This window comes from Pteropus medius, unplaced genomic scaffold (genome assembly GCF_902729225.1).
Source record: "Pteropus medius unplaced genomic scaffold, Ma_sr-lr_union100, whole genome shotgun sequence".
NCBI classification, from domain to species: Eukaryota; Metazoa; Chordata; class Mammalia; order Chiroptera; family Pteropodidae; genus Pteropus; species Pteropus medius.
In genome coordinates this window covers 643,643-932,000 of record NW_024354550.1, presented here as the reverse complement: position 1 = coordinate 932,000, position 288,358 = coordinate 643,643, and the positions used below count along the sequence as shown (strand labels likewise).

Below are 288,358 nucleotides of genomic sequence, written 5' to 3'. Positions count from 1 at the left end.
CCGGCATATAGACACCTTCTAGCCGACAAATCATTATGTAAGTTTCTATGGTTCAGTTGCTATGTAAAAATAGTCATAATTCACATAGCACTGTGTATGGAGTGTGCAAAGTGGCCTTTGCCTGGACTGTACATCCCTGTCCCCTACCTTCCTTTGGTGAAATTACATAGTCATTCTCTGCCCTAGGAACCCTCAACACGCCCTGCAAAGATACCAGGGCTCTGAGATGCACTAATACTCTCCTCTCAAAGCAGTGCCATTTATGTAAACTATATTGGAACATTTCTTAACACCTAATGAAATAGCGTAACCAAAATTATAAGTGGGCAAATTGCTTTACAGTTGAATCTTGTCTCCAGTTAACTTTGGAGCCAGAATAGTTTCCAACCTCTTAGTTGGATGACTGCCTAAATCTAGACAACAAGATTCCTCCCCAAGTAACATATTATCTCACATCTGCAGAGGGATGATGTGCTATTCTGAAAGCACATTCACATATGACATCACATTTAATCCTCACAAGAAATGAGAGAGGAAGACAAGGCAAGTATCACAGTGCCCATTTTACAGATGTGGACACTGAAGACCAAGAAGATGAACTAATTTGCCCCAAATCTCACAACTAGGAAGGGCAGAAATGGAGCTCAAATCCAGTGCTAGAAGTAGAGCCATGTTCCATGTGTCTTGCAAGGGAAATAGGGCTTTGTCTCCTCTAATGATGAGTTAAATCTTTGAATAATAAAGATAAAAATAAGTCATTTCTTTTAGTCCAAGCTAGAAAAGCAAGCATGATATTGGATTGCTTAGGTATAAAATATATAAGAAATTTAATGCAATCATTTTGTTGGTTGTTATTTTCCCCATAGGATCAGTTCTGTACCCATCTTAGTTTAATTGCCTTGAACTGAGCAATAACTATGTAGCAAACAATGTGCTAGACCCTGAAGACACAAAGGGGCAAATTCCAGCCCTTATCCTGACAGTTCTTTGTGGAGACAGACAAGTAAACAGATGATATCTCAATATTTTAAATGCTGTGATAGACAGGTATACACAGGCTGGTAGGGAAAACCAGAAGAGTTGAGTGTGTCAATTCAAATGGATCAAAGGAAACATCTAGGATTAGTTTTAAAGGATAAATAGGAGTTCTCTAAGCAAAGAAGAGGGGAAAGGAATTCTAGTAATGTTCAGAGAAATGGAGATATAAGACAACAGGAATAAATACACCTTCTGCTGAGGAATCATTTTAGAGGGGAATGGCATGTAATCCTAATAACAGCTAAAGTTCACATAGTGCTTTCCATTACCAGGCTCTGTTCTAAGCACTTGACATATATGAACGCATTTAATCCTCACAACCACCCTGGGAGGTAGGTATAATTATCCTCTCCAATTTTGCAAACAGATAACTGAAGCACAAAAATATTAAGCAACTTGGCCAGTATTCTATGGCCCATAGAATTTCCAGTGACTTTCAACATTTTGCTATACTGTCCTTCAAAAATGTGGGAGTAGGGGAAAGAGAGAGAGAGAAGGAGAGGTAGAGAGAGGAAGAGAGAACATAGTTTCCAAAGAGAGAAATGAAGATGAGAAAAGTTTTTAAAAAAATAAAAAACCCTGTAAATTTTAGAAAAAAATTAGACTAATTAATTAAAGGGCTTTATTTTGGAAATGTAGGCTTAGAAGGTGATACGAAGAAAATGAACCTCAATATTATTAAGGAACCTATAAATTAAACTCAACTAAGAATTTCCTACTGATTGGAAGTAAGCCATGTCAGACCCACATCACCCAGGGGTCTTGTCAACTAACCTTCCTGCAGGCCATGAGCCTCATAAATGGTTTGACTAGTCAGAATCCTGCCAGGTTATTAGGCAGCACATGAGAAAGAGTCTACTGGAATGTATAAGCCCTTTGAGTGCAGATGTTCAATAAATATTGATTGGCAGCAAATCATATTTAGTGCTATAACTAAGATTAGTAAAATTAATTGGAAACACATTTAATAGTTGTTATGATTCATGGCTAACAGGTAAAAATTCATTAAGTAAGCTTGTATACTTTTTCTCTTCCTTTTTTTTAAGGATTTTAGTGTAGATGAGCTGTCATTGGCTATTAAGAAGTTCAAAGTTAAATTTGCAGTCAATTTCTGGCAAGGTAGGAAGAATTCTGTGATATGTATTTTAATTGCTAAATCTTGTCCTCATTTTATCTTATCTTTTCAGTGCTTATTTCCTTTTCATATCCATTATTTCCTTTTTCAAAATTTTATTGTACTATATGTTGCTTTGAAAATGACTGCTAATTCTTTTGCAGTGAGGTAAGGTATAATTAAATACATATATACACCAGATGTTACTTGAAGACCCCTTGGAGAGTTAGCTAAAACTAGTTTACCTCCAATCCAAGGACCTCAAAGAATCCCCACAATATCCACACTCCTGTGGGCCATGTCAGTTTAGGCTCATTTATTTATTTTTTTATTCATGCTTTCAAGTATTTATCGACCACCTACTACATGCAAGCATTATTACAGATTATAGCAACACAATGGCAAAAACCGTAGGCAAATCCCTGTCCTGGTAGAACTTAATATCCAAGTAGGTGAGAGGTAGGCAGACAAGCAAACAAAAGTAAAAGAATACTTCGCATGAAAAAATAGTTGCGGATAGTGAAAAGTTTGATGAAGAGAATGAAACAGCATAGTGTGAGGTCCTGTGACACAGAGGAGGCGTGGGCAGTGAATTTCCCCTAGAGGTCAGGGAAGTCTTCCCTGAAAGGTGATGACAACCTGGGACCTGAATAGCCAGTTTGGTGACCTGCAGATCCAAGGGAGGGGTTCTGGGCAAAGGGAACCACCAGGGCCAAGGCTTTGAGCTTGACAAGGTGAAGACAATGCAGGGAAGGTTCATGTGGCTGGGGTTAGCTGCATGCTGGAGAGATGGGACGGTGATGAGGGACGAGCAGCTGTCAGAGGCCAGATCACAAAAGGCTTTTCTTTTGACTTTGATTGTCAAAATCAAAAGAAAGAGACGAGGGTTTATTCTCCATGGGAGTCTGAAAGACTTCTAAAGACCACTGTTTCTGTTTTGTGCAGAGAAGATTGGATGGAGCAGGAGACTTTTGCAGTTGTCCAGAGGACAGATAATGGCTGCTGGAACTGCAACGACAGATGGAAATGGGTGGAGGCAGGTTCAGTTTTAGAGATGCTGAGAGAGAGGTAACTTCTGTCCTCAATCCCCCACTTACTTCCTTCAAGAAATTCGATTGCACCAAGATAGAAATTATTGGAATTTTGCTTAAGAACTGTAGGGCCAGAGGGAGGGCCTCACTCGGGGAACATGTGGGCACCTTTGATATGGCCCCCTTTATCTCACTGTGACTCTCTTAAGGATCCATGGTGCCCACCTGTGACCTCCTGTGTATGCAAATCCTCCAAAACGTGTTACCCTGTCCCCACTGCTAGCTTCCTCAGAGGGGGCAAGGCCCTTTGCATTAGTGCCAGTTTAAGATCATTGCAAACACATTAAATCATATGGAAATCACCCATATTCTGTTTAAAAATTATTTACACGTGAGTTGACTTGTAGCTGACTAGGTGATATGCTATTATGGGTTGCAGCATTTAATTAGACATTAATTTTACGATTAATTTTCTGTCGCCTAATCAAGTTTTTTTCAGGCCTCTACATTTCATAAGTTTTTTGCAAAGCTTGCATCCTCTGTGCTCGTGGAGCTTCATAATTCAAATGGCTGTGAACGGGCCTTTCCGTGTGGCCTAGGCTCACAGGCGTTCTGATGAACGACGTTTTTCTCCATGTCACTATACATGCACACAGAAGTAATGTCAGCTTCAGTAGGTTTCCATGACACCGCCTACTACGTAAATACACATCTTCCCCGCACTCCTCTCATTACAAGCCCCTAAGAGGGCAGGCAGGGTTTCCTGTACCACCAGCCTTCCTCTTACTTACTTAGGCTGCTCTCCCTCCTAGGATCTAGGGTCTGGGAGGGTCAACTCAGACCTTGAGGTAGCAGAAATTCTGGGCCCTGAGTTTTCCACAGCTAATCCGGGGTGATGGCATGGTCTCCACTGAGCAGCCAGAGGCCACAGACAGGAACTGAATGTGGGGTGCAGCCAGGCCAAAGAGAGAACATAGTGAGAAAGGATTCAGGACTCCCACATGCAGGAATCTTGGGGCAAAAAGATGAAGACAAAGCTGGAAATGAGAGGGAAAAAGTAGAAGGAGCAAGAGCATAGTGAAAGGCCAAGGCGGGGAAACTGCTGGGAAGACAGGCCTGTGCCTGGTAGTCTGAACAACTCATCCATCTCTGCTTCAGCAGGTGCTGCAGCTGGTATTTCAGCAGCCACATAGGTCACCCCTGGCCCATCACTCTGGCATCATTTGCATGCCTGTCCTCCCCGGCTTCTTTTTTCCTTCTCTAGGCAATAGCAGAAGCTCTCTCCACATGCAGAAGCCTTTGAAACTGAGACAGCAGATTTGGGGGTTTAACACATTAGTTTTGGAGCCAGACTGCTTGGCCTCAAATCCCAAGACTGTGTTTAATCACTGTGGACTCTGGGCATAATTCCTATCGTGCCTGTGCCCCAGTTTCCACAGTTGTAAAATGAGATCATAGTTCCTATTTCACCAGGTTGTTGTGAAGTTTCCTGCAAAGTGCCTAGCATATGATAAAGACTCATGAACGCTTAGCTATTATTATTTTAAGGAATTGTCAAAACAGGATCATAAGATTGTGGTATATTTAAATGTATACATTAACAAATTGTAATTTTAATTTAAAAAACACAATGCTGATTAGCTGTGCTATTCACAATTTGTTGTTTTTTTTTTTAAATTAATTCCTAGCACCCAAGAGGTAATATGGTACAATCATGGGACATAAGTTTAGACTCAAATGAGAAGCATCTGTGTCTATGACTTTATTTACAACCTCATTTGGAAACAATGTCAAAAGTCTGAATTTGAGGTTCTTTGTGAATGTTTGTCTGCAGGCCCAATGCTTTTCTTGGTTCTTTTCTGATCCCCACTCCCACCCCCATTAATATCTTAAAATGACTAGGGCAAAAAATGTGGAGAGTTGAAATAGGCTCTATTTCCTGTCTCTGATTTCGAAATTAGATTAAGAGGGCACTAGGCCTTTAATTCTATAGTTTGGATGATTTATGTGTGTTTACATATACATATATATAGCTTAAGATGCAAACTTAGAGGGAGAAATAATGCAAAGCTAAAACTTATTTGTCCTGTGAACAACTGAAGTCAGACTGGTCTTTGAGGAGATGAGGGCCAGTAGGTCCTGGCAAAGAGAAAATAGCAGGAAGGAAAAGCGAGCTTCCTCTACAGCACAATTTTGTTTTAACTCATCTTGTTTGTGCGCCCAGTAGAAGCTGTGCGTAAGACCAGCACAAAGTGAATGATTTCCAACCAAATGGTACTTCACAGCTATAAACATGACCCTAAATTACCGAAGCCCATAATATAGGAGCCTGAGAGAGACTCAAAGTTAACTCTGCTCGTGGTTTCCTCTGGAAACACCAGTGCTGCGGAAGGGCTCTGTGATTGCTACCCAGGGAACATTGCTTGCAGAGCTTTAAAAACAGGAGCCTCGGGCAGCTCTCCTAGGAGCTGAGATGAAAGCCTACCTAGAGAAGAGCGGACTGGCTGACCCTTCAAAGTCCCTTTTATCCTTGGGAGCCTATGGTTTTGATGCAGTGTTGAGTATTTTTCAACTTCCTATCAAGAAGAGTCAGTGAGTATATAAAAAATAAACTTTGGCTCTTCACTAATTCCCTTATGCATTTTTAAAATGTTTTTATAAATGGATAAGCATTGTAGTTGCTCAATAAATAATAATTCCAACAAGATGAGAAATTTATTTTTTTTTAATTTTTACAAGTTTAAGAGTTTAAAATTCCTATGAAAGAATATTTGGAGAGAAAATTATCATGTTTTAAGAATGGGAAACAAGTTCTTGTTGCTCTGCCCATAGTAGGAACACAGCTCATTTTTGTCTATCGAATGAGTTAATGAGGAACACAGCTTTCTATGTCTTAATGTTAGTTATTTTGGAAAAAATAAAGTCAATGAATAATGATGATAACTTTAAAAAAAATGACATTTACTGAGTACATTTTATCTTGGTTATCTATTCCTGTGTAAAAAATTACTACAAAATATAGTGGCTTAAAACAATATTTCATTATTTCTTAGGATTTTATGGGTTGATTGGGTTCAGCTGAGTGGCTTTCTGCTCCACATGGCATCTGCTGGGGCTGGAATGTCCAAGATGACTGTCTGGTGCCTCAGCTGGGACAGCTGGAACAGCGAGGGTTTGACAGGCATTTCTCTCTCTCTTTGTGTGGGGGGGGGGTTACCCCAATAAGGTAGCCTAACTTCTTTATATCATGGCTCAGGGCTCCAAGAACAAGTGTCCCAGGAGGATAAACCCCTATATGCAAGCACTTATTAAGACTCTGCTTCATATCACTTGCTAGTATACCATTGGCCAAAGCAAGTTACTCAGCCAAGTCCTGAGTCAATGTAAGAGAACGCTACACAAGGACTGGGATACATGATTCATTTGGGGTCACGAATATAACAGTCTACCACCTATGTGCCCTGCCTGTGTTGAGCACTTTATATCAATTTATCCTCTTTAAAAATCAGAACAACCCTATAAGGTGAATACTACTTAGAATATTCATTCCGAGATGAGAAAACCTAGGCACAAAGAAGTTATCAACTTCATTGCCCAAAGTCACACTAGTAAGAAGTGACAGAGCTAGGACTGAATTCAAGCCATATAACCCTAGAGCCTGAACTCACAAGTACAAAGGTGTAAGCACAAGAATAGGAAATTATCAATTTTTAAAAGCAAATAATATCTCAGAAATGTTCAGGTAATATTGGATTTAAAGGTTTACACATTCGATAGCATTTATGAAAGTTTTGTCCTCCTTTTTTCTAACAGTTCATATACATCTTACCTCTGGAAAGAACTGTGAACCAAGAGAGGTGAGGGCACTAGCTCAATGAGTTCCATTGGCCTGGTTTAGAATGTTTCTTCTCTTTACCCACTGAGCCGCTCAGTGACTTAATTTCCTCCACTATAAAGTGGGAATAGCAATATCTAACTCGCAGCATTGCAGTAAGGATTAAAGAAGATAATATAGTGAGAATAAAGTATCCAGAATGTTGATACCTATGTTGATACTGGACAGAGCTATCTGTGGTAGGACTTGTGGGGAACAGATTTTAGGTGATTCATGAACTCCTACATAAACTCACTAGAGAATGATTAGAGCAGTGAATTTTCACTATAATTTTCCCACAGCTGGGAAGCATGGACAAAAACAAGGTAGGAGAAATTACTGGTCTGGAACATCACCCTAGGAACAACAGAAAAATAGACACCATCGTCCCTGGCAGACTCAAGACTTATATCTACACAGAATTAGTCTGTCTAACCCAACCCAACTTGACCCTCTTATCTGGGGTCTGTTATCTCCTCCTTGGCTCTATTATTTGCAAATTTAAGCCAACTCTAAAAATCTTTTAGGACATCTTCCAGATTTGGAGAGTCATAACTGAGCCCTGATAGGCTCTATTATCCAGTCCTGATCACCTTCCAATACAGAAAACTCTTTTGACTCTAGTGAAGATATGGGAAAAGGGAGAAAAGAAAAAAAAACAATTCATCACGGGTAACTTTCCAAATCTTAGTTTTCCTTGTCTGGTTATGCTAGCAGCTGTCTGTCAATTTTGAGACAATTTACAGCTGGAAGAAACAGGACTCCACATTTCTTCCTTTAGAGTTTGAACGATGGCTTTTACCATGATATTATGGTCATAGTTCTATACAAGAATTGTGGCAACTTTAAATTATAGCCACAATATTATGGGAAAAGGAGTAAATCCCTCACTGCCTTCTTTTATCTCCAAAGAAGATGGGAAGTGAGGAGGAGGCCACTTACCCAAAAGGAGTAAAATAATGGTTGGGGAAATATCTGTGTCAGAAACGGCAGCTGGTGGCAAGTATTGCCGAAATACCCTCAAAAGCTACCACGTTATTATACAAATCTCTCTTCTGCAGATGAGGGAGGAAGGACAAAGTGAAAGAGAATGAATGAGGAGACGAGATCAGGGCAAGCCCTTTTAAAATCTACACATGCCTCTTACATCACTGATAGTATATTACCCAAACACTGCTCTCCAAGGACTCAAGGATACTCTTCCCAAAGCATAGTTTTAAGTTTATTTAAGGTAGTTTTCCATAATTCATTAAATGTGTTTCTTACTATCTCACATGCCTGAATTATCCCTGAGTGCAGTGCCTCAATACTATGCTATGGGTTCTATTTTATTGGCTATGTAAAACACATGTAAATTATTTCACCTCATTAAGCTCAGTGTTGTCATCTGTGAAATGGACATAATGACACCTACATCACTGTGTTATTGGAGTAGCTAAATGAAGTTGTTTGCACCTTCCTTTCTCTCAGTCTTCTTCCAGACTCTATCAATTTTGCATCCCATGTGTCTCTGAGATGGATTCTCTTCTCTCCATCACCCTTCTGATGCATCATCTCTCACGTGAACCATGGCAGGATACACACAGATCCTCCTCTGCCTGGAGCCCTTTGCTCATTCTTATTGGCTATTGGGTGATGTCCAAACTCCAGAGCAGAGCACTCAGGTCTCTGTGATTTGGCTCTGTGTACCTCCCTACTCCACCTCCTCCTCCACCTCACTTTTAAACTAAGTTTTCCAACTTAATGAAATGGTCAGTGGGTGGCGTGGCCATTGAGAAGGGAACAAAAGCTATTTGTCAGATGGCAGAATTGAGAATCCAAAAGATTCTTGTAACTGTCTGGTCAAATGAACGGTGGCCAAAGCTAAAGTTTTTGGTTGAAGTTTTTGTATGGAATTTGTGTATGGGTCACATGTCTTCGTTCTTAAAAGATCATTACCAGGTTTATTTCTGAACAAATGCATTCCCTTGTATTCTTTCCCCAGCTTAAGAATTTGTCTGTTAATTATAATTAAAAAAAGAAAACGAAAAAGAAAAAGGACGCAGTACTCTCTTGCTTCAATTAGAAAATTCCAAGGAATTCTAGTCCTTGGGAAGAGACAGAGGTACTTTGGAAGCGAGGAAAGCCAGCTCTGACGTAGCACTGTGGCACGGTGATGACACTTCTGGGGTCAAACACCTTCACTCCACATGTGCTCCTTCAATGGTGTAACCAGAGCTTCAGTCTCAGTATTTTAAGAAAGTAAAAAAATAATATGAATGGAGGGTTTTTATAGTCTGTGCAGAAAAGAATTGGAAGCTGAAGAACAACTTTGAAAACCACACAAGAACAATGGACTTCTATGCAGCGGTAAAAAGGTAACAATTACTGCTACATGCAAAACCACGAATGACTCAAAAGCATTATACTAAGTGGAAGAAGCCAGGCACAAAAGGTTACATATGCATGACTCCATTTACATGACATTCTGGAAAAGTAACACTGCAGAAACAGATAGATTGGTGGTTGTAGGGAATGAGGCAGGGGGATTGACTAGAAAGGGGCATGAAGAAATTTAGGGCGATAGAGCTGTTTTGTTTCTTAATTGTGGTGTTATTACAAGACTGTGTCAACTCTCATCTGACTGTATACTGAAAAAGGATGAATTTCATTGTATGCAAATTATATTTCAATAGACCTCACTTACATACACACACTCAGGATGATCCCACTAGACTGGCTGGAAGCAGGTCTGTGGAGGTGTCTAGGAAATGGTGCTGGATGCTGCCTGTGTTATACATTAAGATTTTCTGGCATATTTTGTTTATGAAAAGGGTTCTGCTGCTAAAAACACTTGGAAACCACTGGATAAGATTAATGTCAGTGGGGACAGCTGAGGTTTCTTAAAAGAGCAACATTCTCTTTGTTGTTTTTTTCAGATGTAGCTTACTACTAGACAGAAACTAGAAGAGAAAAAAAAAGACTATATATATTTACTTATCCTGAGTAACCCCAAAGTGTTTTCTTTCCCTAGAATTTTGTTGTAATAAGAACTCTGTGCTCTCTATATTTAGGACCAAAAGTTTGGAAGCCACATTTCTTTGCCAGCCTGAGCAGGCCAGCTAGAGGACACTCCTCAGTGTGAGTAGGTGCTAGCAGCGAGGGCTTCATTCAACCCATACAAGCACCTGATGGCTTTCTTGGCCCCCAATTAGCAATAGGTTGGTTCCCTAACCCTGCCCACTCTATGTTTATAGTCCTTTCATCACATTCTCTTCAGTTAAATGCTTTCATATCTGTTAGAATAGTGACCATTACAAATTCCCTACCACAAATTCTATAATGGCTTCTCAGTGTCCTTAGGACAAAACCTAAACTCTTTTATGCCCCACCTCCCTGACTTCAACTCCTAGTCTCCTCTTGTCCACTATGTTCCATCTTGTTCAAACTCTTTCCCATTTGGGGCCCTTTGCATTTGCTGTTCCCCACCTGGAATGTTCTTTACCCATATGTTTGTGCAGCTGCCTCATTCTCATGATTATGGTGTTAGGCCAGGTATCACCTCTATAGAATGGCCTTTCCAGACCACTCTAGGTAAGTAGCCCTTCTCTCTTAGATTCTCTCTATTCCATTACCTTATTTTACTATTTTTTTAGGCCTTATGAGTATCTAAAATTTTATAAATCATATTTGTGATTGTGTTTGTTGTCTGTCTCTCCTCCACACTAATGGTCAGGGTTATAGCAAGAAAGCAATGATGGCACACACAGACTGAGTCCAATGAAAAGAGGTATATGAAGGAACCATTTAGAAAGATGAATGCAACAAAAGATAACACAATATCCTGGAGCTGGGAAGACCAAGGTAATCAGAGTGTTTGCCAGGACTCTGAGAAGGTAGCTGAATGGAGAGGGCTGCCTGACAGGAGCATTGCCTCCAGTTGCAAACCTATAGCAACCTGGCTGAGAGGCAGGTTCACTGTCATCGCCTCCTTCCCTACCTTCCCACGTCCTGTCGGTGCTTCCCATCATCCAATGGGAAGTTGGAGAGCCAAAGAGTTGGGGCAATTCAAATAAGTCTGCTTTCTGGGACACAGAGCAGGGTGGATAAGATCCAAGCACACATCGGAAAGAGCACAGGCATTCAGCACAACCACTGGACTCGCTACGTTCAAGACAGTGCTTGGCACCAGGTCCAGCACATTTTACAACCCAAGGAGCACCATATACCTAGAGTTATGCAGGCTTGCCTGGCAGTAGGATCTCGGAAGTGGAGAAATAGAATGACTCCATGAATTCCTGTAGGTTTGGCTCCAGGTTCTAGGGACTGTTAGGGGAACATTTACTCCCTCCTTAACACAAGACAATCAGGACAGATAGAGATTCACTTCACGGTGGGCTTCCTGAATAGGGCTACCTAGATCTCAGCCTTGGCCCTGGTAAGTTGGAAAGAGAGAATTCCTACAACTGGTAGGTTTGTACATTCCATGCCAGGGACATTTTTGAAGTTGAAGAACAACCTCTATTTATGTGCAGCATGGAAACAAGAGTTTGTTTTGCATTGTTTGGAGGCAGAAAGGAATCAGGTAGCAAGCAGACATTTCTGCTATTTCATGGAGTGCAGAGCTCTCCAGGTTTTGTGGAGGTAGGAACAAAATCCACCTATAAGATGTGGCTGAATGGGGAAGAAGCCAAGTCATTACACACTGCTGCCATTAACTTCTAGCAAGGTGTGGAGTTGCTATGGTGACATTTATGGAGTAGGAATATCTAAGTGGATTATTAAACAGAAATCCCCCTTGAGTGCCTACTAAGTATAAGAAGTGTGAGAATTTACAACAAATTGAAGACAGAAAACTTGCCTTTAACCACAGACTGTGAGAGGAGCAGTAGATGCATAACTGACAAGGGGACACACTACATTACTAAGGGTAGAGTGGGAGACACTTGTCAAAAGGGTTAAAATATTAAGCTAGAGAGTAATATGCTCTGATGAAAACTGCTACTCAAACAATTTTCCCCATTTCCTCAATTAGGACAGCTTGAAAGAGGAGGGGACCTGGTATGGCTTTGAATAGAGAAGCAGGGCAGACAGGGCAAACTGTCAGAGTCCACAACTCGGTTAAACTGTTTATGCCTGATGGCTGCACTGTGTTATTCCATAAACACAACAGAGTTGCAAACAGCTGTGAACTCTGTGCTGCTGCATTTATCTGGTAAATTTAATTTCCCAGCACACCTTTCTGTTTGATCCATCCTATATCATTTGCATGAAATGATGTTGTCACTGCCTTAGCTCTGTTACAAAAGGAAGAAAAACACATTGCCAACAAGTGCTGATTTCTGGTAAGAATTCTGCCTCCCCATAAGGGAAGCTACTGCATGCTTGTTGATTGATGACACCAAAAAAGAATCAAACCATAATGTCCTCTGGGGATATTACTTCAAATTTATAATACTGAAACTTGTTCTTTTTTGTCATAAACCACCTTACGCCACCACTTCATTATAGATAAAGAATTTACTTTCTATATACAATTTGCATTTGATAAAGAGAATCTCTATTCAACATTTATGGAGCCCTTTTTATGTGCCAGGCTCTGTCCCAGGCATGGAAGATACAAAGAGGAAAATGATAGCCACCTGAGGAACTCAGTCTAGTATGGGGGGTGGAAATGTAGGGTACAGAGCGATATTGTTAGGGTGAGGATTTACTAATTGTATGTCTTCAGCTTTAATTTTATAGCAGGGTATGTGAGACCTAATATGAGAGGCTGCTGACCAAGACTGGAACTGGAAGGTGGTCAGGAAGCGTTAAAGGTGTCTTCCATCTTCCTCTCCACCCTACTCTGTGCCCTGGGGGCTTGCTTGCAGGGACCGCATCAATACTCTCAGTGCCTACTGCTTCTAGTTGGACTTGACCAACGAGGAGCCCCAGCAAAAGATGAGCATGAAGGAGGAGGGCAAGTCTGGGGTGTTAATTCTCTGGGATTTCTCCTTTTAGAATCATTGCAGAGTGGCTATTATTAGAGTGGCTATTATTTCCTTTTCTCCAAGGATGCAGCTCTTGTCCAGTGGCCCTCGCCATACAACTCTTTCCTCTGGGGTCTAGTACCTTCTCTCCCCTAACTATGGGGTACTATGCCATTGCTTTTTCGTTTCCTTAAACCCTGTTTACAATCTTTTTAACTAGTCATCTTCTTCCTGCTGGATCCTGAAGTTATGGAAGATTTCCAAGGAGAGGTGATGCCTGAACCGAGTGTGGAATGGCAAGCAGAGTGATTTGGGTGAAAAAGGAGGAAGGATCCAATCAGAAGCAGCAGTCAGCTCATGCAAACACATGGAAGGGAAGAGAGCTCATGGTGTGTTCCAGATGCCAGGGCACGAAACTTGAACTCTCCTTCACCCCCGACATCCACCTGGACACCAAGCCTTGAACATTTTACTTCCTCACCATCATCCAACCTGCTCACTTCTCTCCTTCTCTGCCACCCTCATATTTTATTGCCTCAGTTACTACCCCAGCTTTGCAATCATTCTCATATCCAAGCTAACAACTCTTCACTGTCTCCTCATAACCTTCAGGATAAATGCAGATTCCTGCTCAGGGAATGCAATGAATGAAACCCCAGTCCCACCATTTACTAATTGTATGTCTTCAGCTTTAATTTTATGCCAGTATTCCTTGGTTACTTTTTATGTAAAATGAGAAATAATAGTACTAATTAACATAGAGGGCTGATGTCATCATCACATGAGAATAATACACATAAGCAGATAGCTCGAACTATAGAAAGCTTTTATAGTGCAAAAGTGAAAAACTCTGACCAATCTCAGAAGAAGAATTTCCCTCTAGAATCGCATTTCTTTGTCTTTAGCTTTCAAAACACAGATGAGCCCCTTAACCATTAGACACAGTGCATATGAAAATATTGTTTATTCTAAAATCAGAATAAAATAAAATAAAATAAGAATAAATATGGTCTGGATGATATTCATCTTTACCCCAATGCAATTATAAAATATGATTTTAAATCTTTTTTCTTTAAGTGGAGGAAAGGTCCATGAATGCAAAAGTGCCTAGGGCCCGTGAAAGTCATGTGTCTCTGTTTCTCTTATTGTCCTACTATTGTTATTCCAATGGGTAATTTGATTCAAATTACCATAAGTCAGACACTGTGTTATACAGAGTGAAATCTGAACAAGAGTGAGAAGGGTGGGGTGCATACTCAGCACAGTATTAGGTAATGGTGGAGCAATGAAGGAAAACATACAGAGATGGAATAACCCAGAGAGAAGTACTGTTTCCTCAAAAAGCCAATGATGTGGGTGGATAGGAAGTTCCTAACACATGATCCCAGTATGATGAACTCTTGTGTGTCAGGAGGACGGTGACACAGCGTTGTGGCATTACATCATTTTCCAAGTCAAGAGCCTAAAGCTTAAAAAAAAAAAAAAATTTAAAATATATAGATGATAAGATAGAGCAATAGAAGTATGATTTTCCTTTTTGATGTTTGTAATGTGTCATGTCAGTATTAATCTTGTTTCTGTTGAATTACCTAATATATAAACTCTGAAAGAAAAATAGTAATGTGTAAAATGTGAGGACATCAATGGGTTTTATAACATGAGTATCCAGATAAAATTTTAATCATTTGGGCAAACAGGAAAATAGAAGAAAATTATCAGAATACTGTAATAAGTGTTCTATCAGCTCTGGGATGGAGTGCCAAAGTTTATTTCTAGGGGATGGAATTGTGAGTTATTTTATCTTCTTTTTGCTTATCTCTCTATTTGCTTCTGTTTTTACAATGAACACTTGCAAATTTTCTCTCTAAAAATTAATATAATTTTCCAAACTCAACTGTACAAATTACAATGTCACACAATGAGAAATTTCTTTCAACAATAATTGAAGGTACATGAGGTTTTTTTATGAAACTGACAAATTGAAAGAAGCTAAATATTAGCCAATACAGAATTGATTAAATACATTTTAGTCTGCCCTTAAATGGTCATTAAAAATTATTATTTAGATCTATATTTATTGATGTGGGAGGCATTCACAATATATTGTTGAATATAATACACAAAAATGTATAAATGAGTAGACATGACACAATTCCTTTTTAAAAAATTTTAAATGCCCTTTTTAAAGCCAGCATGGATATACATTAAAATATCAGCAATAATTTTGTAATGTTGGAAATACAAGTAATTAAGTAATTGTTACTTCTTCATGCTTCTTTGTTTATAGTCTTAATTTTTTAGCTTTATCTTTTTATTCTTTATTCTTTTCTAACTACAAAAAGACGATTACACTATTTCTACTTTTAAAATTATAGTTGAAGAAGATTGTCAGATGCCCATCAAATAGTCCTAAGAAACATTTTCCAGTCCTTGAACCCTTGAGCCTTTGAGCCACTTTTCTCTTTCTCAGGTCTGGTTCCATGTGTGGAAGTGTACTATCGCTTCTAATAAAGCTATTCTTTTCTGCTGAAAAAGAAAGAAAGAAAGAAAGAAAGAAAGAAAGAAAGAAAGAAAGAAAGAAAGAAAAAAAAGAAAGGAAGGAAGGAAGGAAGGAAGGAAGGAAGGAAGGAAGGAAGGAAGGAAGGAAGGAAGAGGAAGGAAGAAGGAAGAAGGAAGGAAGGAAGGAAGGAAGGAAGGAAGGAAGAAAGAAACATTTCCACTGAATGACATACTTTCATTGAAATCCAATGTGATTTTGAGAGAAGAAACAAATAAAAAAATACTATTGCCACAACTTTGATATCTCCAAGATTTACCAAATCATTTCCCCATCAAATCTGCTTCTCCTTCCTGCTTCACTTATTGTGATCATTTTGAGCTCAGAAACTCAGGCACTTGTTTCCCAAACCAATGGGTTTCAATGGCTATACCAGCCTCATGGCAAAATGAGGTTATGATTAAAACAGGCTTAGGGAAAAGGCATGCCAGGCAGGAGGAATGGCATGGACAAAAGCTGGAAGTTGAGGATATGCACACTGTCTTTGGAAAATAGCGATGAGACCCTTAGTGGATAAGTGAAGAGTTTGTGAGGGGAATGATGGGAAGTACAATAAAGCGGGCCAGATTAGAGGGTCTTAAATATCAGACTGAGGAGTCTTCAGTTTACTAGGAGGTGACAGGGCCATTGGGTTTTTTGAGTAGAGGAAAAGGAAATTTAAGAAAGACTCATCTGAGGGCTAAAAGCGAAAAGATCAATTTTACTGCTGTTATTTGTATCTGGGATGAGAAGAGTCTGGATTAAGACTGAAGCTGTGAGAGAGGAAAGATGACAAAAATGAGAGACCTTCTGTATTAGGGTGTTCCAGAGAACCCATATACACATATATATATATGGTGAGAGAGAAAGACAGAGAGACAGAGAGACAGAGAGAAAGACAGACAGAGAAAGAGAGAGAGAGAGCATGCGTGCCCAAGAGAGAGAAAGTGTGCTTTATTATTAGGAATTGGCTCACACAGTTATGGAAGCTGACAAGTCCCCAAATCTGCTAACTGGAGAGCCAATGGTGTCAGTTCTGGTCTGAAAGTGAGTAGAATCAAGACCCAGGAAGAGCTGATGTTTCAATTCAATTTCAAAGGCAGGAAAAGACTGATGTCCCAGTGCTAAGGCAACCAGGCAGGAGGAGTTTCCTCTTACTCAGGGGAGAGTCAGCCTTTTTGCTCTATTCAGGCCTTCAACTGATTGGACAGAGCCCACCACATTGAGTAGGACAATCTGCTTTAGTCTACTGATTTAAATGTTAATGTCATCCAGAAACACCCTCACAGACACACCTAGAATAACATTTGACCAAATGTCTTGTGGCCCAGTCAAGGTGACACATAAAAATTAACCATCACACTTTCCAAAGGAAAAAAGTTTTACTATTTGCATTCAGGATGTCCATATGCAAGGAGTATGCCTACAAGTTTTTCCCACCTCCAGGAAGACACACACCTGATATCTCAAATACAATCCTGACATTCTTCCATCCTGCAAGGGCAATGGCTGTGAAGTCTACCATTGAGCCATCAGGCAGGTGTCACAGTGGTGGCCATCATCAGAGCTACAGGAACATCTGTCCAGACACACCTCAGAACATCCCAGTGAGCTGGCCTATTGTGTTCTCCTCCCACTCAGTTTAAAGATAAGGAAAACCAAGGCCAGTAACATTTAAATAGCTTGCTAAAAGTTTTACAGCTATTAAGCAGCAAAGTTAGGACCAGGGAGAGAAATGAACTCCTGAGCATCCCGATGGATTTGGCAAGGGGCCAGGTACTCACTCTACTGTGGTTAACCTCACAGTAACCCTAGATGCTATTAGTATCCCCATTTTATAGATGAAGAAATTGAGGCTTAGAGAGATTAGAAATCTTGCCCAAAGTAGACTGGGAAACTTGGATTGGAACTTGGGTCTGTTCACTGATTATGACAAAGTCACAGGAGAACAGAGGAAAAATTTAAGCAAGGGCAATGATCCAACCCATCCCAAATGACTGGAGTGGATGAGCCAAAAAATTCTGATTCACTTTTTGGTATCTGTGAAGTCCATTCTCCCACTGCTCAGCCCTGTAGCTTAGCCCAGACCTGTCTTCTAACAGTTTCCTCTTCCTTCCCACGTAGGCCTGTATTCAAATGTTCACTACTACTTGAAACCACAGAAGGGCTCGACATTTTTTGATCATGACAAAGAGGAACTCGGTGTTAGCAAACTGAAAGCAGAAATTCTGTCAGAGATAGTTACACTTTGTACAATGCCTATTCCCTTAAAAGCCAAGCAGTCCTAATTCACCGGCTGTCTGACTAATTAATGAAATAATCTTTGCACAGACAGAACTCAGAAGCCTCCAACAATAGAAGCAAGATCAGCTCTTTGGAACCACTTTTCCTCCAAACAGAATGCTTTATGAACAATTTTCACTGGAGTCTTAAATGTAGTTTCTTTAACTTTGAGTGATCAGTGTGTGGATGAAAAAAAAAACAAGTGCTGGAAGCTCCCTTGGGAGTTCTGTTTGTCCTTTCTGTCAGTTTCACTCCCATGTCACCTTTTGGGGTTGGGTTGATGGGGTAACAAGAAACTAAAAGTAAACAGGATTTGTTGGACCATACTGTTCGTGTTTACACTGAAATGAGACATTTGTTCTATCCCTCACCTACATTTACCTAGTTTCCTGAAGATCCCTTCTATGATCCTAGGGTCTAGCTACCCAACCCCCATTTAAAAATTCAAAAAAAAAAAAAAAAGAAAGAAAAGAAAAAAGAAAAGAAACCACTACTAACATTGACATGACATAAACATGTCATCTGGTCTACCTTACTGAAAGGTATTCTGTCCCAGTGTATGAGAGCTTCCTACTCCCTATACACCAGCCAGATATACATTATCCACATCTGTCTACACTTTCACATAAATGTGATAGAATGCTCTCTATGACTCCCCCCCCAAAATAGTTTCCTTTCTCACATCGAACTTCTGATCTGGCATGTCTGTCTACACAAACACATGCAGAGGGCCTCTCTGTGAGACAAGAAAACAGAATTGTATGCCCTTAAGCCAGTGCTGTTATATGTGCACATTTCACTCTCTCCAGCTGATCTGTCTAGTTCTGTCTAGTCCCTGAGGGTAGAAACCCATGCCCGGTGCATCTGAGAGCACCCTCGTAGAGTCTAGTCTGTGGACGACAGTCAGTGGGTAGATAAGAAGTTAGAGCTAGAGAGGGCAGGTCAGGGGGCAGGTAGGATGGCGGCAGGAGAAAGAATCCAATTGCAGAGGAACATCTAAAACCCAAGAACGAGCCGCTTCTGCAGAACTCATGATAACGCTGACTCGGATCTGATTTTGCCACCCAGTTCCAGTCGTGCAGGAACAATGCCCAAAGAGGTGTCAGGTGGCTGCAGCAGGGAGGCAAGGCTACAACCCTTTGGCAGCTAATGAACTGGCCAGAGGAAAGGAGAGAGGATTCAAAGAAAGCAGTGAGTTGCCTCTGCTTCTTCCTGCCAAGGCCTGATGCCTTGGAAACAATTGGTGAAGTTGCCACAATTACCAAAGTCCTTGGCCCCTTGGATATGGTGGCCCTGCTCTATGACAGTCTCTGAGTCCTCGTAGGCTTTGAGAGGGCAGAAGAGACATTTGCCTTTGCATAGCTGTCTTGGCTGCTATTTAAGATGGTTGTCTTGGTTGCTATTTTGGAAACAGTTTGTCCCAACTAAGCTATGACTGTTTCTCTGTGATGTTGTTCCTTTGTACTTGACACTCTATGCTATAAAAGATACTTTTTTGTTTTTTGTTTCAATAGGTGATTCATCTAGATATTACTCTGTTTGTGGTAGTGGTAATGATTATAAAGTAGGATTGTTTAATTTATATTTAAGCAAGAAGCCAGGGTCCCTGATCTTCATTTTGAAAAGTACCTACCATGTTTGTTGCAAAACCAAGTGTTTTACAGAATACTTAGTGGTAATGGCGCCTCCAAAATTTCCATACAGGAGGAGCTCAAGGTGCTGATATGTTTGTAAATAGAAGAGGAGGCTGGAAGCTGCATTTGCATGGCACCTTTCAGAATATTGAGCAAACCTCAGTTGTCTCTATCAAAGAGTAAGTAGGGACTGAAGTCCCCCTAAGTACAATCTCCACCCCCTTACCCCTGGGCCCTCACTGCTTAGCTTAATCATGATCTTTAATCTTGTCCTATTCTTCCCAAGGGAAGTTTTCTTTGCTTTTAACATTTTACTCTCAAGTCAATTTTGCAATTGATTTTCTGTATGGTTATTTCAACCTACAATTTCGATAGCAATATGAATTATCCTTGATGCCTCTCTTTTGAACCCACTCTCTCTTCTCCATCCCCCACAATCACAGCTTAAAATTAGGCCCCCATTAACTCTCTCCTAAACTATTGTACAAACCTCTCACCTTGCTCCCATTCATCCTGTCGCCTGAAGTGACTCTCTCAATGTGTATTTGAGTGAGTCACTCCCCCTTTTTATCAGTTCTCTGCAGTATCTAATCTGACTTCCTTAGGATGACATCTCTGGGCTTTTATGATGTGACTCCTTTCTACTATTTTCAGAAAAATGAAAACAGTCCTTTCTGTTGTTGCAGAGGTTAACAAGGTACTGAAGGCCTTTGTAAAAGACCTCCTGATTAGGTCTTTTACAAAGATTAGGTCAGCATTTGGCAGCTGCCTCAGATGACTTCTGCTTCCAGGGAGCAATCTCTGTCCTAGCAATAAAGACAATCATTTGGTTCTATCCCCAAATGAACTTTCTTAAGATCTTCCTAAGGACAGTCCTACAAGGGAGTGTGACTTCACATATGACATTCCTTTCCCAGGTAAATACCTTTTACCTTGAGAGCAGACAAAGGTTTATGAATACTTTTTACCATTATGAAAGCTTTGAAGAACTACAATAGAAATAGCCAATCTAATTACCAGTACTATTCAGAGACTCTTGACTTAAGGACAAGCATATTAAACAGCAAGAGAAAGAAATCCACGTGGGCCTAATTGAGCCCAGATGTTGGTTTGTCCTAAAAGATTATTTGTGCACTTCACTTTGTACTTGGCAACTGAGGTCTGTGGGGAATACTTTCTCTTTGGGCCTTGATATCCATATCGATTACTTATTAAAGTGAGTGGAGGTGATGGCAGGCAAACATGCTGATGGAGAGACCCGTGTTGCCCTCAGAACCAACTAAGCTTGAAAGGGCCAGCCCTTGGCAAAATGCTCAAGGAAATACAGTTTGTATACTATGCCACAGCCTCCCACTTGAGGTCCTTTCATGATACCTTGCCAGAGTGATGTTGGGAGGGCGTCAACACTGTGAAGTCATCAGACGTGGCTTTGAATCTCTTTATATATGGTCTAATGCAGGGGTTGTCAAACTGTATATAGCCTCCCAGCCAAATCTAGCCCACCACCTGATTTGGTAAATAAAGTGTTATTGGAAACTACAGTCACGCTCATTTATTGGTGGACTGTCTGTGGCTCCTTTTACACTCAACAGCAGAGTTGAGTAGTTACACAAAGACCACAGACTCTCAAAGATTAAAAACTTTTACTACCTGACTCTTTAAAGAAAGAATTTGTAGACCCATAACCTAGAGCAAATGCCTTAACCTTAATTTCTTTATCTGTAGAGTGCAGATAACATTATTCCAAAAGGTTTTATGGTAATGCTAACAGATGTTGAACAAAAATAAGTACATTTAGAAAACTCTAGGTTATTAACTTTAAGTGTTTCTTTACTGTAGACCCTGTCAGGGCTTTTAAGAAGCCAATAAGGAAATCTGGCATGCATTTCCCAAATTAACCTCGGACACTATAGTAATGGAGTAATATACAAGAGTTGCCTTGATACTGGGTTATATGTACCTCAGGAGCACATGAAGACTTCCCAAAGTATACAGATAATTTAAAAGGAATCAACTTCTAAATCTAAATTTCATATGTACTCTTTCATAAAGCTGATCTACCTGAGATTAAGATTGCCTTCCTCTTTTTTTAAAAAAAAGGCTGCTTTTTCACTCACCCCAAATCTTACCATGGGACCATGCACTGAGATCCAAGTATCTTGGATTGCCTGCTCCTTTAATGTTAAATAATGGAACTTATAAGGTCCCCTATCTTATATAGATTTTTGTTAAGCCTGGAGCTTTGTATTGGTGCCATGTTTGGGGCATGCTGACATGCTCTGAATATCTAAAGTGGTACAGGTTAGTGCTGTATATTTTAGAGCCTATAACTGGAATGTTTTCTGAGACTACCAAAGTTTTTGAGATATAGCAAAGAAAACTTATGGATGAAAATTTCAAGTCTTTTTTTTTCAGATTTGATGCTTTTTATTCAATAAGCTAGTCAGAATTTATTTTATCAAGTCATATTATGAAATATTAATGTCATTTGAGATCAATCCTCACCCGATTTCATGTTATCAAATGTTTTATGTTGTCTACTACTATTAAAAAAAGAATCTTTGACTTATGATGAAAAATTTTACATATTAACTTAAAAATATATAAAAGGGTACATGATTTTTAAAAATTCTCTTAAGAATTAGGTGAGCAAAAAAGTTTAGAGACCTGTCTCTTGCAGGACTAGCTTTCTCCTCACTCTCTCTGGGAAACATTAATTTAGACTATGTATATGAAGAGTCCATCAAGAAGCCAACTTACAGTGGCTACTCACTAACAGTTCTTTCTTCCTGGTCTCTTTCTCCAGGCTGTTTGCTCCGTGCATTCACTCTCTCTCTCCCCTCTCCAAAAGTCCACACTTGCTCTCAGAAAACGGTTTGATGAATTAGTTCATACTAAGAAATGACTGATATAATTTAGGGTGCATGCTCACATCACTCACAATTTGTGTTTTAACATTGGAAAAAATACAAGCCAGTGGAAAAGGAATGGCGGTACTGGGGCACTTCCCTTGCTGTCTGACATCAGGCCACTGAAAGGGACTGCCTACTTGTGCAGCTTTCCTTTGCAGGCGACTTTTCACTGGGATGAGTGGGTGCATCTCGAATCCCAAGGAAGGAGTGCTTCAAAGAGCAGCCTCAGGGCACGGTTCTGGTCCCTGTGGGCTGGAAGGCTGAAGCTTCAGGGTGCATCCAGGTGCCAGGAGCACATTCCCTCTGGAAAGAGCACACTGGGGGGGCCTTCTACCAGGAACACTTCTGTGCCTTCTCCTGGCACCACCCACGCTCAGCCAGCTTGTGGTATTTGGGGCTGTCTTAACTTTCCCGGAAGTGAGAGAACAATCTGGATGAGCCAATTTTGTGAGTTTTCTCTAACCTCGCAGATGAATTCAGCAAAACTTGTAAATGAGTACAAGAAATTCTGACCTACCTCCTACCCTTTTAGGAAAGTCCAAAAAGAAATCAAATAAAAGGGACAACATTCTCACCATTCATTCTCTGAACATCATTACTGGCCTTGTTCAACCACTGTTCAGCTTTTGAAAAGGGATGCTGCTTCCACAAAGCCTCCACCCAGGGCCCAGCTCTCAAGTAATATTCCAAATCACCATCCTTGGAGAAGCCAGGAGGATTTATTTTTGAAAAGACTAGATTCCTGAAATCAATTAGTTAGGCTTTTGTAGCCCATCATAACCCCTCTTATAGGCTTTGCTTCTTCCACCTTTCTGTAATGCATCAGTTAAGACTATATTGAAAGACAAAACCAGAAAATCCTATTCAAATTTGCTCAAATAACAATAATAATAAATGTATTTGTTCATGTATCTAAAATTTGTGATAAATAGTATGTCAGGTCAGATTTGATCCAGCAGCTCAGGCAATACCACTGAAGTCCTCATTCCTGCCTCACCATAACATAGGCTCCAACCCCAGCCTCCATGTGATGTGGGCCTGCAGTCCACCTGGCCCCACACCCTCCACCCTATGGCTACATCATCTGTGGGACTCTCATAGTCATGTTCCACACTCCAGAGGAAAAATATTTTATAATTGGAAAGGAAAAGGTTTCTTTCCTAGGAGTTCTAGCAAGCATTCTGTTTCTTATTGTCTCAGATTGGACTATGTGCCTATGAACCAATCACTGCATTAAGTCAACTAGAACCAATCTCTGTTGTGGGGACAGAATAAATCCCACCTAAACTACAAGTAAATCCAGTTCCTTCCTAATCTGAGAGCACCTTCTTGCTAAATACAACAAACCTGGTCATGAGTGTTATTCCGACTGACCTTTTGAACTCTTGACTTTTGCCTTGCCATGACCTCCAAGATGGAGCCTCTCTTCTGTGCCTCCTGATGGACACCCTGGCTTCTACATTTCTGTCTCTTCTAGATCTAATGTGGGTCACTGATCATAGACTAGAGCCTTAATTGCCTGCCCCATTGGACTGGAACTTAGTTTTGAGATGAACATTAGTTTAGTTCTTTCTTCTGACTTCTAAAGAGCTTTCCCCTTGTAACTTGGCTTCAGGGCCAGCCTTCTTTAGTATAGTGAGAGGGAGTTAGGTGAGTGATGGGCCCACAGTCTCAGTTACTCTGATAACTTAACATAAACAGAAACCATCTCAGTCTCTTCCAGACCATCCTCCCTTTGGTCCCTTCCAGTTAGCTTTCTCACTTCTAGCTCCAGGCTTTGATGAAGGAAAACACTTTATTTCTGCCCTTACATTAAGGGCTTCTTCATTAAGTCCGCTGTTTGCATTTCTCTCTAAGCAGCTTATTCGGAGATTAGTTATTACCAGATAGGATGGGAATAAGTCCCTGAGAGTATGGCAAAGGCTTGTTTTACTGTTCAAGTTCCCCTAGAGGCTCACGTGGACTCCCTTCTTTCCTTGCAGGAATCCGGATCCATGAACCTCTGCTTTCTCCCTGGGGCCCACCTTCCATCCCTGTGTGGTACACCCTATGTGGGCACCACTTCACTCAGACTCCACTCAGTGGCCACATCAGAGCTCAGCCTGACATACACACAGCTAAGGCTTCCTCTGACCCTTGGTAATAGCTCAGCCAACCCTGGGAACAGCTCACTGTGCTGCTTCCATGAGCTGCATGGCTGATCTGTCACCCAAGGTTGCCCTGTTTACCTGCCTGAAAATCTGTCTATCTTCCCCATCACTGATCACTGGGACTCTAGGGCAACAATAAACGAGTCCTTTCCTATCTAAGCCTCATGCCCACTCCTCAATTTTGAAACACATGCTGCCTCCCCAGGTACACTGGCACCCCAGAATTCTGGTGATAGAAATTCCCTAAGGCAGCCCCTTGTCTATTCTAATCCTACACTGCTCCTCTCAGATGAACCTCCAGTCCTAGTCAGCACATCCTGCTCCCTTTCTAAGCCTCTTCATTTGTTTTTCCTCCTAAAAGCCAAATATTTCATTAAAACTTGACACTCTACTTTCTTCTCCCATATTCCCATCCTAAAGCTGCAAGGTAGCCTGTCAAAGAAAAATATTTCACCCCTCTCATTTTACATTTGATGTACAAGTAGTGTTCTTTCTTCTTATCATTAACATATTTAAAAATTCACCTTTATATTTTTCACTGCAATTTTGTTCTGTGGTAAAACACAGCAGTCTACTGAATGTAAAGCTGGCTCACGATTTGCTCCCCACAGTCCTACTTTACATAAAAAAAATGTTCTAGACTTTAGAGGGGCCTAAAACTTAATTTTCTTTCCTCTTCGTCGAGCCCTTGGGTATCCTTTTTACACACCTGTGTTCCTATGGGTGTCAATGCAGGGTTTTCTCAAAGGGGATATTTGGATAAAAACAAATGTGCTTGAACGCTACCTTTTCTGAAGCTGTAGTTATGGAAGCGGGCTCTTGCACTGGATCTCTCTAGGCTGGGGAAGAGGCTCTTAGCATAATGTGCTTCAGAAGATAGGCTAGAAGGAAGAAAGTGGTGAAAACATCTTGTAAAGGACTGAGGAGTTGGGGCAGGAAGGAAGAGAGAGCGGCATGAGGGAGAGGGCCTGTGGGGATGTTGCCTGCCCATCAAGGGTATTCAAAAATGTGCCTGACTGTCTGTGCCTGAAGCCCATGACCAAGGCCAGGATTAGAGGTAGTTGACTCAACCAGTGATGCCACTCCTGATCTTTCTCCACCTGGTGCTCTCTGGGTAGACTGGAACATCTTTGAACCTGAAGTGAACAACTCTTTGACCTTCCTCTGCATTCTACCTCCTTTCTCCAATAATGGCCAGGATGTAAAAATCAAGGCAGGAAGTTATAATAGCCTTGAAAAAAGTTTTTTAAAAAAGATGTCTCCAGCCCAAAACGATGTTCAACTATCTCCCAACCTGCCTGTCAGTAAACATTTACACAGCTCCCACATTTACAGGTTGGGGAGCTGAGGGCAGTCAGTAATTAGCAGTCGGAACAGAGAACAAGACTAAGCTATAGGTTCTTTTTTAGATCCTGATTCATATTCTGAATGAACAAGCCCCAATCCCATTTACTTCAGGCTGAGGCCTCTTGCACAATTATAGTGCTGAACCCACAACTTTGCATTAGCTCTTCCTGGCCAATGAGGCCAGAGTCAACAGTTCTCTCCTTACAGACACTCCATTTTTCCTTTCCTCTCATAAGCCCCAGCAGACACAACCAAGTAAATCAAAACCTAAATAACTGAGGATGCCAAAGCTTACTTGAACATTTGGAGATCAATGAAATTATAAGCATCTTTGTACTTTCAGCTGACTGCTTCATTATTAATGTGAAATTAAAACTTGTTCTGACTTTGCCTGTTCTGGATATTTCACATAAATTGAATGATACGATATGTGGCCTTTTGTGTCTATCTTCTTTCACTTAGCATAATGTCTTCAAGGTTCATTCATGATGTAGCAAGTATGAGAACTTTGGACTCTTTTATTGCCGAATAATATTCCATTTTATGATATACAGTAAACCCTCATTATTCACTGATTCTGTACTTGCTAATTCACTTACTCAATAAATTTATTTGTTACCCCAAAATCAATACTCACAGAGCTTTTATGGTCATTTGTAGACATGTGCAGACTCAAAACTGGAGTCACCCAATGCACATGTTCCCAACTGAGGTCAAACAAGAAAAGGCTCAGCCTTCTTGTTTCAGCTCTCATACTATAAACAAGTCTGTCCTTTTTGCAGTCTATTTAGTTGCCATTTTTTTGCTCTTTTTGTTGATGATTTTGCTGTTTAAAGTGGCCCCCCAAGAAATGTGCTGAAGTGTTGTTTAGTGTTCTTAAGCACAAGAAGGCTGTGATGTGCCTTATAGAGAAAATGGGTGTGTTTGTTAAGGCATGAATAATAGTGCTGCTGGCTGTGATTCAGTGTTAGTGGATCAGGTGTCTTTAAATAAATAATGTGTCTTTAAACATAGCCAAACATAAAACAAGATTATGTATTGACTAGTTCACAAAAATATTGTGACTAGAGGATCACAGGTACCTAACCTTGTATTTCCCCTAGATGTAATGGTTCAGTATTAGCTGCTTCAGTGTCCATGGTGACTTTATCAACTGTGTTACATTTCATTTACCTATTCATCAGTTGGTGGACATTTGGGTTATTTCCACTTTTTGGCACCATGAACAATATCACTATGAATATTAGATACAGGTGTTTGTGTCTCTATATTATTTCTGATTTTCTGTCTACTTATTCCATTGATTACTAAGAGAGAAGCATTGAAGATTCCAATATAATTGTGGATTTGTCTATATCTCATTTCAGTTCTATCAGTTTAACTCCATGTATTTTGAAGCTCTGTGTTAAATGCATACACATTTAGGATTGCTATAGCTTTTTGGTGAACTAACCCTTTTAGTATTATGCAATGTCCCTCTTTACTCCTGGTAATATTCCTTGTCATAACCGAATGCCAGACATTGTGAAGTTACATGCTAGATTTTGTTATATTCCTTTAAATAGTGTTAGATTTCATTCTGTGCACACATAAGTTACTTGAAATCATTTGGACCCTCTTGAGGCTTGCTTTCTGGATAGAAACTTTTTGACTTCCACTTCAGGTTCTTGAGGAGAGCTGGGGCTACTGTGGGTAACTAGAAGGATCCTTGGTAAGGCAAGAAAGATACTGATGTTTATTGAGGGCTACAATGTAAAGTGCTGTTCCAGGCCTTCAAGACCTAATGATAAAATCTTAACAGCAACCCTCATTTTACAGATGAGGAAATTGAGGCTCAGAAAAGTTGCATGCAGGTCTTCAAGTTGGGGCTCTGTGCCATAAGATGTAAGAGACTCCATTTTGTGGTGAGAGCTCAAGCCATGTTAGATGCCTGACCTCTACATAAGGTAATCACATAGATGTGTGACATATACTTGTACATGTCATAGTAAATTATAAACAGAATCATTTTCTTTGAAGAGTTTAACATACTGTCACAGTATAATTTTCAAAAAACTTAAAAACATAACACTTGTATAAATCTAAGATGAACGCATGTCAAAGATTTTATTCAGATCATTAATGAGGAAACTAGTGAGACAGTCAAGTTGATGCAAAGAGCATCAGAGAAACTGGGTACTTATAGGCAATAAAAAAAAAGAAGAGATTGATAGATTAGATACAAAGCTGGTTACAAAACCATAAGCTTTGAGATTATCTTTTCTACCAGACAGAAATCATTTACATTTCTACCAGACAAAAACATCTACAAGTTGACATGTAATTTCACAAAGTCTGGGACCATTAAACATTAATGGAAAAAAAAAAAAAAAGAAGTCAAATGAAGATATATTCCCCTAAACAGTTAAACACCCATTGGAGGGTTTGTTAAGCAATGCCCTAATAAGTTGATACTGAAAGGCTATGTGTACTCTCTTGGTCTTATTTCCAAGTTTTAGCTGATTATTTTTCTTAATAACACATTAGGAAACCTATTGTAATAGTGTCAAGGTCTTTGACAAGGGTGGGTCAAAGTTTTATGGTACCTATAGCTTATGTAATATTGGGGTCTCTCTTTTAAAAAAAATAAATATTTTAATTTTGCAAATATTACAAAAATATATGCACATGAGAACATGTGGCTTATATCCCTCCAGAGCCTTAGAAGAGCCATACACAAAACAGTCCTGAGATTTAAACTTCATCAAGCTTTATCTTAAATTGATTCTGCCTTTGGCCATAGTATTATTTTAGTATAAAAATAATATAGTGGAAAAAATTTTTCTTTTTACTTTAAGTCTCAAATATTCTGTAATCAAGTATCTTTAACTCTGGGTTAGATAATGTATCAACAATCTAAATATCTATGATTTTTTGAGTTACTTAATATTGTATATCATGTTAGGATCATTCAGCTCACTGATGCAAGTTATTAACATGGGCGATTCATTTGAATAAATTCTCCACACCTTGCAAATCGTCTTTAAACAGGAAACATATGCAGGCATTGAATTTTTACATGTTAAGAGTTCTTAATGACTAGTCTGAATAAAATGATTCATTTGTGTTTAGTCCACAAGTGACAGACTTAATGCTTTTAACGGATGTGTGTTCTTGTCAGACTCTCTTCTATCCCCACTCGGTAAGAGGCTGCTGCCATCACTAGTTCAGTTATTTCCCAGCCCCAAGTTCTGTCTTTGACAAACTAGTTCTTCCACCTTTTGGTGGAGACTTGAGGTGGGAGAACAAGGGTAAGAGAGAGAAGGGAGATGCAAGGAGAGTATGAGAATGCAAGTGTCAATGTACTGAGTACTAACTATGTGCCAGATACCATTGTAAGGGTTCTGCACGTATTAACTAACCTGAGACGGGCATTACTATTATTCTAATATTACAAAAGAGCAAAAAAAAATGATTAAATAACTTGTCCAGGTAAAGCCAAAACCTGCACGTTTCCATTCTAGAGCAAAGTTATATTCAAACAAACACAAAAGATTTTGTGTTTTTCTTTGTAGGACCTTTGAAAAACTTGAGTCCTTGAAAAACTGTATCTACTCATTAAAATCCATTGGCTTCTCTAATTCACTGTGTATTTGGTTTCATATGACAAAAATGCAACTCAAACTTTCTCAAGCAAAGGAGTTCTGTTGAGGTTCTTATAACTAGTAGTGTTTTCCCTTCGAGTATGTCTGGATCCAGCACCTTTGGTGATGCCACCAAAGCTGTGTGTGTATCTCTCTCCACCTCCTGGCTCTGCTTTCCTCTGTGTGGTAGCTTTGTTCTATAGGCAGCTTCTCTTATACTCCTGCGGGAAATTGCCTCCACCAGACCCAGACTCATACAATCTCTACTATAAGAAATCTCAGAGTAAAACAGACATCTTTTCTTTGTCAGTGTCCATACATCATGTCACAGGGAAAGCCAATGCCCTAAAGAATTGAGACCTCTGATTGGTCATATAGGGCCATTGGGAGGTGGAAAAAGTCATAGGGAAACTTAATCCTTCCATGACCACATGGAGTATGTAAAGCATAGTACCCCAAAGGAAAAGTGGTACTTTCCTATTATCTGACAGAGAAGAAAGATATCAATCAGATGAAATCAACAGATGCCCATGACATTCTGAAATGCTCTGCTCTCCCTCCCTCTGCTTACCCAGAATTCCTTCTCACTCATGCTATTCAGACACTACCATCTCACAACCCAACAGGCCTGCATCAGTCCAGTCTACTCAGAGCTCTCAAGAGATTATACTTCTGGGTTGCTATTCCCCTATTCCATGGCCTCTTTCTGATTTAGAAGTACATGTTAATCATTGACATTTTAATGTGATATTTTTCACTAATGCACTGCCTCCCAATAAAATTTGTATTTAAAGCAACTAAAAAAATTTGTATTTAAATAAAATTTAACCAAGCAACTAAAGCCCTTCATTCCTTCTTAAATTAATTTTAACATGGCAAACAGGGAGGGATGCCCTTCCTTGCAACACGTGAATATCCATCAGATGTCCATTTTCCCTATGCAGCCATTGTCACACAGAGCCACTGATGTCAAATCCTTCCACTGACCACACACCAGATCATCAAGGTAGAAAATCAGAATCTGACTGCAGCCTATCCACAGAATTCCTTCCACAAACAGTCATAGGGTTTCTTTTAGGCCTGAGACACATGGGCAGCCGCTCCTCCTCAAGGAAATTTACTAGGGCTCAGAATGATCTTACCTTCTCTAGTTACCCAAATGAAATAGTTGGCTCTACCACATTTCATCCGATGTCACCGTATCTGAGCAGCCCTCTTAAATATTCTTGCACAATTCTCTTTTTCTTTATATCTCCTCTTTCTGTAGTAGCAAAAATACTTTATAACACCTCACTTTAGTCATTTTGACCACTTAATGCCTTTTCATTTATTTGCAAAGTAAATCTTTTAGACAAGGGCTGCCTACAGCAATAAAGGAGGGAGAATTATATTGGCAGGATGATAGAGCAGCACCTCAGATGCCACAAACAGTGGGAGTAAATAGAACATGACATTTCTTCCCTGGCGTTGGGCAGAGGAGGCTATTATTAAATCAACTAAGAGCTCATACCTAGAGCAGCAACCATGAGATCCCACTTTGGTTTTTAAAAAAATTCTGTCTTCAGGTGGCCCAATGTTTTCTCCAAATTATTTCTTGTCAACAAATGAGATTACTCCTCACACCCCACTTTTCACCCCAAAGTGTTACAAGTTCAACCTCTCCCCCGAAAGCAAAATAAAAGTGTGCATTTCTAGTGGGGGGAAATGCACAATTTGTTCCTTTATTTCTTCCAAATTCTTCTCCTTGGATTGACATTGAGTCACATAGCAAACTTATTACCCAAGGAAAGGCTTTGCTAAAATAGGAATGTTAAACAGTATGCATATCACCAGAGTTTATTTTCTTCATTCTATTGCTGATATGGGGCCCTATTAGCCTGTAATCAATTGCAGATTGCTATTTCCTTGCTGTAAAATGTTTTGTTATAAAAAATTGCCTCCCCTTCCTGTCTTCCTTAGAGCAATGTTTCTCTGTCGACCGATATCATCGTCACTGGGATCCCAAGGACAGCTTAGGCTGTGTTTCCAGGAAAATTCAGGCATGTCCAGTTCCTTCTGGAATGCTGTGGACCAATTAGAGAAGGCTGTTTGCAGGTCCATTTGCATGAAGATCCAAGAAGCTAATGGGAGAAGACTCATAAATAAAAAAGAACTGGTGTGCTTGAGCATGCAAATATGAGTCAGGGAGGGGTGGTTCTGAGTGCAATGGAGAGTATGAGCTCACATTGCCCTCTGAATTGGCTACATGCTGCCCCCTGCCTTAGCTTTTCCCTGTACTCCCTCTCTCCCAGGTCTCTGGCTAGAGTCGGGGGAGGTTGAAATACAAAAACAAAGAGGTGTTTCAGTTAAACCTCTGGAAGACTTTGCAAACAGAAAGACACATTACCTTGTGGCCTGCGTGACAGAGTATAACACAAATGGACAATAATGTATCTTCCCCATTTCACAGGGGCAGTCTGGGAGCACAACATTGTAATCCAGAGCAGCAGAGCCAAAGCTACCCAGCATAGGCCAGTGCTATCGCATGGAGAAAGCTAGGAGGACATCATAGGGAGCATATGCAAAGCCATGGAGACACGTTATGATCACGCCTCACTGCGGCTGCCATAATTCTTTACTATATGGGAATAATTTGGTGGAGAGAGGGGATGGAAAGAATGCATAGCAAGAGTTCCAGTAATTCTATGAGTGGAGGCTGAGTCAAGAAAAACTATTATTATTTCTGTGATTCTGTTTTCCCCCACATTTGGTGTGGGGAAATATGAAGTTCATAAATTATGATAAAAATGCATTTGGTCAGTTGTCTGTGCTCCCGCCACCCCAAATATAATTTTGACTCTAAGCTACTCCATTTTCTAGCTCCTAAATGTGCTGACATTTGGGATCAGTCTGGTTTTCTACTGGTCCTGTAATGTATACCATTTCTAAGAGGCCCTTAGAGGTGTCTAAAGTCAAAGCAGGTCCAGAGATTACCATATTGGTTTCAAATAACACGTACAGTTCCAGTGGGAAAGAGAGCTGGCCAAATCTTTAGCCAAGCTACTGGGTGTCCCATTTTTAAGACTGCAATTTTCGATGCCTGCAATTATTTGCATTTTTGTTACTAATTACTCCTGCCATTGGTACAACCAACCACTTTTGGGTGCAATTACCCGTTCATCGGAGCAATTACATATGAAAACAGTTCTGCACGTGCAGCTAATGGTGGCAAAACAAAAGGAGGGCAATTTGGCTCATCAAGTCATAACTCCAGTTTCAAACACTTGCCAGCTACAAGAAGGCAGAACAGTGGGACAGGGTACAAACACCTACCCTGAGTATTATCGGCTACAGCACTGCATTCGCTCTTTACTAATATATTTTTAAAGAATTAGATTGTGGATTTATTTAATTAGAAAAGAACAACTCTTCTAGGCTATTCATTGGCCTTTTGTTAAAATAGTTTCTAGATACCAAATCAAGCCAAAGAGCCCTCTAATTAAGCATCCGAACTTTTAGATAATGCCAGATTCTATTGAAATTCTATTTTTCACAAAGAACACTGACACATCCATCCCACTGAATTATAATGTACACACAGGTCTCCCCTCCCATGTCTCTCTATTAGATGTGCCAACATAACTTCTTCAGCCTTAGGTTTGGGAATGATAGCTTAATGGGCTGACACATGAGGACAGATTACCAGGAACAGTGACCCCAACTGGCAAAATATATCTAGCATTCTAGACAATCCATCTGCAGATTTCTAGGCAGCTCACATAACAAACAATTTTCATATTATACCTTGTTGCCTGATTCAAATTTTAGATTTGAAATGAAAAATGGGAGTGCATCTAAGTCCATCATCAGCCTATATTTCTATTTCAGTCAAATACACACACACACACACACACACACACACACACACACACGACCTACTGGACCTTCAGCTATTTTGTTTATAGGAGGCAGGTAAGCGCACAGGCTCTGGAGCCAGACTGCCTCAATTTCTTACTCTGTAAGAAAGGGGCAGTAATAGGCCTGCCTCATAATGTGACAGTGACTAAAAGAGCTAATACATGAAAACTCTTAGAACAGTGCCCAGCACTCCATACATATTAACTATTTTTAGCATTACCTATAATATGTTATTGCAATTATTATTTCTAGATTTGTCTCTTCTCTGAATTAAGAAAAATTATCCAAAACAAGATAACCGTAGCCTTTCAAGTAATAGTCAAGTATTATTTAACATGCAGGCCTAAGGGGAAAGTAACTTTGTTTGACTTACTATTTTCTATTGATTAGAGGCCAGAATCTGGAAACTTAGATGTTAATTTGTAGATTGAAAAATTGAAAATGATTTTTATCCAGTAACAAGGAAAACTCCAATCAAAAAAATAAAGACAAAAACAATAAAAATAAAAATAAAGACAAAGGTTAAGGTTTATAGGTTCCTATAAGACATTAACCAGTTTTGTACTGAACTTTGCAAACTTACTCCAGCCTTTTCTTTTCTCCATTGACTAAATTTAGCCATTTTTCCTATCCTCTTTTGAATCAGTTTTGACATTTTGTCGATCCCCTCATTAATTAATTAGTTAAATCTTTGACACATACTTATTATATATTTTTCTAAAATCATGTTTTTACCTTTTTTTAAAAAAGTATTCTTTGCAAAACAAAACAAGAGTATTCTTTACCAGAATCAAGGAGTCCCTTGCACATAGTAGTCATCTTTGTGTCCTAGTTCCATGTCTCTCAAGCTTTAATGCACATCCAAATCAGCTGAGGCTTCAGTAGGTTTGGGGAGAAGCCTGAAAACTTAGCATTTAAGTGGACACTGCTGGCCTTAGTCTTGAGCACATTGCCTGGATCTGGGAAACACAAGTGTTTAGAAAATGTTTGTGTAAACATCCACCTGTGAAAACAGATGACATTTTTTACTCCCTCCAATACGTAGTCATTATTATCCTTTACCCTCAGTAATACAGAGGATTTCCCTTGGGCAGCGACATGATTAGTAAACCCTGCTTATCACAATGACCAGTTAAATAAGGCGTTAATGAGAAGGCAAGGAAAGATGGGTAAAGATTCACTAATAATAGGAAAATACAGTCATTTAGGATGTCAAAACTACGATGGTTATAGTTATCCAACCCCTGCAGACACATCGCAGGAATCTTGGTGGCAGGGCAACCCTAGCGGCATTGCCTGAGTTCGTTCCACAAAGGCCAAGCGGCCCCTCTCTTAGGCAACTGTAGGCTTCAGAGAAGTGAATCAAAGCTGCTCTCATCAACATTGTGGGGACTTGCAACGTAGGAGTGGACTTAGTGTTCAGCTTCTGCTCTCTTGGGGCATCCCATCTTCGTGTGCCTTCTTGTACATATAATAAATAGCCAGTAAACGCCCCACTATTAAAAAAATAAAATAATTAGGTGCTTATGTGGATTTAGGAAGAATTATGAATGTCGACCACAGTGGTTCTCAACCCTGGCAGCACGTTAGAATTGGCAGCATGAAGTAAAACGGGCCTGGGCCTGGGCCTCATGCCCAGAGAGTCTGCTGTAATACGTCTGGGGTGGGACCTGAGCAACAGTGTGTTTAGTATTGCGCTTAGTATGTCTTTAGGGGAAGTAGCCACGTTAGCTGCACTGTCATTGAGGTAACTGGAGGTGCTGGCTATCAACTCCTTCAACCATTCTAGCAACACATTAGTCTACGTGCCTCTAGTCATTTTAGGAACACTGCAAATTTTCAAAGACAGTAGTTCTAATTCTCTGTACTTTATAATGTGAACATATTAAAACTGTTTTTGAGGAGAAAATACTGGATGCTACAAAAGGTCTGATGCAGGCAACACATGAAGCCTGGCCGTGAGGTGCGACTTTCCAAGCACCTGGAAATAAGAGGAATAATATTTCATCTGAGGCTGAAACTAATAAAATCCACACAAAATGAATATAATTTTCATTTAAAGCGGCCAAGAAATTGTAAATATGTGATTATGAAATGTTCTTTGATATTTGGTACAGAACACTTTCATTATTGAAATACTCAAATGCTCCTAAAAATAAAAAAAAAAACTACTTTGAAAGAAGTTATATGAGATAACACAAAGTTTCCCGTTTCTATCCCTTCTTTCACTCCCCATCACCATTTCTCATTCTTTACCAGGAATCATGGCTTAGAAAGTCTTACGAAGGAGTGAAAGAGAATTCATCCTGAAGCTGGTGGGCATCGGCGCCTCCGTTAAGGAAGAGGACGCTGTGTATCACATCCACCCTTATCCAGCAGGCTCCCTCCAGAGACCAAACAATCGAGAAAGTACAGATGAGGTCGGGGACGTTTTGAGACATAATACCTAACACTGTGGAAGATGTCATTAAATAGCAACGAAAGGAATGTCGCATACATGTTCCTATTAAGAAAGGCTGGGAGAAGAAAGAGGAAAAGGAACAGAACAACTAAAACACAGAAAACAAATGCAAACAAGCAATGACAGATTAATAGCAGCTACCACGTGCTGGTGCTTTGCCAGGGGCCTCATAGGTGCTATCTTATACAGTTCTTAATAGAGCCCAGTGAGGCGGGGGTCACAATCTACACCTCTCAGATAAAGGTCTGTTTTCTGTAGCAGCAGCTGAATCGGGATCTTTCCCCACTCAGCCAATTTTAGGTCATTTCGAATTTTTTTTTTTTTAAACGCCTACGGCACCTGGTATTCCTAGGTGGTCTACCATCCAAGTACTAACCAGGCCCAACCCTGCTTTGCTTCCAAGATCAGACAAGATCGGGCATGTTCAGGATGGCATGGCTGTAGATAGGTCATTTCCAATTTGATGTCAGCAAGAGGAGGGCATACCAGGTGCCTGAGGCTGGATGCTACTGGCAAGATAAAGAGACCCTGAGGACTCCAAAGAAAGTGAAACCCTAAGAAGGAAGGAGACTAAGCCCCTAAATGAGGTTAGGGAAAACCAACAAACCAGGAACACCCACACGAGACTAAGAGAGCAAAAACCGAATTTTTATTTGTTCATTCATTCAGCAACCACTTATATAGATTTACGATGTGTTGGGCACTGTTCCTCCAAGACCTTTTAAATATAACTCATTTAATACCCAAAGCAAATTATGAGGCATACGCTAATATTATCCCCATCTTACAGATGAGGAAACTGACACACAAAGAAGTTCAATAACTTACCAATAGCACCAATATTGTTTTAAGCCACTGATTAGAAGTTTTATTTGTTACAGCTATGAAGTTACACTAATTAGTACAGTGTCACTATGTTGATATTTTCTATTCAGACTTACAGGACTAAGAAGTTTACAAAGCCCAGAATAATGACTTCGAAGACATCGGAAGTGAGGTTCAAAGGACATCTCACATTGGTGTGGCTTAGTGCAAAACATTTGCAAGGACAAGTTCATTTGGATGGTGTAGAGAAGAATAATAGATTGACTACTGATCTTTTTAAAGGGCTCTCTACAATTTAATCTACAAAAATCTCTTGTGAAATTCACTTTCTTTTAAACAAAATTAATAAGTTCATCACTCAGATCCTGGTGTCTGTGTGTTCTCATCCGTTAAATGGAGGATAGGGACTGATGAGCTTGGAAGTAACTCCCAGAATCAACATTAAGCATCAATGCTAAATTTAACTTAAGCTAAGAGTAATTGCTTTTCATGAACAGGTCACAGACTCAAGACCAAATCTGAGCCTTTGACCCCAGTCTTAACTCTGAGCCCAGAGGCATGAAGAGCCTGTGTAAGAATGGGAGCATATTTATAGTCACCTGGCTACTATAAAAGGATTTAACTACACTTCAATTTTGCTATCATTTTTTTTTAAGTATGCACACTGTATAATTCTACAATAAATAAAGTGACACATGAAATACTTTCTTTGCACGAAAGGATGCAGTACTGCTACACCCTACTTCTAAGAGAAAACATATCAGATCAATAGGAACAATCTGACTTTCTCTCCCTTCAATCATTTTCAGCTACCTTTTGTTCTCTCCTTTTAGTTCCTCCTCATAAGAGCCTCTGGTCTCTGATTCTGCAGTTCCATCATTTGACATCGAATTCAGCTTTCCATTTGATAGGCCCTACTGCTTTATATTTTCCCTTTTCTAATTCTGCAAAGATAAAATCTCATTTCTCAATGAAACCTGAGACTCAGATACAAAGTATAACTGGGAATTAGCTTAATTGGCAAAGAAAAAAGAAAATGATTGAATAAGACAGATAACTGACTCCAGCCCAAATTCAACTTTAAATTTGGCACAATTATTATCTTTTTTTAAACTCAGAACTGAACCCAAATCACTACTTCTTGAAGGTTTTGTGAAATTTAATCAAGCATTACAGTGCGGTATGTGAATGGTGAAATTTATAATAAGAATCATTTGAACAACCTACACTGTCACTGGCTAGAATCTAAACCAAACTGGAACAATTTTGAGTGTAACTAGAAACTAAAACCCAAGCAGAAAATTTTAAGGCCCTGCTCCATGTAGGGCTAAAGCAGCAATTGCTGTTAATTTTATCAAGTAGTCTCTAAAAAAAAACATATTTGAGAATTTTATTTTACCCTTCATATAAGTGAGTTCTCATTTATGCCACGAACTAGTTAGATACCAAATCTAATCTCTCCCTATCCCACCACCACGCACCCCAGAACCTTTCCCTCAAACCTTATCTTTCTTCCACTTTCCCTCTCTCCTCCCAGGTCTACTCCCTCTTCCTTCTTCTCTCTTTTTTTACCTTTGATTGGAGGAGGGGACATCCTCCAAGGCTTAGTCTTCTTACAATTTCTCCCTTAAGGGATCCAATCCATTCTCATGAATTCAACTCCTTATCTCAGTCTATAATTTCTACTCTGTGTCTCTAGTTCTATCCTCTCACCTAAATTCCAGGGCTACAGGACACATTCGTACAAATGTTGTTCTATCTTGTCTCCAAGAAAGCTGCATTGATCCCTTCTCTTATTGAAAGGTGGAACCTATTCCTTCACCCCTTTAAATTCAGGGGGTTGGACGAGGGTGGGCTGTGACTGCTTTGACCAACAGAATATAGTAGATGTGACATGGCAAGACTTCTAAGGCTAGATTTTAAGAAGTTAGACAACTTTCCCCTGGGTCTCTTGGAACAAGAGAAGCAAGCCCTGGGGGAAGCCAACCACCATGAAAGAATACAACCAACTACCCTGAGACCACCATGCTTTAAGGAAGCCCAAGCTAACAAAAGGAAGAAGCCAAAGGGAGAGAGAAATGCCCAACCAGTCCCCAGACGGCCCAGATATCACAGATAGCAACAGACCCGTGAGTAAAGAAGCTGTAACATAACTCCAGCTTTGGCTTCCAACTGACTTCAACTGCATGAGGAAACCCAAATGAGAATGACCCATTGGTGCCTATCAAGACTGCAGAATGGTGAGGGATACTAATAAATGGTTGCTTTGCACTACAAAGTTTTAGGGTGGGTTGTTATGCAGTAATAAAATAATTGGAAGAGATATCTAACTTTCATTCCATCACTGACTCTTCCATTCATTTAACAATTGTTTTGAACACTTGCTGTATGTGCAGCAACTCATAAGGCACTGGGAATAAACAATAAACATGACAGGCCCATTTCTGGCTAGAAAGAAAGATGTTGAATAAAATTTTATCAACCATTTCAAACTTCTAATACTCCCTCCCCTGCTCACATGCTTAGCTGGTGATAATAGAAATAATCAGGCACGAACTTCTTCGCAGATCTACAATATGGACTCTTAACCTACCAACATCTGTGTGGAATTCACCACCTTCTCTTTTGTTTCTCTAGATAAGTATCCCAGAGGTCATCCTATCCACTCGAGCTCTAAATCTCATCTCCTTCACAATGAATTCTCCAACATTTCATCAGAAAGCAAAGAAGCTCCAGATAGTCTTAACAAGGCTCCTGGCCTGAAATACCATCTTTAGGCTGAAGGCCCAGGAATCCGTATCTCTTGCTTTGATCCATTCCCAGAAGAGTTATATATCCAGCCACCTGACTGGTCCCTCAATTTAGTAGACAGCTCAAACTTAACATGATGCAACAGAACTCAAGATGTTTGCTTGATGCTTAGCCCCTTTCATATTATTTCCTGCCCCAGTAAATGACTTCCTCACAATTCTATTACCAAAACAAACAAGTTATCTTTGATTCCTCTCTTTCTCTCACCCCCACAATATCCAATCTGGTAGGCAGCCCTATTGACTCTGCATCCAAAACATATCCATTTCTCTTCAGCATCAGCATCTTCATCCTGGTCCAACCTATCATCCTCTCTCACTAGACTGCTGAAATTTCAAGCCTCCTCATTTCTACTCTTGTCCCTCCACAATCTATTTTTCCTTTCAGCATCCAGAGTTTCTTTTATTTTTATCTTTTTAAAATTTATTTATTTAAATTAGTTTCAAGTATGCAGTACCTTGGTTAGACATCTATATAGTTTGTAAAACGATCCCCCCAATTGCTCCTTCCCTCCCCTGGCCCTCCACCTAGCCATCATATTAATGCTAACTGCATTCCCTATGCTGTGCTCCCTATCCACGTGACCAACTATCAACTACTAATTTGTACTTCTTTAACCCTTCACCCCATTCTCCCAGCCTCCCAATTCCTCTCCCCTCTGTCCATCACCAAATTGTCCACTATATTTGTGAGTCTGTTTTTGATTAGTTTGTTCTTTTTGTTCCTTAGATTCCACATATAAGTGAAATTATATGGTATTTATCTTTCTCTGTCTGATTTATTTCACTCAGCATAATAACCTCTAGGTCCATCCAAGTCATTGCAAATGATAGGATTTCATTTTTTCTAATGCCTGAGTAATATTCCATTGTATATATGAACAATCGTCCGTTGAGGTTGCTTCTATATCCTGGCTATTGTAAATTGTAATGCCATGAATATTGGGGTGCATAGATCTTTACAAATTATTGTTTTGGTTTTCTTTGGATAAATACCTATAAGTGCAATTGCTAGGTCAAAAGGCATATCCATTTTTAACTTTTTGAGAAACCTCCAAACCTCCATAGTGGCTGTACCAATTTGCAAACCCATCAACAATGTATGAGAGTTCCCTTTTCTCCGCATCCTCACCAACACTTGTTGTTCTTTGATTTAATGATGATAGCCATTCTGACAGGTGTGAGGTAATATCTCATTGTGGTTTTAATTTGCATTTCTCTGGTGATTAGCCACTTTGAGCATCTTTTCATATATCTATTAGCCATCTGTATTTCCTCTTCAGGGAAATATCTGTTCAGGTCTTCTGCCCATTTTTAAATTGGATTTTTTTGTTGTTGTTGTTATTGAGTTGTATAAGTTCTTTATATATATGGGATATTAACCCCTTATCAGATGTATCATTAGCGAATAGTTTCTCTCAAATAGTTGTTCGTCTTTTTGTTTTCTTGATGGTTTCCTTTGTTGTACTTATGTGTCTTTTAGACACATAAATTGTATCACGTGACTCCTCTGTTTAATAGCTTATCAATGGCTTCCATTGCACTTAGGAAGTTTGTATTTTTGTAACCTTGTTTCTAAACTCTGTATCCTTGTTTCCATGATTTGGCCTCTCAGACTTCATTTTACATGGTTATCACCTTTACCCACCATATTCTAGCCATGAGGTCTTCTTTCACTCCTGAGACAGGCCAAACTCATTCCCATCTCAGGGCCTTTGCAGCAGCTGTTCCTCCTAGTCTTGGCGTGGCTGACTCTTGCTATTCAGCCTTTAGTTCCAATGTCTCCTTCTCAGACTACCCAACCTAGCATGATGGAATTTTTGGCATAGCACCAATCACTCTCTGATATGGCTCATGTTTATTTATTTTTTTAACTTATCTATTTTCCATTTGTCTTCCACATTAGTATCCTCATCACTGCTGCCTCCTCAGTACCCAGAACAGTGCCTGGTCCATAGTAGGTGCTCAGTAAATATTTGTCAACTGACTGAATGAAACCATCACCAGTGTGATGAGAATTATGAAGAAGAGTGCCAAATGCTATGGGAGCAAATTGTGAGTAGACTAACCTAGTTTCAGGGATGTGTGGGGGAAACCATTTCCTTGAGAAGGTGGCAGTTAAACAAAGATCAAAGGATAAAAAGGATAAATCCAGGAAAGCAGGGGGTTGGGAGAAGAACAGAAGGACGTACTGAGAAAACCACCAGATCAGGAAATTTCTGACTCTTTTAGGATCTGAAAGTTCTCAGGGAGGGAGACTGGCAGGTTAGGCCAGGGCTAGACCTCACAAGCAGACCCTTGGAGGATTTTTGTGCTTACAGGTCACTCATTTTCATTCTATCTAGACTTTGCTCACCTTTCTGCCCATTTGGATTGTGCCTTTTTGGATTCATCAATATGCCTTTTCCAGGCCTCTTTCATTCTCGCACAGGGTCTTGATATCCTGAGGTCACCTTTGCTTCCTCTCAGTTGAAATTTTGTGGTCCATGAGAGACATTGTCTAGTTGGTCGGCCCCCTCAAATCTCTCATCTGCTCTGTGACCCCCATTCCCACTGCCCATATGGCAGAAGGGAACACCTTTGCCTCATTCAGATCCTTAGGCCTTTGTTTCAGACCCTCTGAAAGCCTTCTGACTGATCCCCTGCCTCCAACCTTCCCCTGATCTTCTTCAACCTCCCTCCCCTTTCCCCACACACATACCAATCTTGTCAGCCTATGGCTCTACACTAAATCTTCTGGGAAGTGGCCTTCATCACACTTCTCCAACCAAAGACTTGAATGGCTTCTTAGTTCCAACAACATCCTCTCTAAACTCATCACCAGGCTCTATACCTCCCATCTAACCCAATTTCCAGCACCGCTTCAAAGGGTGCTACTTCATAAGGCAGTGAACACACTAAAATCATTCCCTTCCTCGTATTCACACTTTCCCCAGAATGAACTCCTTTCTTCTCTCAATGACTTGAGTCCTCTTCTTTCATAAAACTTCTGCCCATCACGTAGTTCATGGCCGTGGTTAAGAGCTCTAGGTCTGGAACCAGATTGCACAGTGCCACCCTTCACCTGCAGTGAGATTGAGTTGCTTAGCCTCTCTGTGCTTTATTTTCCTCATCTGCAAAGTGGAAACAATAATAGTATCCAAGTCATAGGGTTCTTGGGATGATTACATGAGTTCATTTTATATATTGTTAAGTATTTAGGACAGTGCCTGGTACATTGAAAGCTCTAGGAGGTGTTTTCTACTATTGTTGTTGATGTAATGACTCCATCTTTTCTGTTCTAAACTCATACAACTTACAGGAAAGTCCAGATCACAAATTTAATTCTTAGTTTTACTCCAAATTATATTTTCCCCTACTGTTTCCTGAGACCCCAGTTGGATTCTCATTTCCTTGAAGACAAAGAAACAAAAACAGTTTTTGTTATATGCTAGCAGCCCAAGGAATGCTGTGGTGAATCAGACAGCATCCTGGCCCTTGAGTTGCTCATGGGCCAGTGGGAAGAGACCAGCCTGTAATCACCATTCAATACCATAGGGTATGGAAGTGTGATAAAGAGATAGGCATGGGGGCTATGGAAGCACCAAGGATGGGCTTTCTGGAAGCAAGAATGCCTGAGCTGTGGTTTGAAAGAAGACCTATCAGGTCTATGCAAGTCACTCCACCCACACAATCTAGCCTCCTCTTCCTAGGGTGGCATTCAATGGAAGCACTAGCTAAACATCAAAAAAACACTGAAAAGGATTTTAAAACTCTCCTGAAGTTTTTAAAACACGCCAAAAACAATATAAACTACATGACTCACAGTAAATTATCCTAAAATCCCTTCTCAGCCATCCATGCCCGTCTCCACAGCAGCCACTCAGAAATCTCTTTTGGCCCCTTACCCACTCTCTCTCCACAAACCCTCCTCCTGAACTCCTCCAAGGTTTGCTGTTTCCCTCTCCCTCCTCACTTCTGCTCAGTTCTTTGCTAAGGAGGCACATTTAGCTTTTCTAGGCATCTTTCAATTCATCTTTTATTCTTAGCAGGCTCCAAGACCTTAGAAAAGAAGGGGGAGGCTGCAGACGTTTATTATTCTATACTTTTTCTTTTACCCTATCACAAATTCTTCCTAGTGAAAGCTTTGCAGGTCATCTTCCAAACTCATAAACCACTCAGCATACTTTCCGTAACTCTTCCCTCTGATTAGGTTGAGCCAGACTCTCCTCTGACATCTCAGAGAGCAGAAGTGGTGGGGTGGAGGACCCCACCTGTGAGGGCTGGGCCCTTCAGTTTCTTCTAGAACAATGACTTTTGATCTGTTTTTGAAACTCATTATAAGAAGTACATTTTACATTGCAGCCAAGTATATACATGTGCACACACACAAGTGAAACAAAAGCTTGATAAAACATTACTTAATCTTCACTCTATTTTCTATTCTATGTGTGTCACTTAAAAATGGTAATAATCATCATCTTTTAGGACTATATACCAAAGTATTTACAGATGAAATGACATGAGGTCTGGAACTTGCATCAAAATAATTGAGACGGAGGGCTGGGTTGTAGATGAAACAAGATTGACCATGAATTGATAATTGTTGAAACTAGATGATAGGCACATGGTGGTTCATTATACTGTTCTCTCTAATACTTTATATATTTGATATCTTCCATAATAAAAAAAATTTAAAACAAAAAAAATATATTGGTCATGTCCCAGTTAATTGATTTTACAATCCACTAACAGGCCAAGAGCTACAGTTTGTAAAATACATTCTAGAAAATCTAGGAGTTGGGAAATTTGAAACTTGATAGTAGGGAAACACATCAACATCTAAATTTAATCTAATACGTATACCCTGCCACAAACAAGGTCTAATTCTTTTTCTGGGATTGGGAGGTGGAATGTTTGTTGAGTTCTGTTTTTCCTCAGGGTACAGTTGCTTATCAGATATCCCTGTTTGTCAAAAATGAACCTACACAGTAGTTATCTCCACCGACAAAGGTTTTAGTCAATTTCTCATGAACTAAGACCTCCTAAGGGATTTGTTTCTGAGACTCACAGTAAGCCTGTCTATGACTGCTCCAGTCGTATTGGAAACAAATTAGGGAACACTGTGATCAAAGCTCTACAGAGAGAGCACAAAAGACTCTGACAGCACACAAAACCTTGCTCATTCCTCCTCCACAACCAGCTGGGAACCACTTCTGGCTTCTCAGGTATACCACAGTGCCTCCCTGGTGGTTTCTGAGGACCTCTGTGGTCACTCCATCCTCTTTTTCACTTGCAATTAGTTTATTAAAGTGAGATTTCAGGCAGCCCTTTGGTGTGTGTAGGTTGTCCGATATTGTCAGTGCTGAGCTGATGAAGAAGGGAAGGTTTCAGTGGTGAGACGCCCAGTTGGAAGAAGGCCAACATGAGAATGAAATGGTGGGCACCAATTTTATTGTGGGGAATGCAGTTCTATTGCAGAGAGTGCAGTTCTATTGCGGGAAGTACGCTTCTGCTTCTGCTCTTCTGCTCTCCTTCTTGTGCTCCCCTTCTGCTCCCCAGGGAATCACATGGCTCCACAGGTATCAGAGTACAATAGTGGCATTCAGCCACACATGCATAATACAATAAGCTGAATTATGTTTACATATTTTAGGAGCAGGCACTCTACTACACTAATGTAACATTCTAAATCCGGGATCTTATTCTTAGCCGTGAGCCTGGATCACAGCCAGACCTGGGACCAGCCAGGCCTGGGATTCACAGGTATCTCTTAGTTATAGGGTGCTCTGAACTAGCTTTGACTCTACTTCTTCAAAATTCTCTGTCACACTGTGCCAAGTGGATGTTATAGCCATCCCTTGTATCAAAAAGCGCATGTGGAACAATTCTCTGTTCCCTTTAGTATGCAGCTATGAACTCTACATAGAAACCCAACTTCAGTAAAAAAAAAAAAAAAAAAAAAAAAAACTTCCCGTAGATGAAGCAATTGGGCCGTAAAAAAAGCAGAGGCTTCTAGGTTTCGCGTTCACAATGCTGACCCTATAGACCCACATTTCTCCCGCCAGAAGCCTGTCATTTTCATAACTCAGGATTCTCTTCTCCTCTTTTGTCTCCAATTTCTCCACTTTCTGACAGCAAATAATCCCTACTAGTGGTTTCCAAACTCTTATCACTCAAACCACCACAGCGGCCCAGTGGTGCCAGATACTATTAATATCTGTAAGGAAAAAAAATAATATGGCATACCAATGTTCATAGCAGCATTATTCACGGTGGCCAGGACATGGAAGCAACCGAAGTGTCCTACGATAGATGATTGGCTAAAGAAGTTGTGGTACATATATACAATGGAATATTACTCAACCATAAGAAGAGATGAAATACTGCCATTTGCGACAACATGGATGGACTTTGAGATAATCATGCTAAGTGAAATAAGCCAGACAGAAAAAGTTGAAAACCACATGATATCACTTATATGTGGGATATAAACTTAAAAGCAACAAGCAAACAGACTAAACAAACAGAGACTCATGGACATGTACAATAGACTAGTGGTTACCAGAGGGTAGGGAGGGAGGGGGGAAGAGAGAGGTAGATGGGGTAAAAGCATCAAATATGTGGTGACAGAAAGAAATCTAATTAGTGGCGGTGAACACACAATGCAATATATATATATATATATATATATATATATATATATGCCTTACTGTTGAATTGTATACCTGAAACTTACTAAATTTTGTTAACCGATGTCACCATAAAAAAGAAATTACAAGCAAAATTTCAACTAAATCTTTTGTGTTAATTTGTGAACAGTACTGAAAATTGAGTATCACTTATTTTTTTTTTTTAGTGCAGGTAAATGAATATTTCTTCTATTTGGTTCTACCTGTGATTATAAGGGGATTTTTTCAGCTGTGACAGCTACTAAATGCAAGTATAAAATAAACTTAACTTCTAAATAGACCTTTTAATTGCTTCGACAAAAGATTTTAAACCAAGCTTTTCAAGAATATAAGTTCTGGTAATACAAAATAAAATTTAAGATGGAAGGAAAAAAAAATAATATGGCAGAGCAGTGAAAGTGCACCAGAAAGGTATTTAAAACTGCAAGGTAATCTTGGATAGTGTCTGTTTCAAAAAACGAGGTGACTGTCACACCCAATCTAGATGTGACAATAAGCTTTACCAGATATCAACAGCTATGGTCATCGGTCAGTCCTCTGGGAATGCTTTATAAAGTTTGTATGTGATGTCAAGTTGCTGGTCACTTGAGATATGATTGCTATGGTAGAGGTTGCTGCCCTTAAGAAATAAGGCAAGCTCCTAGTTGAAGAAGGGTAGATGGTGCCTATCGCCTGTAACGTGGTAGGTGTGGTCCCATGTCCTATCTAGACCAGATGGCTATATAGCTTGATCTGAGGCTGACTCTGCCACCCCAGCTCTCCTGGGTGGCAATGACTGGACAGTGACAGATTTGCCTCAGGAGGGCCCTGGATGTGTGGCTCCTAACGGTGTACCTGCAGTGCCTGAGTGGAGACTGGCATGCAAACTCCAGCATCATCATTCCTGGAAGCCAGCAGCAAAATATTCAAGCCCAATCCTCCAAGTCCTAACTAGGTATACAGGAAAAGAGGCCCCTAAATACGCTATTGAATTATTCTGAGTTTATTTAAACAAGATTGCAGAAGGGTACTCCTGTCTTATAAACATAGAGACTACCTCTTGGAAGAAATTACAAACCATCCCCATTCCCATAAAGTGGACTGTGAAAAGCCTGCCATCATCCTTCATAATAGCTTACATACAAAGACTAAAGATTGCAGTGGACCCTTCTTCACCACATTGGCAATCCATGGTGGGACCACAGTGAACCCTCTTATTTTATTTTCTATGACCCCCTAACCTGCCATTGAGCTGCCACCACCAGCTCCCTTGGAGATGCCCCAGTTGCAGAACCCTCCGGAGCATCACTTCCTCCAGCAGGCTAAGAGAAGTACTGACCCGCTCATGGTGACTCTAAGTGTGAAAACTCCACATTCCAGTCCAAAAAAAAGAAAAAAAGTCACACACACTCAGCAGGCTGCTTCTATAAGCTGGTGACACGGTTGCTACTATTGTTTTTAAAATGGACACTAGCTCAGACCCTAGAAGTAGGGGAGGAGGTCTGGTTTAGGACTAGGTCATAGCACTGTGCCTTGGCTTTAGACAACCCTGCTGTCAGAGTCTTCTGTCACATGGTGGACACTTGCCAAGTGGCACCAAATGCCCCCACAGAATGGGATGAGTAGCTCCTTGCAGGCACAGAGACTCTCGGCAGCATGTATGCTCCTCACACTACCCACCCCTGATATCCACCTCTGACTTCTTTTCTTATCTGGAATGGATTCACATTTCAGAAACTATGTCCATGGAAGCAAAGATTTAAAAACCTGCATCCAGCCTACAAGCAGAAGAGGGGTGGACCCTGTCAATCTAGAGCAGAATCTAGAGGCCCTGGGCAAGTACGACTCATCGGTGCACCAAGCTCTGGATTGGACGGTCCCCCCATAGCTGGCCCCATGGTTTCCAAAGGGGTTCCACATTTTCCTAGGTTCTGAGGTGCTGCTCCACTGAGAGAGGCTGCTGTACTGAGTTGGCACCATCAGCTTTGTACCATAAGTCCGTCAGCCAGCACTGTTGGTGAAGGTGCCCTTGAAGCTCAGTTTGGTGGGAGATCCAACTCCGTGGCTGGCTGGGACCTCACAGCCAAGGGCCAGGACACCTTCTCCCTATTTTGCTGGATTGGGCACACAGAGTGGCTAAAACCAAAGGAGTCAGGCTAGGAAATACTAGAAGAATGTAACTTAACTTTTCTCCCTTTCCTTTGCTGCTGATTTCAGAGAGCTGAGGACCTAAGAGGGAGGGCTAAATTATGACTTTTGAGGACCACAGAAACTTTTATATTCATGGGCTTCTTCCTCCATAAAAATATTCAAATTTGTATTTTACTCTTATATTGTTATAAAGGGCAAATAAGTTAGCATTATATAGTGAAACATTTTCTTCAACCTAAGAGTTATTATTTTTCTTCTGATTTTAAAATAAATTAAAGCATTTTTATGCACCCTTAAAAATATCGTGGGTCCTAGGTACTGGGCTTGTGGGCCTAATAGAGGTCAATCATATTAATAAGTGCCCATTAAGTACCTGCAGATGGGTGGGTAGATTAAGGGCAAGAACACGATATTCAGGAGATAGAGGTTTGCAGAAAATTCTTCACTGTGTTTCCTTCCATCTGCCCACACTGTCCCAAGCTTCCAGTTCTCAGCTGGAATGACTGCTGAATCTCCAATTCACTTTGAAGAGTGGAAGAGTGTATGTGAAGGGAAGTGCCATTTCCCACATATGAATCACCATGATACTGTAGTAATAGATGATTATAGTTTCCAGTTTTAAAGGGAAATTTATTTAAGCATGTTAACAGAAATATTATATTAGGAATAAATCTTGTCCTTTACTGCAAACACCACCACAGATGTCCTAGCATTAGTCATGAGAAAGCCCATTTTAAAAGATGTTTACAAAGATACCTACAGAAGCTTGGGCTTCGTTATCATAATATTTTCAGCTGTTGATTAATTGAGTATCCAGTCTTATGATCCACTGAGTCGCAAATAAAAAAAAACATAAGATTGGCAATGGCTCCTACAATATTTCACATTTGTCATTTTCAGAATTTATCACTTAAACAATTTATTATAATTTTCTCAGTGTAGTTGTAATTCACTTTTCCCTGTCTTATTCTACAGGTCTACAGATTGTAGGAATCTAAGATGGAATCCTGAAATTTCCTATTCTTTTAAAAAAATATTTACCTTAACACAGAGATAGCAGGCAGCACATTTAGCGGTGCGTGTCCTCCAACGAGGGTGGAGTGTGACAGCACTAGAGAGACTAAGCACTACTCTTAATATCATTAAAACTAAGTGAACTGAATTATTACTGTTGCGGATGAAAAAATAACTTTCCTTACCCTTCTAGGTTCTTGGCTGAGACTCCCTGTAATTAAGAAATTAACAGGAAGAAAACAAATTTAATTGTGTATGGATGGGAACCCTACAAAGAAATGAGACCCAAAGGCAGCCAGGCAACTAAAGCTTATATACCATCCTGAGCTAAGGAATGGGTTGGAGGCCTGGGACTTCAAAGGAGAAGAAGGCAAAAAGGAAAGTGAGAAGAGCAAATGTTTGGTAAATAAATATTTGCCCTGCTGGCAGATAAGTCTCTCAGATGAAAAGTTATCCCTGGTAATAGTTCTTTTACTGGTATAGGCCTCCTTTCTAAATTGTTTTAGGCATTTAAGAGGAAGGTAAAAAGCTTTTCTTGAGTCAGCTGGGTCTTGATACCTTCTGCTCAAAATAATCCACATGCCAAAGTGGTACATTCTGGGGTGACTTATTCAGAACCCTCTCATTATTTTAGCAAGACCGCAACCTGTGGACCAAATCTAGTCTACCACCTGTTTTTGTAGAGTTGAGGAGATAAGCTCACTTTTTCACATTTTTAAATGATTGAAAAAAGACAAAAGAAGAAAATACTTAGTGACATGTGAAAATTGTGTGACATTCAAATTCCAGTCTCCATAAAATTTAACTGAATCATAATCATGCCAATTCACTTATAGATTATCTGTGGTGGCTTCTATGCTAAAGGGCAAAGTTGAGTATTTTTGATAAGGACTACATGTCCCACAAAGCCTAAAATTTTTACTCTCTGGACCATTACAGAAAATGTTTGTTGACCCCTGTCTTAGGGCATAAGAATTCCTACGCAGGATCAGAGCCACAGAGTTTCTTCTAGTAATCACATTACAGGAACTCGTATCCATGAATAATATTGCTAGTTAACTTCTTACTATATATACTATATAGTTACTATATAGTTTACCTCTTACTATATGCTGGACCTATGTTAGATATTTTTATCCATTATCTGATTTAATCCTCACAACAACCTGGTGAAGTAGACAATGTCATGACCTCCATTTCATACATGAGAAATATAAAGCTCAAGGAGATTAATCAGTTTGTCTAAAGTCACTCTTAGCAAGTGTTCTAACTGGGATTTAAACTCAAGACTATCTAATGCCAAAGTTCATACATATCACATCCTGTGTCATTCACCCTCAAGCTTTTCTTGGTGTTATGGTTGCACCCAGTATGTAGTCTGCAGTAAAGATTTGCATAAAATTTACTAACTACTGTGCAAATTAAGGCTTCCTTTTATGTGCACTAATTTGCACCTTTTCTAATTTCACAAGGGAGCTCTGGGTCCATAAACTCGTTCTTGGTGAGTCTGTTCATCCAACCATACCCTCTCCTATTGTAGGTATCTGAGTCCCATCTGCCTCCAAGCCTTTTTTGGGAGAAAAGGGGTGTCTCTGATCTCAGCATATGAAAGTCTTCTCTATTATTCTTCAAGCTTGCTATGATTTTGTTTTGTTTTGTTTTCTTCCTCTAAATGCAATGACCAGAACAACATATGATATTTCCAGGTTCAATTAACCGCTGGAACCAATCACATTCCTAGATCATAACTTTATTTGCTAAAAGCTAAGGGTCCTATTATGTTGCTCACATTAGTTCTCTTGGAATAGTTTGAATATTATTTTCCTGCATAGTTTAAAGTTTTTAGTTCTCATTCTAAAGGGAAATGAACCGCACACATTCCTTTACAGGAACTGGAGCTTCCAAACATCTCCCCATGAACACCAGACACGATCTAATCTCTGAATTGGAAGTCAGCAGACTGTTCCCATGACTCACAACTCTAGATACATCTTTTAACAATCAGGTCTTCACTTCACAAGGATGAAAGTATCTATCACCTGAGCAATGTGGATAAAGCAAATTCTTTTTAAAGGTTCTCATTTATTCTAAAAATAGAAACAATATTTTGATTTAGATATACTTTACTCCTGTCTCCTTAAACATATTTTACAAAACATATATTTCTGCCAGTTTTCTAGGTAAATTTTAATATAAGCATTTTTTCCCCAAATGCCTCAGTATAATTGTCAGTTGGTAATAGGGGGCTGACCCTGACACAGCTCTCGACAGGGCATTTTTAGGTTTTCCGTGGTAATCAGTTTCACAGGCTGTGTGATTAGAGATGCTGTCATTCATCAAGCTAGATGAGAAAGACTGTGTGATTGCAGACTAGAAATTTCTCTCCAGAATAAAAGACTCTTTCCGGACATTCACACAACTTTTTCAGTTTACTTAAATGTTTTTTTTTTTTATTTCTCTGTAATAATATTCATGTGTAGTCTGTCTAATCAGCTAGTTCTTTTTCTTTATGTACTAACTTCTCTCCATCCCTTTTGGAAGACCTAACAAAAATTTCATCCGCCCTCATTGTTCAACATGTTTCCTATCTTCTATTTGTTTTTCATTTCATTCTGTTTTGTCTTTTAGAAAACCAAGCCAAGGAAATGCTTTTGTGATAAGCATTCCCAAGTATCTATGTCCACTGTACTTGGCTATCTTCTTCATCCGAGATCAGCATCACAATGTCCTGAGTTCTCCCAGGTTCCCTGTACCTGAAGAGTGGTTCTGTTCTGCCCCCATGTAATAAATTTCAATTATGAAAAACTAATAATTAGGATTTATTTTTGTAACTATTGTAATAGATGAATATAATAAATTCATGTGTGAAGATAAACAAAATACAAACAGAACACCTTTATTTGCTTATTAAGAACTCTATGGAGTAGAATCTTGTTTCACTCAGAACAAAGATTCTAAAATCAATGTGTAATAAAAAACTCACATATAATAACAGTGTTCTTTTGAAAATAAGTTGTAAATCCCATAAAGCACACTGTATATGTAGTTGTGTGTCTACAGTGTATGCAGGGATGTACAGAAAATAATAAAGAATACATATGCCAAATACTTTTACAGTATTTTGATTCCATGAGGAGATAGTTGAATTGAACTCACAAAATGCATATGTAGTATGACTCCACTATATCTCATCTCCTCTGAGTAATAACAACAACAAAACAACAACAACGACAATAATAATAATAAAAGATGTTTAAAATGTGTACATGGCCATTTGTAGACACTAAAGTCACTGCTATAATCCATGCCCTGCTCAGATCTCTTTCCATGTTGTAGGATCAACCTTGACCAAGGCTGAAATGCCCACAAAGTTCAAAAGTAAACTAATTTAAGCATAATATTTCAAATGTCTCAAAATAATAGCCAGCCCAAACTTTGGATATCTCTAGTCCTTTTATTTTCTTGCTTTCCATATAATTTTCTAAGATTGGCCAGCCCTCTCAGTCACCTCCATATCTCATCAGTGGTCTGAGATAAGACTGAGCACAGACCTGGAGAAGCAGCTTTCTTCGACATTTCTTCCTGTAGCCTCTCCTTCCCATTAATGGGATTTCCACTGGGGCTGTACTTCTAGGCTGGCTCTCCTTTGCTACCTTTAGGCTTAACTCCGTCAATTCAGCTTCTCATGTGCTTTGTGAGTGGAGATTCCCCATCCCACTCCACCCACAAGAGATTGACTAATGTGCAAATTATTAATTCATATTTATTACCCTTTATTAGATAAGATAGAAAGAGGAAAATTATAATCAAGTAGTTATGCTCATAATTCACATGTAAAAGTCACCTAGATTCAATCCGCTAGTATACACAGTTAAAACCTGAACTTGCTGAGGCCCGTCTCCCACATTTCTCAAGTGGTCAGAACTCCACAGAAAAGGGGATGCCCTTACCTAGCTTTTTTAGAAGTGATGCAATTTTTATCAATGACATGTCATATATTGACAATAAATGTATTCAAACTTGGTGCAGATATTGTGTCACAGAACCAGCCAACAACTTCAGAGGAGGCTCCAAAAACATTCCTTTACCATTAATGTCCAAGGAACAGTGGATCAAGGTGAAAGCATGGCCAGATTCAACCTGAAGCACAGAGAGCTGAGAGCCCAAATTAAAAAGAGGCTTGCTATTCCTGGCCTCAAATGGGTCCTACAGGACAGAGGTCCCCAATCCTTGGGCCTCAGACCAGTACCAGTCCATGGGCTGTTAGGAACCAGGCCACACAGCAGGAGGAAAGTGGCAAGCAGGCGAATGAAGCTTCATCTGTATTTGCAGCCATTCTCTAGTGCTAGTATCACCGTCTCAGCTTCACTTCAGATCATCAGGCATTAGATTCTTATAGGAGCACCCATTCCTGGTGCCAAAAAAGTTGGAGTCTGCTGCTATAGGAGATATAGCCTGGTATTGGACTAAAGCTTGGTGAAAATAAGAGTAACTAGCCATGTCTGAATCCTGAGTCAGGATAAAGAAGCCACAAACCTGGCCAAGCTAGAAAAGACAAATTAATGCTTTCAGCCATGTCAAAAATAATTGAGTAATCTGAGTCTCTAATCTTGTAATGACCTATACTGAATAAAGTTCTCTAGAACTGGATAAATAATAGTACATGGTCTTGAGATTTCTGTGCCCACAGGATGTGCAGTGAAATGTCTATTGAAAGGCAAGAAAAGATGAAAAGTCAGAAGTCCCAGGGTTGCATCTTTTAGAGAAGACATTCCTGTCTCTTTTAAGAATTACAGAATGTTAGCTATCACCTAGAGAGGCCACCGTGGATGGGGTGCTTTAATAAGATATTAGGAAACCAAGTAACCAGAGACAATCTTACATTAAGAGAGCAGTTCGCAGATAGCTCTTGAAACAAAGTATTTCTACAATCAATGTTGGTACCTCCCTGTTTTATTAAAATGCAGTATATAATTGAACTCTTATCTGTTTTAAAAAATTCTTAACCACAAAATACAACATTAAAAAAGATAGAATGAAGAGGATAAAGATGCAACCCTATGTTTAATCATGTAGTCATTCTGTTTTCTACAAACAACTAGATAAGAAACTATTTGAAAATTACCAGTACTTCTTATACATTTTCAAAATTTCTTATTTTTTCTTTTTATATACTCATTAACTGATTCCCTAGATCAATCTCATTTTGATAATACATTGTATGCAGATAGGAAAATGTCATAAATATGGAACATTTATACCTAAAAACCTGATCTGAAGGATCATATTTTTATATACTATCTTCGTCAAAACATACAATCGTATTTCATAATCTGCTCAGTTTTGGAAACAAGAATGATTTTGTCATATTGCAGCAAGCCTTTTCTATCTAGTTGAAATCTTGTTTTTTTTATTTTTACTTTTTTAAAGTTTATTGGCGATAACATTCATTAATATAATTATATAATTTTGGGGTGTACATTATAATTTGACATCTATATATTCTATTGTGTGATTACCACCCAGAGTCAAGTTTCCTTCAGCTACCATATATTTGATCCCCTTTACCCACTTCACCCTCCTCCAACCCCCCTATATTTGACACACTTTACCCGGTCTACCTCTTCCCTCCTCCCTCACCCCCTATCCTCTGGTAACCACTAGTCCATTGTCCATGTCCATGAATCTCTGTCCTGTTCATTTCTTGCTTTTAGGTTTATATCCCACATATAAGTGATATCATGTGATTTTCAACATTTTCAGTCTGGCTTATTTCGCTTAGCATGATTATCTTGAGGTCCATCCATGTTGTCACAAATGGTAGTATTTTATCCCTTCATATGGCTGAGTAATATTCCATTGTATATATGTACCACAGCTTCTTTAGCTAATCATCTATCGTAGGACACTTCGGTTGCTTCCATGTCTTGGCCACTGTGAATAGTGCTGCTATGAACACTGGTGTGCAAATATCTTTAATAATATGTCTTTTCAGGTCTTTGGAGTAAATACCCAGTAGAGGGATTGCTGGATCATATGGTAGATCAATTCTTAGTTTTTTGAGGAAACCCCATACTGTTCTCCTTAGTGGCTGTACCAATTTGCAGCCCCACTAGCAGTGTATGAGGGTTCCTTTTTCTCTGCATCCTCTCCAACATTTGTTATTACTTGTCCTGTTGATTATAGCTATTCTAACAGGTGTGAGATGGTATCTCATTATGGTTTTGATTTGCATTTTCCTAATAGCTAGCAATGCTGAGCATCTTTTCATATATTTGTTGGCCATTGTATGTCCTCCAGGTAGAAGTGTCTGTTCAGGTCCTCTGCCCATTTTTTGATTGGTTCATTTGTTTTTTTGTTGTTATTGAGCCATATGAGTTCTTTGTATATTTTGGATATTAGGCCCTTATCAGAGGCATTGCTTGCAAATATATTTTCCCATTTGGAGGTTTTTTTACCTTGTTGACAATTTCGTTTGCTGAGCAGAGTTTTTTAGTTTGTTGCACTCTCATTCATTTATTTTTGCTTTTACTTCCCTTTGAGGTCAAATTCATAAAATCCTCTTTAAGTCCAAGGTCCTTGAGTTTCGTTCCTATGTTTTCTTCTATGTATTTCATGGATTCCGGTCTTATATTCGGGTCCTTAATCCATTTTGAGTTAATTTTGGTATGTGGTGATAGACAACAGTCTAGTTTCATTCTTTTGAAAATTGGCAGGTGGCCTTCCAATTTTCCCAACACCATTTATTAAAGGAGCTTTCCTTTCTCCCTGTATGTTTTTGGCTTTTTTGTCAAAAATTATTTGCCCATATAAATATGGATTTACTTCTGGACTCTTGATTCTGGTCCACTGGTCCGTGTATTTGTTTTGCTGCCAATACCATGCCGTTTTGATTACTGTTGCTTTGTAGTACAATTTGAAGTTGGGCAGAGTGATACCCCCAGCTGCATTCTTTTTTCTCAGCATTACTTTAGCAATCCAGGATCTTTTGTGCTTCCATACAAATCTGATGATTTTTTGTTCCTTTTCTTTAAAAAATGCCGATGGGATTTTTATGGGGATTGCATTAAATCTGTATAATGCTTTAGGTAATATGGACATTTTAACTATGTTGATTCTTCCAATCCAAAAACATGGAATATTTTTCCATTTCTTTGTATCTTCTTCGATTTCTTTTAATAGAGTCTTATAGTTTTCATGATGTAGGTCCTTCATATGTTTCGTTAAATTTATTCCTAGGTATTTTACTCTTTTTGTAGCAAAAGAAATTACTTTTTCCACTTCTTTTTCTGATGTGTCATTATTAGAGTACAGGAATGCTATGGATTTTTGAACATTGATTTTGTATCCAGAGACTTTACTGTATTTGCTTATTGTTTCTAGTAGTGTTCTTGTGGCGTCTTTAGGGTTTTCTATATAGAGAATCATGTCATCCACAAATAGTGACAGTTTAACTTCTTCGTTTCCTATTTGGATGTCTTTTATATCTTTCTCTTGCTTGATTGCACTTGCTAGGACCTCTAATGTTATATTGAATGGCAGTGGCGATAGTGGACAGCCTTGTCTTGTTCTTGATCTTAGAGGGAAAGTTTTTAGTTTTTCACCATTAAGTATAATGTTGGCTGAGGGTTTGTCATATATGGCCTTTATATGTTAAGGTCCTTTCCTTCTATACCAAGTTTGTTAAGTGTTTTGATCATATATGGATGCTGTTTCTTGTCAAAGGCTTTTTCTGCATCTATTGATATGATCATATGATTTTTATTTTTTAATTTGTTTATGTGGTGTATCACATTAATCGATTTGCATATGTTGAACCATCCCTGTGCCCCTAGGATGAAGCCCACTTGATCGTGGTGCATAATCTTTTTAATATGTTGCTGTATTCAGTTCGCTACTATCTTAGGATTTTTGCATCTGTGTTCATGAGAGATATTGGTCTATAGTTTTCTTTTTTTGTGTTATCCTTACCATGTTTTAGTATCAGAGATATCAGGTTTTGGCATATTGGCCTCATAAAATGAGTTGAGAAGTATTGCTTCCTCTTCGATTATTTGGAAGAGTTTGAGGAGAATAGGTATTAAATCTTCTTTGAATGTTTGGTAGAATTCACTGGTGAAGCCATCTAGTCCTGGACTTTTCCTTTTGGGGTAGGTTTTGGATGATTTTCTCAATTTCTATACTGCTGATTGGTTTATTTAGATTTTCCAGATCTTCTTGATTCAGTCTAGGAAGATTGTATTTTTCTAAGTATTGGTCCATTTCTTCTAGATTATTAAATTAGTTATTATATCTTTTTTCATAGTATTCTTGCATGATCCTGTGTATTTCTGCAAAGTCATAATTTCCCCTCTTTCATCCCTGATTTTGTTTATTTGTGTCCTTTCTCTTTTTCCTTTAGTGAGTCTAGCCAGGGGTTTGTCAATTTTATTAACCTCAAAGAACCAGCTCCTTGTTGTATTTATTTTTTCTACTGTTTATTTGTTTTCAATTTCATTTATTTCTGCTCTAATTTTGATGATTTCTTTTCTTCTGCTGACTTTAGGCCTCATTTGTTCTTCGTTTTCTAGTTTTTTAAGATGAAGCATTAGATTGTTTATTTGGGCTTGTTCTTGTTTTTGGAGATGTAATGATATGAACTTTCCTCTTATGACCGCTTTTGCCATGTCTCAAAAGTTTTAATATGTTATACTATCATTATCATTCATTTCTATGCATCTCTTGACCTCTCTTTTTATTTCTTCCCTGACCCAGTTATTGTTCAGTAGCATGTTGTTTAATCTCCATGTATTTGTGGTTCTTCGTGATTTCTTTTTACAGTTGATCTCTAGTTTCAAAGCAGTATGATCAGAGAATATGGTTGGTATGATTTCAACCCTCTTATATTTTTGAGGCTATTTCTGTGTCCCAGTATGTGGTCAATTCTTGAGAATGTTCCATGTGCACTAGAGAAGAATGTATAAGCAGCTGTTTTGAGATCAAAGGCTCTGTAAATGTCAATTATGTGCAGTTGGTCTAATGTGTCATTTAAGGATGTTACTTCCTTATTGATTTTCTGTATATAACAGTGAGGTATTTAGGTCCCCTACTATAATAGTGTTTTGGTCTATTTCTCCCTTTCGTTCTGTTAGTAATTGCCTTACATATTTCGGGAATCCCTGATTGGGAGCATAGATATTAATAAGTGTTATGTCTTCTTGGTGCATGATTCCTTTTATCGTTATGAAGTGACCCTCAGTATCTTTCTTTACCTGTTTTATTTTGAAGTCTGTTTCATCCGATATTAGTAGTTACTCCCGCTTTTCTCTAAATGCCATTTGCTTGAAATATTATTTTCCCCCCTTTCACTTTGAGTCTATATTTGTCTTTGGAGCTGAGATATGTCTCCTGAAGGCAGCATGTGGTTGGGTTTTGTTTTTTTTGGTCCATTCTGCAACTCTGTGCCTTTTTATTGTTGAGTTCAGTCCATTTACATTTAGGATGATTATTGCAATATGAGGTCTTCTTATAGCTACTTTATCTTTTGCTTTCTGCTAGCTTGGTGTTTCCATTGCTTCCTTATCCTTGTGTTTCTGTTTTCTTTATTTTGGTTGGCTTTTGCCTCTGGTTCTTCTTGTTTTATGTTATATACTTCAGTTATGAATCTTTGGTGTGTGGTTACCATTACAAATGTGAAAAAGATAGTTATATATATATTATATATATGTAATATATATATAAATATTATGTTATATATAATATATATATAATATATAATATATATATTATATATATAATATATAATATATATATTATATATTATATATATATTATATATATATATATATATATATACAGTCATCCATTTTCTTCTGTGTGTGCCTTATCTCCTTTCCTCTTTGCGAATTTGGATCTTTGAATCCTCCCCTTTTATGTCATTGTTATCTCAATTTGTCCCTATGTATGCTGAATGTTCATTACTATCTTGCTATAGAAAATCTCTTCTTATTATTTAAGCTTTGAATGCCCTGTTCTTGGTAAGGGTTGCACTCCTCTGCTTCTATTTGCATGACAGTCACTTTACTCCTAATTATGTATTTTTTTGTTGTCGTCATTTTGTTTTAGGTGAGCTGACCCCTTTCAGAATTTCCTGTAGTGCAGGACTCATACTGAAGAATTCCCTCAATTTTTGTATGTCTGGAAAGGTCTTAATTTCTCTTTCATATCTAAAGGAGAGCTTAGCTGGATACATTATTTTAGCTGGTAGTTCCTTTCACTTAATAGTTTAAATATTTGATTCTATTCCTTTCTGGCTTATAAGGTCTGCGCTGAGAAGTCCGATGATAATCTAATGAGTTTTCCTGTATCCGTTACTATTTTCTTCTCCCTGGCTGCCCTGAGAATTCTGTTTTTGTCACTGATTTTTGTTAACTTTAATACAGTGTGTATTGGTGAAGGCCTTTTTGGGTTGAGATAATTGGGTGTTCTGTTGACTTCTTGAATTCCAAATTCCAGCTCATTCCTTAGGTTTGAGAAATTCTCATCCATTATTTGTATGAAAATGCTTTTTAGTCCCTGCTCCTTTTCCTCAGTAATGCCCATTATTCTTATGTTTTCTCTCTTGATGGTATCAGCTAGTTCTTCTATTTCTCTTTCGTTATTTTTCATTCTTCAGTTTCTCTCTTCTTCCTTCTGATTTATTTCTAGATTTCTGTCTTCAATATCACGGATCCTTTTCTCCATTTGGTCCACTCTATTTCCCAAGCTTGCTATTTCGTTTTTCAACTCTTGCAGTGTGTGTGTGTGTGTGTGTGTGTGTGTGTGTGTGTGTGTGTGTGTGCTGTAGATCTATTCTGTTCTTTTGAGGATTTCAATCTCCTTGCTCTCTCATCTAGTTGTTTTTTCAATTCCTGAAATTGTTAATATGACTAGTTTCGGAACTCCTGCAGGGAGCTCCAGAGGCTGTGAGAGGTAGCTTCATTCTGGGCAGCTTTTGCTCAGATTCCCCTGGGGCTCTACAGTGATCAGTCTCAGAAGATATAGGGGGAAGGGCCCTCTGGGTTGGGTGTTGGGGGCTGCCTCTCAGCCTCAGTTTCGGAACTCAGGCCGGTAAAAATCAACCGTTGTTTCTCTGCAGTCTCATCCCGCTTCTCTGCTTTCTGGGCCCCGATGACTGGGCCCTGCTGCGAACTGCTAGAAGTTCAGGCACTTCCAGTGAGGTTGATCAGGGAAGTTGCCGCACCTTCACCCCTCCCCCTCCTCCTGCAAGGAGCTCCAGCTGTGAGAAGCAGCTTCTTTATTTCTGAGTCCACTACCCAACACTTGGGGTTCAGACCTGTAGTAGCTCTTATACGCAGATCCCCACACTTAGATATGCTGATGTGCAATTTGGGTGTTTTTGTTGTTGTTGAGTTTTGTTGAGTTTACAGCTTATTGTTGTTTCAGGGGGAGAGATCTGGGGATGTCTCTCACTCCGCCATATTTCCTCGCCATCTAAATCTTATTTTTAAAACATTTAATACATTACATATTTCACACAGTCTGTTGATTGCTCAGTGGAGCACTTTGAGGGCAAACTCAATATGCAGACCTTAGTGTTCTATAACATAATCAAAATTATTTCTTTTCTTTAAAAAAATAATTCGAATTGAAAAAATTAACTTGCTACTTTAATATCAGAAATTGACTCAGAGATATGGTTTTCCTGATTTTTCTTTAGCAAAATCCTTTCCAATATTAATATTGCTAATACATCTATTAATGATTTATTTAGATGTCTTCATAAAATTCAATTTAGAGTTCTGGTCCTGGTAATGGCAGATAAGTTTATACCAGCCAAATATTCTTGCAGATAACAACAATCAACTTTAGACGAAATATTTAAAAACTACTATATAAAGTACCAGAGAGCAACTAAACTCTGGCAGAAACTGAAGAGAGTAAGGAAGAACGAGGTTAGTATTGATACAGTTTTGTCCCTGAAAGCATGTACTCTAGTTTGAACTATGCAGAGTGGCTAAAATTCAAACATAAAACTAAAATTTTGTTGGCTTGAAATGTCAAAAGATGAAGTTCAGACTGCTAAAAAATTTGGAAATTAAGGGAAGAAATCACAGGAAAGTGGGAGACACAGGGGAGGATCCTAAGTTTGTGGATAAGCTCACCTCAAATCCTCGGCTGATTTCTGATCTGTGCTTGTGTCAGAGAGACTTTAAGGAGCCCAGTAGAAAGTAACAGCTAGAAGGCCATAGAGCTAAGCAGGTGTTTCAGTTGCTGCAGAGTACAGGGAGACTGAATTTAAAAAAATTGAGTCTTACAAAATTAGAAGGGCTTGGTAAATACCCCAAACTTTCTACTGAAATTCCAGAATAGCCATACTTTAGGGAAAATTCCTGTCTCAGTACCGAAGGGTCTACCCTAGGAATAAGGGCAAAACTGAAACAGACCTGCCCTCACAAGTATTAAACCAAGTCTACAGAAATTCAAGGTGCTCAGTCAATAATTAAACTGGTGACTACAAGAAAAATTAATACTATTCAGAGGAAGATAACACAATCCCGAATCTCTACTACATATCAATCATAATGCCCACTATACAGTTTTCAAATGACTAGATAGGCTATATAGAGTCTTGATCAGAGTCTAATCGGGAGACAGAAATTTTATACAGTAATTTAAACACAAAAAGTTTAATATAAAAAATTATCAAATTATAATATAAGAGTAATTATAAAGTTGTAAAGAAACCTCTAAAACATAAAGAAAACTTCTCTGAGGCTGAGAGAGTACTCAGGGGTGAATAAACTTGGAAGATGTTTCTTTTCTCAAGACTGAGGTTCAGACTGCATCAGAGAAGGTGTGGTTGTAGTGAAATGGATGGCAGAGAAGTCCACTGAGTTGCTCAGTCCAAAGCTGGTCTACATCGCAAGGCAGCAGGAAATGATCTTCCAGTGCACAGGTTAGCTGAGACTGGCAAGTGGGTACACAGAGGGAGTCAGGGTCTTAGGAGCCTGCTTGCTGGCAGAGTGATGCAGTGTCCATGTCTAGAGAATCTTGGAAGACAATCCTCTGGGGTGTAGGCAAGCCAAAGCAGAGTCACAGAGCACCACTGCCAGTACAAGGTCTGAAGCATAGTGGTGTCTGCATTAGGAAGATAACAGGAAATAATTCCCTGGGATGTAGGCAAATGGAGACTACAGGCAGCTACCTAGAGGGACTTGGGGCACTTTTCCCAGTTCAAGACCTGTAGTGTCTGTTGTCCACATCAGGAAGGCTGCAGCATGAAGGTCACCAGGCCTGAGGTAAGACTGACAAGCCACCAAGGGACTGTGTGCTCTAGGCATACACTTGAGGTAGTGTACCACAGGATGTTCCCCGACACACACATACTGGTAGACACTGAAGCAGGGGCAAAACAATGAAGCCTATCGGAACCAAGAAGAGAAGTGCCCTCTCTCCTGCAATATATTTCCAGCCTCCTCCACTAATAAAACATAACATCATGCTCACTATACAGAAGAAATACTTAAAAAGTCAATCCATTTTTACCAAGCAGGAACTAAAGAGTGAATATGGAATTAAGAGACAATAAATTGATAACAGGCACACTTGCAAAGAAACAAGAAAAAGTTATCTGAAGCTAAGAGGAAAAGCCTTCAGTAGAAATCAATCTTAGTAATAAACATCAGAATTAGCAAAGACTTTGCAGCAGCTGATATAAATATGTTCAGGACTTAAAGGAAAAGATGTCATAATGACTGAATAGATGAGAAATGCCAGCTAAGAAGTGGACATTATAAAAAAGAACTAAGGGAAATAAAATATCAGAAATGAAAAAATATATACAGAAATGAACAAATATATACTTAACAGCATATTAAAGAGAAGAAATGGTCGAAAAACTTGAAGACAGATCAATAGAAATGATCAAATCTGAAGAACAGAGAGAAAAATGAAAAAAAATAAATAGAGCCTCAGTAGCCTATGGGTCTAATATCAATGGGTCTAACATATGGTAATTGGAGTCTCAGAAGGAGAAAAGATAGAAAAAATATATGTATTTGAAGAAATAATGAAAAACATCAATGTAGAGATTCAAGTGTCTCAGCAAACTCCAGATAGATACAAGGGAAACTGCACCTACCAAAATCTTAAACTCCTGAAAACTAAAGATAGAAAATCTTAAAATCAGCTAGAGAACAGGTATATTCCACAATACACACAGGAGAAAAATAACACAAATGACAGATCGTTTCTCATCAGAGGCGGGGAAATATGGAGGCCAGAAAACAATGGAATGGAGTCTTTAAAGTGCTGGAAGAAAATAAAAACTGCCAACCCAGACATTTTTAGATAAACAAAAACTGAGAGAATGTGTCATGAATAGGCTTGTACTACAAAACATGTTAAAGGAAGTTCTTCTGACTGAAGTGAAACAGCATCAAATAAAAATTTTAATTGAAAGGGAGAAATACAAAGCACTGCAAATAGTAAATATTTGGATAAATATAAAAGATTATTTTTTCTTCCTTTAAGTTATTTAAAAGACAATTGTTTAAAGCAAAATTGATAACATTGTATTATGAGGTTTCTCATCTACATAAATGTAAAATATATGACAATAATAGCACAAAGGATGGGGTGGCATAAATAGAATTATATTGTTGCAAATTCTATTTTGAATGAAATGATACAGTATTAACTCTAAATAGACTGTCATAAATTAGGATGCAGATTATACTCTTTAGAGCAACCAATAAAAATTACAAAGAGATATATCTAAAAAAATGTAGGAATCTAAATGGAATACTCAAATATATTTGATTAGCTCATATGAAGACAATAAAAATAGGAACAGAGGATGGGACAAATAGAAAAGAAATAGGAAAATGTAGACCTAAATCCAACTCTATCAATAATTATATTAAATGTACAGAGATTATACAATCCAATTAAAAGGCATGGAACTATTCAGCTGGATTTAAAAAAAATTAAAAAGACCCAATTATATTCTCTCTATAAGAGATAGGTTAACATACAATTTATGTCTGAATAGATATTTCCCAATTCCAATAATGAAATTGGAAGCATTCCTGGTTTTAACTAAATATGTTTTAGATACTTCAAATTCAATTAATTTTTTAACAATTTCCTCTAAGGGTCACAACCCACTGAACAGATGGAAATTGAGGCTCTCATGAGACAAACTTGCTTCTGCTGATGCCAATTGATTATTCATTCACATAACTTCCTGCCCCCTCTGTATCTATATGCATTAAAATGTCATATTTAAACTTCAAACATGATCTAATATCTAAAACCACTTTTTAAGCATATAAAATCATGGTTTAAAGCATATAAAATCAATGAAGACAGTTAAATATACAAAGCATTGGACTGAGAACCAAATGTTCCACAGCGGCACTTTCTGCTAATTTAGAGGCAACAAGGAGTGGTTAGAGACCTGGGGTACAGGGAGTCCCACCGACCTTCCTTTGACCACTGTCTCCTCTTACTAGTGTTGAGATCTGAGACAAGTGAGCTTACTTTTGTTTTTCTTACTTGTTCCCGTCTATGTTTAGGAAGATGACTACAAGCCAGACTGTCTAGGTTCTAATCAAACCACGTCCTTCTAATTAATTAACTTTGCACAAATTACTTAACTTCTCTATGCCTTAGCTTCTTCTTCTATAAAATGAGTATAACAGCCCCAACCTTATATGGTTTAGGTTTACGAGGTTGATGAAGTGAATATTTGTAGAAATTTTAGAACAAGGCCTGGCACATAGAAAAAATCATGTAACTGTCTGCTAAATAAAAAATGCCTTCCTCATTGGGTTCTTGTAATGATTAATTAAGACGATTTAAATAAATCACTTACCACTGTGTCTGACAAACAGTAAGTACTCAGCAGTAGTTCCTATTATTTTCACTGGAGGTGCTATGGATGATGGTGGCTGACCTTCAGTAATCGTCTTGCTAGTACGCTCCCTACCATGCACTAAGGAGGGCCTCTCTGCTAATTCATAATGCGAGTTGACAGCCTTTATGGTTTTTTTCTCCTTTTATAGACTATATCATGAAGTATCAAAGTAGTGGTAATGGAAAATTTGTTTACAAGGAGATACACTAAGAAATTAAAAAATAAGTGTGTCAGGAGGGGTTAAAGGAGAAGTAACACTAATAGATATAAATTTGTAACCGTGTGTCTACGACCATGCCACTATGAACACCCCTGATCCTCTCTGATCTCAGATGCTAAGCAGGGTCGGGCCTGGTTAGTACTTGGATGGGAGACCACCTAGGAAGACCAGGTGCTGTAGGTGTTAAAAAAAGAAAAAAAAAAGTTGTAACTGTGAAGACTGTTGATGAAAATGTCAGTGAAGAAGTAAAGCTTTAGGAATTGCTACTTTTGGAGTGGTTATAACTTAAGTTGTAACTTAACTTCCCTATGCCTTAGCTTCCTCATGGAGTAGGAAAGAACGCTTTAGAAGACCTTGGTCTACAGACTGGCAGCAACAGCATTCCCTGAGAGCTTGTCAGAAATGCAGCTTCTTGGACCTGACCAGAATCAGAATCAACTAGATCCCCAGTAGATTCTTATGCAAATTAAAAATTGAGAAGTGTTGTTGTATAATACTTCCACTTTCCATGTTTTTCCCTGGAGTTTATTTTGAATATATCATATTAACAATCTTGAGATTTGAGTAATATTATGTCTTTTTAGAGTGATATACTTTCCTCTGATGATGCAACTTTAAAATTTGGCTCTATGCATAATTTTATTGTATCCTCGGGCCAATTTTTCTAATCAAAAGCCCCTTATAGTTTTATAATGCAAATTACTGTAGAAAGAGTCAGCAAGCAGGTTTCCAGTATTTATCACCGGCACTTCTCAGTTTCATTACATGAGGGTTGCACTTTTTTTTAAATCATCTCTGAATCTCTAGAGCTCAGAATTTCATCACTTTTCATAGTTTATCCTTGCTCAGTCTGAAGATGAGAAATGAAAGATGAAATCAGGTCCCTGGTTCATGCTTCTTCTGTTCTAATGAAGTCACAACTCACCGACTTTTAAAATAGAATGTTTCGAGAGTAAATATTGTATTTGGATCTATCTGAAGATCTAAAATATTTCTATTGAAACTCTCTGTGAGAAAATATTTTAGATATGAAACATCTGTTTTTGGTCATTTCAGTTAAAGACTAATATTTGCACAGGGCAGGGAGGCCCATGATGATATCGTGTTGTTCTAATTACATTATTTCCATGATGTAGTATTCCTGAAGGATTGGGTATTCATCCCATTAACATGGTTGAAACATTCTCAAAGTATTTGGGAATATGTACATCTGCAAAAATGCAAAACTTACTTTCTTACTTCCTTTCTCTTTCCTTTTGGTGACAGAGGATGAAGAGGGTATGGCTGGGGTTGGATACAGCTGTGGAAACACTGTAGGTGCTCAATGTCAGGGGTAAGTGCCTGGGAGGAGTCAAGGGAGACAGGAGTACTGGCCTCAGCATTTCCCAGAGGGGTGGTTACCACCAGTGGGTCTTTCATGGCCTCGAGTGAAGATGACTAAGGGACCTGCCACTGACTTTGGTGTGGAGGTGGGGGCATCCAGTCCTCACCTTTTGCAGAGTGAGGGGTCTGAAAGTCACATCCTCCAGTCCAACTTTCCTTGTGCAGAATCCTGGAGCTCAAGAACTCGTGATCAAACCTTTAGGCTTTCAACCTCAACTGCACAATTAGAGTCACCCAGGGAGCTTTAAAAGTTACTGATGCCCAAGTTTCACCGCAGACATTCTGATTTAGTTGTCCTGAGGTATGACCCGAGCATAGACATGTGACCAATGTGCAGTCACACAACCCTTAGGACTCCTCCCCTGTCCCTTCCTCAAGACACCCTCTCCTGCCCTGTTCCAGCTTTTCTGATCTTTAAATTCCTTCTCTCCCTCCCTGGAATTGCCACCTCAGCAACTTTCTGAGGCTAAGTCTTTTTGCCTGCAGTGAATGAGTCCTCACCCGGTCTCTTTGGTTTTAGAAACTGTTATGGGCTGAATTGTGTCCCTCCAAAACTCCTATGTTGAAGTCCTATTCAATACCTCGGAATGTGACTGTATTTGGAGATGGGACCTTTAAAGAAGGTAAGCATGGTAAAATGTGTTCATACAGTGGACTTTGATCCAATGTGGTGAATTTATAAAAAGAGGCAATTAGGCCACAGAAAGGCATAGAGGGAAAACCACATAAGACGGCAGAAGAATGTCATCTACAAGCCAAAGAAAGAGGCCCTCAGGAGAAATCAACTCTGCTGACACTTTATCTTGGACTTCCAGCCTGTAGAACTGTGAGGAAGCAAATTTTTGTGTGAGCCACCCAGTCCATGGTACTTGTTATGGCAGCCTGAGTTGACAGAAATTTTTCCACACAGGGTACCTTGTGAGTCATGATCCTCCTCACCATAGAGGTGGATTCTGCTGGGTATGTGGATTACTCTTTAATATCTGAGAGGGCTTTTTGCACACAGAGGAACACCCACAGTGATATGAATTTTGCTTAATGCTCAATGGATTGAGCATGTTGGCATTAATATAAAATTTGGTTAAAGTCCCTTAATTTAAACTGAAATTGCAAACCCAATATGATTTATTCTTTTGAACACTTCAACACCTTAAACAGCAGATAAAATACACAAATACAATAACAAAACTTATTATAATGTTTAACTTTAAACTGTTCTAAATATCAAATACCATATGTTAAATTTTATTTCTTCATTAAAATTGTTATACCTCCCTGGGACTACAGATGAATTTATTTTGATATCTCTTAATGTTTCAGTAATATTAGTTTGGTCACAATCTTCAACAGACCCCAAAACTCACTGAGGTTCTGAATTTTTTTAAATTTCTTGGTTGGGGCACAAAATTCAGTTTTTTTTTCTCTCAAAGTGATTTAAATCCAAGCCAATAGTTCCAAGACCAAGCCTCTTTTTCTTATTGTAAAACTTAGTTGTTAGGTTACTCTTTTTTCTAGAAGGGTAGTCTCAGGGACATACACATGGGATCTTTTGTGATGAGCAGATGAATAGAAAGAGACAGGAAGGCTTCTCTTCTCCTTGGGCTAATTTTACACCCCTCCAGAGAGGCTAAAAGCAACTACAGGTGGTCAAGAGGGGCTTTGTGAGATCAGACCCAAGCTGAGCTGCTCTTGGGCTCCTGCAACAAAGCACAGCCCAGAGTCAGAAGGAAGGCTCCTCTTGACCATGGCAATGATGAGGATGATGACAGCCTTTTATTACCTATTTACGTCGTGCCAGTCGCTGTCCTCCTCCTTTAGATATATATTATTTCACTTAATAGTCCTCAAAATAATCTTTTGAGTGAGGTATTATCATTATTGTATAGATCAGGAAACGACAGCTTAGTGAGATTAGGTGATATCTAGCAAGTAGTGGGCAGGGATTTGACCTGCTAAATTTTTTTTAACTTAAACTTTGTATTTGAAGTAAAATACATGTGCTGAAAGTGTTATCATAAGCATACCAACTGATGAATTATTGCAAAGTGAATGACCTGTTATGTGTGTATCAGGGAAACAGAATGTTACTAGCATCCCAGAAACCTTCCTCATGCCCGCTCTTGATCACCACCAGCCCATCTCCCCCAAAGCTTAGCCACTACCGTGACTTCTAACACTACAGATTAGCTTTGTCTTTTTTTTAACTTTATATAAATCAAGTCATATAGTATGTCCTCTTTTGTGCCTAGTTTTTTTTCTATTAAACATTATATGGTGAGCTTCCCCTCCCCCAATGTTGTATGTAGCAATATTGCATTTATTTACCATTACTGTATAGTAATATGTGAGTATAACAAAATTTATTTATTCTACCTTTGATGGGCATTTAGATCATAAAAATGCTGCTATGGACGCTCCTGTAAAGGTCTTTTGGCAAAACTGTGAAGATACTTTTGTTGGCTGTGGTTGGAATGGATACATCCAAGGATATGGGCACATTCAGCTTTAGGAGATTTCACATGCACCACATCATATCAGAGAGTACATAATAGCAACATGACTTATTATTGGTGATGTTAACCAGTTTCTAAGGTCATGTCTGCCAGTTTTCTCTACTGCGAAGTTACTATTTTTTCTTTTCCATACTCAGTTCAGTAGGAGCGAGTCACTAAGGCCAGCTCACACTCAAGAGGGAGAAAATTAAGCTCCATCTCCTGGAGGAAAGACTATGAAAGGCTTTGTAGGCTTAAAACCACCACAGATACTTTGAGGCTTTGTTTTTCCTAAATGTAACATCCACTAATATTAGAATTCATCAGTAGATCTTGCTTGCAGTAGTTATTATTGTGGTATTTTAGTGGTAATTTTCCATTTTCTTCATTCCTTCTAGAAGGAAAATTTGTCCCTCCTTCATTTATTTATATCAATATAGAAGCATATTTATTTTATTTCTGGGATTATAATCTGATACTATTATTATTTTGTTGCTGAAATTATTCCAACTTTGGCCATTGCAAGCTCTTTTAATTGGTTCCTATGTGACTTTGACATACATCATCTTTTTTTAAAGCACTTTTTCTTTCTTCTTTCTTCCTAAATAGCTTCATTGATGTATTATTTATATGCCACAAATTTACCTGTTTTATGTGCATGTTCAACTTTAGAGGATTTCATGCTCATCACATCATATTAAAGGTACATACTATTAATATAATTTTTAGTATATTGAGTAGTGCAGCCATTAGGACAATTTAATTTTCAAATATTCCCATCATCCCCAAAAGAAACCTCATGCTCATCTGCAGTCTGTCCCCATTCCTATTCTCAGCTCTAGGCAATCACTAATATACTTTATGTCTCTATAGATTTGTCTTTTCTGGGTACTTCCTTACTTTCTGGCACTGTGGAATGCTCTAGGCTCATGTTGTAGTTTCTCTGCCCTCGAAACAACTCTTTTTTCAAGGAACACTGGTTCTGTTTGCTGGAGAATAGCATTTAGAACCAAGATCTGGGTGCTAGGTATACTTGTTGCTACTTGAGCTTCTTGCTTCCAGTTTCTCAGTGGACAGAGGTAGGAAATACATGTACATTTACTAACCCATGTATACACATATACCTGCATTTATTTGTTCTTTCTCTCTGTACACATATTAATATAAATATAAGTTCATGCTGATACCTGTGACTATAACCCAACACCACTGGGTTCATTCTAGCCTTTCCCCTTGCTTATTTGTAATTTCTTTCTCTAACAGTGAGAAACCTGGCTTTCCTTATTTAGAATATATTTTCTTATTCAATTTATATATATATGTGTATTGGGTTGATTGGTACGCTCAGAAAGCTAGGTCCATGTCCTAACCACTGGAAGCTGTGAATGTAACCTCACTTGAAAAAAGATCTCAAAATCCTTATCATGGATTATCTGGGTGGGCCCTAAACCCAATGACAAGTGTCCTTACAAGACACACACAGAGGAGAGACCCAGAGAGAAGAGCGCCAAGGGAAGAATAAAGAGAGTGCTGCAGGTTGTGGTATTTAGGGAAGAATAAAGAGAGTGCTGCAGGATGTTAATGTTCTTCAAATATCAGTTGGTATTTTAAAAAAAACCTATATTTTAATATCCGCCTTAAAATTTCTTTTAAATGCAACCTATTATTGTTCAATTTACAGTTTCAGTTCTCTAATTATGTTTGTGGATCCAGAAACAATTTTCCCTAGAAATCAAATCTGAGTTTATTTGAGGAAAACAAAACAAGAAAATGTAAAGCTTAATTTTAATAGTTTTTTAAAAACACTACTTAAATTAAATTTCATTGCTTACCTTCTGGGACTAAGATAAAAAAAATTAGATGTGCTATCTCTTTGGGGAGAGAAATGGACTGCCTGCATTTCTCTCATATATCAGATAACCAGTGTTTTTACAAGCTTTGTGCTCTTCCCCATGGAATTCTACAACAAACATCTCTCAAGTTCAAGTGTAACTATTTTTTTTTTTTTAATGAAATGCTCCACATATAATTCCAAAATCCTCTTTCACATCTGGTAAATCAGAAAAAAATTTGTTAAAACTCACAAAACATTCTCTATTAGCTAGTATGACATTTAGGAAGGTATATAAAATCTTTAAAGCATCTAGAGCATGATTTAATATATTACTTTACTGTGATGCAACGAAACTGGTGGAGCAATTTTCCATGATATGGCCAATTCAGTCATTATTACAATAGGGATGTGATAAATATAAAGCATTTCCTCTAGTGCTTATTAACTCATTAGGAAAGTGGATGTTCTGGTTAGTACGAGCTTTGGTTGCACTTAACAGAAGCTGATTATAGTAGCTTAACCAAATAAGGAGTTTATTTACTCAATGTAATAAGAGTCTGGGGTAGGTGTGCAAAGCTGGTGAAGCCACTTGAGAAAGCAGGTCCCTTCTTCCCTCCTGCTCCACCATCTTTAGCACAGTCACAAATGGCTGCTCAATCTCCATGATGTATCATCACAATCTGAACAAGGGGGAGGATAGGTTAAAGGCAGGAAGCTTATGCCAGCTGAGCTGTCCTTTTTTAATAAATCAAGAAATAAGTAGCTTTCCATAAAATAACTTCTGTTTTAGCTCACTGGCCAATGGATTAGAGGGTCACCCTAGCTGGAAGGGCATTTTTGGAAGAATTTTAAATTGAATTTGTTAACCACCCCCACCCCCTCCGCCGCCCCCAAGCAAATTTACTTGCGAGGAAGAACAATAGATAACCAGGTAGACAAACTGGCAATGTCTATCTAGCACATTTGGTTAATTAAGTACCATACTTTACATTTTTAATCTTGCTGTTAGACATTTTTCTAAAAATATATTTATCCATTTTCAGGCCTTTGAAAGTTCATCACCATATAAATCACAACTAAATTTTCTATTGATTATTGTTTCTCAACTTACTTGATTTTTAATAAGAATGGATAACTTATGATGGATGGACTATTGCATAGTCATTACAAATAACGAATGTATGACAAAAGATTTGCACAAGCACTTCACACATAAAAAAATGCCCGAATGACTAACATATGAAAAAAATGCACACCTTTGTCATTGGGAATATGCAAATTAAAGCATAAGAATTTACTATTACGTACCCAGCAAAATGTTTAACCCATTTCCCATTTAGGGGAAAAAAAGTGCAACTCGATGCCAGCATTAATTTAATTTTACATAAGCACGCTCTTTGAGGCTGAAGCAAATCTGACTGGTTTTCAATATGAAAATAAAATATGAAAACTGTTCTTGGAGTTATTTCTAAATAGAACTTGTCTCTAATACTAATGTAACAGAAATATATACATAAATTGGATTCATCAGATGAATCTTCAGCTAACAACTCTTTGAGAACAATGTTAACATCATGGCGAGGAATGCTACGTTTTCTGGGATTGCCATTTTCAGCGATTGAGAATTACTATATTTTATAAATGGAAATATCACTACTAAAAACAGAATGCTATAAATAGAATGATGACATTTGTTTTCAAACACTATCAATATACTAGAGTGATGCAAAATAATAAAAGCGAGATATTTCATGGCAAACTTTGGGGGGAAGTTTAGGATTATAATATGCGAGTTATCTCTGGGTAAACACTGTAGCCACAGGTGCCGCTAGCAAGTGTTCTCAGGGCAAATGGGAAATGAGTTAAAATTTTAAAAAGAGATAATACCAAATGTTGGTGAGGATGGAAGCAACAGAAACCTTCATCCATTGCTGGTGCCAGGGTAAAATTGTATAATCTGTTTGGAATATCGTTTGCTTGTATCTACCAGACCTAAACCTATGAGCTAGCAATCCCACTCCTAGGTATATGCTTGCCTCTGATCACCAAAATACACGCACAAATATGTTTATATTAACAATAGCAAAAACCTAGAAACTAACCAAATATACACCAACAGAAGAACAGATAAATAAATTATAGCATAGTAATGTAATGGAGTACTATATAGAAATGAGAATTAACAAACTATAATTTGGTTGATTCTTACAAACATTTTTATGCAAAAGAACCCAGATACAGTCATATTAACTACTGTGTCACTCCATTCGCATAAAGTTCAAAAATGGACAAAATTATCCTATGACTTCTAAGAAGTCAGAAAAGTAGTTCAAATTCTGAGAGTAGTAACAAAATGGGCAGGAAGAAAAATCCTTGGCTCTTGTTATTGTCCTGTTATTTGATCTGGATGCTAGTTAACTGGGTAGATTCATTTAGTGAAAATTCATCAAGGTATATATTTGGTACATATGATTGGTTCACTCTTCTATATGTTTGTTATACTGCAGTAAAAAGAAGTTACAATTATATACTGCTGTTATAATGAAGGTGGTCCATCTTTTGTCTAAAGCCAAATCTATCCAACTGTGCTTTGGATTCCAGGTTTGTTTTTGTTTTTGTTTTAATGTTCCAGAGCCCTGAGGCATTATCTTCCTTTTTCTTTTAGATCTTTAACATCTCCTTCTCCGTAGTGCTGCCTAAGCAGCAGCATTTAATCATGGTCAACACTCTCCAATTAAAACAATAACCACCACTCCCCTCCTTTTTATCCATGTGTTTTCTTTGGCTATTATTCTCTATCCTCTCCTTAAACTGTCAAAATTCTTGAATAAAGAAAGTTTCAGCGTTTCAGGCCCCTAACTTCCATTTTTTTTCCCTTTATTCCTTGCAATTTGGTTCACTTTGCCACCATTCACCTAAATCTGTTTGCCAACTTTCTAAAACAGCCTCTCTGTTGATAATCCAATGAACACCTTCAATCCTCCCTATTTGATTTCTCAGCATTATTTCCTGGGGCATTTATGACTTACAGGCTCCTGATTCCCCACCAACTTCTCCGGCCACTCACTCTGTTTTCATTATGAACTTTATATCCTCTACTCATTTTTGAAATGTTACCTTGAGTCCAGATATCTCTTCTGAACTAGAGCTGTATATTTAACTGCTATGCAACATTTTCACTTAGATGTCTCACAAATACTGAAGAGTTAACAAAGCTTACTATCTCCCTCCTTAATGTTCATCTTTCCATACTCCTTGTCTCAGTAAATAACACCAGCCAGTACCCAAGCCTGAAACCCATGATCAATTCCTAATTTCAAATAAAGCACAGAAGATGCAACATTGTGGGTATGGTTTCTGCTTCTGGCATTATGGCAGACTAGATATTGTGGGGGAATCATTCTGCTGCAAAACAACTAGACATTGGATCAAAAACATTTTGATGTTTTGCTTAGCTCTCAGAAATTAGAAAATTTCAAAGACCCCTCTTTGTAACAAATAAAAAGAATTTTTTTTTCAAAAGCTAGAGCAGGGGTCTGTGTGCAAGCTGAAGAGATGGAGCTGGTGTGAATGCAAACACCAACAGCAGCTGTGTGAGGAGGTGAATCATACTCATGCACTTTGGGGACACCTTTGAAAGGGTTAAAGTGGCCCCAGGTTGCTAGCGGATGTGAATCTTTGAAAGTGTCCATAATTTAAGCCATTAGAATTCCCACATGTCATAATCAAGGAAATATAAATTTGCAATCTAAGATCACCAAATATACAAGAAAATAAGCCGCTATGGGTGAGAGAGATAAAAAGTAACACAACTGTGGGATTGTCAGATACATTACATAGAATAACTAGGTAAGAAATGTTTAACGAAATAAAGTATAGAATCACAAAGATGGACAAGCAATAAGAAACTATCAGGAATGAGAAAGATCTGTATAACAATAAAATGGCATTTCTAAAAATAAAAAAGATTTTTAGAAATAAAAAGAACTCAATGTAGGGTTTTAACAACAGGTGAAACGTAGTTGAAAAGTGAACTGGAACATCCGGCTGAAGAAATTATCCAAAATGCAGCACAGATAGGTAAGATGGAAAATAAGAAAGAAACTAAGAGATACGGAGAACAGAAGAGGAAAAGAAAATATTTATTTTCTAAAGAAACTAAGAGATACGGAGAACAGAAGAGGAAAAGAAAATATTTACTGATTGAAAATTTCCAGAAGTTATCACAGGTATAATCTATTTTTCCAAGCAAAGTAAAAGAAACCCAGGTAGAGATACATCATAGTGAAACTGTAGAACAGAAAGACAAAAAGATTCCAAAAGCAGCCAGAGAAAAAGAACAGATCATCCATAAAGATATAACAGCAATGATGAAAACCAGAATAATATCTTCAAAGTATCAGTCTTGCATTGCAGACCTGACCTATTTTTTTAAGAATGAAAATAATAGAAGGAATTTTCAGATGAACAAAAATAGAGAGTTTACCACCAAGACACCTCCATTAAAATAACTTCCAAAGATTTACTTTAGGAAGAGGATCATAGAATGATTGTCTGAGATATGAGAAGAAATGATAAGTAAATAAAATAGAAAACGTATATATCTATAAATACATATGTATAAACAAACATCTGTGTAAAATAATAGTCTGGAGAAGGGTGACCAGATTTAAAGTGTCCTAAAGTCCTTGTATTGTCTAAAGGTCCTTCGATTGCCTGAAGGAAGGATTCAAGATATTAAATTTAAAGCTTTGTTCTATTAAGTATGCATGGTAAAATTTCAAGGGTAACAGTAAAAGAATAGAAATTGAACATACAAATTTCGCATGAATTAAAAATTAAAGGCTAGATTGCCTGCTAATCGAAGAGGTAAAATCCAGCTATGTGAAGTTTGCAACAGGCATCTAAAATTCAAGAACAGAGAAAGGAGTGGTGAGTGGGGAGAAAGGAGGAGAAAGAGGAGGGATAATAGAGGAAAGGGGGAGGGAGAGAGAAAAGCTATATCACATAAATATTAATAAAAAGCTGGCATAGTTACTTTAATTTTTGACATAATAGACTTTAAGATAAAAAGCAGTATTGGTGATAAAGAGGGCCACTGCTTAATGTAAAGGTTAAAATCATCAGAAATAAAATAACACAATTATAACTTGTATGTATCTAACTAAATAACCTCAAATTATAAAAAAGCAAAAAATCAGAATTTCAGGGTAAAATGAACAAATCCAGAATTGTAGGTTCTTCTTGTTCTTTATTGTAGAAATCATGAACGAGTGAATACATTCAAAAGATAACATTTGTATCGCTGTGGGATCAAGGGTAATTTTTCTCTATTTCTAAACTTTCTTGATTGTTGTGACAATTTTACAATTAAAACATTTTTTTCAAAAAATGTATGGAGGTGAAAATCTTAGGTAATTGAGGGCTTAGGGTGGGCTTAGTTAATGATTGTGTTACTATTTTGGGGGTGGTTATATTCAATAGTTTAGTTCCTATGCCAATGTTTATCAGTTTGAATACATTTTAACAATTACAATTCCTTATTTCTTTGTATTTTGCTAAAATGTCAAATGATTTACTCTTGGACTTAAATGGTTCAAACATCCTTCACTGATATATTAAAAAATCTGATTTACCACAGTTTGTTTTCCAAATAATTTTGGAAAGAATGCAAAATAATGCACTCCAAATGTAAACATGTTATTACTGACTGTTAATGGCTAAATCATTATGGATATCTGTATCTGCTTCTGCCCAAACATTGCTATTATCACTGCACAGATTAGTTACCCTTAAAAAAAAGTGAGAAAGATACAAATTGGTAATTCTTTTCCTCATATTGATACTCCCTTGGACTTAATTTATATTGCTATTCCTTAAATTTAGTGTTCTACCTCTAGCTATACCTTTTGAAACATGTTGTGTAAGCAATAATTATATGAAATAGGAACAGATCTTTATATAAAAAGAAAATAAGGCAGCATGCTAGACATTAGTTCTGAAGAAAAGAGGCACAGAATTATTTTATCATAGTACTGAAAACAGACTCGGAATATATCATCTAAAAATCTAAACTGTAAAACCTAGTTAGTCTATCATACAGAATATATTTTTCATAGTTGTTTAAATTTTACTATATGTATTTCTTGGAAAGTAATAACACTATGTTGGAAAGGTAAAATAGTAATTTAAAAATGTAGTTACATTTTGAAAAATATAGGAAAAATGATATTCTAAATCTTATGTTTTACCCAATAGATGTTTTAGAATCTTTTGAGATTTGACTACCCCAAATATCCAGTTGGTGTAATTCTTTTTCTGCTTAAACATAATAAACGAATAAGAATGGAGTGCAGTTATTTCCAACTCTTTAACAGTAATAATAGTCTAGAAATGAAATCTTAACTTCAGAGTAGCTTAATAAAATTCAGTTTCAACATACTTCTTCAAACTACCATTTTATTATTTTTCTTTCATCACCTATTTACTGCTTAAATTTATTGAATTATAGCATGTATACCAAAAGCATAAAGCATAACTGTATAGCCTGATGAATTCTCACAAAGTGACATCCCTGATATCAGCACACGATAATATTCACTTTTAAGGTGGGTGATAAACTGCTAAGATTGAAGGATTAAAACCATCAACAACTACTGCAAAAAGGCAGAGTAATAAAGAACAAGTGTAAGAAAATCAAGTGAGAGGCACAGTTGCAAAAATGAAACAATTTTTGGCACACATTTTAATACCACATAGGTATTCCAAATTATCTGAACACTGACATAATGTGTCAATCTGATAAATTCCTGACTTGGGGGTTTAGGCAGTACTTCACTCCAGGAGTAGCCGTATATTTCAAAGCAAACAGCAGAAAAAAATAGAAAACTTCGAAAGCAATTACATTGCTTAGAAACGTTTTTGTCTTCTTTCTTGAGCTACATCCATGTAATCCTCCTGTCACAAACCATGACCTTAAACGATAACTTTAAAGTTGAAAATCAGCTGTTCGACGTTTTAAATGCTTTTCCTTCTTTCCCTGCCTGGGTTGGCGGATTATTTCTTGTTCACTTGAAATTGTTGCAGTACGTCTCCTAATTCCTTGTCTAGTTTTAGCACCCGGAGATTACTAAAAATGATGCGAGATTCACAGGGACTCTTATCCACCGTTTACCTTGTAAATACAAGCCATTTTCAGGTCTGGGTCCCAAAATTATTTTACCCTTCGAGGGCTGAAATATTACATTCATTCAGTGAACCCTTCAATATTTTTTTTTATTCTTTGTATTTTCAGCGATTTCTTCAACACACCCATAACTTTCCCAGTTTAACAAAAAGTTTACACAGGTCGCTATGTGTTCGTAATTTACGAGCAATTTAGCCACACATGATTAGTAGCCTTAAAGTTCTTCCGAAGAATCCACAGAATGCGAGAACCCTGGTACCCAAATGAGTCAACAATGAAAGGCCTGCAAAACTCAGAAACGTTCCTACGAGCCACTAACCCCAGCTCTGATTTCAGTTCACCTGAACGCGCCCACTCGGCTGCCTTTACGGCCGAGAGGCAGAGAAATCCCGGGAAGAGGGTCCCGTTGGGAACGCCTGAGACAAGCGTGGGCAACTCTGTCACCAGCCACCCCCACCACAAACAAGAATAAATGCTCCGCATCCCGTCACCAGGGCAACTCTGCAATCCGACACCGAGCCTCGATTCCGCATCCCGAGCCACTGGACACAGAAGAGGCGCAACACAGGCCGACGTGAGGACTCCGGGGCGTCCCAGACGCCGCCGTCCTTGGGGTGCCTAATGCCACGGGGTAGACGCCCTCTCTGCCGGTCCTGGGTCCTGGGTTCGGTTACCCTCAGTGACCCCGCCTCCCTAGGGCCGCGCCGGGACCTCGCTCTCCACACGTGGCGGCCGTGATTTTCCCAGAGCTGTATCCTTCCGCGCCCCTGCCTCAGTCTCCTTCTCCCTTCCCGAGACCCCCGAATCGGGGCGCCGCGGAGGGATCGCATGCGCACGCACGCACGCACGCGCGCGCATGTCCCGCCGTGGCCGCAGAGAACTGAGGACGCCGCGGTGAGTAGCCGGCGCCGCGGGCACAGCCGCTCCGCAGCCTCCCGCCGCTGATTAGCCAGCCCAGCGGCTGCGGGCAGGCGGGCGAGCGGCCGGGCCGGGGGCACTCCGCAGCTTGTCCCTCACCGCGGTCCCCGCGTCCTCCCACCAAAGCTCCTCGGGGAGGGGGGCGGTCGGTGCCTGCGCAGAGCCGCCTCCTCCCCGCCCCCGCCCCGCCTCCCCCTGCGCCGCCGCCGCCCGCTACCGTCGCCGCCGCTGCGCCTGCTGCTCCTCGCTGTCCTCGCTGCAGTGCGAAGGGCTCGAAGATGGCCGGTTGGCAGAGCTACGTGGATAACCTGATGTGCGATGGCTGCTGCCAAGAGGCCGCCATTGTCGGCTACTGCGACGCCAAATACGTCTGGGCAGCCACGGCCGGGGGCGTCTTCCAGAGCATTACGGTGAGGACCTGCGGCGGCGAGGGTTCTTGTCCCCGGACCTGAGCGGTGCCGGCCGGCCGTGGGTGCGCTGCAGCGCGGGTCCGGGGCACGGAGGGCTGCGCCGGCAGGTGTGCAAGGCGGCCGGCGCCCAGGATGCGGCCGCCGGGCGGGCAGGGAGGCCGAGGCCCGCGGACGCCCCCTCTCCTGGGGCTGCGCTGTCAGGCGGGAGAGCGGCCCGGCTCCCCGCGTTCTCAGTGCCCGTCTGGGTGAAGCTGGGGGAGGGGCGTACGCACTCGCTGGGGCGGGGGGAGGGGGGTCGCATTTTTCCGCTCGTGAATCTCAGGTGCCCTGGAAGCCTTGAGGTTTGCTTTGCACCTCCCGGGGTGGAAGCGGGGGCCTGAGAGATGCCAGGCCAGCGCGCGCCGAACCCGAGCGAGGGTCCTCCAGTTGCCGGGCCGCCGCCCGCGCCGCGGTGCTGTGGGAGGCGGCGGCTGCCCGGCCCCCGGGATCCTCGCAGCGACTTTGCGTAGGTTTGCGGGTGTCCAGGCCTCTGGGGCTTGGGAGAAATGTACGCCGACTACGTAGGTGGATTCGTGAATCTCGACTTTAGCTCTGGCTCTATAGGATTTTTTTTTTTTTTTAATTCTCCAAGATGGCGAACTGCCATTGATTTCTCTCCTCCTCCTATGGAGATTCATCGATATACCGTTATCCCCAGTTACGCAACATAGCTCTAAAAACGGGGGTGCTTTTAAGGGGCATTCAGTAATCTGCGAAGACTAAGGGGACACTTCACTTCTTCAAGTCCCTCCCTTTTTAGTAAGGAACTAAAGCAGATTTATGCTTCACAGTGCCTGATTCTGTGACTTGGTTGCCACATGTGTGGGGAATAATTGTCACTAAGCCTCCAGTGCTGCTTTATTGTTTTGCCTCTTTCTGCACAAGGTTTTCCTAAATTGTGACATATATATTACCATTCCCTTAATCTCTTAGCCTTAGGCTCCCTTCCCATCAAACGCCAAAATTCAGGCCCCCTATTAACGGATGCTACCAGTTATTCTTGTACTAGTTATTTAACATGGTTTAAGATCTGACTGTGTAGAACTCAGTCAGTGCTTGATGCTAGTACTGTAAATGTCTCCCACGACCGCAGTGGACTACAATTTTTACAGAGAATTGGCCTCTGGCGATCAACTTTTTTTTTCTGCAGTCCTCTTGTCTTTGTGTGAGTTCCCGCTGTCTGGCTAGGGAAGATTGCGGGAGTATGCTTGGAAATGGCTGGGGCCTGCTATGACTCTGCAGTTCTGATGGGGGCGACGCCTTCCTTCTTATTCATGGAATGTTAGAATGCACGTTTTCTCCTTTCGGGTTCTGATAGCTACCTCAGTTTCTTTCCACCCCCCACCTCCCATTTTCTCTGTTCTTTTACCATTGCCTACTGCAGTGCTACACACAGAATCTTCTGCATTTGCCTAGATTGCTGAGGGTGGGAGGGGAAGGTAAGTTGGGAAGAAAAAGGAGTAGTGCCTAGAAAAATAGGAGGGAAGTATGAATTTGGGAATGCGCTGAGGTCTTGGGAGTGAAGTTCATACTGTGGGAGAGATGTCACAAGCTGTTTGAAGCAGAGTAGAAGTGAACAGACATGCTAAGCATGGACTTTATTTTAGGAGACTTTTCAAGAAACTTTAAATTGGATGCAGTATTACTGTAATGTGACTATGATAGACAAGCTGTTGCTGAAAGTTTATAGATGAATCTTTACTATTACATAAGTACTTCAAGTCCCACTTGACTTGATACAGTTTATAAATAACTTTAAGTTTGTAGTTTATCTGGTGGCAACTACCAACTATTTAGAGATTCTTTTCATAGACCAGTCTTTAGATACCAGACTATACTGCTAACTGTGAAATGTAATTAATGTAAAACATGTAATCATGTAGGATTAAGTAATTCTTTAGAAAAGACTGTAACTTGATTTTACATTAGTGAATGTCTTGTATTGGTTCTACAGACTTGGCACAGTCTTTCCTGTTACCCTAAGGACTGAAAGGAATTAACTATAACTTCATGTGTTTCCCCCCCCCTTTTTTTTTTGTGGGGGTGGGGGCAGCCAGTAGAAATAGATATGATTGTAGGAAAAGACCGAGAAGGTTTCTTTACCAACGGTTTGACTCTTGGTGCAAAGAAGTGCTCAGTGATCAGAGATAGCCTATACGTCGATGGTGACTGCACAATGGACATCCGGACAAAGAGCCAAGGTGGTGAGCCAACATACAACGTTGCTGTGGGCAGAGCTGGTAGAGGTAAGCAAGATACTCTTTTGGTTAAAACTTGCATGTCACAATACAACTTATTAAGAAATTTCTTTAACGTTTTGAATAAAAGTGTTAGTCCATATGGCTATTAAGGTGTTTTTTGTGAACTGTCCAGCACTGAAGGGAGACACTCATTTAGATTTACTAAAATCTAACTCTACAGCAGCTGTATATATAGCTTAGTCTTTGAGATCCTGACATTATTCTAAAATAGAATATTCATATCAACTCTCTAGTTTTAGTTTTAGTAAAATGAAAATCTAACTTTGTCTCCTGAACTGCTTGACACATCAATGATAATCTTATGGTGTATCCAGATTGTTAAATTGTTCATTTTGGTTACTTTAGTCCTTTTGAGTCTTTGACCTTTGGATCGTTTCCTTTGCTTTCTTGCTTACATTTTAATCATTTATTGCTCAGCATAAAAAAAACATAGGCTCATTTTTTTTTTTTTAATTAGAAACATTGAGGAAGAGAGACATAATTAGAATAGGGGTTTTGGAATAAGTTGTCCTGTTACTAGAATATTTTCAAAGACTAAGTGTGTTCGTGATTTAGATTTGAAAAGTAGGAAATTAAATTTCGTTTACACATTTGATTTAGAAATTGTGGTGTTTCCTGACTTGTCAACCTTGCAGAAATTCTGCACTTAAGTCTCACTACTTTTTTGAAACTTTGAAAATTGAGGTTTATTATGACATATTCTTACAAACTTATTAAATGTATTAACCTGTGCAAATATTGGTAAATAAAGAGGGCTTGTGTAGTCTCAGATAGCAGACTTGGCACATCTTAGACCAAATCTACCATGTGAAGGAACTTGACAAAGCTACTCTCAGTTATAATATACTATAATGGTCCTAATCAACTCCCTGATTGTCTTAAACGTCACTCTTTTTTCTAATATGTGTTGATGTATATGTGTACCTCTCTGTAGGAAAATTAGGTGACTGAAATAATAGATAAATCTCTAATATTAGTTGAACCTCAGATAAATAAATGTTAAAAAGCATCAACCATGTGATGAAACTAGAATGAGATTTTCCAACCCTATAGCACTGCTGACATCTAGTGGCAGTGACTATAAAATCTGACATATACATGTATTTTGGGAACTAGACCTTTGAACTGTATCATAGTAGAACCTATTGTTGGAAATAGTAAATTTATTTCAGGATTTTAGACTGAATTAAAAAGAAAGCTAGAACAGTGAAGATATCAGTAAGCACAAGCCTTAAGTACTTTTAATTTGGTCTTCTCTGAATAGCACTGGAAATATCTAAAATTTGGTCTTGGTTTTCCTCTGGAAGTAATAACACACATTTAGCCTCACTAGTAAGACTTTAATAGTTTGTACTTAAGCAAGATTGTTAAATTGGGAGAAATTTGTAAATAATCACCTAAGTTTAGGTTGATATTTTGAAGGCCAATATAATGTTTGTCATACTAACCAGGGTTTTTTACCCTAGAAGATAAATGGTCACACTTCCCCCACTCCCAGCTAGTATAAAGATATTTTCATAGAGTGTTATAGCTGCATCGATTAGACTTCCAAGATGCAATTAATAGTTACAGTGTTTTTAGTATATATCTAGTTAGAAAGAACTAGCTGACTTCAGTGCTTGACAGTTCATGGAAAACTAATTTAATGTTAACTTTTAATCAGGGTTCTTGATCGGGGTTCTGTCTGCTAAACGTATGTGACTTTCTTGATTAACACTTCTTTTGAAACACTTTTCTTCTTTCTCTTTCAGTCTTGGTCTTTGTAATGGGAAAAGAAGGGGTCCATGGAGGCGGATTGAATAAGAAGGCATACTCAATGGCAAAATACTTGAGAGACTCTGGGTTCTAGCTGCTAGGCAGACTGTTAAGTATTAGGGAAAAATTGCTCTTAAACTTTCCTAGCCGTAAGCTTGAGTCTTAATTCTGGAAATTTTATTAGCAATGCAGGGTGATGGGGTATGAACCTGTGTCTCCTTTGTATCCCTCTGTTGGTGGGGAAAGGTGTCTTTCTTCCTGCCCCCCGCCACCCCTAAATAATTCTGTTCACTTTTGTTTTGTTTCCTTGTGTACTCCAGCATTGGTTATAGTCATGGGAAAGGAAGGTGTCCACGGAGGCACACTTAACAAGAAAGCATATGAACTCGCTTTATACCTGAGGAGGTCTGATGTGTAAGCAGCCTCTCCCCATCTACCTAGCAACTGTCTTCATCACCACCCCAATTATGGTCATAGTGCTACCAGACTGTATGGTAGCTAATTTCTTTACCTATTTTTTCTAATGTCATGATTCCTATTTGCCCAATGGATCATCTGTATGTTAACCACTGTATGTAATCAGTCCTTATCTGGCAACATAATTGCAGCACAATAATGATTTGCATGATACCTTGAAATTTGGGGGGAGGGGGCATGCCAAGTTGGGCATCACTTTGTCTTAGCAATTAATGGGATATTGATTACTAAAATAAGTTACTATTAAGTAAGATGCCGGTTGTACAATCTTTAATTTGATCAATGTCTTTTCAGCACTTTGAACATTTACATAGCTCATTTAGTCTTCCTTTTGTAGCGCATGGTTGGGAGGAAAAAGTGCATGCATCTTTCTTTCATTCTCTTTTGTCACCTTCCCCCTCCGCACATAAGGTACTTGGTTTGCTTCCATCTTATTTTATGCCATGCCTGGTTTATTTAACCAATTAATAATTCGTTTTGTTGATGAGCTATTGAGAGCTGCAGTAGTTTGCTTTTAGTATTGTTGTTGCACTTGAGTAGACATACCTTTTTTTATAGTGTCTACAGGACATACAAATTGTGCAACTACAAAATGAGAGCAAAAGGCACTTCCTCCCGTGATCCTAGAGTAACCATACTGATTGAATCCCCAGGAACATTCCATCATTGCAATAGCTCAGATTTTTGTTCCTGTCTTTTTCTTCGCACACCAGCTCTACTCTTTATTAAAATTGTAAAAGGCTGCCATTATGGACATTAGGTATCCCAACATAACCATCTGGAGTGTGTCCAGTTTGTTCTTCATAGGACCAATTTTTATTTGCAGCTTGAGTTTTTATATGAAGTTGCATTACTGTGGACTTGGCTGTCTTGTGATGAATTTTTTTCATATGTATTCTGTGCCATACTATTGTTAAAATGAACTGTTGCTATTGTGAGATGGATTTTAACTGACCTATAAAGGTTTCTTTCGAATGGCACTACTTTAGGGACATTCTAGTATTTGCTTCTATTGTTTGGGCCTTGTGGATAATGTACAGATTTAAAAACAAATCTTGTTGCTGATTTGTCCATTTCTTTCCCTGCACTTTGTTACATCTGGGATACAGTCTAACTCATCTGATTTAATATGCATTTAAAAAAATGCCATAACTATTAAACACCTTGTTTACAGACAGATGAAATAAATTTATTCCAACCAAATATTCTAGGCTCCTGTTGTTTATATAAATTGTTGGCTTACTATTACAGTTGATTTTTGACACAATGGGAATATACAGAATAGTCTAAACTCTGCTGCAAGCATAAAATCTTCATAAAAATTTTCAGCTGATGGCCTATTCCATTTCTTGTAGTATTTATTATAAATAAAATGAGTGCCTGGGAATTTCTTTTTAAAGGGCTTCCATCTATTAAAAATGGCTTTTAGTTATCTCAGACTAGTTTTCAGGCTTGTGAGAGAGGAAAATTGATGTATCTACTAGAAACTAAATATTTTTCTTCTGTTGCTGGTCTCTAGATGTGAAATCTAGTGCAGTGAGAGGCCCAGTACCAAGAAGGGTTTCTGCATTGTGGATTCTTCTGTGTTGAACTGTCATATGACTTTGGAGGCTGTGTTGGCAGGCTGAAGTCAGCCAGCTGGGATGGGACTCTCACATAAGAGAAGATACTCCTGAGGCAGCATATAAGATAACTAGGGTATTCTTGCAGTTCCTGGATTTGGAGTGACATGTTAACTATGGCTTACTTGTAAGTTAAGTTCAGTCCCTGAGGTCATAACGTCCCTGAGATGTGCTGAAGTTTAGTAAATATGTTAGTTTTAAACTGTTCAGATAAATCATTACCAAGCAGAAGGTCAGAGCAGAGGTGCTCAAAAGTTGGTGGGTCTAAGTGAAACTGGGGAGTTGGTTATAATGCAGAGTCTGAGCTCTGGAGTTTCACCCTGGAGAAGGAGATTCCATAAGCCCCCGAAGTCCCTTTAGAAATAGTTGCCAGGTCAGTCTGATTCTCTTTAAGTGGCCTGTATGCCATCCTTTGAGAAACAGTGGGTAAGGAGATGGGAATTAATCTCCCTGCCTTACTTAAACTAGACTATGTACAACTAAAAAAAAAATTTTGACAATGTTTTGAGGCAGTTCTGAATTTGTACATACAGGGTGTATGGAAGATAGGGATTTGGGGCTCCTTTGGTAGGTGGGCATACACTAGAAATTGTAAAACAACAAAAACCTCAACTTCTTGGTCTGTTAAGATCTCTGTGAGGAACAAATAAAAATTTGGTGGTCAAATGAAAATTTGGTGGTTGGGTTGCAATAATGAGATTTTATCATACTTTAGTTATAAAGAACTGTTAGGGTAACTAATTAGAAAGCAGCAACCAGAATTGTATGTAGCTTAAGGATATGTGTTTGGGGTGTGAGCAGAAGATAGTAGAAGGCGACTGTATCACTAAAACAATATATAATAAAACTAGATATTGGACCCCTACCCACAATTTCATTAGAAAAACACTTAGACAAACATGCACGTAGCTGTGCTTTGTACATAGTTCTAGGAATTTTACCTAAGGAAATGGAGCTATAGAAATTTATACACCAGAATCCATCACACAGCATTACTTAATTAAACTTAGAAAACTACAAAATTTACCTATCCGGGTTATGGGTTATATAATTGATTATCCAGAGGATAAAATAATAGTCAAGGATAAAATAGTCATTGAAGAATGACATGAGAAAATGCTTATCAATGAATGTTAAATATAGGATATAAACATGACAGTATAAACACAGTTTATAATATGCATGTATTTTATATACGTATTTTTGAAGGCAAAAATAGCAAGATAAATTTATCTCTGCAGTAATTTTCCAGGTAACTATCCTTTTGCATTCACAAAAATTTTAAATTATAAAATTATTTAATAGGAATCAGATTTAATTTTATTTAATGTCCTCTTTAAAAAGTTGTAGTTACACCATGAAGACATTATATCAGAATGATATAAGTGAATATCAGAACTAGTAACAATCTTAGTGCTATATAACTAAGAAGCTTCATGAATTTTAAAACTAAAAGTAACAATTTGTAGTTTCAAAAGGTAATTTTTGCTTCAAAAGAAATTCTAACTTGAACTAGGTCTTTGATCTGAACTGGATTAAAAAACGGAATACAATATCTAATACACATTACAGTGACAACTTTTCCTCTTTAAAAATATTGTTTCAGGTATAATGTTTTATCATTGACTAATAATTATAAAAGCTATTACTCGTCTATTTTTGTAACACACTGAGTTTAGTGTTTTGTCCTCATACCCTACCTTAGGTTAAATGAAATTATACAAATAACCAAACAGGTTTAGAAAGGTTATAGGACTATACAAGTATGTAAAATTCCAGAGCTTTGCTGACATCCATTGGTAAACTAATGTTCTGTTTTTCAGGCCTGTTTTATTTTTAAAAGGGGGGTAGATTAAAATGAGGTAGTATCAGACAGTAGATGCTGAATTCAGGCTTTTAGTTTCCTAAGTGGAAATATCTGGGTTTTTTTGGTTGCTTATAAGAATTTTTCTAAAAAGCAACAGAAAGTGAAATTCTCACTACTAGTGTTACATTTCTTTTAGAATCTGTTATATATATTTTTTAACAACAAAAGGCTCATGTACCTAGTGTACTTATTCTCTAATATGTTTTTGTTCACTAACAATTTCCCATGTCAGTGCAGCTATATTTATATATTTACTTTATCCTTTCAAGGCTGTGTAGCAGTCTATTGTAAGGATGTACTACAGTTACAACAGGGTACCATGAGGTACACTACTGTTGGAATGATTTTGGCTGCAGTTTTAACTTTTTGGGGAATTCCCTAATTGCTTGTGAGCAGTCAGGTACCATGTATAAAGTTCTAAGGTGATGTGTGTTTATCTGACCTAAATTACCACAATCATTATACCTTTATAGCACTGTGCATATAAAAATAAGGCTAATATAAGTAATACTACAGTACAACAAATATTTGCCAGTTCTTAAAGTGGAAAATGTATTTATTAACATTCAAACTCCCTTCATACAAGGCAATATAAAAATTCTTAGCATTTTGATTATACGTAAGTCTATTTTCTACAGTTACAATGATGTATATTTTAGCTTTTCATAATACATTGTTTAACTACATCATTCTGTTAAACACAAGCAATTATTTTCAAATCCAATACTTGAACAGTTTCCTTGTACATAGTTTAGCAGGGCTAATTAGCATAAGATGCTCTTTATTAAAGAGGTATATGATCTGTGTATTAACAGTTGCTGAAGTTTGGTATTTTTGTATAGCATGTCCTTTTTGCTTTGATCACAACACAAAACCCTTAATGATAACTGAAATTCAGTAAGTTCAGAGGCATATTGCTTTAGCTAGTTAATCAAATTCATATATAACACTAGTATTAAAAACCTTAAAACTTAAAATTTGCACTAGTACAGACTTCCTATTAGGATAAGACTACTAGGGAATAGAAAGGGAAAAGACAACTTTGGGTTTTTCTGGGGTGCTGACAGGAGGATAAATGCTAAATTACCTGTTGCCTTTCACTAATGATGGCAATTTGAGGTAATACCAGAACAAATATATTCCAACTCAACAATTCTAGGTAAGTAACTTGAGATGGAAGTTGGCTTCTCTCATGCTAGTTGGCCACAGCACTGACCTTGTGTGTAAAATGCAAAGTGTGCATATTATAATCTAGGTCTTAATTGCAAGCTATACTGAGGATTTTAAAAAATATTTTGGATATTTCATTCCAAAGTAGGAGTTGATTTGATGCTTGAGTTACAGCACCAGTCTATTATTATTAGTGAAATGAAGTACACTCCTGCCGATAAATACCAGATCAAAAAAACCTGTTTCAATAATCTGATTACACTGTAGATTATTAAAAAATAAGTTATTTCTACACCAATCTCTGACGGGAGCAAAAAAATCAAATTATATACCTAAATAAACATTTTTAAAAGGAAATAACCCAGTCTCCCTCTGAAGGTCAGACAGTATTTGCTATGTTGTAATCCTGTTCACCATTAGACTGCAGCTGGACCACAACACTGTGTTCATTAATTTCGTTTTCTGCATCGCTACTGTCAGTATCTTCATTGTCTTCTTCCTCATAGTCTGAAGATTCTGTCAAGTTCTGATGTGAGCGGGATTCCGACAAAGCCCCAAATGACTGGGTGCTGACAGAAGCCATAGGTCTAAGTAAAGGGGTATGTTCTGACACTTCATTTTCTTCTTGACTACTATCTGTGTCAGAGTCTGAGTCGCCTTGAGAAGAAACAACTTTTTGCTTGCAGACTGGACAGGTTTTTTTTGTTTTAGTCAACCAGGGGTCTACGCACTTACAATGATAGGCTGTTGAAGCAAGAGTATACATCTTTAGGTAGTGTACTGTGGTTGAGAACATTTTTAACCTCTTACCATGTTATTCATGTTCTGATACATACATCATGCAGGGATGAGAAGAAAAGTTTGTAAATTTTTATAAATGTATCCTTATGAGACTATTAATTAGTACAGGGCCTAGTTTACTAATTAGTACTAGTATACTAATAACTATTTTCTGTCTCCTAATACTGAACCTACATATAAATTTACTATGTAAATTCAAAGCAGTATGTCATCATTCATACCATGAGAACAGGGAAGGATTCTGAGCTTATCTCCATCTTCATACTCATCCAGACAAATGGCACATACATCATATTCATCTCCTATGACAGAAAACAGTAAATAAAATTCATTTAAAGTTGTAGAGAAGTATTCTTAACTAACCTTTTCAAGTTAGGTCTCCCTCAGTTATTTTAAATGCCTTTTGATTTATCTATAAATGATACTTTTTGTTTGTTTTCTGTCTGATCAGGGACCTACTTCAAGTTCAACTTCAAGAACCTGAAATTTAAAATATTAACCTTTTACCTAAAATTAAAAGATGGATGTCAAATTTGTTTACCTTCATTACTTTTGCAAAAGATTTTTATAAAAATAATTCCATTAGTTTTTTATATAACTATTCAAATGCTGGTTTTGAAAAAAAATAATGGCAAAGACAATGAAATTCCACTTTTTAGATTTCTTAAAGTCTCTGGGTCATTTTTTAAGTAAAAACAGAAACATGTCAGAACATACTCAATTTTTTAAAAACTATATTAGTGGATAAAAACACATTTGGAATGGACACATTGAGCTTCAAATTTCCATTCCAACATTTACTACTTCTGTGGTTGGTGCCTGGCAAGTTAGCTTTTGACATCCAGTTCTTCTATCTGTAAACAAGATTCTATCTATGTTGCAGGTTTGTGAGAATGAATTGAAATAATGTCAGCAAAGGGCCAGGCAAATAGGTATTCACTAAATGGTGTTTATTATTAACATCACCGCCCTTTTAATTTCTGATTGTTGAACATCACCTTTAAATCCTGAAAGTTGTTTAAATCATAGTTCTTTACAGAATTCAAGCATAGTTATAAGTTTTTAAAGAAACTATCAGTCTTAAATCATATGGCACTTCCAGTCTTTTTGAGTCAGTGGTGGCTTTTGTATGTAGTGGCAGTGACCATCGGGACTGCTTTCAATTCACTGTTTTTCATTAAATAAATGTTAGGTAGTAAAAACTTACAAAAATCCTAGAGAACTAACAACAGTTAAATTCATTGCCCAACCCCCCACACAATAACAACCTTGGGAGGCATGTGAGAATAAAGCTAGAATCTGGATAGAAAGGCTGGATGAACATGATACATGAAGATGAGAATGATAGTTCTATCGAAACAATCTTAACTTCCTTTACTCATTTAAAGTAGCACATTTAGGAGGGGTCCTAAATAGAAAGCTTTAATGAAAATTACATTTTTCATTATCATTTATCAGTAGAAAAAATCATTTTTGTACAGTATCTTGAATATGGTTACTGTCGTATCCTATCACATACGTTCTAAAACAAATTAAAGATTCTGTGTTAGAACCTCTTGCGTGGTATTTGGTGAGAATGATAATACCCATCTCAAATTATTAAGAGACTAAATGACTCCAATATATTTATAATTATCGGTAATTATACAGCTGATCCATTTACATAGACTTTGAGGACAGTTTTAATACATTGAACGATTTAGTCATGACTGATTTCATACAAATCTAACTTTCAGTCTCATAATTTTGTGATAATGTCCATTAAAAACAGATAAAATTAATACAATTGAACAGGAACAGACTCATCCAAAGCTATGCCAAGGCTCTAAGCTTCATTTCATTAAGGTAGGAAGGTTATCCTGCATTATCCAGGTAGGTCCAATGTAATCACAAAGACCCTTAAAAGTATAAGAGGGAGGCAAAAATGTTCAGCCAGGGAGATGCAATGTTACTGACTCTGAATATGGAGGGGGAGGAGGGTCACAAACTGAAGAATATGGTGGTCTCTAGAAGCTGGAAATGGCAATGAAATAGATTCTCCCATAGTCCCCAGAAAAGAAGCAGTCCTTCCTACATCTTGATTTTGGCCCAGTGAGACCTGTGTCGGACTTTTACAGGTCTGTAAGATAATAAATTTGTGTTGTTTTAAGTCACTAAGTTGGTGGTAATTTATCAGAGCAATAGGAAATGAAAACAGGTAATATCTGAGTTAGCCTTATATGGAATTGATGCTTCAGGGCCACTGAATTGTTCCAAGTAATGGATTTATATTGATCTCCCTTATTTTCTAGCCACTGCATGCACTTCGAAGATGACAGGTCGAGATTCAAAAGTGTAGTTTGTGATCATGGACCAGACTGGAGCCTGCCTAGTGCTCTGTAGAGCATTAACGCCCATGGCCTTGGACTTGTGATGAAATGGTAAAGCACATCTTAGAATGCCTGGGTTCTCATCTTGATCATTTTATTACCTATGTAACCTTGTGCAAGACACTTAGCATCTCTGTTTCACTATTCTCAAAGAAAAACAAATATTAACTTGTATGTGTTTTAGGATTGTTGTGGAATAAAAGTGATAATGCAAGGAGAGTACATAGTGTTTGGTGCATACAGTGCTTCTTAACCAATCTCCACCTGATGAAACTGGCCCAATAGACATACTGGCTTATGACAAGGCACACTGAAAGCTATGGCTAGGAGGCTGCTAATACCCCCACGTGCTTCTGTCCCATCAGATGAATGTGCTTACAAAGAACTAGTGGCAGTGGTCACTGAACCCATTTGTTATACTTACGGTAATTGTGTAATTTAAATACTCATTGGCCTTTGAACTGTGATGATAAAAGACGTCTGGTTTTATTTGAAAGCTAGGCTGACTGTATTAGGAACACAATAAAAAAACTAATTGCTCCTTTGATCCCTCTCCCGCCAAAATTTGATTAAGTTATAGGTGAGAAATCTAAAAAGTTGGATAAATATATATTTATAAAAAACAAGAATGAAAGCAGAATCCAATTTCTGACCTATTTTAAATATTTTTAGTTTAAAAACTAAAAATAGAAAACGTATCATGTACCATTACAATTTGGAAATCTAGTCAGTAGATTCACAATCTAGATCACGGCAAATGTGACTGGTGAATGGATTTATATTTATTTTTAACTTAAAGATAAATTTAAGGTATTTACTTCTTTATGATTTACAACTTTAGCAGTTAAAAAAAATAACCAATTTGTCCACTGGTTTTGGTAGCATAAAAGAACTATAACAAATACTAATAAATATTAGTTTTGTTAGTATCAGCACCATGCTAGATAGTTTTATTGCTTAGTATAAACTGGTAGTTCTCAACTGGAGATGATTTTGCTACCCTACCCTCCAACCCCCCACCCCAGGACATTTGGTGGTATCTGGAGACAGTTTTGATTTTTCAAAACTAGGATTTGGTGCTACTGGCATCTAGTATGCCAGGGATGCTGCTAAACAATCTACAATGCTCTGGACAGCCCCTCAAAGAATTATCCCATCTAAAATGTCAATGGTGCTGAGGTTGAGAAACCCTGATATAAAACCCCTCCAGGCTTTATCGAACACAGACTTTGCTAATTTACTCGTTTAGAAGTAGGAGGGGTAAGATTCATGTTTGTTATGTTAAAAAAATATGGAAGCACTTCTGCCTGGAATGTTTTTGGCATTACTGTTATTTGAATAATGTTTCAGAAAATTTTCAGGATGGCACTTTTAAAGTCTCATCAATCTGGAAATGTTATAATATGTAGGTACATAAAACTTTGATATTCCCCTCTAAATCTATTCCTCCCTAGTTTTCCCACAAAACCTTGGGTCATCAGGTACAGCAAAGGCACTGACCCATCAGAACAGGAAACACACAAAGACTTAAGGCAGCCATTGCAGTGGTATGAATTGATTATCAGGCCTAGGTGTAACCCTGATGCCTCTTCCTCTTAGAGCCTCCTCCATTCAATCTGTCAGCAAGTCCTATAAACTTTTATCTGTAAAACACACATCCTGAATCTCTCCCCTTCTCTTGGTTTCCTCAATTACTCTGGTCCAATAGCCTAGGTTACCATAAAAGCCTCTCTAATCTTCCTTCTATTCTTGCCCCATGAGGTTTTTCCTCCATATCAGCCAGGGTGATTTTTCTTTTTAAAACATCACATCATGTCAAACCCATTTAAATCATTCTTCATCTCACTAAGAATAAAATCTGAGCTCCTTATGATGGCCTTCAAATAGCCATCTATGATCTGCCTCCCTCTCCCATCTCATCTTACACCATTCTTGCTTCAACCACACTGGCCTTCTTTCAGTCTTGAACAAAGGAATATGACAGGTAGGCAGGGACCTGCATTTAGCCATGTTATAACGAAAACATCTGGACGTGAAATTAGATATAGAAAGAGGAATCACCATTTCTAGAAATGACTCAAAAGCGAGCTAGTTTGAAATAATCTAGTCATAATACATACAAACTGATGCAAGCTTAACTGTTCAATTTTATAACAAACTAGCCCAGGCCTAGGATAGGTTTCCTCAAAGAAAGAGAGTGAACATTTAGAGTTAAACATATGGCTTAATATGTACCTTTTAAATAATTTGACTAGAGAAAATGCTGCAATGGATTCATGAGCTTCAAAGCAAAAACTACCAATCTTGCAGAGAAAATGCCTTGCCATTTATTTCCTGCTTTGCCAGTAAAGAAAACTGGCAGCTCTTTCTAGCAAATAAAAATAAGCAAATCTTATCTTCTGTTCTCCCCTCCTGCATAGCGGTTCCCAAGAAATAGGAACAAGACAACAGGATAAAATATTTTTATTTTAAAGCTAGATCTGTTTGAGAAATCTTCCTGTTTATTTTTAAGTCCTGAGCAAAGGAACTAATATTTACTTTTAAGGTTAGATTAAAGGCAGTTCGTTATATGTAATTATAGAAACTAAGCGTGCCTTAAAAGGTACAGTAAAGAAATAAAAATTATAAAAGTTAAGGTAATGCTCCATTTTTATTTAATCTGCTATAAAATGCTATATTGCTTTTTTCCCAGCCTCTGAAATAAAATCTTTCTCCTTCTATACATATCTTAGAAAATTTCAATGATTAAGCTATAAAAGAAAAATGCCTGGAACTTTAAAATTCCAAATATGAAAACTTTTTTTAAAAATCATTTTTATCTCAGGGTTCTAGCTCCTCAATATACTTGATGGGATAGGTGGGATAGCTCCCACAGAGACATAAGGATTTTTCATCTGCTATGAAACATGGTATGTGGTAACCAGTCTTACGGTTACAGACTTGGAAAAATGTATTCATTGGATGACACAAGAAATTCAGGAAACCACAATTTCAATCGAAGAACAGTTTTGAGGAGAATAATGAATAATGAAGAAATTTATAAGGAAGTTGGCTGCTTCAGAAGCAAGAAAAGAATTAAAAGGCTATAATATGTGCTAGAAACAGCTAAGTCAATATTTAAATCATTTAAGTATTAATCAGCACGAACATCCTGAAAGAGCTGCAAAGGGGAAGATCAATAAGGTAACTAGGAAGATTTAAGATGATCGTGTCCTCAAAGTGTGGTAAACATGTGAGAGTGCTAACTAACCTTTATAGATGCCCTCCTCATGCAGGGATCTTTAGTTAGTGGTTTCTGTGGGTTTCATTACAGGCTGTGCCTATGGAAGATTTCCAAAAGCCAATTTTTTTTTGGTTTGTTGGCAAGTATTTCTAAAATGTTACAGATTCCCCTAACATTAACATTTCCATTGCATTCTAAGTCTACAAGAAGTCTTTTAAGACTTCCATGGTTTGGTGCTATGACTCGCTGGAGTGATGAGTACCCATAGAATTGTTGTATACATCCCTTCATGTTTTCGATCACCTAATAATTGCATATACAACTATAAGAAAATTGGCAATAATTGGGATTTTTTTTCTTTCTACTATCTATGCATACTTTGTCAAAACCATTAGAATACACTGGAACATACATAACAAATATACCTATTTTACTTTAAATGCCAAATCTCATCATAACCAAAGAATTCTAAAAGAAAAATATAACTAACTTAAACTTAGGGTTATTGGAAAGAAATTGCAAGTGTAATATTTATGAAGTTACATATTTCATTATTTTGGCAATCTTTTTTCATCATAAAAGAAATGTTTAATGACTAAATTTTGACATCACTAATATTTTCTTTATGATTTTTATTTAAAAAGTCATTTTGTTTTTGTAATAATTGCTACCATCTGTTGAACTGTTGTTGCTCTGTGCCAGGCACTGTTATAAGCATTTTTCAATATATTGATTTAAACCTCCCAGCCACCTTACGAAGTAGGTATTGTCAGTCACATTTCCACATGAAGTTAAGACACTCACACAAGGTCACACAGCCAATAAATGGGTGATCCAGAATTCCAGCACAGGTCTGTCAAAGTCCAGAGTCCATCATCATACTGTATTGTATTCTAGTACATGTACTTCGAATTTCATGTTTAAATAGAATACTATGAATCCTCTTTGATTCATAGTATATAAAGAGTAAGAGATTAAGAAATACTCTTAAGTAGACAATTATTAGAAATTGTTTCCAGTTCATAAGCCAGAAATACTCTTTTGGTCTTCAAATTATAATATATAGAGAGGGAATGAAGATATTTTTTATTTCTATCTCTCATGGTTTCTTATTTTCACAAACTTTTCTAGGATTCTACAAAATAGCAGCTATATTCTACAACTTAAAGGTCAAACATTTCGTATATATTCTGATGATGAAAGGATAGTGCCTGTGCAATAAGGAAGCAAATGACTCTACTGAAGGAAAGAGCATTTTGTTGGCAACTTCTTTTTTGGAAATATGGGAATTACTTCATTGAGAGTAAGAATAAAAATGATTGCCTTAGAGACCATAAATAAATCCATAAAACAAATTTAAAATCCAAGCCTAATCACTAACATCAGCATTGGCAAATTCCATTTTGAGTAATTAAAAAACAAAAAAACTAACTTTTCCCTATATTCTAAACAGCTATTCTATATTACTCTTTATTGGTTCAAACTTGGATGTATTATGCAGATAAACTACAACTGCATCCAAGATCTTTCTGAATAAAGAAGCAAATAGATTCAAAATTTGTCATTATCCTAAAATGAAAAAATCAAAGAGATTTTTAATGGTAAATATTGTCAGACCTCAAGTACTTAAAAAGCATTTCCTTATAATAAGTACTAAAGGTTTCATATTCTTTTTCATTATTCCTTTTCAGGCCACTAGAGAATCAGTGTACAACACCCTTTCAGAGCCAACTTCAACAATCTCAAATTTATGCATATACTGAGACACATCACTTTACCAACACATGTGTGTATGTGTGTGTTTGTATAAAACATAAGGACTTTTAAGAAAACAACACAATACTATTATCACATCTAATAAAATGAACACTGATTTCTTAATATCATCCAATACCCAAGCATATTCAGATTTCCTCAAATGTCTCAAACCTGTCTTTTTTTCAGATGCTTTACTCGAACTAGGATCCAGTCTGGGTCCAAACATTACATCTGGCTGATGACTTGTCTCTTTTAATCTAAAAAAGAGTCCTGCCTCTTTTGTATGCATTGTTGTTAAAGAAACTGGATGATTAGTCCTGTGAATGTGTCTTATATTTGGATTTAGATGACTGCATAGATGGTTCATTTTAATATGGCTACAGCACTACATCGATCACTCTATATTCAGATCAAAAATTCTACTGGCTCAGTGGTTCCTTTATGCAAATTGAGGAAAAAAGCAATGTTTCCTCAAGGCACTTTATTGCTATCTACCAGAAAATAATTTTCACAAATATAAAAACTTCTGATAAGGAAGACTGAATAACTTTCCAGAGCTGTGCATTGTACAGCCTGTGCAATCATGTGCTGCAGCCCGGATTCAGAATTCTTGGTAAAATAACTTCCAACAAGAAAGAAGAGGCATGTGAGATTTCTTTTTTGATACACTAGATTACTTCAGTCTTTGAAAAGGCATAAAGAACATCAATTTTCAACACTGCCAATAACCTTAGATAGTGGTGAGCCAGACAGGCTTTTCTTACTGTAAGACTGTAGCCCCCAGGGGCAAAGGAATAACTTTTTTAAAAAAATTAAAATGGTCTCCAGTTCTGTGTTCATGTGGAAACCACTGATTTTATCCTTTTCATAAATAAGACAAAAAAGTATGACTTTTTCACTGACAATTACAACTGTCAAAATATATTTAGTCAAATTACGTTTAGTCTGCCACATTTAAGAGGAAATTCATCTATTCAGTGATTGGTTCTAAATTTCTCATAATTTGGTTTACAATGGAATAATCATAGGTATGCTGAGAACAAAGTTTTATACTGTCAAATCACTGATACAAATTAAAAACAATCTGGTCAATGGATACAGTAGAGGGTATATTACCAAAGGTTTGGAACTCTGACGTCTGATGGTAAGTTTAAGTAATATTTTTAGGGCTAGTGTGAGTGAATTTAAATGGTTTGTGATTTAACCATAACTTAGGGCAATGAGCAAATATTTGAGTTTCTACTAAGAGCCATGCTAAGTATGAATGTTTCTTAGAATCTAAAAATAATTAACCTATGCAAAGAAAAATATCTTCAAGATTTAAATTAATAATTTTAAAAACATGAGGCTTATCCCATTTAATGTATTAGGACTTCACAAAAAGATACATTAAATGTTTCCTAAACTATCTCTATTAATTCAATATTTAAGGAAACCTAGTATGAGATCTTTTCATAAATTTTATTAGAAAAACAAATATGATAGTTCCTTCTTGATATATATTCACTATTGCATCTCCACTGTTTCAGTAGAACAGTATGTCTAGAGCATAGCAAGTGCTCCATTTATTTACTGAATGCATGAATAGATATTTAAATCTGGAATTTACTATGTAGATTAATGTATAAGCTACTTAAGGACAGTATTTTTTAAGTGTATTTTTAAAAAGCAGTCTATATAAATCAGTAAAACAAATAATTTTGTTGGTTCTAAAATACTAAATGAAAACCTCAGGTAAGATAGGTGGATGTGAGAAGACCTAAAACATTCAAAGGACACTGGATTGACATGGCAATGCATAAAGTAACAGCAATTCTCATATATTTTCAGGATGGTTTATCACTGTGCAGTAAATATGATGATATACACCCTATGACTTAGCAGTTTCATTCCTAGGTAAACAAATGATCTAGAGAAACACACACATATAACCAAGGTGGTGTGAAGTAGAAGTAGATATAATAGTAAGACTAGAATGGGAAGGGTGGCCCCAGGGAGTGGGGAGACTCCCAGATTTTGGTCTGGCATGTGAGGAGCTTGGAAGCTGTCAATCCTGTGCTCACAATAAGAAAAAAGCTTAACAAACTGAAATCAATAACTCTTCTTAGATCTGTTAAAGGATTGAAGTCCCACAGAAAACTGCTGCCCCCCAAACTGGACAGATTGGCTGATACAGAGAATCACAATTTACTGGAGTAGAGCCCAGAAACAAAAACTCTGTGGGACCCAGCGCCAGGGTAGAAAACATAAACTGTACTTGATAAATTGCTGGAAGCTGAGTGTGGACAAGTTTGAGAGTTAAAAACTACATGGGATGTTTTCTGGTCTAACATGTAAGTTGCTTAGAAAGTCCCATTCTGTCCTAACAAGTAAAAAGCTTAGCAATTCTTCTTAAATCTATTAGAAAAGTGAACTCACAGGGAAAACTACTGCCCCCCCACCCAAACTGGAGATACAGACAGGTAGATACAGAAGAGTACACTGCATCACAGCAGAAACCCCCTGAGTAAAAACTTTCACATGAACCATATCAGAGTAGGAAATCTTGAACTATAATTGATGAATTGGCAGAGGCCCAGTCTGTACAAGTCAGAGTTTAAAACTCCAGGGAAGCCTTAACATTTTTTTGTTGAGTTTTACCTTGTGGTGCTCTACCAAGATCTCACAGTGAATACTGGAGAAAAAATCTCTGTGAGCTACTTCCTGGTGGGGGAAAAAGGGAAAGGAGCCATTTTGAAATATGCCGGAGCATTCTGTTCTTAACATGCCTGCCCCCAAGAGAAACTATCTAACCAGATAATAACCTACTAGGGTTTTTATCAGAGTTTAACAGACATGGGAGAAGGGAAATACCTAACTTCAACCTCTCCAGCCATCAAGCTCCACTAAAAGCTGGGGAAAAAACTGAGAAGCACTGGTGAAGTTCAGAGCCCAAAGCCACAGGCTCACTAAAACTCTGAGATACAATCAGAAGACTATAGACATGTCCCATTCCCCCACACCTTACTGTCGCACCCATGACCTATTTACTGGGGTCCCTTTCACTCAGAACTAAAAGGCAAAAAACACAGTTTGAAGAGACAGCAAGAATCAGAACCAAACTCAGATATGGCAGGGATGTTAGAATTATTATACAATGGATTTAAAACAACTGTGATTAATATGCCAAGAGATCTAATAGATGAAGCAGACAACATGTAAGAGCAGATGGATAAGGTAGGCAGAGAGATGGAAATTCTAAAAATTAAAAAGAAATGCTAGAGGTAAAAAACACTATGAAATGAAGAATGCCTCTGATGGACTCATTAGTTGACTGAATACAGCTGACCAAAAAAAAAAAAAAATCTCCGCACTTTAGGATGTATCAATAGAAACCTCCAAAATTGAAAAGCAAAAGGAGACTGTAAAACAAAACCAAACAGAATACCCAAGAACTGCAGGACAACTAAAAAGTGTAACATATGCAAAATGGGAATAGCAAGACACAAAAGAGAAAAAGGAACAGAAGAAATATCTGAAGCAATAATGACTAAGAATTTCTCCATATTAATAGTAAGACAGCAAACCAGGAATCTAGGAAGGTCACAGAACACCAAGCAGGACTCCACCCCCCCCCCAAAAATACTACACTTAAGCATATCATATTCAAACTGCAAAAATTCAAAGACAAAAAAATGATCTTGAAAGAAGCCAGAGTTAAAAAAACATCATACCTATAAAGGACAAAGATAAGAATAACATCCAGTTCTCCTTAGAAACCATGCAAACAAGAAGAGAGAGAAGTGAAACAATTTAAAGTATTAAGGGGAAACATCACCAACCTAGAATTCTGTACCCTGCAAAACTGTCCTTCAAAAGTGGAGAGAAGCGGTATACACAAGATGGTAGAATAAGAAACCTAGATCTGCCTTTAGCCATGGAGACACAGACAACAATAACAAACAGACCAAATGCCTCTGTGAGAAATCTAAAAATCAGTTAAAAGGTTCCTGCACCCCAGGCAAAGGTGAAACCAATAGCAGAAAAGGTTAGAAAATTCATGACAATCACCCAGCCCACACCCTGTTATGATCTTTTGCAGTTCCATTTGCTCATGGCTATGAGCATACTTCCCTGTCTGTCTCAGAGCAACATCCCATTGTCCCCCACCCCCCAATAGTTTGTACTTCCCCATTTTTAGGAGGGTTTGTTGAGGCAAGGCAACCATTGGTTGGCCTCACAGATTGCAAGGACCTCGTCAGTTTACAATCTGCTCTCCACAGTATTCTTCAGTTCCAGAATTTGGCTCTTCATGGTTTCTATCTCTTTGTTGATATTATTTTTTTATGCATCATTTTCGATTTTTGTCTAGTTGGCTATCTGTGCTTTATTTTAATTCATTGAGGATTTTTTTTTGACAGTACTTTTTTCCCCCTATTCCTCCCCCTGCCCCGCCCCCTCCCCGGCAACCATCAGTTTGTTCTATCGATCTGTTTTGTTTATTCATTTTTTTTTTAAGATTCCACAGATAAGTGAAATCACAGTATCTGTCTTTCTCAGACTTATTTCATTTAACATATTACCCTCTAGGTCCATCCATGTTGTCACAAATGCCTAGATTTCTTTTTTTATTGCTGAGTAATATTCATAGATGATTGGTAGGTAGGTAGGTAGGTAGGTAGGTAGGTAGATAGATAGATAGACAGACAGACAGACAGACAGACAGACAGATATCTCTCTATATGTCACATCCTTTTTATCCATTCACCTATTGATGGACATTTAGTTTGCTTCCATATCTTGGCTATTACTAAAATGCTACAATGAACATAGGAGTGCATATATCTTTTTGAATTAGTGTTTTTGTTTTCTTTGGATGATTACCAAAAATGGAATTGCTGGACCATATGGCAGCTCTAGTTTTAATTTTTTGAGGACTATCCATTTTGTTTTCTATAGTAGCTGCACCAAATTGCAGTCACCAACAGTGTACGATGGTTCCTTTCCCCCACATCTTTGTCAGCACTTATTTGTTGATTTTTTTTTTTTTGATGATAGCTATGCTGACAGGTGTAAGGTGATATCTCATTGTGCTTTTAATTTGCATTTCCCTGATGATTAGTAATTTTGAGCACCTTTTCATATATCTGTTTGCCATCTGTATGTTCTCTTTGGAGAAATGTCTACTCACATCCTCTATCCATTTTTTAATTAGATTGTGTTTTTTTTGCTGTTAAATTGTTTGAGTTCTTTATATATTTTGGACATTAACCCCTTATTGGATGCATCATTTGTGAATATCATAGGTTATTCAGTAGACTGTCTTTTTGTTTCATTGATGGTTTCCTTCATAGTGTAAAAAACTTTTTAGTTTGATATAGTCCCATTTGTTTACTTTTATTGTTGTTGTTGCCCTTGCTGAAGGAGACATATTCAGAAAGATACTGTTGAGAGCGATGTAAAAAAATTTACTGCCTATGTCCCTTCTAGTTTTATGGTTTCAAGGTTTTAATCCATTTTGAGTTAATTTTTGTATATGGTATAAGAAAGTGGTCCAGTTTCATCTTTTTGCAGGTATCTGTTCAGTTTTCCCAACACTACTTATTAAAGGAACTGTCTTTACCTCACTGTAGATCTTGCCAGCTAGCTTTAAGACAGGACTTTTGAAATTACCGAAGCAGTGGAACAAAAATTTTTAAAAAATAATAATAATAATAAAGAGCACCTAAGGGACTTACAGGACACCATCAAGCTGAACAGCAGATGCATTATGGAATTCCTAGAAGGAGAAGGAAGAGAAAGGGGCAGAGAACTTAATTGAAGAAATAATAGTAGAAAATTTCCCAAGTCTGGGGCAAGAAATGGACTTACAAATTCAAGGAGCCCATAAAACTCTAACTATGGTAAGTTTAAAGAGACCTACACCAAGACACATCATAATCAAACTGTCCAAGGTCAGATAAAGAATACTGAAAGTTACTAGAGAAAAGCAACTCATCACATAGGAACTTCTTTTAGATGATCAGATTTGTCAGTGGAAGCCTTGCAGGCTAGGAAGGAGTGGGATGATACATTTGAAGTACTGAATGAAGATAGCTGCTAAACAAGAATACTATATCCAGTAAAAAACTTATTCCTAAAACAAAGGAGAATTAAGACTTTGCCAGAACCCCTCCCCGCCCCCCAAAAAACAACCCAGGAAGTTCATCGCCACTAGTCCTACGCTACAAGAAATGTTGAAAAGAGTCCTATGAGCTGAAGCAAAAGGACAGTAAATAGAAATACAAAACCAAATGAAAATATAAAATTCCCTTGTAAAAGTAAATATACAGACACATATAGAATCCTACAGTATTACAACTTAGTTGACTAAATCACATATAAATCTGGTATAAAAACTTTAAAGCATAAAACATAATATAAATCAATGTTAATAGATATATGCAATATAAAAACATAATTTGTGTAATCAATAACAAAATGGGAGGAAGCAGAGATGTAAAATAGTTTTTATATATGATTTAAGTTATCAGTTTTGATTACATAACTTAAAGATGTCTTATGTAATTGCAATCGTGGCCACAAAGAAAATATTTTAAAAATATACATAAAGGCAAATGAGAAAGATATCAAAACATGTCCTACAAAAAAGGTTAATGAAACACAAAGGAAGATAGCAAAAGAAAAAAAGAGACACAAAAAAGCAACAAGATAGAAAAACAATTAACAACATGGCAATAGTAAGTCCACTCCTAGCAGTAATTACTTTAAATGTAAATAGGTTAAAAGACACAAATGGGTGGAATGAATTAAAAACAACAAGATTCAACTATATGCTGTTTATAAGAGATTCCTTTTACATCTAAAGACACATACAGGGTAGAAATGAAAGAGTGAAAAAAGATATTCCATGCCAGTGGATGGTAGCCTAAAGAGAACAGGGGTGGCCATACTTCTATCAGACAAAATAGAATTTAAAATAAAAACTGTCCCAAGAGACAAAGACATTATATAATAATGAAGAAATCAATTCACCAGGAAGCTGTAACAATTATAAATAAATACACAACCTAACCTTAGAGCACCGAAATACATGAAGCAAACAATGAAAGACTAAAGGGAGGAATAGACAGCAACACAAGAGTAGTAGTAAACTGCAATATCCCACTCTCAGATATGGACAGAACAAACACACAGAAGTTCAGCAAGGAAAGAAGAAATGTGAACACTATAGGCCACTTATAGCAAACACACGTAACATTCTACCCAGCAACAGCAGAATATACATTCACCTCAAGAGCACATGGAATATTCTCCAAGGCAGACCACATATTAGTCCACAAAACAAATATTAACAAATTTACGAAGACTGAAATAATACAAAGTACCTTCTCCAACACAAGTGAATGAAACTAGAAATCAATAGAAGGAAAAACAGGAAAATCCACAAATATGGATAACGGCAGTAATAAGTCCTTCCAAGCAGTAATTACTTTTAAATGTAAATGAACTAAATATATCAATTAAAAGACACAATGGGCTGAATGGAATATATTTTTTTACCATTTCACTTCTACCCTATATGTGTCCTTAGATGTAAATAACTAATGGTTCAAAAAAGGAATCACAAATGAATTCAGAAGATATCTTGAGACAAATGAAAACACAGAGTGACATCAGAAGCATGGCGGAGTAAGAGATGTCCCCAGAATTCTCTCCTTGAAACAATCATAAGCTGAACATCTAAAACTCAAAAATAACACCCAACCTGCAAACCACCACATTTGAGCATGGTATCTGAGCATAAGAACTACTACAGGTGATAATCACAGGAGTTCAGTGATAGACTGGGAGAAACAAGGAAGCTGCCTCCAGGCAGCCGGATTTCCCAGCAGGAAGAGGGAGAGAGGAGAAGGTGTAGGAGGAACCCTGAACAGCACTACCTAAGAGAGCTGTGAGCTCACTCAGCGGCAGTGCCCATGGATCAGAGCATAAAGCAGAGAAGTGGGGACGGCAGAGAAGTGGGGACAGCAGAGAAGTGGGGATGGCTAAGAAGCAACAGTTGATTTGCTTGATATTTTCAGCAAATGTTTTTCAGACAAAAGTGGGAGTAGAGGTACTAATTTCAGATGACAGACTTCAAAATAAAAAAAAGTAAAGAAAGATACTGAGGGACACTTCATAATGATAAAAGGAATCATACACTAAGAAGACATAACACTTCTTAATATCTATGCTCTCAATCATTAGAGCCCCAAAATATATAAAACGATTACTAACAGAACTAGAGGGAGAAACAGATCAAAACACTATCATAGCAGGGGAACCAAACCCCCACTGTCGGATGTGGACAGATCATTCAAACAGAAACTCAATATGGAAGTAACGTCCTTAAATGATACGTTAGACCAACTGGACATAATTGATATTGACAGAACCTTACATCCCAAAACAGCTGCTTATACATTCTTCTCTAGTGCATATGGAACATTCTCAAGAATTGACCACATACTGGGACACAGAGAGGGCCTCAACAAATATAAGAGGTTGAAATCATACCGACCATATTCTCTGATTATAATGCTTTAAAGTTAGAGATCAACTATAAAAAGAAAGCGGGATGAACCATAAATACACGGATATTAAACAACATGCTACTCAAAAATGACTGGGTCAGGGAAGAAATAAAAAAGAGATATCAAGGAATACACAGAAATGAATGATAACGATAGGACAACATATCAAAACTTTTGGGACATGGCAAAAGCAGTCATAAGAGGAAAGTTCATATCATTACAGGCCTAGCTCCAAATATAAGAACAAGCCCAAATAAACCTAATGCTTCATCTTACAAAAACTGGAAAAGGAGGAACAAATGAAGCCTAAAGTCAGCAGAAGGAAAGAAATCATCAAAATTAGAGCAGAAATAAATGACAATGAAAACAAACAACAGAAAAAATAAATGCAATGAAGAGATGGTTCTTTGAGAAGGTTAATAAAATTGACAAACCCCTGGCTAGATTCACTAAAGAAAAAAGAAAGGACACAAATAAACAAAATCAGGAATGAAAGAGAGGAAATTACGATTGACATCACAGAAATACAAAGGATCATACAAGAATACTATGAAAAAGTATATAACACCAAATTGCATAACCTGGAAGAAATGGACCAGTACTGAGAAAAATACGACCTTCTTAGACTGAATCAAGAAACTGGAAAATCTAAATAGACCGATCAGCAGTATGGAAATTGAAACAATCATCAAAAACCTACCAAAAAGTAAAAGTCTAGGACCAGATGGCTTCACCACTGAATTCTACCAAACATTCAAAGAAGATTTAATACCTATTCTCCTCAAACTCTTTAAAAAAAAATCGAAGAGGAGGCAATACTACTTCCCAACTCATTTTATAAGGCCAGTATCACCCTGATACCAAAACCTGGTAAAGAAAACACAAAAAAAGAAAACTACAGACCATTATCTCTCATTAACACAGATGCAAAAATCCTAAATAAGATACTAGCAAACCGAATAAAGCAGCATATTCAAAAGATTATACACCACGATCAAGTGGGCTTCATCCCAGAGGCACAGGGATGATTTGACATACACAAATCGATTAATGTGATATACCACATAAACAAATTAAAATATAAGAATCATATGATCATATCAATAGATGCAGAAAAAGCCTTTGACAAGAGACAGCATCCATTTATGATCAAAACACCAAAATTAACTCAAAATGGATTAAGGACCTGAATATAAGACCTGAAACAATAAAATGTATAGAAGAAAACATAGGAACTAAACTCAAGGACCTTAGACTTAAAGAGGATTTTATGAATTTGAGCTCAAAGAAAAGGGAAGTAAAAGCAAAAATAAATTAATGAGACTATATCAAACTAAAAACCTTATGCACAGCAAAAGAAACCATCCGCAAGGTAAAGAGACAACCATCTAAATGGGAAAATATATTTGCAAGCAATGTCTCTGATAAGGGCCTAATATCCAAAATATACAAAGAACTCATATGACTCAACAACAACAACAAAAGACAAACAATTCAGAAAAATATGGTCAGAGGACCTGAACAGACATTTCTCCCAAGAAGACAAACAAATAGCCAACCAACATATGAAAAGATGCTCAACATCGCGAGCTATTAGGGAAATGCAAATCAAAACGACAATGAGATGCCATCTCACACCTGTTAGAATAGTTGTTATCAACAGGACAAGTAATAACAAGTGTTGGAGAGGATATGGAGAAAAAGGAACCCTCATACACTGCTGGTGGGACTGCGAACTGGTGTAGCCACTATGGAAAAACAGTATTGAGGTTCCTCAAAAAACTAAGAATTGATCTACCATATGATCCAGCAATCCCTCTACTGGGTATTTACCCCAAAGACTTGAAAACATATATCCGAAGAAATATTTGCACACCGATATTCATAGTAGCATTATTCACAGTGGCCAGGACACAGAAGTAACTGAAATGTCCTACAATATATGATTGGTAAAGAAACTGTAGTGTGTGTGTATGTGTACATGCGCGCGCACGCGCGCGCACACACACACACACACAATGGAATATTATTTAGCCATAAGAGATGAAATACGGCCATTTGTGGCAACATGGATGGACCTCGAGATACTCATGCTAAGCAAAGTAAGCCAGACAGACAAAGTTGAAAACCACATGATATCACTTATATGTGGGATATAAACCTTAAAGAAACAAACAGGACAAACGAACAGAGACTCATGGATATGGACAACAGACTTATGGTTACCAAAGGTGAGGGGCAGGGGGTGGGGGGTAGGTGGAGGCAGATGAGGTAAAAATGTCAAATATGTAGTGACAGAAAGAAATCTAACTATGGGCAGTGAACACACAATGCAATTTATATATGCCTTACTGTTGAATTGTACACCTGAAACTTACTGAATTTCATTAACCAAAGTCACCATAATAAGAATAAATAAAAAATAATGATAATAAAAATAAAGGACATAAGAAATAAAAGGAAAAAAAAGAAAATGAAAACACGACATACCAATATTTATGAGATAGAGCAAAAGCAGTACTATGGGAAGTTTATAGCAGTAATTCTTATATTTAATGAAGAAAAGATCTTAAATCAACAACCTAACTTGACACCTCAAGGAACTTGAAAAGGAAAAACAAACTAAAACCAAAGTTAGCAGAAGGAGGGAGATATTTCAGATTAGAGCAGAAATAAATGAAATAAATAAGAAGAGAAAAAAAATCAATGAAACCAAAAGATAGTTTGCTGACAAGAGCTATAAAACTGACAAACCATTAGCTAGAAAAACTAAGAGAAGACTTATAGCTATAATTATAAATATAAGAGGAGATATTACAACTGATATCACAGAATAAAAAGGATTAAAAGAGATTATCTATGAACAATTATACGCTAACATATTAGATAATTGAGAAAATATGGATAAATTCCTAGAACTATAAAACCTATCAAGACTGAATCATGAAGAATTAAAAAATCTGAACAAACCTATAACTAGTGAAGAGACTGTAGTAATCAAAAACCTCCCAACAGAGAAAAGTCCATTAGCAGATGAATTAACTGGTAAATTCTACCAAACATTTAAAGAAGAATTAACACCAAGCCCTCTCAAACTCTTCCAAAGAATCAGAGAGGAAGAAATTCCAAAACTCATTCTATGGGGCCAGCATTATTCTTCTACCCAAAACAAAGACACAAGAAAACTACAAACCAAATTTCCTAATGAATAAATCCTAAACAAAATACTATCAAACTTAATAGCACATTAAAAAGATCATACGCCATGACCAAGTGAGATTTATACATAGAATGCAAGGATGGTTCAATATACAAATAATAAAATAATACAGCACATTAACAAAATGAGGACAGAAAACATATGATCATCCCAATGAGTGCAGAAAGCATTTGACAAAAGTCAATACCCATGATTTTAAAAAAATCAGTAAATAAGAATAGAAGGAAACTACCTCAACATAATAAAAACCATATACGAAAAGCTCACAGCTAACGTCATATGAAACAGGGAAATACTGAAAGCTTTTCCTCTTAAGATGAGAAACAGGTCAAGATGCCCGCTGTTGCCACAACTATTCAACAAAGAACTGGAAGTTCTAGCCAGAAGAATTATACAATGTAAAAGAAAGAAAAGGAATACAAACTGGAAAGGAAGAAGAAAAATTGTCTCAGTCTGCAGATAACTTGATCTTCCATACGGAAAACCCTAAGGATTTCCAAGAAAAACTTAGAATTAATAAATGAATTCAGTAAAGTTATATTCTATAAAATCAAAAATCAGTTTCATTTCTATATACAAATAATGACCGATCTACAAAGGAAACTTAGAAACCAATCCCATTTATTATAGCTTCAAAATAAGACAAAATACTTAGGAATAAATAAATTTAATCAAAGTGGGGAAAGACTTGTACACTGAAAACTAAAAAATATTGCAAAAAGAAACCAAATAAGTAACAAATAAATGGAAAGATATCACGTGTTCATGGATTAGAATGCTTAATATTGTTAAAATGTCAACACTATCCAAATGATATGCAGATTCAATGTAATCTCCATCAAATCCGAAGGACACGTTTTGCAGAAATAGAAAAAAATCCTAAAAGTCAAATGGAGTCTCAAAGGACACCAAATAGCCAAAACAATGTTGAAAAACAGTTAGAGGCCTCACACACTGATTTCAAAACTTACTATAAAGCTACATGCACTAATTAAGATGGTGTGCTACTGGCATAAATATAAACATACAGACCAATGAAAATGGATAGAGTTCTCAGTAATGAATCCTTGCATATACAGCCATATGATTTTTGACAAGGGTGCCAGACTACTCAATGGGGAAAGGACAGTCTTCAACAAATTATGCTGAGGAAACTAAATTTCCACATGCAAAATAATGAAATTGGACCCATACATAACAATTAACTCAAAATAGGTTAAAGATCTAAACATAATTCCTAAACTTATTAAACTGCTAGAAGAAAACATAAGAGAACTGCTTCAGATCATTGGATTGGCAATGATTTCTTAGATATGGCACTAAAAGCACAGGCAACAAAGAACAGACAAAATTTTAAAAAAAAATTATACCAGCTTTAAAACTTTTGTGTGTCAACGGAAACAGTGTGAAAAGGCAACCCTATGAATGAAAGAAAATAACTGCAAATTATATATCTAATAAGGAATTAATATTACATATACATATATGTATCCATTTATATGGAATTTCTACAACAGTGACAACAAAAATAAGACAATTAAAAACTGGATGAAGAGCTTGAATAGACATTTCTCCAAAGAAGATAAACAAATGGCTACTAAGCACATGAAAAGATATTCAGTATCACTAATCATTAGAGAAATGTAAATCAAAGCCACAATGAGATATCTTCTCACACCAATCAGGATGGTTACCATCAAAAGAACAGAAAATAAGTGTTAGCAGGGATTGGAAAAAATAGAAACCTTGTGCACGGTTGGTGGGAATACAAAATGGCACGGCCATTATGAAAACCAGTACAGAAGTTTCAAAAATGTTTAAGAATAATAACTATATCATCTAACAATCCCACTTGTGGGTAATATCTAAAAGAATTCAAAGCAGGGTATGGAAGAGGTATTTGTAGACCCATTTTCATAAAGGCATGATTCACAATAGCCAAGAGGTAGAAGTAACCCAGTGTCCATCAACAGATGTATGAGGAAAGAAAACATGGAACATACATATAATTAAATATTATACAACCTTAAAAAAGGAAATTGTCATATGCTCTAACATGAATGAACCTGGAAGACATTATGTTAAGCAAAATTAAGCCAGTCACAAAAGGACAAATATTATTTGATTCCACTCACATGAAGTATCTAAAATATTCAAAAGCATAGAAATGGAATACAGAAAAGTGGTTTAGCAAAGAATAAGGGATGATAGGATGAAGAAGTTAGTGTTTAATGAGTGGAGTTTCAGTGTTGCAAGATTAAAAAGTTCTAGAGATCTACAGAAGTAGTAATATATTTAACACTGCTGAATTATATACCTAGAAATGGTTACAACAGAAAATTTAATGTTATGTGCGTTTTATCACAATAAAAAATAAGGCTTAAGCAAAAAAATATGAAGATAAAATAAAGACTTTTTCAGACAAACAAAAATTGGGGGAATCTGTTATCAGTATACCTGCCTTGCAAGAAATATTAAAAGTTCTACAGAGAGAAGAAAAAGGATTTGGATGAGAAATTTGAATATACATAAAAAAAAGAGCACTTTTAAACAAGGAATAAGTGAAGGAAAGATAAAGGTTTTTCTTATTAAGTGATCTAACAGATAAGTCTGTTCAAAATAGAAGCTACAATGTGTTCAATTATGCATGCTTATCTATTTTATATTCTTATGTACATGTGAAATGAATGACAGCAATGATACAAGTGGCAGGATGTGGGAGAAATTAGGATTTTGTTGTTATAAGTAAAATGCTCAATTAAAACCATAAAAGGCAGAAAGAATGAAAGGAAAAAAATAGGAACAAAGAACAAAAGCAAGAACAACAACAACAACAACAACAAAAAACAGTAAAAAATATGTAGATGTTAATCCAACTACATCAATAATCATTTTAAATGTTGAGATCTAAATACATCAAAAATAGACACTATCAGAGTAGACCAAAAAATAAGGGAGAGCAAATTATGTGCTATTTACTAGAAACTCATTTTAAATATAAAGACATATATAGATTAAAAGTAAAAAGATGGAGAATGGTATACCATGCTGTCTTAGACTGAATGTTTGTGTTCTCTCCCTTAATTCATATATTGAAGCCTAATCCTCAATGTGATCGTTTTTTGAGGGCTGTGCACTTTGGGACTTGATTAGATCATAAGGGTGGAGCTCCCATGAATGGTATTAGTGACTTTATAAAAGAGGCCCCAGAGAACTCCCTGCCCCTTCTGCCCTGTGAGGACATAGCAAGAAGGGAGTTGTCTACAAACCAGGAAGCAGGCCCTCAGCAGACGTCAACTGGCTGACACCTTGATTTTTGATTTCCCAGGGTCCATAACTGTGAGAAATAAATGTTTGTTGTTTAAGCCACTACTAGCAGCTCACTGAATGGACTAGTACACATGGTAATAACACAAATAAATGAAAGCAGAGTAACTACTAAGTTTAGACAGAGCACTCTTCAAAGCAAGGAAAGTAATCTGCGATAAAGAGAAGGGCAACATAATGGGGTGTCAATTCTCTAAGACGACATAGCGATCCTTAATGTGTATGGGCCTAAAAACAGAGCAACAGAGAATCAAAATACATAAGGCAAAAACTGATATAAATGTGCAAGGAGAAATAGATGAATCCACTACAGTAGTCCCCCCTTATCCATGAGGGATATGTTCCAAGATCTCCAAAGGATACCTAAAACCACAGATAGGACTGAGCTTTAAACATACCATGTTTTTTTCCTCTATATACATACCTTTCATACAGTTTAATTTATAAATTAGGCACAAGAAGAGATTAACAATAACTAATAATAAAATAGAACAATTATAACAATATACTGTAATAAGTTATATGAATGTGGTCTCTCAGCAAACTAGCAGGAATTTCTTTTTCCTTCTTCAAAATTTCATAAGTTCGTCCTTATTGTAGATCTTAGCAACCTGAGCATATGAGTTGTTTCTTTCCTTATAAAGTTGAGAACTTTCACCTTTTCGCTTAAATTTTGTCTTATCTACAATTGCCAGCATCATTACTGTTGTGCTTTGGGGCCATTATTAAGTATTACAAAGGTTATTTGAATGCAAACACTGCCATACCATGGCAGTCGATCTGCTGAGACAGCTACTGGCAGGTAGTGTATACAGTATGGATATGCTGTACAAAGCGTGATTAATGTCCTGGGCAGGATGGCATGAAATTTCATCACACTACTCAGAAAGATGAGCAATTTAAAATTCATGAATTGTTTATTTCTGGAATTTTCCATTTAATATTTTTGACCAAAGCTGACTACAGGTAACTGAAACCACAGAAAGCAAAACCGTGAATAAGGGGGAGTCTTATAATTTGAGACTTCGACACTCCTCTATCAGAAAAGGACAGGTCCAGTAAGCAGAAAATCAGTAAGCGTATAGTTGACACATAGAATATTTCATCCAACTAGAAGCAGAATATAGTAAATCCTCATTGAACTTCATCAGTAGATTCTGCAACTTTAAGTGAAATGATATATAACACAACAAATTTTACTATAGGCTAACTGATATAAACAAGAGTTAAGTTCCTAAGGCATTTCAATAACATTATAATGAAACAACGTTAAAGAAAATGATGTTTTTCAAGGACCAGCTACATGTATTTTTTTCAAGTTCGCTTGGAACATGCAACAAGATAAACAACATCTGGAACGATAAAGCACACCTAAACAAATTGAAAAGAAATCATACAATGTCTACTCTCAGACCATGGTGGAATTAAACTAGAAATCAATATCAGAAAGTGGGCTGGAAAATCCTCAAATATTTGGAGATTAAACAACACACTTCTAAATAACACATGAATCAAAGGAGAAACCTCTAAATAAATTTTAAAATATTTTAAGTAAATGAAAATAAAAATAAATCTTATTAAAATTTATAGAATGCAATGAAAACAATACTTTGAGGGAAATTTATAGCACTGGATATATATATATTAGAAAAGAAAAAAGATAAAAAATCAATAAGCTTCTATACCTTAGGAAACTATAAAATAAAAAGCAAATTAAAGAAAGCACAAGAAATAAAAATCAGAATAGAAATCAATGAAATTGAAAATAGGGAATCAATAGAGAAAATCAATGAAACAGAAAGCTCATTCTCTGAAAAGATCAGTAATATCGATACCTGTAATCAGGCTAAGAAAAAAAGAAGAGAAAACAAATTACCAACATCAGAAATGAAAAAGGGGCCATCACTACTAGTTCCATGTATATTAAAAGGATAATAAAGGAATGATGTGAATAACTCTGTACCCACTAATTTGATAACAGATGAAATAGACCAATTCCTTGAAAGACCAAAACTCACACAAAGAGAAATAGATACCAATTATTTATGATCTCTTCCAAAAACCAGAAGCAGAGGGACTACTTATAATTCATTCTAAGAGGCCAGCATCCTCTAACACAAAAACCAGACAAAAACATTACAAGAAAAACTACTAATATCTCATGAACATAGATAAATTCTCAATAAAATTTTAGCAAGTTAAATCCAACAATGTATTATACACCACGAGGAAGCAGGATTCCAGTAGGATCATATATTTAATGTAATGCCAATCCTGATTCCAGAACTTTTTTCTTTTTTGGATATTGACAAACTGATTCAAAAGTTATATGGAAAGGCCAAAGAATAGCAAATACAATAGTGAAGAAGAATAGAAAGATGGACTGACACTATCCTACTTCCAGACTTACTGTAAGGCTACAAATAAGTAAGACGGTATAGAATTGGTGAACGAATAGACATACAGATAAATGGGACAGAACAGAAAGCCCAGAAATAGATGCACACAAATATAGTCAACTGCTCTTTGATAACAGGGGGAGAAAAGACAGTCTTTTTAAAAAATGGGTATATTCCAATGTGCCACACAACTGGATATGCCTTCAAATAAATCTAGATAAAAGTAAGCATAATATCAGCATAATAAAGGGCACTTTGAAAATCAGATAGATAATATCCTACTTAATGGTGAAAGACTGAAAGCTTTCCTCCTAAGTTAGGAACAAGACATACTTTTATCCCTGCTATTAAAAATTGTACTGGAGGTTCTACCCGGAGCAGTTAGGCAAGAAAAAGAAAAACTGTCTATTTGCAGAAGACATAATCCAACACATAGAAAATCCCAAAGAATCCACAAGAAAGCTATTAGAGCTAATAAATTCAGCCAAGTTGCAGGTTACAAGATCAACATATAAAAATCAGTCGTAATTCTCTATATACCAGCCACGAACAATCCAAAAAGAAAATTATCAATTCCATTTGCAATAGCATCTAAAAAAATAGAATATCTAAGAAAACACCTAACAAAGGAGGTGAAAGATTTGCACTGAAAATTATAAGATACTGATGAAAGAAATTAGAGAAGACCTAAATAAATGAAAAGACAACCCATGTTCACAGATTGGGAAACTTAATATTGTTAAGATGTCATTATGTTCATGGATTGGGAAACTTAATATTGTTAAGATGTCATTATTATTACAAATTCATCACAATCTCTATTAAAATTCCAATGGCTTTTTTTTTGTTTGTTTTTTTTGCAAAAATGAAAAACTGATTCCCAAATTCAAATGAAATTGCAAAGGATCCTGAATAGCCAGAAAATCTTGCAAAAAGGAAAACAAAGTTAGAAGACTCTCACTTCCTAATTTTAAAATGTGCTGCAAATCTAGAGTAATCAAGAATTATGTGGTACTGGCATAAGGATAGACATATAGACCCATACATCTAAGGCCAATATTTTTGACAAGGGTGAAAGACCATTCAATGAGGAAATAATACTCTCTTCAACAAATGGTGCTAGGACAACTGCATTTTCACATGTAAAAAAATAAAGTGGGAGCCCTACCTCATACTATATGTAAAAAGTAACTAAAAACTGATCAAAGACCTAGTATGAGCTAAAACCATAAAAGTCTTATAAGAAAAAGAAGTAAATCTTCATTATCTTCAACTTGGCAATGTATTCTTAATTACGACACCAAATGCATGAACAAAGAAAGAATAGAGAAATTGGACTTTGTCATTAAAAACTTTTGAACTTCAAAGGACATTGACAAAGATGTGAAAAAATAATATCCCCTGTGCATTGCTGCTGGGAATGTAAAGTGGTGAAGTTGCTGCAGAAGAGAGTATGGCAGCTCAAAAAGGTGAACACAGAATTAACATATGATCCAGTAATACCATGTTGAGGTATGTACTCAAAAGAACTGAATCCAGGAACTCGAACCAATTTTCACTGCAACTTATTCACAACAGCCAAAAGGTAGAAGCAATACAAGTGTCCGTTAACAGATAAATAGATAAACAAAATGTGGCAAAAACCTAGGATAGAATTTTATACAGCCATAAAACACAGGTCAGTTCTGAAACATGCTACAACATGGATAATCTTTGAAAACATATGCTAAATAAAATAAACCGGATACAAAAGGACAAATATTATTGTTATTCCACTTGTATGAAAAATCTAGAATAGGCAAATTCTTAACAACAGAAGGCAGATTAGAGACTAAGAGGAGATGGGAATAGAGAGTTATTGTTTAAAGGGTACATAATTTCTAGAGTGATGAAAAAGTTTTAGAAATAGACAGTGGTGATGTTTGCAGAAATACTGTGAATGTAAATACCACTGAATTAAAATAGTTAAATGACAAATTTTATGTAATATACACTTTACAAGAATATAAAGAAATATTTAAAAGAAGAATCTAGACAAAGACTTTACATCATTCCTAAAAATTAAAAATGGATCATAGACCTAAACGTAAAAGGTAAACTATAAAGCTTCTAGAAGATAACACAGAAAATGTAGGTGACTCTGGATTTGAAAAAAAAATTTTTTTTTTTTTTAGGCACAACACCAAAAGAATGATCCATGAAAGAAAAAAGTGATGAAAGACTTCATTAAAATTAAAAACTTCTGCTCTGAGAAAGACATGTTTAGAAAATGAAAAGCCAAGCCACATACTGGGAAAAAATATTCGCAAAAGCCTCATCTGATAAACACCTGGTATCCAAAATATACAAAAAACACTTGAAGCTCAACAGTAAGAAAACAAAAAATCTGTTTTTGTCAGTTTGGGCTCCTATAACAAATACCAGAGAGTGGGTGGTTTAAACAACAGACATTTACTTTTCACAGTTCTAGAGGCTGGGAATGCTAAGATCAGGGAGCTGGCCAATTCGGTTCTTGGCGAGAACTCTCTTCCTGATTTGCAGATGGCCACCTTCTTACTGTATCTTCGATGACAGAGATCTCTCTCTCTCGTGTGTCTTCTTATGAAGGTACTACTCCCATTCATGAGGGCTCCACCCTCATGACCTAATTACCTTCCAAAGGCACTACCTCCAAATATCATCACATTGGGGATTATGACTTCACCATATGAATTCTGGAGAGACACAAACATTCAGTTCAGTGCACAACCCAATTAAAAATTGAGCAAAAGACCTCACCAAAGAAGATATACAGATGGCAAACACAAATAAGCATATGAAAAGATGCTCAATGTTATATATATTTAACGTACGAGATCAAACTACACACAATGTGTTATTCAAAATGTCAATGTCATATAAACCAAAGAAAGGTATACTAACAAGACCACATTAAAGAAACCTAAAGAAATAACTACATGCAATTGGTGATACTAGACTGGACATTACGCTGGAAGAAAAAAATATAAACACTTGAAGCTCAACAATATGAAATTATTGGAATAATTGACAAAATTGGAAAAAGGACAATAAATTGGATTAAAAGTCCATCAACAAATTTCCTAAAGTTGGCGACTTCAGTGCAGTCCAGTAAAAGAACCTCCTTATTCTTAACAAATACACATGAAACTATTTAGAGATAAAGGACCATGAAGTATGTAACTCACTCTCAAATCATTTAGGTGAAAAATTCTATATACATACATACATAGGAATCGAGAGAGCAAAACTGATAAAGCAATGGGCTGACTAGTGATCACTAAAAATTCACATCCACCCAGAACCTGTAAATGTCGCCCTATTTGGATATAGTTTCTTTCCTGATATAATCAAGTTAAGACGAGGTTATATTGGATTTGGGTGTCCTTATAAAAAATGAAAATTTAAAGAGAGGGAGACGGATAGGATACCTAGTAAGAAAGAAAAGAAAGAATGAAAGAAAGAAGGAAAGAAAGGAAGGAAAAGAAGGAAGGAAGGAAGGAAAGAAGGAAGGAGGGAGGAGGAGGGAGGGAGGGAGGGAAGAGGGAAGTAGGGAAGGAAGGAAGGAAGGGAGGAAGGAGTGGAGGAGGGAGGAGGGAGGGAGGGAAGGTGAAGGAAGGAAGGAAGGAAGGAAGGAAGGAAGGAAGGAAATGGAAAGTGTTGGCAAGGATGCAGAAAAATTGGAACCCTTGTGCTCTGCTGGTGGAAAGCACAGTGACATAGCCACTATGGAAAATGATATGGCATTCCTCAAAATTAAACAGAAAACTGCCATATGATCCAGCAATTCCACTTTGGGGTATATACCCAAAAGAAGTGAATGGAAAAACTGGAACAGATATTTGTATACCCATGTTCACAGCAGCATTATTTACAATAGCCAAAAGGTAAAAGCAACCTAAGTGTCCAAACAACATGTGGCATATATGCAGAATATTATGAACATTATTCAGCCTTGAAAAGGAAGCAAATTCTGACACGCAATACAACATGGATGAACCCTGGGGACATTTTGCTAAGTGAAATAAACTAGTCACTTATTATTCCACTTATATGAGGTACCTAGAGTAGTCAAATTCAGGGACAGAAAGTAGAATGGTTGTTGCCATGAGCTGGCAGGAAGGGGAGATGGGGAGTTATTGTTTACTGAGCACAGAGTTTCAGTTTGGCGTGATGAAAAAGACCTGGAGGTGGATGGTGGTGATGACTGTATAACAGTGTGAATATACTTAATGTCACTGAACTGCACACTTAAAATTGTTAAAATAGTCAATTTTATGGTAAATATATTTTACTACAAAAAATATAATAGTTGTGTATATGTGACCTTGACAAGTTGATTTTAAATTTACATGGAAATGCCAAATATCAAGAACAACTAAAAAAACTTGATAAAAAAGGTGTGAGGACTACCTCTAACAGATATCAAGAATTACCATAAACTTATAGTAACTGAGATAGTATGATATTGATATCAGGATAAACAAAAATACTAAGAAAAGTCCAAAAATAAATCCACACATACATGAATAACTGATTTATGTCATAGGTGACACTGCAGAACATATTTTTAATAATTAGCTCTGAAATAACTGGATATCCTTATATAAAATGTCAAATTGGAAACAACTTAAATTGGACTCCCATTTTACAGAATCAATTCAGGAGGATTAAATACCCAAATATGAAAGGCAAAACTAAAGCTCTCAGAAGATAATATAATGTTTATATGATCTTAGGGTAAGGAAACAGTTATTTTAAAATGTGCAGAAACACTACCATAAAAGATAAGAACTTTAGTTCTGTAGGGAAAAAGACATGAACTAGAAGACAGTTAAAACACATAAAATTAGTGATGGACTGATTCTCCACATATTGCAACTCTAGGGCAGGGGTTGTGAGAACATATAAAGAATGCTTCCCTACATATGAAAAAGGGGGAAAGGGACAACCCTATAGAAAAACAACATGAAAGGTACTTCATAAACATGAAAATCTAACTGGTTAATGAAAATATAAACATATTTAACCTCACTGGCAAGAAGAGAAATTGAAATTAAAATCATATCTTTATAAACCAGATTGACTAAAATTTAAGAGTTTATCAGTACAAAATGTTGGTAAATATTTTGTTGTGGGACAACAGAAACTACTATACACTGTTCGTGAGATTACTAATTGGTACCATCGTTACTTTGGAAATGACTTTGTATTTTCCGATGAAATTGAAGATAAGCATATCTCATAGTATATACCCTAAAGAAATACATGATCATATAAACCAAAATATGTTATAGAAATGTTCTTAAAAGTGTATCTGTAATGGCTCTAAACTGAAAACAAATCAGACAACTATTAATAGTAAAATGAATGAATAAATACATTTATACAATGAAATGAAAGTGCATAAACTGCATATACGTACTACAAAGTGGATTAATTGTTGCTAAAAGAGGTAACAAAAAAGCAAATGCAATTCAAAATAAGGAAAAATTAGATCATATTGTTTTGGAATGCATATGTAGGTGGTAAAACTTAAGAGAATAGCAATGAAATGATTATCATAAGCTAGGATAGTGATTACTTCCAGTGAGGAAAAAACGATTATGATCTAGAAAGAGACATGGTAGTTTCTGGAATACCAGTAATGTTCTATTTCTTGAACTGGATGGTTCCAGAAACATATGTTATATACTTTTCTGCATACATGTTATACTTCACACTTTTAAAAAAGGGATGGTAAGGATAAACTCAATGCCATACAGATAAATATGGCTAGAGAAAAATCAGTTATGCTGACTGGTTTATAACCATGAACCTTAAAAGGAGGTTCAAGCTGCCAAGCAATCATATTGTTTCCTTAGTCCATTTGCCTGCCTACTCTCTTAGAATAATATTTTATACCTTTCTGTTCTTAAATTTCCAACATCTCCTCTCCTATCTCCACCTTCAATTATGGTTGTGTTTCCTCTCCCACTGAGTTTTTGTTTTCCTGTTGAAACTGCTCTGCCAAAACTGCTCATCAAGATAATCAATAACCTCTAATGGTCAACTGTCACTGTCATCATCTTACTCATCTATCAGGACCATTTGACAGAGGTGATCACTCCTTGCTCTTTGATAGATTTGCATCACTTGGTTTCCAGTGAACCACTCTCTTCTGATTTTCCGCTTATATAACTGCTTACTCCTTCTCAGTCTCACTGCTGATTTCCTCTTATTTAATGTTCGAATATCTTTCTATACTCATTCTCTTGGCAATCTCATCTAGTCTCATGACTTAAATACATCTTTATATTAATAATTCCAGTTCAGACCCCTCTCTTAAACTCTAGACTCATTTATAATGACTAGGCATCTGAAATCCCACATATCCAAAATTAATTTCCCAAGTTTTCCTCCAAAACCTGCCCCACCACTTATTAACCATCTTTATTTCTATTTAAGGCAATGCCATCCTTCCTTTGCTGAGACCAAAAATTCTAGATTCATCCTTGTTTCCACTCCCCACATCCAGTCCATCAGTAAACCCAATTTATTCCATCTTCCAAATACATCCAGATTTTAAGATTTCTTCACCTCCTCCTTTGCTACCACCCTACCCAAGCCACATTCATGTCTCACTTCGATTACCACAACAGTCTATTCTGGACTCTCTGCTCATACCCTTGAGCCCTCTATACCCTGTTCTTAACAGTGACAGCAGAAAAATCCTTTTAATATTTAATTTAAATCTTATCTCGCCTCTGTTCAAATTCCTACAATGGCTACTTGACTTACTCAGAGGAAGAACCAACTATGCATGCCTGTTTTATCCTAGGACAATATCAACATCATTTTATTTACGCATTTTCTTTCTGGGTTTAGGAAACACAAATAAACACACAAAATGGAGCCTAAAAAAGTGATTCCCAAAGCCAGTCCTCAAACTTCTTCTGGTCAATGAATAGTTTTTACTTACTATTCACTGTATGATGACAGTACAGAGCATTTTTAACTGTCTGTATTTACTTCTTTTAACATGATTTTTCCTATTTTTTGTTGTTAAATTTTATGTTTTTCATAAAATAATGGTTATTGTAATGTAAATGGTAGGTTTTTAACATATTTTATTATTTGGAAAGTAAAACTGGCATAACTGTTTTAATGACTTTTTCTCTATTTCTCCTTTCCATTCTCTATGCATTTTCTCTGCTGAATTAAAAAACAGAATATTTTTACTGGCATATGAAATTGAAAAGTGTAGGCACTACTAGCCAAAAAAATTTAACAAGAATGTACCTGCACTAAAAGCTCACTAAATCATAGCTAGGAGAAACTATTTTGGCTAGAGTACTACACCCACACCCCTCTCCATCTCTGTCAGTACTAGCTATGCGACATAAGTTTTTTGCCCTTCAGACTCTCTATTCTTCATCTAGAATATCCATTATAGTACCCATTTCATAGAAATGTAAAAATTAAATGAGATGATACATTTAAAATATACTGACACATAATAGCTACCTATGTGTTTTGTTAATGCAATGTTAATAATACATTGGTGTGTGGTGGCATAGAGAGTGGGGAGGTCAATGGGAGCAGACCACCCTAGCACAAAGGAGTATTTTATCCACTTATGTTTAGAACTGCTGGCACACGGTTATAATAAAAAGCATTTGGGACAGTTTCATTATTGTTTTTAAATTCGCTGCAGACCATGGACCCTTCTTCCCTTTACTAGGATACACCATAGCAAAAGACCATCCCTCATATTCACACATTCATTATGAACTGAATGTTAGGCATAGTGCATGGCAAAGATTTCAAAAGGTAGTATTAAGAATATGGTCACCATGTATTCTTAAATGAACCAAAAATAATTATTGATCAACTACAATTGTTCGCTTACCTTTTTTGAATTTATGTATAGGGAGTTTCTTAAGTTGATCTTTATGAAGTCTGTTTCTTCTAGCTCTATGTCTATCCTGGACAAATTTTGTGATCTAAAAGTAAAAAGGAAAAAAAAATGAACCATATATTAAACATGCAAACAGAAAATGCCATTAAAATAACAAATATCTTTTAAGTATCTGGATAACTGCTGCAAATCAATTCTATTTTACTTAATGAATCTTAATGGCAATATTATTAAAGCATTAAATTACATTAGTGATTAATTATATCATTAAATTATCCTTTGAATTTTTATTCATTGATCTAAATTATCTTTAATTTACCCTGACAGAAACATTATAAATAACATATAACTGTTTGTTTGCAAAAATACAAATGGTAAACTATAGATTACAAAGACTCCACTGGGTCAAGAAAGAGAGAGTTGAAGTACCTGTAAGTTATGAATTAAAAAAAAATTTCAAGCATACACTTATTAGTCACTGCACTTTCAGTTCTAGCAGGAAATACAGAACATCTCTACTACAAATATTCAGATATGCTGGATAACATACAAATGATTTTTTAACTATAAATTACTATGCTTGCAAGAATAAAAAGGAAACTCACAGGACTAGAATCAAATGCTAAAAGTAACATCAATAAAAGAAAATTCTGACAAATATTACCATATCAATATTAAGGATTTCCATTCTCAAATGACAATTAAACGATAAAAGACAAGTCATAGACTGGGAAAAAAATATTTGCAAACTGCATATCTGATAAGGGATTTGTATCCGGAACAGAAAAAGAACTCAAAACTCAATAACAAGAAAACAAGTAAACCAAAACAAAAAAATGGGCAAAATATTTGAATAAATACTTCACCACAGAAGATATACAGATGACAAAAAAGCACTTGAAGAGACGTTCAACGAAGTAGTCAACAGGAAAACAAAAATTCAAATTACAACTATCACAATGCACCTATTAGAATGGCTAAAATTAAAAAGACTATATGAACTGTTGGCAAGGAAATGGAGAAACTGGCACTTTGATACACTAATGGTTAACATAAAATGGTTCTGCCATGTTGAAAAAAAGTTTGGTTGATTTCTTACAAATATAAACACACATTTACCATATAACCCAACTATCCCACTCCTACCTATATTTACCCAATAGAAATGAAAACGTATATCCAAATATCAATTTGTATACAAATGTCCATGTCAGCTATATTTGCAATAGCCAAAAACTAAAAACAATCTAAATGTCCATTAACAGATAAATGGATAAACAAAACTGATATATTCATATAGTGGAATATAACTTGGCAATAAAAAGAAATGAATAATCAATGTACATTAACTTATATGAATCTCACAATAATTATTCTGTGAGAAAGAAGGCAGACATAGAGTACATAACTGATGATTCCATATATAAAGTTGAAAAAAATCTATACTGACCAAAAGCGGAACTGTGGTTGCCTAGTCTAGCGATGGGGGTGAGTGGGACATGAAGGGGAAATTAGAAAATTGGAAGGGGTTAGAAAAAGGGACTACCAAGGAGCATGAGAAAACTTTTTGAGCTGATTGATATTTCACTATCTTGATTGTGGTGGTGGTTTTACAGATATATATGTTAAAGCTTGCCAAATTACATAATTAAATATGTACAGCTTATTATATGTTAATCATACATCAATAAATGCTTTTTAAAAAAATTAACAGTGACCATTAGACTAACAATATAATGTAAGCTTTCACACTGGTGGGGGAGAGAGAAGACAGAGACTAAGAGAGAATGAGAATAAATAAAAGGGGAGCAGCCCAAATTTGTACAGAAGAAAAAAAAAAAACAATAAAAAGTAAGCAACAAAAATTAGTCTAAATATATGTGTAATCACAAAAATGTAAATGGACTAAATTCATCAGTTTTTTTTTTAAAAAGAGTGTATCATTTTGGATAAAGAAAAAATTCCAACTATTAGCTATTTACAGGACACAAGATTAAAATTTAAGAACACATTCAGACAAAAATAAAGGCAAAAAGTAAAGGGATTAAGATATACCATGACAATACTTGTGATGGTATATCAAGTAAAATAGAATTTAAGACAAAAATCATCATTAGGAGATAGTTATGACAATGCTAAAAAGGATACTTCACCTAGAAAATGACAAAATTATGAGAGAGCACAGTTTACAAGCTCAGTAATCTGTAGCTCCAGCAGACAAAATATTTAAAGATTATAGACCTATGCTGCCTACCACGGTAGCCACCAGGTACATGTGGCTCTGAGCATTTAAAATGCGGCTAGTCTCAATTGAGATTTGTTATGAAAGTATAAAATAAATACCAGATTGCAAAAACTGAGTACAAAAAGAATGTAAAACATATTTTACAATTATTTATATTAACTGACTGTTGAAATATGTTTAAGATTTAGGTTAAATATAGTATTTAAATTAATCTCACCTGTTTCTTTTTACCTTTTTAATTTGGCTAGCAGAAAATTTAAAATTACAATAAATTGTGGCTCACAATATTGTTCCATTGCTTAGCACTGCTTTAGAAAATAGAGGAGTGCAAAAAACCATAAACAATTGTGATGACTGCATAATTCTATACATATACTAAAACCCACTGAACTGTACACTTTAAATAGGTCAATTTTATGTTATGTGAATATTTCAATAAAGCTGTTTTAAACATAGTAAAAAAAACCCCAGCAAAACAAAAACAAATGCACAGGCTCAAATAAGTGGACATATATGGAACATTGCACGTCGCAATTCTTTTTACACACATGGGATATAATTAAAAAATATAAACAAAAACCATGTCTTTGGAAATAACAAAATAATCCATAACATATAATGTTTTCTGACCACAATACAACTGAATTAGAAATAGGAAAAACGACATGAAACAAAATATATATTTTTAACATTAAAAATTTTTTAAATAGTTCACAAGTCACAAAAGAAATCACAATGGATATTTCAGTGTTTGAGAGACTCTTATAAGAGGCGTGCTTTACTGTAATGGCCTGCTGAAATGTGAAAGGGTTAAAGAATAATTAAAACCTGAAACTGGACAAAGGAAGTCTATAACTTCGGCCTAGTTTCTGGAACCCCTAACCACATTCTGTTAATCATGAAACTTGTAACAATGAGCTCATACGCTAACTGCCAATTTTAGCCTGTGTAACCCTGCTTGCTTGCATGGCGTGAAAAATAATCAATTGTATATAAGCTGAAAATTACTGTTTGGCCATCGCCCATGGGAACACTGGCTATTGTCCATGGGAACATAGGCAATCACCCATAGGAACATAACATTCTAACACAAGCTTTCTGCTTCTGTACTTCCCGCTTGCACACCTGACCAGTGGGTTGACAGGTAGTGAATAGGAGAAAGATGGACCTTTGTGTTTAAGACAGAATGAGGAATGGGATTTGGGGCTTAAAAACCTTGTATCTTGGCATTTCGAGGCTGCTCCTTTGCAAGGACAGCCGCCGGCTAATAAACTGTCTCCTGGTTAAGAGCACTCAAGTTGGGTCTGGTTATTCTGGACACAACATTTACCACCTGTATTCTAAATAACTCAAGAAATAGATGGTGAACTGGCAGATGGAGACAAGTGGAGTACCCAACTCGGTGAAGAAAGAAATAGAACTTGTTACTGAACCACAGAATTAGTTTGCCTTACCCATCCAGATATAGACAAACTCTGGAATGGAATAGGTCTCCCCTTCTCCTTCCCCCAAAATTGCAGTACCAGTTCTAGAGTTGAAGAAAGGTTGGTCCCGGGAGAAGAGTGGAGCTGAGTCAAACATGCCATAATTTATTCTTCCCAAATGTACCACACAAATAAGATACTCCATCTCTCCTATGATCAAGTGAATGAAAGGGCAGGTAGGGAAGGACTAGGAGTTATAGTAATTGAGTTTCCCTTCCATATGGATGGAGACATCAAGAGTGGTAAAGAAACATATATATAAAAGAATGAAAAAAATTTTAACTTAAACCAAATAAAAATAAAAATATTCTTCATGAAAATTTATGAGTAACGGCTAAAGTGATTGTTAAAATTTATAACCTAAATGTATATACTAGAAAGAAAAAATTTAATTAAGCATTCAGCTGAACAAGCTAAAAAAAGAAAAACAACATATCCGAACACAGTAGAAGAAACAAATAATTATGCTAAGAGCAGAAATTCATGATAGATAAAAATGAAAGTGAAGACTTCAGAATATAAGTTGCATTAGATGTAAGATGTTTGACATCAGGGATTTTTACCTATTTTATTCAATGATGAATCTTCAGACCCTAGAGCAGTGCCTAGTTCATCCTAGGTACAGAATAAATATTTGTTGAATAAAAGGAGAAGAAAACCTCAAAATCTACTCCTTTGAAAGCAAAAACAGATAAACTTCTGACAGCACTGTGTAAGGCACAGATGGATATGAACAAAGAATTAAAAAAAAAAAGGGAGAGAATTCATTCCATATATAGCAGAAATTCTCTTTACATTGTTATAAATATTATAAATGATATTTTATGCCAATTTCTTAAAAATATAATGTAATATAAAGTAGACAATCATCTCAATGTCCATGTAACTTTGAAATAAGTCAGCAGATCTACATGATTTTATAGACAACCTTCACCAAAGTCAAGTAATAAATAATGCCAATTTTATAAAAAAAAAAAAACTATCTTAGAAAATAGAAAATAAGGGGAAGCTTCAATTTTATGGGGCTAGTTTTTACCTTGTCTAGTTATTTTTATATTAAATGTACAGTTCTGCGGCACTACATACATGCAAATGTGATATCATCACCATCAACCATAAAACTCTTTTCATCTTGTAAAACTGAAACTCTGTACCCATTAAACAATAATTGCCCATTCTCCCCCACCTTCAGCCACCTACAACTACCATTCTACTTTCTGTCTCTGAATATGACTACTCTAGATACTACATATAAATAGAATCGTTCAGTATTTGTGACTAGCTTATTCATTTAGCATAATGTCCTCAAGGTTCATCTATGTTGCAGCATGTGTCAGAACTTCCTTCCTTTTTAAGGCTGAATAACATTCCATTGTATGTATGTACATCACATTTTGTTTATCTATTCATTCATCGATGGATAATTGGGTTGCTTCCACCTTTGGCTACTGCAAATAGTGCTGCTATGAACATAGTATCAAGGCCTTGCTTTCAATACTTTTGGGTATATACCCAGAAGTGGAAATGCTAGATTATATGATAATTCACATTTAAATTTTTGAAGAATTGCCATAGTGGCTGCTCCATTTAACATTCCCACCAATAGTACTCAGGGGATTGTCTAGTTCTGATGTTAAGATCATTCTAGCTCCATAAAACCAATTTTCTCTTACCTGGATATTCAGATAGCTAATATTTTATTTAGGATTTTTGCATCTATGCCCAAGTGTAAAACTGACCCATATTATATCCAAAATAACCCATATTATAATCCAAACTGACCCATATTATAATCCAAAATAAAAAGACAAAATTTATACACAATAATCAAATAGAGTTCATCCCCAAAACATAAGAATTTTTAAGTATATAAAACAAATTAATGTAATCCAACATAAGAATAGAAGAAAAACCAATGACCATTACAACAGATAGAAGATAGACATAATTCAGCATCCATTCATTATTTAAAAAAAAAAAAAAAGCAAATAAAATTTTGGTTTCCTTATTTCTAATCCTTGTACTGCTTTTTTTTGTTGTTTTACCAGAAAATATAACACAATGCTAATAGAAGGTACAACAATAGGCATCCTTTTTTTTGTTCCTGACTTTCAAGGGAAGGCTTCTAAAAATTTACCATTTAATGATATTTATTTTAAGTTTTTAGTCAATAATCTTTATTAGCTTAACTGTATTTACTTCTATTCCCTGTTTGCCAAGGATATTTTTGGTTTGTTATTCTAACTTTATATACTTCCTTGCTTCTACACTGAAAACCCAAGAGAATCAACCAATTCAAATTATCAGAATAGGAGAATTCATTCGGCAAGTTCACAGATACAAAATTAATATATAAAAATCAATATTGTCCAAATCATGGTTTATAACTAAAACTCCTGAATAAAAGAAACCAGGGCTCCTGAGAGGAATGTCTGACTCTAGGTCAGGGCAAGAAAAATATAAGATGAGCCAAAGTTTATAGTACCAGACACTAAAAAAGTGCTTAAAAAACTAAAGGATGGATCAAATCAAAGGAATGCAGGAGCAAGCTTAACAGTGTTCCCAATAGCTCAAACAATTGAAACAACAAAAATAAATAATGTAGTATTGGATAATAACCCAAAGTATAAAATAAGTGAGTACCTATTAATATAAATAAATGATTTGATGGATGGATGGATGGATAGATGGACAGATAGATAGATAGATAGATAGATAGATAGATAGATAGATAGATAGATAGATAGATGAATGAATGCATGCATGCCAAGGAGAGAAGAATTTTCCTAACAAAAGAATTTTAATTGATATATGTAGATACTCCTTCCCGCCCCCAGGAAGTGAAGCTTAATTCCTGCCCTTCTCCAAGTTTATTGTAAAACCAAGTTTATTGTAAAAAAACGATAATGTTCTTATGGCCTAGTAATAACCAATTAGAAAATGCAATTTCAAAAGTCTAACAAAAGATATGCAAACTGATTACAGAAAAACTAAACTGATAGATATGAAAGACCTAAATAAATAAAAAGAAACACCATAACATCGCAGAAGACTGAACATTTCAAAGATGGCATTTAATATTTAAATTAATCTATAAATTCAATATGATTATAAACTCAATGTATGTGACAGAAATATTCTTTATGAAAAATATACAAAAAAGTGAGAACAGTGGAATTTTTTTATATCTTTGCAATTCTCTTAATATTTATCTTAATAGAATACAGAGTGAGTCTCATATCTGCTTCTGCCTTCAATGTTTAGCACATACCAAATAGCTTCTAGAAACCTCCACTATAAACCCTGAGAGAATGACAGCCATAAAAACAAATAATATCTTACTATTATTATGTAAATATAATTTTGACCTCACAGTTCCACTAAGAGTCCTGGGACCATACTTTGGTAACCACTATTTTGGAGAAATAATGTGTCACTCCCCTTAACCTCAGGCCTTCACACTATTTTTTTAACTTACATTTCATATAAAAAAATTTAAACATAGAGAAGAGTTAAAGAATTTTAAAATAAATATTCACATATCCACTACCAAGATTCTACAATTAACATTTGACCGTACTATTTATCACATATCTATCCATCCCACTACCCATCGATACATTTTTTTTCTCTTAATTTTTTACAAAGTAAGTTGCAGGAACGAGTATACTTTCCCCAAATACTTCACATGCATATCAGTACTTAGAGTTTAATTTTTTAAATTATCTTTTCTTCTTAGGTAAAATTTAAATACAATGAAGTAAACAAAATTTAAGTATACAATTTGATGATTCTGACATTAGTACAACCCAAACTTCTCTTAAGATAAGTACCATGATTCGAACCCCCAAAAGTTCTCTCATATCCTTCTCAATAAATGCCTCACTTCTCCCTAAGCACCCAGAAACAATCACTGTTCGGATATTTTTTTTGTCCAGACTATTTTGCCTTTTCCAGAAGCAGTCATATAAATGGACTCATAGAATACTCTTTTATGTAAAACTTCTCTCACTCAATATGATGTTTTTTAGAGCAAACGATCCCCAACCCCGGAGCCACAGACCAATGCCAGCTGTGGCCTGCTAGGAACGGGGCCGCACAACAGGTGAGTGGCGGGCAAGTGAGTGAAGCTGGATCTGTATGTGTAGCTACTCCCCAGCGGAAGCATCACCACCTCAGTTCCACCTCAGCTCTACCTTATCAGGCTAATAAGGTTCTCATAGGAGCACTGGTCCCTGGTACCAAAAAGGTTGGGGATCACTGCTTTAGAGCTATGTATACTATTTTTTAAAGTATTTAAAATTAATTTACCTACCATGAAAATGACTATCAAGATGAGACAGATGCCAACTATGATGAGGAAGGGGATTAGGTAGTACTCCAGTGGAAGACTAAATTCTGGAACTAAGACAACATGGCCCCTAGAAGAAAACAAAGATTAATAAATGGGAATATTAAGAGCTGCCAAATTATGATGCTAATCAAAAACAAAAAAGATTTTTTTAAAAAAGGATTTAGACATTATAATTCAATCCATGAGACACATCTCATTTTCTAATATATGATTTCCAATAACTTAAGGGATAATTTTTTCCAACTTTAAGTCTATTTTACATATTTGTCAAAATAATTTGCCTATACAATTAAAAGAAGCTTCTAGACTGGGTAGAGGAAATCAGCCAATCAATACTTACTATGTCCATCCTGGAAACATGTTATTTACTGAATTTAGCAACCTGGGTAAAAGTATGCATATCTTACATGCAAAATTAGCATTAAAAAAATGGCAATACCTTGGATAGTATGTAAACAAGAACTTCCACCACAACCAAATTACTGTTCATCAGTTCCTCCTACAAAAAAACTCTAGAGCCACCATTGATGAAAATAGATTCCCTCCTCCCTACATTCTTTATATGAACTTGCTGTACCAGATACAATAGACATAGCCCCCGTACGCTATACTCTTTGAGAAATGAAATGGAAAACTGGTAAAGGAATTCACAGGAATTGTAGCTTCCTCTCTATTCTCCATCTTCTCCATTGCTTAACTGCGATCAAAATAGGCAAACTCTTTGTGTTTCGTGAGCAAATTTTACATGGCAGCAAAATCCTTCATTAGAAAATATCTTCAGTCTAGGGAAGGTTCTGTAAACTGGTCAGTAATATGACTGATTTCTCCGTTGTACTACTGTGCTACACAACAAGTATGGTGCTAGCAACACTACTTTGTTACCCACTGCTGGGTTATTATTTTTTTAAGTAGGGAAGCCAGGTACTTCATAATACAAAGTTTAAATGTAAAACAAAAACTCTCAATTTTATAAATGAAAAAAACGATTAGAGTGACTCCTTTTCCCATATAGGGATGCTTAGGATATCATAGTACTTAAGAAAAAATAAAATGAAAGCAAATTATTTCTATTCTAAAGCAATTTTTACGTTTTCATGCTATTATTTATTATATTCACATCCAAGGAATTATATCAAGCTTTGCCAGAAACAAAACAAACAAAAAGTTAATACCAGGAATTTCTCCCCAGTTTAAATTATTTACATTATATTTTCCAAAAACCTGCTAAGATTGCTAGAATAAAAGTAGCTTTTTACTTCAATCACTTTCAAGAAGAATAGGGGGTGATAAAAAATTACATGTATTTTTGTAACTTTACATAAAATACTAAAGTGATTGATATATCATCAGCATAAAAAAGAGAAAAGTAGGGCCTGGGCTGCTCTATTTACTACCATCTCTCAGCATGAGGCCAGCTTGGTAAATAATGTCCTTGTTCTTGGCACAAACTCTCTGAAACCACCCCCAGTCAGGGCTGAGATACAGTAACAGAGGCCTTGCTTTTAAGTAGAAGAGCCTTTCCATGAAATGCTAATCCTCGGCAATCTCCCTACACCACCCCTGCCAACCTGCTGTAAGTTAACATTGTTAGAGTTTAGAAACCAGTCTACTGAATATTCTAAATGCAACCCATGTAGCACCTAAATATCTCAGCAATAGGAAAGCTTACAACTCTTATATTGTTTTTTCTTCTCCTTTAAAGTTAAGGAATTCCTAAGATACATTTGGCCTGAATGAGATATACAAATAAACACTGTGGCAAGTGTTATTTTTCCTGAGACAAGTCTGAAGACTGCTCAGAAATAAACAAAACTGTTAGGTGAGAAGAAGTAAGCTAAAGAATAAAGCAGGAAGGCCCAGTGAACTAGAAATTAGAGACTTTATTGGAAACTTATCGTGTGTGTGCAACAAAAGAAACAATCAATTCTACAATTTCCTAGTAAGCATGTTAGAATTCATAGGCCTGGGTTCTAAATCTAATGTTCTACATATCCAATTAATTGCTGCCTGTTATATCTCAAATCATTTTAGTTTACTGTGAGGATTTTTAAAGGGTCTACAACTGATAGAAGGTTGTAAGCATCTGAAATCGAAATCCAAATGTACATTCAATATATTGCTTTTTTTTAACCGAATTGCTAATGGTGGGAGGGGTGACAGTGATGATACAGGGTGGAGAATTATAACAGAATACTAGTCCTCTAGTTTTATTTCTATTTCCTCTATCTGTCCAGACTCTCACAACTGAGCCTGCAGATTCATCCCTATCCTAATCCCAGATCAATTTGTATTTGAAAAAGGAGATATTCAAACAGTTTTACTAAGTATCTTACCATACTACATACATATCCACCCCAAAACAGTATACTGCATGAGCTCTGCAGCTAAGATCTGATCATTGAAGTAGAGTCCTAAACAACCCAGGAAATAGTGTCTTATTTTACTTTCCACGAACTCCAGGACTAATTTCAAACTGGATGTCTATGCCTAAACTTACTTGCCTGAACTTGCCCCTTTCAGATAAAGTGGTCAGTTACCTTACCAAATATCCTACACCATTTACTAGACAGGCCCATTTCTCAACCTGTGTCTTTATTTGTGGCAAACCTTGTTTTGCTGCCAGCACAACACTCTGTCTTTTGAAGAATCCTGAGGCAGCACAATAGCAGTTTAACTTCATCAACATTTACTTATCATCTCCTTGATGCAGTCACTGTGCCTGGTGCTAGTGAATATGAAATATGAAATATGAAATATGAAATACAAAATATGAAAAACTAGAGTCTCTAAGCATGGGAGAGAAAATGGAGAGTCTAGAGTTGAAAGGTACTTCAAGGATTGTTTGTTCTAGCTCTTCACTTTCAAAAGAGAAGATAGGTCCATGAGAAAATGAAGAAGTGGGGAAAGGTGGGCAGGAGGAAAAGGGAAGAGAGGAGGAGAGAGGGGATCGGAAGAGAGGGGGAGGAAGAAGAGGAAGCAATGATCAATGATTGCTAACATAAAGTATTCTTCCCTTATCCTCCTGGCCTTCCAATAACAGTTGAATTAGAATAAACCTTGAGCTCTAATTAGCAACTTAAAGGTAAAATAAGTAACAAAGGAATATTCTAGACTATATCTCCAAGGATTCAATCAGAAAAGTCCAGAATGTGGTAAAATTTTATAGGACAAATTAAAAGAAACTTAAGACATAAGAATCATTGCAATATATAAACAGTATTTGAAATATTTAAAAAAAGAAGAATTTCAGACAGTTGGGAAAATCTGAAGACAAATACGTTTTGATATTGAATTAACGTTTACTTTTTTAAAAAGGTATAATAATACAGTTATGTTTTTTATATATAATCTTCTAGTGATATATTCTGAGATCATTTAAGTTGAAATGATGGGGTATCTGGGACTTGCTTCAAAATAATCATAGTATGTAGAAGAAAGGGAGGTGAAAGGGAGCTAGAGACAGTCCAAATAAAATTGGCCATGAGCTGATAATTTTGAAACTGAATGATAAAATTCATTATGCTCAGCTCTTTACTTTTAAATGTTTAAAAGTTTCCATAACAAAAAGTAGAATAAATTAATGAGTGAGCAGGTAGGTAGGTAATGTAGGTCAGTAGGCAGGCCACTGGCCAACTGGCAAATGTATGAGGCAGATTTGTATGTACAGGTTTACAGTCCCTTATGCACAATTCAGAAACCTATAAAGCTTTTAAAATAATGTTTGCAACTCATTTCATAGTCAATCTGGACTGAACCGACATGATAAAATACTCATACGTTCATTGCAGATATATATAATTTGTTTGATTATGGGATGCTCCCTCAAATTCTATTTGGAATGTTACTTGACTTTTAAAAATCTGAAAAATTTTCAGTTCCACAATACATCTGTCCCAAGACTTGGGATAAGGAAATTTGTGGGCTTGTATTAATATACAAAGGGCCTAAATACTAAGTAAATAAAGAATGTTACAAAATATTATGTATTTTATGTTTGTCTTTTATGAGTACATTATCACTAATTAATGTATCAATATGGGGAAAAAATTAAAAGCTTTCTTAAAACAGTAGCTATTGTTAGAGAATAGCATCACAGAAACTTTCATTTAAATGCTTTATATTTCTGAACTGTTCCATATTTTACCAACATGTATTACTTTTTAAATTTTAAAATATATGATTTTATAATTAAAAACAAAAAAAACTTAAAAATATATTAAAATATACAGAATTTTTCTAATGAGGGAACAATATTGAGGTAAAAGCAAATATTAGTTCTCACTATTAACTATAAAAAATGGCTGACAAAATAGCATCTTGATTAACTACTTTTAATACAACATCCAAAATTACATCCCTAATGTAATAAAGATGTTCTGGGCATATATGTGAATAGTATTTCAAATATCAAAACTGAATAGGGAAAATGGCAAAAACAGAAAACCTTTTCCTTTTTTATACATGTTCAAACTCAAATATTCATAGATTTATTCCCACTGAATAATCAGAATTGGATTTTATTGTACTGGTTTTCTCTCTTGGCAAATGTAGATAATAAGAGATTATAATTACCTCTAGAGTGTTGTTGTGAGAATTAAATGGATAACAAATATAACTCTTGGTTTGATGAGTACCTAGCACTTGCTAAATACTCAATAAATATTACTGCTTTTATTATTAATATTGTTATTGTTTCCCTTCATCAAAAGTCTGTTCCCACTCACTATGTTTTGGAGATCTATATCATGGAAGAAGCTCTGAAGTGTTGACTGCAGTATTTTCTATATTAGATGAGACAGCTATGCTTTAAGTTATTTTTTAGTCTATGTTACCCTGATAATGAGATTTTGGGGAGAAATTCCATATAGAAGTTTTTATTATAAATCAAACTTTTAAAACTTGTAAACAAATTTTTTGTCTCTGTAAAAGTTAATCACTTAATACACTGTGTTTTGGATTCTGTGTTTATAAAATAACAAATTTCTTTTTCATAAAATACAAACATGTCTTAAAGAAATGAAAAGTGTTATATAAATATAAATCGCTTCTTTCTAAATACCAATATTTTGATTAAACTATAAAGTTCTGTTATTTTTTTCATAACACGGTGCCTTAAGCTCTCTAGTGTGAATATATTTTCAAAATGTAATGATACACAGAGGAAACAGTACAATACAGTAAGTCTTAAAAATAGTAATGACAAGAAATCATTTAGAACAATAGAGTTAATTCTAAAACATAACCTTAATTACAATTAATTAGTAATTTAATCTATATGGTTATTTTTTATATCCATTACTTACCCTTTTTCATATATGAATTCATCCTTCAGGGAATTAGCTGATGATTCACCAATAAAGACAGATGGTATGTCGATTTTCTTTAGCACATCGACTGTATAAAATAATAATAAAATTATTTGTAAAAGCCTATACTTAATATACAATCAACTTAACTTTCATAATAGCAACAAATGCAACTGCAAATAATTACAATGAACTCGAATTGTGTACTGGTCGATTTTCCCAATTGCAGATTTATACTATTATCAAATATCAAAACCGAATAGGAAAAATGGCAAAAACAGAAAATAGAAAACCTTTCCTTTTTCTTTTTACACATGTTCAAACTCAAATAGTCATAGGTTTATTCCCACTGAATAATCAGAATTTGAATTTACTGTACTGGTTTTGTACAGTACAATATATTGTATGAAACAAACATAACATTTACAATAATAAAAGTTAACATTTTTCATACGTACATTACCATACTACCTCAATAGTCCTATGAGACTGGGATATAATTATTTTTAATATTTCCATTTGATTTATTCCTTCGTGGATATAATTAACTATTAGAAAAGGAAGAAGAAAAAATTCTGTTTTCTTTCCACACTTAATTCCTAAATAAAAAGTTCAAAGCTTTTTTTACATACCCATTCCCAGGAGAGGTGTAAGCCAAAGAATGTAAGAAAACATCACTTCACAACAGTCTGAAAAATGACATCACACATCCACGGCTTTCCAGAGTGAAAGGAAAGCTGTATAAATTTCTATTTCTTCCTAAGTCTGGAGTTCGTGGCAAAGCTTTGTGTTCTGATTGATATCTTAAGAAATTTGACTCTTATACTATAAAATCAAAAGCAAATGCCAAAAGAAACAAATAAAAAGAAAACTCCTCTAAAACTTTGTAAAAATTATCCATTGACAGGAAGAGAAATAAAAACAATCCTTGACTCTTTCCCTTTCCTTTCCTTTATTCCTTATATCAAATCCTATCAACTTCAACAGAGGTCCATAATTCTATCATTTCTCAACATAGTCACTGCTAATGCTCCAAATCGCCATTACCTCTTACCTGATGCTGCAGCAATGTTCTAACAGGTCTGTATTGGCACTCTGGCCCATCTTTCACCTTCAGTCTATTCTCCAAAGAATAGATCCTTTTAAAATATAATGATCTTTTTAAACTATAAGTCAGATCACCTCACACCTCTGTTGAAAATCCATGTAGAACAAATTCCAAAGTCCTACAGAACCAACAGAATCTGGCCCCTGGCTCCCTCTCTAATCTCATCCCCTGCCACTCTCTCTGTCCTTTGCTCACTCTACTCTAGCCACTGCCACACTTAGAAATACCAAGCATGCTTTATCTTTGAGCCTTTGCATCTGTTTACTGTTCCCTTTTTTTTGGAATATTCCTCCACCAGAAATCTGCATGCCTCAGCCTCTCACTTTAGACCCAGGCTTAAATGTTACCGCCTTATACATAGAAATCTTCTCTGACCACCCTATCTAAAATAGCCACCCTTCCTCATTCCTGTCACTCTACATCCTTTTAGCCTAACATGTTTTTCTTCATAGCACTTGTCACTACTTGACATACAGCAAACCTCTTTGATTATGTGTTCATTTCTTCTCTCCAACCCTAGAATGTAATAATAGTAACAGCAGCAATAATAATAACAATGGCTAAATAACCATTGGATTACTACTTAGAACCAGGCAGTCTTCTAAATGCTTTATATGTGCTCGCTTTGGCAGCACATATACTAAAATTGGACTAATAAAGAGAAGATTAGTATGGTACCTGCACAAAGACGACACAGAAATTCATGAAGCATTCCATACTGTTGTAATAACGAAGACAGAAATCTGGAAATGATGCAGAAAGAAGAAAAGAGAGACTTGACAGTGAAAAAATATGAAAGAAATCTACAAGAACTAACACCATCAGAAAAAACAATATAAGAAAAATGGGTATACCAGAAGGAGAAGAGAAGGAGAAGGGAACAGAGAGCATATTCAAAGTCGATGAGAATTTCCCAGACTTATGGAAAGAACTAGATCCTTGAATCCAAGAAGCAAAGAGAACATCTAATTATCTCAATCCAAAATGCCCTTCTCCAAGACACATTATATTAAAACTGACAAAAATTAATGAGAAAAGAGAAAAGAGAAAAGAAGATGGTAACCTATAAAGGAAAATCTATTAGATTATCCTTGGACTTTACAGTAGAGACTTTATCAGCTAGGAGAGAGTGGAACAAAATATTCAAACTATTGAAAGAGAAAAATTACCAGCCCAGATTGGCTGTTAATTTCTCCTTTAGATATGAAGGAGAAATAAAGACCTTTTCAGACGTACGAAAGCTGAGGGAATTTTCTACCACAAAGCCTACATTACAGGAAATACTGAAAGGACAAAATACAAAAGGACAAAAAATACAAAACTGAGTAGGATGATTAACAGACAGAAATAGCAAACTGCAACCTTTATTAAGAACAAATTATTATGTACTTAAATATTACATGATTGTTAAAGTTAAAAAAACACATTAAAAAGAACTCACAGCATAAATAGGGATAATTTGAGACAACAAAAACAGAAAAGGGGAAGTAGTAAAGATCTGAATCTGCACAGGGGAATAGAGATAAGACAAAAGCAGATGGAAAAGAACTACTGTATATATGACACTTTCCTTTTATACAAACTTAATGGTAACCACACATGCAAAAAAAATCCAGAACTGAGACAAATAACATAAAACAAGAAGGAACAGGAGGAAAAACCATAGAACACCACCAAATTAAAATATCAGAATCACAAGGACAAAGAAACAATGAAGACATTGAACTACCAGAAAACAAAAGGTAAAATGGCTCTTCATATTTCATAAAACTTCATATTTCAATAACACTCTAAATGTAAATGGACTCACTCAACAATAAAAAGGCAGAGAGTAGCATATTGGATCAAAAAACAAAACCCAACTATATGCTGCCTTTAAGAGACATATCTCAGCTGCAAAGACTAATACAGATTCAAAGTGAAAGGGTGGAAAACAATACTCCGAGCAAATGGCATCCAGAGAAAAGTGAGCTGTACTTATATCTGATGAAACAGACTTAAAAATAAAAAAAGTAACAAGACAATGATGGACACTTCATAATGATAAAGGAACCATACATCATGAAGACCGGTAACATCAATATTTATGCTCCCAATCAGAGAGCACCAAAATATATAAAGCAACTACTAACAGAACTAAAGGGAGAAACTGAAAAAAATGCAATTATAGTAGGGGACCTAAATACCCCACTTTCAGAAATGGACAGATCATCCAAACAGGAAATTAATAAAGAAATATCAACCTTAAATTACACACTATGCTAAACAGACATAATTGATATTTATAGGGTCTTTCATCCCAAAACACCAGATTACACATTCTTCTCTAGAGTACATGGAACACTCTCAAGGACAGATCACATGTTGGGACACAAAACTAGCCTCAACAAATTTAAAAAGACTGAAATCATACCCAGCATATTCTCTGACCATAAAGCTTTGAAACTGGATATCAATTGCAAAAAGAAAGCAGGAAAAAACACAAATATGTGGAGATTAAACAACATGCTACTAAACAATGACTGGGCCATAGAAAAAATAAAAGGAGAAAACAAGAGATACATACAAACAAGAATGAAAATACAACATATCAAAATTTTGGGGAAACAGCAATAGCGGTGATAAGAAGAAAGTTCATATCATTACAGGTTTATCTCAAGATAAAAGGAAAATCCCAAATTAACAACCTACTATTACATCTCAAGAAAAAAAGAGGAACAAATGAAGTCCAAAGTCAGCAGAAGGAAATAGTAAAATTTAGAGCAGAATTAAATGAAATTGAGAACAAGAAAACAATAGAAAAAATTAATACAACAAAGAGCCGGTTCTTTAAAAAAGATTTAAAAAATCTTTTTTTTTGACACCCCCCTGGTTACACTTACTAAGAAAATAAGAGAAAAGAAACAATTAAATTAAAGCAGATATGAAAGAGAAGATATGACAGATACTACAGAAATACAAAACATCTTCCTAGAATACTATGAAAAAGTATATGCCACCAAACTCAATAACCTAGAAGAAATGGACAAATTCTGAGAAATATACACCTTCCTAGACTGAATCATGAAGAACTGGAAAATCTTAATAGACCAATCAACAGTAATGAAATTGAAATGATCATCAAAATCCTCCCTAAAAGTAAAAGTCCAGGACCAGATAGCCTTGCCTGTGAATAGTACCAAAATTCAAAGATGACTTAATATCTGTTCTTCTCAAACTTTTCTAAAAACATTTAAAATGAGGCAATACAAAATACTAGCAAATGAAATATAACGATACATAAAAAAGATTACACATCATGATCAAGTGGGCTTTATTCCAGGGGTCCATGGATGGTTTAGCATACGCAAATCGATAAATGTGATACAACATATAAACAAAATAAAGGATAAAAACCATATTATCATATCTATAATGCAGAAAAAGCATTTGACACAACACAGCATCTATTTATGATTAAAACACTTAATAAAATAGGTATAGAAGGAAAGTACCTCAACATAACAAAGGCCATATATGACAAACCCTCAGCTAACATCATGCTTAACAGTGAAAAACTAAAAATGTTCCCTCTAAGATCAGGAAGAAGACAAAGCTGTTCCCTTGTTCAGAAGTAAACCCATATTTATATGAGCAAATAATTTTTGACAAAATTGGAAAGCCACCTGCAAAAGAATGAAACTAGATAGTTGTCTATCATCACACACCAAAATGTACTCAAAATGGATTAAAGACCTGAATATAAGACCTGAAACAATAAATAGCATAGAAGAAAACATAGGCACCAAATTCATGGACCTTGGATTTAGACAGGATTTTATAAATTTGACCTCGAAGGCAAGGGAACTAAAAGCAAAAATAAATGAATCAGACTATATCAAACTAAAAAGCTTCTGCACAGCAAAAGAACTATCAACAAAACAAAGGGGTAACCACCTGAATGGGAGAGGAGAGGATATTTGCAAACAATACCTCTGATAAGCAGCTAATATCCAAAATATACAAAAAACTCATACAACTCAACAATAAAAAAAAATCAAATTAAAAAATGAGCAGAGGACCTGAACAGACATTTCTCCCAAGAAGACATACAAATAACCAACAGAGATATGAAAGGATTCTCAACCTCACTAGCCATTAGGGAAATGCAAATCAAAACCACAATGAGATACTGGTTTACATCTGTTAGAATGGCTATCATCGACAAGACAAATAATAACAAGTGTTGGAGAAGTTGTGGGCAAAAAGGAACCTTCATACACTGCTGGTACGACTGCAAGTTGGTACAGCCACTATAGAAAACAGCATGGAGGTTCCTAAAAAATTAAAAATAGGAATACCACACAATCCAGCAATCCCTCTTCTGGGTATCTAACCCCAAATTTAAAAAAATTTATTCATAAAGATACATGCATCCCAGTCTTCACAGCAGCATTATTCATGGTGGCCAAGACATGAGAACTAAAGTGTCCTTTGATAGATGACTGGATAAAAATGTGCCACATATCTACAATAGAATATTACTTAGCCATAAGAAAAGATGAAATACTGCAATTTATGACAACATGGATGAATCTTGAGATTATCATGGTAGGCAAAATAAGTCAGACAGAAAAAGTTGAGAACCATGTGATTTCACTCATATGTGGGATATAAAACCAAAAGCAACATAAGAACATTACAAACAGGCAGAGACTCATGGACACGGACAAAAGTTTACTGATTACCAGAGGGAAGAGGGAATTAGGGAGCTAGATAGGGATAGAGGGGGTCAAATATATGGTAATGGAAGGAGATTTGACTTGGGTAGTGAATATACAATATAATATACAGATGATGTATTATAGAACTGTACACATGAAACTTATAATATTTTATTAACTAATGTCACCCCAATAAATTTATTAAAAATACACAAATAACTATACTTTAAAAAAAAAAAAAATCTTCCTTTCCTTTCCAGATATTAGAACCTCTGCTGTTAGTAGAACATGTGCAATATTTCTTGTGGTTATGGACCAAACCTTGAAAAAAGGGACAGATACATTTCTCTTTTAATAATCAATCCATGTTTTCCTTTCTTCTAACAGTAACAGCAAAGATGAAAACTGGTAAAGATCTTTATAACGTTTGTCTTTGGATATGTAAAATTTTGAAACACACACATATGCAAGAATGAAGCAAAAAGTAACAAAGTAATCCAAGCAATAATATCAAGAACCAAAATTCAGAGCAATCTTTAATATATAATAACTCAGTTGGAATATTTCTATTATATGGTTATATGCTACTTTTAATATGTAGCACATTTTCCTCAGGAACTGACATGATTATCACAAAAAGGTTTTATGGTATTACAAATAGGTGTTAAAGAGAACTGATACCTCCAACTTGCAGAATTTTTGTAGGAAATGTCAAAAGAGTAAATAGATACTAAGTTTGTTTAACGCAAAACCCTTGAAGTCTGGAGGGTGGCTAAACCATGGGCTCAGGCCTTCAGCAAAACACAGAAAGGGTAAATAACTTGTTCAAAGTTATATAGTTAATACAAATGGGAGCTTAAATTTGAATTCAGTCCTATTTCTAGAGTGTGTATACTTTCCATTTTGCCAGTAATGTATACAGGTCACAAAGGGTGCTGACTTGAGATGTATCACCTGGAATAATAACTTTTTTAAGGGAGATAGTTAAAGGAGAAGAAAAATATGTCAAATCTGCAGTACCAACAGAACTAGTTTATTTGATAAGTAAAATCCCTTCATCAATTCCTCTAATTCTCAAGCAGTGGTTGTCAAACTTTTGTGAAATGCTAAGGATAATTCATGCATTCTATAATTAGGATGATTTTATCAGCTGGAAGATTAAAATAATGATTTAAAATACAAAAAAAAAATTAACTAACAAACATTCCTAAATTGTTTTCTGTATGTTGTGTAAGAAAGAAAAGAGTTCTACTCAAAAAACAAAATAACAGTATCTTATGCTATAAAAAGATTTTTTTAATCAAGGAATCCAAACTATTTCCTATTGAGGATGCAGTTATTTAAAGTCCTAAATACATTTCAATTTAGTACATCAGTCCATAGCTTTATGTCTGTTCTTTGTTCCAAGCTCTTTGTTGCATTCATGACTCCATGGACCTTAGTAGTAAGAAGTAGTATAGTTATATACTAAAAGAAAAACAAAAATAAAATACCTAATCACGAACGCTTACATTGTATTTTGGGTTCTGAACTCAATTTCCAATGTGTGTGTGTGGGATCTCCCTCACACCATCAAACAATTCAATTCAACTCAAGTCTAAAGTTATATAGCTAGAGATAGTATCAGATTCACCGGTTAAGGTTTAGTCTCACAAAACTAGCCCCCACCCACACTCCTCCCAACATAACTTAGGAACAGATAGAAAAGATATATAGGGCAAGGTATGAGGGAAAGGGCACAAAACTTCCATGCCTTGTCCAAGTACACAACTCTCCCAGCACCTCCATACTTTCGCCCAGAAGCAAACTGAACTTTTTTTTTTAATGGAGGCTTAATTACCTAGGCATGATTGATTAAACCACTGGCCATTGGTAATTAATTCAACCTCCAGTCCGTCACCACTCCCTGGAGGTGGAGGGGTGGGGCTGAAATTTCCAATCCTCTAATCACATAGTTGGTTCTCCTAGCAACCAGCCCTCATCCTTAGGCAGAGTCTAAAACTTAACTCATTAACATAACAGAAGACACCTTTTACCACTCACTAAATTAAGTGAAAGCATACAACTTAAAAGTCACTCTGATTAAAGCCAGTTATTTCATTAAAATTAGTTCATTTTCCTTACAAGCTAATATTTAGTACAGAGTAAGGAAAGATACTACCATTTTGAATGAAAAGCTACAGGCATGCCAAGGTATGTTAAGGAGCTAATAACCAACTGGTGTAAGAAAGCGAAAGTATGCGGCTTTGAAATTCCACAAGAACACCATAGCTATTTAGTGTATCTTCATATCCTAAAATGTGATCTTGTGAAATTCTAAATAAATCACAAAAAATGCTTCTATGGCATCTTGAACTCCACATATTTCTCTATTTAAAGCTTTATTTCTCTATTTAAAGGAAAACTGAAGTTTTCCTTTAGTTGTACCGAAATAGCAACACATCTTCTAAATTAAACACATAGGTAAAAGAAAAACAAAAACAAAAAAAAAAACAAAAAAAACATTCAGGAAAAAAAAAAAGTCAATTCTACTTCTATTGTGAATAAAACTGTCCCAAGGGGTTTAAAATTCAGAATTCTCTTTCTGATAAAGAAGAAATTTTGCTTTTTAAACAGAAAATGAAAGAAGAAAAATCCTGTTAAGTTTTAGTTCTGAAAGATCTGTCAAACAGGAGAGAAGTGATACCTGTACTTACTGTTGTTGGATCCCATGCTAATGAGGTCATCAGAATCAACATTGTGAACTATGGCTGCTTTGTATCCTGCTCTCTGTGCATTTAAAACCTACAAGTCAGAAAACAGTCATGAGAAAGTGCTCTGTCAAAAGTCCTTCAACTTCGACAAACATAAATCAACAAGTCTATAACTTATTTCTAGGACTAGATTAAATATGTCATAAGTATGTTCTTGAAATATAAATCGATATTTTACAATTGATTATCAAGGATTTCTTTGCTATCTCTTGATTTCATTCATAGTATTAAGTGAAATGAGAAGCAAATAATAAAAGATAGAGATACAGGCTAAAATAATAAAAAGATCCAAAACAATAAACTTGTCTAGCTCTAAAAAGGTAGAGACTTACTGTGATCAAGCTCGTCATCAGCTCTTGAAAATTCAAATATACCTCCACTACTTATTAGTGAGATAAACTTGGGCAAATTATTTCTGATTCCCCAATTTTAAAATGAGAATGACAATATTTTTCCCATATGTGAAAAAAAAATTTAAATGCTAATATCACGTCTAAGGCATACAAATGAGTCAAATAAAGGCAATTTTTTATTAGCTTCATCATCTACCATGTTTTTTTAATTCCTTTCTAAAGCTCTGAAAGAATTAACAATACTTTTAACCTAAAGTTGCTTGCTTTGGTTCTGTCTAGCTATTTAATCTTTCCTAAAGCTAGTCTCCAAAGTAGTAACCTTTGCATCATAAAGATAAGGCTAGTTATATATGACAAAATCTCCTTACATGAAAGATCTAAAAAGCATCCAAACAAGCATCCACACCTCACTTTCAAACTAACAATATGTTTTCAATAAAAATAAACCCAGACGTAGGCTATTTATTTATTATATAACCTTTAGACCGCTGGTAAAAATGAAGGATCAGATCATTATTTGCATATTGGTTAAATAAAATGAAAACTGGGTAGGTAAAAGCAAATTACATACATATATATATATGTATATGTACATACGTATATATGTATGTACACACACACACACACATATATTATATATACATATGTATTATATAGTTCTGAATACTTTGAAAACTATATAGTTTTGAATATTTAAGATGGTAAGAAACTTGAAATACATCACCTTGCGATCATTATTTGGTGATGTCTCTCAAAGGGTTTATAATATTTATATTTCTAAACAAGGAAATTAATTTTTAAAAGAATTCCCCCAAAGACCTATGATTAGTTCTGTTTTGGTTATTAGCATTATAATGATTCAAAACTCTACTGTTAATAAAAATAAAAACTGAAACAAATTCCAAAGAATAAGGGAAAGCCCAGAGCAGGAATTCCCAAGAGTAAAAGGAATGTCCAAGGATTCAGACAGACTCTGGATTTGAACACTAGGTGAGAGAATGAGGCTTATGTGTTCAACTCCAATCAGGCATATTAGCTTTGCGCAGAGTAAAATTCTCTTCTATATTACCCTTGACTTCTCTAAAACTACCCCACAAATGCAAGTTGGATTTCTGAAAAACACAATGTGAATTAATCAGAAAATTTTTATCTTATCATTGAAAATAACTGAGCTGTCAGAGATAAGAATATCTCAAAAATTAATATTTTGTTCATCTTTACAGCCTCTATAGCATCTATGAAATAGCCTGACACAATACAGACACTCATTAAATATTACTTGAATGAGTAAATGTATAAAGTATGTGCTTAAATATCCTCACACTATAAAATTACAAAAACAAGAGAGAAAATTAGGCAGAGATTTAAAAAAAAAAAACCAACTAATTAAAATAGCATAGTTGACCGACAGGATCTCCTGCTCTAATGTTAGGAGTAACAGCAAGATAACAAACCAGCCAACAAAATTGTTATAATGAATGTTTAGCAATCATGCAAGGAAAGGTCAATAATAAAGAAAATAAGTCTACTATTTTTTGTCAATGTATACATTTTATTTTTAGATGGATTTTGTTATCCAACTAAAATTGAGAAAATGCCAGCCCCACAGACTCTTCCCAATAGGTATTACTTCCTTTCAAGGGGACAGAGGGGAGGGGAAATCTCTTAAAAAGGATATTATAATTTCTAAACCTTATTTCTTACTTATATATTAATCTATTACATAGCAGTACAGACTTCGTTTAGCTTTTATTTAACCAAAAGTATATTTGGTGGTTGTTGCTATTAGTTTATCTGATGCTTTAATGACCATTTTAACAGTTTCCAAAAAGTTGAGGAAAAATGTTCGTTCACACCAAAAAAACAAAACAAAACAAAAAAACCTCTTCCCAGAGATATAATTTAAGAAACATACTATTTATATCAAAAGCTGTTCTCCATTAATGTAAAATAATTTTACACTTCTTTTTAAAGCCAACTAATGCACATAGTCATTTATAAGAGATAAAGTAATCAATTTTACAAGAGGCTTTCTGACCCCCAAATTGTTAAGAACCACCAATATAAATTAATGAATTTACAATAATCTGCCATGTGTATAACTAAATCTAGCCATTAGATTCTTAAAACTACACCAAGCAACTAAGGAAAAATGTTTCTTTCACACATTCAAAATGGTATTATTTCTAAAAATACAATATAAAATTACATCAGTATTAAAAGCTGTTCTCTGCTAAAAAATAATAAAATAAAATTCCTAAAATAGAAAACTTAGAAATATTAATATAGAAAGAAATTCTGTAAGCACAAATGTGAATTCCAGAAAAATAGAAACATGCTTTCGAAAATATAACAAGTCTTCCCCGAGGATTTCGTTGTTTTAATTTCTAAAATAATGAAATTAAATCAAGAAAACATTAACATATGGACCAACAGTCATATGAATACAAACAACGAAAATATATCATGTTTATGAACTATAAACCTCATGTGTCAGTCAAATTAAATTACATTTTTAATTAAGCAGCAGCTGGTATATTTAAGAACACATGAGGCAGAAATAAAACCTAAATCATTTAGTAACCATGTGCAAGGTTTCACATTCATAAAATGCAACCTCAAACACATGGTGTCAGTTGGAGGCAAAGAACTCAAAGATTCATGAATAAAAAGCACAGTGAACAAACCTAAATTCTAAAACCACTATCAAACTTAAAATTAAATGAAAAAACCTGAATTATACAGCCAAACTGCCTTTTTAAGGAAACCGATCAAAGCTATTAGCTCAAATTGTGGTAAATACACTACATATTTTACATCTAATCAACAAATTAGCCCACTACTAAGTAATGTAGACCAGGTGGCACCTAATCAAGAGTTTTAAAGAAATATGGGACTGTTTATTATTATAAATAGCCCGTTTGTTAGAAGATAGCAGACTGCTAATGGAAGAGCCTTCAATAAAACAGGCACTAAAAGGAACCCTGGAAATGACACAATAGCTCATCTTATCTGCAGACTCTACAAACTGGTAATACTAACACTAATAAAAGAGGCTTGATTATGCTGTCAAGATGATCACTGAGTAGAGAACTTTTAAGGACAAGTAGGCATGAGGGGTTGGGGGAAAACTGTTTATAGAATATACACAACAAGGCTCCAGACCAAAAGTTATATGAATAAAGGAAGCCTTTATGTACCAGTGCTTTACATATATTATCTCTAATAACTAATACAACTTTTAATGTAGATATTCTTTTCTATGTTTTAGAAATGAGGAAAGACGGGTAAATTAAACTGCCTTAAGTTTACACTTAGTCAGAGCTGAGATTTGAACACATTTATTTGATTAGATAGAGAAGCATAGGGTTTCCCAATGAATCAGGATGAGAATCAAGATTATTAATCTTATTTAACATTTTACAAATGTCTGGAAAGAGGAGCTGAAATGAGAAAGCACCAAGACTCAGAAAACATTAATCTTAAAATCTTATGGGAAAAATAAAACCTACACAGTTAGTCCCACTTTTCCATGGTTTCACTTTCTACAGTTTTAAATACCTGTAGTCAACTGCAGTTAAAAAATAGTAAAGGGAGAGGGTGGCTCCATAGTGTAGTGGTTAGCATGTCTGCTTTACATGCAGAAGTTTCTGGGTTCACACCCCAGATGGAGCCACTGACCATACCACAGGTGTGCCAGGCCCCCAGGGTGCACGCCCTAGCGCTTAGGAGATGCCCCACCTTCAGAGATCCAGTTCTTAAGGGGCAACAGCAACATCCATAGGTCAGGGGTGGAAGAGGGGGCAGGGGTTAACTAAGAGAGGAAAAAAGATAGTAAAGGGAAAATCCCAGAAATAAACAATGCATAGGTTTTAAATAGTGTGCCATTCTGAGTAGTGTTAATGAAATCTCTCGCTGTCCTGATTCATCCCTCCTGCAACATGATTCATCCCTTTGTCCAGCATATCCACACTGCATACACTACCCACCTGTTACTCAGTGGCTATTTGGGTTATCAGATCAATTATCACAGAGAGAAAGAGACCACATTCACATAATTTTTATTATAGTATATTGTTATAATTATTCTACTATATTATTAGTTATTGTTGTTAATCTCTTACTGTGCCTAATTTATAAGTTAACTTTATCATAGGTATGTATGTATAGAAAAAAAGTCTGTGTATGTGTGTAGGGTTTGGTACTATCTATGGCTTAAGACATCCACTGGTGGTCTTGGAACATATCCCCTGCAGATAACAGGGGACTAATATATACAAAACAGAGTATAAGCCAAGAAGGAAAATGCTAAAATATTGTGATAGTTTATAGAAACTTAGAGGAGAAAATGCTGTGGACTAAAATATCTATGGCAGATTTTATAGAGCTCAAATTATTCTTTAACAGAGAGGAAATTTGGGTTAATAGTGGAAAGAGTTGGGGGAAATTTCTCATATTAGTGTCAGAGAGAAATAAGACAAAAGGCAAGACCCAGTAAGATATATTAAAACACACACACACACACACACACACACACACACACACACACACACACACAGAGTGACCTCAGTAAAGAACAAACAGTGTTACTAAAAGGAAGAACGGAAGAGGAGTGAAAAGTATAGATACTTGGAACTGTATTAACTAGACTCGAATTCTCACTCTGTCATGTACAAGTTGCACAAATTTAGGCAAGTAACTGAACTTGCATAAAACGAGCATGATAATATACCCAACTTAAAGAGTTACTCTGAGAATTAAACGATTATATGTAAAGTACTTAAAATAGTGTGTAGACAGTAGTACTTGGCACATATTAAATAAGTGCTAGTTATTATTGTCACTGCTATTGGTTGTTATTGTTTACTACTGGAGAGTCAGAGGTGAGAAGTAGAGAAAAAAGGATAGATTGTACAGTATCTTGAAGGCCATTCAGAAAAGTAGATGTGGGGGTCTCCTGTGTCAAGGGTTCACAGCAGGTATTTGAATAAAGAGTTGACATGATTAAAGCAATGTTTTAGAAAGATCTGGTAATGCTTAGATTGATATGGAGAGGAGAGATTGAAGATTTGGAATCTATTATGACAAGGCAGGATAATAGCAATATGTGAAAGAACACTAACTTTTATTCTTCTTCACAACCAACTTTTGAACCTGGGGAACTTGGAAGATGCATTTAACCAAAAATGGGAAAGCTAAAAAGCAGCTTGTTTTAATAAGGAAAAAGAAGAGAATGGTTTTGAGCACACTAAATTTTAGAGGTAGCAAGGTTTCCGTACACAGATTTCCTAGGTAGGTAGAATATAACAGACCAGGACTTGACAAAAAAATTTAGATTTTCAGCAAATCATTTGTTCATTCAACAAATATTTGGGCAAAATAAAGCCACCGGTTGCTGAAAATAAGTAATTAAAAGCAAACTTCTAATAAAATATAATCCATTCATCTTTTTTTACATTTCCTATAGTTTTCAACTCTCTTTAACATCTATACAAGAACTGCGTTACGTGTACTTTGTTTTTTATCCTGGGCAAAGGCACAACAAATAAGCAGACCTATGTATATTTATGGGTTATAGGCCTGCAAGAATGGTAAAAATGCAACAGAGGTGACTTTCTTTGATGGAAAAGAACCTTTGAAAGAACCCAATTATTATATCAGACAGCAGTCTGGATGCTCATGTAAAATTAGACACATTTGGAACAAAAATATTTTTTATTCCAAATGTATTTCAAGTCCCCAAGGCTTTTTCTGAATTATAGTATTGTTTTTCCCTTGCATGAAGAATAATTTGTAATGACTGACCAACCATGAAAAGGCTTGCTCAGAAGCAGACAGATGGTATTCCATGAATACCATACATGCATCTCCTGAAAACACCCAGTGTTTCTGAGAACATCTGTCTTCAGGTGATGGGCAAAAGAAGTTTGATTCAGAATAGCAGCCATTTAAAACATATTCTCTTCTAATTTTAATAATAATATAACCTTAAGCTTAGTTCATTATTTCAACATTTTTATTAAGAGTATAAAAAGGTCGTTTATTATAATTGGGAAGCTAAAAGAATATACTGAAATATGTCAGACTGTAATTGACACAGAATAGAAAATATATGTGATTTAGAGGAAAATTTTAGTGAGAAGTTATTTTATTTACTAAAACAAGTATAGTAATAATAGAAGTAGAGAAGACATAAAAATATTAGGGAAATTCAACTCTCCTGCCTTTGAAAAAAGTATTAAAAATACATATATTTTGAGATGTATTCCGAGTGCTTAATCAGAGAATGACTAAATTTTCTTGATCTCCCATTTAATCATATAATGCCTTCAATGACTTTAAAGCATCTTTATTTTCTTTTCGCTCTCAATCTGCTTTCCCACCCAAAAAATAACTTGGGTTCACATTTTAAATTAATATTTTAAAATATTTCCTATTAACAGTGTTATCTACAAAAAACTCCAACAATTAACATCATATTTTCTGATAAAACACTGAATGCTTTCTCCCGAATAATAGGAGTGGGGGAGGACTGGGGAAAGGGGAAGAAAAACAGGAAAGAGAGAAAAGGAGAGGAAGAGAAACAGAAAAAGAATAAACACAGATTACCCTCTCTCAAAAAAAAGATGCTCTTAATTTGCAAGTTGACATAATCATCTACTTAGGTAAATCTATAAAAAGACTACAAGAAGAAACATTTTATTTTAAAATTCTATATCCAGCTAAACTCTCCTTCAAAACTAATGGTAGAATTAAGACATTTCCTGATAAACAAAAACTGAAAGAATCTGTCAGGAGTCCTATAAGAAATATTAAAAGGAGTCCTTCAGGCTGAAATAAATAAAGAGTAGACAATAACTTGAATCTACACAAAATAAAAACCATCAGTAAATTTAACTATATAGGTATTATGAAAACAGTGGAAAGATATTTTTATTTGTAATTTTTTGTTGTTTTAAAAGAAAGCTGCATTAAAAAATTGTGTTGATGGGCTTATAACATATAAAGATGCAATTTTTATGACAATAGTACAACAGTATGATAGAGAAGGTAGGGAATGAAGGTATATTGAAACAAAATATTTATATATTATTTAAACTGAGTTAATATTAATCTAGACTACATTGTTTTTAAGATTTTAATTGTAATGCCCAGGGTAACTGCTATGAAAATAACTTAAAAATACATAGTAAAAGAAACAAAGGAATTAAAATGCATGCTAGAAAATATATATTTAACACAAAATGAAACAGAAATTGAAGAAGAAATAAATAAAAAAGATATAAGATAGAAAACAAATTACGAAGTGGCAGGTTAAATACTACCTTAATTACATTAAATGCAAACAGACTGAACTCTCAATTTAAAGCCAGAGGCTGGCAGAATGGATTAAAAAACATGGTCCATCTATATGTTGTCTATAAGACTCACTTTCATAATTCAAAGATGCAAATGGGTTGAAAATAAAAGGAAAGGAAAAAGATATACTATGTAAACAGTACAAAACTAGACTTTAAGATAAAAATTGTTACTAAAACAAAGAAAGACATTTTATAATATTTTCCAGCAGGAAGATATAGGTACAATAAACATATATGCACCTTATTACTGAGTCCCAAAATACATAAAGTGAAAGCTGAGAGAACTGAAGGAAAAAATGCATTCAAAATAATAGTTGGAGACTTCAATAATGGACAACTTTTATAATATATAGAACTAATCAGAAGATCAACAAGGAATTGAAGACTTAAACAACACTATAAACCAACTAGACCTAACAAACACCTATAGAACATTGCACCCCAAAATAAACATTCTTCTCAAATGCACAATCTCCAAAACAGACCATATGTTAGGCCCTAAAACAACTTTTGATAACTTTAAAAGCACTGAAATCACACACAATGTAATGAAGTTAGAAACCAATATTAGAAGGAAATTTGGGAAATTCACAAAAATTTCAAAATTAAACAACACATCCTAAATAACTAATGAATGAAAAAAGAAATCACAAAGGACATACATTATAAAAGTAATTTGAGATAAATGAAACGAAAATATCAAAACTTTTGGCATGCAGCTAACACTGGGTATTTGACAGAATCAATACTCTTTCATGATAAAAACATTCAACAAGCTAGAAATAGAAGAAAACTTCCTCATCCAGATAAAGAGCAACACCAAAAACTCATAGCTAACATCACACTTAAAATAAAAAACTGAATGCTTTCTCTCTAAGATCAGAAGCAAGACAAGGATACCACTCCTGACACTTTTACTCAATAGTATACAGGAGGTTCTAGCCAGGAAAATTAGGCAATAAAATGAAATAAAAGGCATCCAGATTGTAAAGGAAGAAGTAAAACTATCTCTTTGTAAAAATTACATAATCTTATATATAGATAACCTTAAAAATCTACAAATAAACTACTAGAATAAATTCAGCAATGTAGCAAAATATGGGATCAATATACAAAAATCAGTTGTTTCTACATACCAGCAATGAATAATTCAACTAAAGAGGAAAATCCCATATGTGGAAGCAAAAAGAATAAAATACCTAGGAATAAGTTTAACAAGAGAAGTACAACACTTGTACATTGAAAATTATTTATAAATAGAAAGAATTTAAAGATCTAAACAAATGAAAAGAAATTTCGTGGGCTGGAAACAGTGTTGTTAAAATCGCAATACTCCTAAATTGACATACGATTTCAAATCAATCCATATCAAAATCCCGGTAGCAATTTTTTTTTTTTACAGAAATGAACAAACCAATCCTAAAATTCATATGGAAATTCAAAAGAACCAGAAAACTCAGGATAATCTTGAAAAAGAACAAAGTTGAAGGGCTCAAATTTCCCAATTTCAAAACTTTCTATAAAGCTAGAGTAATCAAGACAGTGTGGTACTGCATAACATAACACACTTAGAGATCAATGGAACAGAATTAAAATTAAGACAGACGCAATATTTCATATGTAGAATTCCTGTCAAAAATGTTTAAGTTGAATATAATCATGATGAAATAATCACACAAATCCAAAGTAAGGGGCATTCTGCAAAACAACTGGCCTGGATTCTTCCAAGCTATCAATGTCACAACTATAGGATGGGGAGGCTTGGGCATCTCACAACAACAGAGTAACTGATATGAATTATCCTTCCTTTTATAAATAATGAGAAAACCGAACGAAATTTATAAAACAGCTGCTTTCAAACACTAGACAACAGTCAGCACAGGACTGTGCTCCCTGAGAGAATGAAAGTATAATGATGCCTACAAATGCCCTGACTTTCCGCCTGGAGAAACTTTGTGGATCACTTCTTCGCAGAGCAATGCAGACTAATATAAAGCACAGCAGTCTCATCGAGTTATGAACACAGATCTGAGTTCAAGGAAGCTGAGGAGGCTCAAATTTGAATTTCCAGGTTTGAGTACCATGGAGAAGGGTAAGTACTTCAGAAATCTACGCTGGGTCCCCTTGGGTCTTTGGCTGAACATAAAGATGTGTATGCATACAGTGAAACTCTACAATGATGTGACAAACAATCCCACTAGGGAAAGAAAAACTATTGGGAAGTTTAAACAAGATCAATTTCCAGAGTTCAAACAGGGTCAGGAGAATTTCTGACCAGCCAGAAAGGGGAAAGAAACTATATTAAAGATTCAAGACGTTCAGAAGATACCCTAGAAGTATTACAACTTAGTCGTAGAGCTAAAATAGTCCTAGAGTAAATGCCACTCTTTTATACATACATATACATATAGACACATATATATAATCTTTTATTTTTCAATCATGGTTGACACACAATATTATTGTTTCAGGGGTACAACACAGTGATCAGACACTTATATAACTTACAAAGTTGATCACCCTGATAAATCCAGTACCAATATGAATGATCCCACACATAGTTATTATATTATTGACCATATTCCCAATGCTATACTCTATATCTCATGATTATTTTGTTAGCACCTACTTGGACCTCTTAATCCTTGCCCCCTTCCCTATCCCCCCAAATCTACTCTCATCCAACAACCATCAAAATATTCTCTGTATCTATGAGTTTCTATTTTTTTATTTTTTAGATTCCACATGTAAATGAGATCATATGGTATTTGTCTTTCTCTGTCTGACCTACTTCACTTACCATAATACTCTCTAGGTCCATCCATGTTGTTGCAGATGGCAAGATTTCATTCTATTTTTATGGCTTACTAAATATTCCATTGTATATATGTGCAACTACTTCTTTAATCATTCATCTCCTGATGAACACTTAGGCTGCTTCCATATATTTTCTATTATAAATAATGATGCAATGAATATATGGATGCATGTGTCTTTTGAATTAGTATTTTGAGTTTGTTTGGATAAATATCCAAAAGTGGGATTACTGGGTCCTTCTTTGTCTTGTTACAACTTCATTTTAAAGTCATTTTGTCTGGTCTAAGTATTGCTACTCCAGCTTTTTTTTTTTTTGCTTTTCATTTCCATTTTTATTAAATATCTTTCTCCATCCCTTTATTTTCAGTCTCTGTGTGTCTTTCAATCTAAAGTGAGTCTCCTGCAGGAAGCATATGTAAGGGTCTTGTTTTCCTATCCACTCAACCATTCTATGTCTTTAGATGGAAGCATTAAATCCATTTACATTTTAAGTAATTGTTGAAAGATACGCAGTTATTGTCATTTTATTACTCATATCTTTAATATTTTTCTTCTTCTTGAAGTCACTTTCATTTCTTATAATACTGGTTTGGTGGTGATGAACACCTTCAGCTTTCTCTTGTCTGGGAAGCTCTTTGTCTTTTGATTCTCAATGATAGCTTTACTGGGTCATCTTGGTTGTAATTCCTTGTTTTTCATAACTTTGAATAATTCATGCCAATTCCATCTAGCCTACAAATTTTCTGTTGAGAAATCAGCTGACAGTCTTATGGGAGCTCCCTTGTAGGTAACTGATTTTCTCTTGCTGTGTTTGAGATTCTGTTCTTAACTTTGGCATTTTAATTATGACATGTCTTGATGTGGGCCTCTCTGAGTTTATCTTGTTTGGGACTCTCTGCGCTTCCTAGGGTTGTGTGTCTATTTCCTTCGCCAGGTTAGAGAAGTTTTCTATCACTATTTCTTCAAGTAGGTTTTCAATTCCTTGCATTCTCATTTCTCCTTCTGGCACTCCTATTATGCCAATATTGGTATGCTTGATGTTGTCCCAGACACTCCTTAAATTCTCATTTTTCTGGACTTTTTTCTTCTTTTACTTCTGATTGGGTGTTTTCCAAACCACTGACTCGATCCTCTGCTTCATCTAATCTACTGCTAATTCCCTCTAATGTATTCTTCATTTTTGACTGGTTCTTTTTTATGCTTTCTATCTCCATTCTTATGTTTTCTCCCTCTTTGTTGAAGTTCTCATTGAGATCACTGAGCAACATTATAATTAGAATTTTGAACTCTGCGTCTGGTAGATTGCTTGTCTCCATTTGGTTTACTTTTCATGGAGCTTTGTTCTGTTCTTTCGAGACATTTTTCTTTGTCTCCTCATTTTGGCCTCCATGTGTTTGTTTCTATGTATTAGATAAAACTGCTATTTCTCCCAGTCTTAGTAGAGTGGCCTTATGCAGTAGGTATCCTGTAAGGGCCAGTGTCATAGTCTTCCTGGTCACCTGAGCCAGGTGCTCCAGGTATATCCCTTGTGTGGGTTGTAGATACTTTCTTGTAGTTGAGCCTTGGATGGTGTTTGCACATCAATGTGAGTTACTGACCCTCAGGCTGACTGGTTATGAAGACTGGCTGTGACTATAGTAGAGGAGCTGTGGTGTAGTGGCTGTCCCTATGGAGCAAGATTCGCTTTAGCAGGGCTCTGATACCTGCCCAGTTGCTCTTTGGGTGTCTTTTGTAGAAGTGGTTTGGTGATGCTCTGGTGTGGTCTAAAGCTGGCTACCAGGTGTGTTGCTTCTGAGGACTCTTGGGAGGGGCTATGTTGCTGACCAAAGTCAGCCACTGCCAATGCCCTGCCCAAGGCCACCTGGAATGAGCTACAAAGTAATCTGCATGTGATTGCCACTGTGCTGAACTTGGAAGTACCTGGGAGAGGCTAAGCTGGGAACCAAGGCTGGCTGCCACTAATGCTGGGCTTGAAGTAGTTTAGTAAGGGATATGGGACACACTGAGGTCAGATACTGCTTGTTTGGGTTTGTAAACCTTTTAAGAGATTTTAGGAAATTGCACAGCATAAGCCAAGAGAGGCCATTTGTATGGAAAAGCCACTGGAAGAAGCTTGGGTGGGCCTGCAATTTGGGTGGGATGGGGTCTCAGGGAATCAGCAGGGTGGGGTGAATGGTGTTAGCCAGGTTGATGGAGACTCAGATATGGCACCCACCTGAATCTGCATGCCAGGAAGGGAGAGGGCTCAGCAAAGAAACAATGGATTCTTCCAGTACTTCTCTCTGGGAGAAAGCTGCCCCTCCAGCCCTTGATCTAAAGCCAGACAATTCAGTTGCTTCCTGTATGTCCCTGGTACCTTTCAAGCTGTTGCCACAGCACTGAAGCTCAGAGCAAGTGAGTCAGTCAGTAAGTCCACACATGGGCCCTTTAAGAGGAATACCAGGATTCCAGCAGCCTTCCGTCTCACTCAGCCACAATCACCATTGGTTGTAGGGATTTTTCTCCCAAGGACTGGAACCGTGGACTGGGGAGCTTCATGTGGTACTGAGACGCATCACTCCTCAAGGGGATCTCTGCAACCAAGATATCCCTCTCTATTTTTAAATGTCACATGTGGGCATGTGACTAACCCATTTTGTGTGTCAGTCTCGACATTGCTTCTTCTGTATATCCTTAGTTATAGGACTTCTGTTTAGCTAGACAATTTCTCAGTGAAGGTTGTTCTGTAGTTCAGTTGTAATTTTGATGTGGTCATGGGAGGAAGCATGTGTTTACCTATTCCATCATCTTAACTGGAAGCCAAGTACAAGCTACTCTTGATCAACTTAAACTTTAAAAACAAACTTCAAAAGAACCAAGCTCATCAGCAAGTAGCTTAACTGCCAGCAAAACAAATTAAATGCTCTTTAAAGAAAGACGGCAAAACCCATACACTCAACAATTTAACATAATAGCCAGCATCCAAGCAAAAATTACTAGACAGGCAAAGAAACAAGACAGTGTGATTCATAACCAGGTGAAAAATAAATTATATACAATTATAAATTATGTCCAAGGATTTTAAAGAAAACGTGAATATAACACTGAAATAGAGATACACATACACACAGATACACAAGCATGCACAAACAAATATTTTGAAAGATTTAAATGAAATGTCTAGAGAAGAAATATACTATATCTGAAATGAAAAGTTCACTGGATGGGCTTAACAGAAGATTACACAATGTAAACGAAAAGATCAGTGAATCTGAAGATAAAGCATAAAAATTGATCTAAACTGAAACACAGAAGTAAGAGAAAGGATCTGTTACAGATTAAAGGAGACAACTAATTCAATGTGTGATCCATGATTAGATTATGAAATGGTTAAAAACAAAACAGCTATATGGGCTATTTTGAGTACAATTAAGAAACTGAAACATGTACTCTATTATTTGATAGAATATACTATTTAAAAAATACACACACACACACACACACTGATACCCTATATTATTTAGATATAGTATTTATCAATATAAAATATACTAAGTGTAGATCTAGTAACGGCCAGAGGGGGTGAGGCTGAGAGAAAGCAGTGAAGAGTTAAAGATGTACAAATTAGTAGTTGATTGATAGTCACGGGTATGGGGAGCACAGCAGAGGGAATGCAGTCAGCAGTAAAGTAATGGCTATGTGTTGAGCCAGAGGAAAGATAGAATAATCAGGGGAATTGTTTCATAAACTATATAAATGTTTAACTAATGTACTGTGAACATGAAATAAAATGCTAAAAAAAAAAATCCTAATTGTGGTAGCTGTATTTTGTGGACATGTAGGAGAAGGTTGCTGTGGGAAAAAGAAAGTCATAAGATATAAAAAATGAGCTATTTTACAATAGTTTAATACAAAACACTTGAGAATTACTAACAATGGTAATTTCAACAGGATTTCTATGTTTTCATCTTTGTTATATAAAACACAAAGTCTTATCTTGAGGGAATTATTTTTTAATACCCATCTGGGTACTTTGACAACCTGATACATTTTAATCAAGCCAACGTCATATAATTAACTTAAATAGAATAATTTTTAACTGCCACAGTGCATTAATAACAAATGTGAACTAATTTTACCATTTCTCAAAAAGATAAAAGCGAAATCCTGCTTCACTTAAACATAAATGGGAATTATAATACTAGAAAACTAAATCTGTGATGATTCATAAAGTATTACCTTAAAAACTAACAAAAAGTCATTTTTTCAATGCTTTTTGGTAAAAACAATAATTACCAGAAGACTAAGTCTATTACCACCTTGAAAAAACAGAGATCTGATAAAATAACATGTAGAGCAGTTTGAATGCCAGGCTTTACGTTCCTTATGAATCTTGTTTATTTGTATATATCTCAAGCCTAGATGAATCTCTGTCACATAAGTACTTGTTTAATCAAACTAAATCACAACTAAGGTAACTGTCCACCCAGCCCTACCCAGCAATCTATATGCCACAAAAAATGAAATTTTTTTTAAACAGCAACTTCAAACTAGCATGCAGCAGAAATAGCTGCATATAAAGGTTTATTTAGGCTTTCTTAATGTCACTGAGAAAAAAAGATATTATAAAAAGATATAACTATTGGTTAGTTCCCCCTAAAAAAGATGCAGAAATTTTACTTCAACCTCTATGAGAACCATCTACAGATCTTCTACAGAAAATGCAATCTAACTTTGCTTCCAAATCTTTCCAAATGCCAACTGAAAAATTCTCTGGAAAATTGACTTTCTTTTCTTTCAGAATTTCCAACACAAAGCAATAGTAACTCAGTCATCAGCCTGGGTCAAGTACCCTTTCTTTCAACCTAGGTGATCAAAGCAATGCAGATGAAAATGGTGACAGTAGAGAATTCACATTTGAATGTAAAAACTGTTCATTCTCTCTACAGGACAAAAATTCTTGGCAATGTTTTGGTAGGGAATAATTGTTGAAATAAGATCCAGAACTGAGGCAAGCAATCCTGCCAAGATTAAATCCCATTCCAACAGCATTCTTTCTTGCACATTATTTTAGGATCACTACAGGACATGTTGAGAAGAGCTACTCCATAGAAGACAGTACTGGGCTTTAATGACATTTCTCTCTCATAATAGGTATTCAATGATATAAGCCATCTTTCTCTTTCTTTAGATTCTATTTTTCCTCCTTAACTAGACATTCATCATTTATAGTTTATCTGAGATGTCTGAAGACCTTGATTTTAAAGCAAACAATGTGTGGGGAAGAGAGATGAGGATAAAGTTACTAGAACGACATTGCTTTATTAGGTTAAAGTACATTAATTTACTATTGTTCAGCTTTTTTCTTTCATTGAATATTACTTTCCTGATAAAAGAAAACTTGCTTTGCTGCTTTAATATTGAATAAATTTGTGTATAAAGGAAACTAATTATCAACTAAATGGTGGAAGAAAGGAATAAATGAGTAAATTAACTAGCAGCACAAAGCTGTTTGAACCATAGATGGGTAGAAACAAGTATCCTTGGACACATTCCTTTAGGGGAATCTTTTAAACATGATTCTGAAGTAGATTAATAACAAATGATATAAATTACTTTGTAGGAATATATAAAAAGAGCAGGAAAAATTATATAATACATTAAATGACTTTAAAATAGTTTGCAGAGTTTAATTTCTAATCCATGTCCTATCTACTTGCTTAGTACTACTGAAATCAAAGCGCAATTCTGGAAATACCATGTAATGTATGAGCCTGGAGGCCTGAGAGGGGAAAACAAAAAGTAATCCTAGTAAGGAAAACTGGAGGACTACTTTGTAAGAAAATGAAACTTGGTAAAAATGTATATTTTTATTATTTATTATGATGACTTTATCATCCAAATAATCCAAAAACTTTATGGAAATCTCTTTATTTTCATAAAACATTTGGAACTAGAGAAAAATGTTTGTAGGACAAATGAATATCTAGATTTAGAAATACCAAGAGCATTGAGTGAAATGAACATGAAGCCAATAGACGGTTCTGATAATATTGTTAATTCCCTCATCCAGTTAAATTTAATTGTAAGCCCTTACAGTTTTCTAATATTCGTTTCACTCAGCACATATTTACTCAGTTACATAAACTACCAACTACCTACCATACAATGTATCAGGCATTAGAACTATATAACATAAAACATTATCTTCTCCCTCAAAGAGATTGACATGGGATTAAATAAGTACTACATAAAAGAATAAGTGATCTATTTTGCCTTGAAGAAACATCAGGAAAGGTTTTGGATAGAGAACAATACTCTTAGACCTAATTTCCCCCAGACACACAAGCAGAGGGAGGATATTGCAGATAAAAGAGATAAGAGACACCAAGACAGAGCGGGTAAGACTGCACAGCTCATATGGGGTCTTGTAAATTCTTGAAGGTTTAGGTGAGAGGACACACAAAATACAGATGTTACTTAAGAGAGAGGCAGAAGTCAAGTAAAGTAGGGGTTTGTACCCAAACTAAGTTTTGTATAAGTCACATTCCAACAGAAAATGAGTACCAACATATTCTTTATCATCTACAATCCAAATGCAATTTCTATCCATGCCCCCCACCAAAAAAAAAAAAAAAAAAAGAGTGGAGGAAATAATATCTAAGCCCTTTCAGCCTCTTGATAATTGGCCTACATGGCTTTGCAGGAAGGCAGGTTTTTCAAAAATAATTATCAGAGCATAAGATGATAATAAAATTCAGAAATACATGCATTGCACCATTTGTTTACCAAGCTTCCCTAGAGTTCAGTTATAGTAAAGTAAATTGACTATTCAAAGAAATTGTTTACTTTGCATTAAAACCACATAGTGGAAATACCTTGGACAGTAATGACAATAAGTAGATTTCTGATAACGAATCTTTAACTGCTTATAAACAGACATTTGTACAGTTCTAGAAAGTTCTATTTTAAGTGATTATTTTAATGTTCTTGAAATAACCAGATATTTTTATAGTTTTTAATGGAAAATTTCCCACTTAGATGCCAATACAAATCTTCTGAGAACTCTCTGCCTCAGAATGCTAAAAAGCCATTTTCTAGTTAAAAGATTTAAGATAGCCTTATTTATCAAAGAGCCAGTAATGTTTTTTAACTTCAAATACTCACCAAAAACTAATATTTTCAAACAATTATATTTTGTCACAAAAAGAACTGCACTGTATAAAGATAAAATGTTTTGCTTTTCCACTAAGAGCTGTATTTTTCAGAGGATACAGTTTTTGTCAGTGTGAGTAAAAATGATTGTTTTTAGAATAACAGCTAGTGTTTGATCAACAGTTCTTCCTGGACTTCTGGACATTCTATATATCCAAATACTGCTTCTGAATATGAGGTCTGCTGCATCTTTCCAGGGCAAGATAAATTAAAAAGCTCAAATGTGCTTCTCTCAACCAAAGATGAAAAAAATAAAAATAAAACAATGCTCTTTTTTATTTTAGAATGTTACAAACAATGCAATTTCCTATCCTCTAACAACTAATTGCATGTCTGCGTTCTTATTTGGCTATTTCTGAGTCACAAAATACTTGGGATAGTTTTTATATAGAAAATCTGCCGTTTCTTTTATTGTAGCACATAATTTTCACTTCTTCATTTACTTTTACAGAAGAAATAAAAGACATCTAGGTTTCTTTAATTACAGTACAATATTCATCTTCCAAAACAAATCTAAAGAATTTATAAAAAGTAACCCTGAAATACCAACCATCAATAATCTTTTAAAATATCTTGATAAAATTTTATTTTATGTTATTCTCTTGTGCTGTCTATAATGGAAAGGGTTCCTTCTCCAAGGAAAGCTCTGTAAGATAGAGCCAATTCTCATTTGCCTGAGATAATTCAGGTATCACTTTGGATAGGAAGCATGGGGGTAAAAAAAACCTTGTACCTACTATCAACTGCAGCATTCTGTACAGTGCTGAATTAAGCTTTTCTCAGTACTCAGTCCCAGTTTGCTACATCAGGATAAGGAAATGAGTTACTTTTCTATTTTCTTAAGATGATGCATTCATACAAAATTGTGGCTATACATAAATGAACCACTATTTATTATCTACAAAAATCTATTTATTTTCAATTCAGAAAAGTACTATACATACATTATAAATAATTAGGTTCCATTATATACCTAATAAAATACTGTATATTATCATCAATTTAGATGCCCAGAAAATACAAGCATAGATTTCTGATCTGAAGGTTATAGTTAATAAAGCTAATAGCCTATCCATAGGCAATTACCCTTAGAAGGAAAATTCTTTCTGAGATGAGATTCCATTTGTTTTTTTAGTAACTGTGATGAATTTATCCTTATCAATTCATACTACTTTGGTAAGTGATCCCTAATTCTTATTGTGTATTTATGAAACTTATATTTTAATCTTACATACTGATATAAATTAAACTGTCCTTTATAAGCCAAATTAGAAATTTTTCACATCAACTGACATTGAGGAACTATATCACAATTTGACTTATAAGCCAGTAATTTAGTTTCTGAAAGGTAATGGTTAATTTTGTAGGTCGACTGGACTGGGTGAAGAAATACACAGAAAGCTGGCATAACATTATGCTGGGGTCTCTGTGAGGAGGTTTCTGGAAGAGACTGGCATTTGATTAAGTAGACTGAATAAGGAAGTTCATCCGTCACCAATGTGGGTGGGCACCATCCAACTCACTGAGGGCCCAAAAATAAAAAATAAAAAGGTGAAGGGAGGGCAAATTCCCAATTTCTCTTTAGATGAGCTAGAGTAATAGCTAAATTATAATTCTTGGGCCTTAGGACTCTAAGACTTACACCATCAGCTTCTCTGGTTGTCAGGTCTTTAGACTCACAGTGAATATCACTGGCTTTTCCTGGTTCTTCGGCTTGCAGACAGCAGATTATGGAACTTAGCCTAATACAATAGCATCTTTGCCATCATCACCCTTATTCAATTTTACACCAATGGTAAAAAAGCATAAAACATCAATGGCTAATATCTACTGCTTACTTACAGTGTGCAAGGAACTATTTAATAAGCATTTAATGATGATTATTTCATTTGATCCTCATAAAAATCCTATGATGTAGGAAACATTATAATTCCTATTTTATAGATAAAGAAATTGAGGCACAGAGGTAAAATAACTTGCCAAAGATCACACTACTAATAAATTATAAAGACGGGATTTAAATAAGTGCAGCCTGTTTCCAGACCTCGATTAAAATCAAGGTCTCCCCTGTAAACTGATGTTGCATAAATTTAATACAACTGAGACAAAGACAGAAATCATTAGGAATGACATGAGTAAGTAATCTTTAGCCTTAAATAGATATAATATAGTTGTTTATTTATGAAGGAAAAATAAAGTTAAAGAACATATACGATGGACTAGAACTTTACCCATTAAAACTATGTCTACATAGTGAGAGATAATAGGAAATTTTTAACATTTTCCTTTCTAAGATGAAACTCTTCAACTGAAATGTTTTTACATTTTTTTATATGTACGTATTTTTAAAGAATGCATCATGCACATAAGTAGAAGGCTTACCACTATATAATAGTTTGATTTAACAAAATCTTTATTGTTCTCCTACTATGCACTATGATACAAATGAGATATATTAATATAATTAAAACATACACTCTAAACATAGTGAAGTCGCATATAAGTGAAAAAAATAATGTGATAGAGCAATAAGGAGGTATTTACAGAGTGGAAGGGTGGTACATTAAGCTGGAATGATTTGTTCTGCCAGAGAGAGTAGAAAAAAAAGTAAGGCTTCCAGAGGAGTTAACATCCTCAACTAGCACTTCAATGATGAAACAGTCAGAAATAGAGGTGGTAAAGGTAGTCTTGGACAGAGATCTTGAGCAAGGAAAATAGTAAATATAAAGGCACAAAGGTGTAGTCACCATGGCAGAGCAAGGTGAGAGACGTCAAGGAGGCAGTATGGCTGCAACATAAAATTCAAGGCAGGAAGTGAAAAGAGATAAGATGGAGTGAATCCTAAAGCTCCATTAGAAGGACTCATGATGAAGACCCATTGAAGGGATAAAAGGACTAACATGCCTACTTATTCATTCCTGAGTTGTGTTTTCACCATCAAAAATACTCAATGACAGTATTTCCCTAAATTCTGCAGTGAACCATCTCCCATTCTCACCTAAAAAAGTTACAAAAAAATTTAAAATTTTCTAAAAAGATATTCTGGTTTCCAGTTACTAAAGACTGAACTGAGCCAAAAATTACATAGAATTATAGAACAATAAACCTTAGAATCAGCAGATTTAGTTTATTTTTAATCTCTTAGAGGCCAGAAATAAAATATTACAATAATATTTCATTTTTGTGGCAATGATCTGTAATTATAGCTTAGTTTTAGATCAAATTTTAAAATGTTTTAAATTCAAACTACTATAAACAACATAACTGAAGAGAAGGAAATCTACTACATGGGACTTCAAGTTCTAATTTATTTCCCATTTAAAGGCAATTGAGAGTTCAGATTTGGAACTTATGTACAGTAGTAACACTATCATTTACAAAGTGCTCTACATTTTCAGATCCCTTTACAGTTATTATTTTTTTCCTTTAATAAGTTTATCATCGATGTATCATTTTTTTCATGAAATGAAAGAAACAGAAACAAAATGTAGGCACAGCAGGAGTCATGGCAGCCTTTCCTTGATGCTATGGAAAGTATGTGAAACAATATCCTGTGTCTATTCTCTAAGATACATGCGAGACACTATATGACACTCCGGTCTCAGGTAGTAAAGTAAAAGTAACATAAAAACTTATTTGATACAGGCCTCAATGTGGCTCTTCTGCTAAGGCCAATCCAAAAACAGATTTGTAAAGACAGTATTAAAAGTATCAAAAAAATACATCTTTAGAATAGCACTAATGATAGTGAGATAGTGAGGGAGGTCCTATGGCCAAAACTGTGTTTACTGCCTGAATGTCAGCTTAACCCACTCCAGAGCAACAAAATTTATACAGGTGACAGGGTCAGCTTATTAAATTAGAGAAATCCCAATGTCAACATAGATATAGGTATAGGTGTAGTACTAAAACTGGAAGGGTGAAGGCATAAAACTAAAACTCAATTATTCCATTCCCAGGTTAAATCAAGCAAGACTCCACTATTCAATCACAGTTCAAAGATGTGCAACAACCACCTGGAAATTCTTAGGACCAATAGTAATTATTTATAATCTAGTCAATTTGTTTGTCGTCAATCTTACTAAAATCGTGAATCATGAAACTGATCGTGTCTTCCTCTTTGTACTGGCTGCTAAAAGTTGAGAATAAATTCTGCAGCAAATGAATAAGAATTAAGTAAACCTGCTCCTGTATTTTTTTGCCTTTACTATCTCCTCATTTTCCTTTTGTCCTCACACCTTTCATTTTTTTAATCTGAACAAATTGTGGAAACTTAAATCTTTTCTGAAATAAGGGAGTAGTTAAGTTGCTAACTAAACAAACAAGAGCAAAAAAATTTAAAAAGCAAACATTACCTTTATATCAAAATTACAATCAAGTCTTCTAATTAACACGATGAAAGTGCCAGATGAATTGTCTTTTAGTGGTGGAGGCACTATGGGTTCACAAGCATTCTCTGGTTTTGAGTTAATCAAGAAACCCTGAAAAAGAATAGGTAATAAGTTTTTTCTCTGTTAAACCCAAAAAATCAATTCAACTTTCTTCCATAAACATCTTTTGAACTTACTTCATATGTTTTGTATTCTGCTAGATGAACTATCTGGCAACTCACCAGTTCCTACCCTCCAATTGTTCACAATCCCAGAGCTTCTAAAGTAGTGTTTGGTTTCATAAGCATTTAAAGTAGGTTCTGTTTTTTTAAAGTAGGTTCTGTTTTTACTATTAAAGTTACAAATAAAAAAATCACACCTAAATCCATCACCCCAAAGACAACCACTATTAGCATGTTGGTATAGTTAATGACTGACTTTTCTAAACCAAGCAAATACTTTTTTTAAATAAATTTTTAAATTTGTTATCAAACAATAAAAATGCACAGAATTCTTAGAATTTATTCTATAGAAACACTAGCCTGAGTAAATAAAGGTATACATAGAAAGATGTTCTCTGCTACATTGTTTTTAATAGCAAAAATTTGAACCCATGCACACCAATAAGGCAGCCATTTAAAAAAGAATAGTATATTCATACGATAGAAAAATAATGGAGCCATTAAAAAGAATGAGGTAAATCTATATATATAACATTGAAAAAATGTCCACAAGATAATTATTAATTTAAAAAGAAAACAGTAAGTTGCTTTCTCAGAAACATAAGATAGTTTGATATCAGAATATAAATCAATGTAAAATATAACATTAATTGATTAAAAGAGGAAAACCAAATAACTATCTCAATAGACATAAGACAATGAATAAACATAAAACGATGATCACAATCGTTAAATTCATTTATAAGAAGAAACGAGCAATTAAAGCTATGACACAGGGCCTCAACAATAGTCTGTACAGTCTACCAGTCACACCAACTGTCTATTCCACAGGATTTGGCAGTTTCTCCTGCCTTAAGTTGTACTGCTTAGTTTTGTGATAAGAAATGTTTTTGCATATATATCAGGAATAAAATGCAGCACACCTTTACTTACTCACAGAATAGTTCCTCTTCTTGATTCTATAAAGTGTTTGGTTTTACTTTGCAGAGAAATAGAACTGTGGTTATCATTCTAACAATGAATATTTACTTGACTCGTTAAATTTATACCTTGCTGCCTTTTCAGCATCTTTCTGCGCACACACACTTTTTGCTTTAATGACAAATAACATAGTACAGTTATTTTCAATACATTTATAACAAGAATTAAACTCAACCATGTAGTACTAATAAGATATATTACTCGACTGAAGTGAAGACAACATGAACAAGCTATGGCCAAATTTCCCATGTCCTGGTGATGATAGCTTTATCATGACTGCCACCTGGTGGACAGAAATTGAAAGACAATCCCAATTTCAGATGTTAAAATGGATAATAAAAAACAAAACAAAAAAAGGGTCTACAAGTACAACTTTACAAAGGTTTTGCTTTTCATCATTTCTGTATTGTTGAATGTGTTACGACAAGTATGTTATTATTTTTAAACTTAAAATATATTAAAAAAAATACACAATAAGCTAAAAGTCCAAAAAAACAATCTTTTTGCATAATGAAAAATAGACTGGAGTCTTTAAAAAAGAAGTCTTAGATTATTAAATATTATCTTTCCTTTGGACTATGCTAAAAATAATAACTTGCTAAAATAGCTTATTGATTTCTATTCTTCCCTCAGATGTGAGTCACTTAAACCTAAGTGCAAATTTACTTTGTTTCATCATCCACAAAGTCTACGAGGTTGCTTAATGGGCTTTGCCAATTAATCTGGCAGAAGCCTCTGGATTCTTAAATAGGAGTGGCCAAGAGGTGCTGCCTTAAACCAAGTCACCCTCCGGGGCCAATCCCTTCTTATTAAAAGGACGCTTGCTCTGTGATCAAAATCCTCTTCATCTCTATCTTCTGACAGAGGCACTTTATGCCAATAATATGTAGGAAGCCCAATGCCAAGGAGACTCAGAGACTGATGCTCACCCTTCTTCCCTTTGTCGTTGTAATTTTCTGATTATTAAACAAGGATGCTGGACAAAAATGATGCAGACTAGCACCTCAATTATCATCAAATGTATAATGCAGTAGGTTTACAATATATAAATATGTTGATTTTTTAAAAAGCTTTTATGACTATACATAAAGCAAAATGCACAAAATAAAATTTTCAGCTTGATGAGTTCTCACAAACTGAACACACCTGTATCCGGAAACAGAACATTAACAGCACTTCAGAAGGTCCCTTCACCCTCCCTGCCAGTCACTACTTCCAAACCCCACCTCCTATGTCACTGCATGAACTTCTAACAGCTTAGATTAGTTCTGCCAAATTTTACACTTGACATAAACAGAACCAGATAGTATAGTAAGTGCTCTTAGACTTCTTTCTCTCAGTACTGTATTTGTGAGATCCAAACTCTACTGCTGAGCAACCATCCTGTTGAGATGTACTAGGAAGATCTTTCATTTTTGTTTCTACATAGTATTACATTGTGTGGATATGCTAGAATTTATTCTACAGTTGATGAACATCTGGGTAATTTCTAGGTAAGGGCTATTAAAACAGTGCTATTATAAGCATTTTAGTACAAGTCTTTTCACGAACACATGTACATATCTGGTAAGTATGTACACAGAAGAAACATAAGATATTAAGCTGGATCATAGAGTATTAAGCTTTAGTAAATACTACCAAGAAGTTTTCCAAAGAGGTTTGGGTTATCACTTTTTAAGTGGAATGTCAAATAATCTAAACATTAAAATCACACTAAATACAATTTTGCTTTAATGCTTCAAAAGATATTCAGAATTTCAATGTTTCAAGAAAAATTACTTTTGTTGATAAATTATACTAATTAGTAAACTCATAAAGATATATATTATTTAATAAAGTGGTTTTGTTTAAAAGATCACTTCGGGCTGAAAAAAGCCTTACACTTTCCTTCCCTTCAGCTTGCACTGAATGGCAAACAGCATATGAGCAAAATTAAGAAGAGTATATGCAATGATCATGTCAACAAAAATGCTGAAAGCAAGACAGCAGTTCATCTTTCCCTTCATAAAAGTATAAAAATAAAAGCAAGAAGGGGGAGAAGTCATAAGTTGTTATATTAGTGAATATCTAAAGTTATGAATTAATAATTAACAACTGCAATAACGGCAAGTGGTTAATAATTGCTGAGACCATGGCACTCAACACTATGTCAAGCACTATACCCTTTACATGTTCTAATCCAGTTCATCCTTGCAATAACCCCATGAGAGATAACTACCATTGCTATCATCTAAGTCAAAAAAGGTAACTAGCCCAAAATTACACATAGCAAGCATGGAATCCCAGGAAGTCTGACTCCCTATGCTATGCTACACAGCCTCCACAAGAGAGACTAGGTGAAGAACAAAATGGGCAACAAGAAGAGGAATGCACATTTACAGAAATGAGCTGGCAAAAAATGTTAGTTCAAAAGGCAATTAAAGCTGATTTCAAAATCTGATTAAAGATTTTGTAAACAAAGTAGAGTGAGAGACATCCCCAGATCTCTCCCCTTGAAACAACAATAAGCTGAACATCTGAAACTCAACAAAAAACACCCAAACTGCACACCAGCATGTCTGAGCGTGGGATCTGTGCATAAGAGCTACCATAGGTCAGAACCCCGGGTGTCCAGCGGTGGACTCGGAGAAATAAAGAAGCTGCCTCGCGCAGCCTCCGGAGCTCCTTGCAGGAGGAGGACAGGTGAAGATGTGGCGACTTCCCGTAACAACCCGGCCTGGAGGAGCCGGGACTTATACGCAGTCGGCAGCAGGGCCCAGTCATCAGGGCAGAGAGCAGAGAAGCTGGACGGACCCGCAGAGAAATAGCAGTTAATTTTTGCCAGCCAGGTTGCAAAGCCGATGCTGAGCCCAGGTTTTCATCCTCCAACCCAGAGGGCCCCTCCCCCAGGGGAATCTGGGCGAACACTGCCTAGACTGTCCCTGACACTGACAGGAACTGAAATTGAGAGTAGCAAGCATGATAAAATATCTGTAAGAAAATAAAAAAGTCATTATTAAGGTTTTACATAAAGCAGGAATCCAAGAGGCTTAGATGCCACCTACTAGAAATAAAAAAAAAGTGCCTTCTTTGCAACAGGCTAAAGAGAGACCTTTATATAATAAATCTTCTTGAGGGAAAACAACAGAATACACTTCCATTAATTCCCAGGCTGAGAAATAGTCCATTAAACCTCATGAACGACCAAGGTGATAAAGAAAAACTATCTCAGAAAAAAAAACTATGCAGAAAGTAAGCTTACAGACATAGAAATATGCAATTTAAATGACAAAGAATTCAAAATGGTACTTCTGAAAAAACTCAGTGAGTTTCAAAACGAGTCATATCAACAATTTCAGGAATTGAAAAAACACCTAGATGAGCAGAACAAGAAGACTGAAACCCTCAAAAAGAATCAATAGAACTGGAGATGAAAAGCACACTGCAAGAGCTTAAAAATGAAATACCAAGCTTAGGAAATAGAGTCGACCAAATGAAGGAAAGGATCAGTGATATCGAAGACAGAAATCTAGAAATAAATAAGAAAGAAGACGACAGAAACCAAAAATGAAAAATAATGAAAGAGAAATACAAGAACTAGACAATACCATCAGGAGTGGAAACATAAGAATAATGGGCATTATCGAAGGTGAGGAAAAGGAGCAGGGACTAGAAAGCATTTCCAGAAATAGTTGACGAGAATTTCCCAAATCTAAGGAATGAGCTGGAGCTTGGAATTCAAAATGTCAACAGAACGCCCAATTACCTCTACGAAAAAAGGCCATCTCCAAGACACACTCTACTAAAATTATCAAAAATCAACAATAAAGACAGAATTCTCAGAATTCTCAAGGCAGCCAGGGAGAAGAAAACAGTAACTTAGAAAGGAAAACCCATTTAGATTATCCTCAGACTTCTCAGCGCAGAACTTACAAGCTAGAAAGGAAAGGAATCAAATATTTAAACTATTAAGTGAAAAGAATTACCAGCCTAGAATAATATATCCAGCTAAGCTCTCCTTTAGATAAGGAGAAATTAAGACCTTTCCAGACATACAAAACTTGAGGGAATTCTCCCTACAAGGCCTGCAATATAGGAAATACTGAAAGATGTCAGCTCAACTAAAACAAACAAACAAAAAATACATAATTAGGAGTAAAGTGACTATCAGGCAAATAGAAGCAGAGAAGTGTAACCCTTACTAAGAACAGGGCATTATAAGCTTAATAAGAAGAAAATAGCTACAGCAAGATAGTAATGAACGTTCAGCATACATAGGGATAAACTGAGATAACAATGACTGAAAAGGGAAGATTCAAAGATCCAAATTCATAAAGGGGAAAGGAGATAAGGCACACGCAGAAGAAAATGGATGACTGTATATGTATATAACTATCTTTTTCATATTTATAATGGTAACCACACACCAGATTCATAGCTGAAATATATAACATAAAACAAGAAGAACCAGAGGCAAAACCCACAAAGCCAACCAAAAGAAAAAAAAAACAAAAACAAACACTAGGACAAGGAAGCAATGAAAACACCGAGCTCACAGAAAGCAAAAGATAAAATGTCTATAAGAAGACCTCATATTGCAATAATTACCCTAAATGTAAATGAACTGAACTCACCAATAAAAAGGCACAGAGTTGCAGATTGAATCAAAAAACAAAACTCAACCGTATGCTGCCTCCAGGAGACACATCTCAGTTCCAAAGACAAATATAGACTCAAAGTGAAAGGGTGGAAAATGATATTTCAAACAAATGGCATTCAGAGAAAAGCGGGAGTAGCGGTACTAATATTGGAAGAAATAGACTTCAAAATCAAAAAGGTAAAGAAAGATACCGAGGGACACTTCATAATGATAAAAGGAATCATGCACCAAGAAGACATAACACTTATTAATATCTATGCTCCCAATCTCCCAATCGGGGAGCCCCGAAATATGTAAAGCAATTACTAACAGAACTAAAGAGAGAAACAGACCAAAACACTATCATAGCAGGGGACCTAAATACCCCACTGTCAGATATTGAGAGATCATCCAAGCAGAAAATCAATAAGGAAATAACATCTTTAAATGACACATTAGTCCAACTGGACATACTTGACATTTATAGAGCCTTCCATCCCAAAACAGCTGCTTATACATTCTTCTCTAGTGCACAAGGAACATTCTCAAGGATTGACCACATACTGGGACACAGAATAAGCCTCAACAAATACAAGAGGGTTGAAATCATGCCAACCATACCCTCTGATCGTAATGCTTTGAAACTAGAGATCAACTGTAAAAAGAAAGTGGAAAGAACCACAAATACATGGAGATTAAACAACATGCTACTGAAGAATAACTGAGTCAGAGAAGAAATAAAAAGGGAGAGCAAGAGATACAGAGAAACGAATGATAATGATAATGATAGTACAGCATATCAAAACTGTTGGGACATGGTAAGAGCGATCATAAGAGGAAAGTTCATATCATCGCAGGCCTGTCTTCAAAATCAGGAACGAGCCCAAATAAACAACCAAACGCTTCATCTTAAAAAACTAGAAAAGGAAGAACAAATGAAGCCTAAAGTCAGAAGGAAAGAAATCATCAAAATTCGAGCAGAAATAAATGAAATTGAAAACAAAAAAGCAATAGAAAAAATAAATGCAACAGAGCTGGTTCTTTGAAAAGGTCAATAAATTGACACGCCCTCGGCTAGACTCACTAAAGGAAAAAGAGAAAGGACACAAATAAACAAAATCAGGGATGAAAGAGGGGAAATTGCAACAGACACCGCAGAAATACAAAGGATCGTACAATACAAGAACACTATGAAAAAGTACACAATACCAAATTCTGTAACCTAGAAGAAATGGACCAGTACTTCGAAAAATACAACCTTCCTAGACCGAATCAAGAAGAACTGGAAAATCTAAATAGACCGATCAGCAGTATGGAAATTGAAACAATCCTCAAAAACCTACCAAAAAGTAAAAGTCCAGGACCAGATGGCTTCACCAGTGAATTCTAGCAAACATTCAAAGAAGATTTAATACCTATTCTCCTCAAACTCTTCCAAAAAATCGAAGAGGAGGCAACACTTCCCAACTCATTTTATGAGGCCAATATTACCCTGATATCAAAACCTGGTACAGATAACACACAAAAAGAAAACTACATGTTCATGATATCCCTCACGAACACAGATGCAAAGATCCTAAATAAGATACTAGCGAACCGAATACAGCAACATATTCAAAAGATTATACACCACGATCAAGTGGGCTTTATCCCAGAGGCACAGGGATGATTCAACATACACGAATCGATTAATGTGATACACCATATAAACAAATTAAAAAATAAAGAATCATATGATCATATCAATAGATGCAGAAAAAGCCTTCGACAAGATCCAGCATCCATTTATGATCAAAACACTTAACAAGATCGGTATAGAAGGAAAGGATCTTAACATAATAAAGGCCATATATGACAAACCCTCTGTCAACATTATACTTAATGATGAAAAACTAAAAATCTTCCCTCTATGATCAGGAACAAGGCAAGGCTGTCAACACTATCAGCACTGTTATTCAATATAACATTGGAGGTCCTAGCAAGTGCAATCGGGCAACAGAAAGATATAAAAGGCATCCAAATAGGAAACAAAGAAGTCAAACTGTCACTATTTGCAGATGATTCTCTATATAGAAAACCTTAAAGATTCCACAAGAACACTACTAGAAACGATAAGCAAATACAATAAGGTTTCTGGATACAAAATTAATGTTCAAAAATCCATAGCGTTCCTATACTCTAATAACAAAAAAACAAGTGAGAAAAAGAAGTGAGAAAAATAATTTTTGTAATTGCAACAAAAAGAATAAAATACTTGGGAATAAATCTAACGAAACATGTGAAGGACCTATATCATGAAAACTACAAGACCTTATTAAAAGAAATCGAAGAAGATACAAAGAAATGGAAAGATATTCTGTGTTCTTGAGTTGGAAGAATCAACATAGTTAAAATGACCATAAAGCATTATACAGATTTAATGTAATCCTCATCAAAATCCCATCGGCATTTTTTAAAGAAATGGAACAAAAAATCATCAGATTTGTTTGGAAGCACAAAAGATCCCGAATTGCCAAAGCAATCCTGAGAAAAAAGAATGAGGCTGGAGGCATCACTCTGCCCGACTTCAAATTATACTACAAAGGGATAGTAATCTAAACGGCATGGTATTAGCAGCAAAACACACACACAGACCAGTTGAACAGAATCGAGAGTCCAGAAGTAAATCTATATTTGTATGGACAAATCATTTTCAACAAAAACATACAGCGGAGGAAGGAAAGCCTCTTCTATAAATGGTGCTGGGAAAACTGGAAGGCCACCTGCAAAAGAATGAAACTAGACTGTTGTCTATCACCACACACCAAAATTAACTCAAAATGGATTAAGGACCTGAATATAAGACCTGAAACAATAAAATGCACAAAGAAAACATATTAACTAAACTCAAAGACCTTGGATTTAAAGAGGATTTTATGAATTTGATTTCCGAAGCAAGGGAAGTAAAAGCTAAAATAAATGAATGGGACTACATCAAACTAAAAAGCTTCTGCTCAGGAAAAGAAATCGTCAACAAGGTTAAGAGACAACCATCTGAATGGGAAAATATATTTGCAAGCAACACCTCCCACAAGCGCCTAAGATCCAGAATATATAAAGAACTCATATGACTCAATAACAACAACAACAAAACAAATGATCCAATCAAAAATGGGCAGAGGACCTGAACAGACACTTCTCTCTAGAGGACACACAAATGGCCAACAAATATATGAAAAGATACTTAACATCGCTAGCTATTAGGGAAATGCAAATCAAAACCACAATGAGATGCCATCTCACACCTGTTAGAGTAGCTATAATCAACAGGACAAGTAGTAACAAATGCTGGAGAGGATGTGGAGAAATAGGAACCCTCATACACTGCTGGTGGGACTGCAAACTGGTACAGCCACTATGGAAAACAGTACGGAGGTTCCTCTAAAAACTAAGAATTGATCTACCTTATGATCCAGCAATCCTCTACTAGGTATTTACCTCAAAGACTTGAAAACTCGGACGTGGTTCCATAGTGTAGCGGTGAGCATGTCTGCTTTACACGCAGAAGGTCCTGGGTTCGTGCCCCAGTGGAGCCACAGTCCATGGTCTACCACCATGCTACCCTGAACAAGTTCTTGTCTGATCTTGGAAGATTAGCAGGGTCGGTTAGTACTTGGATGGGAGACTACCTAGGAAGACCAGGGGCTGTAGGCATAAATAATTAACAACAACGAAGAAAGACTTTAAAACCCATATCCAAAAAGATACTTGCACACCGACGTTCATAGCAGCATTATTCATAGTGGCCAGGACATGGAAGCAAATGATGTGTCCTACAATAGATGACTGGCTAAAGAAGCTGTGGTACATATATACAATGGAATATTACTCAACCATAAGAAGAGATGAAATACTGCCATTTGCAACTACATGGATGGACCTCAAGATAATCATGCTAACCTAAATAAGCCAGACAGAAAAAGCTGAAAATCACATTATATCACTTATAAGTGGGAAAAAAAAACCTAAAAGGAACAAATGAACAGGAGAAACAAACAGAGACTCATGGACATGGACTATAAGACTAGTGGTTACCAGAGTGTAGGGGGTGGGGGAGGAGGGGTAGACAATTAAAGGAGGTCAAGCATAGAGGGAGTAGATGGAGGGTGAAGTGGGTAAAGGGGCTCAAATATATGGTAGCTGAAGGAAAATGGACTTTAGGTGGAAAACACACAATAGAATATACAGATGTCAAATTATAATGTACACCTGAAAATTATAATTGTATCAACCAATGTTACCCCAATAAACTTAATAAAAAAAGAAGTGGAAAAAAGTATGATACAAATACTTCAAATAATGAAGGTGTCAACTTTTTTGTCAAAATTTTACATTCCAACGCAGACCAAAACGAGTTATACTGATGATCAATCAGGCTTTATTAGCTAATATTTTCCTAATGTAAGACATATGAATTTATTTATATTGACTTTTTAGAATGTTAAAAATATCCACTGCCCTTTTCTCTAATTCTTTATTAGATTATTCTTCCAAACTCTACCAGTAGCTTTCACATATAGGGAACACATAATTACTTTTTCACAAATAGTTGAAAATTTCTCTTATGCAGTAAAAAATCCTTTAATTATTATTTATATTCAGTTCCTTTAACACTATGCTTTGAATACATTTGTCTCATTTCATGAGGGCTCTGTTAAATATTAAGATGGATAAGACTGAGTCCCTACCCAAGTAATTAACACCTGCAAAGAATTAACAGATCCAATAAGAGAAAAGGAAGTATAAACAATATGTAGCACAACTGCAAAGAACACAAAAAATCATTGTAACTATGGGATGCAGTAACAGAAAAAGTAGTATTTGACTTTGTTCTTAAACTTTATCATATTTCAGTTGGGTGCCAAAAACTGAACACACTACTATAAATGATCTGACCAATATAACAACGGCTAGGAATTACTACTTTTTAACCAGTTCCATACATTATAATTCTATTGATGCACTATAATGCCCAATTAGGTTTCTGGCAAACACATCACAGTTGTTTCAACAAATTTTTGACGTGTTGCTACTAAGCTATATTTTTACTGTTTTCAGTACTTATCTTTTAAAACTCAAGGGCAAAATATTAGTATATTAACCATTTCAAGTTTGATGCCACCTGCAAAACTGACAGCCATAACTTCGTCTTTCTGCACATCACTGGGGAAAATAGTGAATAACACAGAAATGTGAGGGTTACATACGAATTAAAAGTTAATAAGCCCTTAACTGCATTGAAAGAAAGGTTTTCAAAACCCTCCGCACAAATTAGATATTACTTCTGTGCAGGATTCAGAGCAGTTACAGTATCTTCCATCTCGAAGTTACATCTCACTTATATACTCTGTTAGAATTCTCATCTATAACCTTTTTGGTCATATATTTCATCAATGAGTTAGATTTTAGATTTTAATAAAATCTGATTAAAAGGTATCATAAAAATACAATAAGCCCATTAATAACTGAAATCATTAAAAGTGCTAAGTCAGCAATATAATATTGTTTAGACCAACTATGTAATTTTTAAGACATTTCTAAAAAGTTCAAAAAGCATTAGAAACAAAATTTGGATAGTAATATTCTAAAAATGTCAAAGCTTTAATTTAAAAATCCCCAGACTACCATACTAGTTTATTAATAAAACTGAGATTAAAAACAAAAAAAGGCGGGAGCCTAAGATCTATACAATATTGATATGAAGCTCTAATATCACCCTCCTTAATAACTTCCTCAATGAAAATTTGAGTGATTCGTTTTAAAAGAATTTTATTATTAGCATTTATCAATTACCTACTATATGCTAAGCTGAACTTCCACTTCCCAGCCATGATGAATAGGGGCTAGTTTTAATCTCTTGCTTTAAATAACTAGAAAACCAAATAAAAGATATGAAAATCAGCTTTCAAACAATGGACAATAAGACAGAACAGTGATTCTTGAGAAGGGAAACAAATGAAATGAGCCCTACAAATACTTCAACTCACTGCTAGAGAGATTCCAGGACTCAGAACGGGACAAGGGAACTCAATAGAGTCTGGTGGTCCCACTGAGGTGAAGAGTTCAGAGTCTGGGGAAGCCAAGGCAGCTAAATATTGTGGGGCACAGTACTGGGAAGGAAGGAGCTACAAAGAGAGAAAGCTCCAGATATATGTAATAAAGGCATCCACTCAGGACCTTGGCTGAATGGTAATCTGCATACGTGTGTGAGGGAACTACCAAAACTCAGAAAGAACCATCAGAAAAATTGTAAAGAACACTCCCTGGAGCTTACACTGGGAATAGTTCATGTTCCTATCAGCCAGGGTGGTAAAACTTCCTAATGCAGAGGATCACATAGAGTCCTCAGAAGACAACTGCTCAGAAGTAGGCCAAATTAGCCCTAAACATTTGAAGCAAAAGAAAATAAAAACACAACTTACCAAAATTTGTGGGACACAGGTAAAATAGTGCTTAGAAGGAAATTTATAGTACTAAATACCTACAATAGAAAGGAGGAAAGGTCTCAAAATCAATGACCTCAATGTTCATCTAAAGAAACTAGAAAAAAAAAGAGCAAAATTAAACTCGAAATAAAAGAAAAGACAAACAATAAATAACAGCCACTGTCTTCATGCTAGTCCTTTGAATATGTATTATTATAGATGAGTAGACAGACTTAAAGAAGTTGAACAGCTTGCCCAGTGATAAAACCAAAACTTGAAGCCCAGTAACTCACCCAAAAGCCTATGTTCTCCCCACTTTAGCACACTGCTCATCTTCACAAGGACAAAGATTAAATCAGGACTAAGTTCCCGATTTCCCTCTTCTCAGCCCAGCACTCTAATAATTTTGGCACTGTGCTAATATCCACTTCTATGTCAGAAGTCCACACGTGCTTGTTAAAATTATTAGCATTCTAGTTTACCCTTTTTCCCTTTTCTTATAGCCTCCTATTTTCTCCTATTATTTGGCTTCTTTTTTTAGATTCTATAAAAGTCTGTAATGTGGTTTACAAACCACTGGTGTTTCAAGTTAGTTGCTGCTGTTGAAGTTATCATAAATAAACTGAAGCCCTAAAATAAAGATATCTTTATATTCACAACAGAGGATCACAACTCACAGAGTTCATCCCTGTCTTAGAGAAGAAGAAACTTAAGCTTCAAAGAAAATATCATACCTGAGAATACTCAGCTGCTAAATGATGGTGCAACCAGTCAAACCCAGAGCTTACTCAAATGTTTCTTTTCTCCAAAATAAAGTCTTTCAAATTTAATATAAACACAAAAAGAAAATAATTTCAGTGAGATTAATGAAACTAATGATTATTCTTTATTACTGCATTTCATTATGATATTTTTTCTAAACAAATACACTTGGAAAAGAAAAAAGCTCAACCTACTTAAAGAGTGAATTACAAGGTATCAAGAAGGTAAATGGTAGCATCAAACCAAAGATAGTTCTATATATACAGAACCAGTCAGTAAAACTTTTATCTATGTCAATGTTTTTATTCCAACTAACAGCAATACATTTACTTAAGAAAAGACTGTTTTACACAAGCATTCATTTTCAGATTCTATTACAAAGCAAATTCTCTTAGCATCTACTCTTGCCAAATATTACATATTACATTACATATGCCAAATATTACTAGTAAAATATGTTCAATTTGAGAGAGGAAAGGTTAGGAAATAGTGGTGAGGCCAAAATGTACACTGACTGAAGAAGTTATGAATAATCATGGGCAGCTGTGGTTCAAGTTATGCTCCTCTTGATGCCAAGTAACTTTTGACAGTTTTGCATCTCTGCTCTATATGATGTACCCACCATGAAAAATATTCCTAAAAGAGACATACAAAATAAGATGAGCTAGTCATCAAGTTGTGAGGATGAGCACAAGAGGGTAGTATATATCCAATCTACTTCCTATCATCAGATAGCAAAATAAATCCTGAATTGAGAGTCAAGTAGAAAACAGATGAGATAATTCACCCTAAAAAGAGCAAAGGTCAGGCAGGCTACCAGGTTCTTAAACATGGCTTTTCATGCTTGCTAAAGAACATTAATGAACACATGAGAGAGCAAACTGTTCAATATAGTTATGGACATTTTGGTCATTTTCTATTTCATAATTTATTCCTAACATGTCAACCTGAAGCATTAACTGCAGTTTTAATTCTTTATTTTACTGATAAACTCACTCATCGAACAAATATTTAGTGAATCCCTCCTAAAAGCCAAGCACTCCCAGAGATAAAGATTCTGCCTTCAAGAAATTTACATTCTATGACAGACACTGTACTGTAACAGAAATGAGTAAGATAAAGTACTTGTTGCTCACAAGTACCTCTAGTGTAACATTACCCTTCCTGGTTTTACATTTATCACATTTTCAATTTATAAAATACTGGACGTAATTCTTACATCTACTCATATTGGTAAAATTGTTCGGATAGGACTGAGAGAAAATACTCCCAGAATATGGTGATCATTTTGAATGCACATATTTCCCTAGTATTTGATATAGTTGGTAATCACTCAATTTTTATAAGGTAAACCATATAAAGAAGTCTCAAGTTAAAAATCCTCTTAATATTGAAACAGTACATCTATGAAAGAGGAATAAATAAAAGAATACCTTTATTATCAAAGAGATTATTTCAAAGGACTAAAACCTATTCATTCGAAACAACTGCTAGATTAAACCAAGAATGATAATTATTAGGTTGATGAGAAATTTATGCTAAAGAAAAACTGAAGTAAGAAAATCAAAAGTTTATAGCACTTGAAGAATAATCTACTCCCCTGACACCATGAGCTCAATAAAATGGAAGCTCCACTCTGGATTGTAGTGGCAAAGATGACAAGTTTCTTCTCTCCTCAGCTCACAGTTAAAGAACATGGTATCTCAACAAGAGAGAAAGATCACCACCATTTCTTATCCTCTCCAGCTCCAAATTGCAATGGCTGATCAAGGCTAAAAATACTGGGGCCCAGACACCCTAACCCTAGCTCACCTCTAGGGCACAGGATTCATCTTGAGAGATGCAAACGCAGAACACCAGAGATGACCGACTCCAAACAGCACACTGCACATAAGGCAGAATGTAACGGAAAAACAAAAACATATTTTTTTAAATAGGCAATCATCCAGTAGATACAGATATTCGAAATGAAAGAACAAGCACAGGAAACAGTAAGTGCCCAGGCAGTTTCCTAGATTAGAAAGAAAACCAGTGAGACTGATACATTTTGGATGAAGCCAATTCTAGAAAAATGGCTCAGAAAGTTTGCCCTCTGAGAGAGGCAGTGCCTAAGAACAAAGACCTCTAAGAAGAGCTTCCTAAAGGAACTGACTTTATTTGAAACAGAGCATGGCAAAGTTCAAATCTAAGGGTATATTTTAAAAAATGAAGAAATAGAAAGGGAAATTAGAAAATATCTTGAGACAAATGTAAATGAAGACAACATACCAAAACAGGGTATGCAACAAAAGCAGTGCTAATAAAGAAATTTACAGCTGTAAATGCTTACTTTGAAAAAAGAAGAAATATCACAAATCGACAACCTAATTTTATACTTTAAGGAACAAGAATAAGAAGAACTAAACCCAAAACTAGCAGAAGGAAGGAAATAATTATTAAAACAGTGATAAAATAGGAATTAAAAAAAATAGAGAATAAATGAAAACTAGAGTTGACTCTTCAAAAATCACAAAAATTACAAACTATTGGCTTGGTTTACTAAGAGAATGCAAATCACTAAAATTACAAAAGAAAGAGGGAAATAAGAAAGATTCATAAGAGTGTACTATGAACAATTATAGAGCAAAAATTGAATAACCTAGATGGAATGAAAAAAACTAACTAGAAATACACAAACTACCACAACTGAATCATAAAGAAATAGAAAATCTGACTGGACCTATAACTAGTAAAGGGACTGAATCGATAATCAAAAATCTCCCAAGAAACAAAAATCTAGGACTAGATGGCTTCACTGATGAAGTCTACCAAATACTTAAAGAAAAATTAACACCAATCCTTCTCAAATTCTTCCAAAGAATTGAAGAGAAAGAAATACTTCCTGATATATTCTGTGATGGTAGCATTACCCTAATATTAAAGCCAGACGAAGACACTATAAGAAAGAAAAACTATACACCAATATCCCTTATCAATACTGAAGCAAAAAGTACTAGCAAACCTACTTAAAAAGCAAATTAAAAGTATTATACACCACAACCAGATGGGACTTGTTCCTGGAATGCAAAGATGGTTCAATATACGAAAGATAATCAATGTAATACACCACATTAACAGAATATAACGGGGGGAAAAAATACAATCATCAAGTAATGTAGAAAAAGAATTTGACCAATTTCAAGTCTTTAATGACAAAAACACCCAACAAATTTAAAAAAATAAAAGAAAAAAAAATAAAGACAGAAAGACACTAACATCATAATAAAGATCATATATAAAAAACCCACATTAACCATCTATTCAGTGATGAAAGACTGAAAGCTTTTATTCCAAGATAAAGAACAAGACAAGGATGCCCACTTTTGCTACTTCTATTCATCATAGTACTGGAAATCCTAGCCAGAGCAAGTTGGCAAGAAATAAATATTCATATAGTCAAATGATTTTGACAAGGGAGCCAAGAGCATTCAATGGGGAAAGGACAGTCCTTTCAACTAATGATAGTAGGAAAACTGGTTATCTACACACTAAAGAATGAAACTGATCCTTATCTTACACCATATAAAAAAATGAACTAAAAATGGATCAAAGACCTAAATATAAGAGCTAATACATAAAACTTAAACTAAAACATAAGGGAAGAGCTTCGTGACACTGGATTTGGCAATGACTTTTTGGACATGACATTAAAAGTACAGGCAACAAAAGGAAAATAGGTGAGTTGAAGGTTCATCACAATTAAAAACTTCTGTGCATCAAAGGACAAAAAGGACATTAAAGGCACTCCATAGCATGGGGGGTAATATTTTTCAATCATACATAGGGTAACAAATTGCTATCTTGACTCAATACAGAGCTCCTACAACTCTTCTCCCTCCCTCCTCCCAAAAAATAAATAAATAAACCTGATTTAAAGATGTACACAAGACTTGAGTAATCATTTCTCCAAAAAAGATAAACAATGGGCAATAAGCACATGAAAAGATACTCAACATCACTAATCATTAGGGAAATGCAAATCAAAACCTCAACGAGATACCACTTTGTAGCCATTAGGATGACTATAATCAAACAGAAAATAATAAGTGAGCAATGATATGGAGTAATTGGAACTCCTATGCATTGCTGGTGGGAACTTAAAATGGAGCAGCCATGTGGAAAAACAGCATGAGGATGCCTCAAAAAAAGTTAAATATAGAATTACTATATGTTCTAGTAATTACACTTCTGGACAAATATGCTAAAGAAATGAAAACAAAAACTTGAACAAATATTTGTACACATTATTCATAGCAGCATTAGTCATAACAGCCAAAAGCTAGAAGCAACTGAAGTATCAATCCACAGATGAATAAACAAATGTGGTATATACATACAGTGGAATATCAAACTGCCTTAAAAGCAAAGAAATTCAGATACATGTTGCAACATGGATGAACCATGAAGGTATGTGAACTGAAACAAGCCAGACACAAAAAGAGTAGATGATTTCACTTATGTAAGATACTTAAAGTAACCAAATTCATAGAGACAGAAAGTGGAGTGGTGGTTACCAAGGGGCAGGAAGAAAGGTAAATGAAGGCTTATTGTTTAAGGGTACAGAGTTTCAGTTTGAAAAGATGAAAAAGTCCTACAGATGGATGGTGGTAATGGTCACACAGCAATATAAATATAGACTTTGGACCAAGATGTCAACATAGAAACAAAGGTTTGGGACCACACATCCAACACTGCAATTTTAAGGCTCCTACCTGAGGGATAGGCAACCAAATCACCTAGCTTTGAAAGCCAAAAAGGCTTGGCATCATGAGCCCCACAGGACAATGGAATACAAAGAAGCAGTTTTATACACAGGAGCACCACCACAGCTATCATCTAGGACTCAGTAGAGAGGGAACAGGCAAAATCGCCCCTCTCTCAGTCTTCCTGGAAGTGGTTTTAACTTCTTACTCCACAAGCTACTGTCTGAGGATCCAACTTCTAACCAACACATACTAGCTGCTGACTGATTATGCCCGGAGCCCAAAGAGCTGGTGGGCACTTCCATTGTCCTTTTGCCTCGCTAAAATAAATACAAATTTCCAGCTTATTCATTAAAGGAGTGTGTCCACACATTTAGCACCCCAATTTTTATGGCTGCCATCTGACAAACAAGCCATCAAATACCTAGCTCTGATAGCCAATGGGTCTTGGCATTCACGAATCCCAAAAGACCGTCTTAAACAAAGAAGCAGTTTTTAACAGGTGTAGGAGCACTTGCCACAGCAATTAACCCCAGGGTTCAACACAGAGGGTACAAGCAACAATGGCTCCCAAATTACCTTAATTCTGGGAACTGATGGGGCTTGGCATTTACAAGTACCCTGCTACCATGCAAAAAAAAAAGAAAAGAAAAAAACCAAAAGCACTTCTAGTGACTATTCCCTCTGGCTCAGCATAGAGTAGCCAAAAACAGCTAGGTCTCAATTTCTCCCTGATAAGGGCTAGACTATATATATAATGTCCTGACCTTTCCAGCTGCTGCCTGAAAGTCAAGTTTCCAATTAGCATGCATCAAAGATTTGTATAAAATAAGGAAATGACACCAGTTGGTAACTCAAATCCACAGGAACGAATGAAGAGAACCAGAAATGATAAATAAAAAGGTTAATATAACATTATAAACATATAATTATTATCCTTTCTTCTCTCAGGTTCATTAATAAATACAAAATTATATAAAATAATAATTAAAACAATTTATCATTAGGTTTATAACATATAGATGTTATATAAAAATAATATGAGGAAGAAAAATAGAGCTATATAAAAGTAATGTTTCTATATCTGTATCTATTCTATAAATACTGGAATTGAACTAGTATATATCTGAAGTGATTTCTGACAATTAAAAATGTACATGGCAAGTTCTAGCAACCACCAAGAAAAGAATGTGAAATAATATGGTAAAAAAATCAATAACATGAAAAAGATACAGTAGGAAACATTCACTTAATGCAAAAGAAAGCAGTTAAGAACAAAATAGACATGTAACACATAGAAAACAAAAAGTAAAATGGCAAATGTAAATCCAAATATGTCAATAATGTTAATGTGAATGAACTAAACGATTCAATTAAAGGGGAAATTGTCATAGATTTTAAATATTAAGTTCCTACTGTATGGTGTCTACACAAAACAAATATAGGTAGAAATACAAACAGTATGAAAGTAAAAGGATGAAAAGATATATTTAATGCAAACAGCAACTATACAAAAGCCTCAATGGCTACACCAATATCAAACAAAATAGGTTTTAAAATGAAACAAAAAAACTTAATAGATAAACAGAAACATTTTATAATGATAAAATGGGCCAACAAATAAGAAATATATAACTATTAAAAACAACTATGTACCAAACAACAGAGTCTCATAATACATGAAGTAAGAAACTAACAGAATTGAAAGGGAAAACGGACAATTCAACAATAATAGTTGTAGACCTCAATACCTTATCCTCAATAATGGCTAGAACTTGTCAAAAGATCAACAAGAGAAGACCTGAACAACACCATAAGCCAACTAACAGACATCTACAGAACATTCCACTCACCAACATCAAAGTATATATTCTTCTCAAGGGCAGACACATGGAACATTCACCAGCGTTTGCCATATGTGAGATCATAAAACAACCCTCAATACCTTTAAAAGTATTAAATCATTCAAAGTATGTCCTATGACCTCAATGGAGTAAAATTAGAAACCAATTACAAAGACTTTGGGAAACTCAATAATATGTGGGAATTAAACAACATATTCTTAAATAACCAATAGGTCAAAGAGCTTAAAAGGGAAATTACAAAATACTTTGAAATGAATAAAAACAGAAACAGAACATACCAAAACTAATGGAATGCAGCTATTATTGCTTTAGCTAAAGCAATGCTTAGAGAGAAACGTACACCTATAAATACCCGTTTCAAAAAAGAAGGAAAAATTCAAATTAACACCTAACATTCTACTTTAAGACACTTGAAAAAGAAGAGCAAACTAAACCTAAAGCAAGCAGACGGAAGAAAATGATAAAAACTAGAGTGGAAACTAATAAACCAGGAACTAGAAAAATAATGAAAAAAATTGGTTCTTTGAAACAAAAAAACAAAATTGACAAATCTTAGCTAGAATGACCAAGCAAAAAAGAAGACTCAAATTAACAAAATCAGCAATGAAAGAGTTGACATTACTAGCACCCTTAGAGAAATAAAATGAATTATAAGGGAGCACTCTAAACAAATTTATGCCAACACTGAATAATCTGGACGAAATAGACAAATTCATAGAAAAAGACAGAAAGTACTGAAACTGATGCCAGATGAAACAGAAAGTTTACGTAGGCCTCTAACAACTAAAGAGACTGGATTAATAATCAATAAACTACCACGAAGAATGGCCAGGCCCAGATGGCTTCATTGATATATTTTAGAAAACATTTAACACAAACCTTCTATAAAATCTTACCAAAAAATAGAAGAGGGAACACTTCCTGATTCGTTCTATGAGGCCAGCATTACTACAATATCAAAACTATACAAAGACCATGCAAGAAAACTATAATATCCCTTATGAATATAGAAGTAAAAATCCTCAAAAAATACACACACACACACACACACACACACACACACACACTAACAAGTGAATCCGGCAATATACAAAAAGAATTACATACCTTATGAAGTGGGATTTATCCCAGAAATGCAAGGTTGACTTATCAATAATAACTCATTTAATATAATACACTACATTTTAAACACCTGTTCCATAAAAAAAGCAATTCTACATTTGGAAATGTATCTTATGCAAATAAATAGACAAATACACAAGAATGAAAACACTCATAGTATCTGTTTATAACAGCAAAAACCGGACAACATAAATATCCACTATGAAAAATTAAACAAACCAATGTTCAAAAATTCGTAGTATTTTATGATATTGGAAAACCATGCAGTCATTGCAAATAAAAATGTATCTCCTTCTCTATTAGCATGAAAAGATTTTCTGGATATACGATGAAGTGAAAAAGGCAGGTAACCAACCAGTGTTTCTATTAGTGTCAAACAGAGATTCACTATATGTATAAACATTTATGTAAATATGTATACGCACACATATCTACAAACACATACATATGCACATATCATAGAAACAGGTCTAAAATGTTGTATACAAAAATGTTAACAGTGGCTAGTTCAGAATAATTTAATTATAGGTAATTTTCTCTCTTCTTCATACCTTTTGAGTAGTCTAAACACTTTACAAATGTATATGTACGAGTTTTATAAGAATAGTAAGAAATATTTTCATTCTTTCAACAAAGAAAAAGCAATACAATCATCTTATTAAATATCTTGTATCCTTACTATTTATCACAATTTTCTTACCTTTAAACCTTCAGCTGGAAGTCTATAACCAAATCTTGCTGGAAGGTCATCAAATGTCTGAGATGCATTTTCAAAATTATACTAAATATAAAATTAAAAACAAGTTACAACCAGTTTACACATAATACTAAAAACAAAAAGTTTATTAAATTATTTGAGTTATCATTTCCATTAATTCTGACTTACTATCACAGCTATCACAATAAAATCAACTTTGTAAATGCAAAGCCACTAAAATAGCAAGGAACATATACCATTTACTACATATACAACTGCTTAAATTGGATTCTGATTTCATACAATTATTAAGCAGCAGCAATAATTCTATAACATTAAACCACCTACTATTTTCTGAGTTTTTCACACAGACAATTCCCTAACAAGGAATTTTCTAGACAGATTATTTCCTAGCAAGAATTATTTCCTATATATTATAAGGGTTTGATGTAATAGATAGGCTCAAGCTATGAAAAATGCCTTTTTCCCAGAGCAAGGAAGAACATCAAATCATACTTTTTTAAAGCATTGTCTTTTTTTTACATAATCTAAACAATGACAAGACTAAACTCAATGAAATACATACACATAGAGAGCATATATATTATTATCTTTTAGAAGATAATAATAATGATGGTGAAGTGAGTTTGCTATATATTTAAGAATGTTCAATATGCTATATAGAAAACAAGAGAAACAAGAAAAATAGATGAAACTAAACAAAGATAATAAACAAGTGACTTTTGAAAACACAGGTAAAATGTGTACAATGTGTTAGAAATTAAAATAGGTGCCATAAACTGTAGGCAATACATTTGTTTTGAATATAGATAAAAATGATGAAACAAAGCAAGTGTTACGTATAGATAGCAAAGGATGGAAGGATCAAACAAACCTTAAATATTAACAAAGCATGGATTAGGTCACACATCTGAGTTGATGGCTGTCATCTCTAAATCAAACACCTATTGGTGATCCCCACTCTAGCCTCATGAGTCATCTTGCAGGTAAATAGTTCTGCAGGTTAAAAGCAAGTTATAGCTGTGTTCAGATGTAAATACCTTGCTTGTCTCCAACAGAGCAAACAAATGCTAGATCGAGACACCTTCCATCTATGAAGTCCTCTTGCTCACCCTCAACTCAGGTCCTGGTAACCACACTCTCACCAAGGAAAGCTGATGCAGCATAGAGATAGACTGAGCAGACTAATAACAGTAATACAGGATTCGAGTAGTGTGGTACCTGCATTCTACTCGCACCCTATCCTAAGTGTCTTAAAGATATCCGTCTTTTACCTATGCTTCACACTGTATGTTTATAATTAGTGCAATAAATGATGTGATTCAAGCATCTGAATTTGATCACTGAATCTATCCATTCTGTTAACTCTGGAATAATCAGCTGGAGGCCAGCACTGCTTCTGGGTAATTTCCTACTGTAATACCAATTCATATCTGCAAAGTGCTCTATGATTACAAAGTACTTTAGAATCACAAAGTGCTTTATCATTACCACATAATGTGGTAATGGTATCACTTGTATCATTTAATTAAAACATCTTTCTTTAATTGATTTAGTTCAATTATGATTAATTTGTGCTGAACATGAGTCATTCAACTCTTCTAAGGCCAAAGACACTACTGTAAAATATAGAAATGGATCTAGATCAACACAGACCAAAGAAAAACACAAATGTGTTCAGGCAGCATTTATTTTTAAAGGTACTTTTAAAATCAGGAAATGAAATATCTACAACTATACTAAATATTCTTGTATCATTTCCTGTACTGAGAAGTTTCGCTTTTTTGGGTTGAAGTTCAGAAATAAAACATCTAGCTTGAACTACAGTACTTGTAATACTAGGGCTTGGAATCAGCTCTACTATTGAGTGAGATCCATTTTGAAATTACTTTGTCTTTCCTTAACAGCAAAATGAGAATTGTTTCACACTGCCTCTTATAACCACATTGCTTAAAAACAAACAAAAAAAGGTTCCTATCATGAATAAGAGAAATGGAAACATCTTTGGCACAAAGGTGCTTACTTTTTCAGTATTATGCTGCTACTCATAAAATTAAAGCATGTTCACTGTTAAAATTTTTGAAATAGAAAATGAAGTCACTCCTCTCTGGAATCCCATCCTCAGTGATTACCACATATAGCAGTTTTAATCTACTTTTGAAAAAGTCTTTTCCTTAACCAATTCTCCTCTTTGACAGCAGCCTTAACAGAAGGTTTAATTTAAATTAAAAAGTTACAGTTATTGAGCATTTAAGGCATCATGCTAAACACTTGACAGGTATTCACTTTTTTAATCCTTACAACAGCCCTATAAAGTCAGCCACTATTATCACTATCCCCATTTTAGAGATAGATGTTGAAACTAACTTGCTCTAGTCAATTAGAAGAACTAGAAGTCCAATCCAGACAGTCTGGCTCTTAACCCATTGCCCACGCTCTCTCTCATATAGTTTCATTTTCATAAGAAAGTGAGACTTAAGAGATGTTAACTAATTTGTCGAAGGTCATGCAACTACAGAGTGGTAGAACTGGAATTCAATTCAGATTGTAACTCCACTGTTTAAAGCTCTTAATTACCATGCTATATAATCCAATCCATTCACATCTACTGCGTGCTTTTCTCCTACTCTGCCCACTAATCTTCTCTGAAACTACAAAAAATGGCTACTATCTCAGAATAAGATCACAGCACAGCTCAAAGCCTCCAAATATTCAACTGATCTGTTCATCTCTAAAGTGTAATGCCCCTGCCAATTCTAAAGCTTCGGTTTTCTAGATATAAACCTACATAATTAACAATTTCACATTTCCTTTTGGGTCAAAGAAAAGAGAAATGATAAGAGATAAAAAGAGAATGAATTGATAACAGAAACAACAATAATCTAAAGTATCAAGGAATAAATGCTATTAAAAGAAAACATGAGAAAGAATGAAATCTCCAGTGAAAACCTATTAATCAGTTCAAATATTTATTGATCTCCTACTGTGTAATTCTCACTAGGCATCAGAAACATAATATTTAGTAAGACACAGTCCTGCCTTACTCGTGACCTAGGAGGCTTACTGATTAGTTAGCAATACAATACAGAAGGATCTCCAATAGCCTCTTAGACCTCACCAACTAGTTGGACAAATATTGTTGTCAGAATTGACAGTTAAACAGGAGAATTCAACTGCCAAAAATAAAATCATCTGGCATACAAATTGCATGACTAAAACTGACTTTATCTTTTCAACATCCTAATACCTGTCCAAAATCGAACCAGAATCAATCTTATAGCAATTTATTAAAATTTGTATTACTGCAAACCCAGATTTTATTTTTATTTTATTTATTTATCTTTTTCTTTTTTTACGCCTACAGTCCCCTGGTCTTCCTAGGTGGTTTCCTATCCAAGTACTAACCTGGCCCGACCCTGCTTAGCTTCCGAGATCAGACGGGATTGGGCATGTTCAGGGTAGCATGGCCATAGGAAACCCAGATTTTAGGGTTGCTCTTATTCAATTAAAAGGAAGAGGTAATATTTTCTACCTCTTGACTCATTTCCTTTGACTGACTGTGTTATCACGTCCAGTTCCTCAGCCTCAATATTAAGTTCTCCTTTTTACCAGTTACATGCCTTTACGACCCACTCCCTTCCAGCTATCTCTGCATTCATATCAGCCTTCTATTATTAGTGTCAGCACCAAGACCAGATTTAAGCAGCTCCCTTGCTGATAGTTCTTTCACTAGATAACACCAACATACATTCTACACTTACCTGTCTGAAGCACAGGCAACGATGATGGCAACGATTGACTGTTCTCTACTTAATACTGTATTTTGTCTCTATTAAAAAATACACCTTGAGCAGTCTCATATACTGCTGGAGTGAGTGAAGGATGAGAATGATAATTTTAATGAAGAAATCAAAGGACAAAAGGTAGACAAGGAGAACTTCACTCCCTGATCAGTCCAGAAATCAATGACCTCACTTCAAAAGTCATCCCAAGAATATTCCAAGGACTTCAGGGACCAATTTAGAGGAGATAGTTGAATAGCAATGGACTCAGTTCTACTTCCATTCTAACTCAAAAGATCCCAACTATTCTAGAAGAGAATCTAATCAACCAGTTCCCTACTAAAGAGCAGAACAGAAGGTGGGAGGAGAATCTAATCAACCAGTTCCCTACTAAAGAGCAGAACAGAAGGTGGGAAGTCTCTGAGGGATTAGAGTTGCTATGCCTTCAAAAGCTAAGGTATAGAAACCACTTGGTTCTCTCAAGTTCTACAATGATCCTAGACCCTTTCACACATGCTACAGTATGAAGAAACACAGATGAAGATCACATCAAGCTTTGGTCAGCAACAATTCTGGCCCTTCTACTTCTCACCTAATGTCATTAAGCAAATCACTTGTATCCATAGAGTAAAAACAATAAATCCTTAGCATAGTACTGAGAGTACAGATGTGCATGGGTACACACATGCACATACCCCACAGAGTTAATTCTTGTTTTCCTAGCGTCACAGTAATGAGAAATAGAGAACATGTACACTTCCTAGATCAGAGGACAGTAAAACAGTAGCCTAGAAAGGACACCTAAGGTTTTGAGGAGCAATCTTCTCTAAAATCTTTTCTATCCACTATCAAAGATAAGACCATTGTGCTTCTCGTGACTGATAAATACTACTCTTAGGTTTAAATTTTCTGTGGACATCCTGTACAATTTAAAAAATATCATTATCCAAGTCATAATGAAATATTAACTAGCAAGAAAAACAGTAAGATTCTACATAAATACACAGCACAGACATACGTGTGCCTGAGCACTCTTGAAAGTGCACACACACTCTCAAAAGCAACAACATGTATCATGTACTTCTTGTACATTAGATCTTAAGCAATCAGATCTTAATATTGTATATTAGATATTAAGCAATAAAAAGATGAGTAAGGTCCTCCACTTTCAAGTAACAGCTATGTGTAAGTACCTCTACGTTTGTAGGTAAACACCTTATAAGATTCCATCATTTAGGACTTTTTTAAAGCTTTTCTTTAAGAGATGTTTTTAGAAAGGAGTAAATTTTACTGTACTTACTGCTAAAATATCCGCTTCTACAGGCAATAGATTTAAGAATGCAAAGAGCTGGACAGTCAAGATGGTATAGACTTGTGTGGCGGACAGCATGAGCATCCCTATGGAGAGCAGCATCTCGCTGTAAAATCACCTAGAAGATAAGCAGGTAAGTAACAATGAGCTCTGTCATTTGATGTATTAATTCCCAAAGTTTAAATATATCTCCTTTAATTATAGACATGTGCTGACATTAAAATTAAAGATATTTCAAAAGCATAAGAATTTACACATATTTGGACACTTAGGTAAACAGCCAAGGTTAGTCAATACCTATATCACTCATAGTGACTACGTTCTTGTGTTTTAAACACAAAATAAATATCTTCCCACAGTTTCAGTTTACAGTATAGGTTGTCCACTAATTCAATTACGGGGGAAACTAGATTTCAATCAAAATAATGATTTAAAAATTCACAAGCACCTTTGCTTTAAATTTTTTTTAAATTTTAAAGAATTTTTATAATTTTTTAAATATAATTTATAAAATCACTTGTAAATTTACTGATTTTCATATGTTATTCCCAAATCAAAGAATGTAAAAAAAAAAACAGCCACTTATTTTTAAATAATACTTTTTTCCCTTTCCTTAATATGTATTTTTTTCCCTTATCTGTATCCTAATAGCAATAGAGCAACTACCTCTAACCTCATCCAGTTCTCTACATGAATCCCTATATATCATATTACAGCAAGAAGATACTATGAAAGGACTAAATTTTAACCAAGAAAGTGTCAAAACTTTCACTGGCAAGCCTCAACCAATTGTATAACATACTTTTTAAAAGCTGAGAACAAAGTTAGGAAAGACAAGAACCTTTATAAAGAATTATTTTATTAAATGCCACCAACTCATACCAATTTTGATTATGATTACTGCTGGTAAGGCTCTGGGTTTGAAGACTACATAGAGACTCAAAGCCTAACTCTCTGACACACACTGAAAGAAAACTATCTCTGAATAATTTTTTAGCTGCCATCTTACAAATCCATTAATATCAGAAATGAAATAAAGGTGAAAAAAAGTTAAACGTACACATTTGTTCCATAGAGACAAAAAGTAGGTTAGTGGTTGCCTGGAGCTGGGGGTAAGAATTAAGGGAGGGGAAACGAATGACTGCTCAGAAGTATGGGGTTTTTTTTTCAGGGTGATAAAAATGTTCTAAAATCAGATTGTGGCGATGGTCGCAAAGCTCTATAAATATACTAAAAACCACTGCATTGTGCACTTTAAATGGATAAATTTCATGATGTGTGAATTATATCTCTATAAAGCTGTTTTTAAGAGGTACTGACTTTGTTGATACTGGTTTCTTAGGTGAAATCCATTTTATAATATACCTCTGAACAGAAAAGTTAATAATAGCAGGCCTAAGCTCTTCCTTTCCAACGTGGGCCTAGCAGAATGGCTCCTGCAAAGAAGAGTATCACAAGGAAGGGCCATTCTGCCATCAACGAGGTAGTGACCACAGAATACACCATCAACATTTACAAGTACATCCACGAAGTGCATTTCAAGAATTGTTCCCCTTGGGCACTCAAAGAGATCCAGACATTTGCCATGAAGGAGATGGGAACTTCATATGTGTACATAGACGGCAGACTCCACAAAGGTGTCGGGGCAAAGGAATAAGAAATGCTCCATACCATAGCTGGGTGTGGCTGTCCAGAAAACATAATGAGGATGAAGATTCACCAAACAAGCTCTATACACTGGTTATCTATGTACCTGTCACCACTTTCAAAAATCTACAAACAGTATGAATGAAAACTGCTGATTGTAGAATAAAGTTATAAAACTGCAAAAACAAAACAAAACCAAAAAACACATAGCAGTCCTAATATTGCTATCCTTAGAAAGGCTTCCTTGCAAGGTTGGCCCTTTTGCTGGCATCTGGGAACTTAGATTTCAGAAGGGTTCTCATTATTCCCTGATAAGAACAGCTCATTGTACCTAAACTGCAAACAATGAGGTTTATGTTTAACACGTTTTCTTTCTAAGAGTCAAAAATTTTAGTACATGCTAGGCAGGGAATGCCTACATGAACAGCCCCCAATGTAATCCATACGCACTGAATTTCTATTAAGCTTCCCTCGTAGACACTTCTCATTTGTTGTTATAACTCACTACTGAGAAATTAAGCATAATCTGTGTAACTCCACTTTGAAAGGACTCTTAATTAAAAGTTCACACCTTGTTTCCTCTGGCTTTCACCCCATATGCCTTTTTCTCTTCTGATTTTGCTTTGCATCCTTTCACTGTAATAAATCATATTCATGAGTATAACCATATTCTGAGTCCTATAAGTCCTCACTGAACCTGAGGGTGGTCTTGGAGAACCCCAACACAACCACATTAGATAACTTTTGGCCAAAATCAGACCATAAAAACATACAAATCCTTGTAAAATAAAGTTTGCTAGGAAGAATATTCAGTACATTGACCACTGACCTGTTTGACAAACTTAATTTGAATAAGAACTATGACTTCCCTTGTGATGTTCTGGAATTGCCAGCCAACTTTGGAAATGGGGAGGGAGAGTTTAGAGAGAAAATACCTCTAAGAATAGGAATAATAATAACCACAACTGTTAATGATCACTTACTAAATAACGGGCATTGCTCTAAGCACGTTATTGAGTTAAACTCATCTAATCCTAACAACTTCCTGTAAGGTAAGATGTCATTTCACAGATGGGGAAAACAGGCACTGTTAAGCAACTTGCCCAAGGTCAAACAATGAATAACAGTAGAACCAGGATTCAAACCCAGGCCGTCTGCCTCCAAAGTCCACATTCTAAAGCCCAAATGAAAATAGCAGTGATAAACAGAAATCTCTACCCAAAGCATAAAGAGATTTAAGAATCATCGCAAATGATAACTAAAGTGATCTTAACGTAAAAAATGAAAAATGAGAAGAGAGCTAGAGAAAACTCTGAAGAATATCTAAATTTAAGGGCAGAGGGAGAAAGTAAAGAAAAGAAAAAGAGACTGACTTCACAAAAGAAAAAGAGACAGACTTCACAAAAGACAAGAAATTTGAGAGGAATGTAGGGAGAAGAAAGGCAGTTGGTCAACAGAAGGAAATATTGGGAAAGAGGCAAATTTTTTCACATTCAGAGTCTATCCAGCCTGAACAACTGTATTTCCCTATTATCTAACAGGTATCCTTGCTCTGATCAACTCACGATTTCAGGAATGCAGCCTGCTATGACCACTTGGGCATCTTCACTCACGTGTTATCCAAAAACTAAAATACATTCTCTACTTTCAAAGGTAAATTTAGGGGAAAACTAGGAATCCTATGAAATTACATGCAAAATTTTATGTATGTATAAATATATGCAGTTTCTATGAAAGAGGTCTATGTTTGTTAACACATTCTCAAAAAAAGCACAAAAGGTTGTTTTGTTACATCTTCTCTTCTTCAAGTCTTTGGAGAGAAAGATTAACAAGCTTAGAAACTGATACTTTTTTCTAGCACTTAGATTACTGGGTAAAAATATAAATTGTCGATTGTATTTATTACTAGGCAACAACAGTTATTATAAAAATGACTTCGTAATTGGTGGAAAGCATTAAAACTGGAAAGACTGTAAGTTAACTATAAAAGCTTCTTACAAAAACAAAAATAGCCTCTGCTTCCCTGTGGGGTGTGTTTCATGAAACCAAGCATGATCCTTGAGGGAACCTGAGAGCTACTCAGGGACTGTTACAAGAAGTGGTTCCTTTCATACATGATCCTTTCCTATGCTGATGTGATACACATCCACACATTTGATCCTGTCACAATCCAATATATTTCCTGTTGGGTATAAAAGCTGCACCTAGATGAATGCAAGCTTTTCAATGAAGATATATCTTATGTTGATATGCCGTGCTCCGAGTCTGCATCATCCTACCAAGCTAGTGAACCCAGTGCCAGATTATGACCAGTTACTGAGACTGAATGTCAACCAGAACTGCTAACTACTGATGGTCATGCAGTGAGTGTTGTACCTTTCGTCCCCATTACAATTCTCATCAGCCTCTCATTTTTGAATTTATTCAACTGTTGCTGTCTCTGTAATAGAATACAATAAATTATTGTTTGTTGTGACTCTCATTACCCCAAATAGAACACATTCATCTTGACATTTCTTTACGACTATGTTGGGAAAGGGAGAACACACAGAAAAACCTAATAAAATCTTGCTAATTACAAATATCTACCTCTTTCTTTTCCTCCTCTCTCCCCTTTCTCTGTAATTACCAAAGATAGAACATGACTCTCCGTTCTGAGTATGCCTAAAATCAGAAGACAGTTACATTTCTTCAAAGGAAGTATACAGTAAAGAATATGCAAGAAATCCTTGAGAACGACCAAGCAAGTTTCTAGAGATGTCTCCATTACCATCATCTCCAATCATATCTAACTTTGTCTATTATTTGACAGAATTTGACTAATTTTTAATAGACATTTTATTTGAAATTAGCTTCTTGACTCTAACCAACTAGATTTTTCAACTGGCAAATTTTCATTCTACTTTTTTTTTTTTTTTTTTAAGGTGAGGCAACCCTTGGTTGATCTCACAGATTGCAAGGACCTTGTCAGCTTACAATCCTTTATTTTTTATTTTTTAATGCCTACAGCATCTGGTCTTCCTAGGTGGTCTCCTATCCAAGTACTAACCAGACCTGACTCTGCTTAGCTTCCGAGATCAGACAGGATCAGGCTTGTTCAGGGTAGCATGGCCGTAGACTCATTCTACTTTCTGTTCAGTCTATATCATCTGAGATGTATTCTTGCCAAAATTGTTTTAAACTGATTCTAATAAAGCTTTAGCTCTAACTTCAAATTTACAAGAAATACATGGAATAGAAAAAAATAAGCTATAAGACAAGGTGTGACTTGAGGACACTGAACCAATTTCTATAAAATTAAATGGAATAAACAAAACAGTATAGGGAGATGGTATGAAAGAAATACATGAGACTGTTATATATTCAGAGATAAGAGGGAGGGAGAAGGGGGAGAGGGAGATGGGGTAAAGGGGGTTAAATTTGTGGTGACAGAAAGAAATCCAACTATGAGAGGTGAACACACAGTATAAATATACATATGCCTTATTGTTAAAGTATACAGTTGAAGCTTACTGGATTTCATTAACCAATGTCACCATAAAAAAATAATAATTAAATAGAGATAAGAAACATTAAATCCAAATGCAAAACACAAGGTTCAAGCAAACCAATAATAAATAAACAGTTTAGGAAGAAGAGGGACAATGTATTGTCTAGATATTAGATACTCTTTTTTATTTTATTAGTTTCAAGTATACAGTGCATTGGTTAGACATTTATAGTTAATGAAATGATCCCCCTAATTGCTCCTTCTTTCCTCTGACTTTCCACCTAGCCAATATATTAATGGTAACTGCATTCCCTATGCCGTGCTCTCCATCCCTGTGACCATCTATCAACTACTAATTTGTACTTCTTTAACCCTTCGCCCCATCCTCTCATCACCCCAACCACCCCTCTCCTCTGTCCATCACCAAACTGTCTTCTATATTTGAGTCTGTTTTTAATTAGTTTGTTCTTTTTGTTCCTTAGATTCCACATATAAGTGAAATCATATGGTATTCACCTTTGTCTGACTTATTTCACTCAGCATAATAACCTCTAGGTCCATCCATGTCATTGATACATTTTTTAAATAGCTGTTAATTTTCTTAGGTATGATTATAACCACAGAACCAGCTCAAAGTGGCTTTATTCTGTTTCTAAAAAGACACTGAGTTGTTTTTCAGGGACAAGAGAACAAAACCATGGGTCATGCAGCCCAAGCATGTGCAGGAAGAGAAAATTCTGACTTTCAATAGCACCTAGAACCAAAGTTTCACTCCTACTCCCCAACCTACCACCGCCACACACAAAACCAAAGAGCTAGGACTTGACCCAAACTCCACCACCAGAATCCCTTCAAAAGCGAAGGGTACACTGTCCCAAATGGTCCAGTGCTGAAGCCTTCCAACTGAAACCTGCTATGCAGAGAAAGATAACAGTAATCAGGCTCCCTCTCACATCTAACTTTGAGCGGAAGAAACTCAGCACTTCTCCCTTTATGTAACCACGTGCCGATACACGGTGCATGGGCTAACTTGGCAGTGTGCCACTATTGCTGAACCTGTGTATAAAAGGTGCTGCCACCATGTGAGGCAGGCTGTGCCCTTGCTGGAATAAAGAGCTATGTTGCAGTTGCCTATGGCTCCTTATATTTTCTTCCAACTGCCAGAGTCTCATATCCCTTACCTTGGAACCGCAAATCTGCAGCAACATACCTGCCCTGCCAGGGCTTCCGCGTACCAGCCCATCCTTCTCTAATCCCTTAAATTCCACCCCAAACTTTCAATCAAGACAGATTTGAGACTTGCCTCCTATCTCCTTGCTGGTCAACTTCACATTAAAGCCTTTTTTCTTTCTCAAAAGCCAATGCCATAGTAGTGGCTTCTATGCACATTGGGCAACAAGCCCTTGCTTGGTAACGTGATCACAGTATTATGTTCATATGAGAAAGTCCTTATTTTTGGAGATGCCTAGTGAAGTACTTAGGAATGAAATGTCACGATATCTGTAATTTACTTTAAAATATTCAAGCCAAAAAAAAAAAAACTTAAACCAAAGACTAATAAATGATAAATCTAGGTAAAGATTATATTGTAGTTCATTATACCATTCCTCTAGTTTTCTATATTTTTGATCATTTTTATAAAAGATTTTTAAATGTAGTGAATAAAATAACCATTTAAAATTTTCAGAGATCTTTCTGGAAGGCCGTCAGCCTCATTTTTTTTATTGTGGAATAATATACATAAAATTTAACATTTTAAATATTTTTAAGTGTAAAGATCAGTGACATTAAGTACATTCACATTGTTGCGCAACCATCATCGCCATCCATCTACAGAACTTTTCCAACTTCTCAAATTAAAACTCAATACCCATTAAACACCAATTTCCCATTCTCCCTTCCTGTTATCATTATTCTACTCTCTCTATATGTAAATTTCATTATTCAGTACCTTATACATTGGAATCATTTTTTGTCTATGTCTAGCTTATTTCACTTAGCATAATGACTTCGACATTCACCCATGGACACTTCGGTTGCCTGTAACTATTGGCTATTGTGAATAATGATGCTATGAACATGGGTGTACAAATATGATTCCCTGTTTTCACTTTGATACACACCCATAAGTAGAACTGCTGAATTATATGGTAATCCTATGTTTAATTTCTTGAGGAACAACAGCTCCACCATTTTACTTTCCCACCAGCAATGCATAAAGGTTCCAATTTCTTCACATCTTCACCAACACTTATTTTCTTTGATAACAGTCATCCCAATAGGTGTAAAGTGGTACCTCACTGTGGTTTTGATTTGCATTTCTCTAATTATTAGTGATACTGAGTGAGCATCTTTCCATGTCCTTATTAGGAATCTGTATATCTCTACTGGAGAAATGATTATGCAAGTCCTTTGCCCGTTTTTAATCAAGCTGTTGTTACTGAGTTGTAAAAGTTCTTTATATAGGGGTGGCTCCATAGTGTAGTGGTTAGCACGTCTGCTTTACACGCAGAAGGTGCTGGGTTCGCACCCCAGGTGGAGCCACGGACCATGCCCCGGGTACGCCAGGCCTCAGGTTGCACGCTGCGAGCATGTGGGAAGAGACGCCCTGCCTTCAGAGATCCAGTTCTTAAGGGGAAATGACAACATCCATAGGTCAGGAGTGGAAGTGGCGGGGAGGATTAAAAAGGGGGAAAAAAAGTTCTTTATATATTCTGTATACATTTCCCTTATCAGATATATGATTGAAAAATATTTTCTTCCATTTCATGAGTTGTCTTTTCATTCTGTATAACGTCCTTTGATGCACAAGTTTTTTAATTTTAATGAAGTCTGGCTCACCTATTTTTTTGTTGTTGCTGCCTGTGCTTTTAATGTCATATCTAACATCTCTTTGCCAAATCCAACATCATGAAGCTTTTCTCCATGTTCCATATCTTCATTCTTTTGTTTGTGGATATCCAGTTTTCTCAAAACCATTTGAAGTAACTGTCCTTTCCCCATTAAATGGTCTTGGCACCCTTGTCAAAAATCATTTGACTATTTATGTGAGAATTTATTTCTGGGCTCTCTGTTCTTGTTTTATTCCACTGATCTGTACGTCTGTCTCTATGTCAGTACCATACTGTTTTAATTACTGTAGTTTTGTTGTAGGTTTTGAAATCAGAAAATATGAGATTTCTAACTTTGTCCTTCTTTGTCAATATTGTTTTGGCTAGTTGAGGTCCCTTGAGATTCCTATGAATTTTAGGATGGATCTATTTCAGCAAAAATGTCATTGGGATTTTCATAGAGATTAGGTTAACTCTACAGATTGCTTTGGAAAATACTGACATCTTAACAATATTAAGTCTATCAATACATGAACATGAGAGGTCTAATCTGTGTCTTAATTTCTTTCAGCAACATTTGGTAATTTTAAACATATAAGTTTTTTACCATCCTTGGTAAGTTTATTCCTAAATGTTTTATTCTTTTTAATACTATTATAAATGAAATAATTTTATTAATTTCCTTGTGGGATTGTTCACTGTTAGCATTTAGAGATGCAACTGATTTTTGCATGCTAATTGTGTATCCTGCAACTTTGCTAAATTCATTTATTAGTTCTAATAAGGTTTTTGTGGAATCTTTACAGTTTTATACATGTAAAATAATGTTGTCTGCAAACAGAGATAATTTTACTTCTTCATTTCCAATTTGGACGCCATTTATTTCTTATTCTTGCCTAATTGTTCTGGCTAGGACTTCTAGTACTTTGATGAATAGAAGTGGTAAAAGTGGGCATACTTGTCTTGTTCCTAATTTTAAAGGAAAAGCTTTCAGTCTTTCACCACTGGTTATGATGTTAAGTGTAGGTTTTTCAATATATGGCCTTTATTACGGTGAGGTAATCTCCTTTCATTTTTAGTTCATTGTGTTTTTTATCATGAAAAGGTGTTGAATTTTGTCTAATGCTTTTGCCTGCATTAACTGAGATGGTCATTTGTTTCTTCCCTTCATGCTGTTAAAGTGGTGTATTATACTGACTACTTTTCATATGTTGAGCCACCCTTGCATTCTAGAAATTAGTTCAACTTGGTCACGGTGCTGTTTAATTTGTTATTTTTGTTGAGGATTTTTGTATCACTAATCATAAGAAATACAGGCATACCTTGTAGAGGTTGTTGGTTCAGTTCCAGACCACTAAAATAAAGTGAGTATCACAATAAAACAAGTCACGCAAATTTTTTGGTTTCCCAGTGCATATAAAAGTTATGTTTAAGCAACCTAAATGCCCCAAAATAGACAACTGAATAAAAAAGTTGTAATACATATATATAACGGAATACTACCCAGCCATTAAAAAAAATTAAATCTTACCATTTGCAACAAGATGGATGAACCTAGAGGATATTATGCCAAGTGAAATAAGTTAGAAGACAAATACCATATGATTTCACTAATATGTGGAATCTAAAAAACTAAATAAAATGAATAAATAAAATAAAAACAGACTCATAGATATAGAGAACAGAATGATGATTGCCAGATTTTGGGGTAGGGGTTTGAAGAGCTGGGTGAAAAGGTGAAAGAATTTAGAAGCACAAAGTAGTAATTACAAAACAGTCACGGGGATGTGAAGTACAACATAGGGAATACAGTCAACAATACTGTAATAACTACGTGTAGTGCCAGGTGGGTACTTCACTAAATGGGGGCGGGGGGACACTTCATAAATCATATAAATGTGTAACCACTATGCTGCACGCCTGAAACATAAAATAATATTGAGTGTCAACTCTAATGAAAAAATAAAAATTAAAAAAGAATCAAAAAAAATAAAAATAAGTTATGTTTATACTATACTGTAGTTTACATTAAGTGTGCAATAGTATACATCTAAAAAAGCAATGTATATACCTTGATTTAAAAATACTCTATTGCTAAAAAATGCTAATTATTATCTGAGCCATCAGCAAGTCATAATCTTTTTGCTGGTAGAGCGTCTTACTTCGATGTTGATAAAAACACAGTATCTGCAAAGCACAATAAAGTAAAGTACAAGAAAATAAGGTATGCCTGCACTGGTCTGCAGTTTTCTTACAGTGTCCCTATCTGGCTTGGGTATCAGGATAATGCTGGCCTTATAGAATGAGCTAGGAAGTGTTCCCTCCTCTTCAACTTTTTGGAAGAGTTTAAGAAGGATTGATGTTAACTGTTCTTTAAGTGTTTGGTAGACAATTTCACCACTGAAGTCATGGGTCCTGGGCTTTTCTTTCTTAGGAGGTTTTAGATTATTGATTCAATCTCCTTACCAGTCATAGGTCTATTCATATTTTCTACTTCTTCCTGATTCAGTTTTAGTAGATTGTGTGATCCTCGAATTTATCTATTTCATCTAGGTTATCCAATTTCTTGCTTTACAACTGTTCATAGTATTCTTTCATAATTCTTTTTTATTTCTGTAAAATCAGTACTAGTGTTCCTCTTTTCATATCTAATTTTAGTTGAGTCCTCTCTTTTTTCTTAGTAAATGTAGTTAAAGGTTTATTCATTTTGTTGAACTCAACAAAAAACAACTCTTGATTTTGCTGATTTTCTCTTGGCCTCATTTTTGAGAACTTGAGCACAGTGGCCAGCACATGTGATTATCTGTATGGCTTAAGAGCATGGATGCCGGTTACTCATCTAATGTTGATGTGGCTATTGCAAAATTTAAAAACTTCCCAAGCATAACAATAAATTCTAACCTTACATTTAAATCTGTGACAATATCATACAACTCATCTACACAAAATTACTTTCTAAAACTTCATTTTACAAATGAGGATGCATTTAGTAAGTGTTTAAGACCAACATTATTTTCAAGAAATTCCTTTCCATAAAACTTTTCATTCTAAATATGACACATCCTGACATTAACTAGTTCAGTGACAGATAACACTCATGAATCAGCTCACCATCTTCATTAGAAAACCTTTGAATAAGGTCATATTCCATTGGTTCTCAAACTACATTCTTGAGTATCATTAGCATTTCAAAAACTGGACCAAAATACTCCACTACTATAATAATCTTTTCCTAATTTGCATAAAGACTAAATGGATAGTAATTTCAATTTGTTTTTCTCCATAAATGTATCTTATTACTACAATATGCATCAAAAGCATATAAACTGTTACAAATACTAACAGAAAAAATAAGTAAACAGCTAGTTAACTACTTTAGTATAAAATTTATAAATCACATTTAATTATATGGGTTGTTTTTCTTACAAATGTGCTCTTGGTCACGTATGTGTATTACATAGATATGGTACTATATAACATTTTCTCCAAAATAGTGTTCTCAACTCATACAACTGAATATATCAATAACTTCGCAGTGTTCCTTAAAAAGGATCATGGCTTTCAAGAGTCCTAACTGGGAACTACTAACATATTCTATAAATTCCCATAAAGCACAATTTTTTAAAGCTTTTAAAGAAATGGTTGAGAGGTTGTCAAGAAAAAAGTGTTACATCAGAAAAAAAAGAAGGCTTAACTTTTATAGCCACAAGATGCTCCATAGTTCTTTGCAAAAAAACGGAAGGTTGTTACTCAGCTAATTTCTCTAACTTGAAGCCATCCAAATGAAGCAAGCCTCATCTAAGATTTTTAACTATTACTGTCAATCAAAGCAATTTTTTAGATTCCATGACAACAGCCTCAAAATTTTGATTTTTCCAAAGAATGAAACAAAATGAACAAACTTTTAATTTTAAAAGGTTAGCAAACAAGTTTCTCCAAAACATCAATTCTTTCCAACCTCAGGGCCTCACACAACTGTTACCAATGTTTAGTGTATACTCTAATTTTTTTCCCCACGGAAAACAATACTTGACTATTTCCCCCAAAATACCAATCATAACGAAAATCAAGGGTACTTCTACTGTCAAGTGACAGAACTCATATCCTGTTATTCCCCAAAATTACCTCCCTTATCCTTATGCAGACATAGGCAATGAGGTCTCCTTTTGATACTGAACATTAATGAATATTATGAATAAAAGTGGAATTTAATAAATTGTGGTCCATCATATAATGTAATTCTCTACAATAACGAAAATGAATGACAGCTACATGAACAACGCAGGTAAATTTCACAAGAATAACCCTGAGCAAAAGAAGAAAGTCACAAAGAATGTAAACACCATATCCCACTCATAAAGTTCTTTAAAAGGCAAAACATTATATAGAGACTCACATTTAAGAAGTAAAAACACAAAGAAATATGAAAAAGTTATCACCATAATCAAGACAGCAGATACCTCAAGGGTAAGAAAAAGGAGTGTGATCAGGGAAAAGGTGCTTCTGGGATGCTAGCAAAATTCTATATCTCCACCTGGGCTGTAGTGAGATGGAGTTGGCATTAAAATTATTCCTTAAGCCATACACAAATGTTTTATGCACTCTCCTGTATCTATAATATCTAAACATTTTTTAAAATAAAAAAATAAGAATAAAGCTGCCTGCCATTCAAATCAGATTTTTTGTTTTGTTTTTCTGACTACATGAAAATATTATGAAAGCTAGAAAGCAGTAGCCTACCAAGATCACAAATACACAATAAAAATGTCAATGAATAAACAACTATTAAAAAACAGACTCACATTCAACCCCAGAGTTATAGCTTCTCATTCAGTGGACATGAGATGGGATCTAGTAATCTGTATTATTCATATTATTAACATGTACTCCAAGTGATTCTTATCACTAAAGAAGTTTGAAGAATTATGTTTTAGTCCAGTATAGCACATATCACCTGAGGCCAGTAATAAAAATAAACATTCTCAGGCCTTTCCACCAGAGATTCAGACAGAAAGTTTATAATTTCGCTTTCAAAAAAATATCCCCTAGTGAATCTTTATGATCAAGCCAAATTTGGAAAATAATGTTCTTAACCATACACTGACATGTGGTATATCAAGTCATTATTCATAAACTTCTTGTAAGTCAAAGAGGGGTGGCGTAAAGGGTCAAATTAGAAAAAGGAAAAAAAGAGAAAAATAAGAAGACTAGTAAAAATACATTTCATAATTCTCTCAAATATCTCTGTCATCATCAGTGCTATAGTTTGCCAATCCAGCAATATGCCACTCAGCAAACGAGAAAAAGACAACTGACAATAAAATTGCTTTCATGGATATCAGAATCAGGCACCACTTAGGGAAACATGCAGGAAATTCTGATTTTCTAGGTTATCAAAAATATCATGCCCAGTGTACTTCAAAGTATCAATCTCTTGAACCAGAATTGTTTGTTTATGATGCTTCACACAAATGTCATCACCATCACTATAAACAACAGAGAACTTAAATTTTGTGGAAGGCACTCTGTTAAGCATCTGACATGAATGTTTTTCCATCTAATCCTCAGAACAATCTTGTCAAGTAAAACAAAAACAAAAACAATGCAGTTTCATTATTATTCCAGTTTTCCTATTTTAAAGGACTCAATTTCTATGTGTAAGTATAGTACAGAATGACTGAATAAGTGAACCAATTCCCTTACCCATTATCCCCACCCCAACCCTTCCTCCTTTAATTTATGCATAATTCTGAACAAAAAACTGAACATACCCAATGACTCATATACAGTTTGGGTTTTAATTTATTTGGCCTACTATATTAATAGTGGAGGGTTATGGGACATCAGAACAAGTGATTATAACAATTATTTCTTTAAAACATCACCTCAGAGCTCTGTTCCTAGTCTTCTTTTCCATACACCACACTCTCTCTTGGCAAATGTCTCTAACCTGCCTATGTACCTACCATGCCTCACTTCTCTAATCACCTCTACATTTTTTATTTATCATAATACTCATTATTTTCTATCATGTTTAATTTACATAAATGTTACATTTCTGTGTATATTAGGCTTTTGTTTGGTATATGTTAATAAAATGAAATAGACGTTAGAAAGTTTTGTTAATTCTGAAATATGCAGATAAAAAAAACTGTAGAGTCTTGTCCATCTCTGCTGCAAGAATATAAACTCCGCCAAGACAGGAAAATTTATGAGTATATCACAAAGTATCTAAATAGTGCCTGGCACATATTAAGTATTTAACATTTGTAAAATGAATGCACATGTGGCTTCTCAATTTATCTTCCATGGAGCCTCTGAATGTGGTCATCTCTTAACTATGATAAAAAAATTTAAGATCTTAACATTAAAAAAATTTTATGTATACATTAACACTATATATGCATAAATACCATGAAACAAAACGATCTGTTAACACATGTAAACTGTGGGTGAGACTCTACAGTTTTTTTTTTATCTGCATATTTCAGAATTAAAAAAACTTTCTAATGTCTATTTCATTTTATTAACATATACCAAACAAAAGCCTAAAATACACAGAAATCTTAATAGAAACCTGTTTCACTTGTTCATGTTTTCCAAATATGTATTACTTTTACATCAAAAGAAAATTTTTAACGAGCAAGCAACAAGGTTCTATAATCCACAAGTCTATTCACAATGTGAAGATGTAATGATTTCTTCTGAACTGCAAAGTACAATCAAGAGAGTGAAAAAAGGGCAGATTTTGAGTTAACAAATCCAAGCATTTTCTCAACGCGCTCAATTACACTCAAGATTCCATTCCACACCCCAGTCCTTATAGTTATCATTATTGCTATAAATTTCAAATGTAGCAGCCATTTGGGCTCTGAGGTATGTGTGTCAGTTGGCAACAATCATGCGCCACTTAACAGAAGGGATATATTCTGAGAAATGTGACACTAGATTCTGCTGTAGTGAGAAAATCATAGAGTGTACTTACACAAACCTATATGGTATATATAGCCTACTATCCACCTAGGCTATATGGTATAGCCTATTACTCCTAGGTTATCTGTACAGCACAAAACTGTACTGAACACTAGGCAACTTTAACATAATATAAGTATTTGTGTACCTAAACATATCTAAACATAGAAAAGGTACAGTAAAAATACAGTATAAAAGATAAAAAATGGCACAACTATATAGGGCACTTACCATGAATGGAGATGGCAGGATTAAAAGTTGCCTGGGTGAGTCAGTGAGTTAGTGGTGAGTGAATGTGATGGCCTAGGACATTCTGTACACTACTGCAGATTTTATAAACACTGTACACTTAGGCTGCACTAAATTTATTTAATTTTTTTTCTTTCCTCAATAATAAATTAATCTTAGCTTAATGTAACTTTTTTATTTCATAAACTTCATTTTTTTTAACTCTTCGACTCTCCTGTAATGACACTTAGCTTAAGACAGAAATACATCATATAGCTGTACAAAAATCTTCTTTCTTTATATCTTATTCTATAAACATTTTCTATTTTTAAATCTTTGTTAACTTTTAAACTAAGTTTAAAAACTAAGATGTAAATATATATATTAGCCTAGACTAACAGAAGGTGAGGATCATCGATATCACTGTCTTTCACCTCCATATAGTGCCCCACTGGATGGTCTTTCAGGGGCAATAACACAATGGAGCTGCCCTCTCCTAGGATAACAATGTCTTCTTCTGGAATACCTCCTGAAGGACCCACCTGAGGCTCTGGAGAAGGTGTCACTCTTTTTAGAACTATGTCCTGTGGTGGCTTGCTTATAAGCAGATAATGCACCATGAGTATTTTTCTATTAATGAAAACCTTTTAGTGTTGGGTCCAGGTTTTCTAACTTTTTAAGGAACCTGATTGGAAAGCAATAACCATCACTAGATTTTCCACTTTTGTAGTCCTTAATCATTTTTAATTTCTTTTCCAGGTCAATCTCTTGACATGGCCTCTTAGTGTCAACATTAGCAGTAGATTTTATAAGTTTAGGGGCCAATATGAAATTAAATCAAGGACAAGGTAAGTGATGCAATCAAGAGGTAAGGGTAAACACGAGATGTATGAGGTTGCTGCCAGCATAACACAACATATTATTTTATAGTAAATTTTTTCAAGTAGAAAGAGTACACTCTAAAATGATAAAAGTATAACATAGTAAATACATAAACCAGCAACACAGTCATTATCAATCATATCAATTGATAATCATAATTATCAAGTATTAGATACTGTACATAATTATATGTGTCATTCTTTTATACTACTGACACAGTAAGTTGTTTATATAAGCATCACCACAAACACGTGAGTAATGTAATGCACTACATCATCAGGCCACAATTTTTCAGCTCTATTATAATCTTATGGGACCATCATCATATATGTGGTCCGTCACTGACCAAAACATCATTACACCACACATGACTATACATCACAATCAACCACAGATGACAGCTTGATGAATTGTGATGCCATGGATTACCAGCATCCCATTTCCATTGGCAAGTTGCTCAGCACTGTGCTCGGGCCCAAAGGCATGACCAAACAAATACTAATACCTCAAATTTTTAGGTCCATCTCCTAAAATCTTTCCAACCACCAAATCTGTATCAGTAGGGATTCAATCAAGAGACAGAAACTACACAGCAAATTAAACAGAGTGCTTAATATATATAATTGTTAAACTATGACAGGATAGTAACTATAAAGATGCAATTGGGGTGGCAAGAGGCGGAAGAGAAGGATCCCAAAGGGACATGAGGAAACTGCTGGGGGTGATGGATGAGTCCATTAACTTCATTACGATGATGGTTTCATAGTTATAATTCAAACACCTAAATATCTCAAAGCTTATCAAAGTAGACAATTTGAATATGTACTTTATTGTATATCAATTGCAAGTCAATAAAGCTATTTGTAATTTTTTAAAGAAAAATAATAAACTATGATGGAAAAATAAGCTGAAGGAAAATACCCAAAAAGGATAAACTTGGAAGAAGGGTTCCCTCCCCAAGGCTGGGGTTTCTCACTGAAAAGCTATGATTGCAGCACACTAGATAACAGAGAATTTCACTGGGTTGTCCAAAACTAGAGCTGGTAAGATGTTACCAGGTAAGCAGGAAACAATTCTCTGGAATACAGGCAAGGTGAGGCTGGTGAACAGGTGTACAGGTGCAGCAGTCAGGATACTACTGCAGGCACAGGCCTGGAATCCACAAAATCCATGTCAAGAGAATACCAGGAAACAATTCCCTGGGGTGTAGGCAAGCCAAGGTTGGTGGGCAGGCATGCAGAGGTAAGCAAGGCACTGCAGACATGAGGTCTGTAGTAGGCAGTATCCACTTCAGAAGGTCCATGGCAAGGTGGCCACCAGGTCTGGACTGAAACTACAAGATCACTGAAGACCTGTGTTTTCTGAGCACATGGTAGAGGCAGAATACCACCAGACGAACCCACCCATATGTACTGCAGACAGACCATGCATCAGAAGCAAGAAACAGGAAAATACAGCTCTTGGGAACTACAAAGGGGGAAAAAAAAAACCTTCCTCCATTAAGTTCCCTCTAGTACTTTGTCCTCCCCCTTCCTGCAACACCTTTACTACAGAGCAGGTACTGCAGGGTGAATTTGGAGAAGAAAATAAATTGATAATTGACAGTTATCTTTCTGTCTTTAATGATATTTAAATAAGGCAGTGCTTCTCTCACTTAACAATAGGGAAAAGAGGTAAAAATATTTGGCCATTACTATGTTATCAGGGTAGAGAATCTGAAAAAGTACCCGTTGTCTCTTACAGGGAGACACTGCCGGAGTGAGGACCGAGACAAGACTCGTTCTGTCCAGAAGTGCCAGCGGTATCCATTGTTCTCTGTTGAGCCCTCCCCACTCCCAGTGCTCAAATGCAGCGCAGCCACAGCCTCGAGACATCATCAAACTGGATAACAGAGGTCACTCTGCCCAGAGGATTCCCTGAAACCCCGCCTCCCCCAACTCATGGCTCCTCCCAAACCACATGCAGATAGAGCTTCAATGAGTCAGATGCTTCCTGCTGAGCAGCACCTAGTCTCACAGTGAAGGCAGCTGGTCTAGGTTTCTGGTATGGCCTTTTGAGGCAACTATAAGCACAACATCTGTGGATTGCTTGCTGAATCTTAACAGGTGGCCCCAGAGGGGTAGAGGATTGGACTAAGTTTGGCGTGCAGCTGATCCCCTTTCAGGACTGTGCCACTGGACACCTACTTCCAAATCCACATTAATAAGACTGGGAGACTTAGGAGCTTTGTTTAGTACATTGAAACAGACAAGGAAAGGCAGCCAAAATGGGAAGACAAAGAAGCAGAAACCATATGAGAGTAAAGAACAGAGATCCAGATAAAATGGAGTCAAGTAATCTAACAGATGCAGAGTTCGAAACACTGGTTATAAAGATGCTCAATGAATTTTTGGGAAGTGTAGATAAATTCAGTGAGAACTTCAACAAAGAGATAAAAAAAAAAACATAAAAATGGAAATGGAAATTATCAAAGGGAACCAGTCTAAAATGAAGAACACATTATCTGAGATGAGAAGTATGTTAAATGGAATAAACCGAGTGAATAAAGGAGAGGATTAAATGACCTATACAGAGGACGGGAAAGCCAATCAGGACACTCAATCAGAGTGGCAAGAAAAAAATGCCAAGACAATAAAAATAATTTAAGGAGGATATGGGACACTATTAAGGTTCCAAACATTCATCTGATTGGTGTAACGGAAGACAATCAAGATGGTGAACAACTGTTTGAAGAAATAATGATGAAAAACTTCCCTAACCTGGTGAAGGAAGTGGACATAAAACCCTAGGAAGCTCAGAGAATCCCAAAAACCAGGGATCCAAAGAGGCCCACACCAAGACACATCTTAATTAAAATGACAAAGGTTAAATACAAAGAAAGACTATTAAAAGCATTAAAATGCCAAAGGTTAAATTAAATACAAAGAAGTAATATTAAAAGCAGCAAGAGAAAAACAAATAGTTACATATAAGGGAACACCTATAAGACTGGCAGCTGATTTCTTAAAAGAAACTATGCAGGACAGAAAGACTTGGCAAAAAATATTCGACAGGATGAAACCCGGGATATACAAACAAGAATAGTTTATCCAGCAAAGCTATCATTTAGAGTTGAAGGACAAATAAAGAGCTTCTCAGACAAAAATAAGCTAAAGAACTTTATCACCACCAAGCTGGTATTACAGGAAATGTTGGAGGGACTTCTTTAAGAAGAAAAAACATGTATCAAAAACAGGAATAAAGAATAGTAACAGCTACATTCCTATCAATAAGTACCTTAAATGGAAAAGAATTAAGTGCTCCAACCCAAAGATAGAGTGGCTGAAAGGGTAAGAAAACAAGACTCCCACATATGAAAAGGAAGGGGATGAAAAAGATATTGCTTTGATGGACTTAGAAGATAATAAAGTCAGAGAAAAATAAACACTATATGATTTCACTTACATGCGGAATCTAAGGAATAAAAAGAACAAACTAATCAAAAACAGACTCACAAATATAGTTGATAATTTGGTGTTGGACAGAGGGGAGGGGGATTTGGGGTGCTGGGAGAATAAGGGTGAAGGGCTAAAGAAGTACAAATTAGTAGCTGATGGATGGTCATAGGGATGGAGAGCACGGCATAGGGAATGTAGATAGCATTAATACGTTGGCTAGGTACTAGAGGGTCAGGGGAGGGAGGGTACAATTGGAATCATTTTATGAACTATATAGATGTCTAACCAATGTACTATATACTTGAAACTAATTTTTTTAAATCACACACAAAAAATGAATTATTATAATCACAACTTTGTCCAAGCTTAAAGAAAACAAAATGTTCCATCTTCTATTATAATGGCCAAGTATATATATAATATCAGGGTCCTCAATCCCTAGGCTATGGACCAGTACCAGTCCGTGGCCTGTTAGGAACTGGGCTGCGCAGCAAAAGGTGAACAGCGGGCAAGCCAGTGAAGCTGCATCTGTATTTGCAGCCACTCCCCAGAGCTAGCATCACCGCCTCAGCTCTACCTCGGGTCATCAAGCATTAGATTCTCATAGAAGTATAGGTCCCTGGTGCCAAAAAGGTTGGGGATCGCTGCGTAACATGATACCAAAGATGTAACAGCATAAGTATAATAAAATAATCATTCGACACTACACTAGGACACCCCATACTATTCATATTCAGGATAATCATACATCATAGAGATCAAGATTCTTTAGTGTTTACTTTCTACTTTCTTATTTACCTATATGACCCAGCTCATATAAAGAAAATAAATAACCGTTAAAAGCCATTGATGTTCCACACAAAAATCAGTTGTGTTTTATACACCAACAATGAACAATCCAAAAATAAAATTAAAACACCAATTCCATTTATGTTTAGGTATTCAAAATAAAATATCCAGGAATAAATTTAATCAAGGAGGTCCAAGATGGCAGTGACACAGGAGGATGCTGAGCTCGACTCTACCATGAGCAAACTGAAATATACATAGAGGAATTACTCCTGTGAGACAACCAAAGTATGAATGAACAGCTTCTCAACGACAAATGAGGAAAAGAGACAAACAGAGAAGGCTGAGAAACTGCAGGAGCTCTTTAGACTGGAAGTGCCAGTGAGCGCCATTGTTTCTGTCTCCTTCCACTTCCATAGGGCAAGAGAGAACTCTATTAAGGTGCTTTGGCCTATGTGCAAAATCACTGTGCAGAGCATTCCCAGCCATACCACCCCACGGCTGCCAAGCTGCTTCAAATGAAGGGAGCAAAATGGATCAACACGGAGTCACCACATGCACCTGGCCTCCCTGGGGCCCAACAAGCCAGCTTCCCAAGAGCCATAAGCCACTGCCAGCTCCAACCAGCCTGCCAAAAGTCCCCTGCACAGGTCACTTATACACAAGATCACTCTCTGTAAACCAAATAAGAGAGAGACAATAGAAAGAAGACTCGGGAGCTGCGGGAGCTCTCCGAGAACTGTGAGAATTCTCTGGGGTCAAAGGTACAAGTGAGAGCCATTATCTACGTCGCCCTCTACCTCCACAGGGCAAGTTGAAAGTTTATCCAGGTGTTCCGGCCTATCTGCAAGGTCACCGCAGCGCAATCCCAGAAATATTACCGGAGCCCTTTACAGCTCTGAACAAAGGGATCAACATGGCACTACTACACACATCTGGTCTCCCTGCCTGGGGCCACTCCAGCTCAGTAGGCTGGCACCCCAGATACCACAGGCACATGCTCAGCTCCCACTGGCCTGCCAAAACCACCCATCACACACAGCTTACACAAAGGCCACTTCTACATAAGGCTACTTTCTCAAGACTGGGGCAGACAGCTATTTTGTCAAATTCACATAAATAATCAGAAAGTCAAACAAAATGAAAACAATATCTCTTAGATGAAGGAACAAAAAAAATCCCAAGGGGAAAAAAAAAAAAACCCTAAGGAAATGAAGATAAGTAATTTGCCTGATAAAGAATTCAAAGAAACACTCATAAGGACACTGACCAAATTTGAGTGTAATAAAAAAGTTCAGGAAGAATTTCAACAAAGTTATAAAGTATAAATACCAAGCAAAGCTGAAGAATACAATAACGGCAATAAAAAAAATACACTAAAAGGAATCATCAACAGATTAGCTAATACAGAAGCAACCTGGAAGACAGATTAGTGAAAATCAGCCAATCAGAGCAGCATCAAAGAAAAAAGAATTTAAAAAAAAATAAGGATAGTTCAAGGGTCCTCTGGGATAACATTAAGCATACAAACATTTGCATTATAGGGATCCTAGAAGGGGAAGAAACACAAACTTTATTTGAAGAAATAATAACTGAAAACTTTCCTAACGTGGTAAAGGAAACAGACATCCAGGTCCAGGAAGCAGAGTTCCAAACAAGATGAATCCAAAGAGACCCACACCAAGACATAGAGTAATTAATATGGCAAAGGTTAAAAGATAAAGAAACAATCTTGAAAGAAGCAAAAAGAAAACAAACAATTATATACAAAGGAAACCCCGTAAGGCTTTGAGTTGATTTTTTAGCAGCAACCTTACAGGCCAGAAGGGAGTGGCAGTGAAGAGGAAATTTAGGAATTTTCATTAGGAGCTAATCATCTTTCTGTTCTGCTTCTGTAAATATGCTTGCTGCATGCAAGAGCTCACTTGCACTTCGTCCTACTTGTCTGAGCAACGAATTTAACTGTTTATACCCCTTAGCAGCTCCCTCTTCCTGTAACAATTTGTAACCATTGGTAATCCATAATAATCCCTGCCCTTCTACCAATGTTACTACTTGTAACCATAGCAACTCGCCCCCCCACCCAGCCCCGGTGTCAGTAACAGTCTGAGTTCAAATTAACCAATCAGCTCGTGTTAAAAACCTGTGTATAAGGAATGTTGCAACTGAGCTCAGGGCCCAAATCTTCAGAGCACTAGCTCCTCTGGGACCATGCATAAAATAAACCTGAATTCTCCAACTCTCTGAGTTACTGCTTGGTTTTTCGCTGGTCTGATTTTGGAGCTTTCCTGCAACAGCACGACATCTTTAAAGTGCTGAAAGAAAGGAACCTATGACCTAGAATAATTTACCTAGCAAGGTTATTATTCAGAGTTGAAGGTAAAGAGTTTCCCAGATGAGCAAAAACTAAAAGAGTTCATCACCATTAAATCAGCTTTATAAAAAATGTTAGTTTCTTAAAGCAGAAAAATAAAGGCTACAACCATAAACAAGAACATATGAAAAAGGAAAATAAATACAGTGCTTCAGACATTTAAAAAGATAATAGGAAGGTCAAAAGAAAAAAGTACCAAACTCAACTCAAACTACAATAAGTACTTAGGAGACACACAATGCAAAAAGAGGTAAAATATGACATCAAAATTATAAAATGTAGAGGAGGAAGTAAAAAAAATATATAGTCCTTTCAGAATATATTCTAATTTAAACACCCATCAGCTTAAAATAGACTGTTATAGATATAGAATGATATACATAAACCACATGGTAATCACAAACCAAAAACCTACAAAAGATACAAAAAATAAAGAAATAGGAACACAAACAAAACACTGAAGAAAAACTAGCAAACCACAAGAGAAGAAGGAACAGAGAACTATAAAAACAACCATAATACAATTAACAAAATGGCAATAAGTGCATACCTATCAATAATTACTTTAAACGCAACTGGATTAAATACTCCAATAGAAAGACAGAAGAGTGGCTGAATGGCTGCTTATAAGAGACTCATTTCAAATCAAAAGACACATATGGGTTAAGGGGAAGGGATGAGGAAAGATATTCTATGCATACAGAAACAAAAAGAAAGCTGGGGTATTAGCCAAAACAAACATTAAAAAAAATGTTAAAAAAAAAATACAAAGAAAGACATTGTATAATTATAAAAGAGCCAACCCAAGAAAAGTATATAACGATCATGAATATCTACTCATCCAATAGGAGTACTTAAATATATAAAACAAATATTAATGAGCATAAAAGAAATCCACGGTAATACAATAGCAGATTTTAATATCCTTCTCAGATCGATGAATAGATCATCCAGACAGAAAATTAATAAGGAAATAATGGCCAGAAATGTCACATTAGATGAGATTTACTTAACAGACATTTATAGAACAATTCATCCAATAACTGCAGAATACACATCTTTTTGAAGTGCACATGGAACAGTCTCCAGGATAGATCACATATTAGGCCACAAAACAAGCTTCAATAAATTCAAGAAGACTGAAATCATATAAAGCATCTTTCCTGACCATATTGGCATAAAACTAGAAATCAACTGCAGGAAGAAAACTGGAAAAAAAAAATACAACTATGTGGAGACTAAACAACATGTTGCTAAACAACCAATGGAGCAAATTGAAAAATCAAACAGAAAATCAGAAACTATCTTGAGACAAATGAAAATGAAAACACAAATTTCAAAAATTATGAGCTGCAGCAAAAGCAGTTCTAAGAGGGCAGTTCATAGCTATACAGGACTGCCTCAAGAAATAAGAAAAATCCCAAATAAACAATGAACTAGGAAAATAAGAACCCCCCCCAAAAATAGAAGAAAATAATAAAGATCACAGCAGAAATAAAACAGAAATTTAAAAAACAGAAAATCAATGAAACTAAGAGATACTTCTTGAAAAAGATAAACAAAATTGATGAACCTTTAGCCAAACTCATCAAGAAAAAAGTAGCCCAGATAAATAAAATCATAAATGAAATAGGAGTTACAACCAACATTAATGAAATATAAAGAATCATTAATACTATGAACAATTATATGCTAAAAAGTTCAATTATCTAGAATAAATGGATAAACTTCTAGAAGTATATAACCTTGTAAGACTAAACCAAGAGAAAAATAGAAAATCTAAACCTACCAATTACAACCAATGAAATCAAAGCAGTAATCAAAAACTCCCAACAAATAAAGTCCAGGACCAGGTGGTTTCACAGGTGAATTCTACCAAACATTTAAAGAAAAATTAACACCTATCTTTAAACTATTTCAAAATTTGAAAAGAAAGAAATGCTTCCAAACTCATTTTACAAAGTCAACTTTACTCTAATACCAAAATCAAGATATTACAAAAGAAAATAAAATTGCAGGCCAATATCCTTGAGGAACAAAGATGCAAAAATTCTCAAAAAATATTAACAACCTGATTCGACAACACATTAAACGGATTATATACCATGACCAAGTGAGATTTAGCCCATCCCAAGGATGCAAAGATAGTTCAACAACCATAAATCAATCAACATAATATATCACATTACAAAATAAAGAATAAAAACCATATGATCATTGCAATAAATGCAGAAAAAGCACCTGACAAAATTCAATATCCTTTTATGATAACTCTCAACAAAGTGAATATAGAAGAAACATACCCAACATAATAAAGGCTATATATGACAAACCCACAGTTAATATCATACTCAATAGGGAAAAGCTGAAAAGCCTTTCCTCCAATATCAGGAATAAGACAAGAATGCCCAAATTTACCACTTCTATTCAAAATAGTATAATTCCTAGCCACAGCAATCAGACAAGAAAGAGAAATAAAAGAGATCCAAATCAGAAAGGAAGAAGAAAATTCATTATTTGCAGACTCAATACTATACATAGAAAACCCTAAAGACTCCACTAAAATAAATTACAATGAATGAATTCAGCAAAGTTGCAGGACACAAAATCTATACAAAGATCTGTTGCATTTCTATACACCAATAATAAAAGATCAGGAGAAATTAAGAGAACAATTCCATTTACGAATGCATCAAAAAGCATAAAATATCTGGAAAATTTTAACCAAAGTGGAGAAAGACCTGTATTCTGAAAACTGTAAGACATTAAAGACATTAAAGAAAGAAACTGAGGAAGATATAAATAAATGGAAAAAATATACCATGTTCATAAATTAGAAGGAATAATATTATTAAAATGTCTTTACTACCTAAAGCAATATGCAGATTCAATGCAACTCCTATTACATTGGTAAACTGCATTATTCTCAGAACTAGAACTAATCCTAAAATTTACACGGAACCACAAAAGACCCCAAACAGCCAAAGAAACCTTGAGAAAGAACAAAGTGAGAGGTAACAAGTCCCAGATTTAAAATTTTACTACAAAGTTATAATAATCAAAACAGTACGATACTGGTATAAAAACAAATATATAGATAGATCCATAAACTAGAACAGAGAACCCAGAAATAAATCTTCACTTATATGGTCAATTACCCCATGACAAAGAAGACAAGGATATACAATGGGGTAAAGACAGTCTCTCCAATAAATGGTGTTGTCAAAACTGAACAAATACATGTAAAAAAATAAAATTGGACCACCTTCTTACACCATATACAAAAATAAAAAAGATCAAAGACTTTAATGTAAGACCTGAAACCATAAAAGTCCTAGAAGAAAACAGAGGCAGTAAATCCTTTGACATCAGTCTTAGCAATATTTTTTTGGATATGTCTCCATGAGCAAGGGCAACAAAAGAAAAAAAAATAAACAAATGAGACTACATCAAACTAAAAGGTTTTTGCACAGCGAAGGAAACCATCGGCAAAACAAAAAGGCAACCTTCTGAATGGGAGAAGATATTCACCAATGATACATCATATAAGGGGTTAATATCCAAACTATATAAGGAACTCATACAACTTAACACTGAAAAAACAAATAATCCAATTTAAATATGAGCAGAATTGTATAGACATTTATCCAAAGAGGACATACAGATGGCCTATAAATATATAAAAAGATGCTCAATATCACTAATCATCAGAGAAATGCAAATTAGGACAATGAGATTATCACCTCAAAACTGTCAGAATGGTTATCATCAATAAATCAACAAACTAATGTTGACGAGGATGTAGAGAAAAAGGTACCCTCATACACTGTTATTGGGATTGTAAACTGATATAACCACTATGAAAAACAGTATGGAAATTCCTTCAAAAAGTTAAAACTACATCTATAATATGACCTGGCAATTCTACTTCTGGGTATTTTCCAAAGAAAACAAAAACATTAATTTAAAAAGATATGTGTACCCTTATAGTCATTGCAGCATTACTATTAAAAACCAAGATATGGAAGCAACCTAGATATCCATCAATAGATGAATGGATAAAGAAGATGTGAAATCTATATTACTCACCAATAAAAAATAATGAAATCTTGCCATCTGTGACAAAATGGATGGACCTAGAGGATATTATGCTGAGTGAAATAAGTCAGAGAAAGACAAATGCCATATAATTTCACCTATCTGTGGAATCTAAAAACATAAAACAAATGAATAAACAAAACAAAACAGAAACAGACCAAAGGATATAGAGAAGAAGCCGATGGTTGCCAAAAGGGAAGTGGGGCATGGGTTTAAAAAAAAAAGAAAAAGAAAAAAGAGGTGAAAGACTAGTACACTCAAAACTAGAAAACACTACTAAATGAAATCAAAGACCTAAACAAATGGAAAAGATATACCATGTATTAGAAGACTATTGTTAAATTGATAACATATACTATCCAAAGCAATATAGATTCAATAACTTCCCTATCAAAATTCCAATAGCTTTTTATGCAAAAGTGGAAAAGTCAATCTTCAAATTCACATAGAATTGCAAGGGGCCCCAAACAGTCAAAGCAATACAGAAAAAGAACAAAGCTGGAGCACTCGCACTTTCCAATATCAAAATCTTAGTATAAAGCTATAATAATCAAAACAGTGTGGTATGGCCATAAGGATAGACATGTAGACCAAAGGTATAAAATTGAGAGTCCAGAAAGAAACCGATACATCTATGGTCAGTTGATTTTCAACAAAGATGCCGAGACCATTCAATGAGGATATAATAGTCTCTTTAACAAGTGATACTGAGGCAAATAGACATTGACATGCAAAACAATGAAGTTGTACCCCTAACTCATACTATATATAAAAATTAACTCAAAATGGTTCAGTAACCTAAATATAGGAGCTAAGATGATAAAATTCTTAGAAGAAAACCGGGGTAAATCTTCATGACCTTGAATTCAGGCAATGGATTCTTCGATATATGATACCTCGAGCATGAACAACAAAAATAAATTGGGCTTCACCAAAATTTAAAACTTTTATGTAGTAAAGGGTATTACTAAACAAGTGAAGACAACCCGCAGAATAGAAGAAAATATTTGCAAATCATTTATCTGGTAAGGGTCTAGTTACCAGAATATATAAAAAACATAACCCCAAAAGGCAATTTTTTGCCAATTTTTTTGCCAATTTAAAAATGGGCAAAGAACTTGAATAGACATTTCTTTAAAGAAGATGGCCAACAAGCACATGAAAAGATGCTCAACTTCAGTAGTGAAGTGCAAATGGCTAACAAGCACATGAAAAGATGCTCAACTTCAGTAGTGAAGTGCAAATCAAAGCCAGGGAGATACCACTTTATACTCACAATAATGACGATATTTTTACAAAAAAAAAAATAGAAAAGAACAGTGTTGGTGACAACAATGTAGAGAAACTGGAACCCTCGTACATTGCCAGTGGAATGTAAATGGTTCAGTCACTGGAAAAATTTGGTGAGTCCTCAAAAAAGCTATACATGGTATTACCAAATGATCCAGCAATTGCACAACTGGTATATAACCAAAAAACATAAAACCAGACACTCAAACAAATTCTTGTACATGATTGTTCACAGCAACAATATGCACAATAGCCAAAGAGGAAAAAGAACTCAAATGTCCACCAACGGATGAGTGGATAAAGTGTGGTGTATACTATACAATATGTATGATTCTATTTACATGAGATTTCCAGAATAAATATGAGATAGCCATGAAATCCATATGAAACAGAAAGCAGACTAGTGGTTGTCAGGGCCTAGGGGCAGGAGGGAATAGGAAGTAACTGCTTAATGAGTACAGGGTTTTATTTTGGAGTGATAAAAGTGTTTAGGAACTAGATAGAAAAGAATTTAAAAGTAGCTATAAAAATGTTTGATCATGCTATTCCCTGCACAAAAATTTCTTAAAATATTAAACGACTTTCAGAATAAAATTCAAAACGAAATTGAGACTTACCACAGAAAAGTTCTTCATAAATGACTCTGCCTATGACTCCAGCTTTATCCCTTGCCATTCTTTCTCAGTCTTTCTTCTCTAACCATATAAACTTTTTCTTCTCCCAGCCTCTCACTATGTCTTCTCTATGCCACCACAATACAACAAAACTAATTTAAATTTTTCATCACACCCATTATTCTTTAAGCTCCTTGAAGCTAGGGACTATAACTTTTTGGAATGGTATACTCAGCACCTAGCACAATAATCAAAGGCTATTGTAAAACTAACGTATGAAAGTATGAATAACTATTAAGATCCATTATTAATGTGTAAAATATTATGGTTTATTTTTTCTACATAATACAAAAGGGAAAAATATACCTTAGTCTATATTTCGCTTTGTTTTTCTAAAATTACAATGTGGTCTTATTAGTAAATAACATCAAATAGATAACATTAATTTAATTTTGTCAGCATCTTTCTTCAAACATCTAGTTCTTTAACTAAGATTATAAATTTAGTCTTATTATTCAATGGAAGCTCATGATCAGCTTTATTTTATCCACACTGGTAAAATGAAGTATCACTGCAATAGACATTTTGTAAAAAAGTCTTAAAAGCAGATTTTTAAACTGGAAAATTTCAACTACCTCTTTTACAAATAAGGAAGTGAACTGAGAGGTCAAGTTATTTATGCAAAGTCACCCAGCTAATTAGTGAGCAACTTGGTAATACCCAGATTCCCTTAATGTTGATGCTTTCAGCTATAATATAACCTTATTTCCATTTCAACCTCATAGACAAGCCAGACAATGCAATTCACAGCACCCTTTCTTTTTCCCCACCTTCGACCTACTGAGTACACAGGTCCTTAATACTTGCTACATTTAACTGATTCCTTTATCTCTAAGATCTGGCCCCCACCTTAACATAATCTCCTTCACCCCATCATAAACTTTTAATGAGTACCTATATTTGTTGAGTATTAAATACATCTAAGTCATTCCATTGGAAAGAAAGGGAAATAGACACACAAGTAAGAATGGCATAGTCCCTTCCTTCAAACTGCTCTACAAAATTAGGAACAATCTGGTATAGTGCTCATTATTATCATCTATTTAAAATTGTGATTTTATAAATAAAGCATAAGAAAAATCAAATTATTTCTATTATTAAAATATACCTTATTTCTCCCACTAGAAGCTCTGTGAAGTCAAGCATTTTTGTCTCTGGTTCACTGATATATATACTCTGAGCACCTAGAACAACAGTACCTGACATAGAAAGTAGTTAATAAATATTTGTTGACTGAATGAATGCTATAGAAAAACTCATAAGTAGGATCCATGTAATGTTCCCAACAATGATATGACAGAATATGCAAATCTTTCCTTGTCCTATTGCTTGTACCTAATGGTCAATTTTTTATTCAATTGGCTAGTTACTCAGGCCTTGCATTACAAGAAACTAAAAATAGTTCAACCATGGATAAATTATACTGTTTAATTCAATATCATGCCCCATCCAACTGTACCAAACTCTAGAAAATCTGCAAAGAGAGGAAACCTACAGGTCCCTCTACTACTTAGACTTGAGCCATTTTTCCAGTTTAAAATGTCTCCAGATGTTTTTCTTTCTTTCTTACAACAAGTCTGGATTGGTATTACCATCATCATTATTTTACGGAATGAGAAAACTCAGTCAGAGAATGGGTGGCACAGGAATTCAGTCATAGAATCTCTATTCTTCCCACCACAGCATGTGGCCTTCTCTTATCCTTTGAGATTTTTCTCCCACAATCTTAGCTATAAGTAGGATACAATCTCTCTAGGTCTCCTCTTGATTGTTGCCCCATTACAAGCACTGCACTACGATTCTCTGAATCAATTGAGGGTAACAAAGAGGGGATGACAAAAATAAACAAATCTGGAGATGTTACAATTCAAAATTTAACTGTGTGTATAAATGCCAGGCCCTATATTAAAAAATCACAGCATCTTTCCAAGTTTTAGTGAGCCTCTCATTTATTGGCTCTCTTTTGAAATAATATAAGAACCTTCCTAGGTAGGTTTCCAAAATGTTCCCTCCTGTCTTCCCAGGATAAGAAATAAGACACAGGGAAAAAGAGCAGGTACATCTCTATCAAGTGAAAAATTTGCATTTCTGAGGACCTTCAGGAGTCACATCACTACTGTGAAAGATGACTGCTTTAGACTATTTCCTCAAAATGTGAGCAATCTTGTCTCTTCCGTTTTTATGGAATACACCAAGCTCCCAGTTCTCATTTTACATTTCCAAACATCTGAACTACTCCTCAGCTCCAAATCTAAAATCCCTATAATAAATTCTCCTCCTAATCTCCTTCCACCAAAACCTATTCTTCATCATAATATCTTTATTTTTGTTCAAAGCAATACTATCCTCCTAAAAATTTGTCTTAGGCCCATTCCCCCACGTCAGTGTCAACATTTCTCAGATCTACAACCTTGACTACAATTCCACCATCACTTCTTGCCTCAACTATTGTAATTAAACTCTGTGGTATGCCTACCTCCAGTCCTTCACTGGACTTCTGTTCCAGATGAATATCCATAAATAGGGGTTCTTTTCAACCAAGAATCATGTACAAAATCCTTAGCCTGTCATGTAAGGATCTCCATAATCTTTATCTATGTATCCTTACTAGCCCATTCCTTATACATACAACCTTGGCAAATGTTCTCTGCTTTCCTACCTCTACATCTTTGATTGGGCAGTGTCCTTATGTAGAACTAGCTTTCTTCTCCCATCCTTCTCTAACTGCTAACAATATTTCGAATGGCCACATCCTCAATGAAAGAATACCAGTTTAGGCATATCATTTATTGAATACATAAACTGTTCAGTGCTTTAAAAATTATCCTAATCCCCACAGAAACATAATGGCTTAACGCTACATTTCTGAGGAAGGAGTTGAGGAAACTGAGGGCCAGAGGAGCTTACCCAAGGTCATCCAAACCAGCAAGTAAAGAATCCAAAATAATCCCATAGTGTTCTGTATTTTTTAATAAAACAAGACAGAAGGCTTTAGTCAGAATACCTCCGTGCAAATTCCAGTTACTCCACTAACAACCTGTGTGAACTCAGCAAGTTCCATATTTGTGATGCCTTCCTCATCTATAAAAAGAAGATAATACCACTAGCTACCATGACTGACAATAGTGAGAATTACATGAGATAATACAAAGTGCTTAGAATTGTATTTGGCCCACAGAAAACAACGTTAGCTATTATTACTGTTGTTGCTATTTATATACTAATGTAAACTGACAATACCAATTATATGTTCTCACTGTTCTCTAATCAACTTTTGCATAATGTAAAAGCTCTGCCAAAGCTTAATACTATATTTTTACATATGCTCAATAAATATATACAGGATACATGAATTCTTAAACAATGATTAACCACCATACTTTACGAAAAGAAATTCACTTGCTTATTGTTTCCACTTTTGAGAAAACTAACAATGCTTACCAACCTTCTATCCAACCTTCTCTTTTTTATGTGAAACTACTGTATGCAATGCCATATGGTAGTAATATGTCAAATGAGGCAAAACACCATTTTGATTCAAACTCATTTTGCCTTCTGTTAATTCCCAGATTTTAAAATGTCCAAAATCATACTTTTTTATTTAAACACCAACTGTTTTTAGGTCATATCAACATAAAGTCTACCATGACATCTGACCAAGCCATTTCTTTTCATACATCTCTACATCAAGAACTATAAAATATAAAATGTCTTCCTATCCAATTTAACTTGAAGATATAAATCTATCCCCTTATTCCTGCCCTTACTTTCTCAAATTAGTGCCTGAAAAACTTCTGATAAATCTGTTACTCTGGGATGCTGAAAAACATCAAAGGAAGGGTGCTGAATACTAACAGTTTAGGGCCCTCCAAAACGCTTTAAACAATGATAGATGAGAATTTACTCCAAACCCTTCAAGCATTAAATCTCACAAACCAAGATTCTGTCTATATGATTTACTATGATACATGGAGACATCAAGCTAGCTGTCTTTGAATACAGGCAAAGATAAAAAAATTAATAAAGCAGTTGTCATTCCTTACACAAAAACTGGGCTTCTATCCAATCATTTAAAAAAAAAAAATTTTGAATCTTAACTATGTAACAGACATTTTATTTCAATTAATTCTTACAATTCTTCCCTTATTTACAAATAATATCACATAATTAGTAAGTGGCAGAGCTGAAGGCTATACGCAGCCTGACTCCCAAATTTGGGACCCAGCATTTAGCCATAATCCACAATAATATGGTATACATTTACATCCTCTTCTTCATACACACGCTTAAAAAAAAAAAAAGAAACAAAAGCTTCATTAAATATTTACTCTATTCCATAGGATGTCCTCTGATATCTTTTTCTCTTTCTTTCTAATGTTAATGTCAATGCATTAAATTGATTCCAATCCATTAGTAAGTTCCCATGTCCCCGCACAACAGCATTGCACTACAATTCTTACATTCTTTTAAAGTTTTTTTTATTGCTACCACAGTCCAGTTTTGATACTCTGAAGTGAAGTTAATCTCTATCCATTAAAAATTGTCCTTAAATAGATTAAAACCTTCAAAGCCCCTCCTTAAAAATTGAATTGATCTGTTTCTCTACTAGAACTCTTTGGTGGCACGCCCATCTTATTTAAATTGTAATCAAAAACTGTAGATGCTCTCCTCAGAGAACAGATCATTTTTTAAAGAAATGCATTAGTTTTCACTGTTCCTGCAGCACCAGGAACAAACAATTAACAGGCAGGTTTGGGGCAACAACAGAGCACCTGAGTGGCTCGGTGCTGAAACTGAGGATGAAAGGATAGGTTTTTGGAAATTTACAATTGCTAAATTAGGACAAAAGAGAAGAATTTACCAAAAGCTGGCAGAGATACTCAATGGTTACCACCAAAGTTGCGTGAGTGCTTCTGGAATGGCTTGGCTTCAGTGTCTGCCCACTCCCTCTCTGGTACAGAGTTCTTTCATCAGTATGCCAACTCAGTAAGCGTCCTGACAGAGCTGCTGACTTTAAGTGATGGTGCGTGGAATCTGTCCCTAGCAGAGTCACGTCCCACCTTCAATCTGAGTTTCCAGTTGGGAATGGAGGGATAGAAGGAGGGATTAAAAGGTTAGAAAGAAAGGAGGTGACAGCCCTCTTTATTTTCAAAGATTAAAGAGTTCCCTCAACTAAAATCAAGCAATTTCTCTCGGGGACTTTGCGGTAAGTACCTGACCAAGAGACTTCCCAAATATCTTCCCAGGCTCCTGCTACCTCAGCAGGGGAATGTGAGAAGCCAAAAGGATAAACTAACAACTTCAGATACAAACAAACGGTACGGGGATGTGGAAGAACTAGGTCTTCCCAAAGCAGGGCTTTATAACCTTTTGCAAAAAGCCTAATTTCCTCCGCGCCCAGCCTGGGCAGGAGTAGCAAAGACCTGAGCAGTCGGGCCGCCTCAGAGCTCGAGAGCCGGCGAGAGGGTGTGTTCTCCCAGCCAGGCCCTGAGAGGACAACCCGCCGCCCAGCCGCTGGAAGGCCGGAGAGGTTCTTACCTGGAAGCCTGATCCCGCAACATAAACAGGCTCACCCGCCGCATCGCTGCGGAAGAAGTTCCTCCCCGGACTGCAAGACTGAATATTCACCGACTCCCACAGCCTGACGTCGAAGCAGGGACAACAACCTAGAGGCGAGACGGAAGTCCCGCCCCGCGCGCCTCATTGGCCCATACCCGAAGGCAGAAAAAAGCCATTGGGCCATAAAGCTGCTTGCTAAGGCTCCTTCCCACTCTCACGCCCAGTCTCTTTCCCTGTTGAGGCCGGCGCAGAGAAATTCCCTGTTCGTGGAGTCGCGTTCTTGGCCGCGTGATCGGTCTTCCCTGGAGGGAAGGGCAGGGTGGGGCAGACTTCTGGAGCGTCGCTGAAAGATCTGCTCTTGACGCGGGAAGGAGCAGACTGGCCGATATACCCCCTTATACTCCCAGAAGTAGAGGCCATGGGGGTCAGGAGGGTCCAGACCAAGCGGCCCAGGCCAGCCGGGTCCGCTTTGGCTGCTGGGCCGTAGGAACCCGAGACCCAACTGGCAGGCTGCCCCTGGGCGGACCTGGCTCTGGTGCCAGCGCGTCTCTCCCTGCACCACACTCACCCGACCGGCTGAAGAGGCGAGGACGAGGCCTCACCACTTCTGCACGGTATCCAAGCTGAGATTGGGATAGATGGGATCAAGGCCAACGCCTTAGAGTCGAGGTCACGTTGTTAGAGGTACGAGTAGCCAGAGGGTTGAACGCGAGTCCTCCCACGCCTGGCTGGGAGCCGTGCTGACGTCAGCACTCTGGGCCTGACACGCGCCATCCTGAGATTCAGCAAAAGTCAAACCGTATGATTAAGCCCTAGGTCAGCCTTTTAAAAACTTTTGCCTCCTTTTGATGAACCAAGAAATCTGTTACCCTACAGCCCTTATGATAAACTATCCCGTCCCTGTTCTTGTCTCCGGTATTCCAATCTTAAACCAAACTACTTTGAGATTTAAATGACCCGGATTAGATCATCCGCACTGATAAACCAATTGCCACTAGCAGTTTAGAGGCAATGGGCTTAATGCAGAGATTGCAGAGTCCTGTATTAGATTAGAATACCAGGAGACCTAGATTCTGGTCTTGCTTCTGCCTCAAAATATGGCGCCTTATTTTAAAATAGGACGCCTTTAAAAGGCCTTTACATCCTTCAACCTCATCTTTAAAACATAGGAGGACCTAGAGTGGGCTACCACAGAGAACACCTGTGGAATACCATTGGCTGTAACTTGTAACCTTGATCGCTCTGGAAAGACCTGAGTGGCTGGAACACAGAAATGGGAGGAAGACTCTTGCCCTACTGTGTACCCATTTGTGCCTTTGAATTTTGAATCTTGCGAATATTACCTACTACAATAAAATTTAAATACAAAAAAAAATTTTAAGTCCAGTTACAATACAAGAACAAATGTAGGGCATCAAAATCATTTTCTTTCTATGTATTCTATGACTATATATTCTATATATTCTTAAATTTCACCAGTTGTAAAGATATTTAACACTTAATAAACAGTCCAGCTTTTAAGATAGTCATAAATAAAAGTCAAAATTGGGAATATTACTATGAAGGCTAGTGTAATTAAGTGTTAACATAGCTACAATATCTATAAGCATTTCTTCATTAAATTCTCAAATTGGTTTTATAGTCAGATTTCTTGTATGACATTGAAAAAGGCAAAAAATAATAATCTTCACATATTACAGGTTAAAAAAAAGAATAAAGAGGTTTATTATTTAAATAAAGGCACCGTGAGAATAGAACATTTTAATCTGACTATTCTGCTCTTCAGATCACATTGATATAGTTCTTTCAGTTATGAACAAGGTAATATGCTATTTGTACTGCATTTAGGCAGACTAATGGTACTACACCCTGCAGAAGCATTTATTCTCCACACTGTGTTGAATGAAGGCAAATTGGAAGAAAATAGATTGGAAAAACATACTACCTTTTTAAAAGTAGGTTAGACAGCAAAGCTGATAGATACCTTAATTATGGTTTTCAAGAACATAAGGGTTAACATGGCACATGATACTAATAGCCGCTAATTTTCTCCTTATAAAAACAAATAAAAGAAAATTAGCATTTAGGACTTTGTGTTTGACAGTTCTTTTTAAAACCTCCTAAAAGTACAGACAACATGTAACATTGTAGAATTTCCTACCTCCAAAATATTGTAAGAGCAACAACTAAAAAACAAGATACTGAAATCGAGCAAATCTTTACTTCTTTAAAATGACTTTTTCTCGTCTTTCTCTCCTTGATTCAAACTGGCCTTGGGCTCACTTGCTTCTTTTCTTTACTCATCCTTCTGCATACTGCCAAGACCACTCCCTTAATCTTTAAGCCCTTAGTTCAGCATCAAGCAGTCTTAGGAACAAAGGCTCAGATCTGTTGACCACAGAAACAGTTTGATCAAACTAAAGATAACATCTTGCAGCTCCACACCCATGAAAGCCAAGGACCCTCCCTACCAGCATCCCCTTGAAACCGGACAGAACAAACCATGACTAACATCAGGATCTGATGCAATGCTCAACTGCCTCCTACCCTAGCCCTAACGAATCAGTAGAACCCACAATCCCAACTCCCTTAGCTACCATGACTAAGGAATTTTCCCCCATATATCCTATCTCCTGGACGCCACTGGGAGCTGAGTCTTTGAGCACTAGCTCACCTGTGTCTCCGGGCTTGGTGCCATTTCCTTAAATAAATCTTTACTTTCTTCGCTGCAAACTCTTGTTTATATGTCTTTTGGCTTTGACATGTGCAGGCAAAATGAACCGCTTGAGTTTGGTGACAATACTCAATTACCTAGTTGTCTAAAATGGTCTAGAAATAGTTCTCCCTAAAATATGAATACAGGCAGTCTCTTTAAGCGCTAAGATCAACCAGAGACATTTAACTTTTGTCTCTAGGCATTATTATATTTAGAATTTTTTAAAGGTAATTTTAGAATCAGATAAAAATCTATTTTCACTTTGAAAAGAAGAAAATAAAATTGTTACTGTGATTAAAGAATAGAATCTATAGAGAATCCACAGGAATGCTATGTGTGGACAAAAAAAAAGAGAGATTCTATAAAAGGTAACTTCATAGGGTGATCTGATCATGAATTCCTAACTGGAACTGTCATGGTGAGTAGTCATATAACTTCTTTAGTGAAAGGTTTTTAAGCAAGCCCCGTTAATTGTTCTTGTGCATCTAGGTTAACCCACCTTTGAAATGCCGGAAGTAATACCCTTTGCAGGGCACAAAATCTTGTTAACTATCCTGTAATCTATCCCCTCTCCTTGCTTCCTCTAACCTTTCCATTTTCCTTACTTCCCTTCTTAATTTCAAATGCATAGAAGAAACCACAAAACTGTTAGTCTAAGAAGCGTTTGAGATCTTGCTTCCCAACATCGTTGTCAGTTTGGCTCAAATATAAACGCTTATAAAATTTCTCTATGGGTTTCAACATTTCTTACCTCAACAAATGGAGTAGGTACATTTGAAAAAGTATTAAAGAGAACTTCTAAAAACTTTTAGGAAACTTTTGGTCAAACGTTAGAAGAGACTCCCATTTCTTTACCAAGTTCTAAGCTAATGAATAAGTTTATTTTGTAAGATAGTAAGTTAAAGTGTTAGGTAATTAGGTAGTCATGAAAATAGGAGTGAAGACCCAGCTCTATAACCATAGAAACTTCCTTTGAAGACCTCCCTTAAGGACCTCCCTGAAACACCCATTTTATAGTTATAAATCAACCCTGAATCCTGAGGAACAAAAGAATGAAGGGCCATAAATCTATAGCTGATTTAATCTGGCCACAAACACTTGGGAAGTAAGGACTACTCTGACCTTCTTTTCACCTCAGCCTCATTATTACCAACATTATAATGTCATGCCTATGCCTAGAAGTTCATGAATCTAATTATAACAGACTAAATTCTAGGTAACTGCATACACAGTAGGCAGAGAGTCATAAAACAGTCAAATGTCAATCAAAATGACCTCACATGCCAATCACCTAGGATCACCTTTGTAACCTCCCATCATAGTCCTAATATAATACAGACCTCCCCACTTCCATGAGGTTACAGCTCTCTTCACTGAAACCTGCCTCTCTCTTGGACCATACTCTATCATTTGTCCCAAATTCCAAATTCCACGGAGCTGCAGCCTTCTTTGGCATGTCCTGTCTCCTTTTAAAATTGTGCTTTCTATAAACCTTACTTTTTCTAAATCTCGCTGACCTGTAATTCTTTACTGAGTTAGTGGGGAAGAACCGAGGAACCCCTCAATGCTGCTGGGGTGACGGTGGATTTTGGATGGCCCAAATGGTAACAAAAGGTACACAACACAAAAAACCAGGTATCAGTCAGAAGGGCTTTTCAAAAGTTTATTTTCAAGTAATTGAGAAATTTCAGACCCAAAACATGTCTGTTTAAAGTTAAATGCCTTAAAAAATGACCTGGTCATTATTTCCCTTGATGAGTTGTTTCCCCCTCTCTTATATCTAAAGTGACTGACACACAATTTCAGCTTTTCCTTTCTTGTTTTGGACATTCAAAGGAATTCTATTTTCTAGCAAAGGTATTACAAAATATGCATACAAAAAGTCATAACTCAGAAGTAGGAATCTATACAGTCACTTTTGGAAACAAATTGGCTTTACCTAGGAAGGCTGAAAAATAATTTCAATCCAGGGAATATACCCTAAAGAAACACAAAATAAATTCATATCGAGGTACATTGTAGTGAAATTTAAAGATCGAAGAAAAACAAAAGTACCTAAGCAGAAAAAAAAAAAGTATTGTTCTTATAAGGAATAGAGACTAGCTCCTCAACAGCGACAAAAGACACTGAAAGTCAATGAAAACAAAATCTTCAAATGCTAAAATAAAATAATTATTATAGTTGACCTAGACTTGTATGTCAAGTTAAGCTATCATTTAAACTTGAGGGCAAAATAAAGACATTTTCAGAGGAAAAACAGCATTTATTCCTAAGAAAATTTTACTGAAAGAACTTCTAAAGGATGTCTTTAAAAAGTTGAAAATTGAACCTAAAAAGAAAGGGTGAGATGCAAGAAAGTATGGAGAAAAAAGAAATTATGTATAATCCTCAAACCAGTAGGTTTTAAAAAGGAAATTAAAAAACATAATTACTCAATAGAAAGCAGGTAAGAAGGGGTGGGAAAGGAACAAATTAAAGGTATTATAGATGGCAAATACGAAATGAGATAGAAGAAACATATCAATAATCTCTAAAAGTGGTAAATGGAGCTAACTTGCCAGTTAAAAGATAGATTGTCAGCTATATTCTTTCAGCATGACATAATACTAAAACTTAAAAACACTGAGAGGTTGATGGTAAAAATGAGGGAGAAAGATTTGCAAAGCAAATAACCAAATGAAAGCTGGTATAGCTGTATTGCTAGCAAGGTGGGGGGAGGGAAGAGACAGACCTAAAGTCAAAAGTACAGTTATTAGGATAAATCAAATTATTAAATGATAATAAAAAATTGCAAAGAATTTATGAGCATCTCGAACCAATATGCATGTAGAAACATAGCCTCAAGATATTTAAAGAAAGAATTGACAAGCTTACAAAGAAAAGTTGGCAAATCCACAATCATAGCAGAATTTTATATACCATTTTAACTGATAAATTTTATATACCATTTTAACTGATAAATCCAGCAGACAAAAAATTAGTAAGAATATAGAATATTTAAACAACACAGGGCACACATAGAGAACCCTGTAAACATTATTTTCAAGCACACATAGAATCTTGCCCAGAATGGCAGTATATTATGGTGTAACACAAATCTCAACAAATATCAAAGTGGCATGACCAGAATATTAGATTTCACTATAATTTTTTTTAATTCTAAGTAAAAACTATAAATAGCCTTAGATAATAAATGTGAAAAAAATAGTAAATGGACAATTTCCAAAAAAAGGGGTTTAACTTACCAAACACCTAAGAAGATGTAGAAAACATAAGCAGGAAAAGGAAATTTAAACAGTACTCATCTGCAACCCTCCCCCTCAAAAATCAACTCTAGAAGGTTTTGAAGGTGAGTTCATCATTCCCTCATGGAACAGATAATAAAATTTTTATGAACTGTTTCATAGAATCAAAAGGAAAGCTCTTAAACTAATTTTATGAAGGTAGTATAACCTTGATAAAACAACACAGAGAATACAAGTGAGAAAAATTATAGGCCAATCTCATTTTGAATGAATACGCAAAAATCCCAAATAAAACACTAATAAACTAAAACTGGCAAAGTTTTAAAAAATGACTAGTATTTATTCCTTAATGTCAGATAACATTATAAAATGTGTTAATATGATTCACCACATTAAAAATGAAAAGCTATAAGATTATCCTAACATATGCAGAAAAAAAATTTGAGAATTAAAGGAGAGAGCTATATTGTGTAAGATTGTCATTAAAACCTCTCTGAAAAGCTGACATAAGCTAAGACTTAAAGAATGAGGATTCCTAGGTTATTAGCCATAGGAAACAACTCTGGTAAATTTAGGTTAAAAAAGGGCAATTTATTTGAAGGATATAGGAATACTCACAGGAATAAAGGACACTTGAAGTACAGTCTTTAAAGACCAGTAACCAGTAGCTCTAATTGTCCCACAGAATCAACATTCTCATCCTGAAAGTACCACTCCAGCCATTTTCATCACTCTGCTAACAGTTCAAATTCCAGAGAGGGGAGCCTGCTACTGACTTACCTTATGACATGTGGGTTATGTGTACCCTCTTGATCAAGGTGCCTTAGATAACTATCCCATCAGATCATACACCATTGGGTGTTGAAATCGAGACAGAACAAATGCCAAGTAAGAACACTAAGAAAGAACTGAACAACATGGACTCCTAGTCAAGATGGCAGAATAGATTAACTCTGAGATGGCCTCTTCCCATGATCACATCAAAATTACAACTAAATTAGAGAACAACCATCACAGAGAAACACCTGAAGACTAGTTGAACAGAATTCGTATAACTAATGATATAAAGAAGCCATGTTGAGACGGGTAGAAGGGGCAGAGATGTGGAATGGGCTAGTCCCACATCCACAGTATGGTAATTAAGAAATAGGAGGGATATCTCGGCTATGGCGGTCTCCCTTGAGGAATGATGAGTTGCCCCACACCAGGCTCCCCAGCCTCGGGTACCAGTGCTGAGAACAGGAGTCCCCATAACAGCTGGCTGTGAAAAACAGTGGGGCTTATGTCCTAGAGAGACAAAGGGCTGCTAGAGATCAAGGCGCAGACCTTAAAGGGCCTTCCCACAAACTCACTTGCTCTGAGCTCCACACAGGTGCAGCAGCTCAAAGAGCACCAGGGACATATGGAAAGGAACTAAACTGACTAACTTCAGGGAGAGGGCTGGAGGAGCAGGGGTGAGAGAAGCTCTCTTCAACAGGTACCACTGTTTTTGTTGAGCTCCCTTCCTCCCAACCAGCTGGCACCAAATCTGTGCTTTCTATTAACCTAGTTAACATAGTTCCCCTATCCTAGTGATTCCCTGAGACCCTGACTCAGACAACTTGCTTGCCCAGCCCAAGCTTCTTCCAGTGGTTCCTCCACAGAAGCAGCCTGCTTCGGCTTATGCTGCAGACACTCAAAGGACCACAAACCCTAGACAAGTGCCCTAGGCTTGAGCTGCAGACTCTCTCAAAGGCCCACAAATCTCACAAATGTAAGCCACCCTCAGCTTGTGCTACACACTCAAAAGTCCACAAATGCCATAAACAGTGGCTGGCCTCAGTGTATAAGCCCAGCACAAGTGGCTGCCAGCCTCAGTTCACAGCTTAACCTCCCAGGGGCCTCCAATCTCAGCACAGGTGACAAACAACTTCAGGTCACTTTGTAGCTCCTACCAAATAGCCCTAAGCCCTGCATAAGTGGCAGTTGCACTGGGCCTAAATCAGAGCCCTTCCCAGTGGCCAGCTTGAAAACTCACTAGAACCCCATCTAACAAACTACACAACCAAAATGATGGCGAAGTGAACTTGGCTGGTACCAGATCCCTGCTAATGCTACTTCCTCTCTATGGGGTCAACCCCTGCACAACAAATCATGTACTATAGTTGTGGCCAGCCCTCACAGCCAGTCAGCCTAAGGGTCAACCCCACCCACTGACATGCCAGCAGCAGTCAAGGCCCAACTATAACAGGAGGGTACACATAACCCACAGAAGAGACACACCTGGAGCACCCAGCTCAGGTCACCAGGGAGACTGTGGCACTGAGCCCCACAAGACACCTACATAAGGCCACTCTGTCAAGACTAGAAGAAATAACAGATCTACCAAATACATAAAAACAAACACAGGGAGCCAGCCCAAATGAGGAGACAAAGAAATGTGTCTGAAATGAAGGAACAGGATGAAACTCCAGAAAAAGAACTAAACAAAATGGAGACAAGCAATCTACCGGATGCAAAGTTCAAAACACTGGTTACAAGGGTGCACACGGAACTTGAGAGTAGAATAGAATAATTCAGTGAGAACTTAAAGAGATAGACAACATAAAAAAGGAGATAGAAAATATAAATAAGAACCAATCGGAACTGAAGACTACAACTGAAATGAACACTATATTAGAGGGAATCAACAGCAGATTGCTTGAAGCAGAGGATTGAATCAGCAATCTGGAAGACAAGGTACAGAAAACACCCAATCAGAATAGCAACAAGAAAAAAAGAATCCTCTCAAAAATGAGAATAGTTTAAGGGGACTCTGGGACAACATAAAGCATAACAACATTCATATCATAAGGGTACCAGAAGGAGAAGAGAGAGAGTAAGGGATTGAAACCTATTTGAAAAATTAATGACTTAATATTTCCCTAACCTGGTAAAGGAAACACACATACAAGTCCAGGATGCACAGAGAATCCCAAACAAAATGAATCCAATGAGGCCCACCCGAAGACATATCATAATTAAAATGACAAAAGTTAAAGACAAAGAGAATTTTTAAAATAGATAGAGAAAAGCAATCAACTATTTTTCAAAAGACCCTTTGCAGGCCAGAAAGAAATGTAAAGAAATATTCAAAGTGATGAAAGGCAAAGATCTACAACCAAGATTACTCTACCCAGCAAAGCTATCATTTAGAATCAAAGGAGAGAGAGTTTCTTAGACAAGAAGAAACTAAAGAATTTCATCATCATGAAGCCAGTATGACACGAAATGTTAAAGAGATGTTTTAAAAAAGAAAAAATAAGATCCAAAATAAGAACAAGAAAATATAGGAAAGAAAAATATCTCATCGACAAAGGCAAGCAACAAATGCAGTAGATCGATCAATTCCAAATCTAGTACAAACATTAAAAGACAAAAGTAGAGAAGCCAAACCCAGCTGATCAGGATGATCACAGACGTGTAGCTTGCCATCTTCGCTAACATGCTGGATGTGTCGCTTCTCCTGCTTGTTGTTCTCTATCACTATGTGGCCATCAACAATCCCAAAAAGCAGGAATAAAAGTGGAGCCTTCTCTGCCCCAGGGTTCCAGGACATAGTCTGAGACAAGATGGAGGGTGTGAGGGGTCTTCACACTTCATCCCTTCTACCCATCACAACATACAAATCAACTACACCTGAATTTTTCCAAACAACTTTTATTTCCGCAAAGTCTTCTTTAACCTGATGGAACAAGAAGCTGAATAGGGCCCAGTATAGGGGCTGCTTTCTTTTCTACTCCCTTTCCATATATATATATATATATATATATATATATATATATATATATATATATATATATATATGTAAAAAACAAAAGACAAAAGTAGAAAGATCATGTGGTAAAAAACAAAAGACAAAAGTAGAAAGATCATGTGTAATTACAACAATAAATTAAGAGACAAACGCACACACATGAAGTAAACAATAATGACAAATGGAGGGGTGAGTAAAAATTATAGATTTTATTATATTTTTTAAATTAAATGTATTGGGTTCTATAATACATCAACTGTATAGTTCACTATGTGCTCACCACCCAGAGTCTAGTCTCTCTCTGTCACTGTATATTTGACTTCCCTTTACCTTCATCCTCCTCTTACACATCTTCCCTGCTGGAAACCTTCATACTGTTGTCTGTGTCTCTGAGTTCATTGGTTTGTTTTGTTTGTTGCTTTCTGTTTTATATCCTACATATGAGTAAAATCACATGGTTCTTGTCCCTTCTGACTTATGTCACTTAGCATAATACTCTCAAGACCCATCCATGGGGTGGCTCCGTAGTGTAGTGGTTAGCACATCTGCTTTGCACGCAGAAGGTCCTGGGTTTGCACCCCAGGTGGAACCACGGACCATACCCTGGGTGCGTCAGGCCCCCTGAGTGTGCCAGGCCCTGGGTGCATGCCACAAGCGTGCGGGAGGGGACACCCCAACTTCAGAGATCCAGTTCTTAAGGGGAAATGGTAACATCCATGGAAGTGTGTGTGTGTGGAGGGGAATAAAAGAGGTGGAAAAAAAAGAAAAAAGACCCATCCATGTAATCACAGATGTTGCCTATAAGAGACCCACCTCAGATCAAAAAACACACACAAGGAGGTGAGGGGAGCGGGGAGATAGATGGGGTAAAGAGAGTCAAATATGTGGTGACAGAAAGAAATCTAACTATGGACGGTGAACACACAGTGTAAATATTTATATGCCTTACTGTTAAAGTGTACAGCTGAAATTTATTGGATTTCATTAACCAATGTCACCATAAAAAATTTAATTAATTAATTAATTAAATTTAAAGAAACATACAGACAAAAAAGGGATAGAAAAAGATATTCCATTCAAATGGAAATGAAAAAAAATCTGGGGTACCAATACTTATATCAGACAAAATAGACTTTAAAACAAATGCTGTAATAAGAGACAAAAAGGGCACTTTATAATGATAGAGGGACCCAACAAGAGTATGTAGCTCTTGTAAACATCTATGCACCCAACGTAGGAGCATCTAAATACATAAAGCAAATATTGACAGACATAAAGGAAGGGGTTGACAGTAACATAATAACAGTAGGGGATGTTAACACCCTACTGACTTCAATGGATAAATGATTCAGAGAGAAAATCAACAAGGAAAAAGTGGCTTTAAATTACACATTAAGCCAGATGAATTTCATAGATATTTTTAGAAAATTTCACCTCAAAGCTGCAGAATCTCTATTCATTTCCAGTGTACATGGAATATTTTCCAGATTAGACCACATGTTAGGCCACAAAATAAGTCTCAATAAATTTAAGACTGAAACCATATTGAGTATCTTTTCTGATTACAGTGGTGTTGTAATGGCCTGCCGAAATGTGAAAGGGTTAAAGAATAATTAAAACCTGAAACTGGACAAAGGAAGTCTATAACTTAGGCCTAGTTTCTGGAACCCCTAACCACATTCTGTTAATCATGAAACTTGTAACAATGAGCTCATACGCTAACTGCCAATTTTAGCCTGTGTAACCCTGCTTGCTTGCGTGGCATGAAAAATAATCAATTGTATATAAGCTGAAAATTACTGTTTGGCCATCGCCCATGGGAACACTGGCTATTGTCCATGGGAACATAGGCAATCACCCATAGGAACATAACATTGTAACACAAGCTTTCTGCTTCTGTACTTTCCACTTGCACACCTGACCAGTGGGTTGACAGGTAGTGAATAGGAGAAAGATGGACCTTTGTGTTTAAGACAGAATGAGGAATGGGATTTGGGGCTTAAAAACCTTGTATCTTGGCATTTCGAGGCTGCTCCTTTGCAAGGACAACTGCCGGCTAATAAACTGTCTCCTGGTTAATAGCACTCAAGTTGGGTCTGGTTATTCTGGACACAACAGTGTGAAACTAGAAATCGATTACTAGAAGAAAACTTAAAAACACACAGATACATAGAGGCTAACTAACATGATACTAAACAATGAATAGGTTAACAATGAGATCAAGGGAGAAATCAAAAGATACCTTGAAACAAATGAAAATGAAAACACAATGACCCAAAATTTATGGAACACGGGAAAAGCAGTCCTTAGGGAGAATTCATAGTAACATAGGCCTATCTCAAGAAACAAGAAAAATCTCAAATAAACAATGTAAACCTTACACCTAAAGGAATTAGAAAAAGAAAAAAGAAAAAAGCAAACAAAGCCCAAAATGAGTAGAAGGAAGGAAATAATAAAGATCAGAGAGTAAATAATGAAATAGAGAGGAAAAAAAAGTATAAACGAACAAACAAAAAACAATAAAGATCAATGAAACCAAAAGCTGGTTCTTTGAAAAGGTAAACTAAATAGATAAACTCATCAAGAAAAAAAAGAACCTAAATAAATAATATCAGAAATGAAAGAAGAGAAGTGAAAGCTGATACTACAGAAATACAAAGGATGATAAGAAAATACTATGAAAAATTATATGTCAACAAATTAGACCACATGCAAGAAACAGATAAATTCCTAGAAACATACAATTTTTAAGACTGAATCAAGAAGAAACAGAAAATCTGAACAGACTAACTATTAATGAAATCAGCAATCATTTAATTATTTATTTATTTAATCATTTAATCATTTAATTATTAATTTAATCATTTAATCATTTAATTATTAATTAAATCAGCAATCAAAAAACTCCCAACAAAAGTCCTGGACCAGATGGCCTCACTGGTGAATTTTATCAAATATTCGAGAAAGAATAAATACCTATCCTTCTCAAACTATTCCAAAAAATTAAAGAGGAAGGAAGGCTCCCAAACTCATTTTATGAGGTCAACATTACCATGACAGAAAAACCAGACAAAGGCACTAAAAAAAAGAGAGAGAATTATAGGCCAATATCCCTGATGAACATAGATATAAAAATCCTCAGCAAAATATTAGCAAACCAAATTCAGCAATTAATTAAAAAGATCATACACCTTGATCACATGAGATTTATTCCTGGGATGCAAGGGTTGTTCAATATTTGTGGATATTATGTGATACACCACATAAACAAAATGAGGGTAAATATCAGCAGATGCAAAAAAAGCATTTGACAAAATCTAACATCCATTGATGATAAAAACTGTCAGCAAAGTGAGGATAGAAGGAACATACCTCAACATAATAAAGGCCATTTATGACAAACCTACAGTTAACTTAATACTCAGTGGTGAAAGATGAAGCTTTTTCTTTAAGAACAGGGACAAGACAAGGATGTCCACTTTTATCCAACATAGTACTGCAAGTCCTAGCCACAGCAATGAGATTGATGAAAGAAAGAAAGAGAGAGAGAGAGAGAAAAAAGAAAAAGAAAGAAAAGAAAAGAAAAGAAAGAAGAAGAAAGGAAAAGAAAGAAAGAAAGAAAGAAAGAAAGAAAGAAAGAAAGAAAGAAAGAAAGAAAGAAAGAAAAGAAATGGCATCCATGTTGGAAAGGAAGAAGCAAAACTGTCATTATTAATTTCAGATGACATAATATTTTGAATAGAAAATTCTAAAGATTCCACAAAAACCATTAGAACTGATAAAATGATTTCACTAAAGTAGCTGCTTACAATATTAATATTCAGAAATCAGTTGCATTTTTATACACCAATAACAAACCATCGGAAAGAGAAATTTAAAAAACAGTCCCACTTACAATAAATTGAACCATGGAGTTAAAAGACCTATACTCAGAAATCTATCAGACACTGAAGAAAGAAATTGGAGAAGACATGGATAATGGAAAAAATATACTATGCTCATGAACAGAAACAATTAACATCATTAAAATGTCCATACTACCCAAAGCAATTTACAGTTTCAATACAATCCCTATCAAAATACCAATGGCATTTTCACAGAACTAGAACAAATAATCCTAAAATTTATATGAAACTGCAAAAGACCTCAAATAGCCAAAACAATCTTGAGAAAGAAAAACAAAGTTGGAAGTATCACACTACCTGATATCAAACTATACTACAAGTCTATAGGAATTAGAACAGCATGGTACTGGCTTTAAAAAGAGACACTTAGATCAATGAAACTGAACAGAGAGCCCAGAAATAAACCCACACCCATATGGTCAATTAATCTATGATGAAGTAAGAATGGGGTAAGGACAGTCTCTTCAATAAATGGTTTTGGAAAAGCTAGACACAGATACATGCAAAAAAATAAAAATAAAACTAGAGCACTTTCTTACATCATATAAAAAAATTAACTCAAAATGGATTAAAGAATTAATGTAAGACCTGAAACCGTAAAAATCCTCAAAAGAAAAAATAAATAGTACTACATCAAACTAAAAAGTTTTTGCACAGCAAAGAAAACTGTAAACAAAATGAAAAGACAACCTACTGAACGGGAAAAGACATTTACCAATGATACATCAGATAAGGGATTAAAATCCAAAATATATAAGAAACTCATATAATTTACTACCTAAGAAACAAAGAATCCAATGAAAAAGTGAGCAGAGGATCTGAATAGACATTTCTCCAGAGGACATACAGATAGCCAATAAACATATAAAAAGATGCTGGACATCACTAATCATCAGAGAAATGCAAATTAGAACCACAATGAGATATCACCTAACACTTGTCAGATGAACAAACAACAAGTATTGGTGAGAACGTGGAGTAAAGGGAAGCCTAGGGCACTGCTGATAGGATTGTAAATTAATACATCCATATAGGAAACAGCATGGAGGTTTCTCAAAAAATTAAAAATAGAATTATCTTATGAGTTTATCTGAAGAAATCCAAAACACTAATTCAAAAAGATATATGCATCCCTCTGTTCACTGCAGCTCTATTTAAATAGCCAAGATATGGAAGCAACCTATATGCCCATCAACAATTGGATAAAGAAGTGGTACATATGTACAATGGAATATTACTCAACCATAGAAAAAAAATCTTACCATGTGCAAAAACATGGGTGGACCTAGAGGGTATTATGCTAAGTAAAATAAGTCAGACAGAGAAAGACAAATATCATATGATCTCATATGTGGAATCTAAAGAACAAAATAAATGAATAAACAAAACAGAACAGACTCGTAGATACAGAGAAAAAACTGGTGATTGTCAGATGTGAAGGGGTTTGGAAGGCTGGGTGAAAAAGGTGAAGGGGTTAAGCAGTACAAGTTGGTAGTAATGAAGTAGTCACCAGGATATAAAGTATAGTGCAGGAAATAGAGTCAATAACATTGTAACATCTATGTATAGTGCCAGATGCCTCTAAACTAATCAGGGGAAATCATTTTGTAAATTATGTAACTGTCTAACCACTATGCAGTACACCTGAAATTAATATAAAATAATATTGATTGTCAACTGTAATTGAAAAATAAAAATAAAATAATAAAATAAAAAGACAACAAAATTATTTCCTTTTTTCAAAACTTGTCTTTATTTTCAAAAAGCTGGCCTAGTGCAACATAAGGTCCAACCTGGCACTACAGACAAGTGCTTTCTATGAAAGGCTTTTACAATTAGCAAGGGCTACTCAGCAGTGGTAGTGGACACAGTAAATCATCACATTTAATTCATATTCTAAATAGAGATTACTAGGTCTTAAATTTTGGGAGGCTGAAAAATGTGAAGCAAGCTTTGTGGTCAAAATAAGCTTGCATCGTTTTATTTACTAAAAAAAATTTTTAAATAAATATGACTTTTAAAAACTCACAAATTTTAAACTGAAGTTAACTCATTTTACTTTTATTGATCTATAAGTAAAAAATGCTTATTAACATCAGTCATATCTCAATAGATTGTTTTGTTTGTATCTTACTTTTATAATTTTCAAGAAAATTAAAGAATGCAAGATTGAAATCACTGTTTTGTAAGACTACTTTTAGTGGAATTTTAAAGAATACTTTTCTACTGGTTTTCTTTGTATTAAATTAGGAGGCAGATGGGTCAAAATCTCTATCTTTACAATTACTTTTTAAAAAATCTCCATATAGCTTCTAGTTCCTTGTTATTTACAGTATTGTCCACAACTGAAACTCATATAAAATAACACTGGATGTCAACTAAAATTGAAAAATATTTTTAAAGTACAGTTCAGAGAATTTGATAGAATTGAAAATCTTAGGGCCTACTTTAGAACTACTTGATCAGAATCCACATATTAAGAGGATCACCAGGTGATTCAAATACACACTTATACTTTCTTAGAATAGAACTCAGTGACAAATTTAAAAGGTACAATAATAAAAGCCTAATTATATATTAAAAACAGATGCTATCAATTTTTTCTCAATGCATCAGCATTAAGCATTTTTCATACCAAAGCTGATATTCCTAAAATGACCAGTATTGTAAAGGGCCACCAATCATTCAGCATTCCTTTACGATACTATTTACCATGTGACATAAAATTCTATTTTTTATTGTTCTGTATATATCATATAACATGTATGACCTATATCAACATATCATAAATCAGAAAATACTTTAAAGTCAATTAAAACATGTAATTATTTCAGAGCTTTTTAAAAGAACCGAAAGTAAAGAGTTTAACTATAACAGGCAGAATGCCACGACTTAAAGTGCAGATATAAAAACCAAGGAACTTATATCCACCTTTTGAATGTATGAGATATCAAAGGACTAAAATATTAGTCACTGATTGTGACATACTTCTTTTTACTCTGGTCCAGATCTCCTTGTAACATTATTTTTCTTTCTCTCCCTTGGTATGTGTCATCTTCCTACTTGTTTTCCCTGCATTTAACCTAATGCTTTTCTACCATTATTTCTAGTTAGTAAGAAATTCCTTTCTTGTTTCTCTACATTTTGTTTTATCTACTTTTTCTATGCTTATCCCTACTATCTGATCATTCTCTTTAGACAAAGCTTATTTATTTATTGCTTGTTTAATTATTGTCTTTCTCCCCTGCCCCCATTCCTTAACCTTTCCTGTACCCTAAACGCATGCACACATTTACACTAGACTGGAAGCTCCGTGTCGTGTTCACTGCAGTGATCCAGCACAAGAACAGTGCCTGGCACATAGTAGGGGCTCAGTGTATATGTATTGAATTAAGAAAATTAATAAACAGTATATCTTCATCTCAGATCAAATGTATGCTCACTTTCTTACCATCTAGATTGTTTGTACCTCTCATAACACTTCATCCTATAATATAGTTTCTGGTCTAGCTTTTTGGACAGTTACCATCTTCTCTACTCATGGCAAATCCCTTAAGGTCACATCCATCACCAAGTCTTCCAAAGACCTAGTATATTCCATTGCATGTAAGAGGCACTCAATATGCTAAATAAATCAAAAGCTCTTAGAAAAAGAACAAAAAGGGCCTCTAGATGCTAAAAGCAAGCTATTCCTAGACTATAACAAAACATTTTCAAGTCTAATCTTTTTATCATTTCAAGCTCTCCCTAGATTGCTAAGAGAGTTTTCTAGTCTCCTTCATTCTTACCAGGCAACTTTTAGTGTTACTAATCTACAATAATCTAGCTTGTTTATTCAGCCATTGCAAGGAACTAAGCTAAACCACTGGGTATACAAAGGTGATTAAGACACTACTCGTCCATGGAGAAGCTCACGGTCTAATGGGGGAGGCTGACACTGATGTAATAATGAAATGCAGTGTAAAAGGTCCTATTGTTAAAGAATGAATGATGCAGCTAAGGAATAGAGAAAGAGGTCAACTTTCCTGGGGAGATCAAGAAGGCCTCTAGAAGAGACTGAGTTGGGCTTTTTTTGTTCCATTTTATTGTATTTTATTTCTCATTTAAAATTTTGGTGAGCTAATGCATTCACATGGTTCAAAATTTAAAAGAACAAAAACAATATAAACATTGACGACAACAAATGCTCATGAAAATGTGGAGCAAGAGGAACTATCATTCATTGATAGTGGAAATGCAAAATGATACAGCCACTCTAGCAGTTTCTTGCAAAACTAAACATACTATTGCCATACCACCCAGCAATTACACTCCTTGGTATTTGCTCAAATTAGTTGAAAACTTACATCCACACAAAAAACCGTACATGGATATTTATAGCAGCTTTATTCACAACTGCCGAAGCTTGAAAGCAATCAAAATGCCTTCAATAGGTAAATGAATAAAGAAACTGTGGTACATTAGACAATAGAATATTATTCCACACCAAAAAGAAATGAGCTATCAAGCAATGAAAATACATGCATATTACTAAGTGAAAAAAGCTTATCTGAAAAAGTATAAACACTGTATGGTTCCAACTGTATGACTTTCTGGAAAAAGCAAAACTATGAAGACAGTAAAAAAAAAAACAAAACAGTGGTTACCAGAGGTTAGTAGTGGAGAAGAAGGGATGAATAACATAGTACAGTGGATTTTTAGGGCGGTGAAACTATTCTATATGATACTACAATGGCAGATATATGTCATTACACATTTATCAAAACTCATAAAATGCACAACACCATGATGATGTGTCAGTGCAGGTTTATCGATTGTAACAAATAAACCATTCAGTTTGTGATTTTGTTGAAGGGAGGGCTGTAATGTGTGAAGGTAGGGGGCATTTGGAGATATGAGACACTGTACTTTCTGCTCAATTTTGCTGTGAACCTAGAAGTTCTCTAAAAAAAAAATTAAAAAAAGATAATACAGTGAAAGTATTGTTTTCATCCTTGATTCCTGGTTACTTAAGTCTCTTCTCCACAGGCACCATGTTTCTAGCTTCCTGAGTATGTTTCCAAGGATTTTGAGGTACACACAAACTATCTATGTCACATATCATATCTATAGATATGATTTCTCTCTGTTTTCCTCAAATGGCAATGTACTATACACTCTGTTTTGCACCTTATTTTTTTTCACCTAATGATATAATGAGATTTTTCCATACTGGTATAGAAAGAACATGTTTTATCTTTTTTATAGCTGTATAACATTGTATGAATAAAAAATAATTTATTTGTCCACCCTTGATGGATATAGAAGATGTTTCTAATCTTTTGCTTTTACAAATAGCTTTGTAATGAATAATGTTGTACCTATGTCATTTTGAAAATAGGCATACGTATTTGTAAAAATGAAGTCCTTGAAATGGATTGGTAGATCAAGGAATCTGAGCATTTGTAATTTTAATATGTTACCAAGTTTTCTTTTATATGGAATTGTACCAAATTACACTCCCTACGGCAAAGTATGATGAGAGAGACTCAGCAAAAACGTGTCATAAAACTTTGGATCTTTTTAAACTTCTTGGTAAAAAATAGCATCATGTTATAGTTTTAATTTACATTTCTTCTATTATGAGTTAAACATATATAAATATTTGAAAGCCACTTGTATTTCTTTTTCTGTGAACTGTTTTAATTTTTGGTCATTTCCTAACTAATCTATTGGTACTTTTAGTAAATTAAGAAAATTGATATTTATCTATAACAGTTGTAAATATTTTCCTCAGTTAATTTGTCTTTGACTTTATATTGAGTGATTTTTACCATTCAGATTTTTTAAAATATAGTTGAATTTATCAATGTTTTCTTTTATGGCTTCAGTATTTTTTGTCATAGAAAGATCTTATCACTGGAGATGACTAAAAAAACTTCTCATAAAAATATTATAAGGCTAATGCTTTTATAGCTCTATTTTTACATTTAAAGCTTTGATTCACTTTTAATTTATCATGAAGGTGGGTAAAAAGTATAGGCTTACTTTTTTTTCAGGCTAATCTTATCCTATCTAATTTCCCTCACACCATCCCCACTGATATGAGACGCCACTTTAATCATACACTAAATTCTTGTAAGCCCACTTTTGGATAGTGGGGGAAACCTGTAATAACTTAGGAAGAATTGACAAATTTAATGGTTTGGATACTTCCTTTTGAGGTAATGGTATGCCGGTCCATCTATTCAAGTCTTTTATGTTGATTGGTTGTGTTTTTACAATTATTTGATACACTTCTTCTGTATTTCTTGCTAAGTTTATTCCTAAAATATTATCTTTTTTCTTTTATAAATGGAGTATTTTCTTTTATTATGACTTCTATATTGTCATTCATTTCTAGAAAGCTATTCATTTCCATATATTAATTTCAAACACAGCCACTTAGTTGAATAATTCCATTATTTGTAGCATCTTAAAATTTTAATTTTCATGATTTTCTTGGTTTACAATTATGTCTTCTATGATTGAGATAATTTTACTTACTCTTTTCCAATTATTTAGAGCGTGCTCTTCAAGAAAACTAGTAAGGGAGAGAGTTAAGCAGGATTGAGAAGAAGAGAGAGCTGAGGAAGGATGTGGGTTTCAGGTAAAGTCCAGCCACAGCATGATCTACAGGGATCTTTTGTAGAATTTTCACCCCTTAAGATAAGAAGGTGGGCCTTTTATAGCCCCTTAGCAGTCAGTTACTGAGGGAGATGCCTAGTTTTCCTGGCAAGTCAGCTCCTATCAACTGAGGACAGATCTTTGGAGAAGAGGGTATAGCTATGAGCCTTTAGCAGTCAACAGTCACAGCACCTGAAGGGTATGCGGGTGGGCAAGATGCCAAACAGATTTAATCATACCTTATGTTAAAATGCTTCCTATTAAAATGTTGACAGCATAAGAAGATATAATTATGTTGTAATACTTGAAAAATATGAGGCAAAAAGAGTTAGCTCTGCAATGAAATCCTTTGCCTTTTTTATGTTTTCCACTTTTTCAGATTTCTTATAGTTGGAACTCAGGTTGAGAATCAGAACAGAATCAATCAACAGGTTAACATTTACTGTGCTCCTACCATGTGACTCATTGTGCTGAGTGTCAATAAGAATAAAAAGAAATGCAAGATGAGGATTCTATCCTAGATCAAGAAGAATTTCAGAAAGAAGATAAGATTTGCATATATGAAAAAAATAATTAGACATAATACCATTAAACCAGGTATATCATACTGGGATTTCAGAGGAGAATCTTAGAATTAAGTTCTAAGTAAAATGCTTACTTTATAAATTTGAGTAATGGTGCTTAATATCTTTGTCATTTACTGAGTGGGGTATAAAATATTTTCCACCAACAAGTTTCAGGAAGTTGAAGGAGATAACAATGGGAAATTGTTCTAAATAACATAAAGGCAAAGACTAAAAGAACTGCCAACTATATTGTGTTGCTATTGGGCAAATTCCATTATGCAGAGATGGGAAGGGAAAGCCACAGAGTCAGTTGCCTACACATTCATCTCCCTGGTGCAAGTGGTTATTGTTCTGTACCCAGTGGCAGGATTAGAAATACCAATGGGGAACAGTACACAAAGTTGTTATGGAAACCAGAATGCTTCAGCGAAGAGTTACTTGCAGAGACCTTTCAGGATTATCGCATTCAATAAAAGCAACTATGTTTTGCTTCACTCTATGGCTGGACATCCCAATCAAATATCTATTTTGAAGGGTCCTTCAATCAGCTGTACTAAGTGAATATGGATTCAAGAGTCAGTAGATGGTGATCACATCACAAAAGTATATTTTATGTATGGCGTTTTTGTATTACATGCTGGACTCTTGTTCACACTTACCCTAACTACTGTCAAGCTTTCTGGTTTCTGTAATATAAGAACAAAGTAGCTTGACTGCTGCCACGAACAGAGAAACATTTCCTCCAATGTAGTTGCCATATGTATTGCCCAATACCGTGATACTGCGAATCTGTCTCTTCACATTCTCTTAACTTACTTTCGAGGCTAGACAGTAACCGCTAACTCTGCTCATAAATTTCATCCTTAATTGTGAATTGAAATTTTTCCAACTATCCAACAGGATATTTGAAAAAAAGTTTTTTTTTGTTTTTTTTTGTTTTTTTCCCTGAGAAAATGAGGATTTTCATAGCCTTTGAGGGCTCTTTTGAACCATTCGAAGTTTCAACAGATGAAACCGTAGAGGCTGTCAAGCTGATGATAAAGGTATGTACTTTTCTCTAAGCCACTAAAATGCATACTAATTTTAATTATGCAGTGAAGTTTAAACTGCATATGGGGTAGAGATTATATTTTTGGATACATTTTCAGCAAATGGGGAACTAAAACTATTTCAAAATATCATCGTTTGCTTACACTATAGTTTGATAAGAAGATAGTAACTATGGAAGTGTTAGACAGGAAAGCAAACTGAATCAGTAATTTCTTGAGAAAAAATCGTTAAACTTCTCTTTATGAAATCTGTGGGTTTTGCATGGGCCATATAGTATTGCTGCAATTCTTCATAAAAAGCAAAACAAACTCTAGGCTATATAAACGGAGTGTGCCAGTTGTCAGATAGATGGCTTGTTTGATGAGCAAGCAACTATAAATAACCAAAGTATTTGGGAGATAGGATTTTGGAGAACTTCTGGGCTACATCTTCATTGTGCATCCAGGGAAAATGAAGCTCAGAGAGGTTGCATCTTACCTAGGATCACAAAGTCAGAATAAGAACAATTTGGGTGTAATAACTTTATCTTATAAACTTTATATAAACAGTTACTGTAAAATGGAAAATTAGGACAAATATTTAAGTTTTGACCATCAAATGGTATTTGACTTGGAAATGATCATAAGGAGCATTTACTGAATCATGATATTCGATAGATTACTGGGATCACTGAAATCTAGATCTTCGATCACAGAGGCTCTTAACCTTTATGTGGCATGGATTCCTTTGGTAATCTGGTGAAGCCTATGGACTCCTTCTTAGAATGTCTGTAAATGCATAAAATAAATACATACAAAGAAAAGGAAACCAGTTATACTGAAATATAATTTCCAAAGATTAGAAAATACATTTATGATATAGTGATATGTGGGCTTCTTTATTAAAACATTAACAAGTTCTAGCAGTGTATTTGATAACTATTATAATTTCAAAGTAGTGATCAGTATAATATTTTGAGATAACTGCAGCAACTATAATGTGATATGAAAATATCAGTGATTCCTTTCAGTGACAAAGTCACAGGTACAGCCAGCTACTGTTGCCTACATCCATAACTGAAAGAAAATCTCAACTTCATTTGGAATTAATAAAAATGAGTTATAGTTTTATCCCATCTAAATTCTATCCATAAACTTTGGGAAGCTCTATAGACTCCAAGTTAAGAACCCCTGTTTAAAACTTCTTCCTTCCGTCTCAAACAATTTTATAATGCTCGGTGGGAAAATGTAAACAAAAAGAAATTACATGTTAGTTTGGTAATGTAAATATGTATTGATTTCATAATATGCTATTGATTTTTAAGGATTATTTCCACATTCCTCTCTCTGAAGATGAACAAGGGAGGCGGTATCTGGAGCTGACGTATGCTGGAGCAGCCCTAGAGGACAGCTGGAATCTTGCTGATGTTGGAATATCCTTTTGTTCAACTCTCAAATGCTTTGTTAAGGTATGATGATCAGTATAACATTTGTTCAAGATGCCTATTTCATTTTGAATAAACTTGTGGCTACTTCAATGAAAGTAATTTCATTACTTAGGAAGAGGTATACTCTTCTTGCCTTCTCCTTGTCTCTTCCACTTGTATAACTGGTGTTATGTACAATTTATGCTGTAAGGGGCAATAAGGTATAGAGACTGCCTCAAGTTCCCCCTTCTTTCCCTTCCTATCTAATTTGTTGCCTGCGCCAAACAGTCATCACAGAGCAACCCACAAATATTGGAATAAGGCCAAGAGGAGGATCTTGAATATTGATATAGGTAGAAAATATTTAGGTCACTTCCATGGGTCCACAATGGATTAGGAGCAGTGAAGTGAAGAAAGGGAAAAAAGTCTCAGTAACAATAAGCATGAATGGGCAGATTCTGCATTCAAATCCAGCCAGAGTAGCCATTTATGAATTAGGTGTATATACAACAGAGATAGCCTTTTCCATTTATAAGGTCCTTAATCTGTGGTGCTTGATTTGGGGACCATAAATGGGCTTTAAGAACTTTATAAAACCCTAAAACTGTCATATATGAAAAATTACATCTCTGGAGATTTTCTGAGTGGAGGATTTTTAATATTTGACAATTTCTTGAAGAGACAGGTGGCCTAAAGAGCTTGATTTGCTCCCTAGGGCAGAAATATTATTCAGTATTAGTTCTTTACCCCATAAAACATGAGCCTCAAGGAATTTAGCAAAGTACATATTCCCTGCCAAGTGAGGCACTTATTTTCTCATATTTAACATTTTAAAAAATTTATGGTAGCCAAAGCTTACTCTCTTTGTTTTAATGTTTTACTAGTTGACTAAGTTGGAAGTCTATATTTAAAAGGAAAATTCTAAAATATTTATTATTATGTATTAAAGACAAGTCACAGAAAATAAGCATTATATCATCCTGTTTATGTAAACAAAAAGACCATATTTGTATATGTGTCTAATATTTTTCAGCATTTAGTCATTTATCATTTCAATATTATTAAAGAATTTTTAATTATCAAAAAGGGAAATAAAAACAACTCTGATTTCTTCTTTTCTTCCTCTGACATTCAGAAAATTGTAATATAATACTTTTTAAGCAGATTAAATTCCATATCATTTCTTAAATGTCTTTTCTTTTACATCTTTAAATATACTTATACATTGTGGTTTTGGTACTATATAGGTTAACCTTCTAAAATTTCCTGGAATTTTTCAATGCCCATAATGATATTTAAGACATTTCTATTGTATGCTTAGTTGGAGACAGTGATACAAGCTGATTACTAATATTTGAGCTAGCTGGAGGAATTTGATTGAAACATAGGTATTCAGAAATATAGATAAATTGTGTCAAGAATATGAATAGGATACCATTATTTAACTAAGAACTGACTTTATTTTTCTTATTTAAAATTTTATTAATTTTTGACTAGGTAGGACATTCACACGGTGCTCACTTCAAAAGATACAAAAGGATATACAGTAAAAAGTCTCCTTCCTATCTCTGGCTCCCAGTTTCCCACCCCTGAGGCAACCTGTGTTCATAGTTTTACTTATAAAAATATTTCATTATGACAATAAAGTACCATCTATCACAGTGATGCAAGCCTCTTTTGCATTGAACTCTAAACTTCTCAGGAGTTTAAACTGTTAATAAAAAAAATTGAGTGTAGAAGTTAAAAGGATTTGTTAAAGAGAGTCAAGATATAACCAAGTGTCACAAGACTGGCCAACACATAGGGTTTAATTAAAAATTCTCAAGTTCCAGGGAAATCTTACTGACCTTAATATTTACCTTCTCCAGTAGAATCATGTTTAGAGAATTTCTTATCACTGGGTTTGAGAAAGAAAATATTATCTTTAATCTGAAGGAAGAGAATTACCTGCAAAAGTCATAAATACTGGTTTCTATCCTAACTTAGCTCCTGTTTAGATTAGATAATAAAATAGGTCTAGTCCAAAAATTCATATAATTTCCTGTGTATGTATAACAGTCCAAAACGGGCTTAGAACAAAAACACTTCATAAAAATATCCATGCCATAAGGAAAGCAGTCATATCTGCTTTCTGCTGTTTGATCCGCCTTATGTAAACAAAGGCTGTATTCTAAGTCATGTTATTGCTTTATTGCGTAATTAGACATATATAAATTATATAGTACCTTTCCTATATTACTTCACACAATTAGTTCTACCTACTCAGAATCTAGAAAAGCTAGAGTCTCTTAATTTATTTTGGTACAACTTAGAAATATCAAGATGTGAACCAAACACTTTTATAAGGTTTAAAAACTTGGCAAGTAAGCAATTTTTCTTTTTAAAAAGGTGCAAGTAGATATAAAATAATTAAAATATTTGCTTTATTGTGTTTATTTTTTGTGTGGATTACAAGGTTTTGCTTAATTTATCTGGGAAAGACAGATAAATTAAGAGGTGATCTACTCTTAAGTACATTTTTTAAATAGTCGATACATTTTCCAGTTTCCCTGCATATTACATCTTCTTTCACGGTAATGTAGACACATTTGGAAAAGTGAGTGGGAAGGGGGGTGACATAAGAATAGTGGGAAAAGAACATTGCATTAATTTTTCCTTTTTTTTTTTTTGTGAAAAAACTCCTATAGAAACCATAAGAAATACTTTCTATGGCATATACCTCCAAGCTCTGTTAACATAGGAATTAGTCCTGCCATTAACTATGGATGCTGTTACAGTTCGCTAAGTTCCTGTAAACCATGGCGTGAGGCATTGCCAAGGCCAAGGTGACTGTCCAACATATGGAGGTGCTGTTGAATTTGCCTCCCTCATTCTAACCGGTGTTACTGTGGAAATTATAGCTTGATTTTGTTCACTGTTGTAACCCAGTACCTAGAGTAGTACCCGGGACATAGTAGGCTCTTCATAAATTGGTGTTGAATAAATGAGTTGATAAAGGCCTTGAGAGGCAAAGTATGAAAATTAACAAGAAAATACGTGATTGCTATCTGAAGCAGCTATTAAGTTAAGATGCATTTCAGGGTTTGGATTCTCTACCTTACTATGGCATCTCTCCTCCCTCTCTACTCTCATGGCAAGGTGCTCCTGTATCTTTGCCCTTTTCGCTAGCCAGCATCAGGGTTTTTAGCTGCAAGCAGCAGAAATGAACATTAGACAATTTAAGCAGAAAATAAATGTATTGAAAGGCTATGAGGTAGTTCACAGTTTTGACAGAAAGATTGGAAAATCTGGCTCAGAGATTATGCAGCCAGAAACAATTTCTAAATCATGCCCAGAACTAGTCCAGAAAGACCACCAATGCAACCATCCTTGAGCCTTTGAAGCAGGCACTGGATACTGCTGCCAGCCTTGCTGCCAGGACAGAAATGCTTCAGACCCGCCACCACAGTATGGATTCCCCCTCTGCTGCTTCTCTGTCTTACTGGCTCCTAATTCTAAGTGAGAGTGGACGATTAGGCCTATTGGGAGCAGCTTGGTCACAAGTCCAGGCCCTACTGCAAAATGGACTGAGAAGCAACTATCTGGCAGGTTGTGCCTTCCAAAGTGTGAGGTGGGCTCAGTGTCCCTAACACTCCTCTGGTTTCCCTGACTTCTATCATTATACTGCCACCAAACCACGGCTGGGTTAAAATTTAGTTAATCCGTTTTGGCACCCTTGGAATGTTGTTTTATGGTAAAAGATTGGATAAATTGTGGTACCATTGAGTAGATGTTTATCAGACAAGTTGTAGAAGTTTGAACAATACACTTTGAACTAATAGGTTTAAAAATGATTCAAAATAATCTACATTTTAGCTTTTGAAAGGCACTATTAATGTATAAACACCAAAATCCAGGAGACACATATATAAATGTAGATTTTAAATATAGTTTTATACACAAAAACATGTAAACATGCTTCATAAAAATGAATAATAAAAATGAATGAAAACATGTTTCTAATGGCTATCTTTTCTAAGATAAGACACAGAGAATAGTATGTAAAGAATTTGGTGAAGAAAGATGTTTAAATTCAGTGTTCTAGACTCCAAGCATAACCTCTCTGGGATGACTATCAAGCAAAGGGACAAGTTTATGAGGTTAGATGTTTATGAAGACATCTCAGCTTGAATTCATTCAGTTTGACAAAAACAAACATTTCCTCTTTCAGTCTACTCTGGAAGGTTGGGGCAAGTTTCTGCTTATTTGGTGCTGCAACTTCAAGAAAGCAAAATATAAAAAAGCAGAACTTGCGAAAAATGGTGTATATGATAGAAGCTTTGTTCATCTCCTCTTGCCACCATATCAGAACTGTGACAGAAACACAGAGCAAATAGCAAGCAGAACCTCCTGGATCTAGATCAAGAGAAGCCCTACAACCAGGGAGAGAAATAAAAAATCACTCTGAAATGGTCGGAAGTAGGAAGGGGCCAAGACACGAGGCTGCCTGGTCCCCAGCAGCTGAGTGGAACAGAGGCTACAGCATCTGCAGCCAGCAGCTGTGGGACGTTCCCCATAAGGGGGCCGTGTCCATGACCATATTTTTGCGGTGACTGGCCTGCTCACTCTGACACCAGCACCTAGTTGGCTCCTGGATGGCAGGAGGGGGTAAGGGGGCAGGGGAAAAGGGGGCACCAGAGACTTACAAGGGAATACTGAGTTGTTGAAAGAGGGCTAGATTTAAGGTTTTCTCCTGAGCATAAGTGCCCACAGCATCCATTGTTTCTCTGTTGAGCCCTCCCCCACTCGCAGTGTGTGGAGGTAGCACTGCCATCATCAAAGGTAGCTGAGACATCATCAAACTGGATAATGGAGGTCGCTCTGCTCAGAGGATTCCCTGAAGCTCTGCCCCAACTCATGGCCCTACCCAAACCACATCCAGCTGTGTTCTCCTGCAAGTCCTGTGTCATTTGCTGAGCAGCACCAAGACTTATACTGGCCTTGGTTTCTGGCATGGCTTCTTGAGGCAACTATAAGCACAACTATGGATTGCTTGCTGAATCTTAACAGGTGGTTCCAGAGAAGCACAGGCTGGGGCTAAACTTGGCCTGCAGCTGAACCCTTCTCAGGACTGTGCTGCTGGACACCTACTATACAAAGCCAAACTAATAAGATCAGGAGACATAGGAGCTTTGATTAGTACATAGAAACAGACACAGAAAACTAGCCAAAATGGGAAGACAAAGAAGCAGAAACCATATGAAAGAACATAATAGAGATTAAGGAAAAATAGAGTCAAGAAATCTAACAGATACAGAGTTCAAAACACTGGTTATAAAAAAGCTCAATGAAATTAAGAGACACGTATATGAACTCAGTAAGAACTTTAACAAAGATAAAAAACATAAAAATGGAAATGAAAATTATAAAAGGGAACCAGTCAGAAATGAAGAACACATTATCTGAGATGAAGAGTATATTAGAAGGAGTCAATAGGGTGGATGAAGAAGAGGATTGAACCACTGATATAAAGGACGGAGAAGACAAGGATAACCAATCAGAATGGCAAGGAAAAAGTAATAATTTAAGGAGCCTATGGGACAAAATTAAAGGTAACAACATTTGTATCATAGGGGTACCTGAAGGAAAAGAGGGAGAACAAGAAGTTGAAAACCTCTTTGAAGAAATAATGATGGAAAATTTCCCTAATCTGGTGACGGAAATAGACATACAACCCCAGGAAACTCAGAGAGCACCACCAAAAAATGAACCCAAAGAGGCCCACACCAAGGCACATCACAATTTAAATGCCAAAGTTTAAATACAAAGAGAGAATCTTAAAAGCTGCAAGAGAAAAACAATTCGTTATCTACAAGGGAACACCCATAAGACTGGCAGCGGATTTCTCAAAAGAAACTTTGCAGGACAGAAGGGTTTGGCACAAAATATTCAAAGTGATGAAAACCCAGAATCTACAACCGAGAATATTTTATCCAGTAAAGCTATCATTTAGAGTCGAAGGACAGATAAAGAGCTTCCCAGACATAAATAAGCTAAGGGAATTTATCATCACCAAGCCAGGAAATGTTGCAGGGACTTCTTTAAGAAGAAAAAACAGGTATCGAAACATGAATAAAAAATAGTAATAACTACATTCCTATCAATAAGTACCTCAAATGAAAAAGAAGTGTTTCAGCCAGAAGATAGAATGGCTGAATGGTTAAGAAAACAAGACCCCTACATATGCTGCCTACAAGAACCTCACTTCAGATTAAAAGATACACACAGACTAAAAGGAAGAGGATGGAAAAGATATTGCCTTGATGGACCTAGAGGGTTTTGTGCTGAATGAAGTCAGATAGCGAAAGACAAATATCTCATGATTTCATGTACATATGTAATCTAAAGAACAAAATAAACGACACCAACAAAAACAGAAACAAAAAAAGATACAGAGAATGTTTTGAGGGCTACTAGACAGGGTGGGGTTTGGGGGACAGTGATAAAGGGTAAAGGGATTAAAGGGATTAAGAAATACAAATGGATAGATACAAACTAGTCATGGAGGTATAAAGTATAGCATAAGGAAAATAGTCAACAATGTTGTAAAAAAATATGTAAGCGGGAAGAAGGGTACTAGAAGTAGGAAGAGGGCTACTAGAATTAGTGGGGTGACCACTTCATGAGTTACATAGGTCTCTAATCACTATGCTGTATAACTGAAAGTAATGAATTATTGTATGCCAACAATAGTTGAAAAAAATTCACTGAATTGTACAATATAAATATGAGCAGTTAATTGTCTATTATGTTTCAATAAAGCTGGGGAAAAAAGAAAAAAGCAGAACTTGTGAAAAAAAGATAGCAGTATTCAAAACTTGCATTAACTTCTGTTTTCTTTCCGTTTCTTTAGCTATTTCTATTTTATTGTTAATGTGCATGTATGTATTTACAGTGAATTGCATTTGTTTTTTGAGGACAAAAGTGAAATTATTCCCATGAAACTGATCTATATATGTGTTTTTATTGAAAAGTAAGACACTTTGCATGTGCCACCTACCTTGGTGTCTTGTAAAGAAGAAAACATAATTTTATGTATGTCCAGCAAATATTTGTGTATAAATTGTTTATTTAACAGCATCTGACTTCCTTGGGTATAACCACCAGTGCTCCCTCATTCAGAATACTTGGGGAGGGTGTCCTACAGAGAGATGCCTCTCTTACGTAGATAAGGTGAGCTAGCAGATTGCCATTAACCACATCTACCTGCTCCTTCTTCACAAAACCGAAGTGAGGAAGTATCTCCAGCTGGTGAGCCTCATTAGACCTTAAATTGGGTTTTTCTACAAAAACAAGGTTTAGAAAATGGTGGATATATTGAGTTAAAATAGTTCAATGAGGACTATGTTCCAGACACATTATGAATTGAATGGGCCTGAGAAGTTCCTGGATGCTAAAAATAAATAAATAAATAATCTCTGTAGGTGTTAATTTTCTTGAGACTTATGAATCTGGCTTCATTAATAATTAATATTTTCTTCCTTGCACTTTTGATTTTCATCTAAAAATTGTCAGATATTTTACAATCCTCTCTTATATTACTTATTTCAGAGCTATATGTATACCTAGTTTATAGTCATTTATTTTTACATATATATAGATGTTTATTTGTATTCTGAGAAACTTATTTCTCTAACATTATATAGTAGCTAGTTAGCTGTTAAGAGTAATTTGAGCCTTTGATACTTTGTTTGTACATTATCCATTTAATTCTAAACATAAATTTGTATTCAAACCAAGGGTTAAAGGGAAATAGGGGTAATCATAAAAGAAATAAGGAACAGCTATTATATAAATGTAATTATATAAAATTATATATAAATATAATTTTTCTCTTTTCCTATATTTTAATTCAGTTTTCATAGGAATTTCTTCCTGCTCATAAATATCACATGAATTAGGTTGGGCATGTACTTGCCTTAATGGAGCCATAGTAAAGCATGAGCATGGTAAAAGTGAAAGGGTGAATCCTATGTCCTTTCAATTTTTATTTAGTGGATTTATGAGAAGCTATTGAGAAAGATTGTTCCAAGCACTTTAGACTCAGGGAGCAGCTCAGCTTGCTGGATGGCTTATGCTTAGTGGAAGAGAGCCAGAACCTGCTCTCAATGATTTGAGTCACTAAAATAGATCTTAAATCAAAGCACCACAGCCTAAACTTCCATCAATAACATTATTCCTTATAGGCTCTTTCAAAGAGATTTGCATGTTGATTATATTATGGCAATGTGTTATCTGGAAGGTGAGGAATAAATTTAATGCATTATAAGCCTGAAGCAGGGAGGGGCCCCTGGAGAAACCAGGCGAATTTTAATGGGAGAAAGTGGGAGGGGAACAAGAAAGGGACAAGTGTGCAGTGACTGGCTGGAGCCCCCTCGAAAAACCTGTAGGCCAGATGCTGGCTCCTCAGTTTTGCTCAAGGTTTGTAGAGGAGAGGCCAGAGTTACAAAGTTGTGGGGCACTCAGTGGCATCTCTGTGTACTCACATCTGCCAAGCCAACAACAGAGCACTAAAGAAAACCATGATTGACCTGAATCTGCTAAAGAGGAAGTAAAGCCAGTTTCACTTTTATTGTTGTTAGAAAGGTGAAAATGTTAATCTTTCCTCCCCTCTCCCCATTTTCCCCATTTGCTATGTTTTTAGTTTGGGTTTGGCTTGATTTAACAGTTGTTAACCAAAGATTACTAATACCTCTCCCAAACTTTCCTTCTTAAAACTATTTCAGCTATTTCAGTTCCACTTGCTTTCCCATTTAGACTACAAAATAAAAGAAACAAAGGACAGTTTTTATTCACTTACATTTGTGTTGTTGCCACCAGCCCTTGATAGACAACCGGACCACCAGAAATCAGTGAGTTATAGGAAACACACCCTTTATTCAGCCAGCTGTGTCTGCCAGGGGTATGCAGACTCCAAATCAAGCAGCCCCGAGATGCAGAGGTACAGGGTATTTAAGCCCTAAACCCCGTACCTCTGCATCTCGGAGTACAGGATATTTTTTCTTCTTTTTACTAACTGTCAACCCACAGATCGGTTGTACAAGTGGGGATACAAAAGCAGAAAGCTTATTGTTAGAGCATTATGTTCCCATGGGCGATAGCCAAGCAGTAATTTTTCAGCCAGCACATTTGGTACTTCTTTTTTCAAATAATAAATGTAAATGCACGTGGTTATTTTTTTTTGAAAAGGACAAAGGATACAGACAATGAAGAGCATAAAAGGATAAGCAAAACTCCCTTCCCACCCTGAACTCGGTTCCACTCCCCAGAGATAACCTTGTACAGAAAGGATTTTTTTAAATTGAAGGTTTAGAATCCATAGTATTTCCAAATTAAAGTGCATCATGACAGTTGTTTCAAAAATAACACGTCCTGAAGCTCAGCATGGATATAAATTATCCACACTCTTGTGTATTTGGGTCTGTAGACTTAGAAGTAAGAAGGATCCCAAAGCCCTGCCAAGACTCCTTCACTTTACTCAAAACAGAACTCAATATCCTCAGACAGAAGAGCAAGACTCATACCAGAAGTCAAGAGACTTAACTAGCCTTTGCTTTCATCCTTAGCACCCATGTGTGGGAACTAGAAGCACTCAGAGCTACCCTCCTAAATGTTTGTCCCTGTGTCAACCTCCAGATGGTGCTTATTTCTGAGCTCCCTCCTTTTCTTTCTCCATAGGAAGAAGATAAGCCTACTCTTTATGTGTTCAATGCAGTGACCCAAGAGATGATGCCAATAATGGAGAGCACTTCCCTTCTTGGTAAAAAAGTGTCTCAGCTGAGAACACTGGTAGCTCTGAGATGTGGCTTCCCTGTGAGTGTCTTCTGTCTCCGGACTCCAAGGGGACTGGAGATGTACGACTGCAATACCCTCAGGGACTACCAGACTGACATCGGTACTTCCCCTACACTTGACCCAGCTACTACTCAGCACTAGGGTTCTTTGACACTAGACTTGCAACAGATGGAGGAGTTGTTTCTAAACTAAAACTTCTGTAAGCACAGTGTGGATGTAAATTGTCAACACTACTCTCTGGTGTCTGGTTCTGTAGACCAAACATAAGAAAGGTCTCGTAGCCCTGCCCTGTCTTGCTCTCTTTACTCAAAACAAGAGGACTTAATATTCTCGGGATGAAAGAGCAAGACTCAAACCAATTTATAGTTTTCTCTTTCAAAATATCTTTCAAGTATATATAAAAGCAAATTCAAGTACATATTCTTTTTCCTCTTTTTAACATGTGGTAGCAAATATACACACTGTTCTGAAACTTGCTTTATGCAATTTCATTTTAAAATATTGTCAGTTATACTAACCAATCTTTCAAATAGGGTAAAACCAATACTGTGCAGGCTGAACAGCTGCCTCACTGAGCTGGCATTCATCCTTCAAGGACAGATTACAACCTCTCTTTAAATATTGTACTTCCAGATCATGTCTGCTGTAGCCATACACCATTGAGACAAACTCAGAAGACTGTCAATGTTGTTTTTACCATATTGGAAATGGCTCAAAACTTACAGAGATTCTTGCTTGAGGCAAATGAGTCTTCGCCGACATTTAGCACATCTTTAGTTAAGGTTGTGCTGTAACATTTGTCACAATGGAATTTGATTTCTTCCAGCATATAATAGGGCTTTGTAGACACTCTTCAGTTCAGCAGCTTTGTCCTTTATAATCGCTAAATTTGCATTTATTGTTACTTCTCCTGACTATTACATTTGCTTATTCTTTCCTGTTATTTTTAATTGAGGCTCTCAAAATTTTGACATCAATTATCACCGCTGTTTTTGATCAGAGGAAGCAACATTCTAGGATTTGTCCTCAGAGTACTTCATTGTGAAGCACACACCTACTCGGTGAGCTTGCTGGGGTATCAGCCCTGCCCAGAACATAGCAGGGGCTTAAGTAAGGCACACAGTGGTATTTGTCCCTAAGCAATTTATGATCTAGTTATCTGATAAAATACCAAAGGATAAATGAGAAAATTAGGGTGATTGCTCAGATCACGATGTGACATTTGGCCTAACCCCCAAATTTTTACAGATTTAAAGAAAGCAAAAAGCTTCTGAATGCTTAAATAGTTTGCTCAGGGTGTGTCAAGAATTATATCAGCATCTTAAAATAACCCTCTAGGAATAAGGGTTTTCAGATATAAACTTAGAAGCTCAAGCATGACCAGGGTAAACTGCTTTGGCCACCATGAGGACACAAGGCATGGGAAGAGAGGCAAGGAAAAAAGGGTCTCAAAGGAAAAGGAGGAAGTATTTGGCATAAAGCACCCCTAATATTCCTTAAGTAGCCCACCTTTTTAAAATAGAGGGTAAAGTAGTCTTTGATCAGCCTCTCTTCCAAGTTCTCTTCTTTCTAGTCAATAAATTATCCCTGGTGCTTTCTGGAGTTGAACCTTGACTTTTTCCAAAGGCAGTGGAAAATCAGAAGATTTTGGGGAAGCAGTCAATTTCAGATTGAAAAATCAAAGATTTCGGTAGCTCAATTAGTCATCACACATGCTAGCTCATACGGAAATATACAAAACTGCCTCTGCATTCTGGTCATTTACAATAAATTGTTAGAAACGAGGCATGCACATATACTCAGTTATAATCCAATAAGACAGCTAGCTCAGTGTAGGCCAAAAGGCTCAAGGGAAGGCATTCTGGAGAATGTGGGGCTCAAGCACACAAAGGTGCAGGATCATCTGAGAGGGGGAAGGGAAGAAATTTCTGCTTCTGGGCCAGGAGAAAAACACGAGCCACAGGTTCATGAACATGGGCTTAATGCAGGGAGAACAGAAAGCAAGACATCATTCTGAAGAGTGGAGGAGCCTTGCTGAGACCAATGGAAAACATAGCTGAAGTCAGATTGAGAAGGGAATTAGGAATGAGACAACAGAACACAGGCTTAATGTGCTTGCAACCAGAGCCATGTCCATTCTGGAACAGGAGTGCTTTAACAGAAGTTTAATCTGCTAACAAGCAGCATGAAATATTGAAAGGAGTGAAGAGAGACTAGAAGCAGGGTGATATGCTAATTGGCACTTTTGATAATCCCAGTATTAACTAATTCCACTAGCAATGGATAAGACAAATCTGAGAAGCTCAGGAGGAAGGGAAAGAATGTCATCCTGGATCATATTAAAGAAGAGGGAAGAACAAAGTTTAGACAGCAGTGGTGAAAATTAGGAAAAGGAACTTATGCTTTGGGTCCTAAACTTTAGATATAAGGAAACTCATAGTATCTTTTTTCCTGCACGTTACTGAGCTAGATAGTGGCAAAGCTGTTAAGTACAACTGAGATCGTCTAATTCTCCTCCACAACAGACATGGAGCTAGGGCTTGAGTGATAGTTTGAATAGCAGATATTGTTATAGGTGTCCTGCCCATGGAGTTGGGCAACGAGTCCTATGAGATGTGGTTTCCTTAGATAGTAAATAGAGAGGGACATGTCAAGGCACAAGGATTAAAGACATCCTGAATTTAGGGCAAGTAGATCGAAGAGGAGTCAGAAAATGATACCCAGAAAACTGTCAGAGTCAGGAGGAGAACTGGGACTTTGCATTGTTGCAGACGATAAAGAAGAGACTTCTAGGATGCTGGTAAAAGGCCAAAAACAATGCCTGAGAAAAAACTTTTGATTTGGCTTACTGGTTTTATTGGTGAACTCAGAGAGAGCAGTTTCAATAAAGTGGATGGAGACAGGAATTTTGTAGGGATTAAGAAGAAGATAATAAGGAATTAATGAATTTTTTTGGTGATAGAATATTTAATAATTAACTTATCAAGAATTTATCAAACCTAAACATCCCCTAAAATTTATGATTTTGTGACTTGAGGTTTAGTAGCACATCATATAGTTACACACACACACACACACACACACACACACACACACCCCCCTCTTTTCTTGTAACAACTTATATGAGATAGATGTTCATTTTAGCCCACTTCTAGCTCCTACGTCTCTATCCTGGCTCTTACAGCTTCTTATCTGTGTACTTGTCTGCTTGTTATTCTGTCTACATTTTATATATGTTTATAAACTGACATTAATCCTTTCTGGAAGAAGGTGTGCCTAAACAAATGAATGAATGAGTGAATGCCTTTCTTTTACAGGATGATATCATCGGTACTTTTCACTGTAAATGTCTCTTGCCATGTCTTCATGGCTAGCCTGAACATACCATATCCAAGAGACTGTTTCAGGAGCAGGCCCTTGTCCGCTCAAACCCTGAAATCTGGGCTGGCTCCAGGGTTCCTCTATCAGGCTCCCTTAGGCCCCTTGGAGACCTACTGTGCCATTTTAATTCCTTTTACAGATGAGAAAATAGGCTCAGAGAAGTTAAGAGACCTGCTCAAGGTCATACTGCTAATAAACGGTAATTGCACACTCAAGATTAGGTTGTTTCCAACAATTTATATTGCCAACCGAGCAAGCCTTTATTGAAACCTATTATTATTGGTACTCTTTAAGTTCTGATCAGTGTTTCATTTTGTTTCCCATTAGCAGAAACCCAAACCAGAGAAATGGCTTCCACATTTAGGAAGAAAAAGCCCAAGTCCGATAGGCAGACCCTAGAGTATAGAGACAGGGAATCCAGAAACTTGGGATATAGGGGATACATGGGGAGAGGCTGGACACTATTCCCTAGAATGGGCGCTATTGCTCACACCTGCTTTCCTGCATGGCTTGAGTGGGAATGGTAGATAGGTTTACAAGAAGAGAGTGGGTGGGTCCAGGTTTTGTAAATATACACAATTTGGGGGAATCCTCTTAAAAAATAATCCAAAATTAAGAATAATGAATTAGAAAGCTTATGTAGTGAGAGGCCCTGAAGTGTAAGTCTCAGTAGTTTTACTTTCACTTCAGTTATAGATTTTAGTTGTATTTTCCAGAACATAGCATTTTTCAAGTAAATGTCTATTTCACAACAGAATTCCTAAGCTTATGAAGGAATTTAATGTGTGACAAGGAGGCATTACAAATCGATTGCGATGAAAAGATTAGCTAATAAATGGTGCTGGTTAACTTACTTAGAAATTCTCTGGATAAACAAAAGTTGAGCATTAAGAGAAAAACCATCCATTGTTATCTTTATTCTTTGAGAAATTAAAGCTGCTTTATTGAAAGGAACTGAAACAGATAGTTTTAACACCCGTAACATTTAATTCCCAGATAGAGAATTAAAGCAGAATAAAATACAGGGCTAATGGAGGTGTCCTACTATTGATGAGAATTTAAATCATATAGCTTTCTCTGTAGTTTTGAGAATCAGGGCTCATTAGCAGTAGACAGGTTGAGCTAGGGAGAGCTGAGATGCTAAGGTGAGGCAACCACTTAGGGAAGGAAGGATGGACCAGAAAGACCCCACCTGTAGATATCTAGCAGAGGGAGGTTAGCATCAAATAAGTCCTGGTAGTGGGAGTCCTTGAATAGGCAGGTCAGTCTGCAAGTAGCAACTGGTAAAATCAAGAATAGGCAGAAGGTGAGCCTCAGGGAGATTTGACAGGGACTTGATGGGTAAACCATAGCATAGCATCAAGGTAGTAAATTAATAAATGAATGAATGACATCAGAGGTGGGAACCTAGACAAGCTGGTTGTTGACATTGAAGGCTCTGACAACATGTTATAGAACTCTAATCCCAGAGACTGGGGTTCAGAGTAAGAACTTCAGTTCTAGGCTCAGAAAACAGAGATGGGACCTCTGTTCTAAAACCCAAAGAGTAAGCTAAGATACTGGGACTTATGCTCTGGGGCACAAGGTGAGGGCTTCATCATGAGAACTAAGGCAAGTTACTAAAATAAGGACAACATCTGAGTAGGATGAACAGGAACACCAACTTCCCACCAAACCTCTGAGCTGTTGGCCTAGAATCTTAACATATCCCTTCCTAGTGAAAGTAAGATTGTTCCCTGGCTCTGGGACTGGTCTGGTTCTTCGAATGGAGGCTGTGTGATCTCAACTGTGCAGGACCAAGGAGGCTGGGGTATATAATGCCAGGCTAAAGCTTTTCAAGTTCATCTGTGATTTCATAGTAATCTAAAAACATAGCAAATCATTTAAGTCAGGAGATAAAATAAATGCACTTGGGACAGTGTTTTGTTCCTAGTGCAACCCATAATAATCAAACATTTTATAAGAAAGTTTAAGTACAGCAAGAAGCGTTAGAGAAACTAAATCTATTATGTGAGGATGATCCATATTTTGGAAAATATTTATCATGGCATTTCTACAGATATCTGCAGAACAACTACATGGTCTCTACAGAACAATTCTATAATTCTCCAGCAAAAAGAGTGAGCTCTCCTAGCCAAGGCCAGATTTGTGACAGTGGAGGCAAGCTGGAGGGATGACCAGGCTCTGTGAGTAAACAAGCTTGGCAAATAATAATCAACACACAAAGGAAAGTGAGGCCAAGGTCAAGAAATATAAAACCAAAGTAAAAAGTAACAGAAGGCCAACCCTCACTTCAGGATTATGCGTATAACATAGGACAACCAGAAAGCAAAGACTCAGCAGAGAGAACATATACTTGGATGTGTGTCTACCTGTGGAGTGGAAGCAAGAAGGAAAAGAGAGGGAGGCAGAAAGGAAAGAAAAAGAAAGCAACTGAAAGGAGGAAGCTTTCTAGGCATTATAGAGTCTGAAAGACAAATCCCAGGCCAAATTCTACTCCCAGTTTACTGTATAACTCCAGGCAATTTACCCATATCTTTGTGCTTCAGCTTCCTGGTCTATAAAAAGGGGCCACTGAGTGAACTGGTCTTTTTATCTTCAGTATTCTGTGACCCTAAGATTACGGGTATTACGCTATCCCAGCCAACAAAAATAAGCACGTTTAGAAGCTTTGTATGCCTTCAAAATGCTAATGAGACCAGCATCCCTTTCTACCTCCCTCTCTTCTTTCCTTCTTATCTGCACGTATTTATTATGAGCTTACTGTGTGTCTGAGCCTGAAGATATGTATGGATAACTTAAGTCATGCACACATTCCAGCTCCTACTGCCAAGGCTATCATGTTGATTCAAAGAAGGCCTATCTATAAGCTGTCCAGTGACATCAGCTATCACAGCTGAACCAATTAGTCTTGTTTGGAGACAAGTATGACATAGAAGACAGGAATATGGGCATAAGAACCAGATTGTCCATGTCCAACTCCTACTTCTGCTACCTACTGGGTATGTAAAACCTGGGCAAGTTGCTTAATCTCATAATGCCTCAGTTTCCTTAGCTGTCAAATGGAGAACTAATACAACCTATCACTTAGTGTTGTTGTGAATCTTAAATTAGCTTATTCATGTAAAATACTTAGAACAATGCAGAGCATGTACTAAGCATTCAATGAATATTAGCTATTCATATTCAATATATTATTATTCATTATTATTCTTATAAATTCAAATTGGGAAATGTAGAGAGACAAAATTTGTTATCAGAAGGGGTAGAAAATGAAAGATGTCATGAAGTAAGGTTGGGTCATTATAAACCAATATTGCATGCATGCCAGAGCTGTCATAGGACAGAAACTGTAAGTTGGGCAGCTCGTTGGTAGAGAAAGAGAGAAGACACACAAAGAAACATGGAGGGCACAAGAGAGTTTCTATGGCCTTGATTCCTAATGTACGCCATTTCTGGTCATTGTCTCAAGTATAATAAATCCATTTTCTAGAAGGCCTCCTTGCAGTGCAACAGCATAACTAAAACTGAGCCACAGACTGTATGAGATTTGATGCTTGGGCTCAAAGAGTTTTCTATTAGTGTTTGTAAACTGGCAATTCCAAAGTAGAAATAAATGATAAAGAGTTTCAAAGTATATTATGGCAACCAGTTGAGCAGTCCTTTAACCTATCTGGGAAAGCGAGAGGATGGTGCAGTCAAGGAGGGCTTCCTGAAGAAGACGATGCCAGTCTTGTATCATAAACTATTGGTAGTAGGGGTTGGGGAAGGAGTCGTAAGAATTCAGCCAGAAGGGGAAGCAAAAGAAGAAGCCCCAAGGTCAGAAACAACCTGGCGTGCACACAGAAATGCAAGCCAGCCTGCTGGCCTGCTAAGTGTGTGGAGGACAGCAGATGCCCAGAATGGATTTGGGGAGTGGGACAGAACTTCATTTAACAAACATTAACTGAATATTCACCATGAGCCAGGCACCATTGAGAAAGCAGGCATAGAGCTATGAGCAAGAGTAGTGAGGTTCTTACTCTCTTGAAGCTTGTATGTCAATGGGAGAAGGCAAACACCATCAAGTTAACAGAAAAATATTAAATTTTAAATAGAAATAAGAACTGTGAAGTAAAAGAAAGCAGGATAAGAGGATAGAAATTGATGTGGTAAGGTGGGGGGAAGCTATTTTAGATAGTTAGCCAGAAAAGGAGATGACATTTGAGCAGAGACCTCAATAAAGAGAGAAAAAGTTGTCGGAAGCTTCTCAAAGTAGATTTAGGTAAGAGATTATCGTGGCCTAAAATAGGGTGGAGCTGGTTGAGATGGAGGCAAGGAAGCAGTTCTTAAACATTTCTGAGATAAACATAGCAAGTCTCAGCAGCTGTACAAACGTAGGGTATAAGAAAAATGACAGGAGAAAGAAGAACTCCAAAATCTCTAGTTTAAGTAGCAAAGAAGATAGTAGTGCCACAAACTGAGACACAAAATGCAGGAGGAAAAGCAGGTTGGGGATGAAAGATGACGAGTTGTCTTTTAGAACAACATGAAGGTGGTGTAATCCTTTGGATGGCAAAGTCACCAGCAGGAGGAATCTGGAGCTGAAGCAGAGGCAAGGGCTGGAGATTTGGACTTGGGAGTGAGTGGTAGATGGGTGGTAAATGACGCCATTAGCATTACTGAGATTGCCTGTTAGTCAGACAACAAGTGTTTAGTGAGCACTTAATAAGTGCTAGGCTGTGTAGCCACCCCTGAAAGAGCCTGAAAAAAAATCTCTACACAAGTAAAATGATTTCAAGTACTGATGATAGGGGCTATGAATAAATTAAAGTCATAAGATAAAGAGTATTAGCAGGGAAGAGACAGTGGTGGCAGAGATTGCTTTGGCTATGGTGGCCAAGAAGATCCTTCAAGAGGACATGATTCTTGAATTGAAAGCTGAATAAGATACTCCCTTGTAAAAATCTAGATAAAGACCCTTTGAAACAAAAGAAGTTATGTCTTTAGGTCCCGAGATGGAAGTGGACTTGGTGTGTCTCAAGGACAAGTGAAAGGCCAGAGTACCCTGGACAGAGTAAGTGACACAGGCTGGAGGGAGGTGAGAAAGTCAGGGTGAGCCAGATTGGGTTTTATCCTGAAGAATGTGTAGAGTGAGCAGATCAGAAGGCTGAGGAAAAATTCCTGGAAAATACCTGCCTGAAAGACAAAGGGAATATGATGTCATAGGGATCAAGAGAGAGTAAACTTTTGAGGAGCAAGTGATAAATCCTCCAACAGCAATAAACATTCACAACACAGAATGGCTCCTATTTTGTGAAGGATAGAACAAAAGGATCATTGAACTCCATCCACAGCCCACTCACAAGCTAAAGGCCCAAGAAGCAAGCTCATTATCATGCCACAGTTTCTTTAGTTTTCTCTTTCAACATAACAGCTTTAGTTTACATAGTGATGTATATATCATCACGGAATCAATATCCACAGGACTTTTAACATAGCTGCAAAAAAATATTTCTGCATTATATGCAATCACTGTGCAAATGAGAAAATGTAAGTACACAAAAGCTAAATGGCTTTTCCAGGTCAGTAGAGGCCTAAGCTGAAAACAGCATCCCTGTCTACTTATTCTGAAGTTATTTTCATTTTGCATCTAGTTCATGCCTCTGTTGGGGGAAAGCTATCTTTAGAAGTTGTATGGATTGTCAAACCACAGGATGGCCCAGACTATAAACTGCCTCTCTTGATCCACAGGCACAACACTTCGCTTGGACGTCTGGGATGGATGGAAGGAATTTCTGATGGGTTGTCTCCTTGGACAAAAACTAAAAGTCCAGCGCTATTTATCAAATGAAAGACCAGTACTTAAGTATGGAGATAAAGCAAATGCTAAATTAATTTATGTAATTTTTATTGAACTTTCATAGGACCTTAAGTCTGCACTCCACAGCTAGTGTGCTGCTCCATGCTAAGTTCCACTTAGCACGTCTCAACCAGACATCATTATTGAGATATTTGCTAGAATAAGACAGCAGGGACGCCAGTAGGGTTGATGACCTTTGGAGATGGATTGTAATTAGGGTAGACATTCTTTAGGAAACAGTATTTAAATGGGTGACTTCAGTTTGGTTTGGATATCAGACCTTTAACAGCTCCTTTTAATGCTATCAGAATAATTATCTTGACACTCTCACATGCAGTTATCCTTAAAAAAATAAACCTCACTATTTGCTAATCGATTGGCTAAAATCATTGGCTGCCTTTTCCTAAGCTCCCAAGTAATTTTTCAAACTGCAATTTAGTACAAAATTCATACTTTTGCAGTACATAAAGTAGAATATGTGTGGCTGGAGCAGTGGAGGAAGGTAGGCTCCTGATAATTTAATTCTAGTGCTCATGTGCTTAACCATTTCCATTTGACTTAAAATTTATATGAAATCTAAGAGCTCAGAGGATATAAATGATCACAATGAAAAGCTCTTTTTATTCCTCTACTCAATTAACAATTATCTATTGGGTATTTGCTATGTATTATGCAAAATCCTAGGAATATAGTGATAAACAAGGTATGGTTCATGCTTTAAGCAAGCTTACAGTTCAGCAGGGGAAACAGAAAATAAGTAACCAAATCCTCAAGAAGCAGAATTGCAAATTGTTTGGGAGTATAAACTCCAGTGCCCATTTGCCTAAGTTCAAAGCCGTACTCCCTCAGTGTTTAGTTGTATAAACTTGGGCAAGTGATAAAGTCATCCTGTTCCTCAGTGTCCTCATGTACAAAATAGGAATGGTAATAGTATCTATCTCACAGAACTATTTTAGAGATTAAATGACCTACTAATTATAAGGAACTTAGAGAGTTGTCTGGCACATGGTAAGCAGGATATAAATGCTAAGCATTGTTGCTATTATTATTCAGTGTCAAAAATGTTATGACATGGACATAGTGCGAGATGATATGGGAATTTATAGTATGGAGAACTAACTAGACTTAGGGGATAATCCTGAGAAGGAGAACTGAAACTGAGACCTTAATTGTTGGTACTTGGGTAAATGGTAGAGAGAAGAAAAACCATGTTCCAAAACAGATGGAACCATGTGTACAAAGATCTGAGTGGTGGGGGCAGGGAGGATAAATTGAAGGAAGTGAAAGAAGTTCTACATGGTAGATCATAGAGTAAGAGGGAGCTGGTGGCCAGAGGCTGAAAGATAAGAGCCAGCTCATACAGGACTCCATAGGAATGTAAAGGAATTTGAATTTCAACATTTAAGTGTTGGGAAGACATTGAAAGCAGAGAAAAGCCATGATGAAATCTTCATTTTAGAACACTGGCTCTGGCTGCAGTGTGAAGAATAGAGGCAGGCAGGGAAATGGGGAGATAGTCAAGAGACAATGGCAGCCTGAACTAGGCTTAGGACTAGACTAAGAGGACAGACTGTGAAAAGATATATTTAGGAAGCAGGACCAACTAGTCTCAGTATGAAGAGTACCTCTAGTTCCCATAACATGAATGCTAAAGATGAAAGCAAAGGCTAGTCAGTCCAACCAGGGGGGCTCTTCTCCCCAAATTGAGAAAACTGATAAAATTCAGATATGCTGATTTTCACTAATGAATTTCAAAAGAAATTGATGTATGAACCAAAATACCAGCATATTAATGCATAACTCTAGTTATAACCTAACTGTCAGAGGGTCCTAGAGACCAACATGTTCTGCAAAGACCATCTACTTCATACAGAAAAATTACCTGGGAAGCCACATACACATCAAAAAATGGTGTAGTGAACATGCAATCAGTTACAGGGAGTCAGTTATATGCAGTATATTTTGGATGACACCAGGCTAGCTTTCCTCCCTCCCTACAATGGGGTCAGACAGCCCTACCCAAGTATATCCTGGACAATACCTGGTGGGACCCTGTCTAGGTTTGTCTCTCTAATTCTTATTTCTCTGAACAGCCTTCACATGTCATTCAACTTATGCCTTATGGAGTATTAGAAGGATAGTAAGAAGAGCAGTGTGGCTCTCGTACAGTGAAATAGAAAGGGACTGGTAGGAAGTGGGATGAGGGTGCAGATGATGAGGGGCTTTATAGGCCTAGGTGAGGAGTTAGAATTTCAATTGCAGTGGGAAGCTATTGGAGGATTTGGAACTGAGGATAGGCAACCTTCAATACATAGAATAAAAAGATCACTGAATACTGTGTGAAGAAAAGCCTAGAGGGGGATAAGTGAAAATGAGAGACCAGTTAGGAGACTATGGCACCGGTAGTGATTCTGGTGGTGGGGAGCAACCTCGTGGTATACGTCAATAGCAGTAGAGATTTTGAGAAGCCAGAAAATAAGGACAAAACAAACAAACATATACAACTTTCAAATTTCTGTTAACATTTTGAATTTCTTCTAGTACCTGCATAATTGACATAAAGTTTGATTTTTTTATTTGAGCATTTGATTTTCATAAGAAAGAAAACTGCTCAAAGGAAACCAGTTTGAATTATGTACATGTGCATAGTAGGATAATGTGTACAAGCAAGTCCTGTGCAATTGAATCTATATATTACTACATGCCTTTTCCGAAAACATTTTAGTAAAAGTAAGAAACAAGTATTTTAACTAGAATGTTTCATGGGTATTTAGTGTAACTACATTTGCCTATTTTCTGACTTACTAAACACCCCTACTCCTACTTGTTTCATTCATTCAGGTATCAGAAAAGGGTGGCCCTGTACATTGCCGCCTTTTATGGCTACATTGAGCTCACCGAATGGGCCCTGAAGCAGGGTGTGCGGCCCAATGAGGCAGTCGGTGTTCACCCCTATCGAGCATGGTGCCACGAAGCCCTTCATGCAGATATCTCTAAATGTCCCATTCATGCAGCTGCAGAAGCAGGCCAGCTGTTGATTCTGAAGGCCTTTGTCAACTACAGCGTGCTGTGCCTGGAATGCAAAAATGCTGCAGGACAAATTCCCCTGACCATTGCGGTCAAACACAAGCATAAAGACTGCGTATTATATTTACAGAGTAAAATGTGGTCCACAGTTTCTTTTCTGAAAATTTCAGTCCCCATGAGGATCTATGTTAAAATAAAACAATGGATTCTCAGAGCTCAGAGTCACAACCTTTATAAAAGCCAGCTTTGCAGAGCAAGGATCTTTGGGGCAAGAGTTGGAGACATTGTGATGGTGGATGGTTTCACCAAACCAAAAATGACCTCCAAGAACTGGCATCAGGATGGGAACAAGAACTCACAAGGCACTCTTGGAAAGCTACTGCCTCTCAAGGAACATACTGCAAGCAGGAAACCTGTCAATCCTTTGGCAATTTCACAGCAAGACAAAAGAGAACAAATCTTCAAATTTCCTCCGCTGGTAGATGCAAATACATTCTCAGAATTACAAAGACATCAACAACAAAATCGGCAAAAAATTATTGCCACAGCTAAGAAAAAAGAAACGCTTGTAAAAAACACATATCTTCCCCAAGTCCCCCTCCCTCCAGTTTCAAGAGTGGGCTATTCACACCCATCTTTTTACTATGCAACACCCAGTGCTGACTTTTTACTCAGATCCTCCTTCGCATCTTTCTCTGAGCACAATGGGAAAACTCCAAGGGAAAATGCCATCTACTGCTTAGCTGTGGCCAGGTAATGCTTTCTCTTTAAACATACAAGGGCAAACCTTTAATAGGGCCGGTCTAGGTGCAGGGAATGGTCCATGAAACCCTGCTATGCCATATAGTGTGACAGAGATTGTTCCAGGGCAGTATCTAGCTTCAAGGACTTCATCTTAGCCTTGTGTATAAGACAAAACAAACTAATTTTATTGGCCAGTTCAATCTGTACAGTACTTTAGTCCTCAAGCTTCAGGAAGAAAAGAGATACCATAAAAAGAATTGTATCAATTAGCAAGGTCCCTTGCCCCCCCGCCCCCTTTTTTTTTAACTAATAGGAAATTGTTGCTTATAATTAAAAGAAGAGAGAAACTTGAAATGTGGAAGGGATACATCAAAAGTATTATGGAAGACTGGATGGTAATGAAAGTGGAAGGAAAGAAAGAAACAATTTGTTGACAAACTGAACCATAAAGACGTTAGTTGACTTACTGGGCAAGATTGGGGGTGGGATCTATATTGGATAGGGTGGTAGAACTCACATTAATATTTAAGGTAAGTTTAAAAAATAATGCATTATTACACTTAAAGACATAAACAAATGTTTACAAAGTGGACTTTTCAGGCACATACATTTCATAAGATAAAATTTTATATATTGGTCATCAGATTTCATCGAAAACATAACTCTGATTAGTTATAAGGGGCCATCCATTACTCATGAGGTATTACTTGGCGCCAATATTATTTACAGTAGAAATATATATTTCCCCTTACTCAATTTATGAGAAGAAAAGAAAAAACAAGACTAAATTACTTTAGTTGCATTTTGGTATTGGTCTTCAGTTCAGTTCTATTTTATTTCAGCTAGGTTGTTGCCACCTAGTGGTGAGAGTAATTCGGGTTATAACACTGGCATAATTCGCGATAACGAGGTTGACAGCAAATGAAGAAACTACTTAATAGTTTCAATCTTTGTAATTTGTGAGGTACCTCAAATAGAATGTAGAAAAAGAGATAATCTAAAATTCTAGAAAAAGATGAGAAAATTATTGATTGAAAAAATTATATAGCCCATCTTAAAATCAGGCTGTAAACATAAGAAAGGAAATACTGATTAATTTTATCAACAGATGCACGTTTAAAATAAGCTTATTTTTCAAGCATCCAGTAATTACTTATTATGGCCCAGTTTGTTGCTAGGCAGAATGGAAATATGCAAAAGTATCTGTTTAAGGTGGGCATGTGCATGATTTGGGGTGAAGAAGGCTGCCAGTATCTAGTGTGTGTAGTGCTTTCTTGGGGAGAAATTGAGTTGTGAAATATATAGTAACACACATAAGGAGCACCAATTTCACTTGTATGGCTCATTTTGCATGCATCCATGTAACCACCACCCAAGTCAGATGCAAAGTATTTCTAGCACCCCAAAAAGTTCCCTCATGCCTCTTGTCAGTCAATAATCCTTCCCAGATATAACCATTATTCTAATTTCTACCAATGAGATTAGTTTTTCCTGTTTTTGAATTTCATATAAAGGGCATATATAGTATGTACTTTTTATGTCTGCCTTGTTCAATTAACATGTTGTCTATGAGAGTCATCCATGTTTTTACACGTATTGATTTTTTTTATTTCTATATAGTATTCCTATTCTGCGTAGTATTACATATCTTTATTTATTTATCCATTCTGCTATTGATGGGCATTTGGGTTGTTTCTAATTTGGGGTAATTTGGAATAAAACTGTATAACTATTCTTAAATATTCTTGTATAACTATTCTTGAATTTGCATTCATTTCACTTGACTCTATACCTAAGAATAGAATTGCTAGGTCGTAGGGTAAATTTAAGTTTAGTTTGAGTAAACACCTACAAACAGTTTTCCAAAGAGGTACAAGCATGCTGTTTTTGTAGGTATATTTTACAAAGATTGGAGTTATCAGGGGGAAGCAATTTCAAGGTTGTTAAAGGAACTGCTGGGGAAAATGTGTTAAAAAAAAGTTAGTGCAGAAAGGAGTTTGTAGAAGGAACGATGGTCAGTCTGATTTTGCACTTCCTCTGGCAAAGTGACTCCTTGCTAATCTTTCCAACCTTACCATTTGACTTTTCCCAATAGTTTTCTCTTTTCTTTACTTGCACTCTTTACTTCCTTCCTATCTGTTTTCTCTCCTTTTCACTTTAACCTTCCCAGGATGTCTCACATCCCTCTGTTGGTGGACTTTGGAGGGGGAAGTGAAACCTGCAGTATTCATGTCCCTTCACAGCTCTTTTTGGTCTGGTTCATGCCCCCTCATAGAAGTCATGAAAGCACCAATGTCTACCTGAAGCGGTCAATCAAGCCAGGCAGTCAGGTGGTCTGAGTATTTACTACTAAAAGACCAGTACAGCTCTTATGCCAAAAAGATACAACATGAAGAGTGAATATGCACTGTCTCGATGGCTGGATCTACCAACAAGCTAATATCATAGCCAGGAGATGGAGACAAACCCAACGTAATCTTTCATGATGGTAACCCAGGGAAATTGGATCAGGGTTAGTAAAGTAGCCATTAGATGTTCCTAATTATGTGGGGAGAGGAGTCCCCCAAACCAGGACTGCAGATACCTGGCATCATGTGAAAGCACTTGCTGGACCATATATCATTCAGGAACTCCACTTTTAGACTCATGAAAATATACTTCTTAGGACTGATGCCAAGAGAGTATTACTGCGGTTAGCTCAGATCAGGTGCTAATGTGGGTCTGGGTTGATGAGTGCATGTAGCTGGTGTCAAGATGACAGTGACTGAGGCCACACTGAGCCTCATTTCTCAGAAGATAGTGTAAGCTATCAAATATCTCCAGGTCAAATATCTCCAAGTTGTATCTAGAAAACAGTCTTCCTTACCATTTACTGTCTAATTCCAGTGAGGTTTATGTGACCTGGAAGTCCAGTGAAGATTCAAATGTGGAGGACTGGTCCAAAAGGTTGAGTTGAGACTATGAGTGGGCAGAGAATGGATGGTAATCTCCACTGGTGATTCTGATGGGCTCTTGTGCTCCTGATAAAAGTAGAGCTCTTTGTTTTTTAAATAAAAATGACCAGAGATGGGGCAGGGCACATTTGTCATAAGTCTGAACCACTGTGGTTGATGAAGGTGTTTGTCTTAGGCTTGGAAAGTGAAAATAGAGCATAAACCTGCTTAGCCTGGCCATGCCACTGAGACCCACTCTTCATGGAGGAGTAACTCCCGCTCCCCAAACTTCTCTCGATATGTGACCTATTTCTTGGGGATTCTAGAAGCAAAGGTGAGTGGGAGGGGGAGGAAAACAAAGGAGGAGATGGAGCAGCAGCCTGTGCGGCTTAAAGGCAATGCCGGTGCAGATGGGAAAGCTGGGCGATGGAATAATTTCCCTTAAAAAAAAAAAAGAGAAATTTAATTACAAAATACAATAATACTACTTTTTGGGAAACATCCAAACAACGTGGGATTATATAAAGTAAACATGAATATCTCCATCCATCCTCCAGTCCCATTCCTCTCCCCTCTCATGCATCCCATGCCACTCCCCGGAAGACACCATTATTACTATTAGTTTGTAGCCTCCTAGAACTTGTCTATGTATCTCAACATATATATGTGAGACATGTATGGCATTCACTTTTCATCATAAAAGGGATTTTACTGTATTTATTGTCCCCAGATATACATCACTTAAACATATCTGTCAAATCTTTCCATACTGGAAGAATGAACTACCTTATGTTTTTTAATGGCTGCCTAGTATTCCACTGTCGATATTTTTAAAATAAGTTATTTAACGAGCCCCACTTGATTTTCATTCAAGTTGTTTCCAGTTTTTCACCATGATGACGGTGGTGCAATAGATCTTTTCATATATAATACTAATTCATTTGTAGAAGTATTCCTATAGGATACCTTGACTGAAGTAAAAGTGTTTGTTTAAAGGACATATACATACTGCTAAGTCACCTTCCTAGAAGACTGTACCAACTTATACCCATTCATAGAGTATGAGAGGCTACTTTTCAGTTAATTACATATCTACAGCTGGAAGGGGCCAGGCTCAGAGGGAGCCAGTGTGGGAGTGAAGGAGAGAATCTGACAAAGACTCTTAGGGTGAATTTGTGTGGTACTGTGTTATGAGTCAACCTTCCCTGAGAAGAGACTGTCAGTAGTACCCCCAATTCCAACCAGGAATAAGCTTGATGAAATTCAGTTGCTGGCCCTTGTGGAACACCTCCCAAGTATAGCTTGTAATGGGTGTGGAAGAGATATTTCCTCTCTTAGATTCCTCTCAGGGGTGTAAGCTACCCCTCCCCCAACTTCCCCCTTTATTAGGTGCTAGGGCACAAAGGTAGCAGGGGCTAATTCTGCTGCTCTCCCTTTACTGTCAGTCCTGGCCATTTTGTATAGGTGAGCATGTGGGCTCTAGAAAAACACAGACATTGAGCAGAGCTCAATGCAGAGTTCTTCTGCATTCCTGAGCACTAGATTTAGGAGACTAGTTGCATCACATCTCCTCCTCAGTTCTGCTTTAGGTGAGAGCAGCAAAGGGAGACATCAGCTGGGCCTTCAACCTCATACACAGGTCAGAAAGTTGACTGAAACCTGAGGGTTTAGCCTCCTAGACTAGCTTGTCAAACAGTGCATGCTGAGGCCTTGTTCTCCAGTTGAGCAACCCTGAATTCCATGACCCATCCAGGTGACCAAGAACCTTGTTTCTTTTGTTCACTTTTGTATCTCCAGCATAGTGCCTGGCATATAGTAAGTGGTCAATAAATGGATGTTAAATGAATGCATAGAAGCCAGGGAGAGGTGAATATAGTTACACTGTCTTTCCTCCCTAAACTGGGAACTTCTATGCTGAAAAGAAACACTGAGATTCAGTTAGATAGTTGGGCTGATGGCCCAATTAGTGGTTATAATGGTTATTCATTCAACAAACATTGAGTTGGAGATACAACCGTCAGGTGACTTTCTTAGTTTTAGCATCGAAAGTCCTGTTTCTTGGGAAATCTCTCAGTCCTGGGCAAAACAAGAAATTGGTCACCCTAAACAATAATAATAAACACAGATGTAGTCTTCCACTTGTGAAGCAAACTGTTTAGGAGGGTGTGATGGTCATCATGGCATATGCTCACTGAGGAAAGTGCTATGAAGGAGAGGAACTCGGAGAGAGAGTTTCTATGGAAGTCTGACAAGGACCTTGACTTCCCTAAGAAAATGTTTGAGCTGAATTCTGAAGTAAGGATTAACCAGGTAAAGGAAGCACGGAGAGAGTATGCACCAGGTAGAGGAAATGGCTTGTGCAAAGGCCTTCTGGTTGAAACTCACGGGGAATTTGTGAAATAGAAAGATGTGCTAGAGTGAAGAGAGAGGAGAGGTATGAAACAAACATGAAGAGGCAGCCAGGGGTCCATATGAAGGACTGGGCTGGTTTAGTCTAAAGACAATGAGGGAACATTGAAAGGTTTGATCAGCTTTGGATTTTTTAGAGACCACTTTAACTTCAGTATAGGAGAACTAGAATGGAGTCTGGAAGTCCAGACAGGAGTCATCTGCAGGGATCCAGGGCAGAGACGGTGGCAGACCGAACTACAGGAGTGACTTGAGTAATAGTGAGAAGTGGATGGGTTGGAGACAAATGTAAGAAAGAAATTGATGGACTTGGTAGTGGATTGCATATGATAAGGAATAAGGAACAGGGTGGATGCAAGGATGACTCTTGTCTTTTAAACTACTCAAAGCAAGGGTGAGGTTCTCTGCGCCCAGAAACTCCCAGCCACTGCTTTAGAAAGGCCCATAGTGTTCTGCTCCCACCTCTAGAGAGACATGGGCAGCTATAGATATTCCCCAGACTTCTCACGAGCTTACAGATGTATTTGGAGCAGGTCCCAAGCAAGTGCTCAATTGGTGGAGGTAAAATAATGCTGTAGGCAAGGCAACCCTGTTGATGAGTGTGCCAGAGTGACAGCAACTACATTTGCCTCTCCTGGGTAAGTGCCAGGAAACCAGAAAATGATGACTCAAAGACAAAATGGCTAAATTAGCCCACTGCAACATGCTCACAGAAAAGAGTGTGGGCCTGGCAAAGAGGCAGGGGCTATTAGAGAAGAAACTGACCTGGGAGGTGACATCCTCCTTCCAGCCCTGCTTTGTTTTTATTCACAGTGCTATCACCGTCTCATATTATATTAACCTTTTATTTGTGTATTTGCTTCCTCACTAGAATGTGTTCCATGAGGGCAGAGAGGCTGTGTATTTTGTTCACTTTTTGTTTCTTCAGCACGTAGAACAGTGCTTGGCATATAAGAAGTGCTTGGTAAATGGTTTTTGAATGAATGCAGCAAAGTGAGAGTTCATATACCAGAGAGAGAATCAGAATGAACACTGAGCCTAGGAGGAGCTAATATATACATCAGAAAGGGAGAGGGAGGGCTTTAAATCAAGTCAGGTGGGATATGGAGAACAGCTAAAGGAGATTGAGTGATTTACTTAAGGTTTAGAACTTGATTCTACGGACAGCCCTGACAGGTTAATCCCATTTAGAGGGCTCAAGGAGCCAAGCCATTGAGGTAAAGTAAAGAGTTAATCCAGAACACTAAAGATGAATCAGGCAAACTTGGATCTAGTTCAAATGTTTGAACTAGTTCAAATGTTTATGCAAGGTTGCTCCTGCTAGACTGAGAGAAACTCCATTAAATTTACAGGATCTTGCCTGACAAAGAGGGTGATGATAAGAAAAAGGAGCCAAGTAGAGGTGGCAACATGGTCAAAGGCACTGCTTTGTGAAAAAGCAAGAAAGAAATTTAGTTTTTAGGAAAGTAAGTGGATTTGCACAAGGCATTTTAGGGGATAGAGAGAAATTTGCTGATGAGACTAGCAAGGTAGAGCACACCTACAATGAGAAGCATCTTGTGTACCCAAGTGAAGAGTCTGCTTTTTTAAAAAATTAATTGATTTTTTTATGGTAACATTGGTTAATGAAATCCGTTAAGTTTAAGCCGTACATTTTAAAAGTAAGGCATATATATATATTTACATTGTGTGTTCACCTCCCATAGTTAGATTACTTTTTGTCACCACATATTTGACCTCCTTTACCCCATCTGTTTCCCCTCTCCCCAACCCTCTGGTAACCACTAGTCTATTGTCCATGTCCATGAGTCTCTGATTGTCCTGTTTGTTTGTTGCTTTTAGGTTTATATCCCACATATAAGGGATATCATGTGATTTTCAACTTTTTCATTCTGGTTTATTCTCTTAGCATGATTATCTCGAGGTCCATCCATGTTGACGCAAATGGCAGTATTTCGTCTCTTCTTATGGCTGAGTAATATTCTGTTGTCCATATTTACCACAGCTTCTTTAGCCAATCATCTATGGTAGGACATCACGTCCTGGACACTGTAAATAATGCTGCCATTAACATCGGTGTGAAAATATCTTTTTAGATATAAATTTTCAAGTCTTTGGAGTAAATACCCAGTAGAGGGATTGCTGGATTATATGGTAGATCAATTCTTAGTTTTTTGAGGAACCTCCATATTGTTTTCCATAGTGGCTGCACAAATTTGCAGTCCCATCAGCAGTGTATGAGGGTTCCTTTTTCTCTGCATCCTCTCCAGCATTTGTTATTACTTATCCTGTTGATCACAGCTATTCTAACAGCTGTGAGATGGTATCTCATTGTGGTTTTGATTTGCATTTCCCTAATAGCTAGTGATGTTGAGCATCTTTTCATATATTTGTTGGCCATTTGTATGTCCTCTAAGAAGAAGTGTCTGTTCAGGTCCTCTGACATTTTTTGATTGCATCATTTTTTGTTGTTGTTATTGAGTCGTATGAGTTCTTTGTATATTTTGGATCTTAGGCCCGTATCAGAGGCATTGCTTGCAAATATATTTTCCCATTTGGATGGTTGTCTCTTTACCTTGTCTCTTTACCTTTCTTTTGTTGTGCAGAAGTTTTTAGTTCGATGTAGTCCCATTCATTTATTTTAGCTTTTACTTCCCTTGCCTTTGAGGTCAAATTCATAAAATCCATTTTAAGTCCAAGGTCCTTGAGTTTTATTCCTATGTTTTCCTCTATGCATTTTATTGTTTCAGGTCTTATATTCAGGTCCTTAATCCATTTGAGTTAATTTTGGTGTGTGGTGATAGATAGCAGTCTAGTTTCATTCTTTTGTAGGTGGCCTTCCAGTTTTTCCAGCACCATTTATTGAAGAGTCTTTCTTTGATCCACTGTATGCTTTAGGCTTTTTTGTCGGAAATTATTTGTCCATATAAACATGACTTTATTTATGGACTCTCAATTCTGTTCCTTCAACAGATATATGTTTCTTTTTTCTGCCAATACCATGCCGTTTTCATTATTGTCACTTTTTAGTATAATTTGAAGTCGGGCAGAGTGATGTCTCCAGCCTCGTTCTTTTTTCTCAAGATGGCTTTGGCAATTGGGGGTCTTTTGTGCTTCCAAACAAATCTGATGATTTTTTGTTCCGTTTCTTTAAAAAATGCCTATGAGATTCTGACAGAAATTGTATTAAATCTGTATAATGCTTTAGGTTATAAGATCATTTTAACTACGTAGATTCTTCCAACTCAAGAACACAGAATATCTTTCCATTTCTTTGTATCTTCTTCGATGTCTTTTAATAGGGTCTTGTAGTTTTCATGATATAGGTCCTTCACATGTTTTGTTAGATTTATTCCCAGGTATTTTATTCTTTTTGTTGCACTTGCAAAAGGAATTATTTTTTCCATTTCTTTTTCTGACACTTTGTTATTAGAGTATAGGAACTCTATGGATTTTTGAACGTTGATCGTTGATCGTGTATCCAGAAACTTTACTGCTTATTGTTTCTAGTTTCTAGTAGTGTTCTCGTGGCGTCTTTAGGGTTTTCTGTATAGAGAATCGTGTCATCCACAAATAGTGACAGTTTGACTTCTTCGTTTCCTATTTAGATGCCTTTTAAATCTTTCTCTTGCCTGATTGCACTCGTTAGGACCTCCAATGTTATATTGAATAACAGTGGTGATAGTGGACAGCCTTGCCTTGTTCCTGATCTTAGAGGGAAGGTTTTTAGTTTTTCACCATTAAGTGTAGTGTTGGCTGAGGGTTTGTCACATATGGCCTTTATTATGTTAAGGTCCTTTCCTTCTATACCGATCTTGTTAAGTGTTTTGATCATAAATGGATGCTGGATCTTGTCGAAGGCTTTTTCTGCATCTATTGATATGATCATATGATTCTTTATTTTTTAATTTGTTTATGCGGTGTATCACATTAATTGATTTGCGTATGTTGACATCCTTGTGGCCCTGGGATGAAGCCCACTAGATCGTGGTGTATAATCTTTTGAATATGTTGCTGTATTCGGTTCGCTAGTATCTTATTTAGGATCTTTGCATCTGTGTTCGTGAGGGATATCATGAACATGTAGTTTTCTTTTTGTGTGTTATCTGTACCAGGTTTTGATATCAGGGTAATATTGGCCTCATAAAATGAGTTGGGAAGTGTTGCCTCCTCTTCGATTTTTTGGAAGAGTTTGAGGAGAATAGGTATTAAATCTTCTTTGAATGTTTGCTAGAATTCACTGGTGAAGCCATCTGGTCCTGGACTTTTACTTTTTGGTAGGTTTTTGAGGATTGTTTCAATTTCCATACTGCTGATCGGTCTATTTAGATTTTCCAGTTCTTCTTGATTCGGTCTAGGAAGGTTGTATTTTTCGAAGTACTGGTCCATTTCTTCTAGGTTACAGAATTTGGTATTGTGTACTTTTTCATAGTGTTCTTGTATTGTACGATCCTTTGTATTTCTGCGGTGTCTGTTGCAATTTCCCCTCTTTCATCCCTGATTTTGTTTATTTGTGTCCTTTCTCTTTTTCCTTTAGTGAGTCTAGCCGAGGGCGTGTCAATTTATTGACCTTTTCAAAGAACCAGCTCTGTTGCATTTATTTTTTCTATTGCTTTTTTGTTTTCAATTTCATTTATTTCTGCTCGAATTTTGATGATTTCTTTCCTTCTGACTTTAGGCTTCATTTGTTCTTCCTTTTCTAGTTTTTTAAGATGAAGCGTTTGGTTGTTTATTTGGGCTCGTTCCTGATTTTGAAGACAGGCCTGCGATGATATGAACTTTCCTCTTATGATCGCTCTTACCATGTCCCAACAGTTTTGATATGCTGTACTATCATTATCATTATCATTCGTTTCTATGTATCTCTTGCTCTCCCTTTTTATTTCTTCTCTGACTCAGTTATTCTTCAGTAGCATGTTGTTTAATCTCCATGTATTTGTGGTTCTTTCCACTTTCTTTTTACAGTTGATCTCTAGTTTCAAAGCATTACGATCAGAGGGTATGGCTGGCATGATTTCAACCCTCTTGTATTTGTTGAGGCTTATTCTGTGTCCCAGTATGTGGTCAATCCTTGAGAATGTTCCTTGTGCACTAGAGAAGAATGTATAAGCAGCTGTTTTGGGATGGAAGGCTCTATAAATGTCAATTATGTCCAGTTGGACTAATGTGTCATTTAAAGATGTTATTTCCTTATTGATTTTCTATTTGGATGATCTCTCAATATCTGACAGTGGGGTATTTAGGTCCCCTGCTATGACAGTGTTTTGGTCTGTTTCTCCCTGTAGTTCTGTTCGTAATTGCTTTACGTATTTCGGGGCTCCCCGATTGGGAGATTGGGATCACAGGTATTAATAAGTGTTATGTCTTCTTGGCGTATGGTTCCCTTTATCATTTTGAAGTGTCCCTCGGTATCTTTCTTTACCTTTTTGATTTTGAAGTCTATTTCTTCCAATATTAGTACCGCTACTCCCGCTTTTCTCTGAATGCCATTTGCTTGAAGTATCATTTTCCACCCTTTCGCTTTGAGTCTATATTTGTCTTTGGAGCTGAGATGTGTCTCCTGGAGGCAGCATATGGTTGAGTTTCAATCTGCAACTCTGTGCCTTTTTATTGGTGAGTTCAGTCCATTTACATTTAGGGTGATTTTGAAATAGCCATTTTACCTTTTGCTTTCTGGTAGCTCGGGGTTTCCATTGCTTCCTTGTCCTTGCATATCTGTTTTCTTTATTTGGTTGGCTTTTGTGGGTTTTACCTCTCATTCTTCTTGTTTTTTCCTTATACACTTCAGTTCTGAATCTTTGACGTGTGGTTACCATTACGAATATGTAAAGGATAGTTATATATATACAGTCATCTATTTTTTTCTGCATGTGCCTTATCTCCATTCCCCTTTGTGAATTTGGATCTCTGAATCCTCCCCTTTTCAGTCATTATTGTCTCAAATTGTCCCTATGTATGCTGAACATTCATTACTATCTCGCTATAGCAAATCTCTTCTTATTAAGTTTATAGTGCCTTGTTCCTCGTAAGGGTTGCACTCCTCTGCTTCTATCAGCCTGCTAGTCACCTTACCCTTATGATGTTTTGTTTTGTTTTGTTTTGTTTTGTTTTGTTTTGTTTTGTCATTTTGATTTAGGTGCGCTGACCCCTTTCAGAATTTTCTGTAATGCAGGCCTTGTAGTGGAGAATTCCCTGAATTTTTGTATGTCTGGAAAGGTCTTTATTTCTCCTTCATGTCTAAAGGAGAGCTTAGCTGGTGGTTCCTTTCATTTAATAGTTTAAATATTTGATTCCACTCCTTTCTGGCTTGAAAGGTTTGTGCTGAGAAGTCCGACGGTAATCTAATGGGTTTTCCTTTATCAGTTACTGTCTTCTTTTTCCTGACTGCCCTGAGAATTCTGTCTTTGTCGTTGATTTTTGATAATTTTAATACAGTATGTCTTGGAGGAGCCTTTTTCGGGTTGAGGTGATTGGATGTTATGTTGACTTCTTGAATTTCAAGCTCCAGCTCATTCTTTAGATTTGGGAAATTCTCGTCAACTATTTGTTTGAAAATGCTTCCTCGCCTTCGAGAATGCCCATTATTCTTATGTTTCCTCCCCTGATGGTATCAGCTAGTTCTTGAATTTCTCTCATTATTTTTCATTCTTCGGTTTTTCTCTTCTTCCTTCTGATTTATTTCTAGATTTCTGTCTTTGTTATCACCGATCCTTTCCTCCATTTGGTCGACTCTATTTCCCAAGCTTGCTACTTCATTTTTCATCTCTTTCATTGCGTTCTTCATCTCCAGAAGTTCTATTCTGTTCTTTCTGAGGGTTTCAATTTCCTTGTTAAAGAACTCATTCTGCTCATCTAGTTGTTTTTTCAGTTCCTGAAATTGTTGATATAAATTGTTTTGGATCTCACTGAGTTTTTCCAGAAGTACCATCCTGAATTCTCTGTCATTTAAGTCGCATATTTCTATGTGTGTAAGCTTATTTTCTGGAGATTTTTCTTTTTGTTTCTGGGATGCTTTGTCGCCTTGGTTGTTCATGGTGTTCAATGGACTATTTCTCTGCCTGGACATCAATGGACGTGTGTTCTGCTTCTTTTCTAGAAAGAAGACTTATTACACAAAGGTCTCTCTTTAGCCTGTTGCTAAGAAGGCACCTTTCTTTTGGCTTCTAGTAGGTGGCATCTAAGCCTCTTAGATCCCTGCTTTATATAGAGTCTTAATAATACCTTTTATTTCTTGTAAATATTCAATCACGCTCACTACCTTCAATCTCAGTCCCTGTCAGTGCAGCGACAGTTTCAGTAGCATTTGCTCCGCGGTGTTTGGTTTCAGAGGATATGGAGGGGAGGGGCCCTCTGTTTGGGGGAATAGTGGCTCGCTCAGCCTTGCGTTTTGCATCCGCAGCTGGTAATAATCAACTGTTGTTCTCTGCTGTTCCCGCTTCTCTGCCATCCCCACTTCTCTGCTTTCTGCCCTGATGCCTGGGCCCTGCCGCTGACCGCGTGGAGCTCACATCACTCCCAGGCGGGGCTGTTCGGGGAAGTCGCTGCACCTTCTCCCCTCCTCCTCCTCCTACAGGGAGCTCTGGCGGCTACAAGAGGCATCGTCTTTGTTTCTCCCAGTCCACCACCTGACCTGGAGTTCTGACCTGTGGTAGCTCTTATGCACAGATCTCACGCTCAGATGTGCTGGTGTGCAGTTTGGGTGTTTTCTGTTGAGTTTTAGATGTTTGGCGTGTTGTTGTTTCAAGAGGGGAGATCTGGGAATGTCTTTCACTCTGCCATGTTTCTGACATCAAAGAGGTTACTGCTTATTCCCCTTCCATGGGATAAGAAGTAGGTAGGAGCTCACAGACGTTCTTTTTCATCAGGCAAGTTACACAATCTGTTTTTTTTTTATTTTCGAAGGCAACTCTTCCTCAGTTATGTGGAGGAGTCACTAGAAGGTGCTATATTGAAGGTATGAAAGGACTACAATAGAGTTAGGAGACTTTTCTATAAGAGAAACGAGAGGCAACAAAGACCTGGACCAGAACAGAATTTGTTAGGGAAGAGGAAAACGGCAACATAATCTACAAAATTTGTCACTAAGTTGGTATAGGAATGGATAGATAAGGAGGAACTGAGTTTATTTCTACCTTTGGAGATGGTGAGGATGGCAAAATTGCTGTTAGAGCAAGGATCCTGAAGCGGGACAGGTTTAGGAGGAAGATAAAAGACATGTAAATTGGAAGTGTCTGTGGGATATCCAATTACCAAATGCTTTTTTTTGCTAATTAGAGACATGCACTTTTATGAAAGGTCAGCATTTAGAAGTCATGGATATGGGTAATTAGTAAATGAGGCCTCCCAGAATGAGCGTGCAAAAAGAAAAACCGGAGGACCAAGGATAGAATCTTGGAAGGCCCCAATATTCAAGTAAAAGCAAAACCTCTCTATAGTAAATCACATTTGCATTCCCGCAAAGTAGGAGTAATCACATCCAAATTTACAAATAAAGACACGGGGACTTTGCTATCCTTATAGCTATCGTAAAATATTAAGTTTCATTGCATTTCAGTTAAAGTCTGTCAAAATATTTAATATCTTACCAATAAAAAAAAAAAAGAAACAAGTGCATTTGTGGTGGAGAAGCAGCAGCAGAAGGTAGAATAGGTCAGGGAATATGTTATGTACAGGGATGCCTAGGAGGAACAAATAGAAAAAGTGTCAACCCCGAGAATTCTATATGACATTGAGTGGTTTTCTGTTTCTAGTTATGGGTTCTAAGCTTCTAGTATGTACTACCTTATGAAAATGCCATTCCTACAGCCTCACTGGTTTTAGAAAGATTCCTCTTTCCTATTTTACATTCTACCTTATGTGACAAGATAAACTAGCTACAGCTATGAAATCAACCTAAAAATTTCCATCATTTTGACTATATATGGGACAAGATTGGCCCTCCTTATAAATTGTCTTGTTTTCTTACAGTGCTTTTAAAGAGAAACGATGGCTTCAGCGGTTAGAAATAGCAAGAATCCTAGCCAAAAAGAGTATTTCTAACTTGACTACCCAAGAAGGTCTGACAGTGTGTGAAAATCCTCTGGAAACTGTGCTTTAAAAAGTCATGACGATCCCTGTTTGGGTGAAGACCTGGTCAAACAGAACCTCCGGCTCTAACGTTCACTTTTCCAATAAGAGTGCTAATGCTACAGGACTATCAACAGGATATTTAATTTTAAACACCATGTCATCTTGGACTCTATCACCCTAATAAAAATTTAGGGCATTTGTTTTTGCATAAAGAGTATGGAGAAGAATTCATATGAAACTGAGAGTAGTAATTGCCTATGGGGTAGGAAAACTGGGAAGATGAGAAACAGACAGAAATGAGAATTTTTACTGTTCCCTTTGTCCACTGGGTTTGTTTGAATCCTTTTGTTTCTTAAACCATATAAATGCAATACATAGTTTAAAAAAGCTTTTATTCTATATAGGGAAAGTCCCTAGGAGAGTTACAAATACATCTAGGGCTAGTACTTGTCTCAGACATTTTCGAACATCTGCTAAATTATTGCTTCCTTTTAATTTTTTAAAGTTGAAATAAAGTTTTTACACAGTGAGATGCACAG

The 288,358-nt window shown here is 36.2% G+C and overlaps 3 protein-coding genes, 1 long non-coding RNA gene, 1 other non-coding gene and 5 pseudogenes across 15 annotated transcripts; 6 read left to right on the top strand and 4 right to left on the bottom strand.

Moving 5' to 3' along the window:
- Positions 1-36,178: 36,178 nt before the first annotated feature.
- On the bottom strand, positions 36,179-36,297 carry LOC120596660 (uncharacterized; annotated as a pseudogene).
- A 29,189-nt stretch (positions 36,298-65,486) lies between these two features.
- Positions 65,487-65,605, top strand: LOC120596658 (uncharacterized; annotated as a pseudogene).
- Positions 65,606-79,176: 13,571 nt separating this feature from the next.
- On the top strand, positions 79,177-92,228 carry PFN2 (profilin 2). Of its 3 annotated transcripts, none has more exons than XM_039855083.1 (3): positions 79,177-79,645; positions 81,738-81,930; positions 91,929-92,228. In XM_039855083.1, exons 1-3 carry the CDS (start codon positions 79,514-79,516, stop codon positions 91,973-91,975), a joined length of 372 nt encoding a protein of 123 aa, XP_039711017.1. In that variant the 5' UTR covers positions 79,177-79,513; the 3' UTR covers positions 91,976-92,228. The 3 variants fall into 3 exon arrangements, with proteins under 3 accessions (XP_039711017.1, XP_039711016.1, XP_039711014.1); XM_039855082.1 differs by lacking the exon at positions 91,929-92,228 and adding an exon at positions 83,697-85,380 and having other exon boundaries at positions 79,184-79,645; XM_039855080.1 differs by lacking the exon at positions 91,929-92,228 and adding an exon at positions 84,021-85,380 and having other exon boundaries at positions 79,415-79,645.
- Positions 79,652-81,736, top strand: LOC120596602 (uncharacterized). The gene is made up of 2 exons (XR_005651210.1): positions 79,652-81,123; positions 81,639-81,736. It is a non-coding gene; the product is annotated as an uncharacterized LOC120596602 (long non-coding RNA).
- On the bottom strand, positions 88,194-227,985 carry RNF13 (ring finger protein 13). 8 transcript variants are annotated; one of them, XM_039855077.1, is made up of 11 exons: positions 227,253-227,660; positions 226,576-226,781; positions 192,991-193,120; positions 187,891-187,971; positions 166,440-166,565; positions 144,293-144,390; positions 135,793-135,883; positions 130,451-130,556; positions 122,398-122,491; positions 89,859-89,939; positions 88,194-89,580 (listed from the first exon to the last, which is right to left on the bottom strand). In XM_039855077.1, the coding sequence occupies exons 6-11, from the start codon at positions 144,342-144,344 to the stop codon at positions 89,216-89,218; spliced, it is 789 nt and encodes a 262-aa protein (XP_039711011.1). In that variant the 5' UTR covers positions 144,345-144,390; positions 166,440-166,565; positions 187,891-187,971; positions 192,991-193,120; positions 226,576-226,781; positions 227,253-227,660; the 3' UTR covers positions 88,194-89,215. The 8 variants fall into 8 exon arrangements, with proteins under 8 accessions (XP_039711011.1, XP_039711008.1, XP_039711009.1 ...); XM_039855074.1 differs by having other exon boundaries at positions 144,303-144,390; positions 227,253-227,657; XM_039855075.1 differs by lacking the exon at positions 226,576-226,781 and adding an exon at positions 222,823-222,913 and having other exon boundaries at positions 144,303-144,390; positions 227,253-227,657.
- Positions 137,520-137,626, top strand: LOC120596646 (U6 spliceosomal RNA). Its single transcript, XR_005651223.1, has one exon. It is a non-coding gene; the product is annotated as a U6 spliceosomal RNA (small nuclear RNA).
- Positions 191,264-191,383, bottom strand: LOC120596659 (uncharacterized; annotated as a pseudogene).
- On the bottom strand, positions 197,650-197,768 carry LOC120596653 (uncharacterized; annotated as a pseudogene).
- An 8,676-nt stretch (positions 227,986-236,661) lies between the features above and the next one.
- LOC120596601 (dolichyl-diphosphooligosaccharide--protein glycosyltransferase subunit 4-like) lies at positions 236,662-236,775 on the top strand (annotated as a pseudogene).
- Positions 236,776-248,632: 11,857 nt separating this feature from the next.
- ANKUB1 (ankyrin repeat and ubiquitin domain containing 1) lies at positions 248,633-287,938 on the top strand. Of its 2 annotated transcripts, none has more exons than XM_039855049.1 (6): positions 248,633-249,168; positions 250,507-250,622; positions 260,298-260,432; positions 269,529-269,643; positions 272,479-273,417; positions 287,718-287,938. In XM_039855049.1, the coding sequence occupies exons 3-6, from the start codon at positions 260,420-260,422 to the stop codon at positions 287,845-287,847; spliced, it is 1,197 nt and encodes a 398-aa protein (XP_039710983.1). In that variant the 5' UTR covers positions 248,633-249,168; positions 250,507-250,622; positions 260,298-260,419; the 3' UTR covers positions 287,848-287,938. The 2 variants fall into 2 exon arrangements, with proteins under 2 accessions (XP_039710983.1, XP_039710982.1); XM_039855048.1 differs by having other exon boundaries at positions 249,079-249,168; positions 250,479-250,622; positions 260,298-260,514.
- Positions 287,939-288,358: the final 420 nt, after the last annotated feature.

Bases quoted from the DNA above. Each gene is read 5' to 3' on its own strand.
- RNF13 (XM_039855073.1), bottom strand. From the start codon at position 193,104: ATGCTGCTCTCCATAGGGATGCTCATGCTGTCCGCCACACAAGTCTAT. The intron at 122,492-130,450 runs GTAGGTAAATTA...TTTTACTTTTAG, and splicing joins TCTTGATAGTCATTTTCATG to ATCACAAAATTTGTCCAGGA. The intron at 89,940-122,397 runs GTAAGCGAACAA...TTTCTGTCATAG, and splicing joins TATACATAAATTCAAAAAAG to GAGATGAATATGATGTATGT.
- ANKUB1 (XM_039855048.1), top strand. From the start codon at position 249,079: ATGAGGATTTTCATAGCCTTTGAGGGCTCTTTTGAACCATTCGAAGTT. The intron at 260,515-269,528 runs GTACTTCCCCTA...CTTGATCCACAG, and splicing joins GGACTACCAGACTGACATCG to GCACAACACTTCGCTTGGAC. The intron at 273,418-287,717 runs GTAATGCTTTCT...GTTTTCTTACAG, and splicing joins TACTGCTTAGCTGTGGCCAG to TGCTTTTAAAGAGAAACGAT.
- PFN2 (XM_039855082.1), top strand. From the start codon at position 79,514: ATGGCCGGTTGGCAGAGCTACGTGGATAACCTGATGTGCGATGGCTGC. The intron at 79,646-81,737 runs GTGAGGACCTGC...GGGTGGGGGCAG, and splicing joins GCGTCTTCCAGAGCATTACG to CCAGTAGAAATAGATATGAT. The intron at 81,931-83,696 runs GTAAGCAAGATA...TTTCTCTTTCAG, and splicing joins TGTGGGCAGAGCTGGTAGAG to TCTTGGTCTTTGTAATGGGA.